The sequence below is a fragment of the Alligator mississippiensis genome, chromosome 1, assembly GCF_030867095.1.
Source record: "Alligator mississippiensis isolate rAllMis1 chromosome 1, rAllMis1, whole genome shotgun sequence".
In the NCBI taxonomy this organism is placed as follows: domain Eukaryota; kingdom Metazoa; phylum Chordata; order Crocodylia; family Alligatoridae; genus Alligator; species Alligator mississippiensis.
In genome coordinates this window covers 360,884,865-361,136,886 of record NC_081824.1, presented here as the reverse complement: position 1 = coordinate 361,136,886, position 252,022 = coordinate 360,884,865, and the positions used below count along the sequence as shown (strand labels likewise).

Below are 252,022 nucleotides of genomic sequence, written 5' to 3'. Positions count from 1 at the left end.
AGAGGGAGCGAGATCCTGGCAAGACACAGCTGTTTCATGTAAGTACAGTGATCACAGCAATAAGGGTTTTCATTTATTCAAGATGCAAATCACATGAAGAAAACTGAAGTTACAGATGCCATCCTAGGAGCACATCTTGACTGTTACATTCTTAGATACTCAAGCCTGTTAGTGGAGTGTAAGAACAGACAGATTGTTGGAGGCTGGCTTCTATATAAATATAGCCAGTTAGTTTACGGTAGAATTAGCACTTGGGGTTGGTTATTGCTATCAGCCTCTTTGGGAGTGTATGTGCATTCTGTGCTGATTAACAGATTCCTTGCTAGCAGGAGACACACTTGGTACTTGAAAGTATGGCCCACAAATCCTTTTACTCACCTTGAAAGTCCCTCAAAAGTAAAATTATACTGCTGTTCTCCAAGCTACCTGTTCTGTCACTTGGAAGAGCCCTGACAATGAGATTCCAGATATCTAGAGGGATCAGCTGTCACTTTGCTGTATAAGCTAACAAACATGTATGGCTTCTTTCCAGCTATTGCATCTGGACTGTGGTGTCTTGAAAATTGGCTTGAGACATTCTAGGACCTTGAAATAGGTACGCCTGACTTAGATTCACCATTTCTGTTATTAGGAAAGACATTTCCCAGCCTAGCCCAGCCCAGCTAGAAATCTGGCAAGACAGGGGGGCAGACAGAGACTGATGGTTAGAAGACTCTGAAGTGAACATCTTACAGGCAATTATATGCCTTCAAGGATTGAATGCTTCACAAGTGAAAGAGGGAGAGAGCAGATGAAGGAGAAACAGGAAATAATTACATCCAGATAAAATATATACTGTATATAACTTTTCTAAAAGCATGGGACCATGCAAAACACACTAGAAGCAAAGCTGGCCCAGACATTGGATTTCCATCCCATGAAATTGAATTTTTGGAAACATGTTCATCTTGAATGAGGGTGAAAAGCCAAAGCCTCAAACTTGCAGAACTAAAATATCATAAAACTCCTTGTCAGAAATACTGAAAATCTTTTTTGAAACTAAATATGCTCCTCTGCATCTTCTGGCAGCTGCTTCCTAAAGCCAAAACAATTCTGGTAAACTTTATAGCTGCCCACCACTGAATAGCAGCAGTGACAATGAACAAACTGGTCAAGTCTATCATCACTTTTAAGTAGTGGGCATAGTATAATCGAAGGTAAACAACAATTTCAGACAGCAGTTGTCAGTGCTTCCACAGTTTGCAGTTCAAGGGCAGTCCTACATGGACTGCTATGGGGCAGGGACCCCCAGGACCTCCTTGGGCTACCTGATTCTTTGGACATACGATTCCTCAAGCAACAGGAGCTGGGCAACCCCAGGATCCATAGACACTGAGTACATGGGGGCTCGAGGGCCCTGCCCCCGCTCCAGATGAGAGCAGTGTGACCATCCATCCCTAATTGAAGACTGCCAAGCCCAGGTTGCTGTGGACTCCTGCAAGGGGCTGCAGTAAGTGGGATGCAGGAGGTGCTACGTGCATGTGTGTGTGCATGCACATGCAGGTGGCCAGGAATATATCTTCCCTCAGTTGCTTGCAGGTAAATCTATGGGAGGGGGGTGGTGTGCAGATTTAAGGCCCCCACAGTGAGGGAGAGAGTGGGGCAGAGGCTGAGGCTGGGCTTGGGGGTGCTGCCCAGTCAGGGTAGTGTATGGGGTCCAGGACTAGGGTGGGAGTGGGACAGAGCCACAGGCAGCTTGTCTGGGGGTGGGGGGCGGGGGCCAGCTTCCTGCTGCAGCATGCAATACCAGGGAGCAGGGAGATGGGGGCACATGCCCCCCAGATTTCTGCTCTGGGTGGGAGTGGATGCGGGTTGCCTGCTACAGGCTTGGGGCTCCCCAGTCTGCTGCCCTACCATTGGGAACTCAGTGCTGCCATGTCAAGTTGCCCCCTGCCTGCCTGGCAGCAGTAGGGGCAGGGGTGGTGGTGTGGAGTTGTGCCCCCCCTTCTGCTGGGTGGGCAAGGAGTGCCTCACTATGGTAGTACAGAGCTCTTGGGGGGGAGGGCAGCAGGGTGGGGAGCCCCAAGCCTTCAGTGGGCAGCCTGCATCTGCCTCTGCCCTCCCACGGACTCCAGTCAGCTGTGCCCTGGGCATGCCACGGGCGGGGGGGAGGCATTATCTCTTAGCCTCCCCTCCCCCAACAAAATTAAAAGTCAGTGCCTATGTTTGGCTAACTGGAAACATAGTCTGTGGGTCAGTCTGTATGGTGTAGTTCCCCTGGGGCACATCTACATGCGCCATTAATGCACTGCAATAAACTGTAGAGCAACATTTGAAGCACATTGAGCCAGTTCACAGCAGCCCTGGCTGGCAAGAGACCCAGGAGGTCTGCCTGCCAGCCTGAGGCTGCTCTGACCAGGCTCGGTATGCTGCAGAGGGGCTGGCTGGGGCACAAGGGTGGTTCAGCGTAGGGCTAGCTGGCAGGCAGTTCCTGCACTGAAGCACCCTTGTGCCCCAAACAGCCGGGTCTGCATCTTCGTGTGTGCTGCTGCACATGAAAATCTCTGTAGTGGGGTAGGACTTGTAGTTACTGCAGAGTTGATTAGTTTTGTACACCCTAATTGGGTCTGATGTGGAGTTGTGTGCCCTAATGGGGCGGACATGTTGATGCCGAGATGTTACTGCGTAGTTAGTCAACTGCACAGTAAACAACTTGTGTAGATGTACCCCTAGAGTTGTGGATCCTTGAACTCCCTCCCAGGAATTCAAAGATGGGGAATCTTGAAGTGCTGACAGGGGACCTACAAGACCTACAGTCTCTGGCTCCAGGGCAGCTTGGAATCATGGGCCCTATAAGGTCAGGTTCCTCAGCACCCAACAAGGCAAACAATTGTAGTCATGTTGACTGAAAAATTTCAGTGAAATAGCTTTAAAAAACCTGGCATTTTCCCATGAAAGCCTGTGCTAGTGGAGAAAATACCTGAAGAGCTATTGTCAGGAAAGCAGAACAGAAGAAATCTGTTGACTAAGCACAGAGTTCTCCGTAGATAAGGAATGGTATAGAAACTATGGCTGAATAATTTAGAACAACCTAGATTGATTCCATCATTTTGTTTAGGCAGTGTCCATCTTGTGCTAAGCTCTTATCACTTACTGGCCTTAAGTAGTTGAATAACAGGAACAGGTTAATTAAGACCCACCCCCTTAAATTTGAGTTTAATTTCTCTTTTCCTGCCCTTTTAAAGCTGTAGGTAACAGGGCCTCCTGGGACTGTCCTCTCAGAAGAAGGCAATGAGTAGGCTTAATGGCCTTCCATAAATAGATGCCTTGTGTGCTATTGGTCTCATACAGGAAACTTACCTCGATTTAAATTAGCTCATTAGCGGTGGTTATAACTAATCTAGTCAGGGCAGAATGAACAAATTTTCTTCTTTTTGAGCCTTCAACTATTTCCTTCACACCATCTCCAAACACATAAATAATATGATTTTATACACTGTTTCCAAGAATATTGATTAATATTTTGCTATCTCATTTTCTTACTTGCCCCATTTTCATCTCTGTTCTGCTCCAAGGAATCTAGCTTTAGAGGCCTTGAAAGAGAAGTCTATACAGGAATATGAAGTCACAATGATGTTAGACGATCACAATGTCTCTCTGTGTTCTTCATGGTGTATTATTTTTATGGTTAAATAACTTCAGAGTGTTATGCCCCTGGAAGACATTAATTTGATCTCATCTTGGATCTGACGAATTTATTTTGGATCCTAGAAATCACAAATCCTGTAATGCCAGAGGTTCAAGATCTGGCATGGCAGGGCATGCAGTTTTGGAAATCTGTGATAAAATTCCTCAGCTCCCATCACAGAACTTGGCATCAGGGAATGACTCCCTGATGCTGGGCTGCATTCCTGCTTTTTCAACTTGTTGGTGCATAAGGAGCTCAGGATTTGGGACCTTCCAGATCCCTGGGTCTCAAACTACCCTTTTAAACTTGCCAGTGTCCAGGAAGCCCTGCAATATAAATTTCTGGTTTTTAGTACTAGGATCCCTATGCAGATGGAAATATAAATGGGTTTGTGGGCAGGCCAGAACTAAGGAGCAACTCTTAAGCCAAACTTTCCAGTGCCCTTTAAACTAACATTTAAATTAAAGTGTGACACATTAAATGTGGACCATCTTTGCTGCTGGTTTGCCTTTTTCAATGTAAAATAAATTGGTTGAATGTGTAGTATGTTGGAATTTATTGTGCAATTAACACGTTTATCATGCATTAAGTATAACGTTTTCTAGGAATCTTGGTCTGTCTCTGTACCTTAGCTCTTTATTCTTTCACACTGGGGAAGATTTGATTTTGAATAGTGGCTCTGAAGTTGTGAGGTAGGAGGGCCTATTTTTCCTGGCTCCACTCTGAATAATGTCTAGACTATATTTTTCCTGACTCCACAACACCCTAAGACAGATAACATAATTCTAAAGCTAAGCCAATGTAATTTAATATGATGGGGGCTGAGGAAGAGGAGGGAAAGGGAAAGGATAGGTAAGGGTTAGTGAAATGGAGGATTTGCTGTTGTGAACTAGAACCCGGAGGGGGCAAATATGAAATTCCATTCTCTTTCCTCAGCAGGATTAGTAGCTTCCAGCCATGGAAGGGTTATAACTTGGAAAAAGGCCGTTGCCCACGCCAAATATGTTTTATCGTTATAATATCCCAGAAGACTTAGAAGATGTTTGTTTATGTTGGATAATTATTTGACTTGTTCCTCAACCACACATTACCTCTTCCCCCTTGAAATTTCCTTGAAATTTGAATGCAAATTTTCTATATGTTGTTTTGTTTCTACTTTCACGATTTTTAGTTTATTTATCCTATTGGATGTACATTTTGGATGAAGAGTAATGAAAATTGTGAGCTCTATATGAAGAGGTTCTGTTGGAAAGATTTACAAAAAGATGTTTGTATTTAATTTTTGTAACTAATACATATTTATTATTATTAAGAAGTTTTATTTAAGGCCTACCTGTTAAAGACATGGTTGCATGATGAGCTCTTAAAAGTCATTTCTTACTCCTTAATGTAGCGATAGTGCAGTTAACATTTAATCTTTGATATGTATCTAAGAGCCCATGGATGCAGCTTCTGTCTCCAGTTCAGGTCAGCTTTTAGATAATCAAGGATAATAATCAGGGATTTGGTTACCTCTCCAAAAATAACTTCCTGAACCCAAGGGCTGTGATCATGTTGGCCACTGGAGGGCACTGTAGCTCTATGAAATGAGACAATTATTTATTAATAATTACTTCAAAATGGTTTAAAATATTGAGCTGCTCTGAGACTTGATATGAAAATGGTGTGAAAATTGTGTGGTAAAAACAATAAAATATGATTACAAAATGTGACACTTATAGTTAGGAATTATTTCAAGCAAATAGTGTAGGAGTCCACTTCCCACAGCCCTCTTTTATATGTGGTGAGCATCCACGATGTTGTGAGTGGGACAGGAAAGGAAAAGTTAGTCTTTGGTTTTTCTTTATTATATCTCTTTATGGTTTGGTCTTCCCTGTTGAGAAGCATTCCCTGCTTCGTACAGCTACTGTCCAAGGTTCCCTCTTGTAATTGTTTTTCCTCTCCCAAAACTGAACTTTCCATTGGTCACCTCTTTGCGAAGCGCAGTATGGGAGAAGATAGGCAGAAAGGGTAGCTGTTTTTTGAATACTCCAGAAGCTTAAATTTATCTCCATCCTGTGCCCTTTATACTGACAAAGGCCAGCATCTCCTATCTAGCAGGATTATCACCTTGTCATTATCACTCTGCAGCAAGCCACTACTGCAGTAAGACTTTTAGCCCAAAGACTGAATAACAAATTCAAATACTTTTGACATGCTGTCATGTGGTCAATTGCACCAGTAGACAGCAGACCTAATAATGCAGATGCCTGCAATGGAGTCAAAGTGTTTTAATGTACTGGAGCTTGCTTTAAACTAGTTTGGATACTAAAAGCGGTGTAGCCAATGGAAGCATGAAAGTTAGTTCAGGCTAGAAAATCCATCAGAGAAGCTGGACAAAACGCAGTCTGCACTGAAATTCATGATGCTGTGACTGAGTGAGGGATTAGGCTGGAATCTCTGGCCTGCTGCATCTCTTGTTCTGCTTGGAAAGGCGCAGTCTTGGGGTGTTCTGCCTAGATGTAGCCAGTGGAGAAATCCACTTGAGTACAGGAGGCTGAAAAAAAGACACAAGACTCCCTGAGCTTTGCAGGTCAGCTCAGGGAACATATATTAGTAGTAGGGTAAAAGAAAGAATCATTGCATCTGTGGGAAAAGTGGAGACTCTGGGCTGTTGGATTAGAGCTAGAACCTTGATTGGAGAGTGTGTATGTAGGTGTAACAAGGTGCATAACAAGTCCAGTTATTGAATTCCTTCCTGCCTGTTACTTGGCTGGTCTGAACTCTGTTATAAAGCAAAAGCTGTTACAAATTCACTGATGAAAGGGCAAGAGTGTATCCTCTGCCTTCTGGCTGGTTGCAACTGAAAAGGCAGTACTGATCTGTTTGGGTTTTAAGTTTGGTTTTTAAAAATCAAGCCAACCTTGAAGAAAAGGATGTCAAAAGACTGGTGCTGGGGCTGCAGTTTTCCTTCCCTTGCTAACAAGTCTGTGTTCGGTTTACAGTAGGGCTTTAGGGTTAAGGACAGACATTACACATAAACCAGTTTAAGTAATCATAAACTGGTTTAACCCCGTAACAAAACAAATGTTCAGTGCACATAAACCAGTTTGAAAATGGCCCAAACTGGTTTGAGATAAACCTGGATGGATGTAGTATCAGACTTAACTGATTTGAGTCAAACTGGTTTATGCAATGTCTGTCTCAGACCCCTTCTTGGTTTAAGTTAAAACAGATTCCCCCAGCATCCCAGCATGCTCCCAGGGGCTCTCTGCTCCAGAGTAGGGCTGGCCCCTCCCCTCTGCTCTCTGGATATTTCATAGACATTTCATAGACATTAGGGCTGGAAGGGACCTCGGAAGATCATCGAGTCCAGCCCCCTGCCCAAGGGGCAGGAAGTCAGCTGGGGTCATAGGATCCCAGCAAGATAAGCATCCAGTTTGCTCTTGAAGGTGTTCAATGTAGGCGCTTGAACCACCTCCGGTGGCAGGCTGTTCCAGACCTTGGGGGCTCGGACAGTAAAGAAATTCTTCCTTATGTCCAGCCTGAAACGGTCTTGTAGTAGTTTATGACCATTCGACCTAGTCGTCATCCCTTGGGGCACTCTGGTGAACAAACATTGCCCCAGATACTGGTGGTCACCCCTGATAAACTTGTAGGTGGCCATCAGATCACCCCTGAGCCTGCGCTTTTCCAGGCTAAAGAGCCCCAGGGCTCTCAGCCTGTCATCGTAGGGTCTGCTTCCCTGACCTCTGATCATGCGCGTGGCTCTTCTCTGGACTCTCTCAAGCTTCTCCACATCCTTTTTGAATTGTGGAGCCCAAAACTGGACGCAGTACTCCAGCTGCGGCCTCACCAAGGCCGAGTACAAGGGGAGAATGACATCCCGGGATTTGCTTGAGAAGCATCTATGGATGCAAGCCAGCATTTTGGTCGCTTTACTAGCCGCAGCATCGCACTGCAGGCTCATGTTCATCTTGTGGTCAATGATGACCCCCAAGTCTCTTTCTTCCATAGTGCTAGCCAACATAGCACTGCCAAGCCTATAAGGTTGCTGCGGGTTTTTCTTCCCGAGGTGGAGAACCTTGCATTTATCAGCGTTGAACACCATTAGATTCTCGTCTGCCCACTTGCTGAGCCTGTCCAGGTCAGCCTGGATCACCGCCTGTCTTCTGGTGTGGATGCTTTGCCCCAGAGTTTGGTGTCATAGGTGAACTTGGCCAGTCCGCTTCTGACTCCAGTGTCCACATCATTAATGAAGATGTTGAACAGTATGGGTCCAAGGACAGAGACTTGGGGGACCCTGCTGGTCACAGGACACCATGATGAGTGACTTCCATCAATTACTACCCTCTGGGTCCGACCACGGAGCCAATTTTCCAGCCAGTGGATCGTGGAGGACCCAAGGCGACAATTGGCCAGTTTCTCCAAGAGGCGATCATGGGAAACCAGATCGAAGGCTTTTTTGAAGTCAAGATATATGACATCAATCTCTTCTCTCTTGTCCAGGTGATAGGTCACCTGGTTGTAGAAGGAAACGAGATTGGTCAAGCAAGACCTACCCGCAACAAACCCGTGCTGGCTATCCCTTAAGATGTTGGTGTCAGCCAGTCCATTAAAGATGGCCTCTTTAATAAACTTTTCTAAGATCTTCCCCGGGATAGAAGTCAGGCTAATGGGCCTATAGTTAGCCGGATCCACTTTCCTCCCTCTCTTGAAGATAGGCACCACATTGGCCTTCTTCCAGTCTTCGGGCACTACACCAGAGCGCCAAGAGTTTTCAAAGATCCGCGCTAGAGGCTGGGCTATGATGCTCGCCAGCTCCTTGAGCACCCTGGGGTGAAGATTGTCAGGGCTGGCTGACTTGAAGGTATCCAGCTTCTCAAGATGTTCCTTCATGAAGTCAGCATTAATGGAGGGCAGGGGATCACCCTCACTCGGACTTCCCTGTCCCTTAGCGGGCATGGGCATCCCATGGGACTAATGAAAGACCGACGCAAAGTACCTATTTAATAGGTTGGCTTTTTCCTGGGCGTCAGTTGCCCCATCTGGTTCAGTAGGGGTCCAATGTTGCCCCTGCTTTTCCTCCGGCTCCCCACATATCTGAAAAAGGACTTTTTATTGTCCTTGATGCTCAAAGCTAGTTGGAGTTCAGTTGCAGCCTTGGCTTTCCTGGTATGCTCCCTACAGGAAAGGACCAGTGCAGAATAATCCTCCTTGGAGGTGACTCCTATCCTCCATCCTTTGTAGGCCTTTCTTTTTAGCCTCAGGAGGTCTAAAGATAGGATAGAGCTCTAGCAGAGACTTTCAGGCACAGAGCATCTGCCTGGCTTCCTCCTTCCCCACCCTTGCTGCTCACAGCTCAAGCAGGGATCTCTCCCTCCCACAGCATGGACCATAGCCAGCATGTGGTATGCTAGCTAATCCTGAGAGTTGTCTGTGTAAGGCAGACAGGACAGTGTCTTTAGGACTTTTTGGAGCTAATCAATAGGTAGCTGGTAATGGCCCTCTTTGGAATGTTCCCTTCCTTGGAAAAGGTTGTTTAAGAAGAGCTTGAACTAATGAGAGGGGCTTTGTTTTCTGATGGTGTGTTAAATGTTGATAACAGAGCATTTATTGGCTCTGCTATCAAGGTGCAGGGAACCCCTCCCTAATCAGAGCATCCTGCCGGGGCCCAGCCACATCCCCCCTCAGCTCAGCACTGAAGAAGGGAAGGGAGGGCTGCTGTAGTGCCCCCTGGCTTCTAGCCTGAGCCACTGTAGGCATGTGCTTAAACTTCCTTAGTCCAGAGGGGATGTTTGTACGGTTACAAACTGGTTAGCCAGCTTAGACTAACCTGCAAAGATTGAATCACTTCAGGCTCAGGCTTTTTGAATGTTTGTCCCTAGCCTCGGAAAGCAGGCAAGAGCAGAGGAACAGAGAGGGACCTTGTAAAGACTATGAAAATATGTAGCTTGGACTTGATGCAGTAGTGGAGAAGGATCTTGAGGAAAGAGGCAACATGATTAGAGCAACAAGGCAAAGAAGATTATGCTCGCGGCTGGGAGGTGTTTGCTGGCCAGTATTCAGCTGAGCGAGAAGTAGCTGCTGTAAGCAGAGTGGAGGAGGACAGTTGTGTATCAGGCAAGGGAAGCAGAAGGAGGCTGCAGTGGTTACTAGTAAGTATTTAGAAACTTTCCCCACTCCTCCTCAGAGCAGACATCATATGACACATTCTTATCATTTTCTCACTTAACCCAACTACTGTTAAAATCAAAAGCAGGAAATATTTTGTTTTGTGTTTCTCTCTTCTTTGCCCAACCTAACTTGACTGTCAGAAGATTAGAATGTGTTGGAGTAATGTTGTAGCTATGATGGTCCAGGAAATATGTAAAAGGCAAGGATTTTTGTGGGTGACATCTTTTATTGGGCTGACTGCATGTTTGGGCAATTTAATTAAGATTTCTGGGATAAAATGCAGAATAAGTGTTACTGAAAAGCCATGGTAAGGATGCTGCCTTGGGCAAGATACCTCTTATATTGGAAGCAGTTTAGTCATATCCACACAAGGCGTTGGGCTAACTGATTTTGACATGCAGCTCAGGTGTGTTAAGTAGCATGGGCAGAGAGAGCCTATGTGGAGCAGTGTAGCATACTTAGGGACATCTCTGCAGAATGTTGTAAGTTTACTACATGGACATGGTTTCACTACTTTGCTGTGTGGCCTTCATAGACAGAGGGAGAAAAAATAATTTGGGGGGGGGGGGGTTGAGTATGTGCATGCATGTGTGTGCACGCTCCTCTCCTAGCAGGTAAGTCTGTGGGGGAAGAGGCAGGGGGGAGGGGAAAGGTCTAGGGTGGGGGCAGATTGAGGCCTCAGTGGGGCACAGGCAGGAGCAGGGGCTGGGGTGAGTGGGGCCCCGGCCAGGCTGGGTGGTGGGACAAGCATAGGCTTGGGTGGCATGTGCCCCCCCCCCGGATCTGTGTGCAGAGTGGAGGTAGCTGCCACTGCATGCTGTACTTTGCTTCCTGCAGCAGCTGCCTAAGGAGCAGCCAACACCATGTGCCTGCCACCACTGGGCTGCACTCTGCCCACCTGGTGGCAGGACACGTGGCATCATGTGGCTCATGGGGCTCAAAGTGCAGCATGCAGTGGCAACTGCCTCCAGCCTGTGAACAGATCAGGGGGACATGTGTCCCCCAGGCCTCCGTTTGTCCCACCACCCAGCCCAGCTGGGCCCCCACTGACTCTAAGCCCTACTCCTGCTTGTGCTCTGCTCCCTCCCTCACTGCTGTGGCCTCAATCTATCCCCACCCCCTCATGGCAGTGATGGAGGGGGAGCACATCCCCCCCCTTGGCTTCGCCGCAGTGTGTGCAGTGCTCCCTGGATGTATCATTGGGCTTCAATTTTCCCACCACAACCCAGCCCAGCTGGGGCCCCATTCACCCCTGCCCCACTCCCTCCCACACAGTGGGGGGGTCTCGATTTTGCCCTGCAACCCCTAAGCCCATTCCCCTTCACAAAGAAAGGCAGCTGAAATTTATCTGTCATGCTGGTCAGCCACGCACTGGGGCTGCAATCCTGACTGCGTACTTATCTGAGTATGTGCCCCTTCCCCCTCCTGCTATAGCAGCTTGTGGCTGGGCTGCCCTGTGGCCATACCCATTTCCCTGTGTTTGTGGGGGCTGAGTCCCAGTAGCAACCCCCTTGAGCCACCTATGTTCGCTTTGGACAAATTGTTTTACTTCTGCTGTAATTTCCCTACTCGTGAAACACTTGTGTATCACAGAGTTACACTATATCTACCACCTTCCTATTATCTTCAGTGGTTCAGTGGCAGTCTGTTCTGTTGTGAAAGACTGTGGTTAGCATCTGGTCTGTTTTTGACTCTCCAACTTGAATAACTAGATAACCTAGCTGTACATGGATTTCTTCCACACCCATTTGGAGTATGGCTTGAACTCACACATCTGGATCCTGTAGCAAGACACTTACATTGCTCTGTCACCCTTCCCTAGTGGCTGTATGAATAGTGTCACAGAAAATCTCCTTCTTTCCTTAACTGTCCTTAGAGGGACTATTATCATGGATCATTGCATTTCAATTTCTCTAAGGTCAGAGGTCATCTTCTATTTCAGCATGGGCCCATGTTTACCATCTATGGCACATTTCAGGGCAGTGACCAGTCCCTCCTAAACTCATAGTCTTGTCACTGATGGATCTGTGGATTCTAGCTGGGTGCCCTTTCCCAGTCCATCAGTCCATGTTTTGCTAATGTTAAGCTAAATCTAAATTGTACCTTCAGCTCCTGCAACATTGTCTTTATTTGAGCAAAGAGGAGGAGGAGCAAACAAAAACTAGTAATTTTCTTGTGCATCTGTCTCTGTTGTTGTGAGTCATGAAACATAAGAAAAGGAGGTGGTAGCAATAACGATGTGTGTCAGTCTTTGCCTACAACTTTAACTAAGTTCTTTTTCTGGATCCTACTTGATAGCCAGGTTTGGAAGAGCTGTGCAGTCCCTCTCTTCCCCCTCATACCTCTCTCTTACCAGGCCTTTTATATCCTGGTTCATCATTTTGCTCACTTCCTCTGGGCTCTCTGGAGTATTTCTTTTGAGCATGTTGTCTTCAGATGTGGACGATGAAGCACAGAACAATTATGTGACTGCCCAACCTTCTAGAGCAGGGGTGGACAAAATGGTGGATCCAGCCTGTGGCCAGACTTCATTTCCTGGCAGCCACAGCAATAGTGGCTTCTTGTGGCTGCCAGTCTGGGACCCAGTCCTGCTCGCTGCCCAGGCATCCTGGCCCATTTGCCTCACACTTACCACTGGGGACAGGACCCGTACATGCAGGGTGCATGGCTGGGAGGCTGGGATGAGGCTGCAGCTAGGATTAAGATGGGCAGGCAATCCTGGTCAGACCCCAGGATTTTGGGGAGGTGACAGTGCAGGGCCAGGGCTGGGGCCTGGGCTAGGGCCTGGGCCAAGGCAGAGCCATAATCCATTGCCCACATGCCCCTGCTAGAGAGGGAGTCAGGCCCCCAGAAGCTGGCTTTGCAGATCAGAAGGTTCTAGCTCCTCATATACTGCTCAGTTCAGTAAACCAGAAGCAACCTCTGTGCTACATCACCAAGCCTTCCATTTGTAAGAACACCTGAGTTCTAGCTCATATCCACCCTCAAGTCTGTACTTCTGTTTGTTTCCCTGCTGGGACAACCCTGAGGCTGCACTTCTTTCTCAACCAACAATGCCATATGCCATGTAGGCGCCAGCACTATGGAATAGGGAGAGTTGAAGTAGAAAGGCAGAGGCTCAAATCCCAGAAGTATTTACTCACTTAAGCTCTATTTAGGCACTTACTTAGCACCCATTTGCATCAACAGGCTTGGATTCACAGGCTTTGAGAATGTGGCCCTTGGTTCTATCATGACCACAACTCCTAGTGGGTAGTGAAATGCTGAACTTTTTCAGTGTTGCCAATTAATCACAGTTTTTATAGTAAATTTAACGATTTTTGGTTAGGGCTTCGTAAAGTCCTCTGGCCTACAAACCTCTAGGAGAATTTCAGCTTTCATTTTACAAGAACCTAGAAAAACAAAAACATATTTTTGGCCACAAGCTAGCAGAGAGCAGATTTAGATTGGACATTAGGAAGAACTTCTTCACAGTTAGAGTGGCCAAGGTCTGGAATGGGCTCCCAAGGGAGGTGGTGCTCTCCCCTATCCTGGGGGTCTTCAAGAGGAGGTTAGATAGGCATCTAGCTGGGGTCATCTAGACCCAGCACTCTTTCCTGCCTATGCAGGGGGTCGGACTCGATGATCTATTGAGGTCCCTTCCGACCCTAACATCTATGAATCTATGTTTCTGTGCTCTTCAGTGTCTTGGCCGGCCGGAGCCGACTCGAGGTGATTCTAGAAATTACTCGTTTGCTGGGCGGGCTGGTGAATAGAGAGGCAGACAAAGCTTAGTGGTTGCAAAAACTTTACTTACGCCGCTTGTAGCTGCGACGCAGGTGGTCCGGTCATTTGAACAACTATGTGAGTTGCTCCAGCTGGCTAGGCTCAGGCCAGCTAATCCATTCACAAATTAAGCCGGCGGGGAAAGGGTACGTCGAGGATTGCGCTCGGCGACGGAGAGAAGAATCGATAGGTGATCAGTCTATCGATCAGCTCAGCCGCAATTCAGATCTCTTTAGAGGCAATCTGCAGCGTGCTCAAAGTTCTCCGACTTGGGTGGAAGTCGCACGAAATTTTAAATGGCTGGCAAGCCAATTACTAGCCGCCACGTAGGAATAATTTAGAACTGGCCAATAGCGGGACACAAATTTGCATTCAAATGGCGGGAACTCTCTTGCACCGGGGTTTTTCTGTTGCAACAAAAACCCTTTGCTGTGCAAGAGGCTCTCATGTGGTGGGAAAATTCCATCGTGCCGAGGCACCAAAATCACTGGGTTGTGACATGCCCCCTTGCCGACGGCACAACTGGAATTTTAGACACATGAGCACATTATAAGGCATCTTTGTTTCAGGATTTACTGACCTGGCAAAGCTTTAACAACCAATATATATATATATATATATCTATACATAAACAATTTTATAGACCGGTCTTCTTAACAAACTATAAAATATAATAACTTGAACATATAACAACAACTATTGATCATCGTCTGATTGGAGAACATCTGCTTGGGACTCCCCTCGTTTATTAGTCAGTCCATCTTCTCCTATAACAGACAATGTCAATTAAAATACTTAATAAAATGAGAGAAAATAGTGTCATAGCAAGTCCTGAGCGAATGGACATTTGCTGTCTCAGTGTCTCCTTCACAACCGTCATTCTATTGACTCGAGTGAACTATAGTTTGGTGCTCGATGGATCTCACGATCGAGCGGCTGTAGATTACCACTTTGTTGAGGTTAGACCTGTAAAGAAAAGAGAACAACAAAACAAAACAAAAGAGACTAATAATTGGATTCGCTGTAAGGATACTGGGTGAACGTCGGAGCGGCAAGTCATCCAGTTGTGATGAACGATAATAGGAGGATGATCGGGCTTTTCTTCTAATTGGACAAAATAGGTATTAGGATATTGTCCTGACCATTGAATGGTTCCTTTGTGAACTTGTGGATGAGACTGATGGGGGTGCAATATTGAGATCCACACTAACTCATCTGGCTGGAACTTGGGTTCCCAAGGTGGGGGTTTCTGGACATTAGCTTCATCCCATAATGGTTTAGCGGTGTTCAGCGAGATGAGAACATCATGATTGAATTTAGTCCAGTTTTTAAACGTCCCTCCTCCTCTGAGCCGAAGTTGTTCTTTGTACAGGCCTATGTGTCTTTCCACAACGCCGTTGGACTGCGGGTGGTACAGCAGATGGAGATGCCAGGCTACATTGTGAAGACGAGCAAATTTGTCTAGAGCATTAGAGTTAAAAGGGGGTCCCCCATCAGACTGAATCTCATGAGGAGGTTGCCAGGTGGCAAATACAGCAGTTAAGGCAGAAATAACAGCAGTGGCATTGCTTTTTCATAAGGGAATAACTTGTAACTGTCTTGTTCCCAAGTCAACAACAACTAATCCTTTATTTGGCAGCTTAGACCCTGGGAGGGGTCCTAGCAGATCTAGCTGCCAAACTTTTCCTGCCTGAAACTGTGAAGAATCGAAAGCTCCGAGCTGATGTTTGGTTCTATGGCACTTTTCTTTTGTACATATCTCACAGGCCTGAGCTACTTTTTCCCAATCGCGCCGAGCTCCATATGAGGCCGGCTCCATAAGGGTTCGGCACCAACGTTGATGGCAAGCCTGTGGTCCTGGGTGACCCCAATTTTCGTGAAGCCACGCGAGGAATGGATTTACTTCAGGACTGGAGGTAGATGTGATAGGCAAGACCACGTCGGTACGGAGTGGGTCTTCTAAGAGCTTATCAATGACCTCATGTACTGGATCAGTATCTGGACGGTGGGACTTCGTGTGCCTAACCAATGGGAGGCGTGCAAATTTAGTTAACGGTTTCCAGATGTCTTGCCAATCATTCAAATTTTCGGAGGGAAAGGCTGTACCGGTAAGAATTTTATAAATGTATTGCGAATCAATTGCGATGATTGGAACGGGGAGCGAGTCATTATGATGTGTCAGACAATGTTCTAGTACCTTGAGGAATCCTAACAATTCACATTTTTGGGCCGAATTATCATCTGGGTCGGCTTGAAATATTTCCCTATCGTTACAAGCCTTGCAATAGTACCCATAGCCTCCGCCATGTCGGGAGGTTCCATCTGAGGCCATCCATGCCGGGGCAGAACTTCCATACAGTGTAGAGACCTTCTCCTCATCTTCTGAGCTTGGATTAGGTGCTGTGTCTTCCAACCTCCAGCAATGCCAGTTGTAATGGTGGGTAAGCACTAGCGTATTCCAGGTCTTAGACTCCCCCTGAAAATGTGGGTCAATTTTTTCCGCATCCAGCAAGGGTAACAATGTGGCACCGGGAGCGCGTAACGTCCCATGCCCCCTTGCTAATGGCTCCACCAGTTGTTCAGCTAGGAGGATTTTTCCTACAGCTCCATATCGATGTTGTGCCGCTTGAAGCGTCTTATGGGCTGTGTATGCTAGCTCATTGCGAGGGTTATGCACGACAGCCCACACGTGGTTTGTGGTGAACCCAAGGGTTACGGTTAGTGACTCACCCAGATCGATGGCATGGAGCTGTGTATCTTTAACTGTGGCTAGCAGGCGAAGCAGGTTCCGCTGATCTCTCTTCGTCCAGGGCGTGGACTTTTGGGATTTATTATGGATCTGTCACTGCAACTTGGTGAGGAGTGCCAAATCACTGGGTCCAACATAATGCCGATACCAGTTCAAATGACCCCAAAGCTGTTGGAAATGCCTCTTAGTAACAGGGAGGAATGTTTTTAATGGATCGATGTTAGGACCATCATGAGAGATTCTGTGGCGGATGGAACCGATGTATCAAGTGCCAAGGAACGTGATGTCATCTACAGGATGTAGGCATGACTTTTCCTCATTGATCGTCCATCCCTCACTTTGAAGGTGAGCGACTAGTTGGTTGACTATACTAGTAACTACGGAACTATCACGACCCATGATGGCAATATCATCGACATAACTCCAGATTTTCAATTCCTCCTCTGGGGGAAGAGAGTGTGAGGCTTGAAAATTCTTTAGGGTATTATTCATGGCACCGGTGGCTAGTGATGGAGCGTTGCGATATCCTTGTGGACAAACCGTCCACCTGTACATAGTGCCATCAATACACATATTTAGTATTCCTTCCGGGTCAGTTATCAGGATGGAAAAGAATATGTTTTTTAGATCCAGTGTGACTCCAACCCACTTACTTTGTTGGAATTGTGCCATCTTGAACATACACTGTGGCAGAGTAGAAGGATTAGGTTGTTGAAGTACTTGACATCTTTTGTTAACCTCTCTATAGTCTATGACTAGCCAGGCTTCGTTAGGCTTTCCAGGTTTCGCAACTCCCCATCCTGATGACAGGTAGGTGCTGGCAGTTACGGTCTTAATACAGCCTCGTTGCTCGAGTCGCCGCAGGAGGTCAGTAAGGGACTTTTTTAAAGGACCCTTGGTTGGGATTGGTCGATATCGCCAGGTGGAGGTGTTACGAAGCGTTGGTCGATGCCAATCCTGTTCCGGGATAATAATGGGTAATGCTTGTAGAACTTGTTCTTTAAGGTCAAGCGCTTTTATCCCCGGGATTCCTAAAATATTGATGCCCCCTAGGACAGCCTCTAGGGGGTATTGGTGGCCTTGGACTGAGAATCTGACCTTTGTGGTGACTGCAATAGCGTTTAAGCCCTTGTACCTTAATTGTTTTGGTGGTCTTTTGGTGAGGTATCATTGAGGTAATCACATTGGTTTGAGCTCCAGTATCGAGAAGGAAGAATACTTGTTGTTGGTCATCCGGATCGGTAGGGTTGTAAACAGTGAATTCGGCGTATGGACAAGGATCAGTGGGGTCAGGTTTGAGTTGAAGAAGGCTGCCGGCGGAGCTGCCGGCCATTATTCGTTTTTTGGTGGGTCTTCGAATTTGAATCCTAATACTTCGGCCAGACGGCACTGGGCCCTTTCTCCCAAAACTCGCAACTGAGTCTTTGTAAGTCCGGAGCGGGCGAGAAGAAAACCAAGCATATTCCTTTCCTTTGTAGTTCTTTCCTTCGGGGTTCTTGGAGGTGACCACCATGGCTCTCGCCGGGGGGTAAACTCTTGACGTCTGGGTCTCAGTGTTTCGGCTGGGTATGCTGAAGGTCGGTCTCTTATATAATCAGAAGTTTCTCCACTCTGTTTCATGAGTGCCTGCAGTCGTGGGAGATGGCCTAAGAGATTTCCCATTGGTTGACCCGCCATCGGGTTCAAAAAGAGTCGGAGTGTAACGGCATTTGCTCCTCCGTATACCTCCACGCAGGCATCTATAGCTTCCAGGGGCGTTGGAATTGCCCCAGGGTTCGATAGGTGGCGATGAGCCCATCTCTCTCTGCGTTGGACTGCTGTTAGTCCCATTGGATTCGCTCTCGGGCTCCATGAAAGATATGGACTATGGCCAGGAGGAGTTGCTCTGCAGTGGCCTTCTGCGGGCGATCCTCATGCCAGGTGTGAAATTTGTGGGTTACCTGTCCCACTACAAGCGCCAGGAGCGGGATGGGCCAGTGGGCACTGTCCATGACCACATTCAAGTCGGTAGCACGCCCTCCGCTCCATGCCGCTTGTCGGGTCAGGGCACTCGCTTCTTCCTTGTCTAAAGTGTCAGATCCAAATTCCACTATTAATCGTCCTAACCACATGGCCAAGGTTTCTTCTGGTTTTATTTTAGCTTCTCTACAAAGTTCCTGAATTTCTGGTCGGGTGCGTGTGCGAGAGATAACAGCGGTACACGTAGTACCTTCTTCATCCGCAATATGCTTCATCACAGCTATCGGGTGAGCTGCGGCAGAGAGAGAGTTAAATTCCTCATGTGGGAGTATTGGATACATCCCTCCTTCCATTGCCCCCTCCCCGTGGCAAGGAGGTGGGGCCGTTGGGAATGACGTAACCTCAGGGGGCGGAGTCGCTAGGCGGATCCCCGCCGGGTCTTCTGAAACTCCGCCCCTCTTTTTCGGGTTCCCCGGATGGCTCGCGCTTCTTTCGGCGCCATTTTCTGCTAGCGGCATCATACAGCTGGCGCTATTGATAAGCGTCGCTCCGGGGCCCTTTGCTGTCTGCTCCAGCGACTCCTTACCCTCCGTATGCATCTGAGCCTCCAAATTTGCGTACTCCCTTAGTAGACCCGTTACTGTAAGGAACAGCACATTCATCATCTTTCCCTTCTTCCATTTAGTTAGACCCCATTTCGGCACATGACGGCCCTTAGTTTCCAGATCCTCCCGGAGCTGAATGAGGAGTTCATGGCCCCGCGACCCAGGCACCAAATCCGGACAATTGAACCAGTCTGCGGGGGTGGGTTCCCCTCCTTCCCTTAAGTATCGGGTGCATTGAGTGAACTCCTGAGTGGGGGTCAGCTTTTCTGCCTTCCGCGCCTTCACCCCGGCTAGGGATATGGCTGATGTTTCCTGCGGGGGTCGATAATAGACCCGGTCGCTCCCCATTATGCATCTGAACTCCCCAAGGGATAGCTTATTTCTCCATTCTTTTACGACTGCTTCTTCTCTCTTTACGGAGAAGTAGCCATCAATATTTCTTTCATCCCATTCTACTGCCTGGTGGTAGGCGATATGCACCCATAGATCGTTTGCATTCTCTATGCGGCGGGTCCCGGTGCGCCAGGGGCAGCACCTAATTAGGTTCATCTCCATCACTGTGCCCTTAGATCCCATCCTCGTCGCCATGTCTCAGACGGCCGGAGCCGACTCGAGGTGATTCTAGAAATTACTCGTTCGTTGGGCGGGCTGGTGAATAGAGAGGCAGACCAAGCTTAGTGGTTGCAAAAACTTTACTTACGCCGCTTGTAGCTGCGATGCAGGTGGTCCGGTCATTTGAACAACTATGTGAGTTGCTCCAGCTGGCAAGGCTCAGGCCAGCTAATCCATTCACAAATTAAGCTAGCGGGGAAAGGGTACGTCGAGGATTATGCTCTGCGACGGGGAGAAGAATCGATAGGTGATCAGTCTATTGATCAGCTCAGCCTCAATTCAGATCTCTTTAGAGGCACTCTGCAGCATGCTCAAAGTTCTCCAACTTGGGCGGAAGTCGCATGAAATTTTAAACGGCTAGCAAGCCAATTACTAGCTGCCACAGAGGAATAATTTAGAACTGGCCAATAGCGGGACACAAATTTGCATTCAAATGGCGGGAACTCTCTTGCACCGGGGTTTTTCTGTTGCAACAAAAACCCTTTGCTGTGTAAGAGGCTCTCATGTGGCGGGAAAATTCCATCGTGCCGAGGCACCAAAATCACTGGGTTGTGACATTCAGAAACCACCCAGCCCCATGTCTTAATCCAGGGGTTGTCAAACCCAGTTACCCTTGTGGACTGCATCAGGATTGCACGGCTCCTCATGGGCCAGATCTTGTCTGCGTGAAGATCCAGATACAGCAGTGGCGTGGAGGTTAACGCAGATGTTGTTCACTGGGGTACATGTGACCCATTTCCACTGGCCCTAGCCCTTCTACCAATCCCATGGATCATTTCCTTGACACCTCTGTCCTAGACCATTATTCATACTCCACATATCAGAGGATATTGCAGCTAAACTGAACTTCTCATACAGGCAGTCATCGGACTTATGACACAATTGGTTCCTAAAAAGCCTGTCTTAAGTTGAAAAGTTGTAACTCGGAACTGATTTTCCCATAGGAAACACATGGAGGATTGGTTCCTGAACCAAGGCCCGATACCCTATTTTCACCAAAAATAACCCAGAATTTTGTATTCAGTCAATTATAGATGAGTAATATAGCTACATTAATGTATTATATTGCAAATAGCAATCATATTGATTAGGAAGGACTTCTTTGAGGTGACTTTGTTGGATTTTTTGAAGGGCTCTTGGCTGGAGTCTTCTCAGGAATCTTGGCTGCAGGTTTTTCTGGAGTCTTGTCTGCTTTCTTAAAGAAAGGGTCCAAGGAAGTTTGGACAGATGTTCTCCAGGGAGATGGGCAATGCAGCGAACTTGTACACTGGCATAGTGTCACATCCGATCAAGCGTTGTAAAGTCGAAACTGACGTCAGAAAGTTGAAACGGTGTCAATTTAGAAATGTTGTAAGTGCAAAACATTGTAACTTGAAACATTGTAAGTCGAAAACTGCCTGTATATCAAATCTGTTTTTGCTTTTCTCATACATTAATGTTTATTAATGGGCCACATTTTACTTTGCAGTGAAGTTGGGTTAGAAGTGCACTGCTTTTTTCTACGTGAGCCACAGCATAAATGTTTGAAAGAAAACTGTGTTAAAATATTGAACCACCTATGAAAGTAGCAGAGGCAGACTCTGATTACTATTTAGCACTGCTGAATTACAGAAGAGCACCAATTAAGCATGGGTTTTCTCTATCTGGCATGTTGTTCAATAGAAACCTGAAAACAGGTCCGCACTATTGGAAATTGTTGTCAGAGTTGTTAGGGACTTGCAGATGTTTTAAAAATACAAATCAGGTGAAACAAAAACTCAGAATTGTTTGAACATTGGAGAACTGGCCTACTTTGTGAAAATGATGCTGTGCATCTCCACAATGGAAAACAATGCTCACAAAAAGCAATGGTATCATAACTCCATGGTTATAAGAAGCCTATATATGAGTAGATATAAAATGCAGTATATTGAGAGAGAGGGTGTGTTGCCTACTTTTACAATTTTATTTTGACCTTTATACTGTTTTTTCTTCCCTAAACCTCCAGCTCCTAGAATCAGATTATATTATTAGAACTTCAGCTTTCACTTTTTACAATAATTTTTTAGTACATGTTTACAGAGAAAAGCTGGACCAGAAATTAGATGGCAAATAGAAAGAATGCAAGCAGTAAGGTAGTATGTGCCTTGCTTTTGATTAATCTTTTGTAAAAATGCTTAGTTTTCAGTATCATCAAACCTATGGTGAAACTGGTGGTGAAGTTCTTACTTCTAGGAATCTAAAGAGAAATATGAAATGAAGACACTTCAAGTATGCTACTTACAATGTTTACATTAGTTTAAGATCAGTGGTTACCAAACAGCCTATTTTTATGATATTCAAAAACTGCTTACATATTCCAGCTCAGCTCACTATTTGTTGATTCTAAATAAAGTACTTTCCATATGAAAGCCCTTACTCTATTGACAAGCACACTTAGTCATTTTTTCCTTGACACATTTTCTTTGGAGTAGAGTCAATAAAGATTAATTAATTGTTTTCCAAATAAAAAGAGCACATTATCTCAACTCATACAATATCTTAAACCAATTGCTCAAATCAATGGAAGAGATAATATGCTAATACTTGAATAATTTGCTGCTCATAAAGCTGTAATACTAAGGTTTCACCATAGTCTTAGTACAAGTAGCCCATTATTTTCTGTAGCTGCAAGTATATGTTGCATGGAAAGAGATGCTCAGTGTTAAATCAAAATGGGGAAAGCTATGATGAAAAGTAAAAGTACTGATATTAGAGGGATATAATTATCTGCACACTGGACTGGGAGCCAGGTACTACTGAATTCTAATCCTGGCAATGATACTGATTTCTGTGGCTTTGGGCAAGCTGCTTCACTTGTCTCTGTGACATGGTCAAGATTGCTTAATGCCTCTAAAGTGCTTTGAGGGGTAAATTGGGGGTTGAAAGTATTTTGAAGATGTATATCATTGTCTAAATGTTTAGGTTAATGTTCACACCTTATTTCTGATTGTTTCAGCTAACTAATGCATAGTGTGCGATTCTATGCCTCCTCCTCTAACAGCTCTCAGTCATAATCTCTCTTTCCTCTCTCTCTCTCTCTCTCTCTCTCTCTCTCTCTCTCTTTTACTGCAGGGATAATGATGATTCATTTGGATGTTTGGACTGTGCATATGAAGAGACTGTTAGTAGGACAGCAGTGTTTGCAAAGAAGAAATATACTGAAACACTTCCTTGCTATCAACTGATGTGAATATCACAGGTAGGCATGAGTGATCCAGGTGCTGATACCTTGATTCATCATTCTACTTCTGTTCAGCAGAGCACTTAACTATGTGTTTAATTTCAGGTAGGTGCTTAAGTGATTTCTGAGTGGCCTGGACTTAAACCCTTTCTTAAATGATTTGCTGAAATGGCAAGCTTATGCATGTAATGGCATGGTATCCTTTTGTGCAGGAGACGTAAGACAGAAGTAATAGGATAATTAAGGGTGGGAGAAAAGTTGAGGTTGAGGAAAGAGTTAATGGTCAGAATGGAGGTAAATTTCAAAATGAAAAGCAAAATGGTTCAAACAGGCTACAATGAAGATGTTTGACTGTCAAATACTTGGGCTGTCTCCTTTCTACTTCTTCATTTCCCTGCAGAGTGCTCCAGCAGCTGGAGAGAAATAAGTTAATCACTCATCCATTTCTACACCCCACACATCTATAATGTCATGTTATGGTAATTGCAGGTGTATATGTGTGCTGCATAAGGACAAAGTGTAGTCCTTGGTTGTGTGGCCACACTGGACTGAACACACCTCATCTTGTCTGGTCATGGCCTGGCCAGTGTTTGGTTGGGAAACTGTCTGACAGTCCCAGATATTGTCTATACAAGCCAGGGATTTATGACTCAACACTAGACTATATAAAGTAAATTAGGAATAAGACTTCATTTGACTCCATCATTACTGCTGACCTTGACAGCTGAGAATAAAAGGAAGGAAGTTGGTCTCTGGGAAGCAATGGAGATGCAGCTGAGACTTGAACTGATGGAAACGTGGTATTTTTTGTGTACAGTGGGCAGTTGTTGTCTTTGTTAAGTGTTTATAATTTCAGCTGTATCACTGACCGTGACACCTACTGGGAAAAGTATAAAAAGAAACAGATTTGTGGCCTCCCCTCAACTCTGCCCTCAAATGCTTTATCTGTTTCATGATCTTTTATTCTATCCATCCACCCACCCACCCATCCATCCTCTGAAATAATGGATATGAACTACATTCCAGCTGGGAGTTTTGACTGCGGTGTGCTAGTACTCCTGCCAGTTACTTATACACCATACAGAATCCTGGCTGGTGGGTCTTGCTTTTCTAGTCTGGGTCAAAACAGTTGCCAGATTTCGGGTCAGGAAGGATTTCCTGTCCCCCCTCAATCAGATTGGCAAAGACTGTGGGGTATTTGCTTTCCTCTGAAGCATTGGGCATGACTCCCTCTTAGGATTCAGTTGCTGCACTGACACAAGACACTACTGCGTAGTTGTTAGCGTGCATTTATTTAGTACTTTAGTACCCAAGTTACTGCTCAGTAGTGCCGTTGAATGCCTTTTTTGATGCTTCTGCACAGTAGTGTTGCATCATGGTTTTTGCCACATGATGTTACTGCCTAATAGTATTGGGCTACTGTGCAGTCGGTGTCTTGTCAGTGAGCGCACATTCTTCAATTACCTCTCTGTTGTTGCAGTGTCAGGGAAAAGGCATGGCACTCTCCTCCTGTGCTTTACCTGTAAGGTGTTCTTGGCATTTCTGGCTTTGTGCTGTGAAGCTATGGTGTGTGAGGGTCTGGAGTGGATGACTTTTTAGAGTCCTTGGGTAAATTAACTGTGAGTTCAGGAAACTGGACTTGATGACCTGTGAGGCCCCTTCCAGTCCTATGTTTTCATGTCCTAAGTTCAGAAAGCACAACAGAATTGAACTGGTGTCATCTGCTTGGGAAGGGTTAAGGGTGGATCTGATCCTGAAACTACTGAATACATTGGCAGATCCTCTGTTGACTACAGAAGTGCAGGATCTACCACGCAAGGGCCAGCATCACTAATGTTAACACCAGGATTGTCTTTATAAGGAAATATGAAAACTGCATGATGGCCACATGACCTACACCTAGTTTAACCTCTTGATGAATATATATTATGCACAAGAGGCAACAGGACTTCTACTGCTTATATGAAAGAGCCAAAGCTCTAATATAGCACAGGGTATAGATTTAACACTTAAGCAAAGGTGACATTTGGGAAACATTAGCTTTCATTTCAACTATATGTTTTTTTTATTGCAGAACATACCAAAGAATTTGATCTCTGGTCCCATTTTAAATTATTTTAGGGTACTTTTACATAAACAGAAGATACCAGGCTCCAAAGCTAACAAACTGACCTGGTCATCCACAGAACAAGCATAATCTGACAGGTGATAGTACAAAGTTTTGCTTTCTGTCCTGGCAGTGCCCCTCATCTCTAGTTTGGAGGAACTATACTTACAGGGCAAAAGAGCAGCTAAACCTTTCTGTTGCTTTAGTTTCTTCGTTACTGATAGTGTCAACAAATACCAATTCAGGATGACAGTTTTTATGCTGATGACACTTGTGCACTAGGCTTGACTGAAACAACAAGTAATTCCCATGTTTGAACATATTTGTGGTTAGTTATCATAGAAAAGAATAGCACCAAAGTGGGAAGTGGGAGAACAATAGGTTTAGCTCAGGATTAAAGGAATTATTAAATTAAAATGCTCTGATATTTCAGTAAAAATCCAATGAACATTTTACAGTCATTTTTTCCTAAGAAAGGTTAAGTTTGCACCCTGCCTCAAATCAATAATTTCCTTGACATTTGGGTCACAAGTAGTAGAGAAAATCAGGAAACTCCTGGCAATATGCCATCTAATTATATCTGCAACACAAAATTGCTGTTTCAGCTGTGTCTGGCAAACATCAGGGAAGCTTTAAACCTAACTATGCATGAAATCTCTACCAGACTCTGTACACGTGTGAAAATTGCCCACATAACATTTAAAATGGTTGCATCTCCTCTTAATTGTATTCTAATTAGATAAACAAGATACTGTAGCGGTTTTAAGAAAGCCTTAAATTGTTAGATATCTCATTATAACAATTAACATTATCACTGCGATGACAACTGATGTGTAAGGAGATGGTGCACAAGTTGGCATGAAAGCAAATAGTGGAGAGAATTGCTTTCTACTAGGAAAACAGCAAGCTGCAAGATTTCAGAAATAATTATTACGCTTGTGAAAAATCCACTTGGCAGTTCATTTCATTTGTATCTCAGGGTTGTCATTCTTTGCTTTTCAACAATTTCTTGCCAGTTCTAAATACAGACTTGAAGTCTGAAGTAAAATCCCCCACCTCAGCTTTTATACTCATTCTTAAAGGGCATTGAGAAAGTATTATTTGGGTGACTGTCATGCTGCTGAAAGTGTTACTGTTCTTAGGTCACTACCCTAGCTCACTCTCTAGTCCTCTTAGTGCCACACTATATATCTAGCCCCTCAGCTTTTACTGTTCACTACGGGTCATTATTATTTATTAGTTTAACTGTGATTGATGTTATAAAAACATAGACGAGACTAACCAAAGGGTTAAAATCTGTCTCCCTTTATACTGGTTGCAGAATTCCCTTTGACTTTCTTGGTCCCAGAATATACCCAAGGAATTTACACTCTCATGCTTTGATTCTTGAACATTTGTGCAAGTGCTTAATTTTACTCATGAATAGTTCCAGTGGATTCAATGTTGGTATTACTTAAACTTGGGAAAAAAAGAAGATTTTATGAACAATTTAACGTGTCCAGCCTTGTAGTAATTAATTCCACTCTGTTTTATTAGGTAGAAACTGCAGTCTCGTGATCACATACAACATTTACCTAGTTTGTTTTTAAGTTGCTGCAATGGAAAATGTCGAAGGTATTCTTATGAGAGGGGTTGAAATGAGGAATGCATCTTATGGGCTCCTGTGGAGACTGCATGCTCCAAATAAAACTGAATTATGCTTTATTAAGCTCTGTTTTGCCTTCCTCTCCTTAACAAACCCTCTATTAGGTCATGACCCCAAAATATACTTGTACACTCCTGTTGCCAATAGTTCTCTAATCTGAGAGAAAAAGATTTTTTTCCTCCTATTTAAATGATGTAGTACATGCTATTTGTCTCCCAGGATGGCTCTTAGGCTTGGAAAGGACCTTGTTCAAGAATTTTCAGACCTGCCTGGTGGCTACACTATGTACCACCAAAATCTCTCCAGAAATCTTACCTCTGCTGTCATATCTAGAAGACACTGACATGGCTGTATAGTCGGTACAAATGATCACACACATAACTTTCACTGGTATTGGGTCTCTTCGTTGCCTTCCCTTGGTCTGCTTGTTGTCCTAGGTATGGCCATGAAAAAGATGTTGCCATGCCAAAAGATTACAGCACAGAAAAATGAGTACAACTGCCGAGAAGCATACCACATTCACTTAGTCCTGCTCAGTGCATACCAAATCCCAGAAATAAGGTGCTAGTGCCACCTTAGAGTGGCCCTGAGTATAGAACATGAAACATGCAAGAGACGGAAAATGGTTTAGAGGTGGCAGCTTAGAGCTCAGGGATTTGGTTTGCGTTTGGTATGTCATTGGATGGAGCCTGCTTTGTGGCTGTAGTCATGGGCAGGGCATAGAGGTGATGTAAGTGTTCTCTTTTTGGGACTGACTTTAGGTAGCATGTAGCTGAGGGGCCATGCTCAGGCTGGGAATACCACGCACTACCACAACATAAATTATCTCTAATCATTTCTGAGTAGAGGGGCAAGGGAAAGAATGGGAAGACAGGGGAGGGGATGTGCCACTGAGTGTGGAGGGAAGGGACGGGGTGCCAAAAGTGTGTGTGGGGGATTCTTACTTGTTTAGGGGACTTAAAAAAATCTCCATCTACTTGTCCTGCAGGGTGGTCTGCATGCCCCAGTGTGGGGAGGCAGGGAGTGGAGGGTCCAGCCACCCCTGCAGACTGGTGACTGCTCCCACATCCCCTTTTTAAAAATCCTGGATTTTGTCTATGCTTGTAGCACAACAGCTGTGCTTTGATTGTGGTACAGTGTCAAGTACTATGAAGATACTTTAGCTCTGAAGGTATTATGGGATGCTTTTGGGTGCTGATCCAGCAGAGCACTGAAGCACATGCTTAACTATAAGCAAATGGATTCTTTGGCTTGAAGGTAAGCATGTGCTTAACTGCTTTATTGCATCAAGACCTTCAGGATCTGTGAAAATGAAAGCTGTCTATGGCAATTTTACATGGGAAGTGTTACAACACATCAAATGACAAAAATATCCAAATTGTATGTGAAATATTTTTGGACTAAAATGGGCATTTTGCAGCCTCTTCCTGAAAGGTACAAATGTATTGAAAAGAGACACCAGTTTCATGTAATTGGATGGATGAAACTCATCAATTGTGTTTTAAATTTTATCTGAACACTTTGCTCCTTGCTTAGAGTTCTTAACTGTTCTCACCCTCTGCTACTGTGCTTTATTGTTGAACAGAGAGTATTGTTTTATTTGGCAAGGCAACTAGGGATACAGTTTTTAATAAAAGATGCTCTATCAGATAAAAGATATTGTCCTGTAAAGTTAAATGTTGCAAACTGAATGTTACTACTGGTTGAACAACAACAACAAATAAAACCCAAGTGGCACTGAGCTCTGTCTCTCTCAGACTTCCTTACCTTCACTTCATGGTCAAATAGGTGCATCCTGTTGCTGGCACCCACCTCTTTGTATGTCTACCTGCATCCATCAGCAGGGAGTGGATATGAAGGATGAGAACCTCTTTTGCTGCTTTTCAAAAGCAGCTTTATGGAGCACAACTCAGTGAACTACCCCCAGGTCAAGCCTGAGGAGTTCTGCCTGCTGCTGGTTTATTTAGGGAAAACAGCTCTGTGAGCAAACTCTCAGCTCTTTCAGCTCTGTTGCTTTTTACATTTACAGTATTCTCCTAGTTCTTGTTTTTTAACTCCCTCAAAAACCCTAAAACCCTCAAAACCAGATAAAGCCACCTCTACTAACTTGTTTCCTGTATATTAGTTAGATTGTGCAGACATAAATATATATATATATATATATATATATATATATATAAAGGCCACGATTTAATCTCAAATCATTTACAATATTTGCTATAATGTATGTTTGCTACCCTTGGGTAGGGTGAAAGGATGAATGTATCTATAATAGGCAAATTAACTAGAAAATTGCTTAAATCCTGGCATTCCCTATCAAAGCTAGTATTAACTTTGTGAATGATTGCAATAGCCCTTACCATTCCTGTCTGTACCGCCACCAATAAATACAACTAGTGTAAAGCACATCTTCAAAATCTACTCAACGGACTGTCTTCTTTTGGTTTATTCAGAATAATTTGACTTCCTTGCCTTCAGATGTCCAATTCAGAGGCTTATAATAGTTTTGCAAGCATTTAAATGTAAAAATTTTTAGTAAATAATAAATAAATGTGGTTGTTTAATGTCATGAAGTGTAAATCTTTAACTGTAGCTAGAGCACAAGGAGTGCTTAGAGCATTTGCTGATTGATGTATATAATACTGCTTCAATATTTTTGGATATGGAAAAAAGATATTGTTCTTCATTCTCCAGTTGTGGAAGCATGCTTTCTTTTATTTTCAATTTTGATTCCTAACCTTCCAGGCATAGAGACAGATATTGCTGTCTGTAGCAAAGTACTTCAGAAAAGTCAGGAAAACATGTGATACATATCAGACCAAGGGAGTTTCTTTATTTTAATATTATGTAAAGGGAGCCTGTTGTATCGATCACTGTAGGCTGAGAAGCCAATCAGCATGAATTGAGACCTATTAAACCTTTAGATATTTTGAGATGCACAAGTCAGTCCTCACTTGCTTTGAGTCCTTGAATGATTGCCTATATCTCTTTCAATATTTAAATTCTCATCCTCCTTTCACCATATTGTAAGCTGTCTACATTAGACAGATGGGGTGATCCCTATGTGACAGAATAAATGAACACTAATCTGATATCAACTCCAGAAATGCATAAGAGCCCACATCAGAACACTTTAACATTCCTGGACATCCACCACTGACTTCAGTTAAATGCTGGACTTCAGGGTAGCTGTTCTTAAGCAGCAAAACTTTAAACACTGACTTGAATGTGAAACTGGAGAACAAGAAATCATCTACAGACTGGACTGTGTAAAGCAAGGGTCGGCAATGTGTTTGGGCAGAGGGCCAAAAACACCCACAACCTCTGCTTGTGAGATGTTGGTGTGCCAGGATGGATGTCAGGAGAGCTGTGAGGGGCCCAATCCTTGTTGTGACAGGGCAGCCCTGGCCCCTTCCACGGCATCTGTCCTGAGGTGCACATGTCAAGCAAATTGCTTTTGTGTGTCATACTCTGGCACCCATGCCAGAGGTTGCCTACCCTTGGTGTAAAGTATGGTCTCAGCAGAAATCCTGGATTCTTATCCTATTACACAGCTACCTGGAGTAGCTTTTATAACCTCAGTGTCTCTCAGTGGGCTAACTGCTGTTTATCTACCTCCACCTCTCTAAGTAGTCCCACCTCCCCTTATCCTTTGTATCTTCCTTGTGTTTCTATTCCTTGATTTCTTCAAGTACATTTATAGCATTTGCTGAAGTAGGCTGTTGCCTGCTAAAACTTTTATGCCCCTCTGAACCAGTTAGTCTCTAAGTTGCCACACCCTGTCCTCCCTTCTGCCTCAAGAAGAGATGGGGATGTAAGTTAACTGTATGCTTTGATGTCAGTGAATAGATAAATATATTGGACTATGTAATATCATCTCTTAATGAGTTTAATGAACAAGTTAAGAGTATATAAATTTAAGATTTATTGGATACAGAGAAAAATGCAAAACTCTAGAGCTATTGGTTCAAAGATGATACCTTTATTAGGCCAACTAAGAAATCACACAAAAAAAAAAAAAATCTTTTTCTGCAAGCTTTTGGGCACATGGGCCTTTCCTCAGGCTCAGGGAAAATTAAAGGTGGTAAAAAGTCTCCATAGGTAGAAAATAAACTTCATTTTTGCACAGAAGAAGCTGAAGGTAGAAGTCTGTTCCTCTGGGTCCATGAGAGTGTCTTTGTGAATTGCTCTTTGATGTGTAGATTAGGCAGGACTCCTTCCCTGTTGGGGTCGGATGGCAGAAAGGCAGGGAGGTGTATAAATCTTTCTTGTTGTTCAGCAGTGAAGTTTAAATCCCCAAATCATCTAAATATTGGATACTGCATGTATTTTTTAATACCATTTGCAATGACAGTATAACATACAAATAATAATATCCATTTGTCTAAATGCCATTGCAGTTCTGTTGAATTCTAAATTACCATTTGAGTTGGAACTATTTGCTATGGTTTTTCTTCACTCCATGGGACTTAAATCTTTGAAAAATGGATTGCAGTTGCTTTTGATTGTTCAAAGACACTGATCCTTTTTAAGATGAAAAAACTCTCACGTCTCCTTTTACAAAGTTGATATGTTGAGATCGTAGAAATTGATTCACATGAACATCTTAGTTGTGTGTTTAATGATAACACTGAAGAATATTTGTGAGCTAAAAAATTAGCTGTATCTGAAGAAAAACACAACTGTACAAGTGAGAGAGCAGAGGACAGCTAAGCAAGTTGGGGAAGAGTGGATTTGTGCTGCAAAGTTAATTTGACTTTAATTTTACAAAATGTTGACTTGTATTTTGGCTGCTTGTCCATGTGCAATGTTGTCATTACAAATATTTTTTTATGACTGTTCTAAAATGAAGGGATTTAGGGCAAAAAGGCAGCAGGATATGGAAAGGGGACATTCTGAATAGATACTTGTTAGTGTACAGGCTACTGATAGTTTCATGGAGCTTACACTTATGTGGACTTCTTTTGTAGGTGTAAGACAAGTTTCTCTGACAATTACATTTTATTATAACATCATTGTGCTTCCTCTGGCCCACACTTGGCTTCATATCATTGAAGCTTCTTTGACTACAGTTCTCCTACTGTTTATCTAAAACCTAAAGATACCACTTTATATTTGCCTTCCTTTCTGTTTTACTGATTTTTTAAAAATTTTGACTACCACAGAAGTAGAAGTAATTGGAAAGTGACTGCGTGTTTGGCTGCTACAATATGGCGTAATTGCCGTGTTGCATATAACGTTGTTAATTAATTTCTGAATTTTGGATTGCAGAAACTATTTATGAGTTTGACCTGATTTTCCAGATAATTTTGGCTGAAATGCAAGCGCCTGCATTTTGAACATTGTGAAGACAGTTCATTTTTTACATTCTTAAAATTAATTGTTTCAAAGTTGCCCGAGAAGGAGATTTCATCACCCATTTTTGGGTACGGATTAGAGCAAGCTTCCAAAGTTTGGCAGACATAGTTCAGTTCCCTCCTCTGGCTGAGAGGATGTTTGCCCATTTCTATCCTTTTTCAGAGGTATGCTGGAAATTGGGCTGTGCTCCAGAGGGGCTCAGTCTTTCCTGTTGGCTCTGCTCCACTAAATAGAAAATAGATAAATACGTATTGAACAGTGTTCAAATTATGGGGGAGCTCAGGGGGGCTGAGCCCCCCCATAAGAAACAAGACCCCCCCCCCTGTAAGATTTGATCCCCTGGTTCCTAGTTCATCTCTCCTTGTTAGGAGTTTCAGTTCCTGACTTGCTTTTGACCTACATCTGTCTTTTGGCTTTCAGCCTCTGGTCTGGGTATAGACCTTGGGCACCTGACCTCAGCCTGGGGTATTGGTTTCATCTCTTGCTCTGACCCTTAGACTTGGAACTTCTGACTGTTGACTTTAACTTATGACTTCTGCATGGCTTCTAACCACCTTTGAGTTCTTGTTTCTTGTCTAGGTTAAGCTACCTTGACTCTCATATCTCTACTCTTGATCTTTCTCTGGCTTTCTGAATGCCCAAGTATTTTCTACAAAGTGTTAACAGGCAGTCAGTGTGCTAGAGGCAATATCTTTTGTTAGACAGTTGCATTTTTTTTCTTTATTTGCAAACTTTTGGGCACACATGCCCTTCCTCAGGCATAGGAGAATGCAAAGATTGTAAAATTTATCCCAGGTAAAAATGAAAATTCGTCTTTCACAAGAGAGTTGGAGGGTGGAGTAAGATTTCCTAGCTGGAAAAGTTCATTTTCATTTTATGCAAATAGGCTCAGCTAAACATTGGAGTAGTTTATTTACCAGAAGCCAAGTGATTAGATACTCCTGAGAGGTGGGTAATGTTGGATTCAAATCACCTCCAACAGACTAAAGAATTGAACATGGTCTTCTACATGCTGGAAGAGTGCTTTAACTACTGGGTGAAGGGCAATGGGGTGTTAATGGCCAGCACTGTTTTCTTCTCTGGAAGCCCTTCATTTTCTCTGCTTTTATTACAAATACCTGGAATTGTAGGGTTTTGTTTTGGGGGTTTTTTTTGTATCCACAGAAATGCTTTGTTTTGCAAACAATATTTCTTTGGGGGATATTTTGTTTTGGGGAGGGAGCAAGCCTGAAAAATTTGAATATTGGGGGCAAATCAACCAACAGAAAGTAAATGGATTGGTTGGTTCTTGTGGGATGCAAAGCAGTGTAGGATGGCATTTGGAGGATCACCAGAAGAGGACATAGTATAGGTGCACCCTCATGAACATGAGTGCTCATAACTTAATGCACAATGACTGAACTGCACTTTGAATAAGGCAATGGAATATGTATTGCATTGTCAGTTACTACATACAAAATATGGCATTGTATGAATTTAGGGAGTTCTACCATGTAGCAAAGAAATGTAGTTCTGGATGAAGTGGATACAGTAACAGAGTAATATAGTGTAAAAATCATATTAGAAGTAATATTTGGGAATTAAATTCATTTGGGAATTCATGTACGTAGATTGTTAATGGCTTTCTGTACATCAACAGGGACTGTCATAGTTTGGGTGTTTAATTTATTTACTTGCTGTATTAAATTAAATATTTTATACATATTACCATCAATAAATTGGCCATGCAGGAAATCATTCTGATCTTTATGAATTAGTTTAATTGTGACCTGTTCTAAACTACCTGACAGGATTTTTGAAACAATTAATTAATTGGATAGGCCTAATATTTCACTTAGAATGAGGTTTCCACTTACTATTCATAGGGAACACAATTACAAGTATGCATCTCACTGAGTCTGACATTACTCCATTATATATTTCTCATCTAAGAACCTACTAATTTTTTTCTGAAAAACAATAAAATATTCTATTTTCTACCTTTTAACTAAGTTATATGTTTCTATATTGCTGCACTCATTTCCTTTCCAGTAATTGAGGCAATCAGTTTCTCATTATCCAACCGATCAAGCTTTGGCATTTTAATTTTAGAAATTTAATAATTTCTAGTTTATCTGGAGCTAACTTCAGTGTACACATCTGTTTATAAAATACATTAATAATCTCCCTATTAATTTTGATACAGTTGATATATTATCATCAAATGAAATTGTCTTGTTCTCTGAATTACTTTTAGAATTAATCTGATTTTAGATATGTATATAGGACTAACCTGGAATATAAAGTTTATACAGGCATTTACATATTAAGAAATAAAGCCAGTTAAACTCATTTTGGTAGAAAGTGCAGATAACTATTTGAGTGTTGCTACAGTTAATTGGATTAATACACTTAACATTTTATATTTAGATGAAATATATAGGTAATATTCAGTCATAACTGTCTATCAAATGATAGCATATTGCTTTAAGCTTATTTATTTGGCACCTAAAAATGTGCCAGACATCTTATAGTAAATGAAGAAAAATGTATTTCCCAAAGCTTGCAACATAGTTTTAGTTATAGATTGACAAATGGGAGTAACAACACAGCATGGGGGGAAGGTTTTGGGTGAGGGAAGATAAAGGTTACAGCAATATGTTAAGTTCTAAAATGTACAATTTTTAAGCAAACAGGATAATTATTCTATCCTTTTCCCTCACTCGCCTATGGTAAGATGAAACCCCATTGAAATCAATGGCAAAACTTCTATTGACTTCAATGGGGTCAGGGCTACCCCCTCAACTTACTCTTTTTTTGGGCAGAAGTAGACCCTGATCAAGTAATGCTCTTCAGTAAGTGCCTAAGTGTATGTCTGCATTGCAGGATGCAGTGCTAGATTTAAACAAGCTGGCTTAAGAACTCTGCATTGTAACTAGTGGGGGGAGATGGGAGCAACCACTCCTATTAAAGATTTGGGGAAGAAGGGGAGAGAGTTTTTGTGTTCATGATCATGATGGCAACTATGTCACTTCTTGTTTGCCCTGGGTGTCCAGCTGTGTCTCTACAGTGCTTCAAGTACTGGAAATTGTCTCATCATGGCAACACAGGGCATTTTTACATGTGCTCTGGGAGGCATGGGGGAGGCTGTTTAAGTAATGAGTACTTTAATTTAAAAGTGCCTGAGTGTCACGTCCTCTGTGCTGAAAAATGGCATTGGGGCACTTTGAAATAGATCTGGCTACAACTAGTTCTGGACAGGTTACAGAGGTGGGCAGATAAGAATAGGATGGGTTTCAATACAGACAAGTACCAGGTGTTGCACCTGGGGAGGAAGAACCAGCAGCATACCTACAGGCTGGGGAAATCCCTTCTAGTCAGCACAGAGGCAGAAAAGGATCTTGGTGTCATCATTGATTCCAAGATGAACATGGGCCACCAATGTGGGGACGCGGTCAGGAAGGCTAATCGCACTTTGTCATGCATCCACAGATGCATCACGAGCAGGTCCAAGGAGGTGATCCTCCCCCTCTATGTGACACTGGTCAGGCCACAACTAGAGTACTGTGTCCAGTTCTGGGCACCGCACTTCAGGAGGGATGTTGATAGCATCGAGAGGGTCCAGAGGAGGGCCACTTGCATGATCGAGGGCAGCAGGGTAGGCCCTATGAGGAGAGGCTATGGGACCTGAACCTGTTCAGCCTCCACAAAAGTAGGCTGAGAGGGGATCTGGTGGCTGCCTATAAACTTGCCAAGGCAGACCAGCAGGCAATGGGAGAGTTCCTGTTCCCCTGAGCACTACCAGGAGTAACAAGGAACAACGGCCATAAGTTGGCTGAGAGTAGATTCAGGCTAGACATCAGGAGGCGCTACTTCACTGTCAGGGCAGCTAGGAGCTGGAACCAACTTCCAAGGGAAGTGGTGCTCACCCCTACCTTGGGGGTCTTCAAAAGGAGGCCAGACAACCTAGCCAGGGTCGTTTGACCCCAGCATCCTTTCCTGCCATGGCAGGGGGTCGGATTTGATGATCTGCTTAGGTCCCTTCCAACCCTACCAACTATGAAACTATGAACTAAAGCTCATTGAATGAGCTTTAGTTCAAAGCACCCCACCTCCATTTTCCATGCAGGGATGCTAATACACATGATGCCAGAGTCTGTTGGGGCATGTTTATTTCTGGGCTCTAGCAGACTTGATTTATCAAGTCCGCATCGGATCCGGGTCCCTGAAAGTGTATAGGAGCCCACGGAGCTCTGCATGAGCTAGTGTTCCTTGCAGAGAACCTGCTTCTTTGGTCCAGTAAAGTAGTCCATACAGATACCTAGGCTACTGTGACCAGACACTTGTGATACTCAAGTTTCCAGGTTTAAATTTAGCTCAGATTAGATTACACTGCAATCTGTAGGATAGTCATGCTCTAATTCTTTTGCCTTTAAATCACCATTACCTTTAATCCTGAAGTACGGTTACTTACATGCTTGAACCTTGGCACAAGTTTACCTATTGAATCAGGTCTTTATGGCTGCTTACAGATTTAGAAAAAAATGGAATCAGCTATTAGATAAAAATGCCAAAAAGCCCCGCTGAAGCATGCGAGTAACACAGATGCTGGGGAGTTGGGTCAAACTGATGTGATGTCTCTTTCGGTAAAGCATTCGTTTTATTTTTTTCCTCCCATGCCTCTCAGAGCCCCATAAGGCTAGATACAGATGTTACACTTATTGCACGATAAGCACACAGAAAGCACTCTACTGTCATAATTGGATAGATGTTCGTGGCGCACAGAGCGCTTTAAAAATGGCAGATCCCAATCTAAGATAACCCTGGATGGATGTAGTATCAAACTAAAGTGCTTTAGGTTAGAGCACTTTATTAAATGTCTGTACCAGATCCCATTGTAATTCAAGTTTGATCACAGTCCCCCAGCAACTGAGGGCTCCCTCGCAGGGTGGTGTGCTAGCCTTGGCTGGTACTCATATGCTTCAGGTGAGCACCAGCCCAGCCCCACTCCGAGGCTGTAGACTGAAAAGGCTCTATCTCCTCCCTGCATGACTGGGCAGTGGGGATGGGGGCTGGGAGAAGAGAGCTGCTTTGCTATGTGGACCTGGCCTGGGCCCCCCAAAGACCTGAACCAGCAAGCTGGGCGGGTGGGTCAGCTATGTGGATCTGTGCAGCAGAGCTCCTCCATTCCCTCCACCCTGACCCCCAGTTCCCAGCACAGTGAAAAGCTGTGTACGTTCTGAGCTGCAGCTCCTGGCTGCAGCTGGAGGAATGGAGCCCCACTCTGTGCCAACCCAGCTCAGCCCCCCGCAAGACCCAAGCCAGCAACCTGGGGGGCCCATGTAGCAAGGGGCCTCCATTCTTCTCCTTCCCCTTCCTCTCATTGCTGCCAGCTGGGGGGTGGGGGTGGGGGGGCAGGGCTGAGGAGAGGGCCCCCCTGGGAGGCGTGGAGGAGCCCAGGCTTCTGGCCTTGGCCAGTGCAAGCTGCTTCATTGATCCTCTCCCCCCACAGACTCTTCTGTCTTGGACTTTTTTGAATGTCTGTACTTAGCTTAAATGACTATTCAGCTCATATGATCATGCTGTTCTCCTCAAAGTCCAAGTGGGCCAAAGGGCAGATTTTAACCCACTGTTCTTGTAAATTTTCATGTTTCTTTTGAAGTCACTTTATCCATGACAAAGAGCTGAGGGTAAGTTCTCAGGTCAGTCCTTGGCTGCTGAGCAACTACAAATCTTTACTGAGTTTGTGTGACATACCATGATTGGACTTTTTCTTTTCTCTAGGCTTGATATTTAGAGATGTCATGGGGGTATGGGGGCAGGGAGGGGAGTGTTCCACAATAGCTGTTTTCAAATACTTTGAAAGACTGTCATAAAGCAAAGGTAGAATAACTGTTCTCACTCACCAAAGGAGGCAGGATGCAAGGCAATAAGTTTAAACTTCAGCAAAGTAGATTTAAATTAAATTTAAGAAAAAAAACTTCAGGAGAAGAATGGAACAAGCTGCCTGTGAACTCTCTTCCATTTTGTTGACTGTCTTGGATAGTTTAGGAAAAGCATATTTCCATAAAAGCTCCATCCGAGGGTGCTGAAGGCACTGGCCGACGTCATTGCAGAGCCACTGGCGAGAATATTCGAATGCTCGTGGCGCACAGGCCAAGTCCTGGAGGACTGGAAAAGGGCTAACGTGGTCCCCATTTTCAAAAAGGGGAGGAAGGAGGACCCGGGCAACTATAGGCCGGTCAGTCTCACCTCCATCCTTGGTAAAGTATTTGAAAAAATTATCAAGGCTCACATTTGTGAGAGCCCGGCAGGACAAATTATGCTGAGGGGAAACCAGCATGGGTTTGTGGCGGGCAGATCGTGCCTGACCAACCTAGTCTCTTTCTATGACCAGGTTACGAAACGCCTGGACACAGGAGGAGGGGTGGATGTCGTATACCTGGACTTCAGGAAGGCCTTCGATACGGTATCCCACCCCATACTGGTGAACAAATTAAGAGGCTGTGATGTGGATGACTGCACAGTCCGGTGGGTGGCGAATTGGCTAGAGGGTCGCACCCAAAGAGTCGTGGTAGATGGGTCGGTCTCGACCTGGAAGGGTGTGGGCAGTGGGGTCCCGCAGGGTTCGGTCCTTGGACCGATACTCTTTAATGTCTTCATCAGCGACTTGGACGAGGGAGTCAAATGTACTCTGTCCAAGTTTGCAGATGACACAAAGCTATGGGGAGAAGTGGACACGCCGGAGGGCAGGGAACAGCTGCAGGCAGACCTGGATAGGCTGGACAAGTGGGCAGAAAACAACAGGATGCAGTTCAACAAGGAGAAATGCAAAGTGCTGCACCTAGGGAGGAAAAATGTCCAGCACACCTACAGCCTAGGGAATGACCTGCTGGGTGGCACAGAGGTGGAAAGGGATCTTGGAGTCCTAGTGGACTCCAAGTTGAACATGAGCCGGCAGTGTGACGAAGCCATCAGAAAAGCCAATGGCACTTTATCGTGCATCAGCAGATGCATGACAAATAGGTCCAGGGAGGTGATACTTCCCCTCTATAGGGCGTTGGTCAGACCGCAGTTGGAGTACTGCGTGCAATTCTGGGCGCCACACTTCAAGAAGGATGCGGATAACCTGGAGAGGGTACAGCGAAGGGCAACTCATATGGTCAAGGGCCTGCAGACCAAGCCCTACGAGGAGAGACTAGAGCAACTGGACCTTTTCAGCCTCCGCAAGAGAAGGTTGAGAGGCGACCTTGTGGCTGCCTATAAGTTCATCACGGGGGCACAGAAGGGAATTGGTGAGGATTTATTCACCAAGGTGCCCCCGGGGGTTACAAGAAACAATGGTCACAAGCTAGCAGAGAGCAGATTTAGACTGGACATTAGGAAGAACTTCTTCACAGTTCGAGTGGCCAAGGTCTGGAACGGGCTCCCAAGGGAGGTGGTGCTCTCCCCTACCCTGGGGGTCTTCAAGAGGAGGTTAGACGAGTATCTAGCTGGGGTCATTTAGACCCAGCACTCTTTCCTGCTTATGCAGGGGGTCGGACTTGATGATCTATTGAGGTCCCTTCCGACCCTAACATCTATGAATCTATGAATCTATTCTACATCTGTGCAGGGGGTTAGGTGAGCTAACTCTTGAAGTGTGTTCTCCTGCCACCCCAAACTATAATTGTATAAGTTATTACTTATGATTTGAATTAGTGGTTGGTTTTGCTATTGATATAGATTCAAATTATGATCACAGTTCTCTTAGCAAGGAGAATATGAGATCCAGTAGACTGCATAAATGAGCCAGTCACTAGTTTGGCCAACTAATTCTGGGAAAAGTTAGTCTGGACCATTGCCAAGGGGAAGCATTTTAGGACAATGATCACACATATCCAAGAGGACTTTTAAACTCTAATGGGCTCTGTATTGCAGAATCAGTTATGACTTGGTGTGGGTCTGTAGTTATCAGCCATCATGTTTATATTTCAGCCACAATGGTCATAATCAAGACAATGTATGAGACTCATCCTTTATTATGTAGAAACAAAACAAACCCCCATCCCAAACTGAACACCTCTGAAGCATTTTCCTACTAGTTCTAGGTTGGCAATGAATCTTTGAAAACACAAAGCAAGCATGCTCTGTTGGCTTAAAAGAATAAACATTTTATTTATCTGAAAGAGCTCATGATTTTAAGCTAATCTCAAGATCTTGAGATCCTGACAATATTCATGAATACTTTGGGTTGTAAGTATTGGCACTGTAATTCACTATGTCTCTTAGATTCATAGATGCTACGGTCAGAAGGGACCTCAACAAATCATTGAGTCCGACCCGCTGCTCTGGGCAGGAAAGAGTGCTGGGGTCAGACGACCCCAGCTAGGTGTTGGTCCAGTTTGTACATATGCATTTCTGTTGCTGTTTGTGACAAATAGGCATGGATATTTGGTTTCTCGGGGACAACTGGCAATGGCACCTTGTGCTGCTGCTACTTGTCCCCGGGAATGCCTGTGCTACGTTCCCTCTGGTGCATGGCAGGTTACCCTGTATGGGGTAGGGGAGGCTGGCCCCAGAAGCCTTACCTGGGGTCATGGTGGCCTCCTGGGCTGCAATCAGCAATGATCGTGACACTTGGAGCCTGGCTGGCAGCTGGAGTGTGGGTCGAGCCAGCCAGGCTCTGGTTTTGGGGAGCGCATGGTGTCCCAGTGTGTTCCACCCTGTTTTTTTGCATGGATTTTTTTGACCCCAGGATTTCCAAGCATCAACCTCCCCCCCGCCAATACTGCTACCTTAAGGAGACTACCTGAATGTGCCGCGTGTGCGCTCATTTGGACAGCTATTCTGGCACTTCCAGAGTAGAAATAAAACAAACAAATTAAAAGCTTAATGGATTGTGTGTTAATGGTGTATTAATAACTCTCTTCCCAAATAATATCAAATTAGTATCACTAGCACAGTGCCAGCATTTAATGACCTTGTTTGCCATTATTTTCATAATGCACAGCAGCCCTGGAAATGTAACTTTGTATTTATAAAAGTGACCTAAAAGCAACTTTAAGAGAATTTGAGTTGGTTGAAAATCATGCTGAAGTGCATATCAATATTTACACACTTGTTATGAAGAAAATCCTAAGCACTGCACTCAGGGTCTATTTGACTTTATCAGCAACTGCAAGGGTGGAATTGGTTTTATGGTTCCCTGAACCTGACTTTCAGTGAACATATTCAAAGTTTTACTCTGTTTTAGCTCCCACGTTATCTTTGGAGAACAGTATGAGTAACAAAGCAGGGTTCTGATCCTGCCAAGTATTCAGTATGAGAAGGCCATAGAGCTTGTGCGGGACATCTCTGGTTTGGCAAATTGGCCTCTCATGGTAGGAAGAATACATGTAATACTGCCTTTTCCTTTGTGTTTTTTAAGGTGCCAAACATACTATTGGTAAAAAATAAAATGTGATTAATTAAAGAAAGCGAACCAAGTTAATTGCAATCCCTACTAGTTGGCTAGTGGGCTTTTTCTATAATTTTACAGCATTAGCATAGACAAAATAGGCCATAAGTGACTGACTTGTTCTTGCATCACTCTGCCACTGTAAAAAGATCTCTTTAGCAGGTAAAAAGATATCTATTTTAGGGCCCCTTCATTCCGCTGAGGCCTTTGAGGAAATATGAATCCTTTTCTATTCCATACAGGTTTATCATGCCAGTTCAGATGACTTCACAATATTCAAGTACCTTCCATTAGTACGATAAATGATGTGACAAACATTTGTCACCTGTGGTTTGTTCACTCCTGCAGGAAATTGTTTCATTGGATAGTACTCTGTGTTCATATCAGCAAAAACTGCCTGAATCTTGGAGCTGAACGTGGTGGGATGGACAGATGTGGCTCAGGGGAAGGGAAGGCTAACCTCCCTGGGCTACTGCTAATGCTGCTGTAGCACTGAAAGCTCTACTCCAGTGGCAGCAGTCCCATGACTGCAACCCAGTGCCCCATTTGCTCCCTTCCCCTTTCCTCTCATACATACATATTGGTTGTAGGGCTGCACAACTCCTTGAGTGGGGTAGGGGAGCACCATTCTTCTCACTTCACTTGCTCCCTGCCCCCCAGGTTGGCACAGTGCTGCCCTAGCCAGCTCCTCTGGCCGGGCAGGATGAGTACAGACCTTCCCCTCCACCCCCTGGCAGGAGGGGAAAGATATCTTGGTGTGTCCTCGTATTTGGTGCTTGGGGCAGGTGCCCCACTTGCCTCACCCTAGTTAGTGCCTGAGGAGCAGAACTTTTGACTGTTGTCCTCTGCACAGCACGTCAGGTTATCTTATTAGGCAATGGGAGAGTCCCTGATTCAAGATAAAGCCACTGAATCCCTTGATGATAAGGACATAGAAATTGACTTGATATTTCAGGAAGGGCAGTGTAGAGAGTAATGAGTCATGTCCCTAGTTTTTGGGCATGGATAAGCATTCAGTTGTAGTGCTATGAATGGGGTAGCCGGGTGTTCTAGCTCCCTGACTGAATAACTACAGAGTAACCTCAAAGATGAGCTGTCCAGCCCGGGGGCAATAAAGGATTTCGTCTTGGGGCTTCCCACCCCCACGGGAAACAATTTGAAAGCCTGACATCTCTCCTGCTGGAGGTGGGGGTAATAAGGGCAACACTTGGCTGAGGCTCTGTGTATTACTTGAGGTTCCACAGTGAGGCTGTCCTCAGTGTGATAGCTGCAGTTTCCCAGAAGAGGAAGGGGAAGTGGGGAGGCAAGTGCTGAAAAGTAGTATCAGCTAAAGACTGCCCCTTACTGCCCTGTGGGCGCGTCCACACATGCAAGCACATGCACTTGCAGCTGCTCAAATAGAAGCAGTGCAAATTTGAGCAGGGTCTTTTTGCTTCAGCGCATGTGCTCAGACATGCACTTTAGTGTGAAGCAAATTGTGCCACTTGGGGCAAAATAACCCTGCCTGGCTCCTCCCGGATCTGCAGCCAGGGGAAGCTAGCACCCGGGGCCAACACCTGTGCTGTCCCCAGCAGCATAAAAAGCTGCCCTGTCCTGGCCTCAGCAGTATAAAAAGCCACCGTGGCAAGTAGCTCAGGGCTACTCACTCTTAAGAGCTTCTGGGGTCCAGCCAATTGGTACCTGGGGACACTACCCCTTGTGTCAGCTGGACTGCTGAAACAGCCCTGAGAGTTCCCTGCCCCCTCTACCTACTGCAGTAGTCTGGCAGTGGGGGCTGCTGCCTGGCTGTGGCCTGCTGCCCACCTACTAGACCCAGATGGGGACTGCACAGCCAGTAGAGGCATCTGTCCCTCTGGGCCAGCTGCCAGTGGACTGTGGTTGCAGGGTTGGCCTCTGTGCGGCACTACTTCCACGTGTGCTCGTTGCCTGGCCGTCTGGGCAGCTATCTCCCAGAAGATGTTCTGGGTGTGGTGGCCTGCTTTGAACTGTCAAAGCATGTCCTGGCCCCGTTTGACCAGGAGGTCAGCCACAGCCAGCTGGGTCCAAGGTGCCAGCTCTGAGTAGGCAGGGTCTTGCCACTGGCCTCCCTAGCAGGAATTCTGGTGTTCCCTATTGGAAAACTGAAATATCCCTGATAAAAAAAATCCCAAAGTCACTCTGTAAAATGCCCCCAAATCCATGTTCCTCCACAAGTAAAACAAAAGACCACTATAAAGAGAGAGAGAGAGAGAGCAATCAGTTGGACAATGTTTTATTGATATATCTTACAGTGTTAAAGCAAGTTTCTTATCATAATAATAAAGTGAACGCTAAATGCATCTTTCCTGAATACATATTTTGCTGCCCTCCCACTGAGTGATGGCCCCCACAGAAGGAGTTCAGCCCCCCAACAGGGGATTTGGCCCCCACACAATGGCTATGGCCCCCCAACAGAGGGATCAGCCCCCACACAAGGGCTATGGCCCCCCAAAAGGGGGTTCAGCCACCCAACAGGGGATTTGTCCCCCATACAAAGGGTTTGGCCCCTCAACAGGGAATTTGGCCCCCACACAAGGGGTACAGCCCCCTAATAGGGGCCAAGTGGCCCCCACAGGGGATACTACCCCCCCACAAGGCCCACATGCCCCACCCTAGCCCCCCAATTGCTGCCCCACCTGTCCCCATCCCCCACCAGCTGCTGCAGCCCCCCCAATGGTTGCCCACCCAGCCCCACCCCCTGCTCCCCCAGACCCTCCAATGGCTGCCCCACCCAGCCTCACCCCCCAACTTGCACCCCCAGCCCCCAAGGCTACCCCCACAACCCCAGGCACCATCACTTTAAAAAAAACCTCAGAAAAAGAACAGAAAAAAAAAAGAAAAAAAAGCCTCTGCTAACCTTGGAAGCAGGGGTGGGGCTCCAGGGCCTCCTGGCAGAGCCCCCCTGGGCAGCACAGGACAGCGGAGGGGAAGGAGGGCCCAGGATGGGGCTGCTGAGGCTGTCACCCTGTGCGGGCAGGGCCCCAGTCAGCCAGATGACAGCTTCAGCTGCTGGTCAGTGCTGGGGTTTTTTAATTTTTTTTTTTTTAAGTATTCGGTGGGAGGGCAGGGATCCAGGGGGCTTGGGGGGATGGGGCTGGCTAGGGCAGGGGGAGGGGCCAGCCAGGGCAGAGGTTGGGGGGGCTGGGGGAGTGGGTGGGGCCATTGGGGGGTCCTTCCCTGTTGTCCCCTCCCCCCTCCTCCAGTCCTCCCCCCCCGACCCCTTACTCACCAGCACCGGAGTCCTGGTGCTGAAACATGCAGCCTGGCTGGTTGCGTGTTTCAGCACCAGGGTGACGGGCCAACCAAGAGACGCTCTGGCAGCCAGAACATCTCCATAGAGAACCCAGCCTCCGGTTGCCTAAGGGCATGGTCCTGGACCGCTTTTTTAAACTTTGTGTTTTTTAGACCCAAACTTGTAGCGCAGGGAACATTTTTTCATTCCTGAATGCGCCTGTTGCCCTGCCTCAAAAGGGTTTGAGGTGGGGCAAGAGGCACATGCGTGCTTGTCTGGACGTACCCTGTGGGGTTAACACAGCAAGAACTGCTTGCCTGGCTCCTGCCATCTCTAGACCAGATCCCCCACCAGGACTCTTGCAATGATGGCAGGAATTTCCTTACCCTAAACCTAACCTTCTCCCCTACCCCTGCCAGCCTGCTGATCTCTGGAGTTGGGCAGGCATGTAGCTGCTTTGGCCCTGACAGAGCCATCCTGACCTGCCTCTGCTGCTCTGCTGCCTCCCTGTGAATTGCTGCTGCCACTGTTTTAAGGGCCCCAGAAAAATGGGTCATTTTTGTGTTGTAGAATCTTTTCTAAGGTCACTCACCCTGTTTCACATGGGTTTTCAAAAACCCATCAGTTGATAGTAGTCTGCAGTTACTATTGTTCCAGACTAAAAACTGACTCTGTATCCTATCAGCTGCTGCTTCCCTTACTAGCAGTTAACTGTACCTCCATCTTGTACTTTTTATTTTTGATATCTATATCTATTCTCAATAAACATCTTTCCAATTTTATCTTCTCTCTCCCATTTATACCTTGTGTTCTTGTCACAGCTGGATATCCTATTATTTTCCCCCTTCTTGAGGTTTCTTCTTCTGGCAAGGAATCAGACATTAGAGTTGGAGAGACCTAGTAGGTGGGCTGGTCCATATTTTTATTGGAGTGAAAGTGGCTCTTACAGTAGTTACTAGGGCCTTGCTTCTATCCCATTTCTTCCCTGGTTTTGTTTCACCCCTTTCTTCCCTTCCTCTCCTCCCACTCCCACTTTGAGCTTATCCTACTCCAGTTCCTTTTCTTGGTACTTCTAACCACCTATTTCTTTCTTCCTCCCTTGCTCTCAGTTGCCTTAAAGTTCCACTGACCAACTCGCTAATGAGGGATTTTTAGGATTACTAACTTCATTGTCAGTGCTCCCACTGAGCACTGACAATGCTGTTTTCTGGTCCTCTCAGTGGTGTGGGATCACAGAATTTCACCAATGGGCTGCTTTCTTTTATGTGAGAGGCAAGGATTTCTTAGGACTAACTGCATATAGGATAGAGTTAGATAAGCTTTTGTGACAGGCTAGCTGGCAGTGACCTAGCCCAGGGGTTTTGAAAGGGCAAAAGATGATTGGAGGACTTGGGATTCCCTTTCCTCACCAATCAGGCCCCAGAGACTCACCCCTCATGTCCCCTGATTGGCCCCTGGGCTCACCTGGAGGGGGATAAAAGAGGCAGCACAGCTGACTCAGGGAAGAGACCAGGGAGGGAACATGAGGAAGGAGCTTCAAAGAGCTAAGCCAGCAGGGTGGAAGCAGTTGCCCCAGCAGAGCCTGAAGGCGCAGGACCTGCAGGCAGCAGTTGGACCCTCAGCAGCGTGGCGTGTGGCTGGCAGGAGAGGCTTCCTGCCTGGCTCCAGGATCCCCTACAAGAGGCTGTGGCCAGCAGGAGAGGCTTCCCACTTCAGCAAGGATCTGAGCAGCGACCTGAGGGGTTCCCAGCTCGGCTTTCAGCTCCTCCAATCGGAGACCAGGCAGCTCGACATGAGGCTGGGGCTCCAGGAAGGTCAAGACCCCTAGCAGCTTGAAGTAGTACCAGCAGTGGTGGCTATGTAGCAGCATTACTGCATACCACGTGGGAGGTCCAAGTTCAAGTCCCAGCTTTGGTGGTTTGGGATGAGTGAGCTAACAAGGAAAAATTCTTCTTGCGGTGGAAAGGGGCCATTGTGTTTTCTCCCTTTCCGGGTACCTAGGCCCTATATTTCTTTGTCCTTTGACATTTTGTATTTTGTGCCTTATTATATTTCCCCAACCAGTATTGTTTTCTCTGCTGTTTGTGTTTTATATTTTGTTAACCCTGTCTTTTGCCAATGACTGTAAGTGTCTAACCTTTGTTGAATCCTGTACCTTGGGGCACTGTAGTGTCCACTATACCCCCTGATTATGCCTGTTATGTTCCCAGTATTGTTCCCTCATTAAAAGGTATATGGTTAAGTCCCCAGTGGTGGTCTGGCTCTGCTCTATAGGGGAAGGAGAGTCCCTACACCTCCCACAGCGCTTGTGCACCTGCTTTGATCCCTTCAATTGGAGAGGGGGTACCTTTTGGAGTACCATCCCAGGTTACACTTTCAAATGCAGTTCTTCATCAGGTCTGGGGAGTGAAAGCCAGAACAGCATAGTAAAGGCCAGCATAGCATAGTTTTCACTCCTCAGATCCGATAAAGAATGTCTGACTCTCTTCTAACTATGGTTGGTCCCAAAAAAAGATATCTCCCTAAGAAGTCTTTGACTCTCATACAATTCCTGGATGATCACAGCCACAATATCACTCTAACACTGTTGTAACATGGCAGGTATCTTCTTTCTTTTAGTAACTCTAATGACCTATTTTCTCCTACCACAGTGAATGGAAAAGATTTACTAGTACAATGCTAGTATTATCCTGTATAGGTTGTGGGGCACTACTGTTTTTATCACAGTAAATAGACTATCTTGAATGTTTCCTTACCTTATTGTCTTTTCCATACATTTCTGACACAGTGTCTAATAAACATCTTTTCATGCTGTTATCAGTTATTCCCTGGGACTCTAAGCATAGGCTGGGATGTCCAGTATAACCAATGAAGTGGGCTAGGTTTGAGAAGACTTTAATGTTGTTTTGACAAGCTTCATATTTTTAAAGAGAGCAGGGAACTTGAGCTATGAAGTCTCCACATAATTGGTGCTGATGATGTAATGCAGAACTTGATAAATTAGATGAAACTGATGCTGAGAATTTATGTGAAGAATTGAAATGATTTACTACTGGGCGAGAGTGCACAGTAATCTTGTACACGATAAAAATGATTTTCATATGATCTCTCCACCACACTCTCTAGGAACTCATCTGAATGCCTAGGTGTGGTTTCTAAGTTACTATTTTTTAATGATAAAGCTACTTATTTTATTATAATACGCAGACAATTTTCTGATCATAGAATCATAAGAAAGTAGGACTGGTAGGCTCCCCAGAAGGTCATCTAGTCTACACCCCCACTCAAGGCATGATTGTCCCTAATTAAATCAGGCAAGTGCCTATCCAACCTGCTCTTGAAAACTTCCAGGGTTGGAAATTCTACAATTTTGAGAGGTAGCCAGTTCCAATGCTTGACCACCCTCATAGTCAGAATATTCCTCCTAATCTCCAACCTAAATTTCTGCTGGTGTAGCTTGAGGCCATCGTTCCTAGTCTTGACCCTTACCGCCACAGAGAAAAGCCCATCTTCATGATACGTGGCGGAAGGCCAGGGCTAATGAGGCTTAGACTGCCCCTCCCCCCCACCTAAATGTGGCTGCACTGCTCCAGTGCCACCGCCATGCCCCGCTGGTGCAGCACTGTGCCCAGTGCCCCCACCGTGCGCCAGCCCTGCAATGATCCCCTGCATCCCCAGCCCCCATAAATAATATTTTCACCCCCCTCTGCTGATCTCCATCCTCTCTGTAATTGCCCTTCAGGTAATTGGAGACTGATATCAAATGGCCTCTCAGTCTTCTCTTCTCCTGACTAAATAACTCTAGTTCTTTCAGCCTGTCCTCATAAGTCATACTTTACAGGCCTCTAGTTGCTTTTGGTTTTTTCTATTGAACCCTTTCTAAACTGTCCACATCTTTCTTGAAGTGTGGGGCCCAAAACTGGACACAGTACTCCAGGTGACACCTCACTAGCACTGTCTAGAATAATTTCTCTTGATTTGCCAACTCCTGTTAATATAACCCAGGATGCTGTTGCCTTATTTTACAACAAGAGCATGTTGTTGGCTCACTTATGATCTACTGTAACCCCCAGGTCCTTCTTTGCAGTACTGCAGCCTTGGTAGTCATTTCCCAGTCTGTATTTGTGCATGCATCCCAAGTGCAGGACTTCACACTTGTCCTTGTTGAATCCTATTTGATTCATAGATTCATAGACGTTAGGGTCAGAAGGGACCTCAATAGATCATCGAGTCCGACCCCCTGCATAAGCAGGAAAGAGTGCTGGGTTTAGATGACCCCAGCTAGATACTCATCTAACCTCCTCTTGAAGACCCCCAGAGTAGGGGAGAGCACCACCTCCCTTGGGAGCCCGTTCCAGACCTTGGCCACTCGAACTGTGAAGAAGTTCTTCCTAATGTCCAATCTAAATCTGCTCTCTGCTAGCTTGTGGCCATTGTTTCTTGTAATGTGGCCATTGTTTCTTGTAACATTTGATTGATTGTGGACCATTTCTCCAGCCTATTCAGGTTATTCTGGATCCCAGCTCTGTCCTCCAGAGTGTCTGCAACTCCACCCAGCTTGCTATCATCTGCAAATTTCTTAATTGTGTATTCAGTCCCATCATCTAAATCATTAATGGAGATGTTGAACAATACCAGGCCCAGGACAGACCCCTGGGGAATCCTACTTGACATCTCCCATGTATACTTTGAGTCATTGATGTCTACTTGTTGATATAATCATCCAACCGGTTATGTATCCACCTTCCATCTAGGCTGTATTTCCATAGTTTGTTAATGAGAATGGCATGGGAGACAGTGCCCAAATCCTTGCTAAATTCCAGGTATATCACATCCATTGCTCCCCCCATCCACAGAGTTTTTCCCCAATTACTGTATTTCATTGTTGCTTGCTATAAAAGTGTTTCTCACTTGGCTTGAGACATTGGCTAGGGACAGACATTCAAAAAGCTTGAGCTTGAATTTAATCTTTGTAGGTTAGTTTAACTTCCCTCTGTAGATTGAACCAATTTGCAAGTGAATAAAAATTCACTTTTGATTCCAGAAATGCAGGTGCGTGCCTACAGTGGCTCAGGCTGGAAGCTGGGGGCACTAGAGCGAGCCCTTGGCTGAGGGGAAGCTGAGCTTGGGGGTGGGTGGAGTTGTCAGGCCCCTGTGGGCCTGAGTATGATTGCAGAGGAGTTTAAACCCCCAGCCTGGCCTGCAGGGACCCCTGCTGGTATGTGCCTGGAGGGGGAGGAGGGAAGCAGCCCCTTAACCCCCTCTCACTTGCTCGCTGCTCCAGCAGCAGGAGTGGGGGAAGGGTCAGATGCCAGTAGCCTGACAGGAAGGGAAGGTTTAATCCCCCCCCATTGCAGGGTTGGGGTGGTATGGGCACTGATAGGCTCCACTCTTGCACCTGGGACCATGGCAGCCAGATGCCAGTAGCCTGGTGCGGGGAGGATTAATCCCCCCATTAGGGCCATCCCAGGGTGGGGGAGGTGAATTGGGGCAACTGCCCCAGGCCCCATGCTTTGGGGGGGCCCTGCGGAGCTGGGCAGAGTAGCTGCATCCAACTGATTGCTACTGCTCCCCCGCTGCTGCTCTTGCTGGTGATGGCAGCGGCAGCTTCTTTGGGTCTGGGGCATGTGGGATTGGAGTGCGGGATGGGGCCCAGGCCCTGCACCCTGCTCTGGTTGGCTCTGCCCCCCATTGCAGGTGGCAGTGGTACAGGCATTGACACAGTGCTGGCTCTGTACCACGCAGCAGATCCTCTCAGGCAGGGCATGCACCGTAGCACTCAGTCTGAGTCCCTCAGAGAAGGGGTGAGTCGGTTGCAGGGAGGGGTTGGGAAGGAGGGATGTGACCTGGCTGCTGGAGCGGAGGGAGAGTGGGGGGAGCCGGGGCTAATCATACAGCCCGACTCACATCCCTCTTCCCTGTGCCTCTCACTGTGGCAGTGAGCCCGGGGCTGGGATGACCCTAGGGGGTGGGGTTCAGTGCTTGCTGCCACCTGCATTCAGCCCTGTGCAGGGGCTATGGTTTGTAGATGGACAGCAGCTGGAGCGCGGCTCCCTGCCCCCTCCCTTTCCTGGCAGTGGAAGCAGAGTGAACCATTGTGGTGGGCAGAGGTGAGGAACCTGTCACCTCTTGCCTGCTTGCAGTGGTACTGTGTGCTCAGGGTGGGCTGCCATGGGCCAGTCGCTGCCCACACTCCTGGACTGCAAGACCAGGCCAGACTGGGCTGCACTCCAGGGCTGTGAGACCAGGTTGGACCGGACTGTAGCAGTTCATTGCTTCCCCTGCTGCTGCCCACACCCCTGGCCTGCAGCAGCCTGTCCTGAGGGCCCAGTGCTGCTTTGAGCAGGCTGTGGGTGACAGGTGCCTCACCTTCCCTCACCATGATGGTTTGCTCTGCCACCACTGCCAGGAGAGGGAAGTGGTTGGGGAACCACGCTCCAGCTGCACTCCACCTGCAAACTGTGTCATGGGGCTGGAGGCAGGTGGTGGTGGGTACTAACCCCTACACCTTAGGGTCATTCCAGCCTGGGTCACATTGGTCAGGCTTCATGATTAGCTCTGTCTCTCTCCCACATCCCCTCCATGCCTGCACCCAGGTCACATCCTCCATCCCCGCTCCCTCCCCATGCATATATGAATATGTATATAGTGGTGGTTCATTTTAATCACGGAAAAATGTAGACTTTGGGTTAATTTTTTAAATCTGAAATATGGGACTTATTTTTATCAAAGAAAACCAGAATTCCTGGTGATCAATGATTCCACTCTCCTTGATCCTCTCACCGTGATCCTGGATGGCAGTGGGGTCTCAGCAACTACTACTGCAGTTTCTCATGGACTGTGAGCTCTGAGCTCACCAGTGTGGGGTCTGCTCAGGGTTCCTGGTTTCAAGCAGGTCCAGAGCCTGCTGCTCTTCATTCTTCCCCTTCCTCCTCCCCTCCCTCTGCTTTTTTCAACAACAGGAAAAGGAGGAAATGGGGATGAGCAGCACGGAGCCTCTGGAGCTGAGTAAAAGCGGGGGGCTACACATTACTGGTTGGTCCTCCATTCTCCCCTTCCTTCCCCCTCCACTTTCCCCCCACCCTTTCTGTAGGGGAAAGGAGGAAAGAGCAGCAGGCTCCAGAGCTGCTTGAAAGCAGGGGCTCAGGCACAGCCTGTGTCATTCAGTGTCACTCAGAGCTCTAGTTTCCAGGTCGTAGCTGTATTGGCCTAGACTAGAGAGGAAAAAGCAATTGGGGCTCATGGGAGAGGTCATATATTTTATTAGACTAACAAGATTTTTGCAAAAACAAATTATTTAATTTGCAAGCTTTTGGGCACAAACACCCTTCATCAGGCATTGGAGAAAAGATTGTAAAAGTTCTCCTGGGTAGAAATGAAAGTTCATATTTCATAGGATTTCACAGAGGAGTCAATAGATGGAAAGCTCCTCTGGGCAGACTGTTCTTAGCTTGTAAGAACTCGGAGCTTTCTGCACATGTGGAGCTGCCAGCAGGAGCTGCATTGAAGTGGCAGTGAGCTGAGAGCTCACTGTGCATGTGGGACACCACTGAAGTGAGGTGCCCCCCAGGATCTGCTCCTGGTCCCTGTCCACCCTACCCCTGTTGTGCATTTTTACCATGTGTGCCAGAAGAGGCTGGGGAGGAGAGAAGAAAATGAGGAAGAAGCTCCAGGCAGCAGACATTACTACCGGTGATCCTGCCTATTCCTCTCCTTGCCCTTGTACAAACTTTACATTTTTTTTCCTGCCTGTGCTTTGAGTTCAGTTTCCTCCCCCAGGGGGAGTGCTTGCCCTCCCGGTGGCCAGTCAGTGACCGCATGGGGGGGGGGGGCGGTCCCCCACAGCCGCTTGCATGTGCTGACCCCAGAAGGAGTGTTTCCTCCAAGCTGGCTCTATGAGGGGACGCTGCCTGGAAGTGCCAGCAGTGTGCCTGCAAGGGCCAGGGACATGCCCAGAAATGCCAGCAGCACTTCTCCTGGGGCCCCCACTCCCTAGCTGGCCCTCTCAGGGAAGGCACCAGCACTCCTGCCTGCCCCCCTTGCCCACCACATAAGCTGGGAATGCTTCTGTGAGGGGGTGCACCAGTGCTCTCAGGGGGTGCACATGTACCTCTGTGCACACCCTACGTGTCACCACTACCCCCCACCCCTCTTTGGGCTACACATTTGCATTTAGTTATGTATTGTATTGTGGTAGCTAATTTTTTATTCTGTATTGCACTTTACATTCAGCTACTTGTTTCTCAGTCCTACTCTGTACGTAGTTTTTATTCTTCTGGCTGCACTTCACAAACAGTTAACATTTTCTTTCTGGAGTTGCAATATGTGCACAGTTTGTTTTTTATTGGTTTATTTAATTTCCCCCTCCCCCTTGTGATGGTTGGCTCAGCTTAGTCGCTTTTAGTTTTGTTTGTTTGGGTTGGCTTGTTTCTGTTTGTAAGCAGTTGCTAAATTATTTATGTTTTCTATTCAGTAAAGTTCTCTGCATATTGAACTACTAATTGCTCATGTTTACTGCCCAATTTGGATGAAAGGGGCCATACCAAAGGGTGTTTATAGCACTGTAAAAAAGAAAGCAACTCATCCCATGCCTCAGTAGATACCTTTGTTAGCCTGAGGTTGTTAGTGGGGATAAGTTAACTCATGATAATTTCCTTTGGCTTAGTGTAGTGGTGCTCAACCTTTCAGCCCTGAGCTAGATGAATGACTCAGGGCTGGCCTGCAGGACTGGTCTTATGCTAGATTGAGCTCCACATACCAGGACCTGTCTTGCGCCCCCTAGGTCCTGCCTTGCACTACCCAGATTGGACCCTGTACATTCAGATAAGGGCCCGTGCACCTGATCTAGCATGCAGAACCATGATATCCATTACAGAAATTTGGCAGCTCAGGAGTGACAATTAATGCTTCCACTGCTCTCTAAATTTTGGACTCACGAGGAGCTCTGCATATTGGGTGACACGGTTCTGCAGGTTGGATCTGGCCCATGGATCTCATTAATCAGCAATGCAAGGCACATGAAGGAAGAGAATCTGCCCAAGAACTTGCATGGTAAGCCAATATATTCACTGAACTATGGAAAGGAAGGGGAGCAGTGAGAAGCTTTCACTCTTTATGTATCCACCTGCTAGAGCTAGCAGGCCCCAATGTGATTGCCATTCAGAGGGTCACAACTAAGCAAGCTACCCACCAGTAGAAGTCCTGGTTGAAAATTTCAAGCAGGGGGGCCACCATGCAATATCACATAATGACATTTTCCTTCCTCAATACAGTTGCTAATTCAGCTTTGGGTTAAGTGTTTTCACTGCCTGTGCAAGTGCTAGAACTGTTAAGCTATTATATATCACTGCCATTCTGAAAGAAAAGAGTGAGCCAGTCATCCATACCCAAAAGTCTGGCTTAGGTGGCTACATCCAGGAGATTTGGGCCTTGAATCACACCTTATGAGGTAGCCCAATTCAGGCATCTGCCTATACCACTATGTCTGTGAGAGAGATGTTATTTGCCACTCTTCTCTTTAGCATTTTCTATTGGGTAGCTTGGGTATCCCTGGATCAGCATACTGGCTGCTGTGAACCTTACTCAGAGTTGACTTACTCTCCCCATATGTTGTCTAGGGAGCTTAGGAAACCTATCTTGGGTTTCATAGGTGACACGTAGGGGAGGCACAGGGGGGCATGTGACCCACCCCCCCAAGACTGGCCACTGCCAAAGCTGCCACCAGATTCTGCAGGTGGTCACTGCTCGCCACCCTGCTGCCACTGCCACTGGTGTCTGCAAGTGGTCCCCTCTTGCTGCTCACCGTGCCTGCCCCCACTGCTGCCACCACCACTGGCACCTGTAGGTGGTCCCCACTCGCCACTGATGCTGCCACCTACAAACGATGCCCCCCCAGTCTCAGGAGGCACCAGTCATTCATGCTGGATTTATGAATTTTTGTGAGCTGGGTGCTTAAAAATTAGGCACAATCCTGAGCATTATCGTTTCTAAGCCTCATTATGTATCTGGCCCTAAGTAACAAGATTGCCTAATTAGATTTTCCACCAGGGTTTGAAATCCAGTCTATATAGTCAAGCTAGAGATGATTTGTTGCTCTTCAAGAGCCCACAAGGGATTATTGTGCTGTTTATTACTCCTATCTTAGGTCAATGTGAAGAGGGGAAACAATTTGTTTACATGCTGAGAATCACACTTGAACTTGGGTCACCACCAAGACAAACACATGCATCCTCCAACCATAGCTGACACTTTTGACCTACATTTCTAAGAATAAGGACACAGAGGTACAAGGGGCTTGGGGTTGATTGCTACTTAGCATGAAGAGCTTCACAGTGTTCTTAATCTTAGTTATGCATAGACATAGCCTTTGCTTACAATTCTGCCGCAGTGAAACAGCTTTGAGTTCCATGTTTCAGAGGACCAAGAGGCACAGGGTTTTTCAGGGTATGTACCTATGTAGCTTAGCTACCCAGTCCCACAAGCCTAAGCAGCACTTCACTAGAGTTTTCCTGGCTGCTAGGGTCTGGCCATTTTCCAAAGTGGTTTGCACAAATAAAAGCATGTCTTGGAGAATTGCTGAAATGATCCTCTACTTCATTGATCACATAATTGAGAGTTGTTATACTAGAAGTATTTGCCTTGTAACTCGAGGAATTGAGAGAGATTTCTAAGGAGGCTCAACAGTTTTAAAGTATTTAATGGGCAAATTCTTTCTGTGATGCTTCTAATAATGAGCATGTTTACACTGCAGCCAAGCTCACACAAGCTTTAAACTAGATAGTACAGTTACTGGTAGTAGTTTAGGTAGGGTTACCATATTTTTAGTTCCAAAAAAGAGGACACCTGCTGCATGTATGTGAGGGCAGGGTATATGATTGTGAGGGGCAGTGATGTGTTGGTGCCCTGGCCCTGCCCATTCCATTGCTCCTCACTCCCAAGCTAAAGCCCCCCCAGCCCTGTCGCTGCCTCTCACTCCCGGCCCAGGGACCCCCGGCCCTGTCAGTTCCCCTCACTCCCAACCCACAGTACCCTGCCCCCCTAGGCCATGCAGGTGGCCCTCATTCCCTGCCTGCATTCCCCTGCCCTACATTCTAGACCCACAGTCCCCCCCGCCCCTCACTTACTAATCATAGCTCCTGCTCCCTCCATCTTCCGGCTGCCCTCCTCCCCTCCTGCAACCTTTTTCCTATATTGGGTTGCTGCCTACAGCCCAGCCCTTTCTACAAGTTCCAGTCCTGCTCCCCAGGGTGACCAGATGCTGCTGCAAGAGGGAGAGGAAAAGGCAGGTGCTAGGACTGTAGGGGTGCCTTCTGTGCTATGGCAGAGAAACTAAACTGAACTTGGTAGGTGCTAGGACCCTGTGGACAGCTCCTCTGCTGCCGGGTGTCCACGCAGTTCCCTGCTGCAGCCCCAGTGACTGAACAGCTTCTCCCAGCCCTGGCAGGCACTGCTCCCTCACACAGCTGAGCTGAGCAGAGCAAAATCCCGTACATTTGATCAGATTAAAAAAAACTGCCAGGATGGAGATCGGTGGATCAAAAAAGAGGATACAGACAGGAAAACCCAGACACATGGTAACCCTAGGGGTAGCTCAGACTTCAGCATGTACTGCGTGGTCATCCAGCTGGAATCCTGGATGACTGAAGTCTATGTTGGACTCTCTTGTGGAACAGACATCCATTTGCTTGCCTGCTTTACTCATTTATATTAAAGTAGTACCTAGAGGTCCCCCAAAGTTTCACTAGTACATTTATACTAAGAGACTGTTCCTGTCCCAACAGGCAAATAATGATCCTAAAAGGCTCTGCCAAGAGCCTATGTATGCTCCATCCCACAAAAAATGGATGTAGTATAACTTCTTAGAAAGGTTGGCTCTGTGTTAAACAAGTACTCCCCAGCTAGAGAGCTTATTAATGCGTACCTGGCATTATGTTGAAGTGATAATGTTACATCTGCTTTGGGTGGCAATGCCTGCAGAGCTGGTGTGCCATGCTTCACTCTAGTGCTCACTAACATGATCCTTTGGTTGTGTTTAGAAAGTCTACAGTCTGAAAGACCAACGCAGGTAGTGTGGTAGTAAATGGTAGAAACAGGAAGGTAAGGAAGAGAAAGACGAGATAATGATTATAAGAACATGTTTTTATAAGACTGATGAGACTTTTGCTTGAAAATTGTTTTTTTGGGGAAAGTAGTATATATAAATTTGATGGGAAGATGCACCTGCAATGACTAGAAAAGCAAACTGATTAACAACACATTTAAGGAGGGGATCTCAAATCAATGTGAATTTATACAAACTTTCAGTGAAGCAATAAAGATTGTTAACATCATACCCAAATCTCTCAATTCACACTTGATTCATGTCCTGTAAAATGAAGCGGAATCTGATGTGAACATAAGCAGCTTCTCCTGCACAATGAAGTTTGATAGCTTTCATATGGAAATATATTAAAAAAACCCCAAACTTGCTGAACTGCAGTAAGAAGTTTGGAGTTTGCTTCTTGAACAATCTATAACACAAATCTCATTTTGGAGATAAAGACAGAGTGTACAAACTGTCATATTATGCCAACATTTCAGAAAGCTAAATGAATTAAAAGTGTATTTTCAAGGTTATGATACTAACCTATTAACTGTGAGTGACAAAGTGTTGGCATTCATCAAAATGCTTGATTTATACATTTCAAAAATAGCAGAAGGCAACTTGGCATTTTTCCTCATGTTGAAAGACTTTATTAATGAAAAACAGATTCAATCAAAGGACAACCAGAATGTTCGAGAATAACCTTCTGAAAAGCAGCAACAGGCACTTTCATTAAGTCCTCTGGAAATGCATGTCCCAAGCCCTATAAATGAATGTGTAAAAAATCCATTTTATGACACTGTCATTTCTGATGCTGACCTTCCAGAGTAAATTTGGTAAAAAATTAATGGAATTTTCCTTTAGATCAATCACTACATGTACATTTCAAATGAAGCTCTTAGGTGAAATTCAGGCCTGTGACATAGGAATTAAATGGACCAGCAGTCCACCAGTCCAGTATTACATTTTGGAGTGCTACCAACAGGTGCTTAAGAAGAAGCCTTCACTTAAACGTGTGGGAGACTCTACCCTTCATATTACGTTTCATTCTAGCCTCTTAAGTCTTGAATGCATGGGAGGATTCTTCCGCAGTTTTTTCAGTCTTTAAATATCTTGCCTTCATGTAACATAATTCTTTAGATTTTTTTTTGGCAAGTTAGGTAATCCCTTTCTGAAGATGGATTAAATCTTTTTTGGGAGATAAGGGCTATATTGATACATCAAAGGACACCCATTATAAGCTGTTAGGATGCAGCTGGTATATCTACAAATTCTGTAGCAACGCAAGTACAACAAAGCCACTTCAACTTTATTTCTGATTAATTCTGATTCTAAGTAAGGACTAATTAGTTAACTTGTACAGCTACATGATCATACAGATCATACAGCTGCATTGTAAGAGCTGATAGGCACTCTCAAGTGGCAGCTCCTCCCCTCCTTTTAAAGTTGCTAAAAAGTATGTTTGTCCATGTCCAAGTAGTCCAGAAAAAGGATTGTGTGGGTGATGCTATTTTTAGATGAACTTTTATGCTTTCGGCAGCCTTCCCATTGCTATCCCACACTGCAGTGCTTTGCAGTGGATCAATCTGTTCCTTTGTGTGCTATCTATTGCACGGAGATATTGCTGGCTCAGTATCATCTCTTTCTTGAAATGCTGGGATTCAGACAGGGAGCTCCATTAGCAATACACACTTGGCATTGGAAGATATATCTTGTGCATCTCCATCCCCCTCTACACACATATTCCCAATTGCACCTCCATATGTTCATAGCAGGAAGTGCACTTGTGGGATCATGTGTTAGATCCCATCATGTCTTATTGCTGGTGAAGGGGCAGCCTGATCCTAGGGTAACATCTCTAGGGATGGCCGGAAAGCCCCTGGAGGCATTTCCCCTGACTGACCATGCTTTATGGGCAGTCGGCCCATATTTTCATCTGCCATGCCTTGATGTTGCTATTATTTAGATATGGGAGGCCACCCTTGTCTTACTATAAAATCCCCAGGTGTCTGGGGTCAATGCCCTATGGGTTAATTACATGACTTCAACTCACCTCTAAACCACACCCCACACCTTGAGGGTGTTAACACTCTTGTTATATTATTTGTTATTTACCTAATCTCCCTCCCTCAGCCCTTCCCCAGGCTCTCAACACATTTAGCCCTTTCCTGGGCTCTCCACAAACTCCAGCCTCTTTACAGGCTCCTGGACCTTCTTTGGTCTGACACATTAGTCCCCCCTGGGCACTGGACCTTCCTGGTCTCCCCCAGGTGAGACTCTCCCAGACTCGCTCAACCCTTCTGCACTATCAGACTCCTTGGGTCTTTATAGGCTCCTTTCTGGGCTATCATCTCCTTTGGTCTCTCATTCAGCCCCTCTTTGGGCCTCTCGACCCTTCTAATTCTGCTCTTTGTGGGCCTTCACCAGGACTCTGGGCCCTTTTGGTCCAGCTCTTTCCTTACCCCTCACTGGGCCTTTGGACCCTTTGGTCCCACTAGAACCTCCTTCCCATGTTTTTATCTCAGGGTGTGCTCCCCTAGCCTTTCCCTACCAAGGGGTAGTCCACAAAGCAGTGGGAGCTGGGTTTTTTGGGCACCCCATACTCACCTGGGGTTTAGCACCAGTTGAACTTTTGTAGGGGCTGCCCCACCAGAAGTAGTCCCACCACTGTGACCCTCAAACCTCAGTAGGGTGCGGTTTTCAGTCCTACTCACCTGACCTCAGTCTCTAGGGCCTAGATCTCCTACCTGGGCACTTTGCCCCCTCTTGGCTACTCCAGGGTGGTGTCATAGCTTTGGCCTTTGATCTCATATGCCCCTTCTGGGCCACGGGCTTCCAGCTCTATACCTAGCCCCTCTTGGGATGCAGACCTCTGAGCCCCTTGTCCCTGCCTTGTGCTCACCTCTGGGCCCCTTGGCCCTGGCTCAGTCTGATCTCCTCTGGGCCTCCTGGCCCTGCCCCCGCTTCAGGCAAATGAGGCCCCCAGTCTCAGTAGTGGTCCTCTTGGAGATTTGTCCCCTTTTGGCCCTGATCCCACTTTTGGCCAGCGAGATCCCTGGTCTCCCCCAAACCCCTTTGGAGCCTTCTTCAGGTCTTATACTCGGCCTCCTTCTAGATCCCAGATCCCCCCCCCCCCTCAGGTCTCATACACTCATCCCTTCCCCAGGCTCTGGGCTCACACTCATACCTTCCCCAAGCTATGGACTAACTAGGTCCCCAGGATCCTCCTCCACCCCTTTAGTTCTTTCCAAAACCTCCAGCCTGCTGCAGGCTGCATTGTCCTTGCTAGCCTTCCAGAGCTGCAACCATCCTGCTCAGTAGATATTTCGTCAGCAGCCTCCAACATGTTACTGCTGGTTCAACTCAGGGCCTGAGCTTATATCTGTTCTAAGGCCTTCCCTGCTCCTGAGTCAGATAACTCCACAGTCAGCCCTGTCCACACCTGCAGGCTGCTTCTCAGGCATGGTCCCTAATTGCTATCTTGCCTGCCTGCTTCAGCCACAACCTGCCTGCTCTTAAAGTAGCAGGAGCACCAAGCCTCCTGCTATACCACTGCACTTTCAAGAAGCAGGCTCCTGCAGTTCCCAACCTCAGGTGTGCGTGAAACACCCAGTCCTGGAGGACTGTGGCTGCTGTGATCTCCCAAGATCAGGGGTTTCATGCACTTAGGAGCCTAGGAGATTGTGGCAGCCATGATCCTCTAGGCCTGAGGGTTTCACACCCCCCCAGGGCAGCTGCAGCTGGGTCCTGGCACTCAGTGTCCATGGCTGTGGGCAGGGCTGAATCAATGAATAGGCAAACCAGGCACATGCCTAGGGTCCTGAACTGTGTGGGGGGCCTGGTCCTTCCCTCTGCAGCAGTGGCATGAATGGCCATGCCCACCTCCCTTCCCCATAGGCAGATTAATGGATGGGCCAGCTGGGCCCAGGCTCTGGGGCCACTATCAATCAGGGCCCCCCAGAGCCTTATCAGCAAGGAAGTGAAAGCTGCAGTTTTAAACTTGGCATCGTTTTTGTCTCCCCGCTTCTCATCCAGTCAGCTGGAGGGGACAGGGCTAGGGCCAGGCTGGGCCAGGAGAGTGCCGTGTCTCTGTGGGTAGGTGGTGGTGCTAGGAGGTGGCTATGGGGGCACTAAGGTGAATTTTTGGGGGCTATAGCCACCCAACCCCCTCCCCCCCAGCACTGGTCCTGTGGAGCTGCATGGCCACAGATGACACAGTTGGGCAGCAGCTCCCTTCAGGTAAGTCTAATAGGGGGCAGAGCATGGGGGAGGGAAGGGGCAGGGGGTGGCAAATCAGGGCTCCAATGGTGAGGGTGGAAGTGGGGCTGGGGCTGGGGCAGGGACCTAGATGGCTCATGGCGCAGGGGTGGCAGCCTCAGAATGATTGAGAGTGTGGGAGGTCCTGTGTGGGGAAAGTGTGTGTCTGTCTCTTTCTCTGTGCCTCTGTGTGTGTGTGTGTGTCCAGCACCGCAGGGAGGGACCAGGCCAGCCCAGGGAGCTCTAGTGGGGGAAGGAGGCCTCCAATTTTTTCCTTGCCCAGGGCCTTAAAAATCCTTAATCCACATCTACCTTTCCACCTCCCCTCCATTGGCCTCACCGTAGTGGCAGCTGCTTCCTACTGGTGGCTCCAAGCCCACACTCCCCATGGGGCGGAGTCAGCGCCAGGATGGGGAGGGAGAGCTCAACCAGCCTGGGGCCCATGAATTTGTTTGCCTAAGGCTCACTAAAGGGTTAATCCTGCCCTGGATTTGGGACTCAGGGTCCCTGTTCTGCTGGGACCCAGATTCAGCAGCTGCTGGGGCTTAGAGTCCCCTCAGGTGCCCTGGCTGGGCAATGTGCATCCCTGTCAGGTCATGGGGCTCCCAGCAACCAGGGAGACCTCGCTACACATGCAAATTAAAGCTTGATAGTAACCAGTTATAAAGTTAGTACATATTTTCAAGGTCTAACTTTATAGCTGGTTGCACCTTTTATGGCATAATAACTTCTTTGCATGTGTAGTCGGTCTTAAAGTAATTGCACAGATAACGAGTTAATTATGCGATACCTGTAGTGTGCAGAGGGAGCCTAAATAGATCTAGTAAGTGGCATAGATTTCTTGAAACCATGGGAAGGGGAAATGATCTAGTTCTACCTTAAAACTGTGCTGCCAGAACATGTGCTGCCAATGCTGCCAGAACATTAGGCCATGTGAGTTTATGTACAAGTAAATGACCAGGAGAAATCACTCCTAGGACAGTTTCCAGTACTGGAATAAAGAAAAATTGCTTTAGCAGAATTAAAGTATGATGCAACAAAACAAAAAGCCCATCAAAGACCTGCCCCTGTTTTAATCTCTATCTTATTCCTTAGGTGACAAACAGCTCAGCTTTTTAAATTTTTTGGGGGGCTACAGCAGCAGCTGATCACAGGTTTTTACTGCATTGACCATGCTCAAGCTAAGGTTCCTTTTCTAATCTGATACAGCTAATTTAGAATCCTTGATTTGTAAATAGTTAAATTTTTTTCTTCCACATGTATTACTTTGAATTTATTAAAATTAAAGTTAATTTGCCATTGTGTTGCCCATTCACTTTTGCTTGATTAAGTCTCACTGAAGTTTCTTGCAATGCTCTCTGGCTTTGAATAACCTAAATAATCTTATCTGTGAATTTCACTACCTCCATGTTCATCTTCCCTTCTTGGAATAATAGATATTAACCAATATGTTAAAAACACTGAAATTTTGTGTGCTCCCTTAGCTTCACTCAAACCTTAATTCTAAGTCTTCTAAGATTTTGAAGCTATATTTTCTTAGCTATTTTAAAACTCTTGGTGGGAATGAGGTATATGCGTTTGGGTTTGTTTGTTTTTTATGATACTTCATATCACAGGACTCTGAAGTGAAGCTAAAAAATTGTTGGCTCGCTCTCTTTCTCTTTTAAATACCTACAGATATCACGCGATTGGTACCTACTGACACAGTTTTTTAAAGGTACAGTCTGTTCAAAAGCATTGTCAGTAATATATCTAAGTACTTAACCTTGACTAGCTTTGAGATGACCTTCTAAATTCCAATAAACAGTAGCTATACAACTGCTTTATTATATGATAGTAATACTTACTGTTATCAGTGATTATCTTGAACTTTATCCTTTTTTGATTTAATATAGTTAAGAGCAGATGAACTTGGAACTGGTCTGTGGGGGATACTGCTGTAACTTGCCCAGGTAATAGTTACCTTTACATCATATCCTTTTAGTTAATACTGATGTTTCTGTCATTTTCCATGCAATGTGGAGGAAAGAAAGAATAAATATTGAAAATTCATGTTTAAAAATGAGATTTTAGTTCTCACTATATAATTTTCAAGTTACCCTTCAATTTGCAGTATGAGTACTTTCTTCTATGTAAGCTCACATTCATATCCTCTATTCTATTTCCAAGGACTAAAAGCAGTGTCTATTATAAACTTTTATTTCTATCTCTCATTTTCTTTACTTTATGAATCTTTTCTCATGTATATTAACTAAAAAAAACAAATTAGAATGTTAGCCTTTCTACCCCCTTTGAACTTGTTTTGTCTAGATGTAAACGGTTTGTACAAAGAGTTCAAGATTTGTTAAGCTATGTGTTTTTGAGGATATAGGGCTGCATGAGTTGGTATGGTCAAAGGAAGTCAATAGAGCAATGACAGTTAACAGACTGCCAGTCTGACCCCTGATTCTGATCTTATTGCCAACAGGGTATTGGTTTCTCTGCTTGCAGCAGTGTGTGATCAGAATTAGGTGTGAAATATAGATTCATAGATGTTAGGGGATGGAAGATCATTACAAGATCATTGGGTCCAGCTCCCCTGCACTTGGGCAGGAAAGACTGCTGGGTTCAGAAGACATTGAAAGCATTGCATGTTCTTTCTTCTCTAATATTGTTTTCCAAGTTTATTTCCTAGAGATGAGTTTTATAGGTATAATGTAAGCCTTTTCTCTATACTACTAACCTCAGATTTATAAATGTGTGTACTTTTCAGGAGAGGTACAATCAAGTTAAAATATTTCTTTTTTAGCATTTTCTTGGCAAGTACTAGATATAGTTATTTAAATCACTATAAGCATTTTGCTTTCACTGTTAACTTTTATTCAGGAACTACAAAGACAGGCTTTGTGAATGTATAGAGGAAACAGATTTCTGGGAAAATAATCTTAATGTATTAGTCATAAACAGGGATTTTCCAATTGCACCTGGTTTGACGTAGTCAGACATTTGGGTGTGTAAAAAGGACACATTAATGACTCATTGCCAGAAAAGAATTGCAGAATCTAGAGGGAATGGTTACATGAGATTATGACTTCAAGACTATATATATATATATAGAGAGAGAGAGAGAGAGAGAGAGAGAGAAAGAGTTGTTTCATTTTAATCACAGAAAAATGCGGATTTGGGGTTACTTTTTTTAAACCTGAAAATTGGGGATTTTTTTTTTTAAATCAGAGAAAACTAGGATCCCTCATGATATCTTATATTGAACCAACTGCATGTTTGGGATAGACAAGACAAGCTTTCAGATGTATTTGAAAGCTTGTCTAAATCTATCACTTCACACAGTTGATCCAATAAAGGATATCATCCACAACAACCCTTGTTTCTTGCATAAGTGGATTATCCAAGTTGAATAGGTGAAGTTTGTGTGTGTAGCCATTTAAACACAAACCTAAGATCTAAGAGGGTTTTTTTTGCATGTGATCAACTGTTGTTGGTGCATATCACAAAAATGACTGGAAGCATCCCTTTATCTCTATCTGTAGATTATATGTATTGTTTGTACCAGTAGCCAATTGCATATGCTTCCAAGGCAGTGATTGAAGTAGCAAAGGATTCAAACAGATTGGAAAAAATTCTGGCATTTAAAAACAATAGTGAGTGTTTTTTGGATATGGGAAAAATCTGGTTAAGGTAAAAAGCAGACTATAAGCTCTGTTAACCCATAGAAATTGTATGGAAAAATCTAGTTAAAGTAAACAAATAAAAAAGAAACAATCCTCACAATCTTCTAGATTTAAGAAAATGATCACTTAGGTTAAATATGAAATGCAGGGCAGGTAAGGTATTCCTTTAGTGGTGATACTATTTCAAAAGCACATATAAATATTGAATACCAATTTGGAAGTACAGGAATTTGAAATAAATATGGTCCAAGTAATACTCACTCTGCAAGGGAGAGATAGAAAAACTTAAATGAGAAAAGAAAAACTGGCTCATTTTGTAACAGTTCCAAGAGAATAATTCCAGAGGGCTGAATAGATAGATACAAAAAGTACAGGCCACTCTAGACATAACCACTCATTAGACTGTAGAGATAAAATTGCTGCATAGGATGGGATTCTGTATAAAGGATATCATGTCATAACAGGGCAATTTCCATTTAAGGATTGAGGAAATGTAAGAAAATAGCCATAGATACTGTGTTCTTTCTGAGTATAATGCTGCTAGCAAAGATGAGATAGGCAAATGTGAAATATTCAGTAAATACAGGAAACAAGTGAAAAAGGACCACCAAAACTGTATGAGAAATCCAATTGTTCCTGGTCCAAGATTGGCATGAGTATTTATTATTTAAATAGGAAGGGCTATCTCTTATTAGCAGGAATCCTGGTTTTCTCTGCTAAAAAAAAAATCCCCAATTTTTGGATTAAAAAACATAACCCAAAATCCACATTTTTCTGTGATTAAAATGAAACACCACTATATATATATATATATATATATATATATATATATATATATATATAAAATGTGGATTTTGGGTTACTTTTTTTAATCTGAAAATTGGGGATTTTTTTATCACAGCAAACCAGGATCCCTGCTTATTAGTAGATAACTACTCCAAATGTTGTTAAATGGATTGTTGTGCAACATTGAGAACCAGTGCTATAGCTGACTTTAAACTACAGTTTGCTCACCACTGGATTCATGGTAGGTGAGCCCCCTTGGCTGAACAGGGAGCTCCAGGAAAGACTGAGTGCAAAGAAAGAGATTTATAGGCAGTGGAAGCAGGGGGCAGGGGGCAGCCACCAAGGAGGCATACACCACCCTGACACACTATTGCAGGGAGTCAGTTAGGTAGGCCAAGGCAGGACTGGAGCTTAGGCTGGCTTCAAAAATTAAGGACAATAAAAAGTCCTTCTACAGATACATAGCGAGCAAAAGGAAAGTGCAGAGTAACATAACACCCCTGCAGGACAAATCAGGTCAGTTGGTGGTTGATGCAGAGAAAAAGGCAGAGCTCTTCAATGAGTTCTTTACTTCAGTATTCCTAAATACTGACCAAGACAATTCCCCCACCTTGAGCATAGACAGATGTCCAAGAGGCACCAGACAGCCAAAGGTTAGTGCTGACTTAGTTAAAGAGCACTTGGAAGGGCTGGATGGGTACAAGTCAGCCGGCCTGGACGACCTCCATCCATGGGTGCTGAAGGAATTGGCCAATGTCATAGCTGAGCCGCTGGCACGGCTGTTTGAGAACTCATGGTGCTCCGCCCAGGTCCCTGGGGACTGGAAAAGGGCCAACGTGGTGCCCATTTTTAAGAAGGGGAGAAGGGATGAGCCGGGTAACTTTAGACCAGTCAGTCTTACCTCTATCTCTGGGAAAATACTGGAAAAAATCATCAAAGAGTGCATTTGTGAAGGCCCAGCAGGAGAAACAATGCTGAAAGGAAACTAGCATGGGTTTGTCACAGGTAGATCCTGCCTGACAAACCTTATAGCCTTTTATGACCAGGTCACACACTGCCTTGATACAGGAGCTGAAGCCGATGTCATCTACCTGGATTTTAGGAAGGCCTTCGACACAGTTTTGCACCCTAGTCTCATAGGGAAGCTAACGGGCTGTGGAGTGGATGCCTACAGTCAGGTGGGTGGCTAACTGGCCTAGGGACTGCACCCAGCGAGTAGTGGTGGATGGGTTGTTCTTGGCCTGGAAGGAGGCAGTGGGGTCCCGCAGGGTTTGGTCCTTGGACAGGTGTTATTTAATAACTTCATCAGCGATTTGGAGGAGGGTGTGAAGAGCACCCTCTCCAAGTTTGCACTTGATAGCAAGTTATGGAGCAAAGTTAACACACTGGAGGGCAGGGAGCAGATACAGGCAGACCTGGACAGGTTGGATCAATGGGCAGAGTGGAATAGGATGCAATTCAACAAAGATAAATGTAAGGTACTCCACCTAGGGAGGAGGAATCCCCAGCACACCTACAGGTTGGGGGATAACCTCCTCAGCAGCTCAGAGGCTGAGAGACATCTTGGAGTCATAGTTGACTCCAAGATGAACATGAGCCGGCAGTGTAATGAGGCCATCAACAAAGCCAATCGCACCTTGTCATGTATTAGCAGATGCATGACCAACAGGTCAATGGAGGTGGTGCTCCCCCTCTATGCGGCATTGGTCAGGCCGCAGTTGGAGTACTATGCCCAGTTTTGGGCGCCGCACTTCAAGAGGGACACGGAGAATCTGGAGAGGGTTCAGAGGAGGGCCACTCACATGATTAGTGGCCTGTGTGAAAGACCCTATGAGGGGAGGTTGAGAGATCTGGATCTCTTCAGCCTTTACAAAAGATGGCTAAGGGGTGAACTTGTAGCTACCTATAGGTTTATCAGGGGAGGACAGCAGGGAATTGGTGATGCACTGTTTACCAGAGCACCCCAGGAAGTAACTAGGAATAAAGGGTGCAAACTAGTGGACAGTAGATTTAGGTTAGACATGAGGAAGACATTTTTTACAGTAAGGGTAGCCACAGTCTAGAATGGGCTTCCAAGAGAGGTGGTACTATCACCTAACTTGGAGGTCTTCAAGAGGAGGCTTGACAGTCAACTGGCTGGGGTCATCTGACCTCGGTCCTCTTTCCTGCCTATGCAGGGGGTTGGACACGATGATCCATTCAGTCCCTTCCGACTCTATAATCTATGAACAATGGATAATGGCCCTTTATTTTTAAGTTACTCTTTTGGGTAATTATTTCAGGCCCTCTTCCCCAAGGTGATATTATGAGCAACTAAATCAGTTAGCAGGAAACTCAGTAAAGTAGGAAGGAAGTATTTTTAAAAAAATAGTCCTGTCAGTTTCAAAGGACCTGTATTTCTCTTTGTTAAATATTGAATCACACCTCACAATGATTTATTAGGATGGCTACCTCTAGGACTTATGGGCAGAAAGATAAAACTTCACTGCTGCTATCTTAAAAGCTGCTTGAGCTGAAGACAATTAGCTCAGCAAAAGTTACAAAAGAGCAGGCCAGAAAAATAGAACAGGAAAATACTCTGACAGGAATGCTCATCCCTCTCTGAAGCAAGAGAAAATGTTAGATTTCAAAATGAAACTGGCTGACGCTTGCCAAGGAAAGTACTGTCCTATCATAGCCATCCTCAAGGTCGTTCCAGCAGACAAGGAGGGCCATCTAAACAAAAACCAAGGATGACACCAGCTATATTCCTGAGGAGACCCAGAAAGCTACTGACAGAAATAACACAATTTCTACCCTATTTTTGGCAATGAAAAATGTCGGGAACAGCTTTTAAATGGAGGATTCATCTCAAGAACTGAATAGATAAGATTGTTTAGAGGACAAGAAGTGGCCATATGATGAGGAAGTTATTGGCGTTCAGAGATAGCAGGTATTGATAGATGTCCTCAATATCAGAGGCAAAATAATCCTCCTGCATACCGAGAACATTCATCTTTCCCTGGAGCTCAAGCATCTAGTTGTATTTTATTAGTTGACACAATGGCTTTGTTAATTTGCAGCTGCTGTTTTTGTTCTATGATAAGTTTGTTTGGTGTTTTATTTTAAAGAAAGAAAAATTAAGAATAGTTCCTGAGCTAATCTCTTCTATGTGGTGGATACTTTTCCCCTAATATGCTGAATCAAGGAATTGAGGCCATAAAATATAAATGTAGTTTTTTCCTAGTGGCCCTTGTATACAAGAATTGTAGTATGAGTAGGTCAGAGGGAAGAAGCACAGTCCTGGATTATTTGAAATCCTTTGCTTAGAAGACAGATAACATAATTGAGAGGTAAGGGTGTAAGGAGAATGCTAGAACCATGAAATGAAAATGCTGTTGTTCAACTATGAATTACTTCCATTATCCAGGGCTAACATTGTCAAACCTGAGTGTCTAAAGTTAGGCACCTAAATCCATATTTAAGTTTCTAAATATAAGTGGCCTGGTTTTGAGTGCCTGCATCTCTAAAAACATTGCTAAATGCCTCCCTGATGCTCACAAAAGCCAATGGGAATGGTAGAGTACAGTGCCAATAAAAACAGGGTCATGTGCTTTAGGTGCATAAATATGGATTTAGGTCCTTAGCTTCAGATGGCCAAATTTGAAAGTTTTGGCTTAACAATAGATTTATGAAGCAGATTAACAAACAGAAGAAACTATCATTAGCATGGTGTCTTTCACAGGCTTTTTGTTTAGGGGCTTGTAAAGGAATGCCAGCTCCCTTTCAGGGCAGATAAGATTATGAGGAGCAACAGCCATTCAGCAAATTTTTTTAACTCATTTTATAACATAAGATATCCTCATCAGTGTTAAATATGCTAAGAAGCAGTGCCATTGCTCTACAAGTTGCTTAAACAGCACAATTTTGATTGTTTCTGTCAGTTGCAGCCATGCAACCTTCTTAGGTTCAGTAAGTTTGCAGGGATATAGCTGAGAGTAAATGTGTACCTTTAATTGCTTATCACATAATCCAAAGGAGATTAAAATCAACAGGAACTTGTCTTCTTGTGCATGCAAACCCTAACAAACTCAAAGCTCTCTTATTTATATTGACAGGCCTTTGATCATGGATCTTTTATGTCAATCACGAGTTGCACAAAAAAATTATTAATCATGGTTGTCCTTTGCAAGTACAAAAAAAATCTAGACTCAAAGGCTCACAATTTTTTAGAGTGTTCAGCTAATTTGAGGTGTCTGAGTTCTGGATATCCAACTTGAGATGCCTGATAGGAGCCTGATTTTTCAGAAGTGCTCACCTTTTACGATGTCCAATGCTGGATATTGAAGTGATGAAACATTCAGAAGAGCTAGTCATTTTTAAGCTTTAAGACCCACTGCATGGTCTTTATACTGTTATAGGGCAGCTACTTATGTAAAAACACCCAAATGCCAACAGGTTTTGTACAGCCTGAGCATTTTCACAAGAGTTTAACTGGAATTTTTGAAAGATAGGCATGACTGAGAACTTCTGCCCCCTTCCTAGAAATGATCTCTGCACAGAACCTTGCATAATACAAAATTACCTAGACTACAGCGTGTCATTGTTTGCCAACTAAGAAAAAGAATTTGAAAGACTCTTTGTAGCTGCCATTCTGTAGGTTCATGTACATGTACATGCGGGGGGAAGTGGGCATGCTAGAAGGGAGGACTAGGCTACAATCAGACCTAGACAGGTTACAGGGGTGGGCGGATGAGAACAGGATGGGTTTCAACGTTGACAAGTGCCAGGTGCTGCACCTGGGGGGGAAGAACCAGCAGCATGCCTACACGCTGGGGAACTCCCTTGTTGTCAGTGCAGAGGCAGAAACGGATCTTGGAGTCATTATTGATGCCAAAATGAACATGGGATGACAGTGTGGGGACGCGGTCAGGAAGGCCAACCGTACCTTGTCATGCATCCACAGATGCATCTCACGCAGGCCCAAGGAGATGATCCTCCCCCTCTATGCTGCACTGGTCAGGCCGCAGTTGGAGTACTGTGTCCAGTTCTGGGCACTGCACTTCAGGAGGGATGTGGACAGCATGGAGAGGGTCCAGAGGAGGGCCACTCAGATGATCGGGGGCAGCAGGGCAGGCCCTACGAGTAGAGGCTAAGGGACCTGAACCTGTTCAGCCTCCACAAGAGAAGGCTGAAGGGGGATCTAGTGGCCATTTACTAACTAGTCAGGGGGGACCAGCAGGCATTGGGGGAGTCCCTGTTCCCCTGAGCACTCCCAGGAGTGACTAGAAATAAGGGTCACAAGCTGGCAGAGGGTAGATTCAGGCTAGACATCAGGAGGCACTACTTCACAGTCAGGGCAGCTAGGATCTGGAACCAACTTCCAAGAGAAGTGGTGCTGGCTCCTACCCTGGGGGTCTTTAAGAGGAGTCTAGACGAACACCTTGCTGGGGCTGTTTGACCCCAGCATTCTTTCCTGCCCATGGCAGGGGGTCAGGCTTGATGATCTGCTCAGGTCCCTTCTGACCCTACCAACTATGAAACTATGAAACTTTGTGATATTATGGTGAAGCAATAAAGGTTTACTTACACATGTGCTTGGGAGCGCAGCATGTTGAGCTGGTTCAGAGCCGCCCTGGCTGGCAAGAGGCCTAGGGAGTCAACCAGCCAGCCCGGGGCTGCTCCCCTACCTCAACGTGCTGCAGAGGAGCTGGCTGGGCCGTGAGAGTGCTACAATATGGGGCTAGCTGGCAGGCAGCCTGTAGACTGTAGCACCCTTGTGCCCTAGCCAGCCTGGTTCCCATTTATATGTGGATTGCAGTGGAATTATTTACTCCATCACAGGATCGTACTTGTGTCCAGCAGTACTATTCTGTGCTGGAGTAAATTAGTTTATTCTGGCCTAATAGTGTCGCAGATGTAGATGCTGATGTTTTACTGTGGAGCTAATTAATCATCTCTGCAGTAAACATCTCGTGTAGATGTGCTCGGTGATGCCTACCATAAGAAGGAAGGAGCTGGAATAAAACAAAAACAAAAAATAGATTAACCCCTGAAAAATATGTAGGCAGACAGATGGACAAACAGAGACCAATATATAAAAAACAATTATATTTCTCTATATAGCTAATAGCAAAATTAAATCCTAGGAAATGTTTAATGACTGTAATGCTTGGTTTCTATGGCAGGGCCCCACCTGTTCTTCAGCCTCGTATTCTCTGTCTTCCACTGGCTCAGAGCCAGTTCTTTCCCCTGCTGTTTTCTACCAATCAGATTCAGGCAGGGATGGAACATGCTGCCACCTCCCACGCACTGCCTCCAGTCTAGTTTTATGTGAAAAGTCCTTGACAGTGCAGTAAGTTAAGTCCCATCACCATTTAGCTGGCAGCCTATGAGGCAGAGTCCACCTGAGTAATTTAATGACTGGTGTTGGAGATGTGTTCAGATGGCAGGAATTTGCTGGAACTATTAAGATGGGGAAAACCTTTTAAAAAGTGTCTTGTTGGAAACAAATCAAACCCCTAGACTTAGCGAAGCACATTTGTAGTCTTGCTTTTTTCACACTATAAGGGTGTTTGTAGTGCTTCAAAGGTAATGTCTGCCCATGGGCTCTACGTGAAGAAAGCCAGCATACCCAGCTGTATGCCTTGCCTCACACCCCCAGCAGAGGAGGCAGGGACAGAAGAACTGCCCATTAGGGCTTTTGTAACTGGCCTAATTTAGAACAAATCTGAGGGTGAAATTTAATTTCAGGTGTGGTATGGTTTCTGCAAAGAAGAGTCTAGCCTACTCAGATAGTGAGAACACTGACTTAGTTATTTCACATGTGCTAATTAATAGTAAAACCTTGGTTTGTATTATTGCTGCAAGTTTAGTACTTGCATATAAAATCTCTGACATGCATGGCATTTTGGAGGGTGCCTTAGGGTTTGTTGGGCATCTGAATTCTTGAATTTACTGAATGTATGTGTATATATGTACCGATGTGTGTGTGTGTGTGTGTGTGTGTGTGTGTTTCACACTTTTATAGAAATGGTTTGTACCCTAATAGACCATTTCTGTAATTTTTTCTTCTTTTTTAATCACCAGGAATGGAATACTGGCTCCATAAGAGTCAGTGGCAAAACTTATGACAATGGGGCCAGAATTTCACTCACGGTAATTTAGTGATTGGGTAGGTGACAAAACTGTTTTGTCACTGCCTTGTATCCATGGAGGCATTTACATTTATAAAAATTGAGCACTGAAAACTGCCATTCTGACTGTGGAAAAATGGTTGTAAATGTAGTTCTTTGTTGTTATATTTTTCTTTGTAAATTAAACTTTTCATTGATTTGAATTTTTGCACTTTCCATGGGAACTTTTGGATATCTTAGCCTCCAGATGCATTTTAAAAAAATTATGTAACCTTTTACAACCCATAACATGGTACATGGTTTTTGAATGCCTTTGGGTGCTTAATGCTTAACATGCATTCTGATCTCCTTAACCTTCTTGTAGTTTAAAATCCCATAGGTTATCTGATAAGATTGTCATACCCTATTATGGAATTTAAAAAAAAGGAATATGTCCCATACTAATTTAAAGGAAAATATTCTGTTCTTGTAATCCTTAGAAGTTCCTGCTTTATACAGTGTAATTTATTTTGACACAGTAAAGATTAAATTTTTGCCGAATGCACTGTCTCACATAAGGCGATTGAGGCAGTGTTCCATGACAGCACTGCTTCATTTGCTGCACACCTATTATAGCCATATACACATAGGTAGTACAACCTTTTTCCATTAGCAAACTTTGCGAACAGTGACTACAAATTGTACTGAAGTGCATAAATAAGTAATATCCCACTTCACCCCCAAAAGTTAGAGAGAATGAAGTTGCAATGTTGCGTAAAAGCTGCTTAAGGTCAGCAGGCACACAAGGCCAGGTTTTAAGTTTATTGTGTCTAATTTTTACAACAAAGTTAGATATTTAAATACTTTTAAAAATCTAGTCCACCACTCCTTTAACCTCCTCTGCAAGTATTGGGCAGTGCTGTGCTTTTGTTGCTAATGATTTCACAATAAAACCTGCAATTGTTAATTAAAGATCTTTTTTTCAGAAAATAGTATATAACAACCATCACTCACTACACATCTATAAATGCCTCTCCTCAGAACCTTGCCAGGAGATGGAAATAAACTAATTAGGTTATGTTCATTTTATTTTATTTTTTAGAAGGCTGAAACAATCCAGCTTCACTATCAATGCACAGGAATTTCTAGAGATACTTACCTTTGATCTTCTGCCATACTCCACTTTAAAGATATCAGCTTCCAAGCATTTTAAAGAGACTGTACCATTTCCCTCCCAACCATAAAACCCTTATCTGCCAATGCTATGTCTTGTATTTATAATAACTTAGTTGTTGCAGTTTACTCATGCAGTTATCTCAGACTCTGGAGAAGGAAGGGTGTTATTTCTAGCACTCCTCCTAAGCCTGGCATCAACACTCTGTCACCAATCAACATTACATAGTCGCATTAGAAATAGCTCATTACTAAAACAAATGGTTGTGCTCCAAGTCACACATTTCCCACAAATGCAGCTGACAATATTAAAAAACTGGATGTCTGGATAATGTATAGATCACCTAGAGGGCTCACATATCATTTCTTGGTACAATATATAGCTGTAGCACCCAAGTATTTCAGGCTTATCTGTCTCTACTGCTTTGCTGTCAGTCTTATTTTGATAGGTCAGGGCTCAGTGACAGTTGTCATCAACTGATGACCATGCAAGGCTCGATATTCTAGTTTGCATTTGCTTCAGTCCATTCACTGAGACTTCATGCAAATCATGCTTATATCTAGCTAATTAACCCCTCCCAAAACAAAACAAAACAAAACAAAACAAAACAAAACAAAACAAAACTTCTATTCCAGTACCTCATTCAAGATACAGAAACCATATGGATCTCTACATGCTACATAATTGTTACCATTTGATGTACAATATCTTCAGTGTTTGAACTCAGCTACCATTTTCCCAGTGAAACACACAGGTGGGTCACATTTTGAAACTAGCCTGGGATCAGAAAGATGATGTTTCTGAACAATTCTGTAACTGAAAGTAGCACATTTATGCATCAGGTAAAGAAAATAAAAGCACCCTGCTGCAGCCACCGGGGACTATCCGAATTGATTTGAAGCTGTCCAGTCTTCAGAAAAGATTTGGAGAACTTTGAATTGATTCAGACCTTTCAATTGGTCCCCCGATTCAGTTTGGATTTGGAGATTTGGATGCCAAATTGGGCCAAATCTCCTCTGATTCGCATCACTGCACAATTCTTCGCGTGGCCCTACTTCTCAGTGAAGTTTTGCACTGTCTCCCTGAGTGCTGTGGGGGGTTGGGGGGGGGACCTGGGGCCAGGGGAGTGTGGGTGGGCCAGGCATGGAGTGGGTGTAGGGGCAGCCTACCACATGGCCGGGCATAGGTGCCTCGTAGGGGAGGTATAGAGGGGCATGTACCCCCCCCCCCCCCAAATTTAGCCACTGCTGCCGCTGGCTTCTGTGGGCTGTCACTTCTCCCCCACCCCACTGCTGCTGCCAGCTTCTGTGGGGGGTCACCACTCACTGCTGTTGGCTTCTGCAACCCTTTACCACTCACTGCTGCCAATCCCAACCCCCCCTACCGCTACCACCAGCTTCTGCATGCAGTCACCATTTGCCACCACTGCTGCCAGCTTCTGTGGATGGTTGCCAATTGCCAATTGCTGCTCACAACTCCCTGCACTGCCACTGTCACCACTGCCAGCTTTTGCATTTGGTTGCTGCTTGCCGCTCCACTGCTGACACTGCCGCTTGCCACTCTACTGCTGACGCTGCTGCCCACACTTGTGCCCCCCCAGTTTTGGGAGGCACCACTCGTTCATGTGGCTGCGGCTGGCATGACCGGACCTGCAGTGGCTCTGCTTATGGCTGTTGGTGATGGCATGTGGCTTCAGCTGGTGTCCTCAGATGGCAGGGGATGGCATGCAGGTGCCTGTCTGGGAGCCTGCCCTGGGGAGGACCTGGTGCTGCTGGCAGCTGGTAGTGTCATGGATGGCTGCACCTCTTGGGTGGCCATGGGGCTCCAGAACTGGCAAGGCAGGCACTGGCCCAGGCTCCCAGCTGGTGGAGACTGTAGCTGGGGAGCTTGGTGGGATGGGCCACTGGACACCCAAGGGGCCCTCCTCCAGTGATCTGTCACTGGGGCTGCCAGGCTGGGGTGGGGGCTTGGTCAGGCCACCTGTGCTGTCATAGACAGCACAGCTGCTGCTAGGGTCATGGGGCACAAGGGTGTTTGTCAGTTGCCTTATAAAGGGCATGGACTTGAAGACACTGCTGGATTGACAATTGTGGTTGGTCACTGTGACCCATTGTGCCCACAAGGCCTTCAGTTTTATGCAGTGGTTGTGCCTGTGTTCCTGCATCTGGCCAGACAGCATGTCATAGATGTAGGCAAGTGGAATGGTTACCCTGCTTGAGCTGGCACTGCTTCTCTTCCTTACCTCACATTACCATGAGGTCACCAGTCTCTTATTTGGACCAGTTGGGGCCCTAGGTGGTGGGCACAGATGTGGCATGGCCGTGTGAATGGGCCTGGGTGAGGAGGATGCCATCGGGGATCCTGCATCAGCTTTCTGGGCCCCTGCAGGACAGTCTGTGTGCTGCCAGCCCTGCACATCTGCCTGTAACAGCACAGCATTGGACTGGAAGCCTCACAGCAGAGGCAATATCCCACAGTACCTGCAGGCTCTGGGCAGGCTGCTTGGGGTCGGCTATGGGAAGATGGAGCTGGCCCTGCTGGCCAGAAGTTGCCTGCAGCTGCATCTGCGGGCAGAAGCCTGCAGCACCTTGTGGGCCTGGATGGTGCAGTCCTGGCAGCTGCACAGTGTGCGGGCCGGGAGCGGTCTGAGGCCCTTTTTTTCACGCGGGGGGCTGTGGCCAGCAGCCCGGACACGCCAGGTCGGGGAAGGCAGGCGGCACGCTAGAATTAGGCACGGACGCTTAATGGTTGATTTAAGATTGTTTACTTACACCGTAGATGGTCGCGGTGCAGGCTGGAAAACTTCCAGGAAAACTTCGCTTAAGTCCCAGTTTAAGGACTCGGACAGAGCTCTGGATTCACTCACACGAAGTTTGCTAGGCTCTGTGGAACTTGTGCGCACAGGGAAGGGTACGTCGAGGGATCGTTCGGCAACGGGGAGAGGCTAGAGGCTGATCAGACCCCTATAGCCTTCTTGAAATACACGCTGGGTCCGATAGGCTCTGCAGCACTTAGAGATCTTCACGATACGTGAAGTCTCCTCCTCCTGATGTTCGTGGAGTCCTCCAACTTGGGCGGAAACCACTCAAGCCTCTTATACGGTTAGCAAGCCAATCGCTAGCCGCCACGTAGGAATAATTTAGAACTGACCAATAGTGGGGCACAAATTTGAATACAAACGGCGGAACTCCTTGCAACGTGCATTTCTGTGTTGCAACAAAGAAATGCACCCTGCAAAGAAAGCTACAAATGGCGGGAAATAATTCAGCAGTGCCAAAGCACACACAAACAAAAATCACACCCTTGGGTTGTGACATCCCCCCTTGCTGAAGGCATAGCTGAATTATGCTGCACGCTCGTCACTCGAGTAATCAAGAGCTCTTATCACGGGTCATCGAACAAAACGGGTAAACACAAAATCCACCAACATAAGAAGTTCGTCCTCAAGGGATTGAATCAAATAATAACCAACACAAATACATATACACATAATTAGATTCATAACAAAAAACTGCACGATCAGGGTTTCAGTGGGCATCATGGCGAAGTCGCGTGTCAGACCCTCACTTCTTCCGATGATGTTATTCTTCTTGGGGCTTCTCTTCACCATGCACTCTGAATTCTGGATCTGTAAACAAAACTCTCAAAAAATAAGTTAACGTATAACAAAATATTTACAAAATTTCCATGGAACTACATTATCAATTCTAAAACATAACTACCCTCTCTTGTACACTCAACTAGATGAAATCGTTGAGGAGCCGTCGTCTAATTCTTCTAGATAATGAAAACCTAACTCATAGGCCAGTTGCCATTGGCCTGCGTCCCCTAAAATCCGAAGTTGCCGCTTATTGAGTCCAGAACGTTGTAGGAGAAATCCAAACATGTATCGCTCCTCTGGTGTTCTCGGTGGCAATGATGGAAGATTGGATTCGCGGTGTCTTGTGCCTTGAATCTCAGTCGGGTGTCGATGTTCCCGATCACCGGATAATCTTGGCTCCATCAGGATACGCAGTTGGGACAACTGATGAAGGAGGTTACTCACAGGCTGGTTAACCATTGGGTTGAGCAGAATCCAGAGGACAATGATGTTCTTTCGCCCATAAACCTTAAGGCAACTATCTATGCTGTGAACGGTCACTGGAACGGTTCCAGGGTCTCGCAGATGACGGTGAGGCCATGGTCTTATTCGCTGGAGTGATGTTAGTCCCAGCGCACATGCTTTGGGGTTCCAGGCACAGTACGAGACTCCGATGATTGCTAGCATGAGATGTTCTGCGCCGGTATATTCTGGCCGTCCGTCATGCCATACGTGGGCTTTTTGGCCGATCAGTCCTGCAACAAGCGCTGGCAGTGGAATAGGCCAGTGAACGTTGACCGCTACCATGTCGATGTCAGTGACATGTCCTCTACTCCATGAAGCTTGTCTGACCAAGAAGCTTGCTTCTTCCTGGTTTAGCAGGTCGGATCCAAGTTCCATGACCAGACGTCCCAACCACACAGCTAGAGTTTCTTCAGGTTGGATTCTTGATTCTCTGCACAAATCCTGTAGTTCAGTTCTGGTGTGAGCATAGTAGGCAGTAGCAACTCAGTTAGCTGTTGTTACAGGCTGAACTGTTGCGGGAGTCATTGCTGCTGTTATTGCTTCAGGCAGGAGGGGCGGATGCACTCCTCCGCTTGATTCTTCCTTCTGTCGGCATGAAGGCGGGGTCGTCGGAAACGATGCTGCGTTGATGGGCGGAGTCTCTGACCGAACTCTCGCGGGTTTCTCTGAAGCTCCACCCTTCTCTTCCGGTTTTTCCACGCGGTCTCCCTCTTGCTCGGCGCCATCTTGTCGTGGCGTTTCAGGATTTTCTTTCGCAGCCACTTCTTTGACTGCTTGAACGGCCATATGCTGCTGGGCTTTCAAACTTAAATTCTTTTGCATTAGATCGGTTACAGTGTGAAAAGTTGCAGTTAACACCCCCCCTTGTCGTATTGTGGGGCAACCCTCTCATCCGCGGCGCGTTCCTCCGTCTCCAGATCTTTGTGGAGCTCGGATGGAAGCTCGCGACCCCTTAATCTAGACGCCAGCATAAAGGGGGCGAACCGGTCGATTGGTACCGGTTCTTCACTCTCCCGAGCACATCTTAGGCAACGGGCACACTCCTGGGTGAGGGTCGGGTTTACTTCGCCCACCGGGTTGACTCTGGCAAGGGACACAGTGTCGAGGGGCCTAAACAGGACCCACTCATCGCTCATTATACACCCGAATGCTGCGGGGTGCAGATACACTTCCCTCTCTTTCAGGGCTCCGTCTTCGGAAGCTCCCTCTTCTCCCTTCAGCGAAAGACGTCTGCTGATAAATCTCTCACCCGTTCCGCCCGCCTGGTGGTAAGTGATATGCGCCTCCAGTTCCATAAGGTTTTCTACTTGGCGTTTTCCACTGCATCAAGGGCAGTTCTTAACTAATTCTAGCTCCAGCGTGCTTTCCCCTGATCCCATCCTCGTCGCCATGTGCGGGCCAGGAGCAGTCCAAGGCCCTTTTTTTTGCGCGGCGGGCTGTGGCCAGCAGCCCGGACACGCCAGGTCGGGGAAGGCAGGCGGCACGCTAGAATTAGGCACAGACGCTTAATGGTTGATTTAAGATTGTTTACTTACACCGTAGATGGTCGGGGTGCAGGCTGGAAAACTTCCAGGAAAACTTCGCTTAAGTCCCAGTTTAAGGACTCGGACAGAGCTCTGGATTCACTCACATGAAGTTTGCTAGGCTCCATGGAACTTGTGCGCACAGGGAAGGGTACGTCGAGGGATCATTCGGCGATGGAGAGAGGCTAGAGGTTGATCAGACCCCTATAGCCTTCTTGAAATACACGCTGGGTCCGATAGGCTCTGCAGCGCTTAGAGATCTTCACGATACGTGAAGTCTCCTCCTCCTGATGTTCGTGGAGTCCTCCAACTTGGGCGGAAACCACTCAAACCTCTTATACGGCTAGCAAGCCAATCGCTAGCCGCCACATAGGAATAATTTAGAACTGACCAATAGAGGGGCACAAATTTGAATACAAATGGCGGGAACTCCTTGCAACATGCATTTCTGTGTTGCAACGAAGAAATGCACCCTGCAAAGAAAGCTACAAATGGCGGGAAATAATTCAGCAGTGCCAAAGCACACACAAACAAAAATCACACCCTTGGGTTGTGACACACAGAAGTGCAGTGCCAGGCAGTGGTGCTGGGATGCAGGCAGGCTGGCATAGTTAGTCTGCGACCTCTCCAGGGGGACACAGGGACCTGCAACACCCTCAGGCAAGGTATGTGTGCCCCAGGGCTCAGAATGTCTCCAGGCTTTTAAAGTCTAAGACAAGGGCTGCCATAGAAGCACCCCAGCCCTGGGGCAGGAGAGGCTCTCAGCCCAGAGCCCTGGGATTATCCTCAGGCCAGCTCCCTAGTGGTACAGCTGATCTGGAAGCAAACTTGTTTCTGGGTTGTGTCTACACATGCATAACTGTGCAGTAACTAATTGCTCTTCAATTTGCTACCTGCATTTGCAGGTAGCGAATTTAATCTTGATTAAGGGTTTTTACTGCACAGTAAGTGTACTCATGTGTAAATATGCATGCTTACTGCATAGTAAACTAGGCTACTATGCACTGAGACATCTGATGTAGACATGCCTAGCATGTATTAATAATTGTTGGTTTGTGCACTCATGAAAGCCTACAGACCTCTTTTTTCCCTATCAAGGTTTTGATTGACCATGGGATGAATGTGAGCCACCAGTGTGATGCTGTGGCTGGCACAGCTAGCCAAACTCTGGCATGCATCCACTGATGAATCTCAAGCAAGACCAGGGAGGTCATTCTCCTGCTTTGCTCGGCTCTGGTGGGACTGCAGCTGGAGTGCTGCATCCAGTATTGGGCCCCTCATTTTGGGAAGGATGTGAAGAGGCTTAGGAGGGTCCAGAGGAGAGCCACTCATATCATCCAAGGCCTGAAGGGAAAGCCATGTGAGGAGAGGCTGAGGGACTTGGGATTCTTCAGTCTGGAGATGGAAGGGCTCAGGGAGGACTTGGTGGTGGCCTGTGATTGCATAAGAGGGGTACATCAAGACCTGGGATGGCAAGGTCTGATAGCCATATGCTCCAGAAAGGCCAGCTTAGGTTGGATATAAGAAAAAAGTTCTTTATGGTGCATGTGTCCAGGGTCTGGAGTGGGCTTCCCCCAGGGGTGGTGCAGGCACCTACTCTGGACTCCTTCAAAAAACAAGTGGATATATTTCTTGCTGGGGTCACTTGATCCCAGCTGACTGGGGGAGGGGAGGGGAGGGGAGGGTGTGGGGGCTGGACCAGATGATCTCTTGAGGTCCCTTCCAGCCCCTAATGTCTATGAAATCTATGAAATGTAGTGCAATGTTACTCAGGAGGCTCCATAGAGGCTTATAATCTATTGAGCTAGGAACTGCAGAAACACATACAAAAGCATGATTATGGCTCTGAGGGGCTAGCTCTCTGTCTGTCTAATATTTCTATTTGCTTATTAATATTGTTATATTTAGCCCTAAACAAAAGTTTATTTAAGTTGGAATTGAAATTGAATTAGAACATTAATGAATGTTGGAGCCATTAGCTTTAGCAACCAGACAAGCTTACTACTTTTGGTCTGGCAACCTCTGCATGTCCCTCCTTTTGTTTGTTACACTCAGTTAATTTATTATTTTAAATTACAGTGTGAGCCCTCTGCCTGTGCTCACTAGACCCGCTGGGAGGGTGGAAAGGGAGGGTGAAGAGAAAAAAAGATGGTTTCTGATTCGAGTCTTTTCATGGTCCTGAAATAATAGTGAAATCTTTAGCACCTACTGCACCAAATGGTTCCCAACAAAAATGTGTACTGAGATGAAGGTTCAAGTTAATATTTAATGAAATGCAAACAGTTTGTTGTATCATGAAAATACAGAATAAAATTACTTTAATATTAAGTTACTCTTAAGCAATGTGCCATATTCACTTAATTTTGTAGGAAGTATACACTGCAAACCTGCCTCATGGAAGCCAACCCAAGTCTTGCTTTAATGACAGTTGCAGCTGGGCCCAGTCTGGAATGACTGTGCTAATTTGGATACCTAGGGAAGCTCAAATACAAGTCACTGCTGTATGTGAAAGAACAGTTTGTAAATAGGAATGGAATACCCTGGAATGAAGACCTATCATGGTTTTGCTCAAGTTTTGCAGCTTTGAGATTTAGAGGCAAAAAGCTCTACGTGTTTGCTGTTGTGTTTGTTGTTATTTTCATTGTCTTGCTGTAGAATATCCTGGACCTCTGTGGTATTTGTAGCAGAATGAGTGTTTTACTAAAATAAATTACTTGAACTTATGCCCTGGTCAAAAATGATGTCAGATGAATCCTGATAAATGTTTTGGTTAGGAGTTGTTGGCTAGATACTGTGTTATTCTCAAAAGACCAAGGAGTTAAACTTATAGGGCACTTACACATATGCGGGGAGTCTGCTACGACATGCTGGAAATCCAGCCTGTTGGAGTAGACTTGTTTAATTGAGTCTGCTCAAGCACATAAATTGACATGTGCCGGCAGCATCACATCACGTACATCAGCGGTGCAGCACGTGTCAGCCCTGAGAAAATGGTGGTGGCTTGCGTAGAACAAAAACACATCTTATGTGCTTTAGTTCAAAGTGCACCACTGCCATTTTCTCAGTGCTGACATGTGCTGTGCTGCTGATATATCTGGTCCCAATGTAGCGCTGGCTGCTTTTAATTAGTGTGGCTCTCTAATTAAAAGCACCTGGTGTTGTGTCGGAAACACACATAAAAATGCCCATAGAATGATAAAGCTTGTTTATTCAGAGAGCCTTCTTAGCCTACTGATCTGCTGTTCCCCGCTGGTTCCCTCCCACAATCCCTTGGCCAATGTAACAACTTATACATAACACTCTTAAAGGTATCTACACAGATATAATAGCTAAACTTATGGTTTTGGGAAGAATGTACAATTTTCTTGACTTGCATGTTGATGCTTAGAAACACAAGTGGGGTATATGGATAGCGTTGTAGTAATCTTCTGTTTAATGCATTTATACAGCTCCTATTAATACAACATCTAAGTACCTTCAAATCTTTAAAAGTTACATCTTCACCAGTTATCTGTGAGAAGATGGGGCAGGGTACCTCGACACCAAGCACTGTCTGTGAGGCAGGGAAAAACTGTTATCTCCATGGAGAATTGAGGCACAAAGGGTGTATCTACACATGCATTTATGTTGTATTAAATTTACTGTGCAGTAAATTACTGCACAGTAAGTGGGAATAGGCCAGCATCTACATGTGCAGGTGACCTGGGACTAGATTTAGTCCCAAATCAGAGCAGCCTGCCATGTGCCCTTGTGGCCACTGGGGGAGCTCCAGTCACTGGCCACTTGGCTGCCAGCACTTGGCAGCCATGCTGAGGCCAGAGGCATCTTCCAGTATGTGGCAGCCATCATAAGGGCTCATCTCTGCCTGCACAGCCCTGCCCAGCCCCACCCCTGCCCAGGTGCCATGTGTCTAGCACATAGCCAGCATGCAGCAGCTCCCTTCCTACCCACTTTGCCTCCCTGCACCACCTCTGGCAACTAGTGGCCCATGCTGCTGCTGGCCATGGTGCTAGCCCTGCTGGCCCCACCATGCTGCCCCCCCTGGCCCATCAGTCAGGGCTCCCTGGGCTGCTAGTGGGTGCAGCAGTCAGGGAGGAGTGCAGGGCAGGGTGCTGAAAGTCCAAGGTCCCCTCCTCTGGTGACATGTCACTGGAGGTGTCAGGGTGGTGTGCGGGCGTGGGCTCCTGGGGCACCAAAATGCAGATCAGTTTCCACATGGAAGGCATGGTCCTGGGGACCCACTGGACTGACAACTGTGGCCAGTCATGGTCACCCACTGAGTCCTCAGATCTTTGGCCTTCATGCAGCACTGCCACGCTTAGTGGGAGTGACCCTGAGCATGCATCCCAGCTGCCAAGGCCTCATAAAGTATATAAGTACATAAGGGGTGTGCATCAGGAACTGGGAGGACATCTGCTCACCAGGGCACCCCAAGGAAAGACAAGGTCTTACAGTCATGTACTGCTGGAAGACCATTTTAGACTGGACATAAGGAAGAACTTTACTGTCCAAGTCTCCAGAGTCTGAAATAGACTCCCCCCAGAAGTGGTGCAAGCACCTACTCTGGATACCTTTAAGGAACGCTTGGATGCTTCTCTTGCTGGCGTGATCTGACCCCGGCTGACTTCCTGCCCCTTGGGGCAGGGTGCTGGACCCAATGATCTTACAAGATCCCTTCCAGCCCTAATGCCTATAAATGTGGAGATTTGAGTGCCAACCCTGGGCAAACTGCCTCAGGACATCTTCCTTGCCCCACAGCACCACAAGGCCATGCACCTCTTCCTGGGTCCAGTTTGCACCTCTAGGACTCGAGTCGGGCAGGCACATGCAGACAGGGCTGGGGCTGAACATGGGGGAGGAAGAGGACATCATGCCCTGTGCCAGCTGATTGGGCCTCCATGCAGCTGTCTCTGTGATGCTGGCCCTGGAGGGCTGGGACCAGCACCCCCGACAGGGGCACAGCTAGAAGGTCACAGCTGTGCGACCAAGGTGCTTCACCATGGTCCTACAAAGAGAGAGAGGTGGGGGATGAACAGCAGTGGTGAGCAGGCCCTGGTGGGATCACAGGGTTGGGTGAGGGGTGCAGCAAACTGCAGCCCATTGCAGCACTCACCTGTGTCTAGGCAGCAGCTCTGGAGTGGGAAAGACCAGAAAAACAGCCTGTGGGCTTTCCAGGGGTGCCTATGGGGCCTGCTGGGGTGTTGCAGCCACAAGTAGCTCCTGATACCTCCCTGGTGTGTGTGCCCCAAGGCACAAAATGGCTGCAGGCTTTTATACTCTGCAGCTAGGGACTGCCAAGGTGCTGTGAAGTCCTGTGCAATATTGGCACTGTTAGGTGTGCAAATACCCACATAGTTCACAAGCTAAACCTAAAGATTTAAAATAGGAATCCATAGTGTCTGAAATATTCTGACTTGTGGTCTTTCTGAGTTCTTTGTAACAGGAAACTTTTTCTATTATATTTCTGTAAGCTTTCCAAAGGGTACCTTGAATCTAATGAGGTTCATAACCACTCCTCTGGCCTGTGAGGGGGTGACTTCTCAGCAAGGTGCCTTCAATCTGAAAGAAGCATACAGATCACGATCACAGGTCTCCCACTTCTTGGTTGAATGATCTAACCACTAGAACAGTGCGGGGCAACCTTTTTGGCAGGCATGCCACAAGATAAGTTCTGCCCTCTCCCTGAGTGCCACACTGATCCCTGCCTGATTTGTTGCTCCACTGTCTGCTCCCTGTTCTCCCTGCTTTATGCTACCTGTCCAATATTCAGTTCTTTTTGCTCTCTGCCTAGTCTGTCACTGTGTTTCCTGCTCCCTCCCTGATTTTGTGTGTGCCACAACCAGAGTCTGCCCATTCCATTTGTGTCATTCATGTCACAGGTTGCCAACTAAGATATTATATAAAAGATGAGCAATGCAATGGTACCTTCACCTGCTCCTCCTTGGACTTCCAACAGAAAGAACAAGCTTATTATCAACTGTCCGCAAAAGTTTTGTCTACACACGGCCTAAGTCTAAGGAGTGAGTTTTGGATTGTGACTCTCAACCTCACATAGGTGCCTAACTCAGGCCTGTGTGTGGACGTTTAAATTCAGGGAGAGAGAGGATACAACACTCTTTTTAGTATTTTCTATTGTCTGGTTTAGCCATTCCCCAATCTACATGCTGAGTGTTGTGAATCCCATTCTTAAGTACCTAAATTATCCTGTGCTATTCTATAGGGGATTTAGGCAGGCACCTTGGTGCATTCCAGGAGTCATCCACCTACTTCCTCTAGTGGTTTTGGCCCCAAATGGCTTGCCCAAGGTCACACAGAAAGTCTTTGGCCAAGCAGAAAATCAAACCTTTGACTAGCACTCTAACCACCTGCCCATTCTTTGTCTTCCCTAATGCCACATTGCCATTACGTTAATTATTCTTGATGATGACCATTTTTACACAAGCATATTTGTATAGAATAACTATTATGTAGTAGTTGACCTTATGTGCCCGTTGTTTCTATGTGGGCTGATCTTAAAAGGCCATTGGTGTAAAGGGTTTCACTTGGGGTGAAGACAATATATGGCCCTACACTCCCACCTAAACAAATACTTGGTATCTTGCTAATCTTGTAATTGGTGATCATTTTAGTAGTTCCACTGATAATATGGATTATAACATGGAGATACGGGGGAAGAGATAAAGCAAATGTAAAGGCAATGAAATTTTGCAATTTGTCTAACTTGATTTGTATAGCTGCTTTCTTTTAAAATAAGAACAACAGCAGGGCTAGAAGCATAGAATATTTATTTTATTATTCAGCAATTAGACTGAATTAGACGGCAATGACCCCCAACATTTACAAACTACACTTAATAAGCAAAGAAGTAGGCAAAGTCCCTGTCCCAATGAACCCAAAATCTTGCCCTGATTCTTCCTAATTTTCAGCTGTCACTTTGCTGGCTACCTGCTTTGAAAAATGGAGAAAAACAATTTTTTCTCTGTCCCCTTTTATGTATATTTCAAAATGAGATGGTTAGTTTTTTTCAATAAAAGAAGCAGCAGTGACTACTAGCTCTTGAATTTCTTGGTAACTTTTCTTGCTGAGCAGCAAGGGAGTCTTGTAGCAGTAGTCGGCAGTACTGGGAGAACATGGGAAAAGGAAATTTACTTTCCCAGACTTACATTCAGTAAAAGAATATGGTCAAATTATGGAGGAACTCATGCCTGAGTTGAGATGCAGACACAATTCTTTGTTTCTTAGAGAAAATGCCCTTCTAATCAGCCCTTGATTCTTGAATCAATTTTTCAGTTTTCCTCACTTAAATTGGTCCTGCCTGGAACATTTTCTTTGTTCTGAGTTTTTGCTGAAAAAGGAAGCTTTGTGGAAAGAAAAACGCTCTTTTCAAATTAGATTGTTTATTTCCATTAACTTGCACTTCTGTGAGCAAGAGTATTGGTTCAAAAGTGAAGGGCAAGTGATAGTGGCATTGGGACTTGGAATAATGAATACAGCTCTGTTCAGGTCAAACAACTCTGACCCAAGAAAAGAGCAGCTGGGTTATTGAAATAGAAAAGATTGGGACCCATTAGATAGCACTTCCAATGCTAAGGGCTAAGTTTGTGTATCTGAGAAAAGATGCTATGATAGTGAGGGAGAGAAATTCTGCCCTCATCTATGCCATCACAATCTTACTAATTTGTATGGGTGTAATGAGAAGTGGCTGATAGCTGTATGACAGGGTATATAACTCATATTTATATGGTATGACTTTCTGTCAGCTTTCAGTGTCTAGTCTACATAAAGATGTTAATGTGTTCATTATAGCCTTTTGTGTTGTCATTCAGAAGCACTTTGTTATAGTTGAAAATATATATTATTGAAAGAATACATTTTATCTGACTTGTTAATTGATCTGGCAATATTTGTGATCCATTTAATTTATTTGCAAAGATTGGTTAATTGGTTTGTGTTTGTGTAAACATTCCAGGTAAACATTTGTACTTCTGACAATGTGGCAAAAATATCCATTTCCCATCCCTTTATATATACATTAGTTATTTACTATTTGTTCACATTTTAAAAATGCTTCAGATATCCAGCTGGTAACAATACCATGGGATCAACCACACAATACATTCAAACCTTAATTCACAGATAATTTGTTGGCTGTAATTTTGTTGCATAATGAACAAAAAGAAGAAAACAATACTTGGTCACAAGTAAGTTACTGGTTTGGGCAGGTCTAAAAAGTGAAGAATTTGGACTGTTATAAGACCTTTTTTTTTAAAAAAAAAAATGTATTCAAATGAACCTTACATCTATTTCCTTTAAAGAGTAAAAAATATTTCTGTTGTGGTATCTTGACTTGATAATGTATAGGATTATAGGATCATAGGAAAGCAAAGCTGAAAGGGACTTCACAAGGTCCGACCCCCTGCTCAAGGATCATCCCTGACTGGACCATCCCAGCCAAATGTCTGTCCTGCTCTTGAAAATGTACAGGGATGGAGATTTCACAATTTCTCTACGTAACCTGTTCCAATGCTTCAACACTCTCATAGTCAGAATGTTTCTCCTACCCGCCAACCTAAGTTTGAGGCTTGAGGCCATTGCTCCTAATGTTGTCCCCTATGGCCAGAGAGAGAAGCTCATCCCCATCCTCTCTGTAATCACCCTTCAGATCTTACAGGATGGTTATCAGACAATCCCACTCCATAGTCTTCTCTTCTCCAGACTAAATAACCTACCTCATTCAGCCTTTTCTTATAAATCTTGCTTCCCAGGACCCTAATCATTTATGTTGCTCTGAGCTAGACTCTTTCTAAACTGTTCACATACTTCTTGAAGTATGAGGCCCAAAACCAGAGATAGTGCTTCAGGTGAGGCCTCACCAATGCTAAATAGAGCAGAAGAATCACTTCCCCTGATTTGCAAGTGACACTCCTATCTGTATTTGTACATGTGTACCCCAGGAGGTACACGGCTGGTACCACCTCTTCCATTGAAGGGATGTCAGTGGGTGCATGTATGCTGTGGGAATGTGATTGCCTAGCTGCAGGACAGTTCACCTCCTTTCCCTACAGAGCAGAGCAGAGCAGAGCAGAGCAGAGCAGAGCAGAGACCAGGGACACCCAGTGATACTTAACTATTTAAAGGTTTAATTTTACAATATTATATAAAACTTATAAACATATACTTATATGCATATATACATATACATATGCTGTTTACAAAGATCAGTTTACAAAGAATATAACTCTTATCAACCCTGAACTTGGGCACAGGCCTTGATTCTCTGTGGTCTTCTGGTTAGTATGCAGCCCTGCCCTCAACAGGACCCTCTAGGCAGCAGGCGTGGGAACACTTACTGATAAAACACAGGTTAGAAAGCAAATCAACAAAGGAAATTCTGGCAGTGATAGGACAATAGACCATGCACAGTGATGTTACATCAAATGGGATACCAATACATAACAACAACGAATAAAATGAATTCAGGTATAGAGTCGCTAGCCCGCTAAATAGAGCAGCTTACAATCCTCTCCTAATGTAACACTGAAGACGCAAGTTTAAAATGAAAATCCCAACAACATAAGGAACCAGAACGCAAAAGTGGCACAGCAGCTGTGTCCCCAAGAAGAAATGGTACCAGGGGAAGGAACCCACTACCTTAAGGGAACACCATCACCCTCCTCTAGGCCATGACTACAAGGGGCCCCATAACCATGGAAACCACTTTTAACAAATGGGGGCCCTAGGTTCCTCTCTACTCCCAAAGGGGAGTCATCTTCCCTCCTCCTCAGGGGCTTCCCTCGAATCACCTGAATGGGGAAGGGCCCCTCCTCTCCTGTGGAAATCCCCTTCCTGGGTAACCCTCAACTCCCAGCAGCTTTTGATGGGCTAGGTTTGTCTCTATCTGTGAGATGGATACAGGGTGTCTTCCCTCACTAGGGTGATCGACACGTCCATTGCCACTTGCTACAGGAAGGCCCGAGCTGCTTCATGTAGCTACTGGGCCTGTCAGCCCTCTCTCAGCCCTGTGCACTGATCCATGCACTGAGGGCTCCTGCCTCATGCAGGGTTGGGGACCCACCTTGCCTCCCATCAGTTCCTCTTAGCTCTCTCTGCGCTGTGTGCTGCCCTTTGCACAGAAGGGGCATCTTCCTAATGCAGGGTTGGGGACCCGTGCTGCCTTGCACGGGTGACAGGTGCCTCCTGAGTCAAGTGGGGCGTGTGCCCCCCCCCCCAGCGGTGAGTCAGCAACCGGGGGGCCCCGTGGCTGATCTCACTGACCCAGAAGCACAAGTGGGGCACTTCTCCTGGTGCCCCCACTCCCCAGGGCCGGCACTTGCAGGGGGGGCACCGGTGCTCCTGCCTGCCCCCTCACCTGTTGCCTAAGTGGGGAGCACTGGCTGTCAGGGCGTGCACTAGTGCTCTCAGGGGGTGCGTGAGCACCCCCATGAACCCCTTATGCATTGCCACTGCTGCCTTGTGCAGCCATGGCGGTCCCTTCAGCTCTACAGCCCTGTGCACTGATTCATGCACAAAGGGCTCTTGCCTCATGCTGGGTTGGGGACCAGTGCTGCCTTGTGCAGCTGCGACGATCCTTTCAGCTCCACAGCTCTGTACACTGATCTGTGCACTGAGGGCTCCTGTCTCATGTAGGATTGGGGAACTCCTCTGCCTTGTGCAACTGCTGAAGAACTGCCTGCTCCCGGTTACTCCATGTACCAATCTGTGCACTGATGCCATGGATCCCTCCATGGTGGGGTTGGGATGCAGCTGCTTGCTGCCTCCCACTCAGCAGAGGTGTCTTCTAGGCACTTATAGGGCAACTGCTCCACCCTGCTGGTCAGCTCCACCAGCAACTCTACAACCCTCTTCATTGTCCCTTGTCAAAGCCACCTGTGTGCTGGGGACCTGGGCTTTTTTAGTCCTTCTGGAGGCTCTGCCCCCAGATTGGAAACAGACCAATGGGAAAGCCTGAGGGTTTAGTTCCCTCTCAGGTCCTCTTCTTCATCTCATCCAAGGGTCAGGGTGGGACAAGCCTTCTTCCTGCCTTCTCCTGACTGGTGGGGAAGGGAAATGTCTTCACCAATCGGCCTGAGCCATCCTGTTCAAGCCAGCAAGCTGGGCTGCCACCAGTCAGCCTGCCACACATGTAATTAATCTGTCTTAAGTGCAGGATTTTGTACCTGTCCTTGTTGAATTTCATCTGGTGGATTGCAGACCATTCTTCCAGTCTATCTGGGTCATTCTGCATCCTAGAGCTATGCTCAAAAGTGTGTGCAGGTCTGCCCAATATATTGTCATCCACAAAGTTGCTAAGTGTTCATTCAGGCCAGTGCAACTTGTCCAAATAATTAACAAAGATGTTACAGAACAATGAATCAAGGGTAGACCCCTGTTGGAGGTAGTGTCAAAAACTTAGCTAAAGTCATGGTATATCATATACAATGTTTTCCCCTCATCCACAGAGCCTGTTACTTTATCATAGAAGAAAATCAGATTGTACAGGCATGACTTGCTCTTGGTGAATCCATCCTGGCTGTTCATGATCACCTTGTTCTCTTCTAGGTGCATCACAGTGGACTCCTTGAGAATCTTCTCTATGATCTTTCCAGGTATCAAAGTCAGGCTGACTGGTCTGTAATTTCCCAGATCCTCCCTCTGCCCTTTCTAAAAGATGGGCACTATATTTGCCTTTTTCCAGTCACTTCCACACCAGTCACCACTTCCACACCAGTCACTTCCACACCTCCACAAGTTTTCAAAGAGGATAGCCAATGGAGTTAAAATTACCTCATCCAATTCCTTCCGTAGTCTAGGGTCTATTCCATCCAGCCCTGCTGACATGAATACATCTAGCTTCTCTAAGTAATGCCTAACATATTCTTCTGTTAGTTTATGCTGTTTGTCTCTTTATCATAGAATCATAGAAAGTTAGGGTTGGAAGGGACCTCAGAAGGTCATCTAGTCCAACCCCCTGCTCAAAGTTGAGGAGAGTCTGAGGAACATCTTTGGAGAGATAAGAGAGATTTTTGCAAGCAAAGCTGTGTCATTGAATACATATATTAAGGTATTATGTTATTTGCATACATCCTCCAGATTTCTGCATTTCTGAAGCCTTACCAGGTCTCACTGATGGATTTTGTAGGCAGCTGGGACACTGCATGCAGACCACCAGGGAGAGTAGTTTGCCAACTGGCCTATGAGAAAATTGATTGCTGGGAGATCAGGGCCTATCAAAAGAAGGAGAGGGTGGTCATTATCATCTTAAATATGCAGGACAAATTTAAGAATCAGACCTGAAGAAGAATGCCTTGTGTGCAAAAGCTTGTTTAGCTCTATCCTAACTATGCAGTTAGCGCAATAAAAGATATCACCCAAAGAAATCCTTGCTTCTCTTGTGACAGCACTGACATGCAGATGACAGCCAGAGAGATAGTGCGGCTCACAGGGATGGGAATGATTGTGCCCATTCTGATCAGAATAAGAATACAAAGATGATTCATTGCACCACAGTTACAATCTGGCCTGCTCTCTCTCCTGCCAGCTCCAAGTCTCCGAGTCTACAGCAATGTTTGCGGCTTTACCAGTGAGAAAGTCAAGCTATGAGGCATGGTTTCTTTGTTTGTGTGAGGATGGGTGGGAGATGCAAGGTATTCATTGTGTAGGTTGCCCTTTTCTTGCTCTGAAGCAGTTCTGTACCATCTGCTCATGATGGTGCAGATCCCTTCTTCAGCTGATATAGAGAAGACCTGAGGATCAACTGGCATTGCACACAGCTGGCACATGCAGCTGTATTGGGAAGATACAGGATTTCACTTGATGATCTTAAGACAATGGCCCTGCGAGTCTGGTTTCTAAAGTCTCAGTGCCATCTTATTGATTTGTGTGTTTGTGTATGCTACATGTAGGAGTGTGTGTGTGTGTGTAATTTATGTATACGCACATATGGCAATCCTAATCAAGAATATTTAACGTGTAGAAAAAAAGCCAAGTTATAAATTATGTTAAGACATATAGAAGTGTGATAAATACAGCAAGAGCCAAGTTACAAGAGAGTTAGCCATTTAAAAGTCTAAGTTAAATAAAACACAATTGGGGCTAACTTGTCCCTTAAGGCATTCATAAGCCCACACTGGGGAGCTCTGGGAAGCTCAGTTAGCACTAATTGTGTCTTATTTAACTTGGCCACATAGAGGGCTAACCTTTTTGTGGCTTGGCTCTCACTGCAGATATCACACCTTTATGTGGCTAACCTGCCCCTCTCAACCTTCCCTCTTCTAGTGTACATTGATTTTGATCAGATCTGATTTACATTATTTGGGTTAATTAGAATAAAAGACAAAAACAAAATTTCCAAAGAACAAAGTGTGCTAACATAAAATGTAATCGGACTGAAATGAACCTGTTCACATTCTTTTTGGCTTACTTCAGCATTCAAGTTTTATGTTGAATTTTCTACTGCCAGTTGGGTCAAAGCCTACAAAGATCTCTCATACAGCAAGCATGATAGGAACTGCTTGTCGTCTTGCTTGGGATGCATACATACTGTTATAAGGGAAAGCTTCCTCCCAATTTGAGGACATAGTTACTGAACCAAAGCATGGGTGTCATGACTCCCTAACCATCAATATGGGATATAACTGTGGAAGCAAGAAGACTTCAGAAAGTTTTGGAGTCCAACTTTGTTTTAGGATGACACTAAAAATCTATGCTAAGAGGCTTTAGGACCAAACTTCTCTCCCTCTGTCATGCACATTCAAATACAGTCTGTTCACATAAACTAGAAAATGCATTCAATGATAGTAGGTTAACTGGTAAGCTATTATGATGCAACTTTGTGGACTGCATATGCTAGTTAAATGCTCAGAAGCCATAATGATGAGTTCACCTAAGTGCGTAGACAGATAGAAAGATTAGATAGAAGCAGCTGAAAGAGATTTGCCTGTGATGCAGTCACATGCCATCTAGTGACCTCACAAGGAATACCAGCTTATTCAATAATATCTCAGCTGGGACTGTATTCAGAACTGGTGTCGGTTGTAGTCCAGAAAGTGGGGTCTAAGGTTGTATAAATAAGTCTAAAGGCGGTAAGGTGGATCAGGGTAATTTGCACATGGTTGGTAGGATGAGAAGTGTAGAGCACGAAAGGCAACCAACAAGAGGAAAGATAGTGCAAAATAAAGCATTTCATCATACTCAGTTTTTCTTTCAGACTCTTAAACTTATCCTTGTTTTATTGTGTTCCACTACTAAATATGAATCCAAAGCTTCAAGAGCTTCTGCTGCTCTGCTGCTTAAAAAAATCTTTTTGAAATTCTCGGGAGGATTTCACTTAGATCACACTTGTCTATAAATGTCAATTGTTTCTGGCAGAAGTATTGAAGTTCAAAGTGGCAATTGTAATGGAAGTAACCAAGCTTTGGAAACAGACACTATCATTTACTTTACATTTTTATTAATTCAGTTCTGTCTTTTCTTAGCCCCTTTCCCTCCAAGCACAGTACAATTTCTTTTGCTTTTTATGGAGAGGAAGCCTCCACCTTGCAAACAGGTGCCCTCCCCTTTTGCTGACAGTAGCAAATGGTTGAGCACAACAGTCAGTATCATAGTTGCTCCATTACCCTGTGCCATTATGCCATGAAGCCAAAGGATGTAATCCTGAGCAGAAATAATGACAGATTAGTGGGTGGCAACTTTTTCTAGAGGTGGGCTGGAATGACCCAACATTGGACCAGGGCAGACCAGTGCCAGGACCAAGCTGCTGCTGCTTCTCTCTGCTGCTATTCTTGTCTGCTGGCTTGGCCACAGCACGGATGAAGCATCCCACCACTGAAACACTACTAAAGCCTCCCATTGTCATAACATCACCAAAGCCTCTCATTTCCATGGGCCAGATTGGTAGGAGATTGCTGACCACTGATATAGACTGTCAGTTATTATGAAGTCAGTCAAAAGCAATTGAAAGTAAAATAAGTGATAACTTGATTCCTTTAAAATATTACAATACAAACTACTATGCAGAGGGCACATCTACAATAAATTATGACACATATTGTGTAGGAGTTTATTGCTTTCAGGCACTGTGTTAACGTGTGCCTAGGACCACAGCACACTGAGCCAGGTCAGAGAAGACCTGGTTGGCAGGTGAGCTTGAGGTTCAGCTTGCCAGCCCAGGGCTGTTCTGACCTGGTTCAATGTGCTGCAGAGGGGCTGGTTGGGGCACACAGGTGCTCCAGAGTGGGGCCAGCCAGCAGGCAGCCTCTGCACTGAAGCACCCTCATGCCCCAGCCAGCCCTGTCAGTGTCTACACATCTGTTGCTGCACACTAAAGAATGCAGCCATTAGGTCTGTGTGAAGCTTTGGTAGCTGATTCAATTCAGAAGACATTCGGCCCGATTCAGGGGCTGAATCTCTGAATCTGAATTGAATCGGGAGACACACTAAAAGGTCTGAATCAAATTGGAAGCTTCCAAATTGATTTGGAGAGATTTGGCCATAGACTAAACGGGCAGCAGTTTTCAACCATGCTGGACACAGTTGCCTCCAGTGGGTAAGTCTGTCGTGGTGGGTGGAGGGGGGGGGGCAGATTAACACCCCCTCAGTGAGGGAGGTATTGGGGCTGGGGTTGGGACAAGCTGCCCAGATGGGGCAGAGGGGCACAGGACTTGGGAAGGGGGGCTCCTGCCACTGTGCACTGCCAGTCCAGGAGGGCATGGGAGTGGGCATGTATCCTCAGATCTGCATGGGGTAGGCTGGGCCAGGCTGTGCTCCAGGAGGCTAGCCCTAGCCACCCACTTCCAGGCTGTGCTCTGCAGGGAGGGTGGAGCCAGGGCTGCACTCTGGGCAGCTAGCCCCAGCCGCAGGCTAGCTGTAGCCTGGAGTGCAGCCCTGACTCTGCTTGCCCTGCAGCATAATGGAGCAGGGGCAATGGGGGGCTGCAGCCACCCTAAAATTCCCCATCACCCCTGTCACTGACCTCTCCCCAATCCTGGTGCATGTGCCCACTGCCATGCCTTGCTGCTGCTTGCCCAGCTGGGCCATGGCGGGGCAAAGCTGCAGCTTGTCCGGGAGGTGTGGGGAGGCTAGACCAGCTTCCACTGATGCATGCTGCTTGTCTGAGGCAGTGCAGTGGCACCATCCCACACCTCCCCGCCCCAGCTGGGCGAGTGGTGGGAGGGCATAGCTCCCATTCCCAGTGCCTTCCGCCTGGAGTGAGCCACACCTGCATCATGCCCCCCACTCCCCCCTGCCCCAGCTAGGCAAGCAGGAGCAGGGCATAGCCCCCAATCCCGGCACTGCCACACCTGCATGCCGCACCCCCTGCCCCAGCTGGACAAGTGGTGGCAGGGCAGAGCCTCCACTCCCAGCACCTTCCACTGCCTGCCCAGGGTGCAGCCCAGCCCAGCCCATCCCGTGCGGATCCAGGGGCACATGCCTGCTCCCATGCCGTCTGAGACTGGTGGTACGCAGCAGCGAACAGTGGCGGAAGCCCTGCTCCCTGAGTCCTGCTCCCCCGACTGGGCAACTTGTCCCAGACCCAATCCCTCCCTTGCTGTGGGAGCATTGATCTGCCTCCTCCCCATGCCCCTTCCCTCCCCCCTCCGCCCACCACAACAGACTAACCAGCTGGAGGCAGCTATGTTCAGAGTGGTTGAGGACTGTTGCCTGTTAAGTCTGTGGCTGAATCTCCAAATAAGTGCTGAATCTTTGGATCTGAATCAGCTGAAATGAATCAGGATAGTGATTTGAATCACCAAATCGAATCACTGTCCCTTGGAACTGAATGAATCCAAATCAGAATAAAAAACTTGCCGCCTTGCACAGGCCTAGCAGCCATATGACAGTACTTGTGTTTATAAGCACTAACCTATGGTAGAGTTAATTAGTTTCCTGCAGCCTAATAGGGATGCATGTATAGATACTGAGATTTTGCTGCAAAGCTAACTAGGTAGCCCCACAGTAAAGTCATGCATAGATGCACCCAGAAAATACATTATGTAGGGCCCAATCCTGAAACCTTTACCTTGTGCAAGTAGCTCTTACTTATGTAAACAGTTTCACTGGCTTTACAAACACTGTTTGCATGTGTTTGCCCTGTTTTCATGAAGAAATGATTTCAAGACTTATTACTTATTCATTACTTGTTAATAAAAGCTTTTTTTAGTATTTGCTACTTTGGCATCCAGACAATGGTGGAAGAAATAATTACTATTAAGATCATTATATGAAATGAAATAGATTGCCAAAAAAGGTGGCAAATACTGCACTCCAGTGGGTGGTCTCAGCAGATTTTCGAACTATTTAAAACTGCTTCTTATCTTTCCCCAGAAATATTGTTTCTAGGGATAATATTAAAACACATCAGAAGTAATTTAGAAATACATATCTAATAGGTGGCAGCCAGTGGTGATCGTGGACTGCCCACAATCAGCAGTGCCTTTTTGCAGGGGGTGCACTGCCACACTCAGGGGGTGCACATGCACCTGCATGCACCCCCTACACGTCACCCTGAAACTCATTATCTCTCTTCATTAGATCTTCCATAGAAGCTACTAAATCTGTGACATTATGGTAATTTCTGTGCTAAAACACTGACATTCAAAATACAGGGTTGTGTCAAGAGGGATTTCGCTATAAAAACGGCTGGTGAAGGAAAATTGACCTGTGGAGAAAGTTTTACAAAATTCAATAGCTGAAATTGCCTGAGGAATAAGTAAACACAGAGTTTGGGCAAAATAAATTACAGATATTTTTTTTCCCCAAGTTTGTCCAAGTGTGAAATTCCCTCTTTAAAACAGAATACTTGCTCTACTTTCGAAGTACTAGGACTTACAAGGTAGTTTAGAACGTTTCAAGTCTGTATTCTAAAAGTGCGGCAAGACTGACTAGTGCCTGTTTGCTAGTGGTGGAGAATGGAGCAAATTGAAGAGATTTGAGAATTAATCTCTGTGCCTTTATAGGATCTGCCTTTATAATAATTTATGGCACAGAGATGGATATAGCAAATCCCTCAAGTATGTAGTGTTCTGCCATTTGGCTGCTTGAACAAATGGGCATAAAAAAATTGTGGGCTTAAAACAGAAATATTTTAATTCCATGATTTTAAATCTGAAATACATGCAGGTGTTTTTCACAAGGCTTACCAGTCATTCACAAGGTCTGGACGTTACCCTGATCCTGCTTTTAGTGAAGTCAATTGAAATATTATCCACTGGTACTCTCCTTATGGATAAAAGTCTAGCCCCCTCCACAAGTGCAAGGGTTTTAAAAACCCACTGCTTTTCTGCTGCTTGAGGGTGGGAGCAGGCTGTGATGAGGCCAAGCAAAATAACTCTTGTTTTACTGAGTGCCGTAAATCAGTGCTCTGTGGTATATTTGTCTATAGCAACTAAGAAGGCCAAGGCAGGGAGAAGAGTTGTCCACCAGGTCAGTAATAGTTTGAATGATGTACACACTTTGGTTCTAGGATTCTCAGTGAGATGACATTGCACCTACTGAGAAAAGAGTATTTCATAGAGCACACAGAAATTTCATATTGTCAGATGCTATCTAACAATAGCATTACAGGCAGAAATAGGAGTGGCCTGTATCTGTGTTTAGAGCTAAATGTTAAATAAATGAAAATCTAATTTTCAATACTGCCTTTGTAACATTCATCTTTTGATGTACATTTCCTAGTTACTAAAGAACAAGCTGAGAAGCAGTCATTTGCAGATATTGGCCTCTCTGGATTCTGTGGTATCTTTGTTTCAAAGTATTGTTTGTCAGAGTCCAGTGAAAGTCTCTGGCCTAGGAGCTGAGACTAAAAAAAAAATGATTGAGATTAGTCCCTGCATGTCAATGATGCTTTATTACAAGTGTTGGGGTTATTACTTTTCATTGTAAATATTCCACATATACCTACTAATTTTGGTCTGGGACATGCTGTTAAAATATATTTAGGACAAACTATATAGTTTATTTTGGAGGCATGGTAAACTAAATGCAGTATATTTGTAATTACATTACATAAACTATAACTAATATTTCATGAAATAGTAAGTAAAAAACAGTGGTATTCAATAACTTGAATAAATACATCACTATTGCATCTAGGAACATAACATTAGTTCACTTCATAGCACACTACATAAAACTGTTTGAGGTAGATGGAAAAAGGATTCCTTCCCTGAACTCTGTGCTGAGTCCAGAGTCAAAGAAGATTCAAATTGTATCTTGAACTGTGGGTCAGTAAATCAAGTTTTTTGCTTCAAAACTACCAAGAAAACTTGTCTGAAATAAATGTTCAGTTAAGGAAAATGAGTCAAATGTTTCCACATTCAGCAGGGTATGGCTTGGAGTAGTTTCCTTATGATTTGTTACAGTTGACTCAATACCTACTGCCGATTTGAGCATTCAAAGTGCATATCTTTTATCTGAACTTATTTCTCTTATCTGCACAGCTTATCTGATAAGAAAAAAACCCCTATTTTTAGCTTTTGACTTGTAAAGAGAAGGTTCTTGAGTAGAAGTATAGGGCACACCCTATTTGATTTTGAACAGGATCTGTAATATTACATTTCAATGCTTGACAGGAAATCCCAAAATAGTTATGTGCTAAATCTCTTTTTGGACTTTCAATGTCCAAAGGAAATTTTCTGGTAGAAATATTACTTAAAAGGAAAGTGACAGTTTTTTTTTATATGAAGATCATGATCCTGCAGGTCTTTGGGAGTTTTTCCCAAAGAAGGGCTACAGAATGAAGCAATTGTAAATCCAGCCTCTTTAAATGTGGACTTCTTATCTTTCCTGCTAATCCAGTTCTCCATCCTATTTCAGATACTTCTTATGATAGATTAAAAGCTGGGCATGTCTGGTCTGTATATCTCCTTATGACAGGTCCCAGTACTATTATTGTAATAGCTGTCCATTTTCTTCTTTCTGCCCTTAATTATTTCTGTTTTTTCATCAGTTATCTTTTCTGTCAGTCTGTCTTTCCTTCTTTCTTCCTCTTTTGCGCTTTCTTACTCTAATGGCACCTCTTGGTCATACTGCATTGGCTGGGAAGCTGTGCAGGCTTTGATGCCAGGCTGCATATGATCACGTGGTTGACCTGAGTACTCTTTATGGCCTTCATTCCTATGGTGTTTGAGTGCCTCTCAATCTTTAATGTATTTATCCAAGCACCAACCATGTGAAGACTCTGTTCATATGTCTATTTTACAGAAGGGAAAGTGAAGTATAGAAAGATTAAGGGCTACATCTAACAAAGAACTTCCATGCCTTAAAATTAGCTGCTCTGGTGTTTAATGTTTAGGCACCTGGTCCTGAAGTCCAAAAGGGATTTATGTGAGCTAGTCACATTTTAACTTAGAATTGTTTGTCCCTTTCCTAATGCATGACTCAGAAAAGGCTTGCCTAAATGTTTATTGGTATGTGAAATTCGTTGTGTTTCAGGACAGATCTGTATCTTCTAGCATGTAGGAGACAACAAACATAGATGTTTGAAAACCCAGCTATTGCGCTTGTTCATTATCTTGCTGTTTTGAGTGACATGGTCAGTTAACATCTTAACCTTGCCTGAAACCATTGGAATTTACAGAGTAATGTCCGATAGACTTACCGGGAAGTGAATTCTGGTATCTAGGGCTACCTCAACCAGAGGTTTACTTATACGTCTACTGCCTAGGAAAATACAGCGAACCACCAACTAATAAACTGGATTAGGATTAGAGAACCCTTTCTGCTGATGCTCGCCTACTGCACAGCCAAGAGTGCAAAATTCATTGAGAGAGAAGAGAAAACAAAAAGTAGCTTGGTTCTGCAGTTCAGTGATGAGGGTGTTCTGCTGGGAAGGAGTGAGCCCCATTTTATAAAAGAATTTGATGGTAAGAGCACTCACACAAGTTATGAAATACCCAGGTTCAATGCTTTTCTATGGCTGAGGAGATTCAAACCTTCTCCCACCTGCCTGGAGCATGCCCTAAACACCAGGCTATACCACCAGGCTGCAGTGGTTGTGGATATACTACATTCTGTTGAGACTGTCTTCACATAGAAAATTCAAGATTCATTGGACCAGAGAGAGAAAAAGAGACACGACTGTAGCCTGGTAGTTAATAATTTGGCTGGCAGCACAGAGACCTAGCCTTCAATTTCTCCTACAAAAACATTTTTATATTTTTACCTTAAACAGTTACTAAATAAACTGAATAAACAGTCCTTGTAACAGAAACTGGAGCTGAAGACTTCCTGCTCCCTAGGGTTATAACCACTGTGCTGGTCATGTGCACTCTCCCTCCCTCTTGCCCTGTCCCCAACAATAGCACAGCTTCCAAAAGAGGTTTAGAGAGTGCTACCTGTGACCCAGTACAGTCAATCACCTAGTGGGCTAAGCTTCCCTTTAAGGAGCTGGACACATGGATTTAAATCCTCATAAGCAGAGGAAGAAATTGGACCATGACTTTCTACATCCTGGGCAAATGTTCTACCCACCAGTTCAGTGGTGCTTAATCTTTTGACCCTGTGGGCCAGATGAGTGGGGCAGGGCCAGTGTATGGGCTGGATCAAGACCCTGCACTGCCCCCTCCCTGTCCTGAGAACCCGAAGCAGACTTTGGAGCCTAGTACCACTCACTCCTACCCCTGTGCACTGGGATTGGTCCCAAGGGCCTTTGTGCTGCCCCTCCTGTCCCAACATGCTAGAATTGGGTCTCTAGGGCCCAGTGCCACTCCTTCTCACCTAGATTCATACTCTGGGGTCTGGAACAGCCCTCTCCCACCCCAGTGGGAGGTCCTTGGTGCCTCCCTCTTCACATCCCCCACACAAGGGTTGGGCCCTGGGGCCTGGCACCACCTCTGCCTGGCCCTTTACGCTGGGATTGGACACGCAATCCAGTGTGTAGCATCAAGGCTTCCCATGAATCCAGAAATTTGGTGATGGTGGAGTGGTGCCACTGCTCTCTCGTCCCCAAATTTTCAGACTCATGGGGAGCCCTGTGGACCAGAGAACATGGAGCTGTGGGTGGGGGGGGGAGGGGGGTTGAGCACCCCTACTCTAGATTATCTGTAGAGCTAGAGAATAGCACTTATGCCATCACCTGCTGGCTTTTAAAAGAAAAAGGAAGCTGTCACTACAGTTTCTGCAGAGCTAGATGCTGGAGGCAGGATAGAAGTGCTTTGGCAAAATCTATTAGATTAAGTTTATGAATCTATCTATTAGTTTTTGAATCCCAGTTGGGTTTAGGCATATAGTAGTCCCTGAGCTGTTCAGTCATGACAAGGCTGAGGCATTTTTTGGTATGCCCAGAAATAGATATTTACCTGTCTGGGTAACTTTTGGGCAAGGGTGGGCAAAATGGTAGATCCAGCCAGAGACTGGACTCCATTTCCCAACAGCCCTGGCTCATGTTCTGTGGCCCTGTGCTGTCATGGCCCTGTGCTCTCATGCCCATGTTCTCCCAGAGTTTCCATGGAGACTAGCCGGGAGCCAGGGCTGCTGGGAAACGGAATCCACCACAGGTCTGGTTTGGCTCACGGGCTGGACTTTGCCCATCTCTGCTTTAGGGTCAAACACTTATGTGTCTCTAGAGTAAGGTAGCAGCTGAATTGGGTTTTCAGGTTCACACTTTTGGAATTAGGTGCCTAAATCCCATGTAAATTGCATTTTTGCTGCCTTAGGCAATGTCTAGATCACAAGCTTGCTGTGCCCAATAGGGGCACATTCAGACATACTGTGCTGCATCCTCACTGGTCCTGGGAGTGTGCCATGTAGCACAGTCACCGAGCAGAGCTAAGTAGTAGGGCTGTGTGAAATGTCACCATTCTGTTTCACCTTGAGTTTTGAGGTTTTGACGGAACAGTGTTCCATTTCAAATTTTATTTAGAATCGAAACAGCTGTTCCATTTTGCTTCGTTGAAACAGTGAGGCTGTTTAGACACTGTTTCGATATTTTGCTAGATTGGGCTGGGGAAAGGAAGTCAGCCCAGCTGGGCTGACTTCCCACCCCCAGTCTGATCTAGCGCTGGGGAGGGGAACTGAGCCTTGGCTCAGTTACCTTCCACTGTGCTGTTATTGGCTTCCTGCAGCCCGGCAGTGGGAGATGGGGAGAACCAGGGCTGCACTCTTAGGTGCTGCTGGGAGCGCAGCCCTGGTTCGCTCCTGTCTCTCACCACCTCACTGATGGCTTCTTTGAAACTCAAAATGTTTTAAAACTTTCAAAACATTTCAGTTAGCCTCATTTTGTTTTGAAGCTCTTTCAAAGACCTTCATTTCAATTTGGTTTCAGTGTTTCAAGCTCAAAATGAGTCGAAACAGTGTCAAATCGAAACAGCTGGCAAAATTTGACACCGCCCTACTAAATAGTCTGCCTCCAGCACATCATTTAGAGTTAAGGAGGCAATGTAAAGTATGCCATGATGTGTTTACAGGCAACACTGCTGGGCATAGTAAATTTGCAGTCAGACGTAGCTTGCCTCCTCTTTTTTTTTTTAATCTAGCCAAGTAATCAGTTCCCACTTCTGATCCCTAGCTTTTCTTTCCAGAACAGGGTACTAACTCCCTCCCACCCCCCCACCCCTTCCCTATAAAGTCAAGAAGTCATTTCCTTTGGTCTGGATAGAATAGAAATGGTTGTATAACCCCATATACATTTGAAGTACTTTCCCACTTTATTGTGAAGCATGTCTGGAGGCAGTATATTAGCTCTGGAATGAACTAGGACCTTTATTGCTATTTCAGTGCAGTTATTAAAAAAACCTGATGCAACACTACTAGTCCTCAAAATACAGAAAAAAGTTTCCCCCTCTGAAGGTTTAATCCCACTGATCCCGTTCATGCCCTGCTATATCCATTAACTTGTTTAGCAATAAAAATCTGACAAAACCCTCACATTACCAGTTGTACCACTTAAAACCTCTTTTTAAACCAAACAATATGTCAAAGGTACCAGTTCTTGGGAAGACCATGTTTTATTTCCATGTACAAATTGAGAATCTATTCTAGCCAAATAGAAAATGTTTGAATTGCTGTGAAGTGTTAACTTAACCATTGAGTTTCATTTATGATTAACAGCGTGAGTCAGGGATGGTTGAAGTCTACAAGGAAACAGCAAGATAAAATGCAAAGGCCTGGTCCTGAATTCTTTGTACTCATTAAAACCAGTGGGAGTTTTGAGTGTTTAAGAAATATATGATTGGGCAATAAAAATTTCCCTTAATCCCCGCCCCTGGAGACTTCAGCAGCAGCCACCATCAGGAACTAGATCTGGGTACTGAGCCACAAAGTAGCTTCTCCCACCCTCTGCACCTTCTCCCCCATGGCAGTGTCATGCAGAACAAGTCCCCAGACTGTAAAGGGCTGTATAGATATTTTCTAGAGCTTAGTGAGTAAGGTGTAATAAACATCTCCAGTACTGAAATACTTTAAATGTAGTAGGTGTTTTAGAGAAAGCTAGGAACATAGTTCCATATCCCAAAATGAAAGCTGAAAGGGCCATTAACAAGTTGGATAAAGGTTACAAATGGGTAATACATAAACTAATTACAGGAGAAGAGGATGTGTGGTCCGGAATTATAATATAAAAATGGACATTGGGTTTTTCGTAACTTCATGATTCACCATATCTGATACAATTAAATTACAGCTATAAACCCTGAAGCTATGCAAGACTTGTGTGGGATGGTAACACTAAACATAAAATAAATGACGTTTCTTCTGGTCAGGAACAATTGTCTACATAAGGTGGTGTGTCTTTGAAAGAATAAAATGTCCTTGCTTTTCACATTCTTAAAAAAAGCCTCAGGGCCAAATTCTGCTTACATTTCATTTAGAGTTGAATGAGCAAATAAGAAACAGAATTTGGTCTGTTAGATTCCATAACAAGACAGTGATATACACTAAAATAACTAACAAGCAGAGGACACTACATACAGGATCAGATCAACTCCTCCATTACAGCCAATGAACCATTTTTCCAGTTGCCAAACACCAGGAATTTTATCAAAAGCCCATCAGTATTTACTGTTTTCCACTAAGCCTCAGTTGCTTTATTCCTGTGAAAGCAAATATAGAATCATAGAATCGTAGAACCATAGAAAATATGGTTGGAAGGGACTGCAGGAGGTCATCTATTCCCCAATAAGAACTGGGCCTGTGATTGGGAAACTTCTTTAGTCATCATCACAGGCATAACTAGCAATTTTGGTGGCTTGTGGGGGGGATGAGAGGGCAGAAGAGTCTGAGTTAGGGTGCTGCAAGATGTTGCTGGTACTCTCTCTAAACTGGTGTATCACTAACTCCCCCCCCTCCCACACTGAATCAAGGCCTATTTGCAGTGGTCCCTAGTGGTCCATGAATCCACACAAGCTCTAGAGAACTTCTTTTAAGACCGTACTGTGAAGGTTTGCTTAAAGGGAAGGTGCTCCTCAAAAAATTACTTACAGTTTTCAGGACCAAATAATTCTGGGTGCCTTTTGCAGGCACTTTTATAGCTTAAATTGAAAATGCTTGTGGAACAAAGAAAGAAGAGTTCCATAGCTTGGAGCAGGTTTAAGGTTAAAGTGCAATAACTTTTTTCAAGAACTTCTCTCAGGACTTAAGTGGAAAGATGCTCATTCCTCATCCCTTCTTGTCATAGAATCATAGAAAATTAGGGTTGGAAGGGACCTCAGGAGGTCCTTGTGGTGGAGCCAGCATTTCAGGTACACTAATTATGAGTGCCCAGAGAAGCATCCCTTTCCAGCTTTCCTGCCATGCCTTTGGTGTTAATAAAGAAGAAAGGAGAGGGCTCAGTGTTGTAATGTAGATTCCCCTCTTTCAAGAGCTATGCATGGCACAGTGGGATGATAGTTTGGAGCTCCACCTCTCCTACACCCCGTCCATGCACCAACCACAGTGTTGTCAAGCATACACTCATCACCAAAGCCAAGCCACTGGGTCTCTTTGAAGCAGTCAGCATTTAGGTTCTTGACTGTGCAGTCTATTCTTTGTCTCTTATGAGGTAGAGGACTATCAGAAAACTGTCTGACCAAAGTAATCAAGAATATATAAATAATAATATAAACTCTGGAAGGAAGTGTCAGAGCCCTTATTTCCTGGATCCACCCCAAGAGGATCCTGGTAGGATCTCCAATATCTTTAGCGGGAAGGGTCCGAATCAGGGTTCAAGGGTGCATAACTCCTCCCTGTCCTCTGTAATCGCCAAGCCAGTGTCCCAAAAAGAATATGAAGTAATGCTGGGGTCTCTGCACCCTTGGCCAGGTTACCAAACACAAAATCAAGGCAACTCCTCTAGGTATTCACTAAATAAATAAAAACTTGAATACAGTCTGCCAGCACAGTCCTTAGTAGAGCTGAGTCCCTGCAGGCTGCCATGCTCAGCTTCTTCTAGGGCTTCCCCACTCATATATGAGGGTAACACAGCTGATGGGGAACAACAGAACCAACCCTTGGCTGCCTCCTTTCTTGAGGTACTTTAGGAGGTACTTATTCCCTCCCTGTACACGGCTCAGCCTTCTGGTTTTCTTCCCTATACCAGGCTCTGTTTCCTGGTGTGGCCTCCTGGCTCTGGGTCCTGTGTCCTGGTCTAGCTTCCCTGTACTGGACTCACTTGCCCAGGTTTTTGGTTTACCGGGCTTGGTGTCCTGGCTCTTCCCTGTACTGGGCTTGGTTCCCTGGCTCTCCTTCTTGGCTGTGCACAGCTGCTTCTCTCTTTAAGCTCCCGGCATGGTACAGTTCCCTGATGTCATCCTCCATGTGCCTGTGAAGCCAGAAGGAGCACAAGCTTAAAAATTGGTGCTGTGGCATCACTGTGCAGTGCTCTGCTGCAGCTCACAGCATTCCTGCAGGTAAGTCTGACAGGCAATCAGCCCATTCCATAGTGGGTTCTGCTGAACTGTGGCTAAGGGTCACACTTTTGTCCCCACAATCTGGCATCTCATCACCTTTCATCTAGTCCAACCCCCAGCTCAAAGCAGGACCATCCCTAACTAGATCATCCCAGCCAAACCTTTGTCTAGCCAGGTCTTAAAAACCTCCAAGGATGGAGATTCCACCACTCACTGGGTAACCTGTTCCAATATTTTAGTACCCTACTAGTGAGAAAATTCTTCCAAATATCTAACTGTGGCAGGACACCTTGGTGCCTGCCACTTTAAGGGCCTTAAGCAGGCTGTGGAGTAACCAGCAGATGTGGTGCAGCCTAATAAGGTGGTCACATGACTGCAAGGGGGCTCTTGGATTGGAGGATGGGACTGAGCAGCCTCAGTATAAACACAGGTCCTCAGAGCTAAGCTGACAGTTTCTGCAGGGACAATTCTGATGTCATTTTGTTACAATGTATTTGCTTTGGCTGTATGAGTGTTTGAGTGATGTGGCTGATCTGGTGAGAAGATCAGGGGACCATTACAAGTAGTTAAGGCCTGTGCTTTTGAAGATAAGGGGTGCAGATTCTAGTCTTGGGTCCTCTGTGTCTGTTTGGTTGTATGGTTTTATATGCTTTTTGAGTTGGTTCCTTTTATTTCAGTTTGTGATGATAGGCATCACTACAGAGACTGCCAAAATAATATCAGCAAGTATCAATTAAAACAATGGCTTTTCTGTTGTTGTAATCTGATTGGGCTAAAACCACAAACTCACTTCATATAAACCACAAAATAGGGTTTAGATATTAATAACATTCAGTTCTTGCCATTGTAGTCTGACAGACAGAATGCTTCATATGACAGTATCTTCTCTGTAATAGCTAGTCCCCTCTAGTTTTGGTCAATTAAAAAAAAACCAACCTGATCTACTTATGAAGTCAATTTGTGATTCAATTTTGGTTTCTCAAATATAAGCTGTCATCGTGTTTAAAGAAAAGCTATCAGATATTTTGCCCAGAATATGCTTTAGCCATTATTTAGAAAAAGAAATGAACAAACAAAATGGTTTGTATACCAAGAATTAACATTGCACTTCTCAATGCCTATCTAATAATTTTCCTTATAAGAACATTTCATATGTTTTTTTACTATAGGACATAGTTTTTTTACTATTTTTTTACTAAATCTCTGTTTGCTTTTTTAGATTATTTCAAGTGAATTCTGTGCCAGTAATGACTATTGAATAAAAATGAATTGAAAATAAAGATTTGTGAATATTTATTCAACATTCACTTGGTAAACTAAAGTACCTCATTAAGTGCTGGTTCTAGTGTGCTGAGTAAATAATAAGTGGTTTAAAATTTGCCTCCTGTGTATTTTCAAAACAGTTCTGTAAGTTGATAACCTATCTGATGAAATGACAATATATCCTTTTCCTCTGTCCTAATTAATATTTTCCTATGACACTTTATTTATTTTTAAAATATTTGTGTTTGTTGGCTATATTTTTTTATCCTCAGGTCTCAGTGATCTGTATCCCTTCTATCTAATTACATGACAGTTCTCAACTTGCAGCAGAACTTGATTGCAAATTTCTTTTGAAAAGATAACCATATGCTGTGGGTGGAATTGATTACAAGTGATAATTGTGTACATTACTAAGTGAAGAATTGCTAACATCAAAGCTGACATAGCTTCTAGGAAAGCAAACAAGCAAATCAAAGTTCAGAATAGACAACGATAAGTCTCTTACACTAGATAACTGCACATAAACCTCTGCCATTCTCATCTGAGCATGAAAGCAAGGTAACTTTGGGTCTAAAATCAGTGGCATGTAACCAGGTTAAGGTGGAGGGAAAGATAATCCACATTTAGCTATGAGGTAATTTCATACAAACTAACTGGGTGAAATGAATCTATCCTTGGCTATGTAAATCAGTAAACATTTAAAGGAGTGATTGAGTGTATATATGCTACTTTAAGTATCCTGTCATACTGCTGTGCTTACCTCCCACACTTCTTGGCTAGGGACAGAAGTTATACATATACTAGTTTAAGTGATTAGAAACTGGTTTAAACCTGTAACAGAACAAAAGTTTAGTGCGCACAAACCATTTCAAAATGGCCGAAGCTGGTGTAAGATAAACCTGGTTGAATGTAGTATCAGACCTAACTGATTGAGGTCAAACCAGTTTATGGAACTTGTATTCCAGACCCCTTCCTGGTTTAAATTAAATCAGAGTCCCCCAGAATCCCAGCATGCTCTGCAGTCCTGGGCTGGTCTGCTCCTGAAAGCAACTGGCTCCACCCCTCGCTCTTTGGCTGGAGCAGGAATGGGGGCTGCACAAACCACGCTGGTACAGACAAGCAGCTGCCTGAGCAGCAGAGGGATCTGTTTGGGGCAGAACCCCAGGGCACAGTTGCCCTTGTGTCTCAACAAGCTGCTCCCAGCTTCTGTCCTGGGGAGCCAGCAAGCACCAGGTCAACAGATGGATAATTCTTGACTGACCCCTTGAGAGGTGGGAGAGGGGATCAGGAGCAGTAATGAGGTGCTGTCTAGGCTGGCTCAGGCCATGTGAATGGCCAGCTGGGCAGACTCCATCTGGGGTCCCTGTGCCAGTGGGAGGAAGGGAACTTGGGGGATTTAATCCCCTTCCCTCCCCCACTTCACCTGAGGCTGCTGCCCGGTGGGCTCTGGCCACTCCCCCCACCGTACAAGTGGTGAGCAGGGGGGAAAGCAGGCCAGATCTGGGCTGAGGTCCCTGTGCCCAAGTGAGGAGTCAGGGGGGTTTAATTCCCTGCCCTGTCCCCACTTTGCTTGAGGCTGCTACCTGGGCTGGCTCTGGCCATGCCTCCTGCCACATGAGCAGCCAGCAGAGAGAAAAGTTGGGCAGACCCAGGCTGGGGTCCTGTGCTGGTGGGAGAGAGGGGAGACAGGGGAGTTTAATTCCCCTCCCTGCCCCGCTTTGCCTGAGGCACTTCCCAGGCCGGTGTCTGGCCATGCAATCCCCTCGGGGACAAACCTGGCAGGGGGTGCTTACCTTTTCCCCCTCCAGGCACATCCTGGCTGGGGTCCTTGTAGGCCAGGGTGGGGGTTTAAACCCAGGGCCTGGCCATGCTCCAGCCCCCGGTCCACTTCCCTCCAGACACGTGGCTGCATTTCCAGGATCAAAAGAGAATGCCTGTTGTCTTGCAAATTGGTTCAAACTATGACAGGTAGATTTACCTGGAAAGATTGAATCAATTCAGGCTTGGGCTTTTTGAACATCTGTACTTATCCCTTTAGTGGGAAGGGATATTGGGTAGTGCCTTTCTTACAACCATCTTTTCAGTGCAGCATCACAGAAGCAATGTTGGACCAGGGCATTGGACTCATAATAACTTGGTTCTTGCTTTGCCTCACATGCTTTTAAAGATTCATATCTAGTTATAATCTTGTAAGACAATAATAATTAACACAGGGATCACAGGATACTAAGAGCATTCAATTTTAAGGCTCTTTTTTAGCTTCTGTCATGTTTTCAGTTTAACAAAATCACCATGCTCCAGAGGATCTTTATGTCAATTTGAGGCTTTGCCCTGTAGTTTTCACTGAACTGGTAACTGCTAAAACTAGCCAGGGAAATATATTCCACTTTTTATGACTTTATGACTCTTTTGAGGCAAATACATAGCCAGGAACAAATATTGCCTTGCATGTTTCTGACCTGTAATGCAGAGCAGCCTCAGCTTTCAGTGCAACTGAGAGCAACTTCAGGGCTGAGGCTCTAAAGCCCCAGCAAGCTCTGTTCAACCAATGTGGCTTGTCAGAAAGCAATGGTATTCCATCTGTACTCCATTTCCCTGACACAACGCTTGTGCTGGAGTCGGTGAGAGGAGAAAGTATCAAGCAATTCATTGTGAATGGGAGATTTTCCTGTACTAAGTTAATTGCTAGGGAGCCAGTAGCACTGTCTTCTTAAGGGCTGTTCTCTGCTGGAATAGCACAATCAAACTAAAGGATACAGAGAATGTGGCCCAAAGCACTTAACATCCAATTCTGCTCTGAAAAGTGACTCTATAGAACATGACCTCGTCATCTGTTGTTGTTGTCTGCTCATTGTTTTCACACCAAAATAAATTGAGCTGGGTTCTTTCCATCTCAGATGATTCCAGTGACCAAAATTGCAAATATTCTTTTAGTTTATTTATTTCAAACTATTTACACATGCTTATTTTAAATACACACATACATGCTTTCAGGTGATACAAGCTTTACTATACTATAGTTCCAAAATCCATTTAAAACTCATATAGAAAACTCTCATTTTGAAAGCTCAGTGTTACTTTAGCTTTACCATATCAGAAAGGAATACTAAATGATCAAAACCAAATTTCTTTCTTCCACATTTTGAACAAACATATAGTCAGCTCCCTGAGGCTAATGGAAAAATCTCTGTTGACCTAATGGGAACAGGATAAGGCCCACAGATATTTTCTTGCAGGCACTGGAATCAAAAGTTTATCCTCTTCTTGCTGACTTTGCCTTTTTACGGTTATGATCTGTGGTTTACCTGTCCTTTCACTATCTGAGGTATAAAAGCGTGGGTGGTGTTACAGACCAGATCCTGCTAACTGCTGAACACTTACTTCAGGGTTCTGAGTGCTCTTAACTCTGAGACCAATACTATTGCAGACTTCGAAAGATTTTAAGACTCTTTTGTACACATCTGATATATCAAGTAATTCACCCTTTGCTTGGTATTGGGCACGATTTTGCTGTGGTGAAAATTTAAACTGTGTTTGTAAAATTCATAATTTGGATAGAAATTCTGAAGTAAAAAAGTTATCCCATTAACTCAGAATCTAGAAATGTTCACTTGTATTGGACAAACCTGAAAGAGATTGATAGTTTCCACATGTTGATATTTGGCCCACTTGTGAAGTCCATATTCAGCCAAGCTTTTATAGACTTCACTGGACGTTTTCCTTGTATAAACACTGCAGGATTATGGGTATTGTGTATTTGGAGTTCACAGCCATGCAATGTAAAGTTATTGTGCAAAGTAATTTTACTTGGAATTGTGTACCCATCTAGCTACGGGCAGATTTTCATTACGTAGTTTTCAGTTTGCAGGGGCAAATAATTATGGGTTCCCCTTTTTATCCAAAATTATTTCTTGCCATATTTTGTCTAATTTGTATCTTTACATGGCTGATTACAACAGCACATCTGGCACCCTTATAGCTAAATTGCCTGAACAGAAGGCATACAATGGTTACTGAAATTCAAGTGGGCACAAAAATGGCAACCCAGAGTATTTTTATACCTTTTAATGTAATAGCTTTTGAATAAATTAACACTTTTGTCGCTTAACCCTCTTTCCAAGGGATGGCTTGAAATCATATGAGATTATGCAAATACTGAAAATACGTCTATTAGACCCTCATACAAAACAATGAGCAGTAAACCCACTGTAAGCTCCACATAAGTGGAGGAACACTGGGAAACCAAGGGGATTGACTTGCTCTGCGGATCTGTAGTCCTGGCTATACCTATTCTAATGATAAATAACACAACTCTCATATTGAAAACAAAAAATAACACTCCTTATTAATAGCATTCAATTGTTATAATACAATAGCTTTTAGGCTGCACATACTGACCTGAAGGAAACATTGCTTAGTTCTTTGTTCTATGTGTTTTCCTTTTCTGTGCTGTTTTATGTTCACAATAAGACCCCGGTCCTATGTTACATCTACCACATGGACCCCTGCACCTATTCAAGCCTCTTGGAAGGACTTCTCATTAATTCAGGGTTATTACTGGCAGATCTATTTTCAGGATAAGGGCTTGAGTCAGTAATGAAAATGCCATTTCTCAGCAATAGCAGCTTTACTTTTCAGCCTTGTCATACTAGCCCATTATGAAACATTAAATATTTTAGCAAATGAATTTGATCCTGGAGGCAAAAACTTCATTCAGAATCAAAGGCCAAACCATAAAAAGACCTTTCACAAATCAATCATTTCAAGTCTTCTATACAATGTCAATAGGAAGTCTTCTTGGGATAAATATTTCCCTGTCAGCAGTGATTCATAAGCAAAAGTTTTGAGTAAACCATATATTTTATACATTTTCTTTGGTGTCCACAGAAACATGATTATCTATCTGTTTTTCATTTGATGTAAATCCACCATTCATGTTGGCATATAATGACTCAGATTTTGTTTCCGTTTCATCTTCTTCTTCAGTGAAGTCTGTTTTCATTGTGCCTTGACATCTTTTGTGTGCTTGGTAGGCTACGAATCAATACATATTTTGAATTAGATGCACAAATCATAATGAGAAGCTGGAGAAGCTACTGTAGTAAGATGTTGCTGTAAGGCATTTATCATCTTAATACTAGCTATTGTTCTCTAAACAAAGTATAAGTTACACAAAGCCTTTAACCATAACTTATCATTGAACAAGTTTGTTTTAAACATAAAGAAAAAACCCTGTATTGGGTTTTGTTTAGGGCTGATTTTTATCTTGGCTATTTGATCAAATGGTGTATTAGGTGACTGGATGGTTGTCATATTTAGAAGGTTGCATTAGAATGGGGAAGGCTCCATGCCAGTGGTTCTCAGTTGTAACTGAGCTGTGCTTAGGACAGGTGTGGAACCAGTGGGGCAAGAATGGTTGATGCCACAATTGCATTCCGTGGATTATTGGCTGAGGCTGTGTTGCAGGTTTGATGCCAGACCCTGTGGCAGTGCTGTCCGTGGCAAGCCAGAGGTTTAGTACCAAATCTCACGGTCTTGCCTTTTGCTGAGAATAGCTAGGAGATTTGCATTGTGCACACTGCCAGGAGGGTGTTGGTAGTTCCAGAGAGTCTGTTCTGAGGGTGACACACAACTCTGAAGGAAGTTTTTTCCTGGCTGGAGGTTAATTACAGTGAAAAATTCTTTGTGGCAAAGGAGAAAGAAAATTGCAAATGGGAGAAAACACATCCATCATGCTAACATCAGGCAGATGGAGACATTTGGGCCTCCTGTTTCTAGGGCATTTAATTGCATTCCTAACTAATTTGTATGTCATATCCCTTCTGTGTACACCTTAGGATGCCAGTAGGACTGGAGGACACACAGGGAAGCACATTAACAGTTTAGTAGAACTGGACAGTAGTTGCAAGTGGTGGGTTGGTGGGGGTAAATGTGGGGCTAAAGTGGCTTTACTGGTCTTCCTTCCCAACCCTGGGCTGCTCTGAGGAGTGGAGAGACAGATGGCATAATCCTGACAGTTGTGTTGGTTAGTCTGGAGTATAGTCACTTTTCTAGGTGCCTTACAGGCTACATCCTGCATCTCTGTAGTATTACATGCTGTGCCCCAACTGCAGACATAACCTTACCACCCCAGCATTGGGACATGTGAATAGTTACTGAAGAGGCACCCTTACAGCCATCTTTCAATGTGCCTGTGTCAGGAGACTCTTTCTTGCCTGGAACTGAGACTTTTGGAACTGTTTTATATTGCTCTGGCCTACTTACATGCCATGAAGGCCCAGACATGGGGTTGAGGATATCACTGTGGAAGGGTAAGCTAGGGTGTCTCTCTCTAAGGATTTATATGCCCTGTGTTACTAAAGTGCACACATGCCTCAGGACCTTTCATGGATTTTATGTTTATGACATCCCTATTTTCACAATTGGGAAGCAGAGGCATTAAGTGGACTAAAATCACGTAACAAGTTTGTGGCTGAGCCAGAAACTGCATGCAGGTCCCTTAAGGTCCCAGTCTATTTCTCCATCCCTTACAGCATCTTTCCTACCTTTAGTGGGTTGTAATAGCGGCTCAGAATAGCTAGATACGCTGTGTCCTGGTCACATATCCTCTGCCCCCTGGTACACATCCTCTGTGCCTTGGCTACTCCTCTGGTATGTTTTCCAGAGGATTCTTACAATTTGGTGTATTCCTGGTGGCCAGTTCCAGGTGGTTTAGAATACCTTTAGGCATCAGCTGGAACCCAGAACTGAGATTTATGTCTTCTTTTATATGTTGTATACAATGAGGATCTGGATTATTATTTCATTTAACCATTTTTCTTTAGTTATTAGTATTTTTAAACTGCCCACTCATATTCTCGTGACTATCCACATAAAATAAAAGTACTATTAATAATAAAGCTATCAATGTATAGTCACAGTGTTCTGAAGGAAGATGTCTGTGGCTTACCTCCTAAAAATATCAGTGCAAATAGCATCTGGAAAATACTGTAGATAAGTGGAAAAGTAAACATCTGTGCAAGCTGTTGAGGGGTGAAGGAGAGCTGCACAATCGTTGTACACAGCTGAGTGTTCTGCATGCCCGTTTCCAAAGCTACTGTACGACATCTAAGGGGAATAATACAAGAAAAATGTCATATCCTCTGGCATCAATGTACTCTGCAGAAATACAGATATGAAAGAAACATACGGCCAAAGGTAATAGATCAGGAAGAACACTCCAGTTCATATAATCCATAAAATATTCCACAAGTCATGCACCTCAGTGAAGGGTATGCATTAGAAAGAACATTGTTTGCAAGTGCACAAAGCTCTCTGCACTAATGCAGGGTTTTCTTTTACATTAATGTCTTAATTGTAACATCTTCCTCCTGATGGTGCCTCACTGACTATGCAGTGAATTTGGAGTCTAATCCAATGTTCATTGAAGTCAATGGGAGTTTCTACATAAAAGTCAAGGGGTCTGGGATCAAATAATTAGTGGTACACAGGAAAGTTAACAAACCCCATAGCATGAATTATTGGACAGGGCAGGGAAAAAAATTGAACGAATGGGAGTATAGCCACATTGTAAATGAAGGGGTGAATGCAGGTCATGTAGCATGGGTAATACCAAGGATCCTGGTTTTCTCTGACAAAAAAAAATCCCCATTTTTTGGATAAAAAAATGTAACCTCAAATCCACATTTTCCTGTGATTAAAATGAAACAGCACTATAGATAGATATAGATATCAGGTAGGGAAGTGGTGGGGTGGGGGAGCTGCAGTGCAGACTTTTACACCACTCTATCTATATATAGTGGTGTTTCATTCTAATCACAGGAAAATGTGGATTTTGGGTTACTTTTTTAAATCTGAAAATTGGGGATTTTTTTCCTCAGAGAAAAGTAGGATCCCTGGTAATAATAGTGATGCAGTAAAAGTGAAAATTTCTTTGTTGCAAAGGAGAAAAGAAATTGCCAGGTCGGGGGGGGGGGGGGGGGAATACATCTGGCATGAAAGTGTCAGGCAGATGGAGCTACTTAAACCCTCTGCTTTGAGGGCATTTAACTGCAATCCCAATCAACTTGTAGGTCAGATCCCTTCTGTGCACACATGTTGGGGAGTCAGTGGGGCCTAGGGACACATAAGGGGAAACAGAGGGACACTTTAGTGAAATTTGAGAGAAATCAGAAGCCATAAAGAAAAAAAGTCAGAACATAAGTCCCATCTTAATGCATGTTCATAGGCGTTGTGTCAAGGAGAGGGAGATTTGGTGGAGTAGCTAGGTCTTAGGAGTTTATTATCACTGGTTAATCACTAAATAAAAACATCAGTTATAGGGCCAATTTTCTTTTATGACTGGAATAAGATTACAAACTCTGAGTTATAGAGCAATCTGTACCTGTGCCAAGATTGACCAGAAATGCGAGCCAGGAAAAAGCCTAAAGAGTAACCAGCAGCTGGAAATATGGTCCCAATGATCCACAGTTCAGGGGAAATCGTCCAGGAACCCTGATACAGTATTCCTCCAACCACAGCTATGAGTATTATGAGAATTGCTCCAACAATGGAACCAACCTGAAGGGAGAAAATAAAGGGATAAGTAGAAGAGACTGTTGTTCAATCAAATAAACTGGCCACAGTTTAAACATGCATAGTGGTATCTTTATTATATTCATATTCAAAGATATTATGCATAGCTCTCACAGTTCATTTTAATATTGGCACTCAAAAATTGGGTAGTGTACTAAGGGTGATGTAACAGGTTACCTTTAAACCATTATAAAGACACTTAAAATGGTAGCATTCATGCTTTAAAGTGTGTTAAACTGTACTAAGTACTCTCTAAGTGTATTAAAGCTAGGTGAGGGTTATCTTTGAGCTGTTCTACCTAGCTTGAGCTAGGGTATTGTTAATGTGCTCTATGGAGAAAAAGCAATTGACTTGAAGTCATCCGGTATCTCAAGATGCAGGATTCCCACCCCTCTTCCCCTGACAAACTTTCCACCCTCTCAAGCCATACTGCCTAGGGGGTTGTACTGGCCCCAAACCAACATGTCTACCCACCTCCAGCAGGTATGACCTCAACCTACATGGCACCACACTGCTAACTCCAAGGACCCCAGGAGACCCAAACCAGGCCCCCAGACTGGGGGCTGAGCACATGGCCCTTTTCTCAGAGGGCTAACCCTTTGGCCCACATCTGGGCAGCTTTCCCCAAGCCAGGAGAATTGGGGGGGGGGGGGAGAGTTGGCTTCCCTCCTCAGCTTCTAGTGTTCCTGGGAAGGGGAATGAGGGAAAGGGCTGCCTAGAACTGACCACGGTGAGATCATGGAGCCCAGGGTGGTATGTTTCCCTAGGTTCCATGCCTAATTCCTGGGCTCTACTCCCAGAGGGGGATAGAGTCCTGGCTTTTGGCCATGCCTCTGCTCTCCAGGCCCTCAAGTCACACTTGTGCAGGTCAGAGATGGCATTAAGCCTTAACGTGTGACTCCTCTGAAGCGGCTCGAAATTTAACACTAACATTCCACAGATTGAGAATGGTTTAAAGAATAACACATAACAGCAGCCTTAGTAAAAGACCATTTGGAGGTGTATAACTGAAAGATTTGTGGGTGTCTACACTGCAAACTCACCATGTCAGGCAGCAGTGCCCTCAAACATGGCATACCGTATTTCATGGTGTATAAGTCGATGCAGTGTATAAGTCGACCCCATTTTTCTGATTTAAAAAGTTAGGTTTTTCATAGATCTGGTGTATAAGTTGACCTAACTTTTTGGATCAGAAATTTGGGGTTGATTTATACTGGCCTCTGCACACCCTCACTGCAAGTAGGACACCTAGGAGGTGGATACATGTGAGATCAACACTGCTGGAGGTGGAGGGGCTGGGGCTGGGCTTGGCTGTCATGGCCCAGGTTGTACTGCTTGCTGGGGCCAGGCTTGGTGCTTGGCTGGCACAGCCCAGGCAGCACCACTCTCAGGGGCTGGGGCCAGCATTGCCTGGGTCGTGCCAGATGACTGCCGAGCTTGGCCCCAGCCCTGGCCCCTGCAAGCAGCATGATAGAGGCAGGCTGGGCAAGCTGAACTCCTTGCCACTGCACGCAGTCAGGGAGGGGGGAAGTCAGCTAGCTCCAGTGCATCTGACTTCCCCCACACCCACATCCTTCCCTATACCCACACCCTGCCCACCCAAGCTCTGTGTTCCCACCACCCCCCTGAGTTCAGACTCTATGCTCCTGCCAGCCTAAGCCTGACACTCTGCACTGCAGCTCCCCCATCCCTGCCACTTCCCTACCTGATGCCCTGAGGGCTGGAGCAGGGGGACAAGGAGCTGCTGGATGCCAGGACAGCTGAGTACCCCGGCAGCTGCAGCAGTAGCCCTGCCTGGAAACTGTGTGCTGGCCCAGCCAGGCCCTGGATATGGTGTAAAAGCTGAGGTGGAAATTTAAAGGTCAATATTTGGGCTTCAAACCTTGACTTATACACTGTGAAATACGGAAGTACATGCCCTCCTGATATTGAATCTATGCAGCTTAATTCATGTAGGCCATCTAATTAGCACTGCTGAGACAGTGGAGAGGCAATGTTAATATAGCAAACATGCCTGTACTGGCTATGGATATGCAAAATACCTGTGTAGCTGGGATTGCTACTGCCTGGCAGTGTAAACTTGGGCTGTAGACATCCCATTAGTTTTAATGGTTTTTGGTGGAGCGGGGGGGGGGGGTCTATAAGCATCTATAATAATAATAGGCTTATTCTATCTGTTAAGAGCACTCTGATTGATTGTTTTGGCAACTGAAACAACCAATCAGAGTGCTCTGGATAGACAGGCTAAGCAGGCAAGTCAGAGCTAGAATGAAGCACTGGGCTTCTCCACTGTGGAGCAGGCAGGCTCTGCCAAAGGGAAAAAAAAATGTGGTGAGGGACCCAATCCTTTTCCCCCCTCCCCCTTGGAGCTTGCCCAGCTCTCCTGCAGCTGGGGGGCGAGCTGCTGGCAGGCCCTGAGCTGTGGGGGCCCCAGGTTCTTCCCTCCATGGCAGCAGCACCCTTGGGACCACCCTTGTGGGCTGCCAGTAGGTGGGTGCTGCCCAGGGGTGCTGCCACCGCAGAGGGAAGCACTGGGGTTCTGTGCAGCTCAGGGGCTGCGTGACTCACTGGCAGGTCAGTCCCTGGCCACGGGAGAAACAGGCAGGCTCTGGGAGAAAAACGTAAATAAGATCAGGCCCCTCACCACTTTTTTTTTCCCTTAGTGGAGCCTGCCTGAATGAACTACTTCTGGGTTGCACAGCCCCTGAGCTGTGGAGGGCCCAGTGCTTCTCTCCAAGGCCTCCCAGGGCCACCTGGGCAGGGTGTTAGCTGCACGGGTGCAGCCCCAGGTTGCCAGATCCACCAGTGTGCAGGGTGCTGGATGCCTAGGTGTGCTTGTGGAAGCTTGGGCTTGGGTGGCTTCCAGCGCCCCGTGTACTGTCTCTGCCACTTTTCTGCTGCCTGGGATTGCCCAGGAATGGGCTGTCTGCCCCAGGAAGGTGGCAGGAGGGTGGTTGGTTGTGCTGGCAGCTGGAGAAGGTGTTGGAGATGGTGCATGGGGTGCTGGAAGCCTGCTAAACCCAAGCTTTCCTAAGCACACCTGGACTTCCAACCCCCCATGCACTGTCCCTGCTGCCTTCTCTGGATAGGGCCCTTGTACACATGAGGAATATCACTGTAATTTGTTATGTAGCAAACTAAAATACATGGGACGTGTTTTAGTTTGCTACATAAAAAAGTAATTTAAATCGAAATATGCTGCCAAATGCGTGTACTGTTACAAGATGTAATTGTAACATGCTGCTGAATGTGTGCACTGTTTTGCAATTAAATCCTTAAAAAGGACAATTAAACCACTAAAAGGGGTAATTGTCTTACATGTACAAGGGCCCTTATACAAGGGCCCTCTTATTCTATGACTATAAACAAGTCACAAGGTCAGACTTTTGACAAAATATGTATTTATATTCCTAAGCCTGTTTACACATGGACAGCTTTATGTAGCCTTTTTGACGGTGAGAAGTTTTGATTCCATTAAAGTATTCAGTCAAATGATAACTAAAAATCCTGTATTTAAAGTGATGTTTTTGCAATAAAAATTTAATCACGAATGTTTTGTGGTTTTTAGTAGTGAAATAATGCAAAAATTCCTCTTTGGGTTTTGGACTGAAGTTTCTGAAAGAGAGAAATAGGGTCTGGCTGTGAAAATCTGGTTTGATTTTACTTCTTGTATTTTATTTGCACTCTTATCTCCTCATTTGCCATTATCTGAGCTCAAGTCTGTCAGCTCTGTCTGCTTTATCTGGCCTTTACTTGATGCTTCATTGCACTACAGAAGGCAAGCTATGCCTGAGTATCATTTTTGATCTTACAGAACCTTGTGTTTGTTTATGTGTTTGATAATAAGCATTTAAAGTGGTTTCTTCTTTCATTTAGTGCTGCAAAAATATGTTTAAAGGGCACATCACCAATTTTAAGGTGCCTTTCCCTAACAATGAATATAATAGGAATAAGTACCTTTTTGGACCAAAGACTTGATAGTGCCCACATGTATTAGTAGCTACAGATAAATACAACGTGTTTGACATACAGATAATTTTTGTGTTGATCTTGTACCATGTAAAGGGTGACAGATATTGAGGTAAGTGCCTATTCATATTAATTAAAGGACAATTAATGAAAGTTGAGTGTGCTCAGCACCTCTCTGAAACACTTAGAACTTAATAAGATAGGGGCTATAATAATTCCATTTCTGTTAACACTAAATGTAATGTGTAGATCTGGGCAATTTTATTTTGATCATTTTATGTATCAAAAAGTGCTGCTTGGGGGTACTAAAGCTATCTGTGAATGTGGGTTAAATTTTATGACTAATTTGAGCTGGAAAAAAATTAGAAGGTGAAAATTTTTATTTAAACATTTTTAAAATATACCATTTCAGGTTTTTTGTTTGAAAATGAAATAATCATTTAAAAAATTGCTAAAATGTAATTACAAAAATTGCCAAATTATTTTTTCTTTCCTATTTATGATAATTATATATTTTTTTTGAGATTAAACTGTATGGATTATATTTTTTTGTTTATTTAGGTTAGCCCTGCACTGAAAAAAACCAAGTGTACAAACACACACACACACACACGCACACACACACTATATTAAAACACTCACTGATGAATGCTAGTTAACAAGAATGTATGAAATGTATACATTTATAAGCAAGAAGATATTTATTTGTTTTCTGCTGTGAATTTCATTGCAGTTACAACCCTTGTAGTGATGCATTACTCAAGAAGTGCCACAAAAACCACAATCTGGCCTATAATAAATAGTGGTTTAAAAATGTATATAGCTATCATATCTTACCTTAAGTATAATTTTTGCTTGTTTGGGCCATCTATGGTTAACATATATTCCAAGCGAAACAGGAAGGACAAGGGCCACCAGTGAAATTCCTGCAATATGATTAAATCACATTTATAAAAGAAGAGTTATGATGAGGAAACATACAATAAACAGACAGAACAAATTGAAATAGCAGGTGTCTGTTGTACACATACACACACGTGGACACATTCTTTACTATGACGTGTATTATCTTTGGCAGCCAATTGAGTTAATTGTAATTCTGTTACGAAGTTATGTGCTCACCCACCTGGATTCAAATAGTGTACAGCACTTTCAGCTTGTTAATCATTACTATCCTGTGATCTACTATTTATTTATTGTAGTATTACATGTTCATTTTGCCTGCAGGTGTTTCTGTTGGACTATAACAGCACCCAGCTAGAACTTGTTTTGTTGAGGGCATTTTTTCCTTGCTATTGATTTTATAAAACATAAACAGGTTTCATGATTATTTTTTGAACTAAACTTAAAAAGTATATAATAGTGACTGTGCCTGTATGGAGAATGAATAAGTTTTGACAACAGATTTGGATCCTATAACAGTAAGCATTAAAGGCTCAGTACTGGAAAGCATTTAAGTCTGTTCTGAACTCTAAGCGTAGGCATATTCTCAGTGAATTCAAGCAACCATCCACAATTTCTGCTTTGTGGCAGGCTGAGGTTTCCTGTGTGGAATCAAATTAAGCCATAAGTCAAATTCCTGATGGTGCCTTTCTGTCACTTCCTTTAGATTTCAGGGTTGCAACCATACTCAGTGGGTTTAATTGCACACTTAATTGCAGGCACATATTTAGAGGGCGTGGGGGAAGATTACTTAATGTGCTTCCCTATAGCCTCAGAGTTCCAGATTTGGCTGAATATTGCCCGCAGTTATAAATTGGTTATTTATGTTGGGAAGTCAAAGGCAGCCAGATGTAATGCTATCTATATCAAATCCTTGCATCCCATTGGTTACAGAAACCATTACTAGTCCCAGGCAGAACTTTGGCCTTTTTTTTGTTTACTTTGCTGGGTCATAATCACAGGACTCACTACTTTGTGGGATTTGTGCCCCCCGCCCCAATCCAGATTTAATTCAGGTCAGGGCAAACCTCTAAACCTGAATTATTTTATATTTTCACCACATTTCCAAAAAAGGTTATGACATCATTCATGTATAGTGATTTGCATAACCCTGTGGTAAGTATTTGTACCAGTTTTGTAATAGCTTTAGAGCTCCATCTTGCAAGATGTGAAGTTATTGAGTCCATTTCAGCTAGATTGTTAAAGGCATGTAAGCACCTAGATCCCATAAATCTACCTTGAAAAATACCTTTAACGTACGAGTCTCTATCAGTCTGACACTGTATGGTGATGGTACAAAAAATGGTTGATATCAAGAAAGGAAGAACATGGAAGACAGGTAAAAGGAAAAGAGTGATTTGCTTGACTCACCTATACTATCGTAGGGGAGTACAATTGAGCCGGAGTCTGTCCACATTTTGGTATACACAAAGAGACAAAGTGGCATCATCCCCATTGCCAGTAAGGTGGAACATGTTGTCATGCTGATGCTGCAAAGAAATGAGTTATAGGCTTACAGTGCATCTCATTCTTTCCAGTGGGTCCTCTCATTTTCTTATTGCAGTTTACTAGTTTATGAAACATTGCACAAGAAATGCTACTGGCTACAATCAGTTTGTTGCATATATACACAAAACTGAGTTGAAGAAATCTCAGAGCTCTGCTTTTCCTGAAAAAAGAAAAATTCCAAGTGAAAGTAGAAACTTCATCTTTATTCTGTTGTATGTATTGTAAATGGTTCACACTGAATTTCCCATGGGTCTTGTCTTGCCTACCTGTTACTGCTTGCATGCACCAATCCCAATGTGTTGTTCAGGCTGTTTTGCATGTGTTCCCAGTGGCCTCTCTCAGGACTTCTAGAGACCTGAAGTGTTTGTCCCTATCATGTTATGAGCAGGAATTCTGCTTTTCTCTGATTAACCCCCCCCCCAATTTTCAGATTAAAAAAAGTAACCAAAAGCCACATTTTTCTGTGATTAAAGTGAAACTCTATCTATCTATCTATCTATCTATCTATCTATCTATCTATCTATCTATCTATCTATCTATCTATCGGTGTTTCATTTTAATCATGGAAAAATGTGGCTTTTGGGTTACTTTTTTTAATCCAAAAATTGGGGATTTTTTTTTTTAATTAGATCCCTGGTTATGAGAGAGTCTGGCACTCTGACAAAGAAATAAGCTCCAGTTCACTCACACCCATTACACATGTATTCACACTCTCAAATTTGCAGTGCAAACAGCTTGGCATAGTCCTGAGACCCTGAGCATAGTGCCAGAACACACTCTTGGGATAAAAGTAAGCCTCAAATTTCATAGTTTTTGCATGCCTGGAAGGGACCTTACAGATCATCGTGTCCACCCCCTCTGCACTTGAGCAGGAAAGACTGCTGGGATCGGATGACCCCAGAAAGATGTTGCAGTAGCTCTTACTGTCAGAAAACTTCCCTGTTCATTTGTTATCAGTTGTACCACAGTGCAGAGATCTCAACTGAGATTTGCAAGCCTGTAGACACAGGGTGGCCTTATTTCTTCATAGGCATTGATGACCTCACTCAGACCATGATGCAGGCACATCCAAAGGGTTTTCAATTAACTCTAAGGTGTGCTTGTAGCATGTGTAGATACACACAATCAATCTAGCAACCATGCTGAAAGCTGTAATGGTGTAGTGTTATCTGCCTTAAAGCTGTGGGCAGGTCTGAGATTGTACAGCCAGTGCTGAAGCCATGCTGCCATGGCACTATTATTGATGTTTGAGCTAGTTAGATTTAAGCTAGCTTAGTTTGGCTGTGTTCACATGGGCTGCATTCATAGTTCCCAGCTGCAGTAGTGGGGTAGCTTAGCAGACCTACAGTATTGGTGTAGTCAACTGGTAAGAGAGACAAAGCACAGAAGCTTCATAAAATGGGGAGGTAGCATAAGCAGTCTGTATATTCTCCCACCTTCCCAAAAAGATCACTTTGTTATTTGTAGGGTTACTCATGGATGAAGGCATTACAGCACCTGGTTCTTCATTGGAGGAACATATAGCATTTGAGCTGGTTCTTTGTGAATTTCTTAGGAGAGTAAATCTGCTACTATTTTGTTTACCTTAAATACTGTATCTGAATTTCTTGATCTGGGGACCATTACCTGACCCCTTACTTTTTCTTGTGGATTTTATATCACAACAATAACAATAACAATAACTATAACAACAGATTAGAACAATTTGTTTCTTTACAGCTGTTTTAATATATAAGTCTTCCTTCAAGAAGCTTCTTAAAAACTTAGGGCCAGATTCTACTTCATTTATTTCACTGTCAGTCCAGATTTATACCACTGAGTTCAGTGGAGTTACTCTAAATTTATACTTGTGTGACAGAAAGATTTGGTTCTATGGGCACTGTTCTTCCTAGGTGAAATGGGTCAAGACCGTGACAGAATTTCAGCTTTATTGCTGAATTTCCTTCCATTTGTGGTTTTGTCAGAGCTGTACTTTATTGAAATAAAGTACTTTGTAATTTATATTATAGGTCTTTTCTCCACAGTGAGGAAGCTGGTGATTAGCAGAGTTGATTATATACTGTACTAAAAAACCACATCTTGCATTAACACCTGTATGTTACAGAGAAATTCATTGTTTGCATAACATGGAAAAAATGTCTTATTAAAGCTGCAAATATTAAAATTCTTAGCTTGTTCACCATAGTTTCACATCTCTCCTACTTCTATTAGTTTTTCCATTGCTAGTTCAGACTGGCATATGATAAATTGGATGAATGCTGTAATTTATGATACTCTGTGGGAAGTGGAGAGACTATGCTGTTTATTTTAGAACAAAGTAATCAGGATTATTTAAAAAAATATTGCTCATTTGTAAAGGCTGTTAGAGCTAAAGAATTATAAAATGCGTCTTGGGATTTCCATCAAGAGCAGGGTTCAATTCTACTCTGTGTTTGATGTCTGTGAACATGCCAGCTGCCTGACATATCACAATTTCTGACTTCACAGAGTCTTGAAGTTGAAGCCAAGTGACCTGCCACTGAGATCATCACATCCACGAAGGAGCTTTTTTCATTGCACCCAGTAGACAGGACTGCACCAGCTTGTGGCTTGTATCCGATAAAGCATTCCTTCAGTTTGAAAATTTTGCATAGTGCCAGAAGCAGACAGAATTATCATGAATAATTTTGGTTTTTGTTAGCTATAAAAGTGTAAACTTTCCAAGCCTACCCATTTTGTAGAACATGAAGGTGGATAAATATTTTTCCATTAGTGATTTCTTTAATAGGACATTAGATTAAAAACTGGTTATTGCCTTCTGCTATATTCATTGACTTTTGCTTATTAAGTTCATAATAATTACTGAAAGCCTCAACCAGGCTTCCAGGCCTTAATGTGCTTTGAACTGAACAGATATGTATAGTCCCTGAAACAAAATTTACTATACTGAACAAAAAAATTCTCTCTCTACGGAGGAGAGGCTCTTACCTTAGATCCATGTCACCATCTACCCAGTATGCTAGGATGTTGGAAGAAGTTCCACCGGGACAGCATCCCATGATGAGCACTACAACAGCTTGAATAGGTTTCACATTGAAGGCGATAGACAGCACAAAGCCTGTGAGAGGCATAATTCCAAACTGACAGAGGAAGCCCACGAAAATACCCCACGGTCTTTTTATGTGCCCCCAAAATTTTTTTATCTCCACATTGCAGCCCATGGAGAACATCACCAATGCCAACATGACTGTTATGACAGTACTTAAAATTACATTCAAAATCTTGTTAAAATTATTCTCAGGTAGCACACAAGATGTGCCATTGCAAATGGTAGCATTTGCAGAACAGGTTGAAATACCTACAGTTGAGTTTGCTGTCAAACTCTTTGAGTACCCATAATAAAATTTCTCTAAAAGTTGGTGCTGCTGCATTTTAAAAAATAGATATAAAGAAATAAAGAAAAGGGATAAGCAGGTCCAAGGCAAACTTTTATCTGTAAAGGCTTGCCTCTTGGTGGCTCTTTTTAACTGACGTGATAGGCAATAAAGGGCAATAAATACTTGAACTGATACCAAAAACTTAAGGGTTTGGCCCAGTGCTGATTCATATAGTTGTAAGTATGGTACTAGCTTCATATAGTGGCAAATTTTAAATTAATCATTTATTCACATGATAAGATGCAATTGCACACTGGCAGAACAGCCATGCTAATATTTAAAGATATGAGCTAAGTTTCTGGAATTATTTAATACAGAGAATGAAAATCATAGGACAGAGAGAAATTCAAGACTTCAATCTTTCTTGCATGTAATTTGACTCTTTCTCTCACACTGACTTCTCTTGGAGTCAGAGCAAGAGGAAGAGTCATGCTGACTCCTTCTGGTGTCAATGGTGTGATGTAGAATCAGTCCTCCTCGCTAACAAAACTGTAAGTTTGGGGCTCAAGCTAAGTAGCATGATTACTAGAGTTTGCATACAACTGCACTTCAGAGGAACTTGGGGTACTGCCCTTACAAAACCAGGTACAAGTACTTTTTTTTTGTGTATGCACAACATACCATAAAAATACCACACATAAAACACCCTTGGTTTTCATGAGTTCTGCACATAGGAAGTAATGTAAAGCAAGCTTCCTTCCTTCCTTCTGCTGAGGCCTGGATGCCTCAGACCAGGTTTGCTTGGAGCTGCATGGGGTGATCTTGAGTGTAAGATTCCCTGGCTTCTTATCTCTTTTCTTTTCTGACTCCCACCTGTCTAAAGGTCTCTTGCTTTTGTCTACCTCCCTTTCTGATTTTTTTCTTGCATTTTGTAGTGTTTCGTCTTCTTTTTCTCTGTTCTCTGTCCCCTCCCCCTCCTACTTCTGGTTTCTCTGTCTGTGAGTTGCATTTATTTACTCCACAGCTTCTCTCTTACTGTTTCCCTTTCTTTCCTTTTTGCTTGTCTGCCTTTTTTTATCTTTTGCCTTTCGAGGGATGCTCTTTAGGCCTGTGTGAAGAGGGTAGGATTTGCTTTGGTTTGGGGCAATTCGGGGGCAGTGATTTGATTTGGTGATTTGAATCACTGTCCCAAATTGATTCGGCCAAATCTGATTCAGAGATTCAGTCGGTGCCAAGTCGGACGAATCTCTGAATCAGACAGGCCCCATTCCCTGCTCGCTCTCCTGGTCCCAAAATGGCTGCCTCGCACATCCCCAGCTCTTTAAAAAGAAAAAGAAAAGCCCCGAACTCATCGCCTCCTACCAGGCCAGGTGAGGCATGGCAGTGAGTGGGGACTGCCCGAAATTTCCGAAGCTTTCTGAATCTTTTCTGAATCAATTTGGAGATCTTTGAATTGATATGGACCTTTTTATTGGTCTCCTGATTCAATTTGGATTTGGAGATTCGGTTGCCAAATTGGGCCAAATCTCTTTTGAATTGAATCAGCTCCCGAAGTTTCACACGGCCCTAGTGCTTTTAATTTCCCCTCTCTTTCTCTTTTTCTGTTTCATTCTTTTATTCCCCCTAACCCGTATACCCCTGCCTCTTTTTCACTCCTTCTTTCTCCCCCCCGGCCACTCACACCCCTCCCTTCATCTATCAACCTAAATAACTTACATGTGTGTTATAATCAGTAGGGGGAATAGAAAGAGAGATAAAAAAAAGAAGAGGAAAGATGGGAAGATGAAGAAAGAAGCATGTAAGCAGTAATAATTGTGATATCAGAGTATTCTAGGAACTTTTTTCAAATTGTTGCTTACTTCATAGCAGTTCTGATTCACTCCATATATTACTGACCACCTTTTCAAAATGAAAAAGAGGAATACATGCCTGCCTTCCCCCCCCCCCAGTGGCACAGCCAGAGTAGAGCTGAGCAGAGCCCTTGTGGGGCAGGGGAGGGTGTGGGCTGCCTGCTGTAGGCTCGGGGCTCCTTGCTGCCCTCTCCCCAGGAACCCTGTGCCAGTTGCACCACCATTGCAAGGCACCCCCTGCCTGCCTGGCAGCTGTGGGGGGCACAACTCTGCGCTACCACCGTGGTGGCCCTGGAGGAAGGATAACAAGGCAGGGAGCCCTAAGCCAACAGTGGGCAGCCCACATCTGTCCTGCCCCATAGACAAATCTTGTGGGGGTACATGCACCATAAATCTCCTCCCCAGGAATGCATGCCCTGGGCCCCATGTACTGCCCCAGCTGGGCAGCACCACTACCTCACTCCTTCCCTCACTATGGGGGCCTCAGTCTGTCCATCTCTGCCTCCCATGACTCCTCCCTCCCACAGACTTACCTGCAGGGAGCTACTCTCCACTGCTGGCTGGCTGTATTCTCGACCACACATGCACGTGGTACCCCCTGTGTCCTGCTCTCCCAAGCCTCAAATAGCACCTTGCAGGCTGGAACTCTGCCAGCCTGCAAGGGGAAACCTGCCATTTTCCACAGTGAATGGAAAATCTGGATCCCTGCACAATACTGGGAATCCTTTAAAAAACTCTCCTGGATTCAGCTAGCCTGGAACTGGGACTTGATGTTCACAATTTGAGACTGACCCACCCAATTAAGGATGGGTGGTCACCCTACCATAGATGCCAGCTGCACTATCTCATCATACCAGGTTTTGACCTTTTTACAGATGTCCTACCTTTCCAATTCATTTATATAATTCTGTATGTTACTAGTATGACCTGTTATAAGACTGCAATCTAGGAAAGTTTCAATTTGAACTCCTCAGGTACATACCCAAGAATGCCACATACATGCCAACAGTATGAGTGTTGTATTCAAAGCCACATTAACTCTAGTTCCTTTCCAAAAACAATTGATAATAGGTCATGACCAAAACATGTGATTCAGTTTTGCCTCTCTAACTTCTCTCTCTCTGTCTCTCTGTCTCTCTATATATATATGTATATATACACATTTAGAGGGATCCCTGTGAAGATGAAAAAGATCTTTTGCTGTATAAAATGAAGTTTGAGATCAATTGTAGATGTTCAAATATTCTGAATTGCTGATTTCTACTGGGATTCTGTCATCTGAATACCTAGGTCTTCATTCTACTTGAGTCTTAAATAGTTTGTATCAACCCACCTAATTTTCTTCATAGAATTGGGGACTAAGAGCTTAGTTCAAAGAAAAATCAACAGTAAGACCCTGATCCTGCAAATGCTCATACCCATGCTTAATTTTATTTATATGAGTGAAAAACAGTCACCTGAACTTTGAGGCCCATAGAGAAACTGTGGCTAAGGCATACCACTTTCTTTAGCCAAGGTACACTAGAGGGTAATATAACCGGCATCATGTTTAGCTGCCTTTGACTTCCCAGGGCAAATGATCAGGTACCCATTTACAGCAAGGTTAATGGTGGTGTCCTGTGGCTCATATCCAGAGTGAAGCTCACACTCCTGCCTCTGATGCTGCTGCAAATCAATTTAATTGCTCTGACACTGCACCTCACATGAACCTTCATAGTCCAGTTGAAATCAGTGGAACTACTTACAAATGTAATGGTCCCACAAAAGGGACTTGGTGCCTGCCTGCCAAATTCAGTCTCTAAATCCAATATTTAGGAATCAATGGCTGCCTATACACATGCAGCAAGGCTGGTTTGACATGCTGTAATTACAGCATGTCAGAGCAGACTCAATTAATCAAGCTGGGGTTCTCGAGGGCAGGGGAACTCAGTGCCCAAGATGAGTGGTCATTCTTTAAGGAGACGATACTCAAGGCCCAAGGGGTGACGATCCCAACAAGAAGCAAGGGGGGGAAGAGTGCCCAAAAGCCCCCTTGGCTCACCAAGGATGTCCAGGAATGCCTGGTTGCCAAAAAGGTGGCATACACCTGGTGGAAGGTGAGGGGCTATCTCCAAAGAGGAGTATACCTCCACTGCTCGGGCCTGTAGGGGGGCTGTTAGGAAAGCTAAGGAGGACATAGAGCTAGGACTAGCGTCCAAGATCAAAGATAATAAAAAGTCCTTTTTCAAATATATAGGGAGGATGAAGAAGGCACCGGGAAACATGGGGCCCCTGCAAGATATGCCGGGGAATCTGGTGGTTGCGCCAGAGGAGGAAGCAGACCTCTTTAACAAATTCTTCACCTCCATTTTGTTGTGCAGGAACCGGGACTCCCCCACCGTGATTCAAGATGGACTTGAGGGGAATGCCTCCAGACCTAAGGTTGAGGAGGACCGGGTTAGAGTGCTTCTGGAGGGGCTGGACATGCTCAAATCAGCAGGTCCAGATGCTCTCCACCCCAGGGTGTTGAGGGAGCTAGCAGGGGTTATTGCAGGGCCCTTGGCATGGCTTTACGAGCGCTCGTGGTGCTTGGGCCAGGTACCAGATGATTGGAAGATAGCCAATGTGGTCCCCATCTTTAAAAAAGGGAGGAGGGAGAACCTGGGCAACTATAGGCCTGTCAGTCTTACCTCAATCCTGGGCAAACTCTTTGAGAAGATTATCAAGGAGCACATCTGTGATGGGCCGGCATTGGGGATGATGCTCAAGGGCAACCAGCACGGTTTCATTAGGGGCAGATCATGTCAGACCAACCTGATTGCCTTTTACAATCAGGTCACAAAAGCATTGGATGCAGGTGTCGCCGTGGATGTAGCCTTTCTGGACTTCAGCAAGACCTTTGACACTGTCTACCACCCCATCCTCATTATAAAACTAGGCAACTGTGGCATCGATGCCCACACAGTCAGATGGATTGCAAATTGGCTAAAGGGTCATACTCAGAGGGTGGTGGTGGACGGGTCATATTCAACCTGGGGGGAAGTGGGCAGAGGAGTCCCCCAGGGCTTGGTCCTTGGGCCCCCACCATTCAATTTCTTTATCAGTGATTTGGACAACGGGGTGAAAAGCAACCTGTTCAAATTTGCTGATGATACCAAAATTTGGGGTGAGGTGGGCATGTTAGTAGGGAGGGAAAGACTGCAGGAAGACCTGGATAGGTTGCAGGGGTGGGCTAACAAAAGCAGGATGCGTTTCAATACTGACAAGTGCAGGGTGCTGCACTTGGGCAGTAGTAACCGGCAGCACACTTATAAGATGGGAAACTCCCTCCTTGAGAGCACGGAGGCAGAAAGGGATCTTGGAGTCATCGCTGATTCCAAGATGAACATGGGCCGACAATGCGAGGTCACGGTTGGCAGGGTTAACCGGACCCTATCGTGCATCCACAGGTGCATCTCAAGTAGGGCCAAGGAGGTGATCCTCCCCTTCTATGTGACACTGGTGAGGCCACAGCTGGAGTACTGTGTCCAGTTCTGGGCACCCCACTTCAAGAGGGTTGTGGACAACATTGAGAGGGTCCAGAGGAGGGCCACCTGCATGATCTGGGGACAGCAAGGCAGACCCTACAATGAGAGGCTATGGGACCTGAACCTGTTCAGCCTTCACAAGAGAAGGCTGAGGGGGGAGCTGGTGACCGTCTATAAACTCACTAGGAGGGACCAGAAGGGTTTGGGGGAGACCTTGTTTCCCCTAGCGCCCCCTGGGATAACAAGGAATAATGGCTACAAGTTGTTGGAGAATAGGTTTAGATTAGACATCCGTAAGAACTACTTCACAGTTAGGGCAGCTAGGATCTGGAACCAACTTCCAAGGGAAGTGGTGCTGGCTCCTACCCTGGGGGTCTTTAAGAAGAGGCTTGATGCCTACTTGGCTGGGGTCATTTGAGCCCAGTTTTCCTCCTGCCCATGCACGGGGTCAGACTTGAAGATCTACAAGGTCCCTCCAACCCTACTTCTATGATTCTATGATTCTATGAAGTCTGCTGGAGTATGGTAATTACCGAACTTCAGCAAACTCCAGCATCTCATGGCAGTGGGGCACTTTAAAGCTAGTTTGATAAACTTTTATTAAAGTGCCCCCACCACCATTTTTCAGCATGGGGATGCTGATACACAAGATGCTCTGGGAACTTTAATTAGAGCGTCTCTTGGAGCCACTCTAATTGCTAAATGAGATCCTCAATGCCGCTTTAAAAGCCTTACTAGGAACCTACATTTCTCCTGTAAAGGTGCTTAAAATTTTGCCTCTTGGCATGTGCCAAGCTGCTCATTACTTTAGGACCTGATCCAGACTGTTCCCACAGGGGTCTCCTTTTAGACATTGCAACACCTAGAAATAATGTGCCTGGCTCCAGGACAGTAAACCACAAAGTTGCTATCAGGTGCCTGCATTCCCATACAGTCAATGGGGAGAGTTAGCTGCTAAAAGGACTGGGGTGCTTCTGATGGGAAGTACCTAGAACTATCCAGCAGTCAGGACTGGGAGTAGGAGTGGGCACATGTGTGCAGTGAGTGCACGTGTGCCCTCAGCACACTCACCTGGGACCAGCATCAGTAGTGGTGGCAGCAACAGCAGCTGAAAGGTAAGCAGGGTGCAGGGGTGGGTGCAGCTGCAGTGGATCTGGAGGTAAAGCCCCCAGATCCCATTTAAAAAGAAGAGCAGGGAGCCACATGTAAACAGAGTGTGCAAACAGGTGTGCCCTGTAAGGGTGCACTGGCATTTGCGCAAGGTGGGCAAGCAGGAGAAGTCAGGTCAGAGACTTTGGCAGGGGAGAGAGGCAAACACTTCACTCTACAATAATGGTAAGGACATGTTGGGCTGCCAGGGACCCAACCCTAGTGATACTGCCTGCCCAGGGCTTCTCTGAGGCCTCCATCCAGATGGAGCCTGCAGGGAGGTTAAAGCTACTCTCCCCTCCTGTCTGTGAGGGCTGCCTGGTGGGGCCTCTGCAGCCTGGGTGGGGAGTGGGAGCTCCCTTGTCTATCCTACATCTGCCCACCTTCAGGGCAGGTGAGGGAAGTCCAGGTGGAGGTCAGCAGGCTGAGGGGAATCAGGGCTGCCAAGGATGAAATTGACAGGTATGTCTGTTGTCTGCAGGTTCAAGTACTTTGTGGAAAGGAACCCCTGGAGGAACCCAATGCAGTGGTATGGCAAATGGTTACCACCAGGGCCAGGGCTACTCATGCTGCCACAGTGTTGTTCCCCCCGTTATAACTGGAGAACAGGTATGAGGCCCTGGCAGCACTGGAGGAAGAGACAGGCGAGGATGACTCCAGAGGAGCCGATGCCACTCCATGCATAGTGCAGACTGAGCGATGCCAGAGCACCCAGAAGAAGAGATGCCGGATCCTTGTCATGGGTGACTCCTTCCTGAGAGGAATGGAGGGACCCACCTGTCACCCAGACCCCATGGAATGTGAGGTTTGCTGCCTACCTGGAGCTCGGATTCAGGATGTCATGGCGATGACCCCAGACCTCATCCGGCCCTCTGATCACTACCCCTTGGTCCTTGTGGCAGGGCACTGTTTGTGCCTGCCACTTTAAGACCTGAGCCAAGCAGCCAGCAGGTGCTTGATTTTGGCAGCCATTTTAGATCTCTGGCTGCCTATATAAACAGGGCAGTTCCCTGCTAGCAGGTCAGGCAGCAATATTGTCTGGCTGCAAGGCTTCATGTATCATCCTGGAGGTAAAGAAGGAGCTGTAGGGGATGGCTAGGAGGCTCCTGGTAATGGGCATGACTTAAAGCTGCATTCTGCTGGGACTGGGTGGCCTGGTGGGACTCTCAGTAGCATGGGAGCCCCCAGGAAATGCCAGACCAGTTACCACCTGTGTGAAAGTTGGGTCAGGGCACCTTAACCCCAGATTCCATAACTGTGTGGGTCACCTGCTAGTAGGGTCCAGAGGGCAGACCCCAGAGAGAGAGTGGGACTAGAGACCTGATGTAGAATACTCTTGACTGGTCAATGCTGGGGCCAGAACCAGACTGGTCAAAAGGGCCTGGGGCCCACCGTGAGGGATGCCCAGAGCTAGGAGGGCCGGGGGTTTCCAATTGGCCTTGGAAGTGGCCAGGGCCTGTATGGCTGAAGGTCCTGGGGGGACCACACATGAGAGGGGAACTAGTTTCAGGGAGCTAGGTAGCCTGAATGAAGGTGGGATAGGCTGCCTGAATAGAGGGATCTTAGAGGTGTCCTGATTGGAGAATTCTGGGGCCCAGTATGGGGGCCGGTGACTGTAAGAACTATGGATACCATCTGCAAGGCATAAGCTGTGGTGTACGGGAGGTACAGAGCTGCAGATAGCACCCCCTGGCATTGAAATGGGCAGCTTCCCACCTAATTAAGATAATTAATTAATTAACAAAAAGGTGTGGCAGTTGGGAAGGTGGGCGGTTGGCCCAGAAACAGGTGGGTGGGCCAAATGTAAAATTGGCTCTGAGAAGACCCCCTGTTACAGTCCTCATCCATGTGGGCACTAGTAACACAGCTGGGAGTAATCTGGATCATGTCATGAGAGACTACAAGGCTCTGGTGGCTAAGCTTAGGGAGACAGGAGCACAGGTGGTTTTCTCATCTGTTCTTTTGGTGAGCAGACATGGATGGTGCCATGAGGCCTGCATCGGAGAGGTCAACTGGCAGCTTCAGAGCTGGCGTTACTGGGTGGGTTTTGTATTCTTTGACTATGACCCGCACTTCCGCACAGGAGGCATGCTAGGGCAGGATGGGCTACATCTCTCCCCGAAATGTAAGTGTATTTTCTCGTCCAGGTTGGCTGATCTAGTACAATGAGCTTTAGACTTAGTTCATTGGAGGATGGGGATGCAGTGGTACAGGAGGATACTTCAACATCAAACCAGGTGACACAAGCAGGAACAACCCAGGTAAGTGACAAGGGCCCGGGCTAACTTGGGTACAAGAGGGCAGCATGAACACCCATAGGAGGTCTCAACTGCCTCTACACAAATGCTAGAAGTATGGGGAATAAGCAGGAGGAACTCGCCCTCCTGCTAGCTAGCAAAAACGCAGACCTGCTTGGGCTTATAGAAACCTAGTGGGATTCTACCCATGACTGGGCAGTAGACATTGAGGGCTATAGGTTGTATAGATGAGAGCGCTACACACCTCCCCTTTTCTCCCTACTCTATGTTAAAGTGCACATCTTCAGTGATCAGGATGGGTTCAGAAGAGGGGCAAACTGAGGCGCTCTGGGTTAGAATGCAAGGGGGTCATGGGGAAAGGGACTTGATAGTGGGCATCTACTACAGACCACCTCACCAGGGGGATGAGCTGGACCTAGAATTTTTTTCAGGTCAGCTCATGGAAGCTCTAAGGACAAGGGATGTGGTTGTCATGGGTGACCTAAACTACCCAGACATCTGCTGGGAGGATCAGTCAGCCAAATCTGAATGCTTACATAAGTTTTTATCCTGCATACAGGACCTCCAGCTAACCCAGGAGGTATATAATCCCACCAGAGTAAATGTCTTGCTGGACTTGGTCCTTGCCACAGGTGATGACCTGGTGAGGGATCTGTGGGTGCTCGACTACCTAGGTGTTAGTGACCATTGCCTGCTGGAATTTACTATCTAGCTCAGGGTGGTGAAAGCAAGCAGTAAGGCAAAAGTCCTTGTCTTCAGGAGGGCTGGCTTCAGTGAGCTAAGGAGATTACTAAAAGAGACACTGGGGACTTGGAGCTTCAATGAGATACAAGTCCAGACCAGTGGTTGTTCCTTAAGGAGACAATCCTCTGAGCTCAGAGGAAGTCAGTTCCAATGCAAACCATAGAAGGCAAGAGTGCTAAAAAGCCACCTTGGCTCAGTAAAGGCATCCAGGAGGGCCTGAGGGCAAAAAAGGTGGCATACAATCAGTAGAAGCAAGTGGCAATCACCAAGGAGAATTGCACCTCCATTGCTCATGATTGCAGGGAGGCAGTTAGGAAGGCCAAGGCTGAGACGGAACTAGGGCTGGCGACCAGAATGAAGTCCTTTTTTAAACACGCAGGGAGTAAGAAGGCACCAGGTAACATGGGGCACCTACAGGACAGGCATGGCAATCTGGTGATTGCAGCAAAGGAAAAAGCTGATCTCTTCAATGAGTTCTTTGCCTCCATGTTTCTGAGCAGGGACCAGGACAACTCCCCCACTTGGATTATGGACAGGCTCAGGGAACATGATGCTATGCCTTGGGTAAGGGACAATCTAGTTGGGGAACTCTTGGAGGGGCTGGATGTGTATAAATCAGCAGGCTTGGATTCTCTTCATCTGAGGGTACTGAGGGAATTGGCAGAGGTCATAGCAGGGCCCCTGGCATGGCTGTATGAGCACTCATGGTGCTCTGGCCAGGTCCCAGAGGACTGGAAAAGGGCCAGTGTGGTCCCCATTTACAAGAAAGGGAGAAAGGATGAGCTGGGTAACTACAGGCCAGTTAGTCTCACCTCGGTCCTTGGGAAGACCTTTGAGAAAATTATCAAGGAACACATCTGTGGGGGCCCAGCATGGGAGGTAATGCTCAGGGGCAAACAACATGGGTTCATTGTGGGCGATGCTGCCTGACTAACCTTGTTTCCTTTTCAGACCAGGTCACACAGTCCTTGGATGCAGGCGTTGAGGTGAGTGTCATCTAGCTGGACTTCAAGAAGGCCTTTGACTCTGTTTCTCACCCCATTCTCATAAAAAAACTAGGAAACTGCAGCATTGATGCCTACACAGTCAGATGGATGCCAGCTGTCTTCCTGCCCTTCGAGCGGGGGGGCTGGATTCCATGATCTTCTGAGGTCCCTTCCAGCCCTAATGTCTATGAAATCTATTAAATCTATGATTAAAAATCACATATCTTAAGAGCCTTACTATTGACTGTCAAGGAAAAAGTTTGCATTTTACTGCTAGATTTCACTATCTGGCCACACCAAGGGAGACAGTCCAGCTGCAATCCAGCCTTGTAGGGGAAAGGGGACTTGGCTTGGGTCTATGGGGAAAAAGAGGGCATGGCTCAGCCCCAACCTGGCCCGTGGGGGAAAAGAGGGCATGGCTCAGCCCTAACCTGACACTGCAGGGTAGAAGGGGGCGTGGCTTGGCCTTGCAGGGAAAGGGAGTGTAGCCTGGTCTCAATTCAACCCCACAGGAGAAAAGGGGATGTGCCTTCAACCTAACCCAGCTCTGCAGGCATGGGGGTAAGCAGGGGTGAATGGCCTGGCTGCGATTGGCTGTGCAGGGCTTGGGGTTTGGGAATTTGGGTGGGGGGAGTGACTGTATTAATGGCCACTGCTTCCCTGCTACCAAATTTTCTGCCCCATGGGAAGCCCCATAGAGCAGATGGGATGCCTCTGTGGACTGCATTTGGCCCATGGGCCAGAGGTTGAGCACCCCTGGTCTATGTAGATTTACCTTATTATTACAAGGAAAAAATATGTCAGGGCCTGGGGGCCTTTTCCAATGAACTAGATTGCCTTCATTTTCTTACCAAGGTGCACACCAAATATGGTAGGTTATGCAAGTTAAAATAGCAGGTATTATCGTATTCCTTTTGTGAAATGCAATTTGTAATTGACTGTAGCTACTGCTTTCAAGTAGAAGCAAAGGTAGTCAGTAGTGCAAGATCCCTTTGATCTCATCCTACAAACACTTAGGTGACTTAAAGCTGTTATCCAACTTGAAAGTATCTCTGAAACAGCCTAGCTATGCCTGACTATATTAATGCTAATACAATTACATGGGGTTGCATCAATAGTAGGTAACTCTTTTTTCTGAATACTGCTTTATTGAATTTTCAGGAGGTATTGGCTAGATCATCAACTGGTATGAATCAGTGTAACTTCAATAAAATCAGTCTTGGCTGATTAACCCAACCTGGGGATCTGGCCACATGCATTTCTAAACATATGTGTATTGTGTTAGATGAATTATGCAGTCACAAACTCAAAAATAACATTCAAAATATAAATTGTAATTGTATAGCAAACCATCAACTGTTAATATATTCTCCAACATATTTGTTCATCATAAATGTATTGATAGTTCTTGCCAAAAATTTCTGAGTCCTCTGGGCATTCCTTCCTTTAGGAGGAAATGGATGATTCTTAGTTGTTTTTATGATACAGTCTTGTGTGTGTGTGTAGAAAAGTAAAAAAGTCCTGATCTCCTGAATTCAGGAGGAATCAAGTGTAAAATGTTTTCTTTGCTTATAGTCCCAGACCTCTGTAAGCCAGTATTCAACCCCCAAACCCACTATCTGCTTTTTCAAAAAACCAATCTGGGTCTGGTGTTTCTTGCTGCTATCTTTCTGTGGTGTTTCTTCTTTCTCCTAGGTATCCTTCTATCCACATAGTTCAAATTTATGGCCAGCCTCACAATGTTTCAGCTCCCTGGTTTTAGGCAGGAGATTAATGTATTTTTACTACTCAAATAAAACTCCTAAGCTAGGTACAGACATTCAAAAAGCCTGAGGTGGAATCAATCTAAGTTATGTGGTTTTCTGTAAGGAGTGTAGTTTAGATCAGTAGTGAACAGAATACACATTTGCTCTTTAGTGGGCAGGAGTGTGTGTGTGTTTCTGAGAATTTTAGACTGGGTTCTGCCACTTTTAAACCAGTCTGTGCATTGAACTTCTGTTCTGTCACGGATATAAACTGGTTTTGTTTGCCGAACTTCTGTTATGGGTATAGACCAATTCCTGATCATTTATATACTAGTAAAAGTGCAAGTTCTGTACTTGGCTTTAGTATCAATGGGTTTAACCCAGCCTACAACTTTACCTTGGTGATAACTTTCAAACCTAGATGATATTATTGACAGTGATGAGAATTACTTAGTTTGGAGATTGTGGAAGTGGGAAGAATTACAGAAACTTTAAATTGAAGGAAAAAAACTTAGTAACATTAACATGTATTTATCACTAGAATGTATATCGGTGTGAAAGTCCCATAACTCTGAACTGTTGAAACTAGATCAGAGAAAATATAGGACAACATGCTGTAAAATGTTACTTATATTTTCAGTAAAATGGACTGCATGATTAAATACCTTTTCTCTCTCTTTTTGAATGTCTTTTCAATTTCTAGCTTCATTATAGCTATCAAATGAAAAACTCTTATTTTTTCCAGATGAAAATCCCAATAAATTTGACTTAAAATTTAAATTCTACAAACAGGCCGACAATGGACTGGTTGTCAGGTGTGTGAATGGTTTGAATTGTGTTCTGCATTCTGCTCATCTGCTCCTTTCTCCTTGGCAGGCTAAAAAGAAATCTGTGGGACATATGCTCTCTTGGACAATTTTATCTGCAGACAAATCTAGCTAGGGAAAAACATTATGTGACTGTGTGTGCTTGCATCGCATGCCAGGGCAACTTTCTGGTGCACCATCCTTGAGAAATGTCCCTTTAAGCTATGGCTGTGCCTGTAGACTATTAATCATTTGGGGGAATATATTTTTGCTAAAGTTGGTCTAAAAGCCAGGAACTTTAAATGATTTAAATACCGTACGTGTAAGAATAAATACGGCAAAATATTTGCTTTCTCTGATACTTTTCATGCTTGCTTACCAAAGTCATGACAGAAAATCTAATCTTCCAATGTACCTGTCTGTTGTAGCTAAATTGAACCAGTTTGAAAAGAACAGAACATTTCTTCTCAAAAGCACATAGTTAGCTATCTAACTGAGAGCAATAGAGTGTGAATGCCCTAGATTTCAAAGAGCTCTTTTTTTTTTTTTTTACTACGTTTATGAGAGCTGCTGATGAATTCTGTACTTCTATACTGCCCAGCTAGGATTGCCAATTACAAGACAAGTACCAAATGATTGCCAAGAACATAATTTTTGGCCTTTTGGCCATTGAACTGTAAGGGTGACCTTAAACTTAATTGGCTAAACAGCTGAAAGGTAAATAATTCCACATTAAGTCAAAGAAATGAGTCATGCCATAACTGTAAAATTTAGAGTTTTTAAATGATTTTATTGGATTGGAATCCTTTAATAAAAGCATGCATTTCATTTTCCTTAGCAAGTATTGACCCTGGACTTTGACAAAGAATACACTATGCAAATTAGCCCAATGTCTTTGCCTGTTCTTTAGAAGTTATAGTTTTACTTAGTAGGAAGCATTTACTTGGGATTGTTGGACCAAATTTTAGTATTTTTTTTTTTTTTTTTTTACTCTTGTTCAACAATTGAACTGATTTTAAACGTCTTCGTATTAAAGCAAGATGAACTTGTCATTATAGCCTTTTAATCTTTTTTCAGAGCAAATCTATTTCTCCTAAATTTGCAAAATTCAGGATTCTGTAGGTTGTTTTCATTCAGAGGAGAAACTGATGATCTTGTTTCTTTGCAGTCCTATTTACATATCTCTGTTTCCTTGAATACATCAGAAAACAAAAAATAAGGAATGATCTCTGCACAGAATTCTAAACTCCTTTTTACTCAACACTTAATCCTAGAACCGGTCACATTGTTTTTGCCATATTGTAAATTCACCTAAAAATGCTGTTTCAACTGATTGAAAGCTATTCATGATTTTGCCCCAAATCACTCAATTATTTTTGGCTGGCAGGAAAGGTTTGGAGGAAGGATCGAGGGAGAGAAGAGCTGACTGCCTATTATCCAGTACCTTAGTGGTTAGTCCATTCTTGCAGGATGCAGGAGACATGGGTTGAATTCTGTTTTTTGCCTGAGGAAGTTTGAACCCACATCTTGCACCTCACAGTATTCGATAGCATATATGCACACCTGACTCTCTCTTCTGTGGATGATATTTCACTGTAACTGGAGCAGGGATGGAAATCCCGTGTTCTAGGACACTTACAACCCTGGTGAATGATCTAACTGCTAGGCTGTAGACTCTGTTTTGTTTTGTCTGTTTGGCTTAATGCATATTGATGTGCAATGTGAAAGAGCTGCAATAGAGGAGATTGAGGGAGCTCCCACCTGGGATTTAGGATGCTTGAATGCCCATCCCTGCGCCAGCAAATATTTGTTTATGCAAAGGGGAACAGTATCAGCAGGAGAGATTTACTGCATGTCTCCTTTCCCCCAACCTCAACCATGAATATTTTACAACCTGGTGGTTAGGGATCTCTTCTGGAAGGGGTGGGGGAGGGAGGTGTGGAAGGATGGAAGGGGAAGGAGAGAATGGGTTCAAATATCTGTGGGAGGAGGAATTTAACTACTGTCTCCCATATTTTGCATGGGTATCCTAATCTCTGAACCTTTTTTTGTCTGGCAGTTTTGGAATCAAAGCTCTGACTTTTCTTATTTGCACAGACCTACTTAGGCCAAAAAACACTCTGTTTTCCTCAGGGCCATGTTCCTATTGCTATATGCTCTTGGCTTTAATTCACCATATTCTCTTGCCAGGTTCTGTTTTTTCTGCTTCTCTTTCAGAGGTGCACGAGCCTTCATAAAACAATAACCAGCAGTAACATGGTTATCTTTGCGCACGCGGGCTGTGGCCAGCAGCCCGGGCACGCGGGGTCAAGACCGGGGCGAGCTAGAATTAGCCACGGACGTGTAGTGGTTGATTTAAAGATAGTTTACTTACACCAAAGATGGTTGTGGTGTAGGCTGGACAGTTTCCAGGCACAGCTCTGCTTAAATCCTCATTAGAGGACTACGACAAGTTCGTTCTTTCCCACGAAGTTGTTGAAGCTCCGTGGGTTCGGTAGTTTCTCGTGCAGGAAGGGATAAGTCTAGGAATCTATCGGCGACGGGGAGAGGCTAGAGGCTGGTCAGGCCTCCGTTGCCTTTTAAGAAACGCGTTGGGTCCGTGAGGATTTGCAGTGCTTAGAGATCTTCACACAGCGTGAAGTCTCCTCCTCCTGATGTTCGTGGAGTCCTCCAATTTCTCTCCAACTGATTTCTCTCCAACTTGGGCAGAAACCACCCAAGCTCTTTATATGGCTAGCAAGCCAATCGCTAGCCGCCACGTATACATAATTTAACGTGAACCAATAATGTGCCTCGAATTTGAATACAAATGGCGGGAACTCTTTGCACCGAGCATTTCTTAGATGCAAAAAGAAATGCACCATGCAAAGAAAGCTACAAATTGGCGGGAAATTCTCCGTTGCACCGGGGTTCTCTTCTGCAGCAGAAAACTCTATCGTGCAAAGAAGCTGCAATTTAGCGGGAAAATAATTTAGCAGTGCCGAAGCACACACAAAACAAAAAATCACAACTTTGGGTTGTGACAGATGGTAGCATGCAGCTTCAGATAATCTCTTTAAATTAATTTAGCTCAATTACATTACATTATTGTTAGTTATAACCAGGGGTCTTGGTTTTCTGTGTTTAAAAATAGCAAATTCTCTGATTTTACAAAAATCCCATATTATCAGATTTAAAAACCCCAAATCTATGTTCTTCCATGAGTAAAATGAAACGCCACTATATATACAGGTACCAATTGAACACAATGTTTTATTGACAGACAAGGTTCTTTGGGTGAATCTGATATGTTTTATTGATGAATTTACAATTTAAATGAAATGTGGAAGCTTATAATAAAATAAATTCTAAATACCTATATATTTGGGGATTTGATTTTTTTTTTTTTATCATAGAGAATCAGAGCTCCCTCTGTCAACACTGGATTTATGACCCAGATACTAGGACCCAAACCCTCAGATCGACCACGACTTCTTTTCAACAATAGGCAGTTCTTTTGATACACAGAGATAGCTGATAGGAGTAATGCAGGCAAGGCAAAAGAAATAACACCCCTGGTCTATATTTACTAGTCCTAGAGTTCAATAGGAAAGGTACATCTGGCCAGTACGGGAGCTTCACCCTATGGTTCTTTCTTCAATGTCAGATGTCAGCAGCCTTGGAGCTTGAGGGCGGAGGCCCACTCCCCACCCTGATGGGGTGCAAGAGACAGGCTGGTGGTGTGCCCTCTGTCCATGGTGGGTGTTGTGTCTTATTGTGTCATCCTTGTACTGTCCTTTTAAGGCCAAAGCCCTCATGTTCAGCACTGCAGATTCATTTTACTTTGTGGCAGTTTTGCAGTACTGGGGACTCCATGTTCTCTGCCATGAGGAGCCAGAGGCATTCTTGGTTCCTCTCTCTCCACAGGACTGGACTGGGTCAAGTCAGAGACAGAGCATGTATAAGATCTGTATACATATATTGATGCAATTGTTAAGATCCACCCTGGATATGATTCCAGAGAGTTATAATAATAAATAACTGTTAGTTCAACACAGGAGTGTCCAAAGTGTTGTTGCTGAACCCACAACATATCAGTGGCTTCCTGATCCCCCCTCAGGGACTTTTTGCTGCTCTGAAATCTCTCCTTTTGTATTCTTTTTTTCCTCTGATGACTCTTCATTGCAAGGTACTGTTGACCGATTTCCCTGTGGTTGTCATACTGTTCTGTTCTGTTCTGTCAGCGTATTCCTTTGTTGCAACAAACCGAACACATGCACGCACCTTAATTTGGTCATTTACCGGTGTCATTGACCTCCCTGCCCCACTCTGCTGAGGAGCCCCTGGGGGGAGGGCAGTACGGCAGGGAGCACCAAGCCCACACTGGGCAGCCTGCATCAACCCTTGCCCCATGCACAAATCTGGGGGGCATGTGCTCCCCCTATGCCTCCCTCCCTGGGAGTGTGTGTGGCAGCAGGGAGCCAGCTCCCCTGCTGCCCCCCAAATGAGCTGCTTGTGGCTCCCCTCCCACTCCCCGGCCAGACCCTGCAGCCTTGCATTCCTGCCCTGGCCCTGATTTCATGCACTGCCCCAGCTGGGCAGCACCCTCAGCCCCAGTCCCGGCCCTGTCCTACTCCCTCCCTCCTTCACTGTGGGGGCCTAAATCTGCTACCCCACCCCCAGGCTTAATTGGAGGGAGCTGCAGGAGCTGCCCCCAGCCCTTTGCAGGATGGAACTCTGCCAGCATGCAAGGGAAAACCTGCCCGTTCCCTGCTTTTTTTTTTTTCCCCTTAAAACGGGAAAATTCACATTCTTCTCCCTATAAGGGGAAAATCCATGTTTTCCTGCAATTTTCTGTGTTGAATTGAAAACCCGGATTCCTGGTTATAACTATAGAAACACAATGCAATAATATCACTGCACAGGCAACAATAGTATCAGAGGGAAATATAGTGTTTTGTCTCTTTCTTTAAGAGAGTAAAATAAGTTTCCAAGTATACTAAAGATTTGATTTATTGACCCAGCTTTGAAATTAATGTTTTCCAGCTGATTTTTTTCCCCTGTAGCAAAACCCACAATTTTTCTTTTTTTTTTCTTTTAAAATGCATTCCCTCCCCTTCCTCAACCATTTCTGACTTTGTCTCTCCCTCTCTATTCCCTATAGATAAGTGTAAGTGAGCTAAGATGTAGGATAAGCTTTAACATTTTATTTTAGGTAGTAAGTTTTATTTCTCTCCCTCTGCAAATAAGTGCCCTGCTATTTTGATATAGATATCCACTGTTTTATAAGTGATAATTATTATGTTTGTACTGATTTTTTTACTTCTTTTATATTATGTGATTACTGTTTTAGGCCTATATATGTAAGTTAGCATAAGTCATGTCAAGTTGCCATCTTGTAATGTCAAGCCTCCATCTTATCCCCATGCCCGGTTGTGTAACCTATGACTCATACTACCCCTCCTATGTAACTTGGTTCCTGAATGAATGGGGATGAATGAGGGTGCTTGAGAGACAATGGCAGTAGGTCTAAAAATAGCTCCTTCTGAATGACAGAACTAACAACACCAATACCTGGGCCAATGACCCAGCCATTGGAACCACCCTCAGCATTCAAGACACAAAAGATGAGGCAACCCACTAGTGTGCCAGGCTGCACATGCTCAGTAAGAACACCTGGAACCCTCTGGAACAGGACTGACATTGCCCTCCCCATAGGAGATCATAGGTAGTCTGCCCCATAAAAAGTGGTAGTGAAGACTGACTCCTTGGGAACGCCATTTCCATCTGGACCAGACCAGCTCCACGTCACACCACCTATCCACCCACCTCTGGACAACACCGAGCTGAAGGAGACCCTGACTGGCCATTGAGTACCCACTTTCAGTCTGGGATAGGTAGATATCACCTGCATATTTCCTCCTCCAATTTGAACTCTATCTCTGTCCTCCTGGACTTCAGCCCCTGCAGCAAGCCTCTTTAACCCCTGCTGCCATTGTGTGTGTGTGTGTGTGTGTGTGTGTGTGTAATAAAATATTGTGTCACCATCTCCCCTTTTCAATAAAACCACTATCATTTGTAAGCCTGAGTTGGGTTGTATTTTACTGAGCCCCGGTCCCTTCCCTATCTTAAATTCTGGTCTCCATCTCTCTCCCTCTTGGCTCTCAGCCTTACTCCCACCACTTTTTGCTTCCTCTCTGTCCCTTTTCTGCAGACTCTTAGCCCTGTTGCTTTCTGCAGGCTCTCAGCCTTGGTCCTGCCACTTTTTACCTCTTGCCACCTGTTCCCAATCCCTATCTCTCTCTGCCTTCTCTTTAACTCTCTCTCTCTGTGTTCTCCAGCCTCTGGGCTTCTCCCCGGCATTGCTCCTTTGCTGTGCTGGCTTTCTGCTTTCAATTAACACCAATTAATTTTAAATTATCCCAGCTCCCCTCCAGTCTGCCGGTTCTAATCCCAGCACTGGCAACTTTCATCTCAGTCTCCACCAGCAGTAACTTAAAGTAACCCCAAGCCTCAGCTCTTCAGTCCAGCTCTCTTTCTAGTCTACCAGTTCTAATCCCAGTCCTGGCAACTTTCACCCCCTACGCTTTCACTCTCTCTTACCTTAACCTTCCCCCAGGTATCCCAAGTACACCAAGCAAATACATACACACCACAGCACCCAAGTTAGGAACTCACCTGTGTGTATATGTAGGTGAGTGGTATGTATGTGAAGTGATATACATATATGTCACTGTGTGCATGATATACGAATTAGTGATCTGTGTATGTGTATTGGGTGTGTAGGTATTGGTAATTGATTCAGGTCTAATTTCTTTTGGTCAGTGTAGGTGCTTGAATTGGTGATAGGTGTACATTTTCTAGGCTGGTAATTTTGGATGTGTATGTGCCTGAATTGGTAGTGTGTGCACGCACGCCTGGTGGGGGTGCCTGCACCTAGAGTGTGTGTATGCACCTAGTGTGTGTGTATGCACCTAATTGATTTTTGAGTGTGTGCATGTGCAATTGTACACCATGCCCTCCTGTCTAACAGTGCAATATTGAGATCCTAAGAGTTGGCCTGACCCAACAGGGTAACACCCCCTCAGATCATAGAATCTGGAATGGGCTTCCAAGGGGGGTGGTGCTCTCCCCTACCTTGGGGTTCTTTAAGAGGAGACTAGACAAGCACCTAGCTGGGGTCATCTGACCCCAGCTCTCTTTCCTGCCCAGACCACTGGGTCAGACTCGATGACCTACTGAGGTCCTGTCTGACGCTAACATCTATGAATCTGTAGAATCATAGAGAAGCAGGGCTGGAAGGAACCTCTATAGATCATCTAGTCCAACCCCCTGCCTGAGGTAATATCATCTCTATCTAAACCAACATATATAAATCCATAACCTAATCTTTGAGTTAAACTACCATAAACCCTGACACAATCTGCCACAGGTAAAGCAGGGGAACCATGACAACCAACGTCATGTTTCTCTGAAAGGTTGTTAATATATGCTCAAGAGATCCCAGGAAGAGGACCATGCTCCCTATTACAAAGGGAGACAACCCGCCCCTTACAGTCCATACCAATATGACTGTGGGGTAAAATTCTTTTCTGACCCCAAATATGATGATTGATCTGACCCTGAGTGGAATCCCCTAGACCCACAAGACAGGAACATTCAGGTTTAAATCCCAGCAGGAGCACTGGCACACCCCAGTCAAAATCCCCAGCCTTGGTTACAGCCAATAAATAATGCCTCTGAGGAAGCCTTGACACATGTAGCAGAAAGGAGCAGGAGGGCAAATTCCCTCCTAGCCCCAGGTGGCAACCAGCGAAGTCCAGAAGCATGGAAAGAACCAATTGTAGGCATAGCTATGGTTAGATCAATCCTGACCAGTGACTGTCAGAGGAGGTCACAATCCCTTGATTTGAGGGCGATTTTTACTACAGAACATTGATGGGTCCATTGATGACTTAAGAATCCAATCCTTGAGCCACAGATACGTTTGCAGAAGTTGCAGGTCTTTCCATGTGGGAGAATAGGCTGTAGGTTGGGGTTCCTCTCCTTTTCCTTCTTTCTTTCTCTCTTCTCTGCTTTCTGGGCAAGGCACGTTACCTCAAAACAGACTGCTGCTTGGTTGAAGTTGTGGCACCATTGGAGTTATTTGGTAGTCAGCTCCTCCCAGCTCTTGATGTCAGTGTCTGTTTCATTTGAATCATAGAATCATAGAAAATTAGGGTTGGAAGGGACCTCAGGAGGTCATCTAGCCCAATCCTTTGTTCAAAGCAGGACCACCCTCAACTAGATAATCCCAGCCAAGGCTTTGTCTAGCTGGATCTTAAAAACCTCCAAGTTTGGAGATTCCACACCTTTTCTGGTAACCTAGTTCAGTGCTTTACTACCTTTCCAGTGGGAGAGTTTTTCCTAATATCCAACCTAAACTTTCCTTACTGAAACTTAAGACCATTACTCTTGTGATATACCTTCAAAGTGTCCTCATTGCATTTCCTCTAGCCACCACAAGATCTCAGGTCAATAGTTAAACTGGGAGTAGAGCACTTATTTTGGGAGTTAAGAGTCAGGCACCCACACACAATTTCCAGTGAAGTGAAATCGATGCTTTACTCAATTCGGGTAACATCCACTTCACTGACTGCCTATCTTGCATGCATACCAGCCCAGCCTCTGTCTTCTTTACTATTCATTTCATCCAGGAAGAGCACACACCAACTGCAGAGACTTCCTCAGCCTGACAAAGGGTTTTTAAACCTGAAAGCGTGCTTAAAATTTTTTCCCCCAACTATTTAAGTTGGTCTAATAAAAGATATCAGATTCACCCAAAGAACCTTGTCTGCCTATGTCCTTAGACCAACAAGTGGCAACCATAGAGATGCTCTGGTAGCTGGAGTGTTTCTTTGGAGGACCCAACCTCTGGTTGCCTCAGGGCAGCATGGGGAACATTTTTTTGTTCCCACATGTGCCTGTTGCCCCACCTCAAAGGGGTTTGAGGTGGGGTAAGAGGCACGTGTGCACTTGTGTGGACGTGCCCAATAAGGTCAATGAAGGCCATATACAGAACTTGATGTTGTTCCCAAAACTTTTCTTGGACCTGGAAGGCACCAAAGATCATGTCAATAGGCCCATGGAATGGTTAGAAACCACAATGAGATTTTGACAGGACTTCCTTAGCAAGAGGTAGAAGATGGTTCATGAGGCGGGGTGAGGATTACCGTGATAGATCCCACGCAGAACCTTATCTTCTTTCTTGAAGGTAGTCACAATGTTGACATTCCTCAGGTCACCAAATTCTTCATCGTTCCAAATTTGAAGAATAAATTTGTGGAATCTCAGTACCAGTTCCTCAATATCAGCCTTGTTGATTTCAGTAGGTATGCCATCTGGTCCATCAGCCTTGTTGTTCTTGGCTTCCTTGATGACCTGCCAGACTTGTAGGATAGGGGTGATTAGAAGAGATCCCCCTTCAGGGTGCTGAGGGATGGACTCAGTGGTGGTATCACAGTAGACTCATCATTCAGGAGTGCAATAAAATAGTTGTCCACCCTCTTCTTGAACACCTCCAGTGATGGAGAGTCTACAGCTTCCCTAAGCAGTTTATTCCACAGTTCTAGGAATGGATAAGTTATTCATGAACCCCAATGTAAACTTAGTGTGCTGCAACTTCAAGCCACTGGTCTGCATCTCACTCTGCAGCAAGAGAAAAAAGCTGTTCTCTCTCTCCTTTTTGGTAGCCTCTAATAGGAGGTCAAAAGGCTCCTGTTACTTTAAGGAAAAGGGCTAGGCTGAGCTGGCTCAGATAGGACTGGCAGTTAGGAAACAAATGAGCTGCCACTGAAATAGCTGCCAGAAGACAGCCCAGGGTGCAAGGCAGAGGGAGAAGATGACTAAAGGAAGGTAACTCACCTGGAGTAGAGCTGTAAAATGCAGCAAGGGCAGTCAGGGAGTCAGCCCTGAACAGAAACAAGGGGCTGCAGATCAATGACCTCAGTTCCAGTAGAGAGAGCAGGCAGGTCATCAGGCAGAGGGGAAACTCCTGTGAGTCTGCATAGAGTCACATGAACAGATAGGGCAGAGTTTTCAAAGCCTGTGCCTGAGAGCAAGCAGGTAATCTGACCCTGCTAGTCACAGAGTGAGGAGCTCCTGCCTTGGAAAGCTGCAGCTGGAGACTCTGCTGACTGCTGGATTGCCTGCCAATGTACCAGTAAAACACTGAATGCTTGGTGTAGTGTGGATAGGATCCAAGACAAGCAGATGGGCAGACAGTGGGTTGGCTGGGAGTTTTGTTAGAACCAGAGGGCTTATGTGCTTTGTGTGAGTTTCATTGGTGGTTTGTGGAAGAAACTATGAGAGATGGCTTGGAGGTCCCATTAGTGCCCTAGGGACATGTGATCACTTTGAACCCTACGAGGGAGAGCCTCACGGTGTAGTCAGAGTGCCCAGAGCCTAGAGGAGGATAGATCCTGGAACCTGAGAGGGCAGTGAGTCCAGAGAGGGGCAGAGCCTGGGGCCAAAGGGTCCAGAACCCAAGAAGGCAGTGGGCCCATGGAGTAGAGACAGGGGCCAGGGGCCCAGTGCCTGAGAGGGGTGGAGGCAGGGCCAGGGGTCTGAAGCCTGAGAAGGGATAAGCTAGAGCCAGATAGAGCAAGACTAGGGCTGGAGCCTAGAAGCCTGGTCCAACACAGTGGATCTGAGCTGAGTGGCCCAGTAAGAGAAACAGGGCAGGGGTCAAGTGGGCCAAAGCCCCAACAAGGGAGACTGATTGGACAGGCAACATCTACAAGGCATGGGCATGGTGTAAGGGGTTGTCGGAGCCATGTAATTAGTCCATAAGGCAATAGGTGCCCTGGGTGCATATATGGGCCAAGAGGGAGGGCATCTTACATGAAGACAGGATTTGAGGCTAGCAGGATTCAGAGAAGAGATTCACTGGCAGATGGCAGAGCTGTGGCTAGCTTTAGGACCCTTAGCATCTTCCCTTTAAAAACCCAATCAATTACACCAAGGTATGGCAGGATAAAATTAAAGGTAGGGTACCTTAGAACCAGAGTTGGGCTGATGCCATTTGGACACCAGGGCACATCACAGGTACCCTGGGGCCTCATCCTGTTACACAGCCCTTCAGGCATTTGAAGACTGCTATCACATCACCTCTTAAGCATCTTTTTTGCAGGCTGAACATGGCTAGATCCATCAGCCTTTCCTTGTATTACTTGTTTTCCAAGCCCTTAATCATATTTGTTGCCTACTTATGAATCCTCTCTAACTTTTCCATGTCGATTTTGAAAAGAGGTGCCCAAAACTGCACACAATATTTTGGATGAGGCCTAATCCATGCATCTATTAATACATCTCGAAACCGCATTTGTCTTTTGTGAGCTGCATCACAGAGCAGACTCATAGTAAGTCTGTGATCTACCAAGATTCCCAGATCCTTCCCTGTAGTGCTGCCATTGACAATGTGTAGTGGCTGCATGCGGCCTGAGATCCGCCTTGCACCCCTTGGAAGCACCAGCTGATTTTGCCACTGGCTTGGTGATCGGCCGCTGGGGGACCCACCTCCTGGTTGGCAGTTGGCCGTGGGGGGATCCCCGCATTGGCAATCTGGTTCCCCCCCAGACTCGGCCCATGAGTGATGCCATACAGTTTGGTGTTACCCATTTTGTATTTGTATTTGTGATTATTCTCCCTGAGGTATAGCACCTGGCATTTGTCAGCATTAAGCTTCATCCTGTTAGCATCAGCCCAGTTTTCCAAGTGTTGAGATCCTTTTGAATTGCCCTTCCATCCTCCAGTGTGTTCACAGTCCTTCCCAGTTTCATGTCATCTGCAAATTTGCTCAAGAAGCTTTCTGTGCCAGCAACCAAATCATTAATAAACACTTTGAACAATAGTGGGCCCAGGATGGATCTCTGTGGGACTTCTCTCAAAACATCCTGCCATTCTGACATGGATACACTACCCTTTGCATGTCTAACTGCCCTTTGCTTGTGGCTATTGAGCCAGTTTTCTATCCCTCTTATAGTAGTTTTGTCTAGACTATGTTTCTCCAATTTTGTTATGAGACAGTCATGTGGAACCTTGTCAAAAGCTGTGCTGAAGTCCAGAAACACTATATCCACAGCATTCTTTTCTACCCAAGTAGTGACTTTGTCAAAGAAGGAGATGAAGTTTGTTTGACACAATTTGTTCTTAGTAAATGTATGCAGGGTGCCTCTGACCAACTTTTCCTCCTCAAGATGTTTGCACATGGCCTTCCTCAGGATATGCTCCAGTAACTTCCTGGGTATTGAGGTAAGGCTAACTGGCCTATAGTTACCTAGCTTCTTCTTTTTGCCTTTTTTAAAAAGGGTACTTTCACTGGCCCTTTTCCAGTCCTCTGGTATCTTGCCTATTTCTCATGACTTCATGAAGATCACTGTCAATGGCTCTAAGATTTCCTCTGCCAGTTCCTTCAATATCCTGGGATGAAGTTCATCAAGCCCTGCTGATTTGAATTAATTCAGACCCAGACTTACAGAACTTTTTTTTGTTGTTTTTACTCTCCCTCATATGTTTTTAATATGCAGCTAGGAAAGCTTTCCTTACTTGAAGGGAGTGCCTAAGAAAGCAGTGAGATGGACAATTGTTCTAGAGCAGAGAGAGGGTGAGTGAGCGAGTGAACAAGCAAGCAAGCAAGCAAGCGAGTGAGTGAGTACAGGAACCGGGGCACGATTTGTGAGAAGTTCTCATTTTTCAACAGATGTACTCAGACATTTGCATTTTTTGCATCAGATATTGTTTCTGATATTTGCACCAGAAGTTCACATTTTTCAACAATGTACTCAGATATTCCATGATCCTAGCATCAGATTTTTCCTCAATTGTTTATTTTTTTCTCCTCCAATTAATACATACTTCTGGTGACATCAAATTGTTGCAGCCTTTCCTGGCAGTACTACAAATTGTATTTTTTGTAATTTATTTACTCATATATCTAGCTTACATGTCCCTTTAGCATAGTAAGTCCACCATTTTAAACTTTGCTCTACCTGTTAGCTTTCCATTCCTTTTGGCTTTTCATTTTACTGCTGCATCATTTGGCAATACATTGAATATATTTACAGTGTAGTCATAGACTGAAAGAGAGATATAGCAGTGCTAACTTTAAACTTTACTAAAAGTTACTGGTAACAGGCTATCCCAGGCAGCGGATGTGGCTGCAGTTTGACGTACCCATTGGTTTGTGCACTGGTGTTAAATTTTAAAATAATAAATCTCTCATTTGCTTTCAGGTTGATGGTACATTCATGTTTCTGCTGAAATGATGTTGTTACTCCTATAAAAAAGTCATAGGAGTTCTTGGTTTTATTATTGTCCGCTTTGCCTGTGCTGTGTATACTCTGGTGGTTCTTTCAGAGTAGGGTAATCCCACATTGCATTTCTTGTATCCTTTTCCCTATGTTGGGCATTCTGTTGGCTTTTGCCAGTTGTGCAGCTGCATATGCCTTTCTACCTCAGCACCCTCTTGTGAAACTTTGGATTCTCAATCACCATTCATCTAGGCCAGAAGGAATCTTGAATCTCTGCTGTTTGGCAAATTCTAATTACCTGTCAAGGGTTAATTCTGGGCATGCTAGTAGCCTGGATTTTATGCTTTTGATTGCAGCCACAATCAGATCTCTTATTTAACTCATAAAATTGCAAAATATGCTCTTTGGCTTAAAAAATGGTCCCAAACTCTTTTATAGTCCATGTTGAAATGCACCTTTCATATATTTAATTTTTATGCCAAAGGAAATACTATTCTTATTTCTTCTTAATATGGGTTATGTCTACACAATACAGTACCGTGTCATGTATAGGTATCTCTAAAGAAGTTAGTATGGGCACTGGAAGCAGAACAATAGTTATATTTAGCAGCACTCTGCCTGGGGTAGTTTACATTGTAAGGTGATGAGCAAGGGTAGGCAGAGGTCCAGAAGCCACGTAGGGAATTTTGATCAGTTGGCATAGGCTGGGTCAGCCTCCCTCCCCCTCCCCACCACAAAAACTCACCAAAACTTCCTATGTGGGATGGGGTTGCAGGCAAGTGGGGAGCAGTGTTCAGGAGTGAGATGGGCGGATGAGGCTGGGATCTCTGCCCTGTGATAGAAGTGTGTATGTGGGGGGGGGGGGGGAGGGAGGGCATGTGCACATGTGTGGGGGCAGGGGCTGCCTGGGCTCTAGGTCCTAGGAGCTGGCCAGGGGTGAGGGGAGAGAAGAAGGGGGCAGGGGAATGTGCAGCAGAGCTCTCTCAGGTGATGCAGTCCACAGCTGCTCCTGTGATGTTCTGCATGGGCTGAGCCCCATGCCGGGCAGCTCAGACTGCACTCCGGCCTGTGCCTGCTGGTCCAGCTGCGGCCAGTGCAAACAGCTTCTGGTGAGGCTGCTCCTGGTGTGGCTGCTGTTCAGCTCACTTTGCTTCCAGTGGCAGTTCCTCCTCCTGCTCCTGTTGCACTGCTCCAGTGTGGGAAGAATTTTTAGCTGGGTAGCTTCTGCCCCAGCAGGGCTCCAGCTCCGGCTCCCAGCTGCCTTCCACCCACTTCACTTGCCTGGGGTGGGTGGCTGAGTTCCCCTAGCCTTTGGCACCACAGAATGCAGAATTCAGCTATACATTAGCAAAGTATATACAGTATCCTTATCATAGTAGCAGTTCTACAAACTTAGTCAGACAAAGTTTTGTTACTTTTTTCATCTCATACTTTTTAAAGTAGGACCTTTGTTTGGAATACATGTAGCAGTATCTGAATGGCTATGAGTATAATTTAGCTTTGTTTAGGTGTTTCATAATGGCTAAAAACATGAAAACGCAAAACACACATGCTAACAGCTTTGGCCTTCTCTCTAATAAAATCCATCCATTGCTGCAGTTCCAGTGCAACAAAGGCAATTATTCTGAGTCATGAGCACCAATTATATCTCATTGATTGGATGTATTTTTCTAGATAAGTTGGATTTTGTAGTGGCTTTTTGTGTACTCTGAACACACGGTAATTTGTTGTTAAGACCTTGATTCTATCACTGGGTAAAGGGAGATTGAAAGCAGTAGTGTATAATCTCTCAGAATTCAATTAGACGAAGCCTCTTTCATTCAGATCATTTAGCACAATAACAACAATTAATTCTGGACCAACCTGTTCCCCAACAAGAAGTAACCACAGAGAAGAAAGGGGAAAATGAGTGCAAGAACACAACAAGCTACAAGCTCCATGTCTGTTTAGTGTTCAGGCTTTTGCTTCCCCCTCCCTCTCCTCCTTCTTCCTCTTGGGCATTTGTCCAGGAAGTAGCTCGCAAAAAAATTTTGATGGGACTGGAGAAGCTTTTCACCTTCAGCAATGCACTTGCACAGGACAGTCAAGGACAATAATAAAGGTTTATTTCTAGTTCATGTATGAATTTTGCATAATATTGGCTTAAGTGAAGTATGATAGAGACACCAGGACCAGATGATTAGACCAGAAGGCTTGGGGCAGATATTACACATAACCCAGTTTAAGTGATCAGAAACTGGTTTAAAAATGTAACAGAACAGAGGTTCAGTGCACATAAAACCAGTTTGAAAATGACTGAACCCAGTTTGAGATAAACTTGGTAGAATATAGTATCAGACTTAACTGATTTGGGTCAAACCGGTTTATGCAATGTCTGTCCCAGACCCCTTCCTGGTTTAACTTAAACCAGAGTCTCCCAGCATCCCAGATGCTTTGCAGCACTGAACTGTGCTCTCTGCTCCAGAGCAGGACTGGCCCTGCCCCTCTGCTTCCTAGCTGGAGCTCTGGCAGAGACTGCAGACAAAGTAGGATCTGCCTGGCTTCCACCCTCCCCCGCCCCTCTCACCACTCTACTCAAGCAGGGATTTCCCACCTCCCCTCTCCCACATCACGGACCATAGCCAGCATGTAGTATGCTAGCTAATGCTGAGAGGTGTCTGTGTAAGGCAGGCAGGACAAAGGCAGACAGGGCAGTGTCTGCTTAGGGCTGTTTGGAGCTAATCAACAGGTAGCTGAAAAAAGTTGTTTAAGAAGAGCTTGAACTAATGAGAGAGGCTTTTGTTTTCTTGATGGGGTGCTAAATGCTGTGTTATCAACTCTCTGTGGATCCCTTGCTGGTCAGGAGCAGCAAGGGGGGGAACCCCTTTCTAATCAGAGCATCTTGCCAGGGCCTGGCCATGCCCTGCCCAGCTCAGCACTCTAGAAGGAAAGGGAGAGCTGCTCTAGCACACCTTGTCTTCTAGGCTGAGCCACTGCAGGCATTTGCCTCCATTTTCTCATTCTAGAGGGAATGTCTGTATACCTGCAAACTGGTTTAGCCTAGCCTGGTCAGACTAACCTGCAAAGATTGAATCAATTCAGGCTTAGGCTTTTTGAATATCTGTCCCTAGCTGAAGTATAGTCACAGACCAACTCTTCTTCCATGTAGTCATCCTATGTGAGGAAGGTTGGCACAGCTCTCTCTCTGCGCTGGAACTAAGTTCCACAAATGGGTCAGGGTTCCATGACAGGGGAAGCTAAAGCCATGACTAACTGCCAGTGCTAGAGTAACATACCATGCTCCCTCAGGCTCTGTGAAAAACCCAGCAGAAAACTCACTTAGCCTGAGTTTGCTTTAGAGCTTCTCCTCTACCCAGCACCTATGCAGCATATATCTATTTTTAGCATATTGTTAAACTGGCTTGCACAAATACCTGTGTTGCACGTAGATTGTTTGGACGTGCATATCAAGCATCAACCATGTGCACATGCTTTTTGAAAAGCAGATTGGTGAGTCCTTGCCTTCCTCCGGATCTGTTTTACTAATTTAATTTCAACATGCCTGGTATGTTTTCCTTCATTACAATGGGTAATGTTGGTCAGGACTGTGTAATGATCTCCAGACCTCTCAGGCCTTCAGCTTACCATGGGTCTCATTTTAGTGATGGATTTGTTGTTCAGAGTGATTTTATTGTGTCTGAGAAACCACTTTCAAGACAGCTGCAAAGAGAGAATTCTTGAAATGAAGTTGTAATGCTGTGGGCTTGTAGATATTAAAGGCCAATTTTTTCAAAAGCTCAAATGTATGCAAATCCCTCTTGGGAGCTGCTAGATGCTGAGGCTTTGGAAAATTGTGCCACTTATAAGGATATAGGAGCTTTACTTTAATAATCCACTTTTGAAAATGTTGGCAAGCAGATATATGGTTGTAGGAGAAACAAGCAGGCAGGAGTTGGGGCCTTTAGGGTAGGAGTGCTGCCAGCATGCTACTCCTTTAGTTGGAGACAGAAGCTCTTTAGAGGCCAGAAAAGTCCTTTTGTTCTGTGCTTGTACAGCATTGGGGACAATAGAGTACTGGGCTCTGACTGTGTCTTTGGGGTGCTAAAGTAATAATAAAATTAATCCAGTTAGAAAATGAATATGTTCTGGCCAAAATTTTTAAATTTGTTTCCCCAACAGTAGTCACTCAGGCATCACAACAGTAAACTTTGCTTTTAAGTGTCATTTTCTGCGTTTGGGATTTGTAGCTCTGTGATTGGCAGCTTGCTCCCTATACAATGCAGGAGGAGAGTTAGGTGCCTCAGCTTGGTGTTTTGAACACATCCAGGGCAGGTTTTTTAGGGGTCTAGGGAATTTGGTGGAAACAGCCTGTGCACATGGGCAGGAGTTCATTTCTAGTGCTAAGAATGTCTATGAAATTCCGAGTGCTAAAAAAAGTTTGGGAGGTGGAGCATATGTGTGAATGCTGCATACATTGGTGATGCCCTGGTGAGGGGTGGTGGGGAGGGCACGTGCCCCCCAGATTTCTGCACCTACAGAGTGATGTGGAGCATAGGACTGCAGCCTGGCCAGAGCCAGGGCTTGGCAGCAGTGGAGGTTGGTGGTGGTGACAGCATGATTTCTGTGCCTGGGGCTGCAGGCCAGCCAGATCCAATGCCTGGCAGCAGTAGGACAGTGGCTGTGGCACCGAGTTGTGCCCATTGTGACGACTGTGCAGAGTTGTGCCCCTGCACTGTCAACACTTTCATGTTGCCTATGGCTACATAGGTGAGCTCTCCAGGCAGGGAACACTAGAGGACCGTTCATTCAGTCACACCCCCACTGCCTTTAGAAAAGTCCATTCTTTGATAGCCTTCCCTCCACCCTGTAGTTAGTCATTTGGCACTGCAGTGGCTGAAAAGGAAGCGAAGAACTGCTGTCTTCACATCTTCCACTCCCTGCCCCTTCACCATTCCTGGTCCAGCTGCCCATGCTATATGCAGAGCATGCATCACTAGGTCCTGTCCACATGGCAATTGAAGTGCTTGGGTCAGGGGCTAGTGTGTGGGGTCAGTCCAGTGACCCACAGTCTGTATCATATGGCTCCACGGGCCAGATATGGCCCAGGGGCTGTATGTTTGACACTCCTAGCCTAAAGACTTCTTCATGTGCATGAGGTTAACACTGACTACAATACTTTCAGAACGTTCTTTACTATGATAAAACCAAACATTCTTCTCTTTCAAGAAGCTGATTGGTAAGTCCTTGCTTTGAACATATTTCTACTCCCAAATCAGTCTTCCTAATGTAATTTCAGCATGCTTGACATGTCTGCCTTCATTACAGTTAGTGACCCAGAGCGGTGCATGGAGCAGGGGGAATTCTTTTGTGGCTGGAAGCCCCTTGAGCCTCCAGGAAGGGTTCAGTCTTGGGCACATCTCCTTCCTGCCCTGTATACTGCTCTGAGTCCTCCTGGAGATGTACATGAAGTGGGGGGCATTTGCCTGCAGCTGGAACTATCCTGGGGCTCTATGATGGTTCCTGCCATGGGAGAATTCTCTTCTCTGCCCACCTTGAGATTCAGTTGATTGGTTCCCTTGTCTGGGCAGGGGAGGCATGCAGATGCCTGGGGCTTGAACCCTAGTTTCCAGCCTAGAAAAATGATCCCCTTTGTACAGACCTGTTGACCCGGGTCTGTTCAATAGCTGAGGGGCGCACTGACCTCCACAGCAGGGTCCCCTGGATAGGCTAACAGGGAGCCAATGCTCTTGCTGCCTCTCCCTCAGACTAGTTCTCTTCTGCAAGAATGCCCATGAATGGCTGTGCCCTCTCTTTCTGGGCTGGCAGAAAGGCTTTTCTTTTGGCACAAATGTAACAACTGTCCATTGCCTGTGTCTACATAGTAAACACAGCACCCTCAAGCAGGCTGCTCTGCTTCATTGGGGCTGCCTCCTAGCATGGAGGCAATATAGCCACATCTGTATGATGTTTACATATTTGACTAATTGATCTAGTTAATCAGTAGCTTTAATTAACACTCTTCAAGCAGATATGGTGACAGGAGGCAGACTGCCTGTAGCAGTGCAGTTCATTTTTTGCTTACTATGGGCACGTCCAGATAAGTGTGCACATGCATTTCGTGGTGCCTCAAAGATGTTTGAGGTGCCACAAACCGCATGTGGTGCATGTGCACCCATTTGCTATCTGACACTGGGAGATCTTGGTGTAAAAAAAAAAAAAAGCTGTGAAAAATGGTGCAGCGCATGTGGCAGCGTGAGCTGCCAGAAACAAAATCTGGCCATCCAGAGTCATGTGCTGGCTGCCAGCCAGGCTCTGTGTGGCTGGTTCAGTGCTGCTGCTATCCTGGGAGGCCCCCAGGATCTCAGGTAATCCTTCTGGGGCCAGCACAGCACCTGTAACCCTACTTAAAGCATACAAATTGGTGACTACCGATCTGTTTTTTTTTTTCCAAAATATAGGAAGCCCTCACTATTCATGGGTTTAGCATTCATGGTTTCAAATATTTGTGAATGCCGAACCCACATTTTAAATGCACTTTTTACACTTACAGGAGCTTCTCAGGAGCTCTGCACTTGCTGCTATTGAATTCACAGATTTTGCCGCTTGCGGGGGATAGGAGAATATATCCCCTGAAAATGGTGAGGGCCACCTGTAATACTTCAATTATATATTTTTTTCCACAAATAATGCTGTATCTTATCATTCAGATTTGTAGCTTTTTATCTGACACAGCTAAATGTCCATTACCCAATAATGCCTCTTATAATTCACTGGATTTCATGCCTCTATTAAAATATATATATCATAGGAATAAATCATCAAATAAAGAGAAGAATACCTGGTTTCATCATAGAAACAACTTTCTAAAGGTATTGTGGTCAGTGTTAATCTCTTCCACATAAGGAAGCCTTTTGGCTAGAGGTATCAAACATGTGGCTCGTGGGCCAGATCTGGCCTGTGGAGCCTTATGATCATCCCATGGGTTGCTAGACCAACCTCATGCACTGGCTCTAGCCTGCCCCATGTCCTGTATGTGGTGTGTGGACTAGACCTGGTGCTGTATGTCCTGCATGCAGTGCAGAAGGTCAGTCTGGGCAGCGTGCCGAGTATGGCACCCATGCTGGACGAGCCCTGTGTACTGGCTCTGGTGCTAGTCCACATCAGGCTGTGCTGGAGCCAGCATGCAGATCTAATGCTAACTAGTGACCTAAGAATTGAAGGGAAGCTGGGTGACAGTGACCATGAGTTCGTCACTTTCACTATCCATCACAAAGCTGACAAGTCAACCAACAATGCAGTAGTTCTTGACTTTAGGAAAGCTGCCTTTCATAAGCTCTGGAGGCTTGTTCTTGAGGCCCTGAGAGGCCATGATTTTGCAGGGAGGGGAGTTCATGATGAGTGGTTACTCCTTAAGGAAGTGATCCTAGAAGCACGAGGGGAGTCCATCCCAACCCTCAGGAAAAGTCATAAAAAAGCTCAACAACTCCCTTGTCTCAACAGGGAACTAATGGACCTCCTACATCTAAAAAGAGAGGCTTATAAAGGATTGAAGACAGGAAACACCACTAAGGAGGAGTATTCAGCATTGTTCCACACCTGCAGGGAGTGAACTAGGAAAGCCAAGGCTGCATTTGAACTCCAACTGGCTACATGAATCCCTGCTAAACCAGGTCGGGCAGCTGACTACTGACACCCAGGAAAAAGCCAATCTCCTTAATGATTGCTTTGTGTTGGTTTTTCACCTGCCAAAGGGATCACTCTGCCTAACATGATATGGGATGACCAGCGTGAGGATGAATATATGCCCACCATTATTGTGGATCTTGTGAGGGAGCATCTAGAGAGGCTGGACTCCGACAAATCAGCTAGTCAGGATAGATTGCACCTAAAAGTGCTAAAGGAACTGGCCAATATCATAGTGCAGCCACTGGCAAGGATATTTGAGAATTCATGGTGCTTGGGGGAAGTACTTGGGTGGTGACTTGATGATTTGCTCAGGTCCCTTCTGACCCTACCTACTATGAAGCCATGAAACTATGAAACTACCCAAAGATTGGAAGAGAGCCAATGTGGTGCCCATCTTCAAGAAAGGGAGGAAAGAAGACCTGGGAAACTACAGGTCAATCAGTTTGACCGCAATCCCTGGGAAGATTTTGGAAAAAAATTATCAAAGAAACCATTCTTGACAGGCTAACAGAAGGCAATATTCTGAGGGATAGCCAGCACAGGTTTGTTGTGGGTAGGACTTGCCTGATCAATCTTATTTCCTTCTATGACCAGGTGGTGTATCACCTGGACAAAAAGGAAGAGGTTGATATAATATATTTGGACTTTAAAAAAGCCTTTGACCTGGTGTCCCATGATGCCTTTATGGAAAAATTGGGCAACTGTGGTTTCCACTACTCCACAGTCTGATGGCTGGGGAACTGGCTCCAAGGTTGGACCCAGAAAGTGGTAGTTGATGGAACTGAATCAACATGGCACTCGGTGACTAGTGGTGACCCCCAAGGCTCCGTTCTCAGACCTGTACTCTTTAAAGTCTTCATAAACGATCTGGACACTGGTGTCAGAAGTGGATTGGTTAAGTTCACTGATGACACCAAACTTTGGGGAAGAGTATCCAAACTTGAGGATAGGCTGGTGATCCAGGCTGACCTTGACAGGCTTGCAAGGTGGTTGGATGAAAACCTGATGGCATTCAATATGGAGAAGTGCAAGGTACTCCACCTTGGGGGAAAAAAACCTGCATCACACTTATAGGCTTGGCAATGCTACACTCACTAGCACCATGACCAAAAGAGACCTGGGGGTCATGATGAACACGAGCCACCAGTGCAATACCACAGCTGGCAAAGTGAACAAAACTCTGGCTTGCATCTACCAATTCATCTTGAGCAATACCCAGAATGTCATCCTCCCACTGTACTTGGCCTTGGTGAGGCCACAGCTTAAGTACTGTGTCCAGTTCTGGGCTTCACTATTTAGGAAGGATGTGGAGAAGCTTGAAAGAGTCCAGAGGAGAGCCACATGCATGATCAGAGGGCAAGAAAACAGGCCTTATGAAGAGAGGCCGCAAGCTATGGAACTCTTCAGCCTGGAGAAGCATAGGCTCAGGGGTGACTTGGTGGCAGCCTATAAGTACATAAGGGGTGTGCATCAGGATCTGGGGGAATGCCTCTTCACCAGAGCACCCCAAGGGATGACAAGGTCCAAAGTTCACAAACTCCTGCAAGACAGTTTTAGGCTGCCTATAAGGAAAAACTTCTTTACCATCCGAGTCCCCAAGGCCTGGAACAGATTCCCCCCAGGGGTGGTGCAAGCACCTACTCTGGACACTTTTAAGAAACATTTGGATGCTTATCTTGCTGGGATCATTTGACCCTAGCTGACTTCCTGCCCCTTGGGCAGGGGGCTAGATCTGATGATCTTACGAGGTCCCTTCCAGCCCTAATGTCTATGAAATCTATGAAATCTTTTCCAGCAGGGCACCACATACAGAGCGTACCTTGTACCAGCCTCGTGTGCTTTCTGCAGCACTGGATCCAGCCCACGTGCCCCATACTGGCTAAGCATGTCACATGCACAGCAAGACCCAGGGCTGGCATGTACTGCAGGGCTGCACCTGGTGCCACAGAAGTTGCCAAGGGGGTCAGATCTTGTCTGGCCCACAAACCAACCCAGGAATCCTCATCTGGCCTGAGGGGTCAGATGAGTTTGATACCCCTGCTTTAGGCTATTCTGTGGATATTTCAGTATTTTCCGTCCAGACAACTTCGGAGATGAGTTGCAATGTAATGGGTCAAGTTATGTAATGGGTCAAGTTAGCTCTGTTCGCCCATCCTGTCAGGGTAGCAAAGAAATAGTTTGTTTTGAATGTGTGAATCAGAAGACAGAATTACTTAGAGGAAGGAACTGATGATCTTGGAACTCTGGGATTTTATACAGTGCCACTGAATCAGGCATGATCCTAGGCAATTTGCTCAACTCCCTTATGTCTGAAGGTATCACTCTGAGATACGAGTACTTTTATGAGTAATGCTTCCAATGTTAAACGTTCAAAAAACACAGCTTGGAAATTCTTTCTTTTTCTTTCTTTTTTTTAAATTTGGGTTTCATTTTCTTTGTCTTCTGGTCCCCAAGCTTTTAGACTATTACAAAGTTTTCAATGTTTTCTCTAAAAAATGAGAGTTTATAGTTTCAGTCACAGTGGCTGATGCTTCCAGAAAATCACCAATTAGTCTAAGATTTTAATAATACTGCAGAAGGTGGCAATTCAGCATCACCTATATGTAAGATGCTGCTTCTTAAGTTTGTATTAATTTTTGTAAAGTTATATGGAGTTTCTTGAATGGGACTACATAGTTTCAAGTTACTATTGTAAATGTAGCCATGGTGATAGTCAAGAACATGGAATTTGTGAAAGTGGAAGAGTAGAGTTTGGTAGAAATAGGGCAGCCCTATGTTAAATGGGACCTTAAAACCTAAAAAGTTAACATTTTGGAAGCAGTCTATGTGCCATTAAATCTGTGTAGGAAAATGCTGATTCGTAATGTGCATTTTGCTGGTGAAGAAAAATGTATTTCTTATAAACATGAGTATTTCAAGTAGTTTGACCTGGAGGTATTTTTAAAAGGGGAATCAAGAGTTAGGAAACAGAGATGTTATAATGTACAAGGTAGGCCCTCAGAGACTGTGAAAAGACCATTAGTGGACAAGTTAAAAGAAAAAGCAGCTACAGTTCAGTGACCAGCCCTAGAGAATTCCATTTACATTATAAAATATTTGTCAGAAACACTTTCTTTAATAGGAGAAAGTTAGAAATCAAAGTGCAGGAAGTTCATACATTCTAACCCTCCTCAGAATATTATTGTTAGGAAAAAAGGCTGACACTTCTAAGTAACTCAGATTTGTTTCAAATGTAGTCACTACCTCCTTCTACTGTTTACCATTGCAAAAGAGCTGCTATTTCAGTAGCACTTACGTGGAGCAACAGTTGTGCCAGGTGGCAAGTTTCTTAATCACATGTGTGTATTCCTTGGAGAACCCTCATGGCATATGCTGTAGGCAACTCATCTGTGACATATTTCATGTGCATTCTATGCTGCAATGAAAATAGGAAGCAGATTGCAAAACTCTAAATTGAAATGCTGCACTAATAAAAAGATTGTGGGGATCTTGGCAATGGAAAGACTGCACAGCCCTAAAGCCTCTATATCATGAGGTGAAGTTCTTCTTGTCTATTCTATAATCCAAACATTCATTACAGGGTTTGATATGTTGATTGGCCAATGTAGGTAGATCACCATAGGCTTTATAAGCTCCTGCTATACACTATATTATGCAATTAACTGATTCATTGTACAATAAATTTAGACCAGCCACATGTGCAAAGTAAGACTGGCCACAAGTGCAAAGTAATTATTACACAGTTAGCTGGTTAATTATACAATAAATCTAGACCAGCCACACATGGAAAGTAATTTTCACACCATAAATATGACTGTGTAGTAGGGCTCTGAGAAGCTTTGGGTGGTGATTCGATTCGGAGGAGATTCGGCCTGATTCGGTGGCCGAATCTCCAAATCTGAATCGAATCAGAGGACCAATTTAAAGGTCCAAATCGATTCAAAGCTCTCTGAATCTTCAGGAAAGATTCAGAGAGCTTTGATGATTTGGACAGTCCCAGTTGGCTGCAGCAGGGAACTGCAGCTGACTCTGAACTGGTAAGTACTAGGGGAGGGGGCCTGGGGGAAGGGACCATGCGGGGACCATGGTCAGCCCCTTGACCCCTGCCCGCTCCCCCAGCCCCCTCCCCATGGCTGCCCCCACCCACCCCAGCTCCTGGTACTTTAAAAAAAAGCCCCAGTGCTCACTGGGTGCTTCCAGGTGGGAGGGTGATCCCTGCTGCCCTCCACTACCCCACACAGAAGGGGGGGCTCTGAATGAGCCCCCTGACCCCCCTTACTCCCCCAGCCCCCCCCATGGGTGCCCCGTCCAGGCCAGCTCCTACCCTTTAAGAAAAAAAAGGCTGAGAAAAGCCCTGGGACTCACTGCTCCTGCAGTGACTTCAGGGGCTCATGCAGAATCCCCCACATGGTGTGGGGCAATGGAGGGGAAGCAGAGATCTCCCTCTGCTGGCAGGAGTGGTGAATCCTGGGGGTTTTTGGGGATTTTTTTTTTCTTAAAGGGCCGGAGCTGGACCAGGCAGGACACCCATGGGGGAGCTGGGGGAGCAAGGTGGGGCTGGGGGACTTGTGCAGAGCCCTGCACACAGTATGGAGCAGTGGGGGGGCAGCGTGGATTGCTCCTCACCCAGCAGCACCAGTGAGCACTGGGGCTTTTTTTTAACAAGTGCCAGAGCTGGGGCAGGCAGGGCAGCCATTGCCAGGCTGGGAGAGGGGCGGAGGATGGGCCTGGCCTGGCTGATTCAGCTGAATCAAATTGGGACAGTGATTTGAATCACCAGATCGAATCACTGTCCCCTGAATCTAAATCCAATGTGAATACTAGCTGCTTTGCATAGGCCTACTATGCAGCTATAAAAAGAGCCAACCAGTTACAAAGTTAGTTCTTGAAAATGTGTAACCATTCTATACCTGGTTTCTATCCAGCTTTAATTTGAATGTTTAGTGGGGTCCATGGTGTTTCATGATTTGGGTAATACCTACATCACTTATTCTATGGAATAGAATAAGAAAATACCTTGTTGCTGGATGGATGCCCAGGGACAAATTTGAAAAACTAGAGTCAAAGTCAGCACATATTCAAAATATTTTTTGTAAATGTAGGTACCATATTTGTCAGGTAAATACCTGAGCTGCATGACCTGAATTGAAATGATGAATGCCAGGGTCTGAACACAACGATATGATCCCTTCCCATAGCCAGGTCAGTGTAGAGCAAATCTAGTCATTTCTCTATGATCCCAGTAACAAGAATCCATGTCTTTAATCATGAGTGATGTTGGTTAACTTTTATCCATCTGTTCCTCTAGGACCACAGTACTGGTAGTACTATATGCATATGTAAAATAGCTACAATGCTGTACTTGACAGTGGAAACAATTACTGTTTCTTTGTCTGGACTTTTCTCTAGCACTGTTCAACATGGTGCCTGATGTGATTCTCATGTCTCCTGAACTGAAAACATCCATTCAGCCAAGTTATAAGTAACCATTCAGTGAAGTTTCATTCTGTTGCATCTGGTTTTCTCAGGTCTCTGTGTGGAGAACTCTAAACATTTTAATTATTTGTCAAGAACACCCGGTCTTCCAGGTGAGTAATGGCAGCAAAAAGTATTGTGTCCAATATACCTAACCAGGGGTGCTCAATTGTCCTGATCTGGCCTACAGAGCTGCATGATATATGGCCTGTGGGGCTCTTCAGGGGTTTGGCAATTTGATGCAAGAGGAGTGGTAGCAATTAATACTTCCCCCACGGCCAAATTTACAAGCACAATGGGCCAGATAACATGGTACCATGCATTGAATTGGGCTGGCATGAGCAAGGTCTGGGCCAGGACTAAAGCAGTGAACCCAATCCAGCACATATGGGGCTGGGGCTGGGGCTGGGGTGGTGAGACTGGGTTGGTGTTAGAGGGTCTGGGCTGGGGCTAGGGCAGTGGACTTGATCCAGAACATGGGGGACTGGGGCTGGAGCAGTGGGCCTGAACTGGCATGTACAGGATTGGGACCAGGGATGGTAGGCCTGATCTTGCTCAAGCAAGGTCAGGATCAGGGCCTGATCCTATGTAAGAGGGGATGGGCTTGGGACTGGGGCAGCAGGCCTGATTCAGCATGAGTGGAGTCTGGCCGAGGGCTGAGGCTACAGCAGTGGATCTGATCTATCATAAGGCATTGGGGCTGGGGTCAGAGCCCAATCTTGCATGCAAGACTGAGTTCTGATCCAGTGCATGATGGATCAAACCCCAGCTCTAGGGATGCCAGATCTGACCTGCTGCGTAGATCTGGCCCGTGGACCAACCCTGCACCACTCATCCAGGCTGCAGGGCTAAAAGTTTGGGCACCACTGCTCTTGACAAATAACTAAATAGGTTAGTCCTGCCCCAACAAACCTAAGAAAATCAAATGCACCTTTTCTGAGTACCCTTTGTAGTCTGAACATCTGGACTGTACTCACTCAAGCGCTCTTCAGTAAATAAAGAATTAAACACCACTCCAGTAACTTTGACTGTAGTCCATCTAACTCCTTTCCTAACCCCAGTCTGGGCTCTTTACCTGGTTCTTTAACTTCACTCTCATTCATCCACCAACCTCCTTCTCCTGGTTTAGATTAGTGAATATTAACAGTCTAAGTGTCTCTTTTCTATCTCTCTCTAGTCCCAAGGGAGCTGCTTGGTCTTGAGGAACAACTACCTAACCCTGCATAGTGATTCAGTTTTATTAAAGTACTCACTGGTCAGGGTTCAGTGATGTCTGCTCTGGTTCTCTGCATTAGCGCTTGCCATTTTGCAGTCTGAAGTTATTCACATGAAGCCCATGATGGCTTAGGACCAATCAGCAGAGTTCTGGCTGTTTGGAAATGAGATATTTTCCAGAAGGTAAGAGTCTTTTTTCTGAGCGTACCTATCAAAAACCAAGTTTATATATAGTGATATGATTCCCAAAGTGTCAGTAGAGGAAATGTGTGTATGGAATCTATGCTACAGAAGTGGTCCATGGTAGTCTTCTATGGCAGAAATCTTCTGTCTTCGTAAGTAGAGGGAACATGGAGTACTTTTGTCTCAAGACCTTTTTGTCCAGAAAATTTACAGGTCTATATTATTGGAGGCAATAAAAAATGAGTATTTGATCTTGATATCTTCTCCCTTTCTGCTGGTCTTCTCCTGGAAGTTTTTTTTACTGTTTCTATTTTATTTTTTAGTTGTAACAGGTGGGAGAAGGTGCAGGGGGTTCCAGTGGTTAATCCCAGACTGTTGGGTATTGAGAGTCAAAAATACTGGCAAATATGTGGTTCAGAACAGAGTATCTGTGAGGAGGAATTTTCAAAGCCTGGGAAACCTCCCCTCTGAGTGGGGGAGGAACAGCATATTGAGCTATTGCTAAGACATTTATTTTCCAGTTAAAATAACAGATCACAAGGATTTTCTTTTTCAATTGGTGTTGATAGAAATATAGATAAGGGCTAGCAAAAGGGATCCAGTTATTTTTCTTGAAAAATGGCAGCTGTTTCAGTTATTTCAATTGGTTCGGGTGTCTGTTTGTTCATTTTTTTGTTCATTTTGTTTGTTCATATTTTTTTTAACAATAGAAATATAGTTTTTCATCTGAATAAGTAGGCTGTACTCATTCTTTAGCAGTAAGTTGAATTAGGCATTTCTTTTCATGCTGTCATTATTTGGGAGTATGCCACCAGTGGGAGTCATTTATATTTCTGGTAAAGGAATTCAATAGACTGCAAAGCTGAGTATAAATCTTGTATCATTCATAACCTTTGATGTTCAGCACTCAATTGGATGCTTGCCCCAGATCTGTGAAGCATGTGTGATTTTGATTTCTGGTGTAATCCTAGGTCTTTGAAAGAAGGCCTAACATGTAGCTCTACAGCCCTCTCAAAGCTATTGCTAGTACTTTGTGCTTTAAAGGAATAACAGGGTCTCAATATATCCTTCTGATAATATAGCCCTTAATCAAGAAAAAAATCTATTCAGTCTTCTAGTTTAAAGCTATGGTATGATCTGCCATAGGCAGAGGAAGGGGAGGGCTAATGGGGCTTATCCCCCCACCCCAAATGCAGGGCAGCAGTAGGGCTCAAGGCAGTGTGGCTGCGGGCTTCTAGTGGCTGCAGCAGGGGTGGAGAGGGGTGCATGCAGCAGTGAGGAAGGGAGCGGGGCTGGGGCTGGGACTGGGGGAGGGAGAAGGTAAGAGGGAGGGGCAGGAACTGCACAGCTGAGATGGGGTAGGGCGAGGTGTAGGAATGAGCCATGAGCAGTTCATCTCGGGGGGCAGCTCCTGCCGCTGCATGCATCCTGGGAGGCATGGGGGGCCTGTGCCCCTGGATCTGCATGGGGCAGGGCAGGCTGCCACTAGGGGCTGGGGCCCGGCCTGTGCCAGGGTGTTCCCAGTGGGGGGGAGGGGCTGGGGCGGGCACCAGCAGCACTGGGAATGGGGCTATGGTGGGGGGCGGGGGGAGGCATGCAGCCACCTCAAAATTCTCAGTAGCCCCCCTAACCCCTGCTTCCAGTGCTGCCACCCACCCTGAGCACAGCCCTGGCCCAGCCCCCACCGGTAAGAGCCTGGTGCAGTCCCAGAGCCAGCCTCCAGTGGCAGACTGCCCTGCCTCATGCAGTTGTGCTAGCACATGCCCCTCATGCCCTCCCAGGGTATGTGCAGCAGCGGTAGACAACCCCCCCCAATGAGTTGTTCATGGCTCTGTCCCACACACTGCCCCAGCTGTGCAGAGCCTGCCTCAGCCCCACTTCCTACCCTCCACTGCCCTTTCCCCTCCCTCACCCCTTCTCCCATAGATTTACCTGCTCGGGAGGGGCCGTATGCTCATGCACATACATGCTTAGCCCCCCAAAATATTTTTTCTCTCTGTTCCTAGGGTGATCCCATTGCAGGTTCTGTACTATCCAAGGTTTCCAGGTTGTTTTATGAGCTACATACAGACATTAGTCTTAAATTTTGCAAGATTTGTGTCATGCAAAAGCAGTATCCAGTGGGCTGTCAATAGAGACAGCATTTTCCATTGTATTATTTTTGAGGCCCTTTCTATTTAAGGAAATGTCAGGGCCATAGTTTAAAGCCTGATTTTGCTTCTGTAGGTTTTTGTTAGGGGCCTTATCTTGAACACAATGAGCAATTTTAACTTCCATTATAATTGGTTATCTAGTTAGCTGGAATAGTATTATGTTATAGCCTAACAGTTTAAAACCAAAGCATTGATCAGTGCTTAAGTCATCTTAGACACTTCCAGATGATACAAGAAGAAAGATTTTACCAGATCTTACTCAGGTGGACACAAGTTCTGATTCAGTTTGTGGAATTTGATCTTTAGAGGGTATAATACTTGGTGCAGGAATAATCTCTTTATTTTACTGCAGCAAAATGCATGATGACTTTGAATATGTCCATCAACAATTTATGAAATTTGTTCCATCATAGAATGCCTCCATGGGTGCATCCAGATGAACATGTACATGTGTTTCTTCAGGGACAAATAGCAGCGGCACATAGTTTTGCCACTGCTACTTGTCCCTGGGGAATGCTCATGCATGTGCACTCTGGTGCAAGGCAAGTTGCCCTGGGTGGGGTAGGGGAGGCTGGGGCCAGGAACTGGGCTAGACCCAGCAGCCTTAACTGGGATCCTGGGGGCTTCCTGGGGCTCCAGCAGTGGTGATCTGGTGTGCAGAGACTGGCTTGCAGCTGGAGTATAACTCTGGCCGGCCAGGCTCCGATTCTGGGCAGAACATGCTACTGACACATGCACACCCTACTTTTTTCAGACGTGGGTGTTTTTGACACCGGCATCTCCCAGTGTCAAAAAACCTTGCCATGCTGCAAATTAGCAGCACACGTCTGCATGTGCAGCATGTGCACTCTCATCTGGATGAGCCCCACGAAGATATAAGATTCATGCTAGCATGGGTTGCAGCTATCTCTACTAAATAAGGGACAATGAAGAACTGTTAGCCTTAATGACTGTTCTGACCAAACAATGAATATGTCAAGAAGCAGAGAAACCACTTTGAGCAAGGGTGTCAGAGGATTAGTAAAGCAAAAAATCACTAGCAGCAGAACAAGGAGGCCAGATGTTGGTAGAGGGATATAGTGAACTTGCCTACTACAGACAGGCTGTACACAGCTTCCCTAAGCACCACTGAAATAAGCTACTGTATGCAGAATCAGCATACCATTCTATCAAAACTAGAAGTGCAGTTTATTTTTAGCATTGTTTGGCTTTTGTCTTTTTTAAGGTTGGGAAAAGTTGGGAAGAGAGGGGTAGGGAAAAAAAGGAAATTTTGAGCTGTTAGAGAAGAGTCCTATAAAGGTACAAGCAAATGCCCATTTAGGTCAGTAGAAACATTTGCTCTATGGGCATTAAAACTTCATCCAAGTGCTTACACAGAGAGGTGCCTGAAAGTGCATGGTAGTATGAAGGCTGTTTTTTCTTGTCCTTTAGCAGCTAGTCAGAGCAGCTTCAGTAAAAGGAAGAGAGAGCAAATTCACAGGCATACCTTGTGTCACTCTTTGGCAAGGCCTTGTAAATGATCGAGGAAACTCTGACATGCTTGTAGTGATGTCATTAATATATCCATAGCAATTTTAACAAATTAAAGATATCAAAGTACTTTCAATAGGTGGGATTTAAATCATCTGCCACAGAGCAGGTGGTGTAGTTGGCACCTTCTTTGTGCAGTCTCTCTGACTGTGCAAGGATTCACCCACTGGAATGTGGTAGACCATACAGAATGCATATCTGTTTGTTAGGAGGAGGGGAGAAGGGATGAGCCTTTTTTGCTCACTGAGAAGTGCTGCTAGTTGTCACAAAAACAACCTGGCAAAAAGACAATCTTGAGTGCTCTGAGGCTCTTATTGCAGACATATTAGAAGGATAGATAAGTAATAAATGTATTGAAGGGAGTGTGCATAAGAATTATTGATTAAATCACTTTTATTACTTCCTTTTCAAAATAAGTCCAGGTATAACCAGGATTTGATCCCTCCTAAGCCAAGATTTCTCTGCCTGGGGATCTGAGGCTGCCTAGCATCACTAATTTGGATTTAAGAAACCTTTTATATGTCAAAGCTACTAAGAAACAGAAGCAAGAAACACTTGGAGAGGGTAGAGGGGAACGACTGCAGTACTTCAAGATAATTATTTTGTTGCAGAGGCAGAGTTTGTATTGGTAGTAAATAAAATAAAAAAACTTGGTAGACTTTTCAAAGGGCTTTGTACACCCCAAGCAGAATTAAGAGATTGTGTTACAGGCTTTGCTGAGTTATAGGTGGAAGAGAACAGATTAAGGAGAATGTTTCACTATCATGCTTCTGCATCTCTGGTTACCTGTTGGCACATCTGGGTTATAGTGGCTCTGCTCATCATGATCTGTATTAGTAGTTTGTTCTGTGATCATGAGAAGTTGGTGTGTTTTTTTTGTTTTTTTTTTGCTGTCCTCTGGGAATAGTAGTATTATTAAGAACAGCAACACATTACATCTTACAGATGAAAACTGATCCTGTGAGCTGGGCTGGTATATATGGGCAAGACTCTTGAACCTAAATGAAGTACAATCAGCCCTTAACCTCTGTTCTGTCCATTTTGCTACCCTAGCTTGTCCAGGGAGCAGTAGCAGCTTCAGCAATGGAGATCAAGTCTAGAATACTTACATTGTACCATTGGAAGTTGAAAAAGAGTGACTGAAAACTGCAACAAGGCAATTGTAACATCCCTATTTTGTTTTGCATGGGGCGATGATGGCAGTAAAATACAGCTACATGGGGATCAGGAAGGATAGTTGGTAAACATAATGATTTCTCAGAATACCTCCCTGTCAGCAGACAGTAACAACTCCAAATCAATTGAACATTCCAGATATCCTTTGTTTCTAAGATTCTGTTTGTTGGTAACTATTGTTGCAGTTTGTTTGCTTGGGGGAGGGAGTGTTTTACAAGTTAAATTATACAGCTTCTTTTGTGGCTGCTACAGCAGCTAGAATTAAGAAGTGGAAGGGGGGCAGTCTGCTAATAGCAATATGATTTATGACAGAGCTGTACTGCACCCAACAGGGCAGTTCTCCATGTGGCCACACCCTCCATGTGGTCACCTCCTGTTTTTTAGGGCTGTGCAAAATTTCACCCACCGTTTCATTTTGATACTGTTTTGACTCATTTTGAGGTCAAAACAGCAAAATCGAAACAAAACAAAAGGCATTGAAACAGACTCGAAACAAAAAGAGGCTAGTCGAAACATTTTGAAAGTCAAAACGTTTTGACCATAGCATTGGGGATGGGAAGTCAATCCAGCTGGGCTGACTCTCCATCCCTGGTTGATGTAGTAAAACATTGAAACAGAGTCAAAACAGCCTTACTGTTTCGATGACGCAAAATGGAACAGCTATTTTGAATCAAAATGAAATTCAATAAGAAATGCTGTTCCGTCAAATCCTCAAACCTCAAGGTGAAATGGAACAGTGCTGTTTCACACAGCCCTACTGTTTTTGTCTTGTCTATAGAAACTCTAGGACCTGTGGGGTTTGGAGGTAGCCCATTCTGTGTCCCAGAACCTCTGCTACTGAGAAAGGGCAATTTATTGGAAAGCCAATGAATACAATGTCTAGGACTTTCCAGCATCTCCTTAATACTGTATACAGGTGGTAAGACTCTTGGTTCAGTGTTGACTTCAATATGGAGTGGGTGGGGGAGGCAAGGTGTGTTTGTGTATCACATATTAGATAACATTGCTGCTTTGCCAATGACCCCCATCCCTACCCCTCCCTTTGGGTTGCTGGAGGCTCGTTGGGAGTTGCAGCCCAGAAGGAGACTGTTGACTAAGGAAAGCTGTTGAGCCACTTTGCAACTCCTAAAGTGGGCTAGGTCCTGGATCTGTTTGCAACCATGTCACTAGTGTTTGCAGCCATCTTACTAGTTTCATTAGTGTTTGCAGCACTAATGCTCTTTTTTCCAGATTTCACATGTATTCAGAGAAAATGACTGTGGTGTAAAACCATGTGGCAATGCTTGAGAATCACAGAAAGCATTGCTTTCTTCTTTAAAAAGGGTGGAAAGAGACAAGGACCTTTATTAGAGGAAGTAAAAAAAACAGTATTACTCCAATCTTAATAATAAAGATTATTGCTGAAGCTATTGTCCCACATTTTCTGCTCTGAGCTACAGCTTCACCTTTTTCCTTGTTCCTGAGTTTCTTGTGACATTTTGAAAGCAATAATATACAGCCCCAAAGATACCAAGATCAAACCTGGAATCTTACGGGATGAGCATCAGTTTGATTTCCAGCAAACAAGAAGCCCGTTTTACAGCAGAGGGGAAAATAAGTTTTTCTAGTTTTTCTTCTGCCTTTCTACTTCTGATTCCTCCAAGCCCCTGTATTAAATATGTTACTGAAAATGTGCTAGTACATTTTTTTGTCTAGGTCTGCTGAGGAATTTGATCATTCTCAGAATATGAATATATTAATTGTAATTGTTGCATGATCTGTAAAGTAACTGCACACTCATTTTTTTGTTATAGCATTTTCCAGTACAGGATTCTGAGCAGTTCTTCAGTATTTTCTGTATAGGAAACTATGACCTTAAGTCTTCAAATGCTTCCATTGACAGATTTATAATATGAGAACCCAATTTTTTTTTAAGTATGATCTCTTCCTAACTCCTTAATAACATGGCACCTCCCCGCCTTTCACATTCCCTTTTAACAGTTCCTCTTTGGAAACTATTCTAAAAATGGTGGGGAGGAAGTAATTTCTTACTAGACAATAAAAAATGGATTACTAGATTATTTTTTCCTACTATTTATCTTTTTCTTTTATATATTAATTTAAATATAAGAAAGATATACTAAATAAGAACACTAAATAAAATGTTGTTTAGTAAAAGTTTGGAACCTTGCATTATCTTCATAGGTATTTATAATGGAATAGAGATATAATGCAGAAATATAATGCAATTTTTGTATATTTGATAAAGTCAGCCTAGTTAACAAAGTTTCTTGACATTTAGACAATTTTGTAAAATACTATATTTTCTGGAATGACAACAAAAATAAAAACTAATGCCAACTTTGTCAAATACTGTCTAGAATTGCTAAATGACCTTTCCATTCTCAATAATGTGACTCTAAAACTTAAATCCATATGAAATTTTGAAACAATCAATCATGGTAGAAGTACCTGATTGCAGAACACATGATTTCAAAATCAATTTGTCATGCTCTTATATGGATTTAGTGCCTTATTTGTTTTGACATTTTTCATTTGCTAAATGCAGGTATGCCACTGTAATCTCTCTGTGCTGCGTTTACCAACCAAGATGATGGGATATAGAAACATTTTTTGAATTTGTTCTGGATATAGAATTATCCAGTCATATTTTAATCTGACCATTTCCTGGCATCATAAAAGAAATGCATATGCTATCTTATTTCTGTAACAAGACCTTTTTTTAGATGACCAGTTCACATCACAAGTTATCCCATGGGATGGTTGTGACAACGTGAATGCATAGCAAGAGCTGCTTGCAGGAATGAAATCTGTGGATGAGCTTTTTAATGGTAAATTACCCAAAGAAAAGAGTTGATTTGATGCAGTTCTGTTTGTGTAGTGGGTTTGTAATGTCTGGCTCAGACATTACAAACCCTATTTGTGGGACAACTACTGTATTTCACTGGGAAGGGTTTATAACAGAGTAAAATAACATGAAATCACCAGGTGACCTCCAACATAGTAGAAGCTTTATTTTTCTTTTATTTATGTATTTATTTATTTTGAGGGAGGTGGCTACTAAGTAACATAAGGTTGTAGCCCAATCTAAGAATGTTCCTGTCAGCTATTGTTGTTATCCTGTGAAAACTTACCTTTGGTTAACTCCTCATAGAGAGAGTTAATACAACCTTTTATATTAGAGGAATGTAGAGGTATTAAGCCAGTGTGTCTTCAGGTGAAAAGACTGAGTTGGTTTTAAAAATTGGTCTGTTAGTGTTGGTATAAGCTATTAAATACCACAACACAAATGTGCAAATGCAGGTGCTTTAAATGGGACAATGGAATGAACATTTTGACTACCAGTATGGCTGGGCTTTCCTCAGCTGAAAGTCTTCAGTGTGTGCAAAATATTAAGAAAAGCAAAGATGTAGCTAGTGGTATTTCAAATTATTTATTACTATATGACATTGGCTTTTCAGATTGGTAGCCCCAGCCCTCTTGGTAAGTGTGCTTTACAGTATATATGCTGTGACTCATAGCTGCCAGTTAATGTATTTCAGAAGACAAGGAAAGAACAGTAGCCTGCTTTTTCATGTTTAGTGCAATATGTACAGCATGTTTTTAGATGGTGTTGAGAATTAGCCTCAACATACTTTGACAAGCTTTAGTTAAATCGCCTCTGTCATCATTTTGAAGCATGGGGACTGATAAATGAGACACTTTGGGTGCTTTAATTAGAGTGGCTTTCGGAGTCATTCTACTTTAAAAACCTCTCCCACCCACAGAGCACGTGTAAAAATGGTCTATATGTTCATTATTTAGTTCTGTCTAAAAATAGCTGAAAGGAGAGTGTCCATCCTGCACTCTAAGTGTTTTGACACAAAACACTACCTAAGGAAATTTAGCAATGCATTCCTTCCTCACATGATCATTTAAAAATAAAGCTGAAAGGGAACTTAGAAAGTCATTTAGTTTAACTCCCTGCTCAAGGTGGGCACGTTTATGTCTAAAATATACATGTGTAGAGAGAGGTAGTTACTTGTATTAACTTGAAGTCAGGCAGAAGGTAGAGCATGGTGGCACCTTAGGCCCCTGCTACACATTACATATTATACAATTAACTGGTTAATCATGCAATAAATTTAGACCAGCCACATGTTCAAAGTAATCATCACATGATAAAAGATGATATCAATGATCAAAGATGATATCTATCAGAGATGATAATATAACTAATAACAAAAAAAAAATTAAATGACATCTGTCTCCCAAACTTAATCATCTCCCCTCTTCCCAAATCTGGGAGGCAGTAAACCACACAGAATGACTCCGATTTGGACCTGGAAAATTCCAGAGTTGAGGGGCTATTCTGGAGAACATCCGAGAAGCACCTGAAGCATATGCTTAAATTTCCTCTCCAAATCACAATGAATAAATATTGTTCTCATCTATGGTGAAGTGGGGCTCCCCATCTAGCCACAGTGCTAGGTTCCCCACTTGCCTTTGGGTATGCCTCCCACCTGACTCATCTGCCACGCCTTGTTCTTATTAATTAGGAAGTTAATTAAGTGGGAGGCTGCCCATTTTATGCCCCGATGCCTGGTGGGGCTATCTGCAGCTCTGAAACTTCCCTACACCACAGCCCATGCCTCGCAGATGGCATCCAGCTGTTAGTCACACCAGCCCCACACTGGGCTCCAGAATACTCCTATCAGGACTCCCCTTTCATCCCTCTGCTCAGGCTAGCCTACTCCAGCATCATTCTGGCTGCCAAGCTCCCTGTAGCTATCTCCCCTCTTAGGCGTGGTCCCCCCGGGACTTTTGGCAACACAGGTCCTGGCCTCACCTCCAAGGCCAGGCAGGACCCCAGGCCCTCTGCTCTGGGCGTCCCTCGTGGTGGGCCCCTGGCCCTTTTGACCTTCCTGGTCCTGGCCCCAGCATTTACCAGTTGAGGGAATACTCTACCTCCAGCCTCTCTCACTAGCCCCACTCTCTCTCTTGGGTTCACCTTCCTGGATGTGGGAGCTGGGGTACCTCATACCACGACTGGTGCTCCAGGGTCTCACAGGGACTCTCACTCCCCCCCTGGAGCAGCAGGTCATTGTGCTCAACTCTAGCTATTACTTTTGACTCACACTCAGCCTCCCAGTGGTGGAGGACTTATCGGGGTCAGGACTTGCCCCTCTCTTCTGGGCTGAGCCTCCTTACTCAGCCTCTGGCCCAAACTACTGCCTTAGGTGTCCAGAGACATACCTTAGGCCTACTCCCCTTCACTGGGGCTCCCCACCGCCTCCTTCACTCAGGGCTCTCTACCGCCCTCTTCACTCAGGACTCCACACCGCCCCCTTCAATCGGGGCTCTGTGTCTCTGCCCCCTCTCACTTGGGGCCACAGGGCTTCCCTCCATGGTGGGCTCAGGTGGCTGTAGCTGTGCCTGGCCCCAACTACCTTTTCCTCTGGGTCTTGCACCCCAAACAGGGCTCAGGTGGCTGCAGCTGTGCCTGCCCCCCACTCTCCCTCCTTGGGGTATCTCAGGGTCTTGCACCCCATAGGGCTCAGGTGGCCACTGCCATGCCTGGCCCCCATCTGCTGCCAGTGTTACACAACCCACCCAAAGGTGAGGACTAGAGAAAAGGTGCCCCTACCTGCCTTTCACCAAGGTGATAACTGGCTTGGCATTTTCTGGGGGCTCCTGCACCACTGAGAGCCCCACCAGGCCATCCATTCCTGGCAGGGTGCAGTTTTAGGTCATGCCCAGGACCAGGAGCCTCCAATCCATCCCCTACAGCCCCTCCCTTACCTCCAGGATGATACATAAAGCCAGGCAATATTATTACCTTCTCATCCAGCAGGGAACTGAGCTCTTTATATAGGCAGCCAGAGATCTAAAATGGTTGCCTTAATCAAGCACCTGCTGGCTGCTTAGCTTTGGTACTAAAGTGGCAGGCACCAACAGTGCCTTGCCACACACCTTCCCCCTTTAAATGGTACCTAGGGGGTTTCCCTGCTGTTCCTCCAAAGCCCCCAAGTGGCAAACACCCTCAAAGGTGCTCCGCCACACCTTCCCTTCATATTTTTATGTGTTGCTAAACTGAAATGCTTGCACAGATTGGATGAGATACTGTCATATACTCTATTGCTCATGTTTGTTATTCACCCTGGGTCATAGACAATAATTGCTTAGCAGAGAAGAGTAGCAATTAACTTGCTAAGCTATTGAAATGAATATGTACTGAAGGTTTTGGTGGATAGAGATTTTTTAGGAGAGAAACACACTTAGGGCAGGCCTACATGTGCATTTAAGCACAACTAAATTTAATGCGCATTAAGGGCGTTTATAAGCAAGCGCCACATGGACTGCATTGCTTGCAGTTGTATAAGTGGCAAAATGTGTGTCCATGCTGAGAAAATGGCAGTGGCGCACTTTTGAACATTTGAAAAGTGCACTGCCGCCATATTCTGCATTCTGACGTGCATTTTGCTACCTATACAACTTCATGTGGTGCAGCGTAGTTCTCATCAACTCGTGTGATGAAGCAGCGGATCTCTGGCACATCATGGGACAAAAAGGTAGGTGTATAAATGCCCTAAGTGATTTTTGGCAGGTGTCTACATGCGTAGAGGCTTGGGACTAAAGTTAGTGCCAAGTACCTGCAGCCCTGCCTTGTGCCCTGGCGGCTGGGCAAACCCGGCACTAACTTTAGTCACATGTACACTTGCGTTAATGCACTTTAAGTAATCATGCTTTAACTAATGAACCTATTCTCCACCAGCTTATTACCACAAGGAACAATGGTAATAAGATGATGGAGAATAGGTTTAGGTTTAGAGATCAGGAAGCAATATTTTACGATTAGGGTGGCCAGAATCTGGAACCAACTTCGTAGGAAAGTGGTCCTCGCCCCTACCTTGGGTAAATTCAGAAAGAGGTTAGATGGTCACCTGTCTGGGGTCTTGTGAACCCAGCATTCATTCCTGTCTGTGACAGGGGGTCAGGCTAGATGATCTGTTCAGGTCTCTCCTGACCCTAGCTACTATGAAACTATGAAACTATAATGCACTTTAACTAATTGCATTTGCAGGTATCAAACTGAGGCATGATTAGCCTAATTTTGCCATTTTTAATGCGCATTGACAGTGTGCATGTGGACATGCATCCATAATGCATATTACATTAGACTAATGCATATTAATACGTCTCATGTAGACATGCCCTTAGTGTAGAAAATTGGAGTGTTGATCATGAACAATAGCAACAAGCTATGGATGTAGATTGTAAATTTTTCAGAACTGGGATGTCTTCTATATTGTGCTTCCATGGTACCTTAGCACAATCATTCATGTGGTCCTTTGCAGCTATTGTAATAACATAATGCATAATATATTATGCATATTAAAGCTTACATATAACCTGTGTGGGTAAAGTTTGTGGTAAAATGTTCTTATTTTTGGAAGGTTTTGGAGGGTTGTTACTTGAACGTGGCTTATTTATAGGAATGTAATAGGTTTTTCACAATTATATGGTAAATTTGTACATGACTATAGCTCATTAGCATGTTCTCTATATTTTTGGGGAAAAAATGCCTTAGTTGTCTTCTCAACATTTCTACCTAATCCTACAGATTAATAAAAATCCTAGCCCAATGCCAGCGAGTACTAGACCTTTTTTAATTACATGAGAAACCTCACATAATTTACTTGCATAACCTCTTATAATTTATGGTATGGGCTGTCAGAGTTTTAGCTCCAGACTGAAATTGCCCTTATCTCATGTATAAACCACAGTTTTGCATTCTGACTGGCTAGTCTTTCAGGGAATGCCTGTTCAGAAGATATGCATATCAGAGATACAATATTACACTGTTGATGCAGTTAATTATTCAGAGAAAGTATGTCTGTTTAATAATGCTAAAGAAAAAGAAGCCAATAACAGGAACTTACAGAAATAGTGAAAATATCAAATGCAATAACATCAAAACTGGGAAGCTTTTAGATATGCTGCTTAATTTAGCCTTTGGAGAACAATGCATGTACTCAGTACTGCACATACAGTTTGCTGCAGTTTGCAGCTTTAAACTTCTAGAAAGCAATGCATTTAAAAAGAGCAGAATAATAAAACCAAAGATTCTACATCTGAAGTGTGACCTCTATTTCTCGGGCCATTTCTTGCAGTCCTTGGTTATGCATTTAACACATGTACCACTATGTCCAGTGAATCCATAGTGTTACTAGCTTTTGTGAAATTGCATCATAGATATAGACACAGCTGGAATTACAGTCCTTTGTGTATTATACTTCTAGATATTAAGGATAATATATATATGTGCTTATCAGGACAGCTAAGAGAACATTTTGGAGTTCCTGTGTGACATGGTAACTACAAAGAGCCAACCTGGGTGGACTTTGAAGAAAACAAGGGGTTAAACAGTGAAAAGGGGTTTAAATGTGTCAACCCAGCTTCCAAGAAAGAGAGTGAAAGACAGAAGAATATCTAGATGGGCTGGAAGAAGAACTGTGGAATTGATTCAGGAGGGCTTCTACATTCAGTCAGAGGTTTTGCCATGGTGGTTCTAGGATTTTCAGGGTGCATCTACAAGAGACATTTACTGTGCGGTAGCCTAATAACACTGCATGGTAGCATGCCAGTCAAAAACCATGCTAATAAGCTACTTCTCACTGTTATTTAGCTACTGTGCAGTCAGCATCACAAAAATAACCATGTGTCAGCACTACTGCAGGTAACTGTAGTTACTGCACATTTTATTAGTACTTCATTAAGCAAGTGTTAAACTAAATGTGCAGTTACTACTGCACATTAATGAATGCGTAGGAGCACTCTCAGCAAGGGAGTGCAGATGGTATGGAGTCTCATCACATATAATGCAATGCATATTTTTCTCCAGTTAAGGAGAAACTAGAAGCTTTACTTATGTGCTAGGGGCCTATGGCTATATTATTCAGGGTAAGAACCTAGCAGAAATAAATATGAAATGTGCATTCATTTTCTGTACCATATATTATGATAAAACATAACAAACTAGGCAAGTAATAATCAAATAATGTTTTTTCATAGGTCTTGTAGTAATTATAATTTAAATGTACATTTTTTTAATTCATAAAATAAAATTTAGCCTTCTTGAGCATCTTGACAGTGATGGTTCATTGAAAGTTATTTTCATACCTGATTTAATATTTTTAGCTAGGGCTGTGAAACAAGAGCTACATTATTGGAGCACCTAACAGGCAGCAAAATCATAGAAGAAGGGATAGCTTGATTAATGGAACATCAACAGCATTAAAAGGGAAAGAGGGTCATAAACACCTGTGGAATGAAGAATTTAGAAGCATTCAGGTGGATTATAATGAAGCATGAAGTCCAGTGACTGCTGCTTGAATAAAAATGCTGCTGCTGCTGCCAGACTGGTGGGTTTAAATTTTAGGTGGACCAGGAATCAAAGTGGGGTGTGACAACACTACTGTATTCCTCCTAGGTCTGCTCCTGATTGTCACCTGAGGGCAGGGTTGGGGGCTTATTATATACATGGGTTGTGGGTCAGTGCATGTAACAAACTCAAGCCCATGCTCAACTGACAGCATAGTAAAAACAAAGTAGGAGAACAACTTTTGCATTCTAACACTTCATTGTTCATTACTGTGCTTATGAGCTCTGGTTGAGTATGTAACTCATTTTTTTGCAGATACAATATGATCCAGCAGCCTAACCTCTGCTTTAGAAACTGGTGGAATTTTTTCAGTACTTCTAAATGATACTTAACACCAACCTCAGCTTTTATTCTACAAGGAATAACTTATAAAATATTTATAATTATATAGTTATTTTATAGCATACCTACTTTAGACTAAATAGATTCAGGAGGACTAAACATCAATTTTAGATGTTGATACTATACCTTATGTAATAGAATTTTTCCCATTAGATGGCAATGGATATTCAGTTGGATATTCAGTCCAGAAAATGATTATGCCACAATAGACCAGAGACATATCACTGTGACAAAGAGAAAGCTATTCACTTTAACAGCTGCTATTTCTAATAGGAATCTTGGATGTAAGAAATGTGAAGTTTTCCTTCCAGTCTATTTAGTATTTGTAATGCTTCAGTTGTATGAATATGTCCAATTTTAAGTACCTCCCTTCAGGAAAGATGTGTGCCAGTTACATGCACTCTGGAGGACAGCAACAAAAATGACAAGGTCTAGAAAAGATAACTTAAGGAGAAACTGATAATTGGGCTTGTTTCTTTAAAAAAAGAGACAACTGGAGGAAGATGTAAACCAATTAATATACAAAAGATTTGTACCTTGATAAAGGCGGTGTAAAGGAATGTAAAGTCATGTCTATATCCTATCATGGGGATAGGACAAAAAGTAATGGGCTTAAATTGGAGTAAAGAAGATTTAGGTTGGACATTAACAAAACCTTTCTAACTACAGGCAGTCCTCAACTTATAACATTTTAAGTTACGCTTTGCACTTACAATGTTTATAAATTGACACCCTTTTTCAACTTTCTGATGTCAGTTTCAACTTTACAATGCTTGATTCGACACCATGCCACACCAGTAAACAAGTTCGCTGTGTCACTGATCTCCCTGGAGAACATCTGTCCAAACTTCCTTGCACACTTTCTTTAAGAAAGCAGACAAGACTCCAGAAAAACCTGCAGCCAGGATTCCTGAGAAGACTCCAGCCAAGAACCCTTCTAAAAGTCCAACCAAGAGCCCTTCAAAACATCCAGCAAAGTCACCTTAAAGAAGTCCTTCCAAATCAATATGATTGCTATTTACCATATAAATACATTAATGTAACTATATTACTCATCTCAAATTGATTGAGTACAAAATTCTGGCTTATTTTTGGTGAAAATAGGGTATTGGGCCTTGGTTCAGGAACCAATTCCCCCATCTATAACATTTTTCCTATGGGAAAATCAGTTCCAAGTTACAACGTTTTGACTTAAGACGTGATTTTCAGGAACCAATTGTGTCGTAAGTGTGCGGACTGCCTGTATTAGGATAGTTAAGCACAGGAACAGATTTTTTAGAGAGGCTGCATCAGTGAATGCTTTTAAGAACAAGTTATAGAGGCATCTGTTATGAATGGCTTGGGTATAGTTGATCCTGCTTTGGAGTAGGGGACAGGACAGTTGACCACTCTAGCCATACCTTCTTTTTGGTTTCTATGATGCATTTACAGTGATGCACTCTCTAAGGTGAATGTAGCACTCATGCCTGTGGTATTTTATTAACTTTGTAATGTTTAATCTGTTAATCAGTCAACAGAAAAGCTGTTTTTCAGGGTTATTGTAACATCATTTCCAGTGGCGACGCATAGGGGGTGCACAGGGGTGCATGTGCAACCCCTGAGAATGCCAGTGCACCCCCTGACTTCCCTGCTTAGGCAACAGGGAGGGGGGACAAGCGAGAGCACTGGTGCCCCCCTTGAGAGTGCTGGCCAGGGAGTGGGGGCACCAGGAGAAGTGATCCCCACAATCCCCCTGTGGCTGATTGCACTGGCCTGGAAGCTCGTCCCTCCTGGTTGGCACGATCTGCCATGGGGAACCCTCCCCCCTGGTCATTGACTGGCTGCTGGGGAGGCAAGTGCCCCCCCTTTACTCAGAAGGCTCCAGTCACCCATGATGATTACTTAAATAAGTAGATGTGTGTGGCATGGACTATATCTTTGTTCTGTGTCTGTAAAACATCTAGCAAAATGGCATCCTCTTCCATGACTAGGACTCATAGATGCTATTGTAATACATATTTTTAACAATACAAATAAATAATAATGACACTGTAGTGACAGTGTTTTATCAGTGCAGACAGATATTTCTGCTTTTGTATCTAAATGGTCTTTGCAACTACTAGAATTAATTTTATTCTTCATATGAAATTCTCTTGATGCTTATATTGTGATCCCATTAATAGGAATCCCTAGATGTTTACAGTCTGTTCATTGGCTTGGTATCAGAGTGCTTTAATAAGAGTAGTGGTCACAGTGAGAGGAGAATATACTCATTAGTGTCTAATGTACCTCTCAAGGTTATACATAGGGTATAGAAGTTTAATGAGAACTTAATGAGACTTCTAGTACTACTGATTAAGTGTATCTATCATTTTGAGGATATGTGTAAAACTGCTTAATGTTGTAAAGTTAGGGGCAAGTGAAGGTCCAATATGTCATCCTCATGTCATTAATCATATTCATAAGGGGCATTCTGATGACAATATTTTGACCCATAACTACTAAACTACTGCTACTAGTAAGCAGCCGAATTCAATAGTAATTAATCACATTAACTATGATGGCTGTTTTTTTTCTATTTGTCATACAGTGTATGTTTTCTAGATTCAGCCAACTGCAACAAAAGTAAGAAGCCAATACTTTACTGTATACTTATAAATCATAATACCTGTATAGTTTCTACAGTGGGAACAAAAGTGCCATGTAGGCCCTGGGTAAGGGAGAAGTGTGCATTTGTCCTGGCTCAGTGAGATCAGGCAGAAAGTTTCCAACTCTCTGGGGACCACCAACTGCTATATAGTTCATGTGGATGGTGTGATTCCTCCCCTCCCCCCCAAACAGTCCAGTTTCAGTGGCTGGTGCAAAGTAGAGATAGGCAAGACTGTCTCTTCTGGCTCTTCTGCTGTGCTATGAATCCCTGCAGTAAAGTCTGTAGTCTAGTGCAAACAGTTCTCCTTGGCTTCTTCTTCACTGTGCATACTCATAAAGTCTAAGCAGAATTTGGCCAGATATTTTTGTTGTAGGACAATTTCCTCACTCAGAATAAGAACACTGGATTTCAACAAAGTCAGGGAACTGCCCAGCAGTACCTGAGAGGTAAGTCTGAGGGGAAAAGGAGTCCAGGAGCTTTGTCTCTACTTTTAGGAGACCCTTTTAAAGGTGTAGGAGCAAGTTATCCTGAAGTGATTGGAGACTGGGAAGTGCAACAGAAGACCAGCCTGGCTAGAAAGCAATCTCTTCCATGAGTTGAAACTCAAAAAGGAATCCTATAAAAAGTGGAAACTTAGCCATTGTGCTAGGGAAGAGTATAAGTGCAAGAAAAGGGCATGCAGGGGGGAATTTAGGTAGGCTAAGGTATTATTTGTAGTGCAGCTGGCAAAAGACATAAGCATGGATCCTGGTTTTCTCTGATTTAAAATCCCCAGTTTTGGGGTAAAAAAAAGTAACCCCAAATCCACATTTTTCCATGATTTAAATGAAACATCACTAATATATAGATGTAGATTTGGGGTTACTTTTTTACCTGAGAATTGGGGATTCTTTTTCAAATCAGAGAGAAGCAGGATCCCTGATCATCATGCTCAATGAGTAGCCATCAATGGTTCAATGTCTAGTTGGGACAAGGAATTAAGTAAGGTTTCCCAGGGGTTTATTTTGGGTCCCAGGTATTAATATCTTCTTAAATGATTTAGATCATGGGATCAAATGCACACTTAGCAAATTTGCAGATGACACGAAATTGTGTGGAGTGGTAAATACTCGGGGGAGTAGGGCTAGGATCCAGAATGACCTGGATAGGCCGGATAAATTATCCACAATCAATCATATAAGATTCAACAAGGACAAGTGCAAAGTCCTGCACTTGGGAAAGAATAATTACATGCACAAATACAGACTGGGGAATGAACAGCTAGGCTGCAGTACTGCAGAAAAGGTCCTTGGGGTTACAGCAGACCACAAGCTGAATTTGTGCTAAATGCGCTCTTTGGTTAACAGCATTCCCCTTCACAGTGTCTGAATGTAATTATATTTTAAAGCAGAGAAAGAAAATATGTAGCATGTTGTTGCTTAAGAGTTCAGTGTTACCCATATTTATAGCCCAATGAGGACATAGTGTATTTTAGTTTTTATCTCTTTCTATTTATCAGTTTTGATAATGCTGGATACATAGAAAACTCTTGAATTAATAAGCAGTTCCCACTGGTGACATTTTTCAGTAAATCACTGTCTATTACTTATGTACGAACATGATCTTTGAATTGTTGCCTGTTCATAATGAGAATTAAATGTAGTTGATAGCTTAATCTGTAAAAATGATTACAAGAGACCTTTTCAATAACTTTATATTTCAGGAAAGTCTTTTGTATTACCACAAATATTGTTATAAGATACTATACTACTAAATTTTGGCATATTACAAAGCCGTTGCTATAATTTGTGAGTGCTTTTATTACAGCTGTATCTTAATGCCATCGATTTTATGTAAATAATCTATCTGCTTTATGCCATGGCACAATAGCTGGAACACCAAAAACATCCTTCAACATGCTATAAACTAAAGCAATAGAGATGAATATGGTGATTAAAGTTATAATTTAGAGATTCTCCTTAACTCAGAAGACTGAGGAAGTTGGTGAATGGGAGATGCTCCCTCAATTATGGAGTGTTTAAGTAGAGACAAAAGGATTTCATAGGCTTGTTTACAATAAGAGTTTAGTTCTTGCAGTGGTGTACCATGGGGCCAATGCTTGCATTTGTGTCACCCCCATCCAGGGATGATCCGAGCAGGGTGCAGAGCCCCCCTCTCTTGCCCCATGGCACTTTCGCAGGGAAATTGACATTGTAGTATGCCAAAGGAGGGGCGGTAGCTGGAATTTCCAGCTGTAACAGGTAAAGTACCATACAACCCACCGGACGGGAGGGTGGGACACACACCACATGTGCGGGCCTCTCAGCCCAGCTGGCACCCCCCAACCCAGGCCAGTGCCCAGAGGCCATGGCCCCCTTCTGTCTCCCCCATTGGTATGCCATTGAGGTATTATCATTCTTGCTTGACTCTCTTTATTGAGCCTGATGAACACTATATGGTGTCAGCAGTCAGATACAAAGTAGGGCTGTGCAAAATTTCACTGGGTGTTGCTGTTTTGATGCTCAAAACAGCAAAATCAAAATGAAACAAAAGGCTTTGAAACAGCTTCAAAATGAAACAAGTGCACTTGAAACATTTTGAAACATTTTGAGTTTCAAAGCCAGGCTTACTTAGCTTGAGCACCGGTCCCATGTGGCAGCGGCGGCGGCAGCGGCGGCGGCAGCGGCAGCCTCCTCTTATCTGGTGCGTAGATTCAGGGGTCTGCACCCCTGGGAGGGCTGTAGGCCTGTGCTGGACTCCTCCCAGGGGTGCAGGCACCTGGATTTGCATGCTAGATGAGAGGAAGCTGCTGCTGCCATCTGGGATTGGCACTGGGCGTGGGCTGCGCCCAATGCTGGGGAAGATAGCTGCTGCCGCTAGCCTCAAGTGGCAGCAGCAGCCTCTTGTCATCATCTGGCACACACATCTGGGGGCCTGCACCCATGAAAGGAGTCTGGCACAGCCCTGCAGCCCTCCTGGAGGTGTGGGACCCCAGAGTCACACATGGGATGAGAGGAGGCTGCTGCTGCAGGCAAGTGTCATGAGTTTTGCTTTGTACAGTTTGAGGTGCAGTTTCCCAGAAACCTCTGCATCTATCTCTTTGAAACTTGGTGGACTTTGTGCCCTCAAAATGGGCTACCATCCCTGTAATTTGCATCTGAATCAGGCAGGAAATGACAATGTTTAGGCATTTTTGTGATCCCCCATTACAGCCTATGGGCGAAATGTCAAAACGTGTCAAAACAGCGAAACAGTTTTGACAAAATGAAACAGAACAGTGCTTTGAAATGAAATGAAATGATGAAATGAAACACTGTCCCTTCAAAACGGTGAAACATAAGTCAAAACAAAATGGTGCTGTTTCGCACAGCCCTGATACAAACCTATGGCTCAATACACAGACCAGATGATTTTCTGAAAGTATTATTGGCTTATCCCTTATGCCTGATGAAGAGTACCTGTTCCCAAAAGCTTTCAAATAAAGATTTTTTGTTTTGCAAAATTCTAGTTGGTCTAATAAAAGATATCACCTCTGCCATGAGTTTTGATTTCTTATTGGCTTACTGAGGTTCACCCCTGGCAAATTTCTGGTCACCAGCACAGCTATTAATACATTTACATATATGTTCTAGCTTGCTAATATGTGACAATTTATTAAAATTTCAGGATAATGACACTGTGAAAGGGACAAAGGAAACTTAGATACAAGATCCTGGGAACTCCCGGTACTAAAATCTGATGATAGGATGAATCTCAGTAATTACATCTCAAATACATGGGATCAGGGGGCACTAGCTAAGCTTTAGTGTATCTGTGCTCTTATGTGGTCTGAACAGATCACTGGGATATGCTGAGACACAGTCATTGGGATCTACAAGTGCTTCCATAGAGCTTCCAAGAAGAAGTGGACATGGACTGGTCCTAACCAACTGTTCCTATCTAAGTACAGAAAATAGAAGTGTGGTGATAGAAGTTATAATTTAGAGAGGGTCCCTAAGAGGAGATGAAGGGAGAATGTAATTGAGAGCTAGCCCCCCAGTTACAGAACAGTTAGTTAGAGCTGGGAAAAGGGTCTGCAGAGGTTGCTTATTGCCCCACAATAAAGTTCATTGTTGTTTAGTGAGTCTCCGCTTCAATGTCTCTATTGATAAACAGGCAAATCTAAAAGGAAGGGTGGTAGGAGATGACATTGTGTGCATGAAATAGGAATGATGCAGCAAAATTATAATGCTGTTGTGGGACTCTGGAGACCTGTGTTTGCTTTTAGCATGGGATAGAGAATCCCTGGGTAGCTTTAGGTAAATCAATTACTCTATCTTAGCATCCAAGTGTCTCACTTTTCTAAACTGGTATAATAATGCTTCCAAATTGTAGCGAAATATTATGTATGACAATCACAGAAATGGCAGCCAAATAAATACCTTGACAGAGCAGTGGTGTGTATATGTACACAATATTTTTGTTTTTCCCCAGTTTTGCTGCAGCATTTTTAATGCATACTTAACTGATTATCATTATATCTTTTTTTTAGAAAAGTAACTGAAAAGAACAGGAGCAACTACAACCCCATTTTGAACTGTGGGAATCATCTTTAGGTAAGGTTTACAAAGCAACTTGTTATGCTGTTTTCTTCCAGCTCCCTTGGTGTCTTTATGTCCTCACTCCATTCCTAACACCATCTGCTACTTCTTACGTGATTCATCCCTGAAACCTAAGCTGAAATCCCTTCACATCAGCACAGCAAGCATGCACAAAAGAAACAACTTTTTTCTATAGCAGTGGAAGCACTTCAATTACAAAAGCATCACTGAAAAAGCACTTCCCAGTGACAGCCAAAAAATCTTCAATAGTCATGGTGACCTGAAAGAACTTAGTGTAAGCTCTGTTGTTTTCTAATATTAGCTCTGCTTCTTCACCGGTAGATACAACATCATTTTATTAAGGATAATCCACAAAATAATCCATATCTACAAAATGTATGGATTGTTACTTCAAAGTTACTATCCATGGAACTTCCACAAACAACTTAGGCCTAGGTCCACCCATCTTCCTGTCTGCCCTGCTCCAGGAAAAAGAAAAAAACAAACAAAACCCAAGACAGTAAAGTGCAGTCACCATCCATAATTCAAATCCTCACCTCCTTTCACCCCATCTGCCATTCCATCTTCTTTCTCCTTTTAAATACAGTTAACTTCCTATTCTACTCTATATGGAAAAGTACAGAGGTTCAAAAAGCCTGATGCAAAATTGGTTCAATCTTCTAAGCTGCATAGATTTAACTGAAAAGAAACTGAACTGACATTCAGTGTTTGGGTGGCCAAGACATGCAGAAGCCTGTACTGGCTTCAGCCAGGTGCCTGGGAGCACTCATGTGCACCATCTCTCATGGCCACACTGCCTAAGGCTGCTGAACCCAGTGCATCAGCAATCCAGGCCTGATTGGCTGCTGGACACATGCCCCCATCTGCTGTGCAGGAGAGAGCCCTGCTGAGCCCAGAGAATGTGCCGGGATGCTGGGGTTGTCCGGTTTACCTTAAACCAGCAAGGGGTCTGGGACAGACATTGCTTAAAGCAGTTTGAGCCAAATCAGTTAAGTCTGATACTACATTCAATCAGGTTTATCTCAAACTGCTTTCAGCCATTCTCAGACTGGTTTATGTGCACTGAACAGGTTATGTTTTCTGTTACAGGTTTAAACCAGTTTCTGATCATTTAAACTGGTTTATGTGTAATGTCTGTCCCTAGTCAGGAAGAGGAGAACCAGCAGGCTATCTCTCCCCAGCCCCCACTAGACCCTACAGCTGGGGTCTGTCAAGTGTTGGGGGGAAAGGCCCCACTGAGGGGGGGGGGGTTGCCCCCGTCTGCAGCCCAGATCTGGGATGGGACAGCTTCAGTTCCAGCCCTTCCCCAACCAGATGGTATAGGAGGGGGTGGGGCTGGGGCGATCCTAGTCTGGCTCAGGATTGTAGTGGGGGAAAAGCCCTTTGGTGGGGGTTTCCCCCCTGCCAGGCAGAAGCCAGAAGGGGGAGCCAGTGCCAGGCAGGGTGCCTCAGCTGATCCCAGACTGGCTCACTGTGCTGCAGGGGGGAAGGGCAAAAATCCCCCATCATCAGGACTTTCCCTCCACTTGTGGTCTACAGATGGGGGGGGGGGCTGGGGACCCATTCCCCTGCCCTCTGGTCCCACCAGGCTGACAGGCACAGGCAGGAAGTGGGCTAGGAAGCAGAGGCTTTAGTTCCTCAGCTCTGTGACGGTTAGGGGCAGGAACAGCCCAGCTCTGCTGGGGAAGATAGCACAGCCAAGGGCTGTAAAGCATTCTGGGATGCTGGGTGGACTAAGAGTTAACTTGAGCTGGAAGGGTATCTAGGACAGAAGTTCCATAAACCAGTTTAACCTAAATCAGTTAAGTCTGATACTACTTCCAACCTGGTTTATCTTAAACTGGGTTTGGCAATTTTGGAAGTGGTGCACTGGAAGTATATGCACTGAATTTTGGAAGTATATGCACTGAACTTCTATTCTGTTATAGGTTTAAACCAGTTTCCAATCACTTAAACTGGCTTATTTGTAACTTCTGTCCCTAGCCTATAAGCCCAACTGTGCCCAGCGATATTAGAGAAATGAACACAGTATAAATATTGCAACCCCCTGCTACAACCAGACAAGGGACCAATTTCTTACAAATAACAGTTTTGAACAGCAGCAGGCACAGCAATGGGGTATGCCATGGTGGTGGCTTTGAGACTGTTTTCCATTGTATTAGTAGTAGGGCTAGAGTGTTTTTGCAGCTGTGATGGTCCAGGAAATATGCGAGAAGCTTTAGGTTTTTGGGTGATATCTTATATTGGACCACCTTTAATTTAGTTAGAATAGATGTTAGACAACTTGGGCACAGGGTCCCCTTCTTTACATGTCAGAGAAGCAGGTACATCCTAAGTCAAATATCAGATATAATATTACTTCGTGTTTAACTTCATATAGAAATAACAAAAGTAATGTGAACAAGGCTTGGTTGCCTAGAGGCTGTGGGCTAGATTTGGCCCATGAAGTGTGTTGGACCCAGCCCATGTAGGCACAGGAGATCAATAGCACAGAGCTCGCTCTTGTGCATCTATCTTCTCAACCCTGTACTGTGCCAGTGATCCCCTCTGCAGCCCTCCCTGCATTCTCTCCACTGCCTGCACCCCAGGAAAAGAACTGAATGAATCTGTCCCTATTGGTATTAGAGATGGGAGTCAGAGGCACATATGGCAGAGGTGGCAGCAGGTGGTTTGGGTGCTATGGAGACCCTCAGCAGCAATGGGGATAAAAAGCCTGTGGCAGTGGCCAGGTCACAAGTAGCTCTAAAAGGTTGTTGATCCCTGATTTAAAGGAATGGAGGACTTCTTTAAGTTAGAAGCCAAGAAATGTGATCAGAAGTAGCTTCAGACCAAGAGGAGTGCAACTGATTAAATAACCTAATTGTGGAGAAGAGCAGGACCATACAAAAGGAAACAGTATTTAGTTCTTGCATAAAGAGGATAATAGTGACATAACTGAAATTATAACGAGCCTTGGAATCATTGTCCATGTTTGGTTCATGCTGTTGAGTGTCCAGTAACATCTAGACCCCAACTTCTGAAAGTGCTTTATAGTTTTCCTTTGAGTACAGGTGCTATGAGGTCAGAAATGGAGTGAAAAGTGTTTTCTTACAGGTGATTGGGTATTTCTGTCCTTTACCACAGTCATATTCAAGGGATATGTGCAAAACATTTTACCATGAGTCATTGCAACTTGTATTAAAATTGTTTCTTTAAAAAATTGTTTAAAAACAGTTGAACAAAACATTACATTGTGCTTCCTTGTCAGCCTGTTGCTTTTATGGGAGGTGCAGTTTAGATTCTTTCAATTGTTTGGCCTCCCAAGGAGATCACCTCATGCCATAATTTCTAGCTAACTTAGGTGAGATGACTCTAGGTGGATGATGGGGGCCAGATGCAGAAGACAAACTGGGCGCATCTACGTGTCTTGCTATGGTGATGTTGTTACTGTGCCATGATTTAGTACGTCATTTTGGAGTAACAGCCTGCACTGCACCGTACGCGTGTATGGTTATTTTTAGCAGCTAATTTGCCATAGTGACGCGCTATATCAGGGGAGTGCATTGCTATGGCAAAGTAGCTGCTAGTCACATGTAGATGCCTGCAGATGCTATGCCACTGTAGTGCATTGTTACGGCAACATAGCATCACATTTAGATGCACTCACTGGGACATAAAGGGCATGTCTATATGTGATGCTGTGTCTCTGTAGTGATTCACTAGGGTTACATAGTATCCATGGCTGTCCACATGTGACCAGCAGCTACTTTGCTGCAGTGGTGCACTCCCCTGCTGTAGCATGCCACTATGGCAAAGTAACTGCTAAAAGTAACTGTGCACAAAAGCACGGTGTAATAGTGTCGCCATAGGGCAACATGTAGATGTGCCCAAAGTTCCCCAAAACACAAATCCTATGAGGTTATGTTACTAGGGGAATAATACAGTTTCACACTGAACTGATTTGCAAAAATAAATATGTCAAGTCTGGAGCCTGTCAGTGTTTTGTTTTGATTTTAAAATGTCAAAATACTGTTTCAACACTTCTGTAACTGCTAAAATATATTGATGTTTAACTTTTTGCCCTAATTTGGGAGGAAGACAAATAGTGTTCTGAATTTTGCTTAGCCTAGTACATTATGGTCCTAGAGAACTGGCATACTTCCTTATCCCTGGGCATGCCACAGTACTGCAGATTCAGTTTCTGATTTGCATGTGCTGCCACATCTATCCTGTGCCACCTGGACACTTGTAGATGCAGGTAATTAAGTTGTGGGGTTTTTTTTTAATTTATTTTCTTTCAGTTTACCAGGTATTTCCGTGTCTTCACTCCTAGCACCATCTGCTCTTCCTTACACTGTGTTGATTGAATGATGGTCTAGAACAAGGAATAGTTGTCCAGGATTACACTCAGAAGATATCTATTGGTGTGTCTGTTTCTCAAATGTTGGTTTTCTATGTCTCTGAGGCACAACATATGTCAAGACAGACTTTTTATATACTGAAATATCTGAAAATAAAATATCTGAATATTTGAAAATAACATTAACAACAACAACAATAATAACAACAGCAGCGGGGATAATATTATCATTAATAATATTAATAACTGTTAAGAATAAGAATAAAGCATTACCCTGAAAAATAACAATAAATCTTGGGTTCTTTCTGTTTCCTTTTTGGGTTTTTGACCCTTTTAAGTCTCATTATTTTCCACCTTTTCCCCATAGTTATAAGTTTTATTTCTTTAATGAAAACTAAGGGGTCTGCCTTCGGTCTGACACCATTTAATATCTTTATTAATGACTTGGAGGAAAGACCTTTCATCACCAAAAAGTTATAGACCAATTTCCTTTCTCAGCCTCACTTACAAACTACAAATGTCTTATCCTGCAACCAGGTATCCAGGTTGTAGCCATATTGGTCTAGAGGAAAAAGGAATCAAAACTCATGGCAGAGATGATATCTTTTATTAGATCAACTATATATTTGCCAAAAATGTCTTTATTTGCAAGCTTTCAGGCACAGGCACCCTTCCTCAGGCATAGGAGACTGCAAAGAGTGTAAGAGTTCTTCTAGGTAGAAATGAAAATTCATATTTCACAGGAGAGCTGCAGGTGTTGTAAAGGCTCCTGTTCAGAACAGTTCATTTTGTGCAGATTAGGCTAAGAGAAAAATTAGAAAAGTCTTTTTATCTCAAAATTCTCTGGTGTAGCAACCCCCCCAGTTTTTTCTTTTTTTTCTTTTTTTGTATTTATTTTAAAATGCATTCCCTCCCCTTCCACAACCATTTCTGACCTTTTTTCTTCCTCTCTGTTTCCTATAGATAAGCATAAGTGAGCTCAGACTTAGGATAAGCTTTAAACATTTTAATTTTGGTAGCACGTTTTTGGTTTTGGATATCCACCATTTTATATTGTATTATTATAAGGTTTGTATTAATTTTTACTGTTGTATATTGTATTATTATCATTTTTGTATTGATTTTTATTGCTTCATATGGATATTGTATGGTTTAGGCCTGTGTTTGTAAGTGAACCAAAGTCATGTCAAGTTTCCATTTTATATGTCAAGCCTTCATCTTCTGTCCTCTACCTGGGCATCCCATGTTGCAACTGTATGAGTCATATACCCCTCCCATGTAAATTGGTTCCCAGATGAATGAGAATGATTGGGAATGATTGAAATACAATGGTAGCAGGCCTCTACTGAATGGCCTGTAATAACTGGGCCATCACCTCACATTGATTCATCCAGGAACCACAGACCTCACCCAGGAACAGAGACAAGACCAGCATTTGAAAGACAAAAGGCCCTGCAAAACCAGCAACTCTCACCATTACAGACACCTGAAACTGCACATCCCTGCATGGAGCACACATGCTCAGTATGCCAGGGGCTGACCTTTGCCTGGGCATGCCTCCTGTCACTAGGGTCACACAAGGTCTGTCCCTATAAAAAGGGGCAGTGAAGACAGACCCAGAGGGACACCCTCTCCATCGGGACCAGCACCATGCCACACCACCTAACCTATCCACCCAGAGGCCCTGCCAGTGACCCCACTCTGGACAACACCTACTGGACAAGGACCCCTTTCCAGCCTGGGTAGGTAGATATTAACTGCACACCTCCTCCTACAATTTGGACTCTCTCTCTCTCTCTCTCTCTCTTTCCCCTTCTGGACTTCAGTGGACTTCAGCCCCTGCACCAAGCCTCTCTAAACCCTGCTGCCATTGTGTGTGTGTGTATGTGTGTGTGGGTGTAAGGGAACCAATTTGACATTGTGTCACCATCTCCCCTGTTCAATAAAACCACTGTCACTTGCAACCCCGAGTTGGGTCATGTTTTACTGAATCCTAGTCCCTTCCCTATCTTAAATTCCAGCCTCATTATCTCTGTCTCTCTCTCTCAGCTCCAGTCCCCACCCTCTCGGCTAGTTTCCCGATCTCCTTCCAATTCCATCTCCCCTTTTCGGCCACCTCTCAGCCTCTCCTGCTCCTACTGCCTTTTCCCTGTGACTTTCTCCTGTCTTTCTCTGCTTTCCTCCTGTCCTTCCGCCTGCTGCTTTTACTGTGATTTTCTGCTGTCCATCTCTCTGTTTTCAGGCTTTCCCCATACCTTCTGTAATCCTCCCCCCCCCCGACCTGCAGCTTCCCAGCTCCTCTTAGCTGTCCTGCAATTTTCTCCAGCTCCCAGCACCTACTGCTGCTCCCTGCAACTTCTCTAGCTGCCCCAGAGCCATCCTCTGGCTCCCCACACCCAGAGCCCCTCTTTAACACCCACACTTTCCCTTAGTCCCATTTTCTCCTTTCCCCACCTACCTTTAAGCTCCCCCGTAGCTCTGGCTCCAGACCCAGCCTCTGTGCCCGCATCGCTTCCCTGTTCTGTGTGCTTTCGGTGATGTCTTTTAATCCATTAAGATCAATTAACCTAAAGTTACCCCTGAACCTCAGTTCTTCAGCCCAGGCCCCTGTAGTCTACCAGTACTAATCCCGGTCCTGGTAACTTTAACTCCCTACACTTCTACTTTCTTACCTTAACCTTTCTCCAGGTATCCCAAGTACACCAAGCACATACATACATACATACATACACATCACAACACCCAACTTAGGAACTCACCTGTGTGTATGCGTAGGTGGGTGGTATGTGTGTGAATTAGTGAATACACATATATAGATATCATTGTGTGTGTAGTATATGAATTAGTAATGCACGTATGTGTATTGGATGTGCAGGTGATGGCAATTGGTAACTGATTCTGTCTAAATTTGGTGTGTGTAGTGTGTATGGGCTTAAACTGGTGATAGGTGTGCATGAACCTAGACTTATTATTTTGGATGTGTATGTGCCTGAGCTGGTAGTGTGTGTGTATATGCACCTAATTGATTTGTGTGTATTTGGATATGTGCAATTGTACACTACCCCTCCTGTCTAACAGCGCAATATTGAGATCCTGAGCATTGGCCTCACCCCTGCCAGGGCAACAGCAGGATGTAGAATCATATTTCCTTCTGGTTACGATGTTTCATTTTTCACAGAAGAGTGGAAAGTTGGAATGCTCTTCTGGGCAGGAATTTCTTTTGTGGAGAGGTATCTCAGAGCAGAGACTATAGTCCAGGCTTACTTTTGCAGTTGTCTCTGCTGAAGTCAGTTGCATTTTTTTTGCCCCAAGGCTGCAAGACACACGCCCTACATTCAGTGCCATAGCAAGGTTGGGGTGACTGCCCTGGGGGCCAAAGTGAAGGGGCGCCAACAGGTGCTGCCCAGCCAGGGTGGAGCACAGGATGGAGCCATGATTGGCTTGTTTGGGGGGGCATGGGGACATGGGAAGGGCAGCTCTCACTGCTGTGTGTGCTCCTGGGCAAGCATGGGGGGGGGCGCGTGCCCCCTGGATTTGTGTGTGGGGTGAGGGTGGGTTGCTGATGTGGGCTTTGCCCCGGGTTCCTAACTTCATTGCTATGGCATTACCTAGATTAATATTCTCCATTAAGAAAGTTTACTTGCAGGTGCCAAAAAGCCCCTCCCCTTTATGAATATTTTTGAATGCAAGTTTAAGTAAAGATTTTGGCCTACTTGGATTTGTTATGAACTGAGAATTACATAATCTCAATTATTGCATTTAAATAATAATATTTTCTTCTGGGGAAATGTTTTAACAAAGTATCTTTCATGATTTCCCAAATCATTGTTGGTTGAATGATTTTTAGTGGGTTAAATTTTGGAATGACCTCCTGCCTTCCCTAAGGAATTTAGACCTTATAAAATAAGGCAAACTCGTTCTGCTTTTTATTTCCTATATCTGACTTTTAATATCTTAATATGAAATCAGTACTGTAATTAGATAATTTGAAAATTTTATAGAATTTTCCATCTTGAATTAACTCTCACTGATCACAGTGACAGTTCTAAGCCAGTACATGAAATAGAGAGAGAATGGTGTAAACTGTATGGAGTCAGCCTATAACAGCAATTTTCATTGTTCTTGTAATAGGTACTCTGAAATAATTACACATTGCCTAGGGAGAAGTCATCAGCATGGTGTAACAAATAATAAAGTGCATTATCATGCTAAGTGCATGAATTAAGTTAGAATCTCAAGTACAGAATTTCAGTAATTCTTCTTGAAAACTCAATCTGCATTAGTAATTTCACCCAAATGAGGGCACGAATTGGATCTCTCATTCCAAAATAATGACATTGTCTTTAATAAGAAAGTAGAAGATTGGCGAGAGAGTTGGTAGATTTTGATTGGTTTGGTGTTAATAAAGATAGATACAGGACTTTATGTATTTAAAATGAACATTTTTGCTCTCTTAAGCAATACATGTTATGCACTCTATATGGAGCATCTGACTGATAGATTGCTAGAGAGACAGAAAGTGTTAGTTAGTATTAGCTCAGCATCATGACTCCAAACTGTCCCTACCAGTCTAAATGAGATAATAATCCTGGCCCTCAGACTACTACAGATAAGTTAATAGGACCCATTTTGCCTTTTAGATATATTAAACAGTTTTCTCTAAAGTCAGTGAATGAAGTTCTGCTTTTAAACATGGTTGCACAACTCAGTTTATTTCAATGTGGCTCCTTGGGTGTGCATGGCAGAATTTAGCCTTCAGGTTTACTTGTTTCAGTGACTTCCTTGCTATTTGCAGAGCAGGCAGAGCAACATGTCGATTAGGTCTCCAGTCATTACAGTGGAAAACTATCATAATTCTTTTAATCAATTAAGAAGCAAAAATACGCCTGAAATGTAATTTGATTTTATTTTTCAATACTTTTTTTTACAGTAAAATATCTCCTGGTTTCTTTAATTATCTTTAGAAGAGGCATTAAATAAAGCTACCAATTTACAATATTGAACAAAGTATGGATTTGTGGGTTTATGAAATGTTTGTCTCCCTCTATATCTTATCAACATTCTGACTGTCCCTTTGGGTTACATTATAATGTGTTTGAAACTTCCTATTGATTTTAAATAAAAAATGGTAATTGACTAGAATTTTGGAACAGAACATGCCTAGGAAAAGTGATGATTAAAGTTTTAAACATCTAATAGCACATCAAACTTTAACATTACTTAACTTTCCATTGATTTCTTCTGGTGCAAGTTTGACATGTCACTTCATTCACCCTCAATTACTAGCTGAAGCTGTATGGTTTCATCATGTCTACCCACTGGACTGAATTGGTGAGAGTCTCAGATGCTTGAGAAGAATTTTGTTTTTGCTGGCAGTATTGGACTGTGTAATACACTGGCTTCGTATATATGGGTGCTGACAGACATGACAGTGCAGTGAACTTAGGCTTAGGAAGGATGTTCATATTCAATATGGAGAGAGTACACGTGTTCTTCTAGAGATCAGGTGCTCAGTTGCAGGTAGCAAGGTGTGCCTGTCTGGCTTCGAATGCCCACTTGTGTGCTGCCTTGGTCCAGGCAGTAGAGGGTGTACGCTCTCTAGCATCATGGGTTCCCCGAGGTGGGCTTCAGTTGTTTCTCTGGCCTTCCCCGAACTCACCTTCCATGTCTTCGAATGTTATATCAGTGTGGGGTTTGGCCCTGAAGTTCTCCTCAGGAATGACCACGCTGCTTGTGGGATGTTCGTGGGGTTCCACCTCCCCTACACCCCAGTCTTATGCCCAACCTCTGGTGAGGCGCCAGATCTTGCCATGGCAGTCTCTCCAAGGCAGATATTCCTCATGCCCAATTGTATCCTCCTCTATCCTCAGGGAAGGATAATTAGCTGGCCCGGGCTCTAGGCCTGTGGTCCCCTTGAGCCGGTCAGCTCTCCTCTTGGGGTCTGAGGATACCCCTGGGAGTGGTCAAGTGGGGACACCTTTGCTTCCCCAAGCTTGGCTTCCACCTCTCCCTTGAGCTAGTTGTCCAGGTTGCGCCGCTGCTTGGTGCTTCCCTAGATGTGAGGGGCTCTTGGTACTCCTCCAGCTGCCCGTCACTTGGGCATTTCAAATTCGTGCCGGTCCCACCTACTATCAGCACGGCAAGCTGCTGCCTCCTCACTGGCTCTCTCCTCCCTATTGCCAGCAGCCATTTTATTCCTGCTGGCTGGTGTGTCCTTGTGACCCACCAGACCCACAGGCCTTAATTGCATAAACGTGAGGTTTTTAAACTGCGCGTGCTATTCCTTTGGATCCTCCAGCGCTGCTCCTCCTGCAGGTAAGTAACTGTTTTGTATTTTTTTCTTTATTCCACTGTTTCTCCCCGCATCAAGTCCCATGAGTGGGGCTTCCTGACCCCTTCTCTTGCTGTTCCTGGGACACAACCTCCCCCTTAAGCTGTCTTGAGGCATTCTATTTTGTTGCATTGGGTTTCTACCTGTGTCAATGGTTGCTTCTTTAGTTTGTCATTGTCCGACCTCATATTTGTAGTCATCTCCACAACTGGATAGGAAATCTGCCATTGTGTTATTTTTTCCTGGACGGTGTAAAATATGAAATTTAAAGGGTTGGAGCACTAGGGCCCACCTTGTGATATGGGTGTTATCCATTTTAGTTGAGCTTAGCCACTTCAAGGGGGCGTGATCTGTTACTAATGTGAATTCTCTTCCCATCAGGTAATACCTGAAGTGTTCTACAGCCCAGCGGATCGCTAGACATTCCCACTGTATGATGGTGTAACATGTTTTTGTGGGCAGTAGCTTTCTACTGGCCTAGGTGACTGGCATCTCAGTGCCAGTGTCTTCCTGGGTTAACATGGCCCCCACTGCTGTTTTGGAGGCGTCGGTCTGTAATATAAAAGGTTTATGGAAGTCAGGGGCGTGTATCATTACTTCTTCACATAGGGCCTTTTTTAATAGCTTGAAATTTCACCTCATTTCATCCGTCCACCTTATCCCTCCTTCTTGTGGTCCCTTCAGTGCTTCTGAGAGGGGTGCCGCCAATTCAGCTAATCGGGGAACGAATCACCTATAATAATTAATTAAACCAAGAAAGGATTGAAGTTGCTTTGTGGTTCGTGGCACCTGAAATTTTTGGATGGTTTCCACTTTACCATTTAGAGGTCATATTGTGCCCTGTCCAACCAGAAATCCTAGGTATTTAGTCTGTTTCTGTTCTAAGGTGCATTTCTTCGGGTTTGCTGTCAGACCCGTCTTCCTTAGTTCTGTGAGTACTGTCCATAAGGCCTTTTTTGGAATGAGCCCACATTTGGGTGAACACCACTATATCGTCAATGTAAGCCGTGGTATATTCAGTGTGTGGGGCCAATATCTGATCCATCAAATGTTGGAAGGTTGCAGCTTCCCCGTGGAGCCCAAACAGCATACGAACAAATTCATATAGCCCCCATGGAGTCCTGAAAGTGGTTTCATGTTGGTCCTTGTGTGCCACTGGGATCTGCTACTATCCCTTGGCTAGATCTAAAGTTGAGATATATTGGGCATTACCAATACGTTGCATCAGCTCCATGACATGAGGCATGGGGAACACGTCGAAAATTAGCATGGTGTTTAACCGCTGGTAATCGATGCACAGTCATAAGGAGCTATCAGGTTTTGGCACTGGAACCAGGGTGCCAGGTCATGGGCTGCAGGACAGGCATATGATGCCCTGCTCGATCATTTTGCTGATTTCATTTCATATCTTGCTGGAAAGATGATGAGGCACCAGTCGCCATGTCTGGTGGGGTGCCAGATCTTGCCACAGCACTCTTGAACTGGACGGCTCTCCTCTTGGGGTCTGAGGATGCCCCTGGGAGTGGTCAAGTGGGGACACCTTTGCTTCCCCAAGGTTGGCTTCTGCCTCTCCCTTGAGCTTATCATCCTGGTTGTGCTGCTGCTCGGTGCTTCCCTTGATGCATCTCCTCGGCAGCACTAGGGGGAAATCCTTCCCAGCACTCCACCCCTCCTGGGGCTTGATCTTAGTGCCCCCAATGTGAGGGGCTCTCAGTGCTCCTCCAGTTGCTTGTTACTCGGGCAATTCTAATTCGCGCTGGTCTCGCCTACTACTGGCACAGAGAGCCTCACTGGCTCTCTCCTCCCTATTGCTGGAAGCCGTTTTTATTCCTGCCGCCGTTACATCCTTGTAACGTCACCCGCTGGCCTGAATTGCATAAATGCGTGGCTTGTAAACTGCGTGGACTTTTCCTTTGGATAATCCAGCGTTGCTCCTCCTGCAGGTTTTGTATTTTTTTCTTTATTCCACCATGTCTCCCCGTGTCGAGTCCCATGAGCGGGGCTTCCCGGCCCTTCCTCTCAGTATCCCTGGGACACAAGGAGTCTCTCCAAAGGACCTGTTTTTATTCTGAGTTTTTCACCTGACTTAACCTGATGGTGGTGGTACTCACAGCAGCAGTAGTGAAAATACAGAACTGAGTGCAGTGAACCCTGATCAATTCAGCAGTGGTAGCTCATTCAGCTAATTGAACAGTATTCTGACAGGTAGTAGCTGAGCAAAGCTGAATGTTCAGTGAGAAATGACCAGACCTTCAGTGGTAAGGCTGGGTGAGAGAGCTGTATGTTAGAGGAGCATCTTGTGGTGCAGACTTCTCCAGGTTTGGAACAGATGTGTGGAGGAAAGCTGTACCCTGTTATTCCCACCATAACTATTGTGTTTAACTGGATCTTGTCAGGGGAATTTTTGGTGGGTGATGAATATTGTGAGACTGAGTTCTGGACTTCAATAAAGCACCTAATTAATACTTGACTATATACCTGCTAGACTGAGTTTTGTTCTGTTGTAGGCAAAAAATGCATTTATGTTTTTCAGACTTGTCATGTGCCTAGGACTCTTGGGCATCTGCAAATGGGGAAGCATCATTGAGAAAAGCAAACAGAATAGTTAGATTTTAATTTCCCAAAGCCAAACAGAGGAGCATGACTGGCTGAGAGAGGATGAACTTAGAGTTTTGTTTATTCTGGAGAAGAACTCATAGCAGACTTAATCTGGCCCTTGTTATTATAACTGGCACCTGGAAGAAGGGTTACATATTTAATCTTCAAAGCAAGAGGAGGTCTATTCTATCAGCACAAGTACATCCCTGTGGCTGTTGGAATTTCTTGCTCTGTGGCGGGACACAGAAAGCAAGCCATGAATGTGCAGATTCCTCAGTCCTATCCTGCCCTGTGTCTTAAGCTTTAGGTGGCTGGGAGCTCCTAAAAAAAAGAATGTTTTGGTGCATGTACGGTGATGATCTCAGGCTCAAAAAAGCATAGGCAGAAAAATTGCCATTTCCACTGTCCGTAGGGCCTTGTGTGACTAAGTACAGATAGAATATGGTGCCTTCATGCATTTTCTGTCAGATGTGTCATCTGGACAGCTCTTCACTGAGTTAAATTCAGATGACAACTTTGCAGCCAACTTATTTTGCACAAACAGGGTGCATCTACATGGGTGTTTTTCTGCGGAGTAGACTAATTAGTTCCATAGTAAAGCATCACAGTCTACGCGTGTGGTGCTGGCATTAAAGCTCAGTAAATGAATTAACTCTGCTATAGGATAGTACTGTCAGGAATAGTACTATTTTACAGTGGAGTAATTAAATGCAACTAAATGCATGTGTAGCCAGTGACCGCAGGAGTAAATTGTGTCTGGTCAGCCCAGGCAGCAGAGGCCAAAGTCCTGTCTGCCTCCTAACCACACAGCTCCACAGTTTTGGCACTCTTATGCCCTAGCCAGCCCTTCCACAGCCCGACGTCACCAGCTGGAGCCCAGGGCTGTTCCCTCAAGCCTGCTGCCAATCTGTGGCTGCTCCACCCTGGCTCAAAGTGTTGCTCTCCCAAGTGCATGGGTAGATGCTGTACCCATGAGCAGTGTACTCTGGTGCAAACTGCTCTGGAGTTTATGGTGCTGCCTTAATTTTACATTTAGATGCACCCACAGCAGCTTAAATTCGGCAGAAACTGGTAGTCACCAAAATTGTTGGTATTCTGGACTACCACATGACCAGATATATGGAAACCTTTGTTTATAATGCAATTTGAGACCTTTGGAGTCAGCATGGTTTAAAACTTCATCATATTATTAAGCTGTGCTTTGATGGGACCACAGACACTTTCTCAGTCCGGTTGCTTTTCCCATCTAAAGAAGGTAAAATGAAAAATGGATTATCAGCTGAAATAGGAAGCTGTTCATATGTTTAGCAAACTGACTAACCTCCACATCACATAGTTTTGTATTATTGCAGCACATCTAGCAGTAATATTTAGAAGTTAATATTTTAAAAGCCTGGTCAAATGTAAATTCATGCAGTATTTAAGTCCAACACAGACATATCCCTCAGCCTTTCTACTCCCTAAGATTGACTCTGACTGTTGTAGACAACTGCCACCTTTTCTTGTAAATTACACCAATGTCTCTATGTTTAAATATTATTAATTTTCATTTTTATTTTGATTGGAGATATTGAGGCAATTTAGAAGGATGCTGAATTCTTTGATTTGGGGGTCTCACAGGTCTTGGATCCTTAATAAATGATAACAAGGGGTTATCATCTCCTTTTGAGGGATGAGGCTTATGCACAAGGATTGCAATAGTGCTATAAAATGGACTCAGGTGAACTAATTAGTTGTTTCAAAAACCGTTTTTTTTATATAAATGTTCCCTTATACCTTCCTAAATAAACTCAACATAATCTTTTCCCCTCCATGTCTTTTTCAGAAGGTGTTAACCCTGGATAAAGATAATGATGGGGTTAATGCTTTAGTTTCATTAGGAATGTCAAAGTACTTTGGAGATTTTTGCACCTCTGTAAGTATCAGCTGCTTGCCAGTTGCTCATACAACTCTCCACTGAGTTCTCAGAGGTCACTTTGATATTTATGTTCCTGGACCCAGCTGCTGCTGAGTGTCTGCTGCTGTTCCCAAGTTGTCCTGTGCCTCTCTTCTTGCAAGCCTTATCCCTGAGGCCTCTGCATACAATGTGCGCTGGCTCTGAGTTAAGATTTGTACCACAGAAATGCAGAGACTTGACGACCACCCGAGATTCATGTCTCTTTGGAATAGTGCCAAGCCCCCTTTGACCTTGAACAAAGTCTATTTAATTATATCTATGCATTTCAGCTGACGAAATTTTTTCTGTGCATCATATAAATGATGGGAGAATGGCATGCGCAATACCCAATTTATTGTATGGTTTCACCTTGCTATTGTTCTCTTGTTGTTGAGTCACAAGTAAGTAAGATAAAGGCAATTACTGAAAGCCCTGTGTGTTGCCGCACAGCATTTAGATTTGCTATAATGAGCCTTCATTATGATTTGGTAGAAACTTGTTTTGCTCGAATGGTTTATCAGTAGTTTGGTGACTGTTAATTGTTTTTTTTTTTTTATTTCAAGACTGTTTTGTTTGGATTCCAAGAGGGAGGTATTTCTTTGTTTATCTAATACTTTAATTAAGCTACTCTACAGCATTATTCAAGCATATCGTTGTTGGTATTAAATAATAGAAACAAATTGCCAGCTGCAGGACAAAAGTTAGAAACGTGCTTTGGAGGAAATTGTGCAATGACAATGAAGCAAATGTGACATACTGGGTGCATTTACCTGTATGCCTACTGTACTGTCCTGGTGCCACATGGGTTATTTTTGACCCTACTGTGCAGTAGCTCATTGCTACTGCGCAGTAGCAGCGACATTACAGTTCGTGATTGCTGATGCTATGTCACTGTAGCTCGTCACGACAGTGATGTAGCATCTTGTGTAGGTGTGGCTTGTGTGCAGTGTAGGTTCATTGTGAATATATATAGCACCACAATTACACTGGAAAGAAGATGAAGACAGTGAGGTCTGGAAGAATAAGCACTTCCTTTAGTAAACAAGAATGTCATAGTTGCAAAGGTAGCTGTACTTCTGTTCCTTTGTGGCCATTTTCAGCCTGAGGTGGTCTCAGGCTTTGTGTCCTTAGCTCTTCTCAGTGGATTCCTGGAGACCAGGTCCTGACCATCTTCAATTGATTTTGTCACCTGTGAATCTCCACTTTGACCAGAGTGGTATATGGAATGATCACATACTTATCAAAGTATTGTTTAATCTTAATAGTAGAAATGAAACATAGCATGAGAAAGAGATTTCAGAAAATAAACAAATGACACTCACATCTTTCTTATCTGAAGCCTTATCTATTCTATGGTGATGACTCCAAAAGGCCTCGTTTCTTCACCAGTCCATCTGATCATTTTTCCATCAACTTGTCTTGATACTTAAGAGTCAGTTTTTATCTAGTTACAGGTCTTTTTTCTTTCAGTTCCCAGGCTTTTTCACCATGATAGTCAACCAGTTTGACCTGAGTGGGAGGTTCAGTGAGTCTCACTGGAATCATACATCACATTGTTCTGTAACAGCCCTCCAGTGTTTGCTAGGGAGTGTCTTATCTTGAGCCATTGCTTCATAATTTGTTTCCCAACAAGTCTGTCGATTAACCCAGTTGTGTCATACAGTAAACATCTTAATAACTGTGTCATCATACCTGATTTATAACTTACTACAGAGTAGCTGCACGTTCATCTCAAGGAAATCCCAAATTCTTATTCTAGCCCTACTGCTGACTGTCTGTCTCTTTCAGTCAGATTTGCAAAGGTTTGTGGATCAGTGCTACAAGAGTTTTTCCAAAAGCACCTAAGCAGTTTGGCATGTAACTTCCATCAACTTCGGCTGGAGTAAGGTGACTCATGCCTTTTGAAAACCCCACAGGCATCAAGCTGTATATTTAGGTCATGTACATACAAATTACTTACCATGAGGTTAAGGGAGGGACATGAGTAACAGTCTGCATGCACTCCCCCTGCAGGAGATAAAGCTAAACTGCAGAAGTTTAGCTCTTTCACTGAGTGCCGTACACTTACATTCCTTTCAGCTCTTCACCTCACGGAGTCTCATGCCTGGCTCATGTCCGCCTAGGGCTTTGAATATATTTGGTGCTATACAAATAAAAAAAATCTAAAATTATCTTAATTTGCAACTCCATATTTATATGACTTCTGCCTCATTTTCTTACTCACATAAAGATCTTACAACATCTTTAATGACAGAAAGGTTTGGAATTGGACAGCCAATGTACCTGTGTGTAATTCTGTATGGCAAAGGTGAGGTTGATATTGTTGCATATTAGTATGTCTTGATTTAAGAAGAATGTTTACTTGTACTGAATTTTTTACAGACTAGCATTTGTCTAAAATAAACAAGATTTCTTTAAAAAAATGGACCCAAATCACTAGACTATATAATCTTCAAGCATATGGCATTCTGGAGGAGAGGGATATATTGGGTGATTGTAAGATGACCATAAACTGCTAATTTCATGTGTGTATGTAAAAGCTACTGCAATCCTACAATGTATTAGGCAGAGTAACCTTAATAGAGACTGGGATTTAAGCCCAATTTAGGGTATTCTATACAGTTGTGGTAACCACGCTCAAAAAAAGATTAATTTAAACTGGAACAGGTACAGCTAGAGGTTCCCTAGACTCCTAACCATCCTACTAATTTATCTCTGTGCCTGTGCTAAAACTTGCAGCAGTTTCAAAACAGGTAAACTGCATCAAGGTTTTAGCACAGGTAGTCCATAAACACATTTTAAAGCAGAAGTTCTGCACTTATTTAGTATATAGTACAAACTATGCATGACATTCATCCAAACTCAAAAGGCTTATGATTTACTATATGGTTTATTGGGCTGGGACTGAGCAGAGACAATAACATTTCAAGCCATGGTGACCCCAAAGCTCAGCACTGCTCAATATGTTTGTCATGAGCCCTGGGATCCTCCAAACAATTATATGCAGATGAGGTGTAGGGAAACCTGGTCTGGCTCCATCTCATGAAGGACAGAGCCACACTAATCTTATGTGACAGACTATAAGAGGGTGGCAACAGAAGGATTCTGGTAAGCTGTTTACCCATTTAGTAATGTTTGCCAGACATTTAAGGCTGGTTAAAAAACAGGACTCATTGGAAATGGAAAAGAAAGGTTCAGCTCAGCTGTGGGAGTAGAAGGAAGTCAGAATATTGTCTAGTGGCTCACTATGACTTGTAAAAGAATCAGTACTGAGTGGAGTGAGCAAAATGAGCACTACCAGGTGGATTATTCTAATCTACCCTTGTGGTAGGTTTTTATCAATATGTTTGCATCGGGGGAGGGTGGGGGCAGGGAGGAGAAATGGGCACAAATTGGGAATAAAGATTGTTGTAATTGAATTGAAAAAAAATGTTTGCATCGGGGGCTGAGTTAATCTTCTTTGTAAATGCATTGGTTTTAAGGTGACAGTGAGGGGTGCACAGGCATGCAGGAATGCAGGTGCATGGGCAGTATTTGTAATGGGATAAAGAATGGTGTAACTGTAAAAGTGTGTTTTGGAGTGTCAAGTGAACCATATTTGTCACAAGACAGGTTGTTATAGATATAGTTACACACACACACACACACACACACACACACACACACACACACAGTTTTTTTTTTTTGCAAAAAAAAATCATTATGTTTGCCCCATATGGGCCATGTGTTTTATGGTCATTCTCAGTGTTGGTTTCATTGAATCAACTTCATAGTTGGTTTCCATTACTGAGCACATGCTGCTTTTGGTAGCAGTTTAATGATAGACAATGCACTTAATGAGGTTTCCTTGAATGCGAATGTAAGATAAAGTTTTTTCCCCATGCTGATTGGGGGACAAACCCTTGTCTTTATGTTTGAGAAAGTACAGTATTTCTTAATAAATGCAGTCATGGGGTGAATAGAGAGGAAGAAGAACTCTTTAAAGAACAAAGGGTTACAAACTGGTTAAGAATAAATTTAGATTGGAAATTAGATGGAGATTTGAACTATCAGAAGAATTACATTTTTGAATGGTTGTACAAATATAGTGGAGACAAGTAGCCTGGATTATTTCCAGATGAAACTCAATCAGTTTTTCCTGCCTTCTACTGAAGCATTGGACATTGGCTACAGCTAGAAGTTAAGTTTGGCTGGGGTACACTAGTGTCCTACCAGTACTCAGAATTCTCCTAAAAACAGATAAAAAATGTTGGTATCAAATTGGCTATGATCATGGAGGTTTTTATGCCTTCCTCCACAGTGTAGGCATAGTCTTCTTCTTGCGATCATCTGAACGCACACTAACAAAATCCTTGCCACTGCACTGATAAGATATTGGTGATGCCACTGTCTTCCCTATTTTTCATCTTTGGCAAATTTAGGATTGCTTTTTATCCATAATATAGAGCTTAGTAACTATGGGCATTTTTACACATGCAAGCACCGCAGTGCAAAGCACCCAGCTCCGTGATGCTTGCAGTTGTATAAGTGCCAAAATGCTGGGAGACCCAGGAGTGCATCAGAGTCAAGAGCTCCATGTGCTCCTATGGCTGGGAACCCTGGCAGATCACGGGAGCCCACCAGCCATAGGGGCACTGGGCACCCAGCTTGCCAGTGCAGGGGGAGCCCAGGATTGGAACCTTGGGCCTCCCTGTACTGGCCAAATGGTGCTATTGGGATCTGATCCTCGATCCTACAGTTGTGCCTCCTGCCATCTATATGCAGCATGGCAGGAGGCACATTTGTTAATCATGGTTAAAATTACATTGAGCCTTTAACTGAACATCTGCCAGGGGCTTGAGAATCACATTTTAAATGACAATGGTAAAGACTGATACCTGGGCATCTAAATAGCTCTGTTTTATAGGAGTAAAGGAGTTTAAACCTTTCTTTACTATCATACTTGTGAATCTAGCCTCTTTCTTACCCTGCTATGAAAAAGGGTATTTGAAACAAGTGTTAGCTGTTCTAACTGAGCCAGGATGTTGAATAAGGATGTTCTCCCCAAAAAACCCAGGCACACTTTTCAACCTACCACTTTGTCTGACTCTCTGAAACGTAAGCAAATTTAAATGTGGAAGAAGGAATTGTGTTGTTTTGAAAAAAGTTGTTGGTTTCAGTTTAGTTCTTGGGGTGGAAGTTATCTTCATGATATAATCATTGACATTGGCCACATCTCCATGAGACACTGACTGTGCAGTCATTGCTGCACAGTCATTTAGTACCTGTATAAACCAGAGTTGCTGCACAATCACATCTAGAAATAACTTTTTGTGGTGCTCCTGCCAGGGGGGGCAGTCAAGGGGAAGAGCCCTGGCAGAAGCAGATTTATTGTGCAGATCAATGAAAGCTGCACAGGTGGTGTTGCCAGCAGGGATTCGGTTTCTTCAACCATGGGATGTTGTTTCAAGAAGGATTGCCAGGAAGCAACAGGATCCACCTGATGAAGAGAGGGAAGAATATCTTTGCAAATGGGCTCATTAACTTAGTAAGGAGGGCTTTAAACCAGGTATGCCAGAGGAAGGAGAAGAATGCCCTTAGGTAACTGGGAAGCAGGGGACCTGGAGGAAGAAGAAGCAGGAGGGAGCAGCAGGGGAGTCCTTACAGTTCCTGAGAAATCAGGGCAATTGACTAGTCACCTCAGGTGTCTGTACACAAATGCATGGAGCCTGGGAAACAAGCAGGGAGAATTGGAAGTCCTCACACAGTCAAGGCACTATGACGTGATTAGAATAACAGAGACTTGATGGGATAGTTTGCATGAATTATTCACTGTCATGGATGAGTATAAACTGTTCATGAATGACAGGCAGGGGAGAAGAGGAGGACTTGTGCTGTATGTAAAAGAGCTGTATGATAGCTCAGAGTTCTAGTTTGAAACTGGAGATGGGCTTGTTGAAAGTGTCAGGGTTAAGGTTAGAAGGGAGAGCAACCAGCATGATGTTGTAGTGGGGGTATGCTATAGGCCACCAGACCAGGAGGATGAGGTAGATGAGGCTTTCTTCAGAAAACTAACAGAAGTTTCCAGATTATAGGCCCTTGTTCTCATAGGAGACTTCACTCAACCTGGCATCTGCTGGGAGGGCAATACTACAGTGCACAGGCAATCCAGGAAGTTTTTGGAGAGCTTTGGAGACAACTTCCTGGTGCTACTGTTGGAGACACCAACTTGGGGCCATGCTCTTCTTGACCTACTGCTCATAAAAAGGGAAGAATTGGTGGGGGATGTAGAAGTGGATGGCAAGTGGGGCAGCAGTGACCATGAGATGATTGAATTCAGGATCCTGACAAAAGGAAGAATGGAGAGTAGCAGGGTACGGACTCTAGTCTTCAGAGATGCAGACTTTGACACCATCAGGGAACTGATGGGCAGGATCCTCTGGGAGGCCAGTCTGAGGGGGAAAGGAGTCCAGAAGAGCTGGCTGTATTTTAAAGAAACCTGGCTGTGGGTGCAGAAACAAACCATCCCAATATGCAGGTAGAATAGCAAATATCACAAGAGAACAACTTGACTTAGTAGAGAACTCTTTGGTGAGCTTAAAAACAAAAAGGAAGTTTACTAGAAGTGGAAGGTTGGACAAACAACTTGGGAGAAGTATAAGAATATTGGTTGGGCATGTAGGGATGAAATCAGGAAGGCCAAAGTGCAATTGGAATTGCAGCTGGCAAGGGATGTGAAAGGTAACTAGAAGAGTTTCTACAAGTATGTCAGTAGCAAGAGAAAGATCAGAGAAAGTGTGGGTCCCTTACTGAATGGGGAGGCAACCTTGTGACAGATAAGGAAGAAAAGGCTAAAGTACTCAACGACTTTTATACTTTAGTCTTCACAGGCAAGGTCAGCTCCTAGACTACTGCACCTGGCAGCACAGTTTGGGGAGGAGGTGATCAGCCAACAGTGGTGACAGAACAGGTTAGGGACTATTTAGAAAAGCTGGACATATATAAGTCCATGAGAGCAGATGGGATGCACCTGAGGGTGGTGAGGGAGTTGGCTGATGTGATTGCAGAGCTGTTGGCCATCATCTTTGAAAACTCATGGCAATCAGGAGAGGTCCCGGATGATTTGGCAAGGGCAAATATAGTACCCATATTTAAGAAAGGGAAAAAGGAGGATCCAGGGAACTACAGACCAGTCAGCTTCATCTCAGTCCCTGATAAAGCATGTTGCAGATCCTCAAGAAATCCATTTCTAAGTACTTGGATGAGAAAACAGTGTTTAGGAGCAGTCAGCATGGATCCACCAAGGACAAGTCATGCCTGAACAAACTGATTGCGTTCTATGATGAGATAACTGGCTCTGTGGATGCGGAGAAAGCTGTGGACATAAAGTACCTTGGCTATAGCAACGCTTTTCATGCTGTCTCCCACAGCATTCTCTCAAGCAAGCTGAGGAATTATGAGTTTGGTGAATGGACTCTAAGGTGTATGAAATCTGTCTGGCAGGTTGGGCTCAAAGATTACTAATCAATGGCTCAATGTCTAGGTGGCAGCCAGGATCAAGTGGAGTACCTCAGGGGTTAGTCCTGGGGATGGTTTTGTTCAATATCTTCAGTAACCGTCTGGAAGATGGGATGGATTGCAACCTCAGCAAGTTTGCGGATGACACCAAGATGGGGAGTGTAGTAGATACACTGGAGAGTATTCATAGTGACCTAGACAAATTAGAGGATTGGGCCAAAAGAAATTTCATGAAGTTCAGCAAGGACAAGTGCAAAGTCCAGAACTTAAAATGGAAGAATCCCATGTACCACTATAGCCTAGGGACTGACTGGCTAAGCAGCAGCTCTTCAGAAAAGGACCTGGGGGTTACAATGGAAAATAAGTTGGATATGAATCAGCAGCAGGGATCCTGGTTTTCTCTGATAATGCCCCCCCACTCCAATTTTTGGATTTAAAAAAGTAACCCCAAATCCATACATCTATATATTAATGGTGTTCCATTTTAATCATGGAAAAATGTGGATTTTGGTTACTTTTTTGAATAATGTGGAAAAATGTGGAACTCATCTTTTCCTAGCAATCCTTTTTGGAATAACATTCCATGGTTGAAGAATTTGAATCCCTGCTGGCAACACCACCTGTGCAGCCTGCATTGATCTGCAGGATGTGTTTGCTCCTGCCAGGGCCCTTCCCCTTGACTGCACCCTGGCGGGAGCATCACAAAAAAGCCATTCCTACGTGAGACTGTGCAGTAACTCCAGTTTATGCAAGTACTAAATGACTGTGCAGTAACAACTGCACATTCAGCGTCTTGTATAGATGTGGCCCATGTCAATGATTATATCATGAAGACAACTTCCACCCTAAGAACTAAACTAAGACTAACAACTTTTTTAAAAACAACACTATATCTATATATCTATATCTAATCTATATCTATATATATTAGTGGTTTTTTCATTTTAATCATGGAAAAATGTGGATTTTCGCTTACTTTTTTAAATACAAAATTTTTTTTTTCTTCGTCAGAGAAAACCAGAATCCCTGGTCAGCAGTGTGCACTTGTTGCCAAGAAGGCTAACAGCATACTGGGCTGCATTAGTAGGAGCGTTGCCAGAAGATCAAGGGAAGTGATTATTCTGTTCTATTTTGCACTGATGAGGCCACATTTGGAGTATAATTTCCAGTTTTGAGCCCCCTACTGTAAAAAGGATGTGGACAAGTTGTAGAGAGTCCAGTGGAGAGCAACAAAAATGTTTCAGGGGCTGGGATACATGACTTATGACGTGAGGCTGAGGGAACTGGGTTTATTTGGTTTGGAGAAGAGAAGACTGAGAGGGGATTTGATAGCAGCCTTTAACTACCTAAAGGAGGGTTCCAAAGAGGATGGAGCTGGACTGTTCTCAGTGGTGTCAGATGGCAGAAGAAGGAGCAGTGGTTTCAAGTTGCAGCAAGGGAGATTTAAGTTGGATATTAGGAAAAACTTTCTCACTAGGAGGGTGGTGAAGCGCTGGAATAAGTTACCTAGAGATGTAGTAGAATTTCCATCCTTGGCAGTTTTTAAGGCTTTGCTTGGCAAAGCCCTGGCTGTAGTGATCTTGTTGGAGATGGTTCTGCTTTGAGCAGAGGGTTGTAGTAGATAACCTCCTGAAGTCCTTTCCAACCCTAATTTTCTAGGTTCCTATGCTTTTATGACTACGCAGTACCTCATGACTACTGTACAGTAGTGTTGCATCACACTTTCTGCCATATGACACATGCACAGTAATTATGGCCTGCTGCGCAGGCAGCGTCTCATGTAGACATGGGCATTGAGGACCAGATCTTCCATGACTCTCACAAAGAAGTACAACATTAATTCTCCTGATGAGGGTATAAGAGAATACCCTGTTCAGGGAATCATTCTACTCAGAGATCCAGATTCAGACCCTGCTTCTAAAAGCCCTTAAGTGATGGTAGGTAGGTGAAGCTCAGAAGCTTAAGCAAACTTCCCTAAAAAAGGGAGAGTATAATATGACCAGTGACGGGGCAATAATCCTTTTATAATCTCTGTATGCTCTGTGGCAGGACCTGGTACAACTGTGGACACTCTGGGGAGTGTGGATATGAAAATCAGAGCTGGCCTTGAAGATAAAAGATATGATGTCATCTATATGATTAGTGAGGCATGAATACTCCTGTATCACTTGTATCCAGTTTGGCTCTACTTGGTGTACCTGTTAGCAGACCTTGTAGCAAGGCTGTTAACTGGAAAAACGTTATTGGTGAAACCTCTGCCCGAATTACCACAGCTTCTCTGTTGGTTGCTGTTGTTGCATAAACCATACAGTTTTCTCAGCCCCTGAGTTACACCCAATGACCACCACTCTAGGACTGCATTGTAAGCACTGGGGATTGAACCTACATCTTTTGGATCTGAACAGGGGTCAGCTACCTATGGCCTTCAGATCTGTGATTATCATCAACATTTATCAAATGCCCTTGTGCTGAGCAACAGACAGCTGCCTGGAGCTCTTGCAGTGGACAGCTGTCCCTGCTTCCTGGGGGTCCAGGAGAGGGGCATTCTGCTGTGCTGTGCCACAGTCAGGAGACACAGGCTTCAGTAGAGGGGGGGCTTTTGTAGTGGCACACTGCAGCTGGCTCCAAATGCCTGCCCTCCTCTTACCCAAGCCTCCATGTGTGAAAACGTTGCTGATCGCGTCTTAAAGCAGGTGCTTGTGTTGTTTGAGCTGAAAGATCCAGCTTACTTAACCATGCCTGTAGTGAGGTCTAGCCCTTGCTGTGGGGAGGACAGTACTACAGTCATGTTATACACATTATGCCTTTTTCTAGGGAAGTTTATTTAAATTTCAGAGATTGATGTTTTTCAAAGATACCTCTACATATCAAACAGGCACCATCAGTAGGACTGAAATTGGGACTGCTAGATCTTAAGAAGTCTAAAAGCCTATGTTTTCTGTGCATGTTTCCCTGCAGGGCTGTTCCTCATACGTCCCCTTCATGAGGTTATGTGGTCTTGTTTAAGGTTTCTCCAGGTGACTTGCACCCTCTGACCTTTCATTTGACCTCATATGGGAAGTCTTCCTTGTCCTAGGCCAGGAATTGGTGACAGGTTGATGGAGTTCCTCATTTTTTTGAGTCTCTTGGAATATATTTGCTCTTGTTGAAAAAAAAAAAACCTATACAGTATATTAATAATATGCATATATAATAATTATCTATATATTAAGTTATATGACTGTGAACAAATCTTGCTCTATGAAATTGTATACAAAGGATTTCAGAAATCATTTTCTAAAAATAAATTTTTCATTTTAAAATTTGGATTTTTCTACTTGAGTAGTGCATTTAGTTAAGTGTGCTGGAATCCTAAACCACAACTATATGGCAGGCAGCAAGAAAATAATGACAGCTCATTGTATTGATCTTTTAATTGGCCAAGGGATGAAATTGGCCCATGGTGCATAGTTGAAAAAGAACAGAATTATTGTTTCTTGCTGTTTCTCCTCATCTTTTGTGATGTTTGTTTGTATGACCTTTAACCACTTTCACCTGGTGATATATAGTGTAGCATTCTTGAGCAGAGAGGAGGCCAGTTAATCTTATTGTCAGAGGGGTATTATAGCAGATCACTGGGGTAGCTGAAATTAGAAACCAGTGAATCTACAGATGAGATGTCATGTTCTGCAGCAAGGAAGCTTATTCATTTTACCTATGTTGATAGTCCCAAATTGGCCACCTGGCTCTGTAGAGAACAAAGTTAATTTACATGTTGAGCAACAATACCTGTCAGTATTTTCCATTACAATAAACACCTGCTATCATTGAAAGCCATTTTACTGGAGAACTAGGTATGATACATGGTTATATATTATTGCAGTTAAGAACGCGTGCAAAATGTGTCAACCACTTACATGGTTCAGGTATTGTTTAAATGATCTTTTGAATTTGCTGAAGAGCTTATGCATGGAACAAGAGTATTTTGGAGGATTACTATTGAGTATTCTTAATTATTATCTCAAGCATTTCTGATGACTGCATTTGAAATCACGCTGTCCTGTAAATTCTTTTAGCAGTGTATGGTTATACACTGTATTCCAGAGCTTCTTTCCATTGCACGTTTGAGATTCTTACAGTTTTCCTGTGTCTTCTACAGCTTTTGCTAACTACTCCAGCAGAAATACATCTTTGTCATAGCCTTATTACTGCCAGCTGAATAAAAAAAAGGAGGGAATAAACTGGAATATATTATAACAATATCCAACAGATGGTGCTCTTACATTGTGAAAAGTTCTTTTTTTTCAGGGTGAACAAGTCTTAAATCTTTGGTGTATTGCTGTAATATTACATTGGTGCACAGAGGTGGTTAGTCTGACCTCCAGTAGAAGGTAGGGTAGGGTGACACCCTTTTAGAGAGAAATTGGTTGAGAGAGGCATGAACTTTCATAAGTGACAGGCACTATCATCAGGTGCTCTCTCTGTTGTACAGTGGTGCATGGAGAGAAACTGACAGATAACACAAATTTCTCTGTGCTTTATTTTTAGATCTTTCTATCTGTTTTGGGGACATCCTGGAAGCACTGTTTTGAGGAGTAGGATTCTGGAAGAGAGAATTTCCTGCCTGCTATTTGTGTTCTTCTGTTCTTGAACTGCTATATAGGTGTGAATAAAGCCATTTATTATACAGAATTCCATGTTCTGATTTCTCCTCCATTTGGAAACCAACCTACAGAACCTCGACCATCTACTACTGCTCAGAGAAGGAGTAAGATCAGGTCAGATGTTCAGATGCTGGTATAAAAAGGGTCATTAATGTTATCCTTTTGTGAAAAGGCAGGCATGCCATCATTTTTTTCCAGTTAAATTATGTTTTTATGAAGCCTTACTCTTTTTTTTTACCAGCAACTTGGTATTTATATTTACATGTATCATGTACTCTCTTCTTTAACTATATTTCATTTTAATACATTAATATGCTCAACTTTCTTCCAGAATATCTGTACCTTTTGATAGATCCTGTGATTAATTTGTTAAAATTATTCAAAATGTAAAGTGCTACTTGATTGTGATTGGATGTATACATCATATAGTATGCTTGTGGTCACCGACTAGATGAGTGTAGAAATTAGAATAAATAAGACTGCAAGAATATTCACTCTTTAAATTCAAAAGTTTTAGTTTACAAATATTCTACGGTCAATCCTGAAAATTATATTCTGTGGATGTGTCTACCATTGAAGTCATTCATCAAAAAATAGTGTTAAGCAGAAAATGAGCACAAAGGGTCATGGACAATGCTAGATTGTTTACACTTGTTCAGTTATGTACAGATAAAATGTTATTCTGAAAAATTCATTTTAGTGCCCGTTCCTATGAAAAATTCTTGGACTCAGGGATGATCTCTGGCCAGGGATAATCTCAAATGGGGTGCTAAACTCTCAGCCTATGGAGTCATGTCATCCAGCCCTCTTGGCTCCCCACAGGTCTGAAAATGTGGTGGTGGTAGAACAGTGGTAGCTAATGGCCGCTCCTCTGCTGTCAAATATCTGGATCCGGGGGGCGGGGCTTTGTGCACAAGATGGGGTAGTGCAAAGTTGAATGGGGTGGAGTGATGTTACGTGGGGCCTGATCCTGGCACACAGGGCCTGATCTGGCCTGTGGACTGGCCCCAAGCAACTTATCTAGCCTATGGGGTCAAAAGTCTGAGCATGACTGATATAGGAGTAGCTATGTGTATGCTATACTATGGGTTTTTTCCCTTCTTCTGGGCTTCAGTGTTTGCCACATGGGACCAGGAAGGAGTTTTCTTCCACCTCGCTCCTGCTGCTACACATCAGTGTTCACATGTCAGTGGCTTGTTTTTGTTTTTTTGTTTTTTTCACCTTTCTCAGTAAGGTTGGGTGTTAGCTGTAGTTAAGGCTGGGGATTTTAACTGGGGTATGTCAGTGCTCCTGCTGGGACTTAAACCCGGAGTTTCCTGACTAGAACATCTTGCCAGGCTCAGACTGCTCGTCACAGTTTTGGCATCAGGAAAGAAGTTTGCCGCATGGTTAGATTGGTACAAACTGTGGGAGGTTCTCCCTTCCTCCGTAGCAGAAGCATGGCCCTCTTCCTGGATCTCTCAAGTGTATTTTAACAACATTAAAAGCAGCAGGACATTGGCCTACATGGTCCCCTGGCTTTACCTTTGGGTGTTCTGCCTTGTGGTTGTGCCAGGGTTGACTGTATAGCTTTGGTAATGGGTTGGACAATGGATTTGTATAGGATGGTTTGGATAGGGAAGATTCTTCCTCAGACAGGGGGTTAGACTATGTCCTGTGAAAGTCCCTTTGAGCCTTACTTTTCTATGATTTTATGACTTTAATGGGGAAATGTCTGAAGGTGCGAATGGCACATAGGTTTTTGCCTCTTAGAAAATATCCTGGTTTATGAAACTGCTGGTTTGCTAATATTAATATATGGGACATTTTCATAATAACATATGTTTCACGGTTCTTAAATTGTCTTTGGTCAGCATAAAACAAATTGAAGTATTGTCTACATCAGTTATTTTGCATGAAAGCTTCTTTTGAGATTTGTAGTTCAGGCCAGGAAAAATAATTAAGGTGAGTGAGTAAGAATAACATAGACTAAGAATAACATAAACTCTCCTCTCTACACCTCCCCTCCCATTTCTGGCTGTTCAGCAAAAAATATACTTCTACCAAATGTCCACATAGATCCCACATTCTTCATATACAATTTTAGATTCTTTTGGCCAGCAGTTTCCACTGTGATTATTCTTGTGCCTTGGATGTCCCTTTTCCAGCCCCTGTTGCATAAAAAGATGAAGCAGTCCCAACCATCAATCATTTATAACTTATAGCCTCGTGAGATGGAACTTCTACAGTGTGCATCTCTGTTTTTGTGAACAGTGCTGGGGCTAGTATCAGTAGTGTTAACTGTTTACAGTCTGTTTGTTAGGTACTGTTAGTATCCATATGGCTTATGATATGAAACCTAGTCCTGATATCTTCTCAATTTGGAAAGATTTTCATTGTAGCTTGATCTACACAGCAAGCAGAGACACGCTTAGAAGAAGACCAGAACAGGAAGGAGACAAAGGAAGCATGAACAAGACAGGAGCCACAAATGATTTTTTTACATCAGGTATCTAGTTTCAGCCTACAACAGACCTTTCCTCCTTCCCATATAGGTGTTCTAGCAATATAATGGAAGCAAAAACAATGTGTGCCCTAAAACCAGCACAATATATGAGAAGTCAGTGGTGCTTTTTTACCTTAGTCAAGGACACATTTATGATTAGGATTCTACATGGTTTCGGCTCGTAGTTGACTCAAAACCTAGAGAAGCTACTGGGTGGATCTAGAATTTTGAAAAGGGGAGTGCAGATGGTGAGGTGCATCATCACATATAAAACAACACGCATTTTTCTCCAGTTAAAAGTAAATTAGAAGCTTTACCAATATGTTTTACTAGGGCTTTGTTACTCAGTTTAAAAGTGAAGCAAAACTACAACTTCACTGGAATAAGTTAAAAACACTGTGCAGGGCTGTGAAATAGGAGTTTTATTACTGAGAACAGCTATCAGACAGCAGAATTGCAGAATAAAAGATAACTTTATTCGTGGAATGTTGAGACCATTAAAAAGAAGAGAGGGTCATTATCACCTGGGAAATAAAGAGTTTAGAAGGGATCAGGTAAATTATAATGAGCCATGAAGTCAATTGACTCCCTCACTGCTAGCTGACTAGAAATGCTGCTGCCACTGCCAGGCAGTTGGTTTTTAACTGTGGGTGGAGCAGGAATCAAAGGATAGTGCAAGTGTACCAGTGCACTCACCCTGGATGTACCACTGGAGAGGCCTTCATTAAATTGTTACTCATGGAGCTCTCTGTGCAATAGCCACAGATGATGTAAAGAAAATTGTAGTGAGATATTAGTTCTCTTATTCAGTGGTTTTTAACCTTTTTTTTCCTTTTGCAGACCCATAAAAAATTTAAAATGGAGGTGTGGACTGCTTTGGAAATTTTGAGTAGAAGTGCAGACACCTTTGAATTGCAAATGTGAGTACTCACACACTTTTGGTTCATCATAGTTATCTTTTGTGGACCCCTTAGACACAGATCCCCAGGGGCCCACAGACTGCTATAATTAATTCATCCTTATGAACACTCCTGTGAGCTGAGATTCTACTTTATTTGCCTCCTTTATGGTACTAATGAACACAGGGAATAGCCATCATTACTCTACATAGCATACTGGAAGGGGTTGAGGTTTCTCATTTATCTCCATTTAAATTACCCACTAATTAAAAATATTACTTTTCTAGAGAAGCCTGAGCCCCTGAAGTTCAGACCTAGAGCTGAACTCCTCCCAGAGTGAGCGTTCACAACTTGGCCTTTTAATCTGACCTGTAGTGGAGCTGTTACTTGTAAGTTCAGATCTAGTTCTATTTCCTCTGAACTTCCTTGGTGTTTCATTTGATTGAGAACAGTCTGTGGCTATTTTTAAGCCTTTGGTAGCATACAACATTCTTTATGTTAGTTGGGGGGATATATTTGTCAATGATTGTGATGGTGTTATTTACAGCAACCTAACAATGGAGAAAAGCTACCACTAGAATTTAGATTCTCATTCTTAACCTGCCCCTGGCAATTTTTTTTGCCACAGAAGTTAGCAAAATGAGCCACAGAGTTCTTCAGAAATTCTGGGAGTCCCTGAGGCATAGCAGTAGCTCTAGAAAATACCTTTAACTGACAATGTACAAAAAAAGGGCTTACTAGAAAATTTCCTGAGCTTCAGTTTTGTAAGTATGCTAGTTCAGAGGTATGGTAATAAATATTAATTTTATTTTGACATTTAAAAGATGACATTTGAATGCTGGGTATGTGAGTGTCAAATGATTAGAAATTATTGTGGTGTATGAAATTTGTGTTTTAGCAAGCGTGATTAGATCTCTCCTAAAAATGTGCCAGGCTCTAATCTTTTAAAATTGTTTTTCGCAGTGGAGAGAAATTAACATTCACTTGAGTGCTTCATATATTTTTAAACAATCATGTTAATTTAGAAATGACTCATGCAACATTCACTTTATTTTCAACATATAGCTCATAATGACCTTTGTTAATTTTTTGCTTCTAAATAAAATGAAAAGTGCCCAGCAATCCTAGGAGTCTTATACATCGAAATGATACTATGTTGAGAGACTGGTAATAGAACAAAGCTGTTCACCAGGAAATCACCATTTTGAATCTACCTTATCAGCCGTTAGTAAAGGTTATTTTTAGTGGATGGTTATTTCATGTGTTAAATTAGGTGTCCACAGTTTCCTGTGAAAGAGTATCTCTACCACGAGTAACCATCACAAATGGCAGTAATTATTTCTCTTGATAGCAGGCTTGGCAGAACAACCAAACTGAATAGGTTTGGAGACTCATTTTAGAATCTCATTTTAGACCATGGGACAGATTTTGCTACCTGATTAACACAGCACTGTGTCAGTGGAAATGCTGCTGTATTAATCTGGTGTCAGTGATCACCAGGGATCCTGGTTTTGTCTGATTTAAAAACATCCCAATTCTCAGATTAAAAAAAAGTAACCCCAAACTCACATTTTCCATGATTAAAATGAAATACCACTGTCTGTCTGCCTATCTATCTACCTATTAGTGGTGTTTCATTTTAATCACGGGAAAATGTGGATCTGGGGTTACTTTTTTTAAATCTGAAAACTTTTTTCTTGAATCAGAGAAAACCAGGATCCCTGATGATAACAGAAGTCGGTTTATCTCTTCAGGTAACAAGAATCTCTTCCAGCTTCCAGAGAGATTGCTGTGGGTACTGTTCACACTGCATCTATTCCATACACAAAAAGGACACAAATTGCTTAGGATGTGAATCTGGCACAGTAAATGACTACATTCAAAATTAAATAATAATACAAATAAATAGATAAACTATAATAGTTAAGTAATAGAAATAAAATAGTATTGAGTGGACAAAGAAATGTAAATAAAGTAGGTACTAAACTAGTCTCTGAGCTGTCATGATAGAATATACTTTACTGTTGGTTAGCCTAGGGACAGTCTGCATCCTCATCCTCAGTGAGCTGTTGTCAGTTCCAGCTTGCTTTATATTGCAGTTTGAGAGCCATCTACTATTACTTTTGGAAACAGAGGGATCATGGCTGGTGTTACAATGAACTGGTCATAACTAGGAGGTATGGAAAGAACATGAAAGGTGAGGTTCTATTCTTTGTCCACTTGTAAGCCTGGGACTTCAAAAACTATAGATTCCTAGCTACAGGGTCTTGCTCCTCTGCTCAGGGTCAGAGAAATTGCCACATTTCAGATCAGGAAGACATTTTGCCCCATGGTCATTTGGGTATGGACTTCGGGGGTTTCACCTTTTCTGTAGTGGGAGGAGAGGGAGTCATGGTCCTCTTCCTTGGATCTCTTGAGTAAATTTAAGTACTCCTATCCTCTTCCTTGGAAGTACTCCTGTCCTTGCATTGACACTGGCCTCATCCTGTGACTGGCTTTACCTGTGACAAGTTAAAAGGCATTTCTGATGTTTCAAGCATTATGCCTGGCAATTCTGCGTAAGAGTTTTTCTCTAAGTTTTCAAAATCAGTTTAGACAAATGTGCCTAGGATGCTTTAGATAGGGATGATCCTGCCTTGAGCAGAGGGTTGGACTACATGATCTCTTGAGGTCCCTTCCAGCCCTACTTTTCTACGATTTCCATGGGCCCTCACTTCAGCTGTACCTCTGGTTCTTCAAGGCCTTTGCAAAGTCAGTGTACATATCTTTAATTTCTTCGTGATTGAAACAGCTGTGGGTTCATTTCTTCATGATTGGAACAGCATGGGTTCTTCTCTCTACAGGCTGAGAACATATAGGACATCTCTCCTGATGCATGTTACTGTTGTAGGGGTAAGCTTGTACATATGTACTTGTAGAGTGGCAAAGGCAAAGAAATGTGTCTAGAACCAAACTAGAAACTTGCAGTGGGGCATGTGTTTCAATTCCCTGGGTCTTCTAGGTAGCAGAGTTAAAAAAAAAGTTCCCTGCTGTGGGAATAGTTGCATTGTGGGCTTATTGTTGAAGGACTGTTTATAGTAGTACAAATCTAGCAACTGTATGTTCATTGTGCCAGGAAAACTGTATTCATACAGGGTTTATGTAGCTTGGGGATGGAATAATTTTGCTGGAAAAAAATCAGTGTTTTTTTTTCCCTGGAGTCAAAATTGATTGCAGGCTCATGACAAAAAAGGGAAGTTTTGCTAGTAAAGCTTTTTATGTAGACCAGGCCTTAGCTTAGGGGCTGTTATGACAAGCTTAATGGCTTGCCCATTAGAGTAATTGATGTATAAATACTCAGGATGAAACTCCCCACAGAAAGAGATAAAAATACCACGTAGTAACCCTGCCCTGAGAGTTGCTAAATGTATGGCGTAGGTGAAGGTATTCTACTGTTTTGCAGAGCAGCTGCATAAAAGGGGGGAGGTGACATTTCCAGGCTATGTGAGTTTGAAACAACTTAGATTTGAAAAAAATTTATCCTTCTCCTATCCCAACCTTGAGGAAAAATATGTATTAAACAAATAGTTGATGTTCCAAAGAGAGAGCAAAATGAGAGTGAGGGTAAAGCACTGTAAAAATGTGCTTTTTAAACCTGGATGATCTAACAGGTTAAAATCATAATGAAAGCATATAAGGTATTATTATATACTTAAAACTTAAATTAATGATCCTAAGGGAGTATGGGCCTGAATTTGAGCTGATAACCCAAAATAAAGGCCAAGTTCTTGTCTTCTCTGTGACACTAACCTGAGTTATCGAACCAAGGTTAAGAACATTTTTTGTACATGAACTTGAGACGTATCCAGTGTCAAAAACTCTGTATCATGGAGCCAAAGGTGCTAGAGAGCTGTTTGAGCTGTGTACATTTTGTAAACAACCATGTTTTAAGTACAGCCAGATTGTGTATCACCGATTCTGGATTTTGGATTCTGTGGGCGTGTTTACACAAGATGCTAAATATGCAGTGGACTAATTCTACTGCACGTTAACACAGCAGGCAAAAACCGTGCTAATGCATTAATGTAGGGGTTTTCAACCTTTTTTTTTAACAAGTGTACCCCTTCTGCCTTACAGTTTCAGCTCATGCACCCCTTTATATTTTTTCTTGGTTTTAAAGGGGGTGGGGGCAGGTTGAGGCCCCTGTGGTGAGGGAGGGAGTGGGGCTGGGGCAGGAGCAGGTGGTGCACAACTGGGGCAGGGTGCAGGACAGAGCCACAACAGTGGTTTGTCTGGGAGGTACGGGGAGAGAGGGGGCAGTTCCTGCTGCTGCGCGCACCCTGGTGGAGGTCCAGGAGGCATGTGCCCCCCAGATCTATGGCATGGAAGAGTCAGTTGCTGCTGTACACTGGACTGTGCACCCTGCTTCTGGTGTCCCAAGAGCTGTGCAATCCCATGTGTCTGCTGTGGCTGGGCAGGCAGGGAACAGACACGGAAACAGACATGCAGGCACAGACAGACACAGACATGCAGCTGCAGACACAGACACATGCACACACAGACACAGACACAGACACACACACACACACCCCAGCAGGTAAGGGGAAGGGGCAGAGGAGAGGGAAGGGGGTGGGCGGGGGCAGATCAAGAATGGGAATGGAGGGGAGTCTGTCTCTGTGCTGCTCCCAGGAGCAGGGGTGAGGGCAGTGGTGCCCATCTTCAGGCCATACATATGCTGCCCAGCTGGCCGGCTTGGGGGGCAGGGCTCATACAAGGTGGCCACCACTGCCCCAACACTGCTTTTCCATGGCTGGTTGCACATGCAGCTCCACAGGCTGCTGATAGGTGGCACACGAGGTGCAAGGTGCATCAGCAGTCCATGGAACTGCACATGCGACTAGCCGCAGGAAAGAAGCATGGGGTGTGGCAGTGGCGGCAGTGGCTGCCATGAGTGAGCCCCGCCTCCCTCCTGGCTAGCTGGGTGATATGTGTGTGGCTGGCAGAGAGGCACTGCTGCTGTCACTCCCCCAGCCCTGCTCCTGGGAGTGAGCACAGACAGCAAGCTGAGGTGGGGGGGTGGGAAGGTACCGCGATGTGCTGCATGTGGCTGGTGACACCTGGCATGTCCCTCCCCCTCCCCCAGGTAAGCAAAGTATGGGAAGGCACTAAGGGAGACACTGCTGCCGCTCCACAAGGTGACCTCCATCCCTACCCACCTGCCTGCCTGCGCGTACATTCTTTCTAAATGCCCCTGGGGGTACATGTACCCCTGGCTGACAACCCCAGCCCTAATGCAAAGTAGAATATGTTTGCTGTGCATTAGCATCACAAAAAAGCATGCACTGCTGCTACCACTCAGTAGTACTAAACTTACAGGTACTAAACAATGCGCCGTAATTATGGTACATTAATAAATGTGTAGATGTGTCCACATGTATCTACCTCAAAAAGGAAATTGAGCAGCAAGGACATGAAAAGCTTTTTGTCAAAGAAGTAAAAGAGAGTAAAAACTGAATGCATACATTTATTTGTAGGATTAGACTGTGGTGCATGGGTGGAAATGTAATACAGAAGTGGATAGGAAGCCTTCCTCACCAGCCTTATACAGTAATCATAACTTAGGAAGATAACCAGATAACCAGAAATGCCAAGATGTGATGGGATTGGGAGGTGCAAATTAAACTTATATTTAGAAGTCAAGAGTAAAGCAGTTCTAGACCTACCTGCATTATGAATCATTTTTACCTATGTTGTTGGAACTGCAATGTAAAGGATGATCCTGTCTATGTTGAAAAGTACAAGCCTCCACTTCCTTGCATCATGTATCCCTACACAAAGTAGGGACAAAAATGCTTACCCATCTCAATCTGTAGCATTATACTCCACCCATTTTTCACTGGTGTAAATGATTGGTGTACATAAATGTTAATACTTTTAGTAAAGGATCCTATTTTCTGGTTTAACAAGGTCTAGCTACAGAGCCATTATTACTGTTACTGGTGATGATGCCAGAGCCAGAACAAAAGGATAGCTGGACTCTTGGATCCCAGTTTGACTCAAAATAACAGAGAATATGAAAAGAACTAGCCCATCCAATATGAAAAGAACCAGCATTCAGAATATACCTAGAACTGGGCATATTTCATAAAGGATCACTGAGAAGCAGCAAATGTGGAAACCATGTTGACAGTTTTAGAGAGAAGCTTTAGAGTACAGTTCAACGTTAAAGGTTTGTGTTGCTCTTCTCTGTTAAAACAAGGGGGCTGCTATGCAGATGTTTTGGGTTTAGTCATTTTGCTGCCTTACAACACTTTGCATTTTTTCTTGGTTGTAAGCTGCATTGAGTGCAACTAGCAACAGCAGGGTCGAAAAGCTTTACATAATAAGCACTGGCATAATTATTCATGCAAACAAGGTGCTGCAGTACTGAAGTTAGCTGCTTGGTCTTGTTTTCAAGCAAGATGCTAGTCTTAATGCAAACATTATGTAATACATCTCAAATGCAAATGCATCATCCTGTCCCCATAAATAACGTTATCACCGATAAGAGGACACTGAAAGCCAAACTTTGTATTGTGATGCTGCTCTGCTTTTATGAGAACTAGAAAACTTGCTATGACATCAAAAACTAAGATAAGGGAGGAAAGTGGATCCGGCTAACTATAGGCCCATCAGCCTGACTTCTATCCCGGGGAAGATCTTAGAAAAGTTTATTAAGGAGGCCATCCTTAATGGACTGGCCGACGCCAACATCTTAAGGGATAGCAGGCACGGGTTTGTTGTGGGTAGGTCTTGCTTGACCAATCTCATTTCCTTCTACGACCAGGTGACCTATCACCTGGACAAGGGAGATGAGATTGATGTCATATATCTTGACTTCAAAAAAGCCTTCGATCTGGTGTCCCATGATCGTCTCTTGGAGAAACTGGCCAATTGTCGCCTTGGGTCCCCCACGATCCACTGGCTGGAAAATTGGCTCCGGGGTCGGACCCAGAGGGTAGTAATTGATGGAAGGCATTCATCGTGGTGTCCTGTGACCAGTGGGGTCCCCCAGGGCTCTGTCCTTGGACCCATACTGTTCAACATCTTCATTAATGATGTGGACACTGGAGTCAGAAGCGGACTGGCCAAGTTCGCCGATGACACCAAACTTTGGGGCAAAGCATCCACACCAGAAGACAGGCGGATGATCCAGGCTGACCTGGACAGGCTCAGCAAGTGGGCGGATGAGAATCTGATGGTGTTCAACGCCGATAAATGCAAGGTTCTCCACCTTGGGAAAAAAAACCCGCAGCATCCTTATAGGCTCGGCAGTGCTATGTCGGTTAGCACTATGGAAGAAAGAGACTTGGGGGTCATCATTGACCACAAGATGAACATGAGCCTGCAATGCGATGCTGCGGCTAGTAAAGCGACCAAAACGCTGGCTTGCATCCATAGATGCTTCTCAAGCAAATCCCGGGACGTCATTCTCCCCCTGTACTCGGCCTTAGTGAGGCCGCAGCTGGAGTACTGCGTCCAGTTTTGGGCTCCACAATTCAAAAAGGATGTGGAGAAGCTTGAGAGAGTCCAGAGAAGAGCCACGCGCATGATCAGAGGTCAGGGAAGCAGACCCTACGATGACAGGTTGAGAGCCCTGGGGCTCTTTAGCCTGGAAAAGTGCAGGCTCAGGGGTGATCTGATGGCCACCTACAAGTTTATCAGGGGTGACCACCAGCATCTAGGGGAACGTTTGTTCACCAGAGCGCCCCAAGGGATGACGAGGACGAATGGTCACAAACTACTACAAGATCGTTTCAGGCTGGACATAAGGAAGAATTTCTTTACTGTCCGAGCCCCCAAGGTCTGGAACAGCCTGCCACCGGAGGTTGTTCAAGCGCCTTCATTGAACACCTTCAAGATGAAACTGGATGCTTATCTTGCTGGGATCCTATGACCCCAGCTGACGTCCTGCCCTTTGGGCGGGGGGCTGGACTCGATGATCTTCCGAGGTCCCTTCCAGCCCTAATGTCTATGAAATCTATGAAATAAAAATGTATCTCTTTTCTCTTATGTCTTCCTTGTGGGCTGGATTTGCATCTTGAATCCCCATTCCTAAACAGAGATCTTGATGTGCTAAGTCTTTCGTCATTAATGATGGTATCTATGGCAGAACATTGATTTTAGAAGAGCAGACACGTCAGAAGAGCCTGTGAGATGATACAGTATGTTTAGCAGCTGATGCCTTTCTGCTGATGAAGGACAAGAACATCTCCAATAGGGTTGCCAACCCTCCCAGATTGGCTGGGAGTCTACCAGAATCAGTATCGCTCTCCTGGTGACTATTGAAACCAATCCGGGAGATTTTAATAGGATATTTTAAGAAAAAAAAAAATCTCCCTGAATAGCTTCAGTCAGAGTTGGCAACCCTCATCTCCAACCATGAATGATGGTCTTATTGGTCTTATTTCAGGAATTGTCTTATTCCTGTTTTACTCCTTTTAATTTCCTAAGAAGGTTCCTAGCTGTGCTGGTAGCTTTTGTGATGTAAACACATTCTACCATAAGGATTAGAAACATAAGCGAATTTCCAGTAATTTGCTGGAAGAGCTATGCAAAGATTGGGGTCGTTATTGATTGTACTGTATTTTAACTTGTGTCTGAGAGGTGAAAGGTTCTGTTTTATTATTGCCAAATCTCTGACCATACAGTGCTGTTAACATTGTTTTTGTTTTTGTTTCAATTGGAAAAGAATTGTTCAGAGAGAAATGTTTGCTCAGGCATTTATAATTGTGTTTCAGAAGCTGACAGTTGCAAATAATATCATGAATATTACACGCACACAAACACAAACACATACGCACATATATAAAAATATGCAAATTAAATTTAAATCAGTTGTCATCAGTCAGATCCACAGGCCACTGGTGGGTTACTGGCTGACTTGTGCTGGCGATTACATGGGTTCTGTCTCTCTTGTTTGTGTGCATTTCCAGCTGTAACTTTGCATTAAAGAGCCAAAAAGTATTTGACTTTACTGTATGTAAGCAATTGTTGAGGTTGCCAGAAGGGCATTATGCAGTCACTTGTAGGAGCAGAGATACTCTGAATAATATGAATGGAAGGGAGGTAATCCCCCTTAGAAGCTCTCTACAAGCTGGTTCATATTATGAAGAAAAATCTGAAAATCCCTGATTTAGAAGGTTGAACACAGTATGATGCATGGGAAGAATCACTGTAAAACTGTCTGGAGATGAAACCATCTGTAACCAAAAAAGGCAAAAGGAATCATGATTCGGGTCTGGTCACATCTATTTTCCATCTGCTTTATCACATCAGAGATGGCCACTTGTCTCAGGATCAAGCCAAGAGCTGATCTTTGAAAGTATTCATTGCAAGAAGAATGCCTGAATAAAAATTTCCATTTTCCTAAATATGATACGCTTATTCATGTGAGTCATTCTCTATTGGGGAGGGGTGTAAAAGGAAAATTCTCCACACCATGGAAGTATCCTGTCATTTTGAAGTTTAAGGTTACTAAACAGAAAGCAGAAGGTTACTTATGACAGAAAGGCTTTCTGAAAAGGTTCACGACTCACAGGAGGGAACTGCTGCTTGCTTGAAAGGCCTAAAGAGGCATACAAAGTCAGAGAGGTCCTTCCCAGCAGACTACTTAACAAAGAACTGCTCTCCTTTCTTTGTGTCATACTTATTTAATCCACCATAACTGGACTTTGATGGAAAGGAGAATACTGATGATAGGGCCAACGATCCCTACTGCCTTTTTAACTACTATTCAGAGAAAGCAGTGTTTGTTTAAAGAATGTTGGAGGCATGGGATTTTTGAAAACTATTAAAATTTAGAGACAAAATACTTTAACTTTTTGAAAAGCTACAAAATACACTCCCATAATAAAATATGCTAAAGGGCTAATTTAGCTTCCTTTATGAAGATGGCTATTATTAGAAAGACACATGTATACTCTTTGCTTACAATGAAGTTCTTACACCTCACCTTTTTCACTATAAAAATGAATCATGATATATTAAGGAGGAAAAGAATGCTGCCCTGTGCCTCCTTTACAGACAGCTCTTGTACTTAATTGGCACTGTAAAGAAGATTCTGCATGCTACTGCTGTTAGTTTACCCTAGGTACAGATTTTTTTTATAGTTTAGTTTTATTAGAATTTTTTTTTGGCAGTCATGAGGTTGTTTGTCATAGGTGGTCCTGATTCTAAATTCTTTTATACCAGTGTAAATCAGTATTAACCATGTTGACCTGAGTGCACTTGCAGTAATTCCAAGTTAATATAAGAACAGGAATTAGGTCCTTTAAAACAAAACTACAAGGGAAAATATAGCACTTGTCGTTGAAGTCCCATTTTGTTTTCATCGCTGTTGCTAAATGCAGTCTTGTATCTTGGCAAGAAATGAAATTCATTAGCTTGTATTATGCAGTTTTCTTTTTTCTTTAGAAAAATAGGTTGTTTTCATGGTCTGCTTGGAAAATCAGTTTCAAAAGGTTCAGTTCTGTGCATACAGTTGATATTTTTTCCAGCAGAGGGCAAGAAAGTATAACTAATAGAAATGATGCTGTTTTCTCTTACTTTATCCCTAGCAGCTGCATCTGAAATGTTAAACTGTATAGCCTGAGGAAGGAACAAGAAAGCTAAAACCCATCCCTTCTTTAGATCATAATGGGTTTTAAACATGGTCTATAATTCTTCAAGGATTTCCATAGGAAAGACAAAATATAATAAAAGAGCTGGAGAGACCACCAGGACTGCCACCTGGCCCTGGGTGCCTTGTTAGAGCTATGAAAAATATTTTCTTACAGCTTAGTTCTGATTTTGAAGATGTGAGTGTGAAAGCTGTATACAGTGTCTCTTCAAATCAACTACTCTGCTAGCATGCAGATGCTCATTAGATGTTTAGATGGCTACACTATAGGCTTATGCACCACTGCATATCCAATACAAGGTTAATATCCCTGGGGCATGCTATAGATTTTGAATTCAAACATGCAAGGCTTGATTAAACTTCCATTCAAAATAAATGGCAAAACTGTTATTGACTTCATTTGACACAGGTGTAGTCTGTAGCCTTAGTTATTAAGGTTCAAACGATGCAGTTCTTAATGAGGCAACACTTTTATGAAATCTGATTTAGATCCTAGAACTTGTTTGTAATTTAGCAGCAAGTATTGAGGCTTATATTAATGTCTCTCAAACTCTTCATTGTCATGATTAAACAGGAAAAAAAAAATCCATAGCCATAAAGCGAGAGTGGTTGTCACTTCTTCATGAGTATCCCTAAGTCATTAGCAGGACAGTGACTCCGAGGTGGAGCATCTGACAGTCTGATGGACAAACCCAATATTCAAATTAAATGTCTTGTTGCTTTCTTTGTGGTAACTTCCATTGCTTTTAAAAGTTTGGAATAAAAATCACCTGAGCTGATGAGCAAACGTCTTGAACTTTTTTCTCATTGCTTCCTAATTGGTTAGATGAAATGACTTTTCTTATGCATTAGAGATCTTAGGCTCTGTTCTGATCCCACTCAGTTTGCTGAGAATTTTGTCACTGACTACAGTGGAATGATGATCCTGGAGTACTAATAAAAACAACATTTGGCATTGGTGCTCAGGTACTGTGTCGCTGTGTTCACAGAGTAAGAAACTAAATAGAACAGAAGTGATTCTAAAAGTGCTAAAGCTTTTACATTTAATAAAAAACAGATGTTTCATATACTTACTTTGGTCTGAGAGAAAATAAAAACTATATTAGCAGAGAATAAGCTATTTTTGGAAAATAATTTGCTGTATTTTCTTGTTTAAAGTGTTCCCAGTCACACTGGAACAATACAGTATGGATCTAGGAAGAAGCAGTATGTCTTTTGCCATAAATTCAGTATTCTTCATCAGTGAGGTTGTTAGTTATGATTGTACTACACAAGTCAATAGTTTCCACATGCACATATTAATTCTGACTTAAGCCTCTAATAACAGATGCTGGTTATAAAGAGAGCAATGTATTTTTTGAGCCCTTGAAGTAAAACTGACATTAAAAATACAGTTAGCTTTGTAGCTATGATCAACAGAAAAGGTTGTGTAATACTGACATCTTGATGGTACTATTACATTTATTCTCCTTCAGCAATGTTCATATCAAATGTGCCCCGTTTACAAGCTCAACTTGCTATCTGTAGATCAAGCTGTGTTTATTTTTCTGCTTCATATACTGTCCCCAAGCCTGTGGGTTGTTTACAGTGGAAATATAGATTGATTTCTGGATAAAGACTTGTTAGATTTAGGTTTGAGCACTCCTCAGATTTCTCAGTGCTTTTAAAGTATTTTGGTCATTAAACCCCCCCCCCCCCCCCGTTTTCTTACTGCTCTTACACTATTTTCTCTCTTTGCTGCATATCTTCTAACATCTTTATATTTGTAAAAAAGGAATGTGTTATGTCATATACTTACTTTTAACTAACTCCTATATTTTCTCTTCCAAGACAAACTTTTCCCTGTAGAAATCCATCAAACCACAGAAATATTTCCTTGACTTGCAATAAATCAGATCATTCAAAACAGTCTAATATTAGGGCTATCATTCTCTATTATGTCCACACTTCATTGAGAAATACTGGATAATGATGGTTATAAGGAGTTATTTGGCCTTGTTTGCTCTTACTTGCTCATATCTGCATAATGAAGTGGGGGAGAGGAAACTACTATGATTTCTGTTACTGGTACATGCTCTATCAGAGTTTACAAGAACAGAAGCTCTCATGTAGGTAAGATTACCTCTCCCATGCTCTCTGCATACCTTTCTTTTCTCTTTCACCAAAGTTGGAATGGTACTGGCCTAGAGACAGCTTTGCTGATAGGGGTGGGCAAAATGGTAGAACCAGCCAGAGGCCAGACTCCATTTCCCAGCAGCCCCTGCCTGTGTGGTTGGGGCTGCTGGGAGACCCCAGCAGCAACCATTCTGTGATAGCATGAAGCTGGGGTTTCCATGAAGACTGGCCCAGCAGCACTGGCAGGATGCATGGCAGGGTGTGGAGTTGCTCTGGAGCTGAGTTGGGATCTTGCAGGTGTGACAGTGTGGTCCAGAGCCGGGCAGAACCATGATCTGCAGCAGCGGAATGCAGCTTTGCCCCAGCTCCTTGCAGTGGTGACAGTGTGGTCTGGAGCCAGAGCAGAGTCACGATCCACTGCTTACACGGCCCTGCCCGGGGCATGCAGACTGCAGATTGCGATTTTGCCCTGGCTGTGAACCATGGTGTCACCACCACAAGATCCCAGACCAGCCCTGGAGCAGCATCCCACCTTGTCGCATGCCCTGCCAGCAGGGTTGGTGCTGGGGGGGACTTGGAAGGCCTATAGCCACCCTCAAATTCCCCATTGTACCCCGTAGCCACCCTTCCCAGTGGTTCTTCCACCTCTGCCGCCTGTCCTGCACAGGCGGCGGCAGCTGAGCCCACCCCACTTCTGCCTGCAGTATAGCCTTGCCCTCAACCCCCCACCAGGAAGAGGCTGCCACTGCTGCTGCCTGCCAGTGCTGCTGGGGTCAGTCTCCACGGAAACCCCAGCCACACGCTATCACAGTGCACCCTCTATCCGGGTCTCCATGGAAACCACTGCAGCCATGCAGGCAGGGGCTGTTGGGAAATGGAGTCCATGGAGCAGACTTTGCCCACTCCTGTGATAGATGTTTCTCTTACCTGTGCTTACCTGTGGGTTTGTCACTCATCTTGGCATACTATAAAACAATACTTTCAGGAACACTCTGAAATGGAGTTGGTTACGCAACCTTAAAAATACCTGTACTTTTGCAAAAGTTTAACAAAACAAAGTTCTGCTTTCACTGAACATGGCATAAATTCAGAATGGGCATATCTACATGTGCATATTAATGCCCACAAATTAACTCTGGTGCTTATCACACCAAAGTGTATTGCTCTAGGGTGCATGTCTTCATGTATGCTTGGGAACGCAGCATGTCGAGCAGGGGTGGAGCAGTCCTGACTGGCAGGGGGCCCAGTAGTCTAGCCTGCCAGCCCAGGGCTGCTCCCCACAGCTCAACATGCTGTGGAGGGGCTGGCTGGGGCATGAGGGTGCTTCAGTGAGGGATTAGCCAGCAGGCAGCCCCTGCACTGAAGCACCCTCATGTCCCAGTCAGCTGGGGCAGCATCTACATGTGCACTGTTGCAGAGGTTTTTAGATGCATGACATTTACTATGCAACTAATTAGTTTACTGTGCAGTAAGTGTCTTGTGTAGATGTGCAGAGTAATCTCTTGATTGCCCCAGTGGGCAAAATTCAGTTCACACAAGGATTTGTAATGGTGAAAGAAAGTCTTCAGTACAGTGCAAGAGTGAAAGACACTCATAGTTGCCTTGCTCAGCCAACTTTTAAAAGTCTCTGTAATCTTTGAATAAAAAATAGGTCAGATTGTTTTCTCTCGTTTCTTTTCTTGTTTTTTTTTTATTGTTTTCTCACGGGCATGCAATAGTTCAGTCTTATATTCTGCACTCTGTGGATAACTGCTGCATCAAGGAACCTCTGAAAGCCATCTGGTGAGTGATATTGTTCTGCCATTTTTTTGGCCTATCATGATGTATCATTTCCCTAAACATAATGCTTGGTTCACCAACTGGGATACTGTTTTACTCAAGTTGTTTTCTTTTTTCTTTTTTTAAAATCCTATCAGATATACAGAACAGGCCACATAGCATGTTTTTCTATAGTATTTTTGATAGTGTTTACCATATGTTCTCTCCAATTTCACAGCAAGAACATATGCATATGATTCCCTAGCTCTCTGTTACAATGCCAATGCTTATCTGAGACATCTCTGAAGGATGATGAGTAATATGACAGAATAAAGGTCCTATGAGGGTAATTAAAACAAATCCAAATGTTTTTCATAGATTTCATAGACATTAGGGCTGGAAGGGACCTCGCAAGATCATCAGGTCCAGCCCCCTGCCCAAAGAGTCAGCAGGGGTCAAATGATCCCAGCAAGATAGGCATCCAAGTGTTTCTTAAAGGAATCCTGAGTAGGTGCCTGCACCACCTCTGGGGGGAGTTTATTCCAAGCTCTGGCGACTCAGACAGTAAAGAAATTTTTCCTTATGTCCAGCCTAAAATGGTCTTCCAAGAGTTTGTGACCATTGGACCTAGTCCTCCCGTGGGGTGCTCTGTTGAACAGACATTCTCCCAGTTCCCAGTGCACACCCCTTATATACTTACAGGCTGCCACCAAGTCACCCCTGAGCCTATGGTTCTCCAGGCTGAAGAGTGCCATATCTCTTAGCCTCTCCTCATAAGGCCTGCCCTCTTGTCCTCTAATCATTCACATGGCTCTCCTCTGTATTCTCTTGACCCTCTCCACATTCTTTCTGAATTGGGGAGCCCAGAACAGGACACAGTATTCCAGCTGTTGTCACCAAGGCCAAGTAAAGTGGGAGGATGCATCAGAAGATGCAGGCCAGAGTTTTGTTTGGTTTGCTGGCTGTGGTGCCACATTGGTGGCTCATGTTCACCTTGTGGTCAATCATGATCCCCATGGGATGTTTTAAACAGATCTTTTCCTAATAACTTTGAACTGATCTTTTCCTAATAATCTCCAGTAACCTCCTACTAGGGCTGTGCAAAGGTTCGGTAGCTGATTTGATTCGGAGGAGATTCAGCTCAATTCAGGGACTGAATTTCCAAATCCAGATTGAATCAGGAGACCAATTTAAAGCTCCAAATTGATTTGAAGCATCCAAATCAAGTCAGAAAAGATTCAGCAATTCAGCAATTCAGCCATAGACTAAACATCTGACACAGTTGCCTCCACCAGAGCCTCCACTCTGAGTGTTGCCACGCCCGTATACAGTCCCCCACCCCCTTCCTGAGTAATGCGACCCCCCCATCCACCCCTCTCCCATGCTTCTTCCTCCCTCTTTCCCCCAACCCCAACAGACTTACCAGATAGAGGCAGCTATGTCAGCTGCCTGTTTAGCCTATGGCCGAATCTCCCAAGCAGCCCCAAGTCTTTCAGATCTGATTTGGCTTAATTGAATTGGGACAGTGATTCAAATCTCTGAATTGAATCACTGTCCTCCAAATCGACTGAATCCAAATCCAAAGCAAATCAGACCAACCTCATTACCTTCTACGATCAGGTCACAAAAGCATTGGACACAGGTGTCATGGTGGATGTAGTCTTTCTGGACTTCAGCAAGGCCTTTGACACTGTCTCCTACCCCATTCTCATCAAAAAACTAGGTGACTGTGGCACTGATGCCTACACAGTCAGATGGATTGCAATTTGGCTGAAGGGTCGTACTCAGAGGGTAGTGGTGGACGGGTCTTTTTTGACCTGGAAGGAAGCGGGCAGTAGAGTCCCCCAGGGCTCAGTCCTTGGTCCCGCACTGTTCAATTTCTTTATTAGTGACTTGGACAACGGAGTAAAAAGCAGCCTGTTTAAATTTGCTGATGATACCAAGATTTGGGGTGAGGTGGGCATGCTAGTAGGGAAGGACAGATTATAGCAGGACCTGGACAGGTTACAGGGTGGGCTAATGGAAATAGGATGGGTTTCAATACTGACAAGTGCAGGGTACTTGGGCAGTAGGAACCACCAACACACTTATAAGCTGGGAAACTCCCTTCTTTAGAGCTCGGTGGCAGAAAGAGATCTTGGAGTCATTATCGACTCCAAGATGAACATGGGCCGACAATGCGAGGTCACGGTCGGCAGGGCTAACCAGACCTTATCGTGCATCCACAGGTGCACCTCAAGCAGGGCCAAGGAGGTGATCCTCCCCCTCTATGCAACACTGGTCAGGCCGCAGCTGGAGTACTGTGTTCAGTTCTGGGTGCCGTACTTCAGGAGGGGTGTGGACAGCATTGAGAGGGTCCAGGGGAGGGCCACCCGCATGATCCGGGGACAGCAGGGCAGACCCTATGAAGAGAGGCTACGGAACCGTAACCTGTTCAGCCTTTGCAAGAGAAGACTGAGGGGAGACCTGATGGCCATCTATAAACTCACCAGGGGGCACCAGAAGGGTTTGGGAGAGACCCTGTTCCCCCTAGCATCCCCCAGGGTAACAAGGAATAATGGCCATAAGTTGTTAGAGAGTACGTTTAGACTAGATATCCAAAGGCACTACTTTACAGTCAGGGCAGCTAGGATCTGGAACCAACTTCCAAGGGAAGTGATGATGGCTCCTACCCTGGGGGTCTTTAAGAGAAGGCTTGAGGTCTACCTGTCTGGTGTCATTTGAGCCTGGTTTTCTCTCTTGCCTAGGGGAGGGGGTCAGATTTGATGATCTACAAGGTCCCTTCCGACCCTACTTCTATGAATCTATGAATCTATGAATATTTGCCGCTTCACAGAGACCTACCTCCTACCTGTAACTCTAGGCCCCTTGCTTTGTATTTTAGACAGGGTGCATCTACACATGCATTTTACTGCAGAGTAGACTAATTAGCTCCACAGTTGCTACATCTACATGAGTGGTGGACTGTGCAGGTGTTACTGTGCAGCCATTTAGTACTTGCATAACTAAGTACTAAATAACTGTACAGTAATCGGCATAACTGCACAGTAGTGTCCCTACATGGTTTTTTTCTGATGCTACTGCTCAGTAGCATCTTATGTAGATATGGCCAGTAAAGTGTCACTATCTACATGTGTGCCAGTTTTAGGCTCAGTAAACTAATTAACTATGTCATAAGATAGTACTGTTGGGGACAGTACAATCTTATGGTGGAGTAATTAACTGTACTGAAACACGTGTCAGTGATGACTGAGCAGGGGCCAGCCTCCTGACTGCGACACGACTCCTTGGGGTTAGCATCTTCATGCCCTAAGCCACTCTGCCTCCCAACACCAGAAGGCAGAGCCTGGGGATGACCCCCATGCCCTCTGTTGGTCTGGGCCTGCTCTACCTTAGCTCAAATTGCTGCTGTCCTGGGCACATGTGTAGATGCTGCACCCAGGAGCAGTTTACTCTGGGGTATGTTGCTTTACTTTAATTTTACATGCAGATGCACCCACACAGCTGTATCTGTATCTATCATGGTTGCTTAAGGATCAAGAGCCACCCGCTGTGATTTGAAGATGCAGGAGCTTTGAAGTACCCAAGTGTTTTCCAGCAAATGCAATGTTGGTGCCCCAGTCTTTTGATTGTAGCCTATTGTGTGATGGGTTGAACTGAAAACCCAGAGACATCAAGGAAGTTGCAGTAAGGTAAAAAAAGAGGTGGAGACTTACTGCATGCCCGCTGTTTTGCAGCTGGTGAATCCATGCCCCACACAACAAGTGAAAGCAAAACTATGGTAGCATAGCCCTCTTCTGTTGAGGGAAAAATGGCTATGGTTTAGCATTCATTTTAGCAGTCTTAAACTTCCTGTGTTTAAGAGTGCATAGGTAAAGAGGGTTTCTTTCTGTTTCCTTCCTCTTTGTATAAGCATCCAAATATGGTTTACTCCATGGGATTTTTGGTCATCTAAGTGCTCATAATGCCACTAATGCAAAGATTCTTTTCCTGGGCACATGGCAAAGCACATGTAAACAGCTAGGCTCAACTCTCTAGTGACACAGACTGAGCATGCACAGTAGCAGCTGAATTGCTATGCACACCCTTTGAGGATGCATGGGAGCCTTAGATATATGAAAATGGAACTGGATAAAACCCATAATTACCAGATATAGCCTCAGAAACAGGAAAGCGGTGTAGGAGGTTGCTCTTTTGCCTCTAGTCCAGAGGGGTTTTGGACTTGGATGTTTCAGACTTCCAAGCACAGTACTCTAGGCATCATGCCCTAAGTCAGTCATTAAGCTACCCCTTCTCCTGTGGTCCACTTGAAGCTGAACTACCATATAACGGTCATTTGAAAAAAAGGGTGCAGGGCATTGCATGAGAAGCTTCTTCCTCATTGGGAGCAAGGGTCCTAGCCAAAACCCAGGGCCATTCCCTTTTAGGCCAGCAGCCACCTTACTGAGCTGCGCACCCTCTGGCTTGTTCTTTCTCTCTTGGCCCCACACACCTACCCTTCATGGCTGCCTAGGGGCCAGCTGCAAAGGGAGCAACAGAGAAGGCAATGATGACTGACCTGTGGCAAGGTGGTAAAAATGCTGTGCTGGGAAGTCTGGTTTGGGGGCCAAGGCACATGACTTATGAGGAGAGGCTGAGGGAAGTGGGCTTATTTGGTTTAGAGAAGAAAAGACCGGGGAAGATTTGATAACAGCCTTTAACTACCTGGAGGGGGGTTCCAAAGAGGATGGAGCTAGACTCTTCTCAGTGGTGGCAGATGACAGAACAAGGAGCAGTGTTCTCAAGTTGCAGCAAGGGAAGTTTAAGTTAGATATTAGGGGAAAAAAACCAAATAAAACTTTCTCCCTAGGAGGGTGGTGAAACACTGGAATGGGTTACCTAGAGAGGAGGTGGAACTTCATCCTTGGAGATTTTTAAGGCCCTGCTTGACAAAGCCCTGGCTGGAATGATGTAGTTGGGGGTGGTCCTACTTTGAGCAGGGGGTTGGACTAGATGACCCCCTGAGGTCCCTTTGAACCATAATTTTCTGTGAGTCTATGCTTCTAAGTCAGGGAGACTTAGCTTCAAATAAACTATATGTGAGGTAAGTGTCCAGTTAAGTGTCTGAATAACTGGGAAAAGATGGTCTTTTTCACTTTATTGCCAGTGCATATGCCTAGCCTGGGCATATACATAGTCATCCACACATACAGGGCTATGTGTCTAGACTGTGTATAAATGGCATTTTTAGCATTTAGATGACTATGTAGATGACCAATCAGGATGCCTAGGTAACAGAAAAGATGCAACTGATATAAGGCAAGTCCCCATTCGAGAGAGCCAGTCTTACGGGTGGGCAATGTGGCTCAGGGTACAGTGGTCAGGGGGTGTCCCTCCATACCTCTCTGCTTCCTGTCCAGATTGTGCCCCATGGCCCTGTTCACCTGCCTCTGCTTTTGCCTCTTCCAGCAGCAGCACTACTAACTTGGGGCAGGGTGATGGAAGTTGGCTGGCTGCAGGTCTCAGTGATGATGGGGAATACCTGCTGGACTTAGTGGAGAAGGCAAGCTGTAAGCACTGCTCACCATCCTGCACCCACAACTGGCTCTACAGAAGGGAATCTAACTCAAAGAAAGGGTGCCAAAATACAAGTTTGCACAGGGAGCCGTTTTCCCTAAGGCCAACTCTGTCACTCCTCCCTTTTAATATACTCTAATTTGATTATTTGTCTATGTGTTTCCTATCTTCTTCCTGAGTGTGCAATGTAAGATCTAAGTTATTACCCTTTGAGGTTTTCAAGGCAGCATAATTGAATAATAATGCAGTTTCTGCTCAGGTGTTTTTCAATGAAGAGTAGAACCCCCTTAAGTTTTACAAAAACCTCTTTATTGCACATTTTATTTTAAATTATGTGAATTTGTACGTATTTGTGAAATGTAGCTGTTTCTTTTAAAACTTCTAAATCCTTTACTGTAAGTCAACAAGATCCTCCTCAGTCCTATGATGGTGAAATCAGTAACATTATGTTTTCAAATTACTTGATATGTAACAATATCCACTGAATAAAGATTGTATTTGGTTCAGTAGTTTTCTTACATAGTGTGTGTGAATTTGCAAAGGTCTAAGAATATTTAAGTCTTTGAATGCTTGAAGGTTGATCTGTCCCATACATTAGAGGGATTTACATTGACAAGAAGTTGTATGCTGTTTAGAAAACTTGAATGATAGATTCTCATCTCAGGTTATCTGGTGTGTGACTGAATTCCATCATCTTAAGAACACGTACAAGTAACAGGCATTCTGCAGGAATGAGTCATGTAATGCTGAAGATACTTTAGTGAGTACAATGAATTTCAGAGTAGAAAAAAACTTGTATGTTTGAAATACAGGGATTTATCACCAAGCATAGTTAAAAATAAGAAAAAGTGACTAAAGAACTGCATGAATAGCCTTTGATAAAGGCTTTCTTTGTACAAGAATTCCAGTTGTTGGTGTCTGATGCTCTTTTCTATCATGATTTGCCTTTGTGGATGTTTGTACTGGCAAGGGTAATTCACTATTTATGGTATGCAGAATTCATTAACATTAGTCACTGTACTGTGTTTTTTAATCACCAGCAACATGTGTTCCTGGGTACAAATTTGCATCTGTCATACTAATCATTTTGCCGGGGTTTAGTGACTAAGGCACTTTTCTAATGAGTTTAAATGACACCAGTTTAGAAATGAGGAAATCTGATTTTTAATTGATTACGTACCTTACCTTTAGATCTATTCCTCTAGGCAAATGTAAATCCAATGACTGTCATTTCAGACATTTTCAATATGTATCACATTTAGCTAATACTTATGTCCTTATTTTGGATTAGCAATATATTTGAAATAAAAATATAGCAATATAGGAGATAATTTCTAGATGATCTTGCCTATTTAAAGCTTAGAAGCAACAGCTGTGTGCCAATAGAGTTCTTATAACTTTATGATACCCTAAATTAATATGGAGAACAGAATAATTTTCTCAGAGGATGAGGAAAGGAGGCATCTATTCAAAGTTATTTACTTCCATCAGTGTTTGTAGCTCTTGATTGGTAGTTCAATATAAAAGAAGAATACACATCTGGCTACATGTTCTTTCTGATAGTCTAAGCAGACAGACCAAGCACTGAACCAGAACCAGCTGTTCTCTCCTTGCAAGGAAGGAGCTTGGCATTACCACATGGTGACAAGGAAAAAGAAACTTGCACTTCTGAAGCTCCTTCTCCATCTGCTCTTTGCATACTAGATATTTCTTGTCCATCTCCAGGGTTTATAACACTGAAGGAAAACTAACAAATAAAATAAACTTCCATCAAAATGTAAAGGACCAAACCCAAACCAATGCTTCAAATAACCTGTCTGTTTGGTAATGCTGTTTAGTTAAACATACTTGGTGCCTTTTTAAAACAAAATGTATTAGCAATATGGAAAATATTAACATTTCATAAAAACATGCAGTTTGATCTTACACCAAATACATATATAGGACTTTTAACAAGAATATAGATTACAATGTTAAATCAGCATTTTTTTCTGGCAGGCACAGCATGCCTAATAAAAAGTGAATCAGAGAAGAATCTTTATTAGTCTTGTTTAATTGGAATAAAATTTTTCCTTCTTTTGTTGGATTTGGGAGCAATACTTTTATATTTTCCATGAAACTTTTTAACATAAAACTATGTTTGGATATTTGACAGAATAAAACATATTAAAAAAACTGGTTTCAAATGAAAGAAGCTAAGCTAGATTGTATTTGAAAAAATGTAAGTTCTGTAACACAAACTATCAAAAACACTTTCCATAGTCCAAAATATACAGTAGAAAAGGTGTTTTAAATGAGTATTTAATGAGCAATAAGTCACTGAAGCACCAGTTATTGCTGGCACTAGCTGGAAGGAAATGAAAATGAAGTGCTAAAAGTAGAAAGATATCTCCTTTTATGAACTACAACTTTTTGAAAAAAGTAAAAGATTACTTTAAAAGTACAGTTTCATTTTTTTAATTATACAAACATTAGGCTTCATAGGCATTTGAAATGGCTGTTTCAACGAAATGGTTGCATGTGTTAGACAATATAAAGATGATAAAACTCAATGGCACAATTTAGTGGTCTGATTGTACAACAAACATTTCAGAATAAATCCATTGAAAGGTGACCATATATTTATTTTTAGTTTTTTGATTCTGTTGCTGTTTGGAAGAATGTATTTTTTATTAGTGGATAAAGTCCTGATGCTCTTTCTGGCAAATTTTCTCTTGTATTAGTATGGTTTATTTACTGATTACAATTTCAAACTTCCTCTCAGGTCATGTTTTTTTCTCCTACTTCACCATAGATGAAGAGAAGTGCTGCACAACTCCCTAAAATTGTAGGCTTCCAACTATTTGACATTGAATTAAGACCAACATGTAGTAGCCTTTTGCCAAGTAGACTGGTGGTTAAGGCACTTGGCCAGGGTAGTATCCAGGGCAGAGGAAATCCTGCAGGGTAAGTGCCATGGAAACAGAGAACTAAGAGAGTACCTTACTCAGTGTCTCAGGGAGGTGGAGACTACCATGTTAAGGGAGTGTGAGCACTTCTTTCCAGTGACATCTGCACATTTTGCTTCACAGAGTCACTGGAAAAGCTGCATATACAGCACTGGGGACAGAGAGCATGGTGCTTCATCTGCTAAGAAACTCTCTTTCCAGAGGGCTAGAATAGATGGCTCATATTTGGAAATCTTGCTAGTGGAAGTTCCTGCTATGGTACACTGTGGCATTTGTTCGATATGCTCTGTAATGGTTTCTGAACCTATATTGTAAGTTTCATCTGGGTCTGCCTTTTCAAACCCAGTCCTGATCATCTTAAAGAGCTGTACCAGTTGATGTGAAAGGTGTGGTAAAGTGTGGGAAGATTGGAAAAGTAGAAATATACTAGATAAAGACAGCCCGGTAGACTTAGTGGCTGATTCCAAATGGAAAGAGTATGTTGTGAGGGCAATATCACAATACCATCCCATTTCAGAACAGTATTTCCTGTATCCAGTTCTACCTACTTGAAAAGTCATAGAGAAGTAGGGCGGGAAGGGACCTCCAGAGGTCATCTAGTCCAACCCTCTGCAAACATCCCTTACAAACCATAAAGTCCTCCATTAGCATCACGGTATGTTTTGTAGACCTAGAGGTAGAGCTAGTAGAGAGGCAACTGTCCTTTAAAGGTCTCAGTTGGTGGAACTTACAGGCAGCAATTACCTTGTAGCAAAACCCCCAGTTTCTTTATTTAAAAAAAATATATATTTATTTTAAAATGCATCCCTTCCCCTTCCCCAATCATTTCTGACTTTTTATCTCCCTCTCTTTTCCCTATAGATAAGTATAAGTAAGCTAAGATGTAGGGTAAGCTTTAAACATTTTTATTTTGGTAGCAAGTTTTTGGTTTTGGATATCTACTGTTGTATATTGTATTATTATTAGGTTTGTATTGATTTTTACTGTTGTATATTGTATTATTATAATTTTTGTATTGATTTTTATTATTTCATATGGATATTGTATGGTTTAGGCCTGTGTTTTTAAGTCAACCAAAGTCATGTCAAGTTATCCATTTATATGTCAAGCCTCCATCTTCTGTCCTCTGCCTGGGCATCCCATGTTGCAACTGTATGAATCACGTACCCCTCCCATGTAAATTAGTTCCCTGATGAGTGAGTGTGACTGGGAATGATTGAAATACAATGGTAGCAGGCCTCTACTAAATGGCCTGTAATGACTGGGCCATCACCTCGCATTGATTCACCCAGGAACCACAGACCTCACCCAGGAACAGAGACAAGACCAGCATTTGAAAGACAAAGGACCCTGCAAAACCAGCAACTGTCACCATTACAGAGACCCGAAACTGCACATCCCTGCATGGAGCACACATGCTCAGTACACCAGGGACTGACCCTTGCCCGGGCATGCCTCCTCTCACTAGGGTCACACAAGGTCCGTCCCTATAAAAAGGGGCAGTGAAGACAGACCCAGTGGGAACGCCATTTCCATCTGGACCAGCACCATGCCACACCACCTATCCACCCAGAGGCCCTGCCGGCGACGCACCTCTGGACAACACTTACTGGACAAGGACCCCTTCCAGTCTGGATAGGTAGATATTATCTGTACACGTCCTCCAACAATTTGGACTCTCTCTCTCTCTGTCTCTCCTCCTGGACTTTAGTGGACTTTAGCCCCTGCACCAAGCCTCTTTAACACCTGCTGCCAATGTGTGTTTGTGTGTACATGGGTGCAAGGGAACCAATTTGGCATTGTGTCACCATCTCCCCTGTTCAGTAAAACCACTGTCATTTGCAACCCTGAGTTGGGTCATGTTTTACTGAATCCCAGTCCCTTCCCTATCTTAAATTCCAGCTTCGTTCTCTCTCTCTCTCTCAATTCCAGCCCCACCCCTCTCCACTAGTTTCCTGATCTCAATTCCTACAGCCTTTTCCCTGTGACTTTCTGCTGCATTTCTCTGCTTTCCCACTGCCCCTGCTACCTCTCAGTCTTTTCGGCTGCTTTTCCTGTAATTTTCTGCTGTCCCCCTGCTTCCCACGCTCCTACTGCCTTTTCCCTGTGACTTCATGCTGCCTTTCTCTGCTTTGCTGCTGCCCCTGCCGCCTTTCAGTCTCTTGTCCTGCTTTTTCTGTGATTTTCTGCTGTCTGTCTCTCTGTTTTCAGGCCCTCCCCCCCCAGCAGCTTCCCAGACTTCTCTACCTGCCCCGGAGCCATCCTCTGATTCCCCACATCCAGAGCCCTGCTTTAACACCCACAGTTTCCCTTAGTCCCATTTTTCCCTCTGGTTATTTTGAACATGTGTGTATCTGAGTTGCTAGTGTGAGTGTGTGCATATATGTATTATATGTATGTATGTGTGTATATATATGTATATGGCATTGTGTGCATGATATACAAATTAGTGATCTGAGTCTAACTTTTGGGGTGTATAGTGTATGTGCTTGAATTGGTGATAGGTATGCATGTGCCTAGGCTGGTTTGAATGTGCATGTGCCTGAGCTGGTAGTGTGTGTGTGTGTATGCACCTAATTGATTTGTGTGTGTTTTGTATATGTGCAATTGTGTCACATCTTCCTAACAGCACAATATTGAGATTCTGAGAGTTGGATGGACCCCCCCAGGGCAACAACCTCATTGCTTCAAATCAGGACTCTGTCAGTGTTAGAGAGGAAGCAGAGATGAGTGAGGTGATCATTCATAAATTCTTACTTAGTGCAGTTATAGGAAGGAATTAATGCCCTATTGAATGAGAACCTTAGTGCTTTTTCACATGTTGTGCTGTGAGCTGCTCAAATATTGTTTGGTGTTAGTGCTAGGTTGAGTTTGGGGCAGTCACACTTCAAGGCTAAAAACCTTTTTTGATTGCCCCTCACCTGCACAACAGTGACTTGCCACTAGTGGGCTCACAAACAGGGGCTTGACAAGGAGCTACAGCTGTGAGTTGCCATTACAGGGCTGGTGAGCCAGGATAGGCTTCTATTTTTGCTTAAGGCGTGGGTATGTGGGATGGTTTGCAGGGAGTGAGGTGGAAACATGAAGCTGGGAGGTGGAGAGCTAATGGGATGGGGGTAGATAATGAAATAGAGGGTGGAAAGGAAATGGGGGTGGGGGGAGGGTGAAGGAAGTCAGCCACTGGGCACATCTACATGAGATGTTTACAGTGGAGTAAACTAATTATCTCTGTAGTAAATGTTGCACGTCTTTATGTGCACCCCTATTAGATTAACTATTAAATTTTTTCCGTAGCAGGGTACTTCTTGTAAATACAAGTACTTACAAGTGCAGAGTTTTTTACTCCACAGCAGTGCATGTGTAGACACTGCCCCAGCTGGTGGAGGCACAAGACGGGGGGCTGCCTGTTGGGTAGGCCATGGTGAAGTACCATCATGCCCCAGTCAGTTCTTCTGTAGCATGTTGAGCTGAGGGGAGCAGCCCTGGGCTGGCAGGCTGACACCCTGGACCCCTTGCCAGGCGGGGCTGCTCTGACTCAGCTCAATGTGCTGTGGTCCTGGGCACAGGTGCAAACAGCACGCCCAGGAGCAATAAACTCCAGAGCAATAAGGTCTACTTAACTGCATTAGTCAATGCAAAGCAATAAGCTCCACTTAAGCTTCACATTAATAGCATGTGTAGATGCATCCACAGAAGGTTTTAAGAAAAAAAAAAAAAAAGAAAGAAATTAAGAGGAACTAAGTTAAAGAAGGTCTTATGTTTTAATAAATTGGAATTTGGTTTTGGGGTGTGGCCTGTGCTGGTCATGCTTCCTGAGATGGCTGGGAGGTGAAAGTGGTAAGGGAAAACACTTGTGAGGGGATCTACTGCCCCAGGAAGGAAGCCCCAGCTTACGAGGACTAGTCTAGTCCTGTAAATTATCCGGCCCCCGGCCCCACTCTGATTTCACTCCTGGACTTTTTAGTGCCCTGTGACCTGGCTATCTGGCATGTGCTCTTCAGGGTGTTTGCACAGGGTTGCACCCCAGGGTTGGGAGAGGGAGTTGGCTTGGTGCCAGCATCACACCAAGTTCAGGGGATGGAAAGTTTGTCCACACAGAACAGGAGGGTAAGGGAGGGGACACTGCATTTTGGGAAGCTGGATGACTGCAATTTGGGCAGATAATCTGCAGGTAGTGGCCACACATTATAAAACATGAGCTGGTAATACAGATCAGAGATAAATCTGCCCTGGAGTGGTGTAATTTTAAGCTGCCTAAAATGTGTTTAAAACTTAGATTCAGGTGTTAATATGTGGACAATCTGGGGGTTAAGAGCTTCAGGAACTGCCTATATTTAATGTGTAACAGACCCTTAGAGAGATCCAGGAGCATGTATGTTACATGCTGATCCACAAAGCTGTAGGACTTCTAATATAAGTTATAGTTTTCTGGTTCACAAGTAACGGAGTAGATGGATTGCTGACAAAGTTCTGAGGCAGTTTCTAAGCTCTGAAGAGTACAGGGGACCCCAGTTATTTTGAACATGACCTAAAGACTGAGAAATCACTTTTGAATGCAGAAAGGAATAAATTTATACATATAATTAAAAAAAATAATACTATGAACAATTGTATATCAAGTAACGAAGTAAGAAAGTCTATATGAGGAACAGTATATTTAGTGGCTAAAATCTTGTACTTAAAAGTTAGTATTTGGGATGATTGTTATTTTTTGTTTATTAAATATTTCTAAGGTTCATATAATACTGAGAGCTGTTAACAACTACTCGTTAGATTGTCACAGACAATTGTCAGAAGCCTTAATTCTGTGAAATGCTTCCTCAAAAACAGTGAAAAGCAGATCTATGGTGAAGTTATGAGGTACAGGAAGAAAGTGAACATAATGTTATACATAATATTATCACAGGAAGGATGTGTGTATATCCTGCTATACAAACACTTGGAGGAAAGAAGCTTTTTAATTCTATGTCTGCATTTTGGTATTTTATATAAGTAAACTCTTTATTTTCTTGGGACCCAGGAGTCATTGTTTGGAGTTTCTCTGGCAGCTTTTAAATCTACCTTTAGTGATGTTTTAATTTGCTCGAGCATGCAGCCTATATCGGTCAGTGTTCAAAAACGTTAGTCCGTTGACCTCCTGTGGGACTGAGGGTACAGCTACAGAGCACAATGAAGTTCCATGTAGAAATTCCTGAGCTAGGTCTGAATGGGTACATCTACATGTGCAACTAGAATGTAGCAATAAACTCTGGTGCAGTTTGTGCTGGAGTTTATTGCTTGCAGGCACAGTGGTTACACATATGCCCAGGACCTCTGCTTGTTGAGCTGGGGTGGCGCAGCCCTCACTAGTAGGAGGCACAGAGAGTCAACCTGTCAACCTGGGGTTGCTCTGCCTCAGCTCAGTGTGCTGCAGAGGGGCTGGCTAGGGTACGATTCATAGATTCATAGATGTTAGGGTCAGAAGGGACCTCAATAGATCATCGAGTCCGACCCCCTGCATAAGCAGGAAAGAGTGCTGGGTCTAGATGACCCCAGCTAGATGCTCATCTAACCTCCTCTTGAAGACCCCCAGGGTAGGGGAGAGCACTACCTCCCTTGGGAGCCCGTTCCAGACCCTGGCCACTCGAACTGTGAAGAAGTTCTTCCTAATGTCCAATCTAAATCTGCTCTCTGCTAGCTTGTGGCCATTATTTCTTGTAACCCTCGGGGGCGCCTTGGTGAATAAATACTCACCAATTCCCTTCTGTGCCCCCGTGATGAACTTATAGGCGGCCACAAGGTCGCCTCTCAACCTTCTCTTGCGGAGGCTGAAAAGATCCAGTTTCTCTAGTCTCTCCTCGTAGGGCTTGGTCTGCAGGCCCTTAACCATAGGAGTGCCCCTTCTCTGGACCCTCTCCAGGTTATCCGCATCCCTCTTGAATTGCGGCGCCCAGAATTGCACGCAGTACTCCAAATGCGGTCTGACCAGCACCCGATAGAGGGGAAGTATCACCTCCTTGGACCTATTCTTCATGCATCTGCTGATGCATGATAAAGTGCCATTGGCTTTTTTGATGGCTTCGTCACACTGCCGACTCATGTTCATCTTGGAGTCCACTAGGACTCCAAGATCCCTTTCCACCTCTGTGCCACCCAGCAGGTCATTTCCTAGGCTGTAGGTGTGCTGGACATTTTTCCTCCCTAGGTGCAGCACTTTGCATTTCTCCTTGTTGAACTGCATCCTGTTGTTTTCTGCCCACTTGTCCAACCTGTCCAGATCTGCTTGCAGCTGTTCCCTGCCCTCCGGCGTGTCTACATCCCCCCATAGCTTTGTGTCATCTGCAAACTTGGACAGAGTACATTTGACTCCCTCGTCCAAGTCGCTGATGAAGACATTAAAGAGTATCGGTCCAAGGACCGAACCCTGCGGGGCCCCACTGCCCACACCCTTCCAGGTCGAAACCGACCCATCCACCATGACTCTCTGGGTGCGACCCTCCAGCCAATTCGCCACCCACTGGACTGTGTAGTCATCCAAGTCACAGCCTCTTAACTTGTTCACCAGTATGGGGTGGGATACCGTATCATGGGATACTGTGGGATACTGTAGCATGAGGGTGCTACAGTACAGGGCTAGCCAGCAGGCATCCCTGTCACTATAGTACCCTTGTGCCCCAGCCAGCCCTGGTCACCATCTACACACGCCTTTCAGTGCATGCAACTACTCCATTGTAAGATGGTATTTCTCCTGGACAGTACTATCCTACAGAGAAGTTAATTAATTTACTGTGCCCTAATAGAGACACACCTGTAAGTGGTGTCACTTTACTGCAAGCTAATTAGTCAGCTCCTCAGTATAGTGCATGTGTAGATGCACCCAATGAAAATAAGATTAATTCTGTTAGCTGTTGGGGAGCAGACCATGCTAACATGGTTATACTCCTTCTGGTCCCAAGCTAGTTTATTCAAAGTGTGTATAGCTCTATGTTCCTTGGGTAAATCTTATATCTTTTATTAGGCCAACCCAAATAGTTGGAGAATAGTTATTAAGCCAGCTTTCGGGTTCAAAAACCCTTTGTCAGGCTAAGGAAGTTTCAGCAGTTGGTGTGTGCTCTTCCTGGATGGAATGAAAAGTAAAGAAGCCAGCGGCTGGGCTGGTATGCATACAAGACAGGTAGTCAGTGAAAATGTAGATTGAGGAGTCAATGGGTGAGAGACAGGCAGGAGGGGTGGGAGGGGAAGAGAGAGAAGCGGGATGACAGTGGAGAGATACCTGGGGAGTGAGATGTCAGGCAGGTTATAATGTGTCATAAATCCAATGTCTATATTTAGTCCATGATTTTTAGTATAAAGGAGGTTGATGAAGTGGAGTTCATAGGCTCATCTCTGGGAAGTGTTTTGTAGGTTTCCTTTGAGGATCAGGACTGAGAGATTGGAGAGAGAGTAGTTTTCTTGTGAGAAATGTGCCCCCACAGGTAATTGGGTATTTCTGTCTTTGATAGATTTCCGGTGTGCGTTTATTCTGGTACGCAGTTGTTGTATGGTCTCTCCTATGCATTTTCCATCAGGGCATTTGGTGCATTGGATGAAATATATTACATTTCTGGAGGTGCAGCTGTAAGATGCAGGGATGCTGATGGCTCTGTTGTCGGGTGTAGTAATTGTGGGGGGGGTGGAGATGTGTTGGCAGGTTTTGCATTTCTTGTCCTGGCACGGTCTGGATCCTTTCAGTGTGTTCTGGGCTTGAGGAAGTTTGCTTCTGGTGATGAGGTTAGCGAGGTTCGGTGCTTGTTTGAAGTCTAGGATGGGTGGCTCTGGGAAGATCTTTTTAAGAATAGGGTCTCTTTCTAGTATGGGTTGCAATTGTTTGAGGATTTTCCATACAGGTTCAAGGGAGGGGTGATATGTCATCACCAGCAGTGTGCGATTTGTGGGGGGTTTTCTTCTGTACTGCAGCAGTTCTTCATGTGGTATCCGGGTGGCTCTTTCAAACATGTGATCTCTCTGGAGGAGTGTCCTTGTTGGGTGAAAGCCTTTTTAAGATTGGTGAGGTGGCAATCCCGGGTGTTCTCTTCAGTGCAAATGCGGTGGTATCTGAGGGCTTGGCTGTATACACAGCTTTTTTGGTGTGTTTAGAGTGATTGCTGGTTCTGTGCAGATATGTACGTTGGTCTGTGAGTTTCTTGTATAACGTGGTCTGTATTTTATCATTCTGGATACTGATCATTGAGTCTAAAAAGGAGATGTTGGTACTGACGTATTCCAAAGAAAGTCGGATGGAGGGATGGCGATTGTTGAATTTCTGATGGAACTCAAAGAGATTGTAGGTTTTCAGTCCAAATGATGAAGATGTCATCGATATATCTTAAGTATAGCAAGGGTTTGATGGTGCAGTTCTTGAGGAAGTCTTCTTCCAGGTGGCTCATAAAAAGGTTGGCATACTGTGGGGCCATTTTCGTGCCCATAGCTGTTCCCATCATCTGGAGGAAGTGTTGATTATTAAAAGTGAAATTGTTGTGTGTGAGGATGAAGTGTATAAGGTCAGTAATATCTTTGGGTCTGTATTCTGAGTTGTAATCTTGTTCCTGTAGATATGTAAGGCAGGCTTGGATGCCATCCTGGTGTGGGACGTTGGTATATAGGCTGGTAACGTTCATGGTAGCTAGGAGTGTGTTGCTGGGAAGGTGGTCTATGTTTTTAAGTTTCTGTAGAAAGTCTGTAGTGTCTTGTACAAAACTTGCTCTGTGGGTGATGAGCGGTTTGAGGATTGATTCAACGAAACCTGATATTTCCTCAGTTAAGGTCCCATGGTTGGATATGATAGGTCTGCCAGGGTCCCCTTGTCTGTGGATTTTAGGGAGCATGTAAAAAGTCCCCAGGTTAGGTAGTGGGGGGATCAAGGTCTGTAGTTTTTCTTGTAGTCTTGATGGAAATGATTTGATGGGATTGTTGAGTTTTTTGGTGAAAAGGGGAGTAGGATCTTCTTGTAGTTCTTTGTAGTAGGTGGTGTCAGAGAGCTGTCTCTTGGCTTTCTTTATGTAGTCTTCACGGTTTAGGATGACTATGGCTCCTCCTTTATCTGCTGGTTTTATTACTATTTGGTGGTTAGATCTTAGAGATTCTATGGCCTTTTTCTCTGGCAGAGAGAGGTTGTTCTGGTGGCATGTGTTGCTGATTATTTGTGGCATTCTGCTGTGCTATATAGACATACCTTTAGGTTCTAGGTGATAAATTACATTAAAATAATAATAAAAAAAACCCTATGTCAATTAGGTGCTGTTGAAAGTTTACTCTTATTTTAGCTCTAGCGATACATTGTAATGGTGGGGGAACGGGACATGGCCATAAATAACTGCTGGAGAGATACCACAAATATTCACACATTTGCTCTTCCTGCATTTAAATTAGTCAAGCTAAATATATTTTACCAGTAAATCATTAATACAGTGTAGATAGAATGCATCGGGAGCATCATCACAGCTTGAGAGGAGATTAGTGTGTCTGCAGGAAAAATACTAAAGTTTCATATATTTGACAGATAATAACATGTGAGAGCTCTTTACAACATTATGCACCTTCTTTTCTTGTGCTATGAGTTTCTAATGCACCACTTTATAATATGCCAATGTGCTTAGCTCATCACAGAATCTTTATCCTTAAACCAATCATGGTAATCAGAAATATTTAAATGTAATGCATATGAGTAGTCATAAAGCTAAACTGTTAGCATGGAAATATAAAATATCTTCCTCTGTAACTCAGATTTTTTTTTCATGTGCAATCTCTACAATATATATAGTTCCACAGCAGTGGATCCAGTAGGATGTGGCAGTGTGATTGCACCTCCCTTCTAGCACTGTTGTTGTCACTCTCCCTGGCTGACGTGGACATAGAAGAGAAACCAGAGCTGTGTCTGCCCCATGTCAGCCATGGGCTATGGGTGTAGGGGACAGCGGCAGCAGCAGGCAGGTTTTCTTTCCTGCATTTCTCCTTGCTGCTCG

General features: G+C 44.1%; 1 protein-coding gene and 3 long non-coding RNA genes across 6 annotated transcripts; 3 read left to right on the top strand and 1 right to left on the bottom strand.

Annotated features, from left to right (window-relative positions):
• Nucleotides 1-22,542: 22,542 nt before the first annotated feature.
• LOC109283010 (uncharacterized) lies at nt 22,543-125,063 on the top strand. Its single transcript, XR_002090047.2, has 3 exons — nt 22,543-22,733; nt 62,728-62,784; nt 124,746-125,063. It is a non-coding gene; the product is annotated as an uncharacterized LOC109283010 (long non-coding RNA).
• SLC10A2 (solute carrier family 10 member 2) lies at nt 110,233-125,712 on the bottom strand. Its single transcript, XM_019486895.2, has 6 exons — nt 125,226-125,712; nt 122,121-122,239; nt 120,645-120,733; nt 115,648-115,823; nt 114,214-114,371; nt 110,233-112,298 (listed from the first exon to the last, which is right to left on the bottom strand). Exons 1-6 carry the CDS (start codon nt 125,666-125,668, stop codon nt 112,126-112,128), a joined length of 1,158 nt encoding a protein of 385 aa, XP_019342440.2. The 5' UTR covers nt 125,669-125,712; the 3' UTR covers nt 110,233-112,125.
• Nucleotides 125,713-130,683: 4,971 nt separating this feature from the next.
• Nucleotides 130,684-144,660, top strand: LOC109283011 (uncharacterized). 3 transcript variants are annotated; one of them, XR_009459211.1, is made up of 6 exons: nt 130,684-132,919; nt 134,093-134,159; nt 134,267-134,380; nt 135,622-135,685; nt 136,073-136,107; nt 142,054-144,660. It is a non-coding gene; the product is annotated as an uncharacterized LOC109283011 (long non-coding RNA). The 3 variants fall into 3 exon arrangements; XR_009459210.1 differs by having other exon boundaries at nt 134,267-135,685; XR_009459212.1 differs by lacking the exon at nt 134,093-134,159 and having other exon boundaries at nt 134,267-135,685.
• A 3,805-nt stretch (nt 144,661-148,465) lies between these two features.
• Nucleotides 148,466-194,595, top strand: LOC132250193 (uncharacterized). The gene is made up of 3 exons (XR_009461827.1): nt 148,466-148,531; nt 188,229-188,292; nt 192,579-194,595. It is a non-coding gene; the product is annotated as an uncharacterized LOC132250193 (long non-coding RNA).
• The last annotated feature ends 57,427 nt before the right edge of the window (nt 194,596-252,022 follow it).

What these genes read in the sequence shown, in the direction of transcription:
- SLC10A2 (XM_019486895.2), bottom strand. Translation starts at nt 125,668, where the DNA reads ATGCAGCAGCACCAACTTTTAGAGAAATTTTATTATGGGTACTCAAAG. An exon ending in GATGGTGACATGGATCTAAG is followed by an intron (nt 122,240 to 125,225) that starts GTAAGAGCCTCT and finishes ATTTCTTTGCAG; the next exon opens with CATCAGCATGACAACATGTT. An exon ending in AAGCAAAAATTATACTTAAG is followed by an intron (nt 115,824 to 120,644) that starts GTAAGATATGAT and finishes TTCTCCCTTCAG; the next exon opens with GTTGGTTCCATTGTTGGAGC.